The sequence below is a fragment of the Taurulus bubalis genome, assembly GCF_910589615.1.
Source record: "Taurulus bubalis genome assembly, chromosome: 5".
Lineage (NCBI taxonomy): Eukaryota > Metazoa > Chordata > Actinopteri > Perciformes > Cottidae > Taurulus > Taurulus bubalis.
The window spans coordinates 11,847,593-12,087,592 of NC_136593.1; the positions used below are offsets into that span (position 1 = coordinate 11,847,593).

The 240,000-nt window shown below is 40.5% G+C and overlaps 18 protein-coding genes across 20 annotated transcripts in view; 13 read left to right on the plus strand and 5 right to left on the minus strand.

Moving 5' to 3' along the window:
- Nucleotides 1-10,304: 10,304 nt before the first annotated feature.
- tas1r3 (taste receptor, type 1, member 3) lies at nt 10,305-14,240 on the plus strand (the record flags this gene model as incomplete). Its single annotated transcript, XM_079218505.1, has 8 exons — nt 10,305-10,543; nt 10,674-10,974; nt 11,226-11,582; nt 11,674-12,093; nt 12,185-12,388; nt 12,551-12,671; nt 13,179-13,549; nt 13,647-14,240. Exons 1-8 carry the CDS (start codon nt 10,341-10,343, stop codon nt 14,238-14,240), a joined length of 2,571 nt encoding a protein of 856 aa, XP_079074631.1. The 5' UTR covers nt 10,305-10,340.
- Nucleotides 14,241-15,947: 1,707 nt separating this feature from the next.
- Nucleotides 15,948-21,605, plus strand: odad1 (outer dynein arm docking complex subunit 1; the record flags this gene model as incomplete). Its single annotated transcript, XM_079218418.1, has 14 exons — nt 15,948-16,014; nt 16,129-16,225; nt 16,319-16,508; nt 16,611-16,736; nt 16,910-17,023; nt 17,105-17,172; nt 17,277-17,464; nt 18,952-19,086; nt 19,443-19,525; nt 19,820-19,988; nt 20,773-20,936; nt 21,040-21,143; nt 21,269-21,359; nt 21,466-21,605. 14 exons carry the CDS (start codon nt 15,948-15,950, stop codon nt 21,568-21,570), a joined length of 1,701 nt encoding a protein of 566 aa, XP_079074544.1. The 3' UTR covers nt 21,571-21,605.
- Nucleotides 21,606-30,969: 9,364 nt separating this feature from the next.
- LOC306736940 (uncharacterized protein) lies at nt 30,970-33,758 on the plus strand. Its single transcript, XM_079218630.1, has 5 exons — nt 30,970-31,155; nt 31,796-31,957; nt 32,372-32,435; nt 32,645-32,730; nt 32,858-33,758. The coding sequence occupies exons 1-5, from the start codon at nt 31,105-31,107 to the stop codon at nt 32,927-32,929; spliced, it is 435 nt and encodes a 144-aa protein (XP_079074756.1). The 5' UTR covers nt 30,970-31,104; the 3' UTR covers nt 32,930-33,758.
- A 2,166-nt stretch (nt 33,759-35,924) lies between these two features.
- Nucleotides 35,925-39,918, minus strand: slc45a1 (solute carrier family 45 member 1; the record flags this gene model as incomplete). The annotated part of the gene is made up of 8 exons (XM_079217658.1): nt 35,925-36,197; nt 36,683-36,888; nt 37,013-37,189; nt 37,302-37,455; nt 37,551-38,422; nt 38,571-38,795; nt 39,273-39,365; nt 39,498-39,918. 8 exons carry the CDS (start codon nt 39,916-39,918, stop codon nt 35,925-35,927), a joined length of 2,421 nt encoding a protein of 806 aa, XP_079073784.1.
- Nucleotides 39,919-42,854: 2,936 nt separating this feature from the next.
- Nucleotides 42,855-47,633, plus strand: prxl2b (peroxiredoxin like 2B). Its single transcript, XM_079218970.1, has 7 exons — nt 42,855-42,938; nt 43,349-43,553; nt 44,040-44,091; nt 44,463-44,526; nt 44,656-44,731; nt 45,629-45,747; nt 47,338-47,633. Exons 1-7 carry the CDS (start codon nt 42,876-42,878, stop codon nt 47,362-47,364), a joined length of 606 nt encoding a protein of 201 aa, XP_079075096.1. The 5' UTR covers nt 42,855-42,875; the 3' UTR covers nt 47,365-47,633.
- A 4,614-nt stretch (nt 47,634-52,247) lies between these two features.
- mmel1 (membrane metallo-endopeptidase-like 1) lies at nt 52,248-62,538 on the minus strand. Its single transcript, XM_079217645.1, has 23 exons — nt 62,373-62,538; nt 61,897-61,941; nt 61,510-61,569; nt 61,182-61,343; nt 60,998-61,078; nt 60,145-60,240; nt 59,138-59,256; nt 58,695-58,760; nt 58,188-58,322; nt 57,847-57,936; nt 57,041-57,177; nt 56,842-56,935; nt 56,610-56,738; nt 56,030-56,128; nt 55,860-55,943; nt 55,665-55,768; nt 55,222-55,280; nt 54,970-55,089; nt 54,695-54,828; nt 54,514-54,579; nt 54,277-54,372; nt 53,674-53,750; nt 52,248-52,380 (listed from the first exon to the last, which is right to left on the minus strand). Exons 1-23 carry the CDS (start codon nt 62,527-62,529, stop codon nt 52,281-52,283), a joined length of 2,310 nt encoding a protein of 769 aa, XP_079073771.1. The 5' UTR covers nt 62,530-62,538; the 3' UTR covers nt 52,248-52,280.
- Nucleotides 62,539-76,845: 14,307 nt separating this feature from the next.
- On the plus strand, nt 76,846-81,207 carry miip (migration and invasion inhibitory protein; the record flags this gene model as incomplete). The annotated part of the gene is made up of 9 exons (XM_079218295.1): nt 76,846-77,056; nt 77,576-77,778; nt 78,475-78,580; nt 78,668-78,779; nt 78,866-78,945; nt 79,042-79,168; nt 79,695-79,791; nt 79,920-80,030; nt 80,830-81,207. The coding sequence occupies 9 exons, from the start codon at nt 76,846-76,848 to the stop codon at nt 80,956-80,958; spliced, it is 1,176 nt and encodes a 391-aa protein (XP_079074421.1). The 3' UTR covers nt 80,959-81,207.
- A 3,658-nt stretch (nt 81,208-84,865) lies between these two features.
- Nucleotides 84,866-89,072, plus strand: tnfrsf1b (tumor necrosis factor receptor superfamily, member 1B; the record flags this gene model as incomplete). Its single annotated transcript, XM_079218296.1, has 9 exons — nt 84,866-84,931; nt 85,228-85,333; nt 86,573-86,650; nt 86,806-86,964; nt 87,367-87,460; nt 87,540-87,826; nt 87,944-88,030; nt 88,238-88,296; nt 88,397-89,072. 9 exons carry the CDS (start codon nt 84,866-84,868, stop codon nt 88,925-88,927), a joined length of 1,467 nt encoding a protein of 488 aa, XP_079074422.1. The 3' UTR covers nt 88,928-89,072.
- A 2,627-nt stretch (nt 89,073-91,699) lies between these two features.
- trim62.1 (tripartite motif containing 62, tandem duplicate 1) lies at nt 91,700-119,530 on the plus strand (the record flags this gene model as incomplete). Its single annotated transcript, XM_079217811.1, has 5 exons — nt 91,700-92,107; nt 110,645-110,740; nt 114,464-114,720; nt 115,714-115,829; nt 118,980-119,530. 5 exons carry the CDS (start codon nt 91,700-91,702, stop codon nt 119,528-119,530), a joined length of 1,428 nt encoding a protein of 475 aa, XP_079073937.1.
- Nucleotides 119,531-127,488: 7,958 nt separating this feature from the next.
- Nucleotides 127,489-130,499, minus strand: LOC306736832 (uncharacterized protein). Its single transcript, XM_079218508.1, has 3 exons — nt 130,447-130,499; nt 129,771-129,920; nt 127,489-129,037 (listed from the first exon to the last, which is right to left on the minus strand). Exons 2-3 carry the CDS (start codon nt 129,916-129,918, stop codon nt 127,917-127,919), a joined length of 1,269 nt encoding a protein of 422 aa, XP_079074634.1. The 5' UTR covers nt 129,919-129,920; nt 130,447-130,499; the 3' UTR covers nt 127,489-127,916.
- A 3,019-nt stretch (nt 130,500-133,518) lies between these two features.
- On the plus strand, nt 133,519-143,308 carry znf362a (zinc finger protein 362a; the record flags this gene model as incomplete). The annotated part of the gene is given in 10 exon segments (XM_079218476.1): nt 133,519-133,551; nt 133,553-133,635; nt 136,518-136,581; nt 137,710-137,950; nt 138,833-138,958; nt 139,337-139,664; nt 141,956-142,180; nt 142,751-142,829; nt 142,935-143,093; nt 143,189-143,308. Coding segments are annotated over 10 exon segments (1,458 nt in total).
- Nucleotides 143,309-149,514: 6,206 nt separating this feature from the next.
- Nucleotides 149,515-152,322, plus strand: LOC306736430 (alpha-1,3-galactosyltransferase 2-like). The gene is made up of 5 exons (XM_079218065.1): nt 149,515-150,132; nt 150,250-150,339; nt 150,456-150,551; nt 151,367-151,504; nt 151,614-152,322. The coding sequence occupies exons 1-5, from the start codon at nt 150,128-150,130 to the stop codon at nt 152,296-152,298; spliced, it is 1,014 nt and encodes a 337-aa protein (XP_079074191.1). The 5' UTR covers nt 149,515-150,127; the 3' UTR covers nt 152,299-152,322.
- Nucleotides 152,323-152,972: 650 nt separating this feature from the next.
- LOC306736646 (coiled-coil domain-containing protein 30) lies at nt 152,973-166,994 on the minus strand (the record flags this gene model as incomplete). The annotated part of the gene is made up of 20 exons (XM_079218297.1): nt 152,973-154,313; nt 154,391-154,452; nt 154,964-155,081; nt 155,191-155,327; nt 155,819-155,960; nt 156,237-156,349; nt 156,554-156,668; nt 156,778-156,875; nt 157,008-157,106; nt 157,573-157,677; nt 159,129-159,236; nt 160,712-160,827; nt 161,713-161,784; nt 162,028-162,193; nt 162,617-162,712; nt 162,819-163,030; nt 163,553-163,673; nt 163,769-163,945; nt 166,649-166,803; nt 166,856-166,994. 20 exons carry the CDS (start codon nt 166,992-166,994, stop codon nt 154,106-154,108), a joined length of 2,559 nt encoding a protein of 852 aa, XP_079074423.1. The 3' UTR covers nt 152,973-154,105.
- Nucleotides 166,995-168,163: 1,169 nt separating this feature from the next.
- On the plus strand, nt 168,164-170,786 carry emp3a (epithelial membrane protein 3a (MAM blood group)). Its single transcript, XM_079217668.1, has 5 exons — nt 168,164-168,268; nt 169,474-169,584; nt 169,723-169,825; nt 169,940-170,080; nt 170,205-170,786. Exons 2-5 carry the CDS (start codon nt 169,507-169,509, stop codon nt 170,378-170,380), a joined length of 498 nt encoding a protein of 165 aa, XP_079073794.1. The 5' UTR covers nt 168,164-168,268; nt 169,474-169,506; the 3' UTR covers nt 170,381-170,786.
- A 951-nt stretch (nt 170,787-171,737) lies between these two features.
- Nucleotides 171,738-177,733, plus strand: fam83e (family with sequence similarity 83 member E). 2 transcript variants are annotated; one of them, XM_079218174.1, is made up of 9 exons: nt 171,738-172,376; nt 172,921-173,067; nt 174,563-174,687; nt 174,772-175,206; nt 175,918-175,977; nt 176,060-176,143; nt 176,228-176,465; nt 176,542-176,748; nt 176,939-177,733. In XM_079218174.1, the coding sequence occupies exons 1-9, from the start codon at nt 171,909-171,911 to the stop codon at nt 177,113-177,115; spliced, it is 1,941 nt and encodes a 646-aa protein (XP_079074300.1). In that variant the 5' UTR covers nt 171,738-171,908; the 3' UTR covers nt 177,116-177,733. The 2 variants fall into 2 exon arrangements, with proteins under 2 accessions (XP_079074300.1, XP_079074301.1); XM_079218175.1 differs by having other exon boundaries at nt 176,072-176,143.
- A 245-nt stretch (nt 177,734-177,978) lies between these two features.
- On the plus strand, nt 177,979-183,597 carry utp3 (UTP3 small subunit processome component). 2 transcript variants are annotated; one of them, XM_079218387.1, is made up of 16 exons: nt 177,979-178,123; nt 178,395-178,482; nt 179,779-179,835; nt 179,933-179,989; nt 180,079-180,181; nt 180,268-180,336; nt 180,443-180,564; nt 180,954-181,106; nt 181,243-181,314; nt 181,674-181,714; nt 181,800-181,896; nt 182,128-182,265; nt 182,342-182,478; nt 182,558-182,624; nt 182,882-182,989; nt 183,131-183,596. In XM_079218387.1, exons 1-16 carry the CDS (start codon nt 178,107-178,109, stop codon nt 183,218-183,220), a joined length of 1,416 nt encoding a protein of 471 aa, XP_079074513.1. In that variant the 5' UTR covers nt 177,979-178,106; the 3' UTR covers nt 183,221-183,596. The 2 variants fall into 2 exon arrangements, with proteins under 2 accessions (XP_079074513.1, XP_079074512.1); XM_079218386.1 differs by having other exon boundaries at nt 182,882-183,597.
- A 1-nt stretch (nt 183,598) lies between these two features.
- ppcs (phosphopantothenoylcysteine synthetase) lies at nt 183,599-184,800 on the minus strand (the record flags this gene model as incomplete). The annotated part of the gene is made up of 3 exons (XM_079218388.1): nt 183,599-183,951; nt 184,081-184,184; nt 184,266-184,800. The coding sequence occupies 3 exons, from the start codon at nt 184,798-184,800 to the stop codon at nt 183,625-183,627; spliced, it is 966 nt and encodes a 321-aa protein (XP_079074514.1). The 3' UTR covers nt 183,599-183,624.
- Nucleotides 184,801-216,473: 31,673 nt separating this feature from the next.
- foxj3 (forkhead box J3) overlaps nt 216,474-240,000 on the plus strand; it is a gene marked incomplete at its 5' end in the record, with an annotated part of 41,208 nt that continues 17,681 nt past the window's right edge. The window contains 2 exons of the mRNA XM_079218937.1: nt 216,474-216,794; nt 238,532-238,606. Of these exons, the coding sequence (XP_079075063.1) occupies nt 216,474-216,794; nt 238,532-238,606 (396 nt within the window). The remainder of the gene's footprint in view (nt 216,795-238,531; nt 238,607-240,000) is intronic.

Below are 240,000 nucleotides of genomic sequence, written 5' to 3' on the forward strand. Positions count from 1 at the left end.
CTATTACCAATGTACGATAATGGTGATGACTGGTATTGTCACTTGAGTAATGCAATGTGGATTTTCCTGTAAGGTCACCAGAGTGACGCAAAGCCCGTGTCTCAAGAGCACAAACTCAGTCATCTATCCAAATAAAATGCAATATACTTGGTGTGAGTACAGCGCTTTGACATGTCTATCACCTTGTGTTTAAAACATATTGTACCAAATCTGGTATTCATAAGAAACAGCAGCCCTCTTCTCCAGGATTTAAGCTTCTGTCGAGGACCTGAAATCCTGATGGTTCAGTGGTTTCGAAACCTGACCAGCTAAGACTGGCAAGTTTATACTTTAATAAATAGACCAGAGGACATCGTTAAGGATATGGTCACATTTTAAAATGACACGTCTGTATGCATGAAAGATACGTTTATGTATGAAAGCAGTCATTCTGAAAGACTGGGTCAGGACCCACACGTTTCATTAGGGTCGCCAAATAAATGTGTTGAATTTTTTATTTAGTCTTTTATTTAATATTTGTATTTGCAGTAGAACTTTCTACTCACATGAGGAGCCTGAATGTTTGTATTGTTCGGATAAATGTCACATACAAATAATATTGAATCTGATATTCAATATACAGTGGAAATTATGTTTGCTTAACTGATGAGAGGAAATTAAAACAATGAAATAGCCTGTTAACTCTGCCTGTATTTGATCTCATTTAGAAAGCATTTCGACATGTGTGTATTTTTCCAAAAAAACAAACTTCTTATGGCTTATGGCCTATACCTTTAAAATAATATAAGGTGATAGCTGTAACATTGGCCCGGAATTTTCTTTTACGCACAAATTCTTGTGATTTACAAATTAGTGGATCCCCAGAAAACAAGTTTGTGAAACAGTGTATTAAAGCGTTAACTGTCTGTCAATGCATGAAGGGATACTTTCTTAAGAGATGGATGACCAAATCCCCAATCCTCATTCAGCGCAAAAAAAAATCCTATTTTTTTTAGAAACACTCTCCTTGTTTTTTTCCAGCATAGGTAGCAAACGGTCCTGAGTAAATTCTCACACTAAAGACTCTAACTTCAGGCTGTATCGTTGTTTTAAGGCAGACTTGAAAAACATTGATATCACAAATCACAAATGTTCCTCAGAGGGCTTTGCTAGCTGTACAACACAAAACATCCTCTGTTCTTGGATCGTCGCATTGGATAAGGACCCCCCCCCCCCCCCAAAAAAAAATCTCTAACAATGGATCAAGTGACTTTGTGTTGCGTAAAAGCAGTCCCTCGAAAGAATGATCTAGACGTACAGTTTCCCCCAGCTCTACAAAGCTTCACATTGTCTTTCAGTTTTTTGTTTTCATTCTCCGGCCCGCTACCAGACTGCTTTGATTCATTCTCACCACCCTCATGCTGTTGCAAGCAGCTGTTTTCGGCAACAACAACAAAAAAGGTCCTAAAAACCAACTGCGCACAATCTGTCCAGCAACAGATAGAAGACAAACAAAGTTAGCGACTAGCTGGTGAACATTGTGAAGCATTTAGCAGCTTAGGAACCAGATATTTCCCTCAGGAGTCGGTGCAGGGAATTAAGGATCTATATAGGTGTACAGAAACATGAGGCCAAATGAATGCTAATGTTGCTCTGTATCTGCTTGTTGTGTAATAGGCAACTGTTTGCAAACAACTTTGCTATATAAAGGTGATAATATGTCCGTGTCTTGTTACAGTTTAAATAGACTCCAGCTTGATTAATGTTCCAATGGCAAAAGAAGGGCATTTAAAGGAGTTTAGAATTGTAAGCCAATAGGTTTTATTACAGCTAACACAACACTTGAAAACCTTCCTCCTTCCTGAAACAATAAACTGTTAATTTTCTTTTTACCTATTTCCCTTTTTCATCCCCCTCTTTGACTCCTATTTCTGCCTCCTTCCTCTCACCCACACGGCTGGCCTTGGGCTGGCGGCACTAAAAATAATTGAAATAGTGAGACACTGTCAAGCAGCCTTAATGAGCAGCTGGAAACCGCAGAGGTACTGCCTTCATCTGCAACTCATCAGTGATCGCTGGAAAATTTGGGCCAGTGATAACAGTTATGTGAAGGCTGCTCTCGTTCAATGATGTTCAGGGTCATGAGCTTTGTTTCCACGGGCAAAAATCTAAATGACCTTTCTTTTTTCATTTGGAGAAAAACATGCAGAAGCAACACTTTACTGTAACTTCCAACAATGTAGTGTAACAACATTTAATAAATGGTTTACACACTATCGGCTGTATGCAAATATAAGCTCTTATTAATGTACTATAACTCCTTCTGTAGATACACATAAGTGAAGAACACAGTGGTAATAATATCAATTATGACTTCAGGAGATATTCTAGGCTAATTGTTGACAAATAATTAAAGGTTACATGGAACGTATTGAAAGTATGTTTCATCTTGCCAAGTTTAAAACAAATAAAATTGCCGCAAAAAGCACACAATTAATTATTATAATTACTTCAGGTGCATTGTACGATTTCAGTGATGATGGTACACTTTTCTAAAGATATATAATGCCAAAATTGACCAAACAAAACAGAGTAATTTACAAAGAACTGGAAGCACAAGTCGAACCTCACCTACTTAACGATGATGCAATATATGTTTGTGGTGAACATGACAAGGACTCTGACTGGAGACAGAGGCAGATCCCCAGACTGGGCATGTGGCTGCATGGGGCAGCTCCTAACCTGTGTTGAGGAAGACAGGCACCCCGAGGGTCAGACTGTGGCAGCTGCCGTGCTTCTAAACAGGCAACCTACCCTCCCTTCCTCGCCTCCTCCACCTCTATTCTTCACAGCGGATGCTGATCCTGTCTGTCTTCAGGAGGAAGCAATTATTGAGTCAGAGGCAAAGACGCGCCTCCTTTTAATAAACCCACATCAAATCATCCGATGACTGACACCCAACCGTGTGACTTACGTGGAGGACGGAAGTAAAAAAAGCCTCAACAATGACAAAGAGAAGACTGAATTATAGGTCTTAATAGACTACTCATACAGTCAGGACAGAGCTTCAGGGCATCAGACATCCCACACTTTCATTTCTCGCCTCTTGAAGAGCATTTCAGTCCTCCACTTGAGCAGTGTGACACTCTCTCTGTCCTCTTTCTGTATAACTCTTATTCTCGGTCCTCTTATACAAAGTTGAGCTGGTAAAATTCCACAGTGCTCACTTTGCTCCCTGCTCCTCTAACTTCCAAGTGTTTCACTCTGTAACGACAACAATTTTCTAATGTTCAGATCCAGCTGCTCACAAACAGGCCACCTCACTTTAAATGCGGCTTAATGGAGGCGAGGCTTTACCTTTATGAGAGTCCATCGTCTGAAAATACTGTGTGTGCATTTTCCACACTCAAGTGTCTCCTGGAGCTACTCATGTGAACTGGGGACGCTTTGGCCACTAATATGTAGTAAACAGCACTTTTATCTACAGGGAATAAGAAACTAAATATATGACTTCACTACAGTTTGCTAAATGTGCACACAGCGAGCATTAGAAGCTAATATGGCAGTTATATATAACATACTATATTATATAAACAGGGTTTTTGTATGCACAAAATAAAAATCACCAGTTCCAGCAGGTAAAAACCACAGCAGGAGAGAAGACTAACTCAGAGATCACAGATAACTCACCTGATGAGTCACAGACCGGAGGATGACAGATGAGACCTATCAGTTCCCTTTGGGATGTAACACGACATTACCACAGGAGAGCTCTCTCACACACACACACACACACACACACACACACACACACACACACACACACACACACACACACACACACACACACACACACACACACACACACACAGTCAAACCTGGCAGATATGAAGTCAGATAGTAAGAGCTTGCTGCAGCATTACTCATGTCCATTTGAAATCCATCAGTCCACAGAGTGGAACACCAATAAAAGGGATCAGTTGCACACATTTTGTCTGATGCAATTCGCAAACTCCTAAGTTGTTTCTTTCGCCTTCTAAGCACTGAGATCTGAAAAATGATATCTGAATATGTGTGTATACTATAATCACAATGATGTTTTTTTAACAGATGACCAAATATCTCTGACAATGTGCATTTCATCTGCAAGATAACAACTGAGCACATTCTGTGCATATTGTATATTCAACTTGCAGGTCTGGCATCGGTTGTACAGCACAAACTGTACTTCTCTCCGGCTCGTTAGTTCATAATGTCAACAGACTTCACACAGCCGTGTGACCCTGTATTTCTAAACACTGTTCATTTGCTCAGACTGACAGATAACCAAATCAATCGTTTCACTGACGTCAAAGTCCTCTTTCATTTTATCGCTCACTTCTCCCTCTGCCCCAACACTCTGAATAAATCATGCGACATTTCCAACACTTAAAATAGTAACTCAACTTTTTGCGTGACAACTGTGTGCAAGTCAGCTGTTTGCCAATCCCTTATCATGTAATTTCATAACAATGCACAAGCCTCCAGAACAAGGTGACACACTTTTCTCTTTCTTGTTCTGATTATTGAACAGCTCATACATTTCCAACTGAGATGCTGCTATCAGTCATTCACTGCTGTGTAAGTGGGAGAGCAGACTGACAGTGTGAACTTTAAATGTTTTTCAGAGCCAAACACCAAATAGTTTTTTTCCCCTGCAGGTTAGTCAACCTAGAGTGCAAACACCAATGTTCCAGTCCTTGGACAGTGCTAATACAGTTCTAAGAATCTGGTTAATTTGTAAGAGTTTTCTCACTGCTGTGTGCAGTAAAATGTTGTAGTCATGGATAAACCTCCACAGAGAAGTGTAATACATTTAAGCACTTGCGGATGTGAAACAAAGCAAAGGCCTGAACAGTCATCTGATTGTAACTATACATAAAACAATGCACATTAATGATATCTCATTGTTGATAAAACCCTGCACATGTGAATGTATGTACAAATACAAGTTGCAACACACTTGTGAGCCGCACACACACACACACACACACACACACACACACACACACACACACACATACACACACACACACACACACACACACACACACACACACACACACACACACACACCAAGAAGAACAAGTTTTACTGCTGGAAGGAGGGAGGATGCATCCTTTATTTAACCCTTTGTTGTGCAGTAGAAACACCTTCACACTGCAAGTGTTCAGGCTGTGATAAGATACACAAGCATTTCTGCATGATGTAGTAAACTGAGGAATGTTGCACCACCACAGCTGGTTCAACCCTGGCCAGCCGCCCCCACCATGGTTCAACAGAATCTCGTCGTTCCCACATTTCCTCCAGCATCATGGTCACAGAGCTGATCAAGACAGATGACCGGCAGCACAGTTTAGCTCTCTGCTGCTTGGCTGCACAGACTCGCTGGCTGGCTGTCCTCACTCTGCTCGGAGAGGCTGGCTAATAATTTGTCAGCCCCTGTGGGGTATGAGGCCAGCATGTCAACAACGGGCCCAGTGTTTCTCAGGCCAGCGATGGAGATTAGAGAGCGGGCCTTATCCGGCCACTGTGCCGGCAAAGGGGGGAGTAGTGGGAGGGAAAGAGGGTGAAAGGAAGCAAGGGAGAGAGGGTGGTATTCCTGGGTCTCTCTCAGGGAGGGAATCTAGCACAGTGTTTTGCAATAGTCACAGCCATTTGGGAGTGACAGAGGGGGCACTGGTGGCATATTATGTTTGCCAGCTAGAGTACAGAACACTTGCACAAAGTACCCATAAGTGTGCAAGTATCTATTTCTTCATATCACACATGGTGTTCCCTTGATGCAAAGAACGTCTGTGTTTACTCAATCTGAGAGGTGTTGTGCAACAATGTTCCCTTCTTTGCATGTCATAAGGTCAACCCATGGAAATCTACCACGTGTCTTCGGACTCTGAGTGAACCAAAACAAAGCTGTACCAAGAAAATAATTTCAGCATATAGGCAGGTTGACTCCCCTCCGTTATCAGTTGTTCAAACAGCGCTTTGCTACACAATGTACCTGCTGCCAGTGCCCACACAGCTACAGGAAGCTCCACCTTCACCGCCATCCCCAGCAACACAATACGTCTCGTTCTCGAGTTTTTTTCTCACCAGCTCCTTATAATGTAAATATCCCCGATTTGTACAAGTAAAGTGCCAGATTTCAACAGCCCTACAAGACAGATAATGTGAGTCCAAGGGTGAAGAGAATACAATACACACACATGACATCTAGTGGTTGAGCTATATAAATGTACATACAGTGTGAACTACTTTTTAGAGGATTAGTTCATCCAAGTTATGGAAAGACATATTTTCCCACTTGCCTCTATCAAGTCAGGGACATTTTATTTACATCAGAGCAGCACCATTTAATCAATTTATCTACAGCTATTGATAATCGATCATCATTTAAGTCATTATTCAAGCCAAACCTCCACAGATTTGATGGATACATTTTCCTAAAAGGTGAGACTTTGCTGCATCTTCTTGACCTATTTATTGTAAGTTATGTGATATCTTTGGAGACTGAACTATCTGCGGTGTGGTCAAGTTGCATTGTGGGTCATGTAGCTGCCACGTTTTGAAAAGGAAGCAAAATGCATGTAATAAGTGCAACACTAAATTGGTGGTGTAATCTTTTAATTAATTAGTGGAGAAAAATATCTCCTGATTAATTTATGTTGAAAATAAACATTAGTTATAGTTATAGCAGATGTTGTGTGTACATAATTAACCCAAATAACTTTCTCCACGGAATACTCTGCTATTGGTTTTTAGGCAGGTCTCCTAAAATGTACTCAGAAATATGTTTAATCAGAGTCTACGTCTGTCTGCGTATACGGAGGAGATCAAAGTGGATGGGTCAAATGTGTGAAATCAAAAGCAACATACTTATTTTAACTTACATTTTTAGTAGTTACCAACGTCTTTGAGGGTGCAGTTTTGAAACAGCAAATGTGTCACGAACCATATAACGTTGATACACATAGAGTATATGTAGAAATTGAGATTCATTTTCAGTCGAGAGCTTCTATGAAAACAGTTGACATATGTCAACATCTGAGAAATATGTTGCTTTTGCAAAATTCCATTGTATTGCGATTGAAGCAGAAATCAATATACAACCAATATTACAAAACTGAGACGTATAAAAACAACTATTTGCATGACATTTTTTTAATAACCCTGTAATTTTGGGTTAACCAGCATTCATCCTACTGATGACACTCCATTTACCAGGTCTACACCACAACATTATTAACATGTATTTACTGTTCTGAACAATCCAGAGGAAGCTTACTTATTTTAGTAGCAGTAATAATAGAGATTGTCCATGTCCCAATTATTTTTCTATTAAGTGTGTCAAGTTAAAACCTTGAAACAAAACAGACAGGTATGTTTGCGTGTGTGTGATGCTGCTACAAATCATCAATTGAAGTGTTCGTAGCACGACACACAACAAGGCAAAAGGTGAATTCATGCTTGAGAAAGAAACCTGCTTAAACAAAAACAAGATGTTAATCTAAATCCACTGTCTGTATACAAGAACAGAGCAGAAACACTGAGCCAACACAAGATCAAGTCAGAGACTTGGAAGCAATATCAAATGTTTCTGAAAATAATGTTGTTCACATTATTCAGAGAGGGTTGAACCTTAAATCTTGAATTCCCAGCTTGTTTTATAGGAACGATCTGTAGGTGGAACGAGTGGACAGGCTGTACTAAAAACCTTGAGTGTCATCACCGGTCTTCTTACGTCAAGATGACTAACAGGATAGGCAACAGAATGCCGTCTTTATGTCCCTGAACAAACCCTTCCTGTAACTGATATGTTTTTGAAGCAGTCTGGTTCACCTCAAAAGACAGTACAGAAAAGTTGCAATCACATATAATTACAAGTACCTGCAGCAGTGCACAATCCCAACAAACAAAGGTGTTTTGAGATAAATGTTTATTGGTAAATGCAAAACTGTTAGTGGGAAACTTTAATTCTAGATTGTGATATGACATGAAATCTAATGGAAAAAGGCCACATTCAATTAACAAAAAATAGGTTATAAAATGTCAAGTCAATAATTAAGACAAAAGACAAATATATCTATGTAGCATTTTTCCACATAAACAACAACACTTTGAAACCAATGTAAAAAAAATGCACTTGACAGTCAAATCATTAGGAAATGACAACTAAAAGTGTAAGTGGTTGTAAATTCAAGTAACATTAAGGTGTGCAGGGTAATTGCTTTGCACTGACGCTTGCTCTGTCCTGTTTGGCAACTAATTCTTGACCTATTAATCGAATGAGAATCTTGTGTTCAAGTGTGATTCATAAGAATACGTTTGGCCATGTGAGGCAGACAAAACACTTCCTCCATTGACTCTGTTTGGGACTTTGTACGAAAGGGTTTGCTAACATCAAAGAGAAATGCTCAGGAACAAAAGCCAAGTCTTCCATGTATCATACAATGACGCAGGTTTTTGTTTCATCACCATCTATAATTCTGTCATTGTGCTGCAATTAATTAGGTACTGTAACATGTTTATCCTGTGTCATATGATGTTAACTTCATATACCTTATCTTATTGTTCTCATATTTAGCCTTTGTTTGAGACTGTGCAGATTTAAAATATTCTTACTGTACAAGAGGATGCACATGTCATGTAAAATCAGCAGAAAAGAAGCCCACTTTTTTTGTTTATTGTGGGAAAAATATGAATATGCTACAGCTAGAAGCAAAAGACACTATATCAGTGCGTGCTGCTACTTTGAAGGACTGTGAGTGTCCTTGGTACTCCCGTGGACCCGTGCACCCGATACTGCTCAAGATGTGGAGCCGTGCACTTTCCACTATATCATAACATGTAAGGTAGAATTTTCACTTGTTATAAAAACATCTTATGACTTTCCTGAAAAATTACATAAAAAGCATAACAGAAATTGACCGATGAGTACAGTGACTCTGAGCAGTGTTATGTTAACAAGACGGCTGAAAAGGCAGTTTGCACATTTAAATATTTGCTTAAGATTAGTAAAGGCCTTTGAGAAAAGTGTGCTGAATATGTCTTTGACCCTCTGGACAAGACAGCTGGTTTAATTTTGATAATTAAACTCAGTTTTAATTGAGAAGAACCTAATTATAATCTAAAGAAACATTTATGAAAAATATAAGTATCTCACATTTGTTCTTATTTCACCACTTTAATTGTTGTCGGACTATACATGTTAAAACTTGTAAACAAAGAAGCTATGCGGTTTTCAAAGTTCTTCGACCAACACCTTTGAAATAAGTAGCCTGGACCTGTCACACAAATATTACAGCGTGTTCAATATGCTGTATGTCTGTAGGTTCATGCAAATATCTTGGGAGGAAATATATCAATATCCTTATATGGATAACAATCATTTAGTGTTGCATGCAAATGTTCCTACAAAAGCAACACTGAGGTGAATGCAAAACAAATACAGCATTTAAATAAAAACATTCAATACAAAAGATTGTAAACATACATCATATTATGAGCTTCAACTGTATTAAACTTGACACTTATTTATGGTTATAATGTAGGATACATTTTCCCTAAAAAATGACATGATAAGCCACCCACAAAAACTATCATTTGAAAAGTGATAAATGTGAGCTTTTGCTGTGATAACAACTCATGATTAGAAGGTAAAACAGCATTTACTGCGCTCATCTCCCGACAAATAGTTAGACCAAAGAGAATCAAAGAGCAAGCCACAAGCAAATGTCAGGAAAATGCTCCGGAAAGATGAACACCACATGCACGACACACATATACACACTCTCTCTCTCACACACACACACACACACACACACACACACACACACACACACACACACACACACACACACACACACACACACACACACACACACACACAGGTGCAGAGTGAATCCTTCCTTCTTCATTGCATCCCCTGACAAATTAGACAATAGTGTCATTAAAGAAGATGCTATCATTCACAATTCCTTCCGAATTAAGGTTCTATTTTATCTAGATATGATCACAATAATGGTGTAATTAATGCTACAGCTATTACTTTTTCTGATAACATTAGTAAAAAAATATCTTTATTATAAAATGTCATCCCATTTTAAACCACAAACGGAAATGTGTTTGAAATATTATACGGATCATTTGAGATGATTTGCCGTCACTTGGTATTAGACCTCAAAGTGGCCGGTAAGGGGAGGGGCCCATTGAACCAATGTTACTTTCGAGGTTTCAGGTGAGTTTGCATACAACAAATGATGTACTGACACATATGCATGCTGTTCTCATTACTTTAGCTTCAGTCTCTCAGTATCTACATCATGGCTGCACCTTTCACTCTGCTGGTATTGTGCTACGCATTCAGACTGAGCTGCACTGAGAATCCACCTGAATGGTTCCACAACATTTCTACCAGTCTTTTCCATTTGTCTGGGGACATTATGCTCGGAGGGCTCTTTCCCATTAACCAGCTCTCCAGCAACCTCAGCCAGAGGACGGAGCCGAACAACATCAGCTGTGAAAGGTAAGAGATTGTGAAAAACAGCATTTTTGGTAAATAATCACCCTATTATTTGAGATTCTGCACAAATATGTATGTTTTACCCATCTAACAAGGCTTTTACTTTGCTTTTTATCTGCTTGTGGTTTCACAGTTTAGATGAATTTGGACTGGGCCTCGTTATCGTTATGAAATATGCAGTGGATGAGATCAATGCAAACCAAATTCTACTCCCTGGCATCAAGTTGGGTTATGAAATCTATGATACATGCAGACAATCTGCCGTCATTGTGAAGCCCACCATGTCTTTCCTCACTGAAAAATCGAACAAAACGCTATCTGTGTTGTGTAATTACACAAACTATGAGACCAGCATATCAGCCGTGATTGGTCCTCTTACCTCAGAAATGGTGTCGGTCATTGGAAAGCTCCTGGGATTCTTTCTGATGCCGCAGGTTTGGCAACAAACACATTCACGTCCTACAACGCAAGCTGTATCATAGAGAAATATTAATTTGTTCTTCATTATTGTCAATCAGTAACTGCTTTGTCATTTTTTACACTATAATTAAATAAAGAACAACTGCCCACTTGCTGGGCAATTATCTGCAACCGCAGTAAATGTGCATCAGGCCTTGTATTTCAATAATGGAGAATCAGTGGGGTAAAATTCAAAGGTGGTGTAATACAACCTTTCTCACTTCAGGTAAGCTTCGGTGCCACCAGTGACAAATTCAGTAACAAGCTTCTCTACCCGTCATTCTTCCGTACGGTGCCCAGTGACAAATGGCAAGTGGACGTCATGGTGCATCTGCTGAAGCAGTTCAACTGGACCTGGGTGGCAGTGGTGGGCAGTGGAGAGGAGTATGGGCAACGAGGAGTCCAGGAATTCTCCAAAGCAGCAGAAAATATGTCTGTCTGTGTGGCCTATCAGGGACTGGTTCCAGTGTATACTGACCCTGAATCAGCGATAGATACCATCATCAACAGTATCATAGCAACCAAAGTTGAGGTGGTAGTGGTCTTTTCTGTCCCAGTGCAAGCTGAGATCTTTTTTAAAGGGGTTAGTAAAGCACTTTAGACAAGTATTACATGTACTTGGTGGATAGATTGTATTCAATTCACTACCAATGATCCAATCCAATCCAATCCAGGTCATCAGGAGGAATATAACTGCTGTGTGGATTGCCAGCACAAGTTGGGCCCTCAGTACTCGACTGACTACGCTCCCCAATATCCAAACAGTCGGCACAATCATTGGATTCATGGACCAGACACAGAACCTGGACCTGCTCACTGCCTACACAGAGAAGCTCTTCAGCAAACTGAGTGAAGAGAGGGAAAAGACTACTCCTCGAGCACAAAATACCACAGGCTTTCGTGACAATCCCTGCCCACAATGTTGGAACCTGTCACCTGCTAATATTAGCATAATGACATCCTCCAGTGTAAAACGCACAGCTTTCAGTGTGTATGCTGCCATCTACAGTGTGGCACAGGCCCTGCACAACCTGCTGGGTTGCAATTCAACTGCCTGTATGCAGGTCCCTAAAACCAAAATCCTTCCCTGGAAGGTGATTTATTTTTCTTTTGGTGTGCTATATAAGTGATTTTGATGTTTTAACAACATTGAGATTAATTTAAGAATACAATCTTCTTTTGCAGCTGTTGGAGGTTTTAAAGAATACTTCTGTAGACCTAAATGGCACACATTTAAAGTTTGACAGTGATGGCAACCCAAACATCGGATACGATATGATTGAGTGGGTCTGGAAAGCTTCGGGTTTAGACTTTGTAGCTGTTGGAAATTTTAATGGTAAACTGTCCATCAACAAAACCCTCTTCAAGTGGCACACTCCAAATTCTGAGGTAATTTCAGCAATCTATTAAGAAATCGTCATAAACTTCTGAACGTGTATACTTTAAAAACTTTGTGGTTTATCTTCCACCTGATCGTAATCCAGTTTGGTTTCCTGAAATGTTGTAATTGTTACCATAACAATCTTAACTTTAATGGCACAACTTTTGCAGGTTCCTCAGTCCACCTGTTCAGCAAAGTGTGAGGAAGGCCAGGTCCGCAGAGTCAAAGGCTTCCATTCCTGCTGTTATGATTGTATCGACTGTATGGCAGGAACCTACCAGAGAAATGCAGGTAATGTGGTATCTGTCAAATACTTGATCCTTATTTAATGTAATAGTGGAGCATTTCAAGAAATCTTTTTTGCTAAACCAGCGGCTAAATGAGAAGATTCATATCACTCTCAAGTCCGTAAGGTAATTGAAAGACTGCAGCCTGCAGCCAGCAGCCGGTTTGTTTAGCTCAACATAAAGACTGGAGACAGCACAAAACAAGCTAGCTTGGCTCTGTCCAAACATAATCTGCCTAAAACAACTTCCCATTTTCCCGTTTCAGTTTTTGAACAGATTTGACAAACAATTTAACATGTTACTTAGTGAGCTTTGGAGGTGCTAGTAGGCAGATTTGTATTACATTAAAAAATAGCCAGGCTATCTGTTTCCTCCTGCCTCCAGCCTTTAGTGCTAAACTAAGCCAATCAGCTGCTGGCTGCATCTCCAAATGTAATACACAGACATGAGAGTGGTAGATGGTGTGCCTGTTAATCAAACCAAATGTCATGTTGTGTTTTCTTACTTATAGACGACATCCAGTGCACAGAGTGCCCTGGTCGTACATGGTCTTCTGACCGCAGCAATATTTGCACTGAGCCCATCTTTTTCTTTTTGTCCTGGGACACGGATGAGGCTCTGGAAATTACACTGGCTGTGGTGCTGCTCCTGGTATGTCAGATTTCAGTGGGTGTTGTGTTCCTGAAACACCGGAGGACCCTGTTGGTAACAGCCTCTGGGGGAGCCCTGAGTTTTGTGGCTCTGCTTAGCCTGATGGGAGCTTGCCTCAGTCTGCTGCTCTTCCTGGGGCATCCAGGGGACGTGGTGTGTCGTATTCAGCTGCCCCTTGTCTCTATTTTCCAAACAGTGGCCCTCTCCATTATCACGTCCATCTCACTGCAGGTAAGGAATGACAGATAAAATACAATAATGTAGACAACTGTTGGACAAAATAAGAGCACACATTGTAATCTGGTTGAAAACTTTTCTTTTTAAACAGATCCTGTACGTGACTGAGTTCCCAAAGATGGCCACAACTCACCTGCACATACTAAGAGGCCCTGGAAGCTGGCTGTTTGTGGTGGCCTGCTGTGCAGTGCAGGCTGGTCTCTGTGGCTGGTTTGTTCAGGAAGGGCCTTCGCTGTCAGAGTATATGGCAAACATGAAAATAGACTTTGAGACAGCATTTATGGCATGTCCAATGTTACCCTTGTCTGGATTTGCTGTAATACAAGGTTTTAATGGCGCAATGGCCCTTATATCATTCATGTGCACCTTCATGGCAGCAAAGCCACTTCATCAATATAACCTCGCCAGGGACATCACCTTTTCGTCTTTGTTCTACTGTGTGATTTGGGTGGCCTTTATTCCAATCTACATAGGTTTGAATCAGAAGAACAGTACTATAGTCCATGTTTCTTTCACCCTGGCAGGCAACTTGGGATTAGTGGCAGCCTACTACTTCCCAAAATGTCACTTGCTGTTGAGAAAGCCTGAGCTCAATACAGCAGAGCACTTTTGTACCTTCCTGGAGGGTGCTCCAGTAACACAAGCTCAGGAAGAACCACAGCCACAGACAGAGGCAGGACAATAAACTTAAGTGCAGTTTTATAAATACAAACTCAAGGTATTTCTACCAGTCATATCTTGTAAATTGTACATCTGCATGCTTTATATGGGGACAGAATGTAACTGAGTGTCACAAACTAGTCGAGGCCGACAGTATGGCTCCTATAGTGTAATATGAATGTGTTATGGTGAAAAAATAACTTAATTTTGCATTTTGTAATTTTTCCATTATAATAAAGGGTAAAAATGTCTTGTTAACATTACTAACATTGCCATGTCTATACAATATAAAGCAAGTTGGAGGCTTGGAGGCCATTTTAACTACATATCCTGTGGGGTGAGGGATGCACGGTGGTGTAGTGGCCATAGCACTGTCACCTCACAGCAAGAGGGGCCAGGGTTTGATCCCCGATCAGTGAATGATGACAACAACAGTGATAGTGATGAAGGTGCAGTGATGATGTGATGATATAGTGAAGGTAAAAAAAAAAAAATCTCTCTATATTTTTTAACTAACATTATTTATTGCCAAACAATCAACACATGCTCATTCTTCCACGTAGACATGCGGGGATATGAAATTATGTAGAAATACAATGTAAATATGTGCTTTAGATTAAATAAACCATACATATCAAATATCAAGGGAAACACTTTCACTCTGAGTGTTCTTACTTATTTATTCATATTTAAATATTTATTGTAATGTTACCCTGCTATGTGCTTGCATAATAGAATGTGTATATAATATGTATATAATATGTATAATAATCTTACTTACTTAAAATACTCTTACTTTTGTTTCACCTGATTTTGCTTTTTACCTGTTTATTGATTCATTCACATATACAAAACAGGAAAACGACTTTTCTTTTCCTGTTTATGGATTCATTCACACATAAAAAAAATAAAAATAAACGGGAAGACGGCTTTTCTTTTCCGTTTTTTAAAACAAATTCTCAAAACGTACTCGGACCTCTTTACTCAACCTGGCCATGCGGGACTTCCGGTCCCAGGACACTTAGCAACGGTTGCTAACAACTCAGGCTGCAGTGAGCCTGTGTCCTGCGTGGTGGCACTGGGGGGTTTATTTATTAAACATTAAACTGGTGAGATATATTCTTATTTGTCCTTACAAGCATTTTAGACACCTTTCATATGCTAGCTAACTATAACCAAGATACATATTTCAAGTTGTCCATAACAGCTAGCAAGAATCATGGCTACTTTGTTTGGTTTAGCTAACTAGTTATCTAACCCTGTGTTATTAATGCGCGTTGTGGGTATCCTCGATTTGAGGACCTGTCTGTTTTATAAATTAATATCATGCCTTGGATTAGCTGTTCTGCGAGTAAGATTATCTTGCACCTAGATTTAAATACCGAGGTTTGATTGATATGTTCATGTAGCATTTCCCCACTTAAACTACCACTTAATAATAGGTTACTTGTATTTCCCCTCCAATCCTAAATCGTACTCTTGTGATGTAATATGCTGACCAAGATAAATGTTAATCGAATGCTGCTTCCAGATAATCAATGAAAGAAAATATGTCTAACTAATTTAGTCTCATTTAGCTTGAGGTTTGAAAGATGAATATGAGATTAGGTTGGAATTAAGTTAATGGTCAGAGGAAAATTACATTTCCACAAGTCATTTTCACATGTCAATATTTTCCGCAAACAACGTCAATTTACTTTTCATCTTTTCCCTGGTAAAGCCCAGTGTAACCATGTCACGTGGAAGATTGGCCACTAGTGCCCGCTCAGACAACAGTGAGATGGATATTGATGGTACAGGTAATGTTGGTTATGTTGCTATCAACTAGATATTGATGCTCTCTTAGTAATAACATTTTGCCAGTTGCATGGTTGAAACAGTTATAATGTGCATATGATTTTTCTTCAAAGCAGAATCAGAGATAGCAAAACTGCAGAGACAGTTCAGAATCATGGAAGGAGATCGGCAGGCTTACAACATTCAGGCCCGGGAGCAGATCCGCAAACAACAGTGAATAAGCACTACGCCTACATCACATTGTCAACTCTGTATGTGTGGGTTTTTTTATTTGTCTGATTGGTTGTTATTGTGATGTGGATGAAGGCACGAGATAGAGAAGCTACTGAAGGAGAAGGAGAACCTGCATAGAAACCTTGGTGCATGTAAAAGCTTGTCACGCCAACATCAGGACAGTGAGGACACTCAGAGTCTTCGTGCTCTGCTGGAGCAGAGAGACGTGTTAGAGGAGGAGCTGTGGAGCGAAAAGCAGTGTCAAAAAGAGCTAGAGAAAGAGGTGAATTTTGTCCGTTCACTCTATATGATACTATACATTTCATGTTTACTGTTTTTTTGTTCACAAACCACAGTTTATGTCATGTGTCTGTAATGTCATCAGATTACAAACACTGAGTTGAAGCTGGCAGATTTGAGGAAAGGGGAGGTCAGTACTGGGGATACACAAAAGTCTGAGTTACGGCGGACTCAGAAGGCCATACGCACTCTGGAATACAAACTGGACAGAGTGAGTTGTGAAAGTCATTCTCACAAAATACCTTGAAAAAGGATCTCCAAATATGATCATGTTATCAAGTTATATTGTTGTTCTTGGTCAGTTTCTACAGTGCATAGCATATCTTCACAAATACTTATTTTATATTTATTTTTAAGTTTGTTAATGGTCTATATCCCCTCCAGTCCTTGACTCGCTTCAATGAGCAGCTGACCAAAAACAGCCACCTGAGAGAGGAGCTGCAGACACATCATATAGAGCGCATCCGTTTCCAGCAACTACACAACAAGCTGGATAAGGTCAGAGGTCACACTATACATGATTCAAAGACATGTTCGCAAACTGGTTATCCACACGTCGCTGTTGTTTGTGTGTTGTAGGAACTTTACGATGTCCGCAAGAAAATCGGAGAAGTTGTCAACCTGTCAACTGTTGCCTACGATGCCAGGTCAGATTTCAGACGGTTGTGTAATAATATTTATTACACAAATCAAAATGATATGCACGTCATTATCTTGGTTTTTGGATTATTTATAAACCTTTGTACTTCAGGGTGGAGGCTCAGTCCAAGATGACCATGATGAGGGAGAAGGCAGTGAAGGACCTCGCCCAGTACAACATTGAGATGAAGGAACTGGAGAGGGTTATTGCACATGAGTTCAGCCTGAAGGAGTTTATGACCACCAAGTACAGCGAGAGGAGCGGGCAGGATGAGGGCCATGAGATGGGACACAAACAACGTAAGAAACAGCCACTGTGTTGCAGCTAATATTGCTGTTTGGACAATATTGCTAATTATGATAATGGCAAAACTGTTAGCGACGATAATAACGCTTGGCAGTGATTATTCAATGTGTATTCTGTGGAGAGTCCCACCAATTATCAGCTTTTGCTTTATGAATGCCCCGGCATGGTCTTATGCGATATCCAATGTGGTCTACATGTAATACAAATATAAGATCCTTATAACATTATCTTAAGATGATTCAAAAGCCTGATGTAGCCACATTAAGAATGTGAAAAAAGACACAATAACTTAGAACCCTGGACAATGCAGATCTCAATTTTATGTAAAAACATAGAGGAAATGTGTTTGACTTATCAACATCTATTCATCATTCCCTGTCTGTGCCAAACTGTATACTGGCAAAACACCATAGCATTGCAACTGTACAGTCTGTCCTGCCAGAGAGTCCTTGAACAATGTGTTATTACGTGGCCCAAGTAACCATAACAGAAGACAGACACGCCATATGAACAATTAACAAAAGAAGCTTTATTTAAGAAATTAAAGCAATCTACACCAAATCAAAGGGTTAACTTAAGTCTTTGAAACATGGGGCGTGGTTATTAGTGTGCTTGAATGGAAGATGTGGGTGCGGGTGTTGAAAAGGTACATGAAAGCGATACAACAGAGTATAGCAGCATAACCAAACTGCAGCAGAGTGGATGGTCAGCCAGAGAGGAGGCAGCCAGCTGCAACCAGACCTCAATCACCCCCAGGTGTTCCCAATTGCTCTAACGATTCTAAATGATACCAGAGGAGTCATCACAACTGTGATAGAACCAAATACTACACTTTTCACAGCATGTGTTAACTTGTTTCAGCCACTAGGAGTCAGACATGGGGACTCACTTCAGTCACGCACACAATAACTTGAGACTTGACATGGACTTGCTAAAAATGACTTGTGAGCATCTCTTGCCTTGAGAGGCTAGAGGGATGTGTTACATTATCGTAGATTATACGATGTTATTTGGAGACCCAGTGTAATTATACACACTAACCATAACTGTTACTGAAAAATAGGTGAGGCTTATTACTGCATGCCCAATAATGTTAATGATATTCCTGTTACCCTGAGTAATCTTAGTCTTCTATATTGATTTTTTTAAATTTAACTGAAAGGAAAATTTTTCATTGTGTGTGTGTGTGCAAAAATTTACTTGGGAGCATCTCTGCCAGTAGCAGCACTGATTACAAAGGAAAAATCACTATAAATGAGAGTTTGATGTACAGATTTTGCATTGTTGATTTAGGCTGGTCAAAGGAGGAATATGTGAATACCGCTAAGAAAAAGGCCTGATCCTGATGCTGACAGAGTCAAGATCAGGATCATCAGAACCGTATATATATATATATATTTTAAGTTTTATATATATATATATATATATATATATATACGGTTCATGATGATCCTGATATGAAGGTGCTTGTTTGTCCAAGTGTCAGAGATGAAGGAGCCGAGGAGGATGGACTCGGGGGAAGAGTTGCTGGATGCTCTAGAGGAGGTGTTTGAGAGGATCCAGACAGTGACAGGGGAGGACAACCTGGACATGCTGGTCACCAGGTTCATCCAGGGTACGTCTTACCAACATAGACTGTTTCAGACTCTCTCACATACACACAACACGACACAACACAACACTTTTTACAGTCCTTTTGGCTCTGAAACTTGTCTTCATCATTTAAGTTATGACAGGATCTGAGTTACAAAAATGTATGTTACTTGTATATTTGTTGTTGATTTATAAATAATGACACCATAATTACATCTCTTTTCTTTGACAAAATATTATATTATATTTTATATATATATATACACTTTTGGAGGAACACTCAGGCTAAATCAATTGTACGTCCCACTTTGTAATAATCAGTTTCAGTTGAAGAGATTTAAATGTGTCTCTCTGTTGTATTGCTGTTTTGTTGTGTAGTTGAAGACCAGAACTTTGCGCTCTTCAACTTTGTTAATGAGCAAAACAATGAGGCAGAGGCACTGAGAGATCATATTAGCAAGGTGAGTGTTTTCTTTATCTAATCTTTCGGTTCACAAAATGTACCGACACTCCTATTCAGTGCAACAATAGAGCAGATATCCTTAATTCCTTGTTCACAAAGGTTACAAGCATCCAGTATGAAGGTCTTCAACATCCAGAGTTATACAGTTCTTACACAATTCTAGGAACTTAAATTAAAGCGGTCATTTATATAACTGCAGTTAGAGTGAGTGAAAGGGAGCATTTAGAATTCAGTGGTGTTGGTTCACACCAAGTGTATATATGTATTTGAATGTCAATGTGTGAATTTGCAGACACAAGCAGAGATACAGCAATTTCGAGTAGCAGGTTTGCAACAAGAGCAGGATCATCGCTCTCTGCTCAGAGACAGTGAGGAGCAACAAAAGGAAAGCGAGTCTCAAGCTGAAGACTACGAAAGCCAAGGCAGCATCATGCGCAAAATCCTGGACCAGATCAAAACAGGTTTGGCATACAGCGAGAAAATATATTAATATTATATTGTAATAATATTATATTGTATGAGACAATGTATTGTCTCATACTATATATATATATACTATATTTTGATATCCTAATATTGCAGAAATGTCTTTTCCTGGTTTTAAAGGCTGCATTAGTAGAGTCATGTAATTGTCTGATTTACTAGACTGTTCTATAATTTGCCTTAATCCACTAAGTCATTATATCCACATTAATGATCACAATTTATCCAAAATCTCAGTGTCATGAATATTTTGTGAATGCACCAATAGTTAACCCTACAATCTCATTACATAATGATATCTAAGTATTAGGTCCAAAATATTGTGATGTTGTATTCAGCTCATAACCCCCAACCTTAGTTTGGCAACAATTGATTTCAGTTTTATAATTCGTAATTATAGGGGAAATAGGAACAACGTTCTATTAATTTCATTTGAATTAATTAATTCCAATAAATAGGCAGCATAACCTGCAGTCTTTTAGTCTGTGTTCAGCAAGTTGGATGAACATGAAAAATGTGTCTTCAGGCAAGCATGCAGTTCAACACATACAAAGAACAATATCCAATAGTGAATTGATAATCGCTGAATAATTACATGGGTTCGATTTGAGCAGTTCTTTCAAGCAAAACCTATTTTCCCTCAAATATTTTTTACAGGAAACGTTCCTTAAACTCATCAAAACATTACAGATATATAAGTATACATTTCAATCACACATACGCAAACACAGACTCCTTAATATGGTCTTTCCCATCTCACAGGGGTGAACAGTATCTTTTCTAAAATGGATTGGGACCGCTCAGGGATCGAGGATATACTGGGCTCCTCCACAGGGATCAGTGAGAACAACATCATGTCCTACTTGGGTCTTGTGGAACAGAAGACCAACGAGCTGCTCACCATACAAGCTTTCCTCAATTCTAAAGTAACCTGTCAGCCTGTGGTTCTGTCTTTACTTTTCTTACAAATGTTCCTGTTGTATTACTTCCATGTAATGTAATGTGTCTCTGTATTTGTGACTTTTGCAGGATCTAGAAAAGGACTACAATCCAAAAGATTTGGCCAAATTCCTTTTGGGTCAAAATCCAGAACTGCTTCAGCAGAGTGTTAGCATTCACCCTGCAATCAGCAGGTTGGCCTTTTATCCATTCAATTTCATACCCATGTGTTTATAATGAGTAAACCTATACATACATTTAAACACCTTGAACATCATGTTGATGAGTGTGTCTGTGTTGGTTGGACGTCACTCCTCAGTGTGGAACATGATGCTGAAGAGTCTCCTGTCACTGATGAGGAAGAACGACCACTGTCACAGGGGGAACTTCGCAAAAGAATATTAAAAGGGGTTAGTGCAACGCTAAGTGTCAATCATGGACTTGATGATTGTTTATGCTTTTCATCATGATATATTTGTCCTGTACTTTGTTTATTCTTCTGGATATGAATAATAGGTTCTGCAGAAAGAGAGTTCAGCCCGGCAGGCAGCAACCAAAGCCTCAAAGATCAGTCAGCTGTTTGATGGCAGACAACGCTCGCTGGAGGACGCACTAATCTGACACATTGACCTGATGTTTAAAATGGAATCCTCGTCATCTGCATCTGAAGGGCTTCCTTTTATTGTGAAGCTTAATATAGATCAATGAAGGCCACGGCCGCTGATGGAACCAGCCTGATTGGCCATTTTTAAATGTTGCATTTAAAGCTTAATTATGTTATGTATGTCATCTTTTATGATGAATCATTAGCATTGCCTTTTACAATGCCTGTATGTTGGTGGGATTTGTTTTGTTGGAACTAATTAGGTTTGGAGCTATAAAGATGCCTTTTCAGATTCTGGTAACCAGCTGTCCTTTTGATGTGGGACTTGCCATCTGGCTTTGACTATGCAATCTGGTTGCAGTATAACCCTCCTGCACTGGCAGTGTTTCATTACATGATAGTTGCTGCTATGCTCAGACGGAAAGGTTGGGGGCAGCAGAACCTTTTGTAATTCTAATTGGCATGCTGAGCCCTTGAGTCTGTGTTTCCAAAAAGGACATGAGCGTTTAGTGCTTCACTGTACACAGATTTTCAACCAATTTTTGTTGCCGGAATAATGCGCATTTTTCTTAGATGTGTTTTTCTGAATCATGCTCACTTATTCATATTCATGTGATCAAATCAGTGTCATTTTTTAAATAAACTGTCACCTTTCCATTGAATTAGTTATCTATACACGACAATTTTTAACATCAGCCCTTTTTCATGCTCAGTCAGTGACCTATTTGTAGAGTAGGCTTGCCATATTATCTTTATGTGTACCAGTAATATCAGGAGTGTCTGTATCTTTAGGATAAAAAAAACTTCACTTTGATCCTCAGGAGTTTCAAATGTCATGTTATCCAAGCATCCTGGGGCGAGCCTCTGGTCTGGAAAAGATGGCAGTCGCTGCTGCAGAGAGCAGCTTCCTCTGTACAAATTAGAGCATCGGGATGGGGAACTTATTTTAGGAAACAGGTTTTTTTTTAACTGTGAAACAATTAACAAAGGGTGTTGCTATATTTAGCTTTAAAGGTCACCCTGATGCCAGCATAGCTTCGTCTTTTTTTTTTTCATTGACTGTTCACGGAAATAATTATTTGTCAAGTGTACCTGTCCAAACAATAAAGAGACATATGGGTCATTATGCTAACAACCTATACTGACTTGTGTGGTTTTAATTAGCTTATCTGTATACGTTTTTTTTCTTCGTTTTTGACATCAACGATTTTGGGAAATTAAACTGTTACTCTGTAAACATTTATGACTGATTGACCAATGACTCGGTTTGCTCAGGATAATCCTCCTGGCAGTCTCAACTGTGTGGCTATGAAAACAGATTATCAGAGATAAAAGAGCGCGGTGGAAAGGCAGACGGGTGGCGATGGTGGGAGATGAGATGGAGGAGGCTGCTTTCTTTGAAATTCTACTCTCACTTAGCCCCCTCCACTCCCAACAAACGCTCTGTGCACACGGCTCTCTGCATTGCCATAGAAACCTTCCTTTTAATCACAACAGAAACCTCATTTCCTACTGCTGACAAAAGAGTCTTCATTGCTTGTAGAGACCGCCTGCATCAGCCATTTCCAAGGCCCGCCTCCTTCTGCAGGCTGTACCTACCAGCAGCAGCAGCTTTATTTACCCTTCCCTCTCCATATAAGCACATGTTCCACATTTTCTCTTCCTTTAGCTTAACAGTTGCCTAATTTTCTTGTGCACCTTCTGCTTCGCACCTTATCATTTTAGTCCTTTTTCTTTCTTTTTTTTATATTAACTGTTGAGATTGTTGTAATAAGTTCAACTTATACTAATCAAAAGGTAATGATTAACTGTTAACTGTGGAACAACCTACACACCGAACCACACCAAAGAAACATGCTAAAACAGGTAGCTTTTCTCCAAACTCATCAAGAAACTATACACACTTGTCCGTGGCCCATTCATCTGTTCCTTGTCAAACTGTTACACATTATCAACTGCAGCGTCCTATGTCCTGTACTAAGCATAAATTACTCAGTTCCACTCAATCTCCACAAAAGCTAATGCTGGAATACATTGATCAAGCCACTAGCAGTTTATTATGGATTGTAAAGTTCTTGTCAACTTCCATCTCACTACAGGCAAAGTTTTCAGTGTAATGGTCTCCACTTCATATCTCTAGTCGTGTTCTGCTTTGGGAACCAACTGTGTTAACACTTATAAAATGCCTTGTTCCCTTTATCTCAAACAAGTCTGTTATCTGGACCCAGAAAATACCCATGTCCTCTGTCTCCCACTCTGTTCTCTCCTCCCTCTTGTTTGTTTATTTGGGAATTTTGCCAGGTATTTCCCCAGCCAGTCTGCCTGCTGCACCCACAATGTTCCCTCCTCTTGACAAACTCCACCCCCCACCCCCACCCAGAACTCTCACACCCTCCCACCCACAATCCACCCTTCCATGTATGTTGCTAAGCAACATGAGAGCTGGTTCATTTTCCAGCCAATCAAATGACTGAACATATTTTTCGAACAGTGTTGATGAAGGAACAAGGATATCACTTCTTTTTTCTATCAAGTCCTTCTTCAATTATGGGGTTTACACCTTACAGGTAATTGTAGCTATTTCATTACGCTGCACACATATTTTAAAGAAGTGAGCCTTTGATGATTTTCAGTGGCGATTCATCCCTTGCTTGGACTAGCAATGCACCACTGGGTGGCAGCAGGATCAGTTTCTATGTTACCACACAGGCTGCAAGACTCTTTTACTGCTGTTGCTAAGCAATTCTGACTCTCATGTCTTACCTGTGAAACATTTTTGATTTTTACAGATTTCCCTGCCACCATTTTGTCTTTGTTTTCACCATTTTGAAATGCACCCCACTTGAAAGGGAAACAATTTTGGTTGCACTGTAACGTCTCTTCACCCTTGAAAATATATTATTACAATGCAGACCACTGCAGAGACAAAGCCTGTGTTTTTCCACTGGCGGGCGGAATGAAATACCCACCGTGTACGAGATCAAGGTTTGGGTTAAATATTAGCCTTGAACGGATTCAACTGACTTCATCTCATCATGCAGGAGGCAGGAAATGTGCTCTTGAGTGATTAGGCCAGCAGCTCTTGTCTTCTACTTTACCAGCAGTGGAGCGATCCATATACGCTCTCTGGGCTGATATCGTGCAGCTTCCTGTTTTCTTTGTGCACCAAGCTCTGAGATATTTAGCATTGACTGCTTTGACATTTCAGATATGATCCAGCTGATCAAGTCCCATTCAAATATTTCCTAAACATTGATATGTATTCTTTTTTTTTTACACTCCCCGGGTGCCTGTGTCCCTCCCCCTCCTCGATCCCCCTGTGTGCGAGTCCCTCATCTCAGCTTTGGTTGCTGTGCAGATGGCTCTTTGTTGGTGCTTCACAATGGGTCTAAGGTCAGTGTGCCTCATGCCATCCACACACTTAAACTTCTTCGCTGCAGCTGCCCTGTGGCTTCATTTGTAGTTTTCTAAAATAATTCTCTGGCAAGCATCAGGGCTGCTCGTGTGTGCACGGTTATGTTGTGGTCTTGAAATAAGAGGAAGTTATAAAACCACAGATGTAGCGTTTAGCCTGGACCTCTCACACTGTAAACACCATAACAGATATCACCTTGTTTTCAAAGATCTGCACAACACCGGGGCCTTCTTTGTGATCTCTTAAACACGGGTCACATTTCATGATTCTTGATATGACAGTTGAAGACAAGCTTTGGAGCATCTCTGAAACAAACCAGACAGCAGAATATCAGATCAGCCAGTGAAATAGAAATGCAAATCTACCATCTGTTCTGTGATCCCAATCCAACCATTCATCATTCAAGAGCTAGTATAATAATTACTCTCATAGCTTACCCTTTAATAGTAATTCTAAATATAACAAGATGTACTTTCGGAGTAGTAAACAAAGAAACATTTAGGCATCTCTCTCAGAAAGACCAGTGGAAATTACACATTTACTAATCTGGCTGTCATCCAAATAAAATAGATCTTAAACACTATAATCGTTTACATGATCAGTTCAAGGAGCATATTTTGGTGCCAATATATATACATATAGACACATGATACTGCCAGAAGCATAAACAGATGTTATGTTTAGTCTGTGTGAGAAATAGGAGGTTTTCCCATTGTACAATCCGCTAGTCACCACAAGGCTCAGCAGCAAAGGGCTGTGAGGGGGTTTAGAGCAGGAAGAAGCAGGTAGACTGAAAGGCGGGAAACTAGAAGGAGGAGGAGCATTTCTTGTGAAGCAAAAGGAATTACTGGAAATTTCCACTTCTCTGGAAAGGCAGTTGCAAGGGTGGAGCTATAAGAGTTGAAATAAATAAGGTGATACAGTTGAACTTGTGCGGCCTTAAATGATCTCTGAAGATACAGTGATGTAGCGGCAGTAATGATTCACTAGTTCATTTTAAAATAACCAACTCTCAATATATGTATAAATATATGTATTATTTACCAGTTAGCAGAGCAAAGTACTTGCTGACAGATGATACTGTATGTTGCACTGCAATCAGAGGTAGGTTGCTATTGCTGTGTTGTAACAATAAACACAGCATGAATCTCTGCGCATGTCAAGATCTGTTGAATTATACATTCTTTGACATTTCAACCTATGTTTTGAACATACAATTTACTAAATGCATGCAGTATCTTGGCCTCTGTAGAGTACATAATACATTTACACATCTCTTCATTCTTCTATCCATGTATTCATTTTCCAGCAGTTTTTCTGAGTCAAAGTAGCTGTGGCTATAGGCAGTAGTCACCCAGGTAACCTTTTCCCCAGCCATTTCTTCCAACACCTCCACCAAGTGCTCACAAGCCAGCTGGGAGATGAAGTCCCAGTGGCATGTCCTGGACCTGTTCTGGGATCTGCTTCCAGTCCTTCTGAGGAAGACCCCATCCAGTCTGCAGTTTGAGGTTTTTCAAGATTTCTGCTGCATGTATTGCCATTGCTATCAAAGTAAAGATGAGCAGTGTTTTATGGTTCTGCCCCATGGTCCAGTATAGCTTACAATGGCTACTGCAGCCTTATGCATATTTTAGTGTTCTACCCACATTTGTTTGTGATGAGACCCAGGAATATCTGAACTCCTATGGTAGTTGCTTTCCCCTCCCTTGCATGGGAAAAGACACCTTTTTCTGATGGAGAGAATTCTCAGTTTGGGAGGTGGTACTCCTCCCAGTTACTTTACACCCAGGAGCAGTTGGCCGCTGTACATAAATAATGGAGTCAGAACCAGCAGAGTTCATAAGCCAATGTTAACGGAGCAGACTTTGGCTGCACATCCTTTTGAACTGGCTTGAGATAGTGACAAACAGTTTGTTAAATCCGAGTGCACAGAGACCAATAGACTTTGATATCGGGAAACATTAGCTCTGGCATTTTCCAAATCCTCAAAGCACTTACAGACTAATCCATGCAACACTGAAGATACATGTCAGCCACAACAGCCACAACTAGAAAACCACAGGATTTCAGAATTTCTTGGAACCCTGGCTCTGAAGAGCTTTGGTTTACATTATGTGTGTTCATATTTCTTTTTCCTGCTTCATATAAACTATTTTTGGTTGTATTCTTACTATTCATTTGTTGTACATTTTAGTTTTTTGTTGAAGCCCCAATGTAACTATGTGACCCCTGTGATTTAAACATTTGTATGCATTTCATATACCAATCCCTATACAGCATTAATGAATTAACTTATTTACTAATTTGCTGTTGATTATTATTATGGTCTTGCTGTTGTTTTATTCTCTTCTCTTGGTTCTTGGGTCTTTGTATTGTTATTAAGTGATATTGATGCACTTGTATTGTTCCTGCAATTTGTATCATGTCAAATAAAAATTTAAGGAAAGAAATAACGGTATAATTCTTACACAACCATATAGACATCTCTAAACAATGTTCATAAAAATGCCATTGTTTTATTCAATATAGACCTTGCATAACTGCATTAGTTTACAAAAAAGTTATTAAACATGTGAGTCTTGGCCATGAAGTCACTTTACAAACATCCCTGCCGTTTTGATTTGAAAATACAGTATGAGCCTCTGGGGGTCTTGTGGCAGTACTACTAGTGTACATGTGGTCATTGTGGTCCACAATGACTGTACTTAATTGTGTTAATTATAGATCAATAATTTTCTCCCTCACTGTGCATTCGACTGAAGCGTCCCACTGAGAAGTCAACTTCATGTTGTTCTGTACTCTGCAGGACCTGAACGCCAGAGAAAGCCAGGCGGACCATGCAGGACACTGCTGCTGAAAACAAAAGAGCTCAGTTTGCCCCCCACCAAGGCGTCCAATTATCGGGACCCTTCCCCCGCCTAATCCCGACCCCTATGCTCTTTGATGGGCCTCACTTACCCCTGAGCACTGACATTCCGCAAGTCAGGTCAGTCCTTTGTCCTGAAGAAATTAAGTGAAATGAAGGTGCTGCACTTCCCAAACTATATCCAGCTCAACATTTAAATAAATGTTTCCCCAGGCTTTATGGGAACTGGTGCAAAACATTTAATTGACTGTCAAACTTATTTCATTGTAAAAACAAAGAGGCTTTTCTTTTATACAATATGTCTTTCTGTGTTTCCACAACCTTAAATAGCATCAGAAAAGGTTTCCTGTTCCTTGTGGAAAGTGTGGTAAACACTCCAGTTGTTGGCAAATGAGAGGTTTGCAAAAAGCACCACATACATCAAATCTCTGTTTCAGCTTTTCCTTGACTGCCCTACTTGTGAAACAGTTTGGTTCACTTCTCTACCTGCAGAGTGAAATAGGCTGTCCATAGACGGATTTTAGTTTTTTTGTGTTCAAGATTGGTGGCACATGGAAACATGTTGAGGTAGTAGGCAAATAAGAAGAAAAAAAAGACAGGAAATGATCTCACAACTCCCCCCCACCTTCCCCTCCCTCTGATTGCTCCCATTTTCCAGTTACAGAAAAAGAGTGAGTAATGCCTTCTGCTGCTTTGAGTCTGCTCCTCTGTTCCTCCAGTGGATCTACTGAAGACCATTACATGGTGGATGTCTGCTTCAATGCTCTGTAGTGTCCACATTGTCTTCATTTCCCAAATAAAAAGGCGATACATTTTATGCAATGCCCAGATGAGTCCTTGCCTTTAAGTGCAGTGGCATTAATGTCATAAATTGCTGTTTTTCATATATTTTCAGCCAAACGACATACAACCAATGCTGTGTCAGCGTTATTATCTTTTGTGTGTGGTTTGTGATGAGTAGTTTGTTGTCTGATATATACTGTATGTCTGAAATATATATATATCAAGACGCTGTTGTACTAAAAGCAATATTTGAATATGTCCTTAGTATAGTTTGTATATGAACAATAGAATAAGTCAAAAAACATCCTTATATGAGGTATGAAATAAAGCTTAAAGTACTGACACACAATCCTTTGATCTCTGTAATTACAGTCTTTATGATACTATTTCAACTGAATGTGAGGTGAATGGCGCCTGGAGGCTTCTTCAAAATATTTAGCTTGAATACCGGCATAGAAAATAAGTGAGGCGGTTAAGGATTAGGCCCTGAAATTAGAGATTGAAAACATACTTGTGTCAAGATGTCCTCAATGGGTTTGTTGGGGCAAGTTAAGGACACAAACAGCAGCAAGGCTGTCAAGTATAAATCATTATCTGGAACACCCAAATATGTTTTGTAAACTAGAGTCATGCGTATGGAAATTACTCTGTTGCTCTGACAACCATCTGATAACTATCTGATAACTGCAGGTAAAAGTTTTATGACAGCTTTGTGTAGGTTGCAAACAATACCAGGCATGGCAAATAAGGTTGTTCATGATTATGTTGACAGTTGAGAAATGTGTTTGTAGGTCAGAGTATCCTGTAAATTTCCCCGCTACGGGACAAATAAAGGATTATCTTATCTCTTATCGTGGCAAAAAAATGTGTAAATTGTATCTGTAATAAAAATAATTACAATTGTTTTTAATTGAGGGACTGACCATGTGGAGGCTTAAATTACAGAGCTAGGCACCCACAAAGTTGTGTGTGTTACTACTTCCTTTGGTTTAGCAGTTGGAGAAGCGAGTGCTGGACGGCGAAGAAAGTTAACGTCAAAGAATTTCTGAAGGAGAAGAAAAAATAGACCATTTGGGATATCAAACAAATCACTCTTTCAATAAGATAATGCTTCTTAAGAGGAAAAGGGGAATATATATATGAAGAAATATAACCTTTAAATCACCGTTTAGACTTGCAACTGGCTATGAATAAAAGACAATAGTATCTCAGAAGCATCTATAAGAGGTCTGGCAAATCTCTTACCCCAAGACAATAGTGTATTCATTAGATGCATGCTGTCATTTTTCATTTTTAACTCTTTGTATGTGTATATAAATAAGTCACTTTGTACTTTCCCAGAAGAAAGACAAATCACCTTTAATGTTAATATGACAATAACTGTGATTCAATACATGCTGTAAATGTTTCAAATAGTACACACTTACTTTACATCGCCCCATTACTGTCCCTGATACTCACAAATCACAAAGCAACACATTGCTTAGCCTGTGTGGCACATGATGTTTTTCCTTTTCTTCGTTTCAAATAGTTTCACTAACTTATTGTTCTAGAATGACTATGCAAATACTTCAGAAGGACAAAATGAGAAGAAACGATGATAAATTCATGTATATTTATATACAATTATTAATCACTGCCCATTTTAGTATTTGAAAACATTTCAATGTGTAAAGTGGATGTATAGCTTTCAAGCTGTGCAGCTATGTTGTCTTTGTGGAATTCTGTAATAGAATAATGAATTGCTTAATTATGATTGTTCAATGTGCAAATTGCAGTGTTACTGGTCCTCCATTTCCCAGGTTAGTAAAACAGTGAAAGTGTGCGCACATTTAAGCAGGACCACATTTTGTTACACTGTGTTAAATATAGAAAGGAGGAGTGGCCGCAGTGTTTTCAAATCGTCACATTAGTCTTTTCTGCTTGTAATTTGACACCCCATCTCTGCAGAGAAAGGGCGCTAAGACAAAAGATGCCGTTCGTGGGCATATGTTGAGAAACTTTTCCCCTCAATCTACTTGATTCAATATTCAGCTGTGAGAAGACTTTCGTGGTTTATCAATACTTGAACAACAAGCCGCTTGCATCCATTGTTAACATTTTAGGTACGAAAATCAAACGTAAACTGATGTGTGTAGTAGAAAAAAACGAAGTCTGATATCTTAGTTCGGAGCTTTAATAAAATTGACCAATCAACGACTAGATAGCCAGTAGGCGGGATATCTTTATAAGATTGACAGGCTGATCCCTCCAATCAAACACTCCGGTGGCAGACATCGTCCAATTGTGTGCGGGATCGACCCGCTGTATCCAACAAGAGTGAATTTTCAACGAGCTCGAGAGAAAAGCGGAGACAGGCAGACATCATTTCTCTCTCAGCGCCTTTGGACTATCCACACGAAGGCAAAGAGCCAAGAAATTAAAACAAAAAATATTTTTTTCAGAACAGGAATATAATTATCTAAATTCATTTTCAGAAAATCAGCCATGGCAGACACAGCTGTTGAGAAAACCGCAACCGCAGAGATTACAGCCAAGGTGCGTTTCATTCCGTTTTTTTTTCTTCTTTCGGTTGAACTGTCGTGTTAAAAGATGTTTGGAACTTTTTGAAGTTGTATTATTTGGGTTCACAATGGGTTTAACACTAACTAGCTCGAGTTCAAACAGTCGTGTGGGCGGCTGCGCCAGCTAAACGGTTCACGTTACTTCATTTTAAGTTAACAGTCATTTGGGCTTAAAAAAAGTGAATTAGCTAAATTACTCTAGTCTTGAATCGTAACTTGTCGACAACCGTTCACGACAGAGGTTGACGTATGTGTTATCTTCAGCGTGTGAAGCTAAATATTGTCTGGAAACTCAAACGTATGTGATGTGGGTCGCTAAAATGTCTTGTTGAGCAGACAAAGCGGTCAGGTAGAAACTAGCGCTCGTGAGCGGAGCTGCTGCTGTGGGCGGGAAGCCACACTCGCGTTAACGCTGCATTACGGGTTGGGACGAAAACCTACAGCAATGCCACTAATTATGTCTAACATGGTCTTGCCTGAATTAGACTTTATCCCAAATATGGTAAACTAGCGTTCTCATTAAAAACTAGACGTGATGAGAACGTGTGGCACTTCAGAATAAACTCTTTGCTGAACCGTCACATTGATCAAGAGCCCGTGCTTTTATTTTGTAGGAGCTGAAAGAGAAGAAAGAAGTCGAAGTGAAGGAGAAGAAGAAGGAGGTGGTGGTGGAGGAGAAGGATAATAAGGAGGAGGAGAAGGAGGAGGAGAAGGAGAAGCAGGAGGACGAAGAAAAGGAGAAGACCGACAACGGGGACGCACCTGCCAATGGCACAGTGAGTTGGAGACGAGGACCAGCCTCATGGCCTTTTGTCTTAGCACCCCTCATCATGCAGGTGTCGCTGCACCCGCCTCCCCTTCCTGTTCAGCTGCTCTTCACACAGTGCTTTGTTTGGGTTGTGAAATGGCACAGATGTTAGCTAGCAAGCCTTTGGACGTCTCCATTGGTGTCTCTAGTTTTAGCTTTTGTAGCTAATCCTCTGGGGAGTAAGAGCTCCTCACACATGCTTTTTTTTTAAGGGTCCCCACAGGGGCCTGTACGTCTAAGACTCTGGGAGGATTATTTCAAATATGCTTGAGATTCCATGCTTAGATTTTATTTTCCTCTGTTCAATATTGCTTATATAATAAAAGCCCAATCCAGAATTTTTATGTTTTTGGTGGACTGACATATCCCTCTCTTCATTCAGAATGGTGCTGATCACAGTGACAAAGTGGAAAAGAAAAAAGAGGAGAAACACAAGAATGGAGATGGTATGTTCATATAAAGCAATCTCACTGTCTTCAGGAATATAATTAAAACAACTGTTTAAAAAGTCTCTACATGTCTCACTTTGTTCCTTTGGATTTGCGCCATAAATGCTGCCACATTGTGTGGCCTTGAAGTCAATTATTTTTTTTCATGAGTCTTGATTACACTCAATGTGAGGGATATTTTCTGATGTGACAAACTGTGCTTACAGATGCAGAGAAGGCGCCCCCTGCTGAGGAGACTGATGCACAGCCTGTGAAGCGTGCAGCTGAAGAAGAGGACGAGGAGGAGGAGGAGGTGAGTTGTCACCAGGCTGAAATATACAATTATTATTGAGTGTTTTTAAATGAGTTGACTAACCTGGTGAACCTAAAGCCTTTGCTAATGCTTGAAATGTTTCCTCTTTTTTTTTTTTTTTTTGCAGAAAAAGGTGGAGACAAAAAAGCAGAAGACAGAGGAAAATGGAGCCTCAAAAGAGGCAGAAGTGAAGGCTTAGGTCTCTGCCCTGCTCCTTGTTTGCAGCTCTGTCCACCACCAGCCTGGTCAACACCGTGTTGTAGAGCTTGTGCTTTCTGTACCGTTTGAGAAATATTTCTTTTGGTTTGCTCCCATGTTAACACATTGCACTGGAGTCCTGAAACATAGTGGCCCTGCATCCTTTTTTTATGAAATGTTATTTATTGGTCTTTAAAATGAGCTTTTTTTTTTTACTTGTACAAATTGGGCCACACCATGAGATAATTTTTTCATTTCTTGAGGTTTTATATCAGTATGATAGAAGCACAATCTCTATTATTTCAGTGCTGACCAGATGATTCATACGTACAGGCAGCTGCTCAACTCCTCCATGGCTCATGTTGACCTCTCAGATTCACTTAAGGACCAAAGATAAGTTTTAAGCAGGGGCTAATGGACAGTTGTTAGCATTATTAGTTGAGGCATAATTTTTTTGTGTTGAGCTGCTTGTTAATCCTTGGCTTGGCTGCCCGGTTAACATAACAGATGGTGCAAATGAATAAAGGGGCTCTGTCTTACGCCTCCATGATAAGGTTTCTTGACCTTGTTTTATGGAGGCAGAATTTTGCAATGTTAATTAACCCCTCTTAAATCTTAAAGCTTTGGTCATTTGTTCTGTATGCATTCCACGCAAGTTTGTACCATTTATACTTTTGTTTTTCTTACGATTTCAATGAGTTTTATGTTATGGCTGGGTAGCCCAGTTTTGCGTCCAAGACTGGCTTGTTCCGAACCAGAATGACATTCGGTTACTTCAGCCACTGCTTTGTATATTCTGATTAACAAATAAATTGTCTTTTTACTTAAAAGTATATCTTTTTTTTTGTCTGTTAATTAATTATTAGTGCTTCTTAAAAGCATGGTTTTATAAGTAGATGATGTCACTTGACCCAATTTTTCTGAACATGGAAAATGGCTGGCTTAGATGCAGGAAGGAACAGGAATAATCTAATTCACTTGGTAATGGAAAAGGGTGCACAAAATGGATTTCACTCTCGTCTCCTGGCTCCCCCTTGTGGTGGACTTAAATAGTGCAGATCATTATTTCTGAAGTGTAGCTGGGGTGACAACTGGTATGGGCGATAATTGTTATCAGTTAAAAACAATAATTGACACGGGAGTCCAAAATGGCAAAACGATCATTTTAGTTTGAACTGAACCCTGAATAAAAGTAGCTTTTACAGTAACACTGCTGTTGTTGAGCAATAGGTGGTACCATATAACACACAAACTGGTGTTTCTTTTTTCTCAAGCAAGCTGCAACGGCATGATCCATACAGTTACTGTGCCCTCAAAAAAGTTAGCATGGTGTGCATCCATTCAGTCCAGGAGGCTTAAATAGTAGGCAATTGACATTCTGCTGAGGCAATAATTAAGACTGGCACCTTAATGCGGTGTATTCAGTGTGAGCACCAGTCAATGAAACTAATCACAATGGTAGGCTTAAAACAGGTTATATTCTTGAATTGATCTTTTGTTTAAAGCCCTGCAGTCAGACATGGTGCCTGTGTTGAGGCTGGCAAAGCACACTGTTTGCCCTGGCACAACAGATGTACAAAAACAAAACAAAAAACATTTTGCTGATGAAGATGGCTTTTTTAGGATGGGGAAAAAAAGTAAAATAATTACTTTACTGAGTTGATGGGCCGAGCGGGGTGGAGCGGAAGCCTACTACCTTACGCATGCACCCTAATGATGACAATAAGCACTTGCTGCTGGCTCTATGAACCCCCACAGTCTTTTCCTTAAAAGTTGTCCACCTTCAGGATTACCAATTGTTCACATGAGTCTTCTCCCTGTTTGCTGTTCTTCTGTTTGGTTCGGTTTCCGACTGAATGCTGATTCACACCCCAGTTTCAACTTCTCCTCTTCCTGATAATGACAAGAATCACTGTCATTATTACAATGGCATGGCCAGGAGTCGGGTGACAGCTCACGGCTGTACCATGGCTTAGTGAGGGCCCAGACAGAATTTGCCACCAGCACACATTTCTCTGTGTTTTTGAAGGTTTGTGTACGAGCGTGTGCACGTATGTCATCCTTAATAGTCATGCCTCTATGCTAATTAGGTAGTTAATTGGCAATATACTCATTGTTTAGGAGTCAAATAGCACCAAATTTGGGGATAGCACATTGGTAAGTCTCATAATGATGGCTTTTTGTGGAAAGCGTTATTTTTATTTGAAAATGTGAACAATGTGAAGCCCTTCAAGACTGTTACAGTGATTAAGCTTTTAATAAATATTAAGTATGTGCTAAATTAAAGAGCTCTTGAAGTAATATAGGTGCATTAATGGTGAGTGTGAGTGGACACTGGCAGCTCACTCATTTCATCAGACAAAACCTGCCTACGGTGTGATGCTAATATTCTAACTCAGAGAAACAGGCAGGTAGACATTCCCTTGGCTGCATGACCAAACAAAAGAATACAAAAACGAGATTACATTACAGCTCATGCAGATGTTAGGCAACTGATAAAAGGAAGAAAAAGAGGGGGAAAGCTGTGATTAGCTGTACGTAGTGATCAACATTTCTATCCTAAACACAAACAAGCAAGAAAAGATGATGCAAGATATTACAGCAAAGAATTAGACAGAAGAACAGGTTAGGCTTATCTATCCTCAAAGAGCTCACTCACACAACTCTCTCTTCCTCACATCCATTTATCCCACACTACTTTCAAAAAGGTCACACATTCGTTTGCAAAAGTTAGGAAAGAATACATGGCCACACACACTGTATGAACACACCGGTCATGTATACACGTAATAGAGCAATGTCTGTCTGTCTGTCTAGCTCTGAGAAGAGCAGTGCCGATCGGTGTGAAACGATATATGGAATTGTGCTGTACAATGTGCAGTGTGTTTGTCCTATGACTGCTGTGAAGGTCAACACACTCAGACACTAAGTGACAGCGTGAAAGAGCGTGCCCATTGAGACTGTGTGTGTGAGGTAAAGTAAATTGAGAGACTTTTCTAAATGTGCACCAATAGTGGCTGGGTCTCGCTATCGGGGGGCTCACCCTCAGGGGGGGGCAGATGGTACACCACGCAGAGAGAGGAGTACAGGCAGCCCACGAATGACATCAGGCTTGCAAAGTACATCACTCCCTGGGCCCCACCCACCAGTGAGGTCAGAGGTCCCATCGCCACAGAGACCAGGATCTGTGCCAGGAAATACTGGCAGCTCAGCAGAGAGATGTCCACCCCCATCCCTCGTCTGGTCCCTTCCTCTGATGTGCCACAAAACTGAGGAACATATGCAAACAATGATGATCAATCTCTGTACTGCACCACAAATCACTTCAGCGTTGAAGGAGTAGGTAAACATTTTTGGAACATACAATTATTCACGGTCGTGCTGAGATTTAGATGAGAAGATTGATACCACTCATGCCTGTGCTCTAGAAATGGCATTCACATTTGCATTAACACTGCAAACAGCGAAAGAAAGTGCACAACATATGGCTACTAGTACTTATATATATATAATAGTCAGGCAAATAAAGCATCATTGTGACACTTTTTTATTATATTTGACAAAACACAGTCTTTGTGCTAAGCTAAGGTAACCGACTGCTGCCTCTGGCTTCATATTTACTGTACAAATATGTGAGTGGGAGGGATCTTCTCATCTAACTCTCAACAAAAACAAATTGGCTTATTTCCCCAAAATCTTTATCTATTCTTTAAAGTAAGTCAAATATACTAAAGCTCCATATCTGGATACTGACCTGAGGGCTCTGGTAGTATTCACACAGCAGAGAGTAAGGCAGCGTGCATAGAGAGGAGAAGAGCACCCCATAGGTGACACAGAGAGAAAGTACCACGTAGAGGTTGGTGGACAGTGTGGCCAGGCCGGTGCCCAAACCAAATGCCAGGTAGGCAAAAAAATATAAAGTCCGAAGAGAGAAGCGCTCCTCCAGTTTCTCCAATATGGCTGAAAGTTGAAGAAGAGAGGAACAGAAGGCACACATTTAAAGTTTACCAAGGGAAGCAAAACACAGGAATGGCCAGAGCTGCACTAATAACACATACATGTCACGATCGCGATTGTCGCTTACCTGAGTAGAAAGCAGCACTGAATGCATAGATGCACATGCCCCAGCAGCCCATGCTAACACCAGCATTGTACCGTTGGTACGCCTCAGAGTCGTGGGGTGCTTTGGGGTCTCCTTTAAACACAACCTCCCCCATGAAGTCAGTGTAGAAGAGCAGCATGCCTTCAAAGGACAGCCAGCCTAGAGAGAGACAATTAGCATCAGCTCAGTTAATATGAAATATAAGCCAGACAGTTTTTACAGTGTCGCAGGGTTTTATGTGCAACAAGCTATAAATGGTGATAATTCTCACCCAGGAAATGATTAGTGCATAAACTCCGCATAGAGGGTGGCATCCTGTAGATGGCTATACACAGCAGCCTTATTGACAATTGCGATTCTCCAGTCTCCACATTCTCACTTAAGTCACTCTCATAGCGCACCCCATTCAGCAAAATGTTTGCAACCTTCATCAGAAAAAGAGAGACACAGTGTTTAAAAACGCGTTAGTGGCTTCTACTGACTAAACAGAGTATATCCTTTCCAAAACATGTGTCCAGACCTGCTGGCTGAAGGTCACTGTTCTCCTGCGTCCGTTCTCCAGCCCAACAATCTGAGTCGCAATGGGCTCCTCTATTAATGCAAGACTCTGGGGTCGCTTCAGGATACCAGCAGAAGAGCCCCGATGTGATCCTGCACCAGGCTGCGCCCCGGCTGTGACCTGAGATTGTGCTTCTCCCTCAGGCTGTGGCGCTTCTGCATCCTGAGCTGCCCCAGCTGGATGAGACACCACGTCGGCCTGGGTCTGTCCTGCAGGATGGCTTCCTGCTCCCTGTGTGGACTCATCGGGAGGAGGAAAGTCCCCTGGAGGCAGGGGCACAGTGGTGGAGTTGGAGGCCAAGGCCTGTGGTGTCTGCGGACCTGTGTAGCAGTTTATGAGCACACTGTCTATATATGAGGTGCCTAGTGAAGAGGCAAAGTCATTGATGCCAGTGAGCGAGTTGTCCCTACTAATAAAGCTGCCATATTTCGGAGTGAGGGGGCTCAGGGGCGATATGGGGCTAGTGAGGCCAGCACACAGCCTTGCATTGGCACTGCAAGAATGGGCAAGAGGGTCAGAGTTATATGGGTGAGACTTTGAGAAATTGTAGCTGTAAAGACCATCCTCATCTTCCTCATCTAGTCCCAAAGCTGGGGCAACAGGAGGAGAAGGAGGAAGAGGGAGGCTGGGGCTTTTTAGATGAGCTTTACTGGAGTTTTTGTTCTTTGGTAAGCACCGTTCGGGGATACTCATCAGAGTCATGGCTGTGGCGAACACCAAAGTGATACTCGTAAACATGTATATGACCCGCAGTTGACCTCCCATCGACCTTCCAAATTGTGTCTGGTCCCAGTTGATGCCACCAACAATGTAGCCAAATCCACCACCTAGTCCTGTAGAGCAAGAAACACAAAACATTGGTAATGTCTTAAAGCATTGCTTAAGTCTGTTTTCTCCACATTCTAATGAATATAAGTTATAGCTTCCACTGTGTAATGATAAAGTAACCCTGAGTTTGTACTGTGTAAAATGTTTTCTTACCTGCCAGTAGTGCATGGATGTTCAGCCCCCGATCCTGGTCCTCTGGGCTGCACACGTCCATCATGTAGGCATGGCTCGGGTTGTCAGCTGAATCCGCACTGAAGTCCATCAGGACCACACCACACACCGTCAGGATAATTCCCCACTTGTGATTGGATGCAGTGTCAGACACCGCACTTCCAATGTCCCGTCCGTTCAGCAGCAGAGTGAGACCAAACAGAGCCCCTAAGAAGGAGGGAAGTAAAGTTCAACTGAAATCCTGCTAAGGGTTAGACTTAATCTACCTTCCTCTGAGTTTACAGTCAATTTCCTAGAATAGAGAGTAGTGTAAAACAGTTGTATCATGTCTTCTGTGGCTCTGGAGGAGCTTTGTCAAATATTCATGTGACATCAACGAGGCATCTTGGTGTGAGCTTGGAAAATGCAAATCTTCAACAGTAAAGCTGTTTCTCACTGGGCTGTGGAGTTTGGGAGACATTTGCCATAACCAGGCAGGATAGGTCGAACAAAAGACGTATATTGAGTTGCATTACAAGAAGCATACAATCCCGTGTTTTTTTGTTACAATATGGAGCAAAAGTAAGGACATTGTAGCCTCTGTTGCATCAGTTTTGACCATTAATCTGTCTCTCTTAAGTCCCCTAGCTTTACACAATATATACTTACATACATACTGATTATTTAATATTGTACATTTCTTACCTATAGCCAAGGCAAAAATAAAAGGTCTCCTTCGCCCAAACCGGGATGTACAACGATCACTCCACGCTCCGAGGAAAGGCTGAACGAGGAATCCTTCAAACCAAAGACGGAGGACAGAGTTAGAGTCTTAAGTACAGAAGAAAATCATTGCTACTTAAAATCACAAGATAATCTATCATATATCACTGTCCAACGGGTGCTCATTTCACCTTGCGGTTCACTTACCCAGAATGGGGCTAATAAACCACACCAAGCTGTAGAATTGATCAGGCAAGCCCATCTGTAGAAGCACAGGAGTCACATAAGCCGTTTCCATGGCATAGCTGAATTCAATACCAAAGAGGACGCAGCCATTGAAGACCAGCTCTCTGAAGGTACGCCTGGGGGGGATCTCACTGAGGTCCAGCTGGTCCAGGGGGCATGGTGTGTTGGGCGGCGGAGGTGGTGAAGGTCTTATCAGCTTCCGGCGCTTCGGCTGTCTTTGGAAGTTGTTGGCTCGGTGACTGAGGTGCCGGGTGGTGGACGTTGGGAAGCTGGTGGTTTTGGAGAGGGAGCTCCTCCAGAGACCTTCCTGAGCTGTGGATAACCTCCCTCCTGGACTGGCCAAAAGGGGGTCACTGGGGGTGCCCATGCCCGGAGAGGACATCTCTCTCAAGCCAGCTTACACTACAGCATATAAAAAAGGTGATTCACATTGTTAACTTCAGACTTGTATGGGGTTGATTTTACACTTTAGAGGTCATTCAAGATCACCATAACGTATCATGTTGGTCCTGTGAGTAACTTAGTGCTGCGGGTGGTTATGTGGTGCTACCAAGAGGACACTGCAGTCATCAGCAGACAGCGGTGATGGCACAGCAATGATGGGCACGACGCACTGCAACCAATGCGCATGTTAGTGTTGTGCGCAAAAACCCATGTGCTCGGCGTGGCTGACTACAGCAGGGTAGTATGCGGCACCGCTCTCATGAAGCTGTTTCCATTTTAATATTTCATGGGTGAAGCTCAAATCAGATTTAATGAAGCCACTGGGGGTCACAATGATGGCGTTTAAGGCAGTTACAAGGATAGCTTATCATTATCCCTCAGATTTAAGCTAAACATGTGACCAATATGCGTGTAGCCAGGCGAGTCGATTGCTTTTTTCTTTTTCTTTTGTCTTCTTATGATCCTCGATATTATCCCCGAATTGGCATTTGGTTCTTAATGTGAAGACCACACGATCGATTTATAGAAGATGTTATAGAAGATGATGCAGGCGTGCAAATTGAAACGTGAAGGATGATAATTACCTTATCGGGGAGGCTCGTCATTTATTGCAGCATACTAGGCAAACAGAGCGAGCATTGTGATTTATAACACAACGCAGGATGAATTACGGGAGTCATGATTGTTGTTTTGTTTTTTGTTTTTTTTGTTTTTTGTTTTCCTTTTCATGCAGTCATCCCCCCCGCTCTCTCTTCCGTACCTTCTCCTTCCCCCTCTTCTCATCGCCTCCTTCGCCTCTTCCTCGCGGTCTCTCCCGTGACGTCATGTCCCTCCCTGCAACATCAGCAACGCACCGGTGAAAAAAACAACTGTCTGTCCATCTCCACATGAATACAGTGTTCTTCAGAACTGATATAAGATGACAATTGTCAGTAAATTATGATTATTGACTGATTATGCATTTTGTTGTGGAAAGGGACACAGGTATACTACACAAAGTCAAACATTTTGCAATCTATTTCTGAAACATGTAGTTTATAAACCGAAAACACACGCTTCACTTTGGGGGGAAATGCCTCCAGAGCAAATAACACATTATATGCAATGTTAAATGCAGTTGTTTATTTATAACCTTGATGTGTCAGTTATTACAAACTCAAGCTAAACATTGTTCAAACCTCCAACTTTATTTTAAATTCTAGTCAATCCTTAAGGTTTAAAAGATAGTCCAGCCTGCACTTTGGGGAGATGTGCATAATGTAAGAGACAAAGAAATAGAATATTCATTACAAAAGTGTGTTTGAATGTTTTACTGTTTAAACATTATTGTAAACGAATACGCGAACAAGGTGCATATTTAGGATGATATAATTGTCAAATTAATAATAATAATAATAATTTGAATTCAGCTATTATATGTACATGTGAATAATTTCGGAAGGTCCTGTCTTGTTTTTTTTCAGTCTAGTGTTTTGATAAATCTCGATGACAAGCAAACTTTATGTGTGCATCTTCTGTTCAGTCAGTGAAAACAGGTGTGCATGATTAGGTCCATGATGGCGAGAAAGCACTGCCACTGTGTAGAAGAGAGGAGGACTTGTCTGGAAAAGCACAGGTGACAACAATATTATTAACAAGGTTTCCTCAAGTGTCCCAGGAAGCCGTGACAATACCAGAACCCTGAAACTAGCTCAGTCCTTCTTCATGTCGTCACTTACACTTGTCCTACGACATGCAGTACATTTCATGGGTGTGCATTTGTGACCACGAAGAACATGCGATTGTCCGCCATCTTGAAGGTGTTGATTTCTTGCCCTCTTCTCTTCCAATATTATTTTGTTGAACTTTCTGGAGTGGATATTATGTATGGGTAGTTAGTAATATTAATAAATACAACTTCTAGATACCTTGATTTAATTTCATACATTACATCAGGATGCACCGGTAAATTCTTAAGTGTTAAGGGCCACTTCTTACAGCAGGCTTACTTGTAGGGTCTGGCCTGTAGGTTGTCCAGCTTCATACTGAAGGATGGCAATACCGGCTAAGACACTGATGTATTTCATTAATTGTAACTGAATTACATATAATAATATTGTGACCAAAGTTGTGTAAAATGATTTCTTTTTTGGATTAATATACGCTAAGATCTTGATCTTCAAACTAACTACCACTAGATGTTTGAATGTAGTACAGTAAACAAAGAACAATATTTCGTCCTAAAATAGAGTAAGAGGCATGACGAACATGCTTAAGTTCAGTGGTTAAGTACATTTCCCACCACAAGTGCCAAACGGTTTAAAACAACAGAACAAAATGGCTCTGTTGGGCTCAGGGGTTAATAGAAGGCAGGTGGGAACAAACTAGCAGCTATAAAAAGCAAACAAAGGTCTTGCAATAAACCATGTTACCTTTGAGCCCACCTGTACTACACACCTTGTGCAAAGACATTGTACAATGCGTGTATAGCATGATAAAAAGGTGAATATGATCAATTATCAGTCACCACTTTAAGTTCATGTTACAACTGATTTCACATGTGGTGCTCGTTGTGAGAAACCAGTCAATGTAGGGAACTAAATAACTGATGTTGGCTTTAATGACACATTTAGTATTGATTGATTTTAGAGGTGAGATGCACGTGCTGACAGTTGCCTTTCCGAAGCCCCGCCTCCTTTAACACACGCTCTGTAAATGGATGACTTTCAGTGCCAACAGAATCTGATTGAACGTCAGTGTTCAGTGGGCGTATCAGGAAGCAGATGTTTTGCAACTGTTGGGTTACTACCATTGCTACTACTGTCACGTTGTGCGATTATACTCTGAAGGAAAACGGTACGTTCCTTAGCTTTGTTGAGCCGGTGCATTCAGTGGAGGTAACCTAAATCGTAGAAAATGGCAAACGTTGACCTCGTTCAACTCGGAAAGAACTTGTTAAAGAGCGGTGAAACTGGAGAGGTAAGCTATAAAGCTGGTTGACGCTTTGGTTAGAAAGATAATATACTCCTTTGAGCTTTCCGCATAGTTCACATGTAACGTCATTCGGTTGATTAGTTGGTATTTAAAGATGCCCTCTTTTAATCTAAAGCCGTGCTGTTAGATTGACTGGTCCCCCTCAGAGAATCCCTGCTGAGGCATGCTGTATTAAACCTGCATTACCTCACAGCCTTGACATAATCGGTGTCAAATGAGGCCTCAGGGGATGACATAATGAGGATTATCTGATGAAACGCGTGGGAATTAAAGTTATGATATTGTTTTGTTTGACTATGTGGGATTTCACAGATGAGTATAATCTATCCACGTCTTTCATGTGTGTTGCATGTTACGTGTCCTCACTGTGTGTTTCCCCCCTCTGTGTGTGTCAGAGTGTAGAGATCCAGTCCCTGTGGCAGGACCAGCCGGTGGTCTTGTTCTTCCTGCGCAGGTTTGGCTGTCAGGTGTGTCGGTGGATGGCAACAGAGATCAGCAAGCTAGAGCCGGACCTGAGAGCCAGCGGTGTAGCGCTGGTGGGGGTCGGACCAGAGGAGTTTGGGCTGAAGGAATTCATGGAAGGAGGGTTTCTCAAAGGATGTAAGCAGTACTTACTCATCTAAGACACACTCTGGTCTGTTTTCATATTCAAATACCTAGCACCTATGCATTTCCTTCTCGTGGGGTATAATACAAATATGTTCTACTGCAACTTTGCTGCAACACCCTTCTTGTAAATTCCAAAAAGCTGCATTGTCACTCTTGTACAACCAAACTATGCAGCAGAAATTGGTGCGTTTCATGACCGATACACCAATACCTGCGTTTTAGGTATCGCACGAAATGAAGTACAGATCCAATGAAAGTGTTTAATCACTACCCTGTATGTCTCACTGTGTGGACGAGACTGGGATCGTTCTTTATGTGTCGGGCAACATGCGGACTTGATTAAAACATTGCTTTCCTTACTTTGTAAAACGAATGTAACATAAATGTAACATTTAAATTCATAGATATAAATGTACTGTAATGTTGTTTATTATTTTGTAGGGTTGTAAATGACCATCTATCATCTTTTTCTTTTAGCTATTTATGTTGATGAACACAAGAAAAGCTACAAGGATTTGGGCTTCAAAAGGTGAATACAGTAAATCCACATTCTCTTTGTGTGATAGAGGAGCTGTTTAATGGGATGGTTTGCTTTAGCCTTGATGTGATTTGCTTTCATTTGTCAAAGATGATCTTAACTTCAATCAGATAGTTTTGAACCACAGCGATTAATCTTTTTTTTTTAGCAAAAAGCCAAACATTTTCTCGTTCCAGCTGTTTTTTGGAAATGGAATATGTTTAGCTTTTGGACTGTTGTTCAAATAAATTAGGACATTTTAATAAATCTCCTATTTATAAGGTTATTAGCTTTTACCGCTCATGCTAATCTCCTCTCTTTTGCAAAAGATTAGCTGCTTTGTGTTGATCTGTAATTGAGAAACTGTGTGTCTTCACATTCAGATACACGGCCTTGACTGTGATACCTGCTGGTTTGGGGAAGAAAGTACGAGATGCAGCTGCAAAGGTGTGTAACTTCATGGTTGCATCATTACTTCATGGCTCATATGTATGGTCACATGAGCATAGGGTAAAGTTGCTGACACCCGGATTAACACCCTGACCTCTGACTGCCTGTTTTCTATGCTGTTTTCAGGCCAATGCTGAAGGCATCAAGGGAAACTTTTCAGGAGATCTTCTCCAGAGCGGAGGCATGCTCATTGTGACCAAAGGTACAGTCACAATTCAACAGAGGGGGTATTACTAAGGGTCTGTCTTGTGACAGTGTATAAAACAATTGAACCAATTGATAATTCTAAACACCTTTATGAACTGGGGGATGTCAATCTGTAGATTACCTTGTAGCATTGCCTTGTGCATTTCTGCAGCCTCTCCTCTAGAGGGCAATGCTGCATCACATCATGGTCGTTCAAACCACTCGCCCTCCACCTTCAGTGCTCTCCAGGGCCGTCGACTTTCCTCACTTCTTCTTTATTTCTCTTATCCACAAAAGTATAAAGATTAGAACTATTCAATTCATTTTGCCATCCAAATATACAATTGTGTGTTGGATACAGGAGAGGTGTTTTTAACATTGAGGGGAGAGAGGCACATTCAGTCCAACATAATTGTCAGCACTAGGAAAGCTTAGAAGAGATTCAACCACATCTGTTAGTTTGCTCTCGTTTATGGGCAGCTTCTTCTTACGGAAATAAATCAGATGGAGGAAGTAGATTGCAGGTCATTCTGTCCTGATCTTGGCTCCAGCAAAAGTCCTTATTTGAGACCGTTCTTTTTATTACTCCTTGAGCACCAATATAAGGAGGTTTAGCCATAAATCTGAGACCATTCAGATCTTAACTATTCAAAGTGTTTAAAGCTTATAACCACTTTAGTAAAACCAAACTGCATTGCACAGGACTTGTATATTATTCCTTTGTTCGTCTTTGTTTTTAATCACCAGTAACACGTGAATATGAAATATGTATGTATAACTTCATAACTGCTTTTATAAGTTGCAAGTTCACCAAAGCAAATTCAGAATAGTCTTCAATTTTTATTGGATGAAGTCAGAAAGTTGCTTCCATAGCTGATTTCTCCAAAACATATTTTCTATATTCTCTACAAAGGTGGAGAAAAGGTCCTTGTGCACTTTATCCAGGATTCACCAGGAGACCACTTACCTCTGGAGGATATTTCCAAGGCTTTGGGTATCTCATCCAAAGCGAAAGCAGGACAGATGCCAGTGGTAAGAATCCCATACACAAAAAAGATAATTAATTTCCTTCCTCTATTGTCTTTACTTCCCTTCTTCACCTTTGCGTGATCGTTACGCTGCATAGGGAAGTGAAAGGTTAAATACAAAGATATCATTGTGTTTACTAAAGCACACTGGACTGATGCCATTTCATCAGTTTCTTCCAGCAGACTCTTTTTTTACGTCAGTAGCAACACATACATCAGAGAAGCCCTTTCAAAGACAATTTCACACTTATTACTCCATCTTCATGGTTCGTCTGTGTCATCGGCCACTCAAACCTTTTAAACTTGAGTGATCTTAGTACCCTATGAGCTTTCTGATTACTACAGTAGTAATATTATTATATATTTAAAAGTATTTGCACATAACACGAGAGCCAGGTATTTCAGTAATGCTTTTGGTATCTGAGATTGACAGACATAGATGTAAGCATACATGTTGTGTCTTTGCCATGTTTTTAACAGTATGATATTGGCTATGCTGAACTTTGCAACTTAATGTGCAGAAGGATTTTATGAGAAAGAATGGTCAGCATTGTCATGCCAATGTTAACAAGTGATTGCCACTTAGAGACGCCAACAACAAAAACACTACGATCCATATTTTAAGAAGAGAGAATGAGTCTCATAGTTGTTTCAGGTTTGGTGGCGCAGATATATAATAGGCCAGAAAATAAAAACAACCATTTAAAATTAAGTCCCTGTTCTATGCCATTAAAGCAAATTAAGAGCGAAACCATTCAGGGGTCATGAACTTGTTGTGTCCAGAGCACCACAGGTTTCGTGCTGTGATCATCAGTTTGCTTTCAGCTTGCCCACGACATCCAGCACATGGTCTTCAACACACACTGCCCCAGGCTCTGTTGCTTGTTTCCCACAACATCCACCATGTCAAAGTTTTTGCAACATGTACAGTATGGCTTCCCCATGACCTGTCTGAAGACCAACACATGTCATTGCCACAGCCCCGGGACAAATGCGAGTCACAAGCTATCTGACCTGCTGGTGTGGAAGAGGCCCTGAAAAAGTTGACGCCCTGTTACGAGAGTGAGAAGTGTTTACTTCTCCTATATGTGTCTAGAAAACCTCACACTAGGATTCTTTGTAGGACACTCTGCATCTTAACTTCAGCACAATTATTCTGAGGCCCCATAAACATCTAACATGGGCCTCTCCCCTATCACCTTATCTGTAAGTAACTCACAGATATGTTGTGAAAGTCAGCAACATTGGGCTTCATGGTGGCCAAGGCGACAGACACGTATCCACAACATCCTCAGTATGATCCTGTTTCTCGCCATGTTTCCTGGCTACCTTTCTATTGTGTGAAGGCAAAATACCCCAAAACATGTTTAAAGGTTTAAAAGGTTACACAAGTCTTTTAGGAATAGAAATGAAAACAGGAAATCTGCCTGTTGTGCTGAATCTAGCTCAATTAAAAAGCTTTTTTTTTTCTTCCCTTATCTGAAGCGATGGTCAAAGGACAGAGAGGATATAAAGCCTCTGAGGGAAATATTTTATTTATGATATTAGGCTATATAAATCAAACTGACTTGACTTCTCCTACCTTCTCTTGCAGTGCAATGATGATGTTTGTACACGATGACGACAACTGCACATCATACCACGTGAATATCTACACATCTCGAAGTGTCAGCAAAATGCAACTGAACTACTGCATATATTCTTAATTGCTTGTAATTTCTTTGTGACGGCCACATTACGTAATTGTATTATCTATAGTGAAAGCAACAGGGACATTCCTTTCATCATTAACGTTGACTCGTATGTGAATTTTTTTAACGTGAATTAAGTGGCTTTTATGAATTTGCATTTATTACAATCACTTTATAAAATGAATAATTTATGTATCAATTATAATAAAACTTCTCAAACTTTTCTTTGCGTCAGTCGATAAGTAGTTTCATGCAGACATGAATGGCGTTTTAATGAAAGGTGAGGAGGTCTCTAACTTGCTGACATAGATGTAGTGACCATATGAAAGATCAATTGTTAATGACATTAATATTGGAAAACTAGTGGCTCCATCACAACACCAGTGTTTTCTTTACTCGTCTTAACTTTATATCCACTGCTGTGTTGACTCTCCATCAGTGTTGACCAACTAAAATAACTTGATTTGGTTACCTCCAGTGACTTTGCTGTCACCTCAAAGTCACGCACTTGCTTGAAATGTATAACATTTCTGTAATTAAACTTTAGACAAATCTCCCAAAATGTGAAAGTGATCTTCGTCACCAGTTATCCAGCATAACTCAACATCCATCCTATTGGAACTAGAAAACATTGCTAATGTAGCCTTTTACTATTAAAAGCTAGCTCCATATTGTGGTGTCTGCTGTCGTGTTCACATGCGTGTTTATAATAACTGATTAGTAAGCATGACTGAGGGCCGTGCTGCACTAGACGGTGTGACTCTGCATACATACAGATGAACATAATGCCTTTGAGTGCTTTTAGGGATTTACACTATCACACATGGATGAATAGAATATACAAACAAACTCAAATGTCAAAAAGCATTAAAAAAACCCGTTACAGATGACAATACATTTTGTTTTGATATAAATATATTAAATAAAAATTACGAAGTAGAGACTTGAGATCGTAGCAGTTAAGACAGTCACTTTAATGGCAATCTAGATAATTACATAGCAGCAGGAACATTCATAAAACATCTTTAACGTCTAAATTCTTGCAAAGCAACAATCTTAGTTCATAAATATTTATGTAGATAAATAAACTCTTCTGATGGGTATAGAGATAAAACATGTTCATATGTAACAATGTATTCGTACTTGGCTGGTAATTTAAAAACGACACTTTCACCATGTACGTAAATGTGAAGCTAGCACTAAGGTAAGAAATGTACGCTTCCTTTCTTACCTGATTTGAATCCTTTATATGTAAATACTGCAGTATAGAACATCAAGTATCGACAATAACACATTGAATATAATGTACCCTTTAATGTTCAGTCAACATCTTTGAACAGTTTTACGCCTTTTAGGATAACCAGATAAAATAAGGAGTCTAAGCTGTTGCCTTTCAAATCACAGCCTGAGACGAATCCGTACTGTACAATTTACCGACGGAATAGTTTGACATTTGGGGTGAGAAGCTTGCGTTCTGGAGGAGAGTGAGATGAGAAGACTGACACCACTCGCAATTGCTCTGACCGGTTAGCTTAGCACTGAGACCGGAAACGGGGAAACAGCCATCCTGATTCAGTCCACGTGAAACAAAATATGTTTAGTCTGTACAAGTATTCAATTGATATTAGTCAGTATATATGGCAAATACTTGCTTTTGTTCAAGTTAATATACAATTCAGATGCGCCAAGGGAATAGTACACCCCAAAGCAATATAAGTGGATAATGTCCCCTTCCCAGGCTTTCTATGGTCCGAGATAACGTTAAAGAACTAAACTAAACATTCTCTGAAACCAGAAAATATGAGTTTTTTTCTTGTAAATTTATGAGCCCGCTCCCCTGGCTCCCTAATTTTGTATTTAAGCTCCAATGGCTTTAATTTGCCGTCGTATTAAGGAGAGCACCATTTGATAGAACACCATAGACAGCCTAGGGAGGGGAGTTGTATATATCATTTATATTGTTTGGGCAGGAACATTTTTAATTTGACTGGAAGGCAGATTCTGTTACTGTTGAAGAGAACCAGACTTGTATGGAGTCAAGACAGTGACTTTACATATTGGCATTGAAAGTACAAGTTTTTTTTTTTAAGTTTTGTGAGCGTGACTTCGGAATGATTGTCAAAGATTTTTCTTCATCTTCTTTTATGCTAACAGTTTCTAGTCCGTGTTTACTTTTACCGGCGTTATGATGGTTTGGCAGCTGGAACAGGTGTTAGGTTCTCAAAACAATTTTAAAAAGTATTTCAATGCCACCATTTCCTTTTTTTTCATTCATTATTTTTTCAATACCAAAATCTAAAGTTTCTGTTCTGGTTCATCAGGTTGTTTTTTACACAGAACCATCCGAGAGGCCATCATTGGAAACTGAAGAGCGGAAAATATATTTCCCATTAAGAAAAGCCTTCAGCTCCATTCTTTGATTCATTCTTTTCCAATAAAGACATATTCTCCAGTTCTGAAGTAACTGATGCTATTGCAGCATCTACGCTAACCTCTTTAGGAGACACAATTGTTTTTGAGAGAACAGTTGCTTCTGTGTCGTCTTGCAGCCCGTAGCTGCCAGTAGCGCCTCAGAGGACACTGATTGGTCCTTGTTCTGGCTTACCGAACACGAACGCATTACTTGAAGCCTGACAAGTTGGATTTTTATGTGATATATCATCCACCAATTCTCACCTGATCTTAATACATTGCAAGAATCCAGCTGCCGTGCAGAGTAACCATAGACCATGTTTCTATTGCTAAGCTAATCTAACCATCTGCTGTCTGTAGCTTCATATAAAAAAAAAGCAGATATGAGAGTGGTATACGTTTTCTCATCCAAATGCTTAACTCTCAAAATGTCAAGCTTTAAGATGGCATCCCACTATAACCACTTAAAACAAAAACAAAAATGTTTTTATCACTGAGTCCTCTCCGTCTGCTATCTGCTAACAGCATTTTCCAATATGCAAAGACAGAGACAGACGTCGAGTAAAGCTTAAATAATCATGCACATTCAATTCAGCGGCCTCTGTTGAGACCTAAAAGTCGTGTTCGGCTTACCAAGGCCTCCTGATGAGACTACTGACAAGCAAACATTCAGAACTGGATGTGTGTTTTTGTTTTTCTGCTGTGTTTAAAGGCTCTCAGCACAAAAACGGTGGCTTCCTGCCGCCAGTGCCTCTCTGATGAGTTCTGCTCTGCTTTGATTCTCCTGTCATTACTTGTTAATAAAGGTAGAAAATAACAGTCTTGGCCCTGGCCATCTCTTTAATGACAAGCCCCATACTTCAGTGTGTGTCTGCTCGTGGCTCGGCTCCAGCGGTCACCACGCTTCAGCACATTGCACTTCATCCTTTAATCTTACACAGCACTGATCAATGCGAGATCAGAGGACAAACCACTTCATCTGCTGCCTGTTCATGTGTGAGTGTGTGTGGGAGGGGCTTTTCTACCCCCTTCGCATGTAATTGGCTTTACCAGAGGCTAAAAGTCTTGTTATCACGGTTTGTTTGTATCTTTCTTCGGAGATTGTGTGGTGAAGGAAATAATAATTTGTCTACATATCGATCACATGTTGATTTAAATGTTAACGTACAGATATGATACAAGCAGACATTATAATATTCAATAAAGTAGGAAAGTGCCATCTGACAAATGGCACATGTTAGCAGTTTTATATGAGCTCTCAGTCAAAATCTGGTAAAAGGTTGAATGTGCAGGTTGAATGTGCAGAAAAAAAAGAGAGGGAGCGAGCTTCAAACACACAACACCTAACCTACTGTTTATCCAATCCTGTATCTAAACTTGGTAGTAACTATTAATGCAATAATGTGATATACATCGTTTGTTTTTATCATTATCACCAACAAATGTTTTCTCACTAGCTAAAAAAGTAGCAGGCCACCAGTATTTTTCAAAACATCTGGAATGTGGTTTCTTACAGGAAAGCTTTCATGACATACGTATACATTTCTGCAGTGAGTACTGAGCAACAATCATTTGCAGGACATGATAACGAAACATAGAAAAAAAATGATCCTCCAAAAAGTACTTAATGGCTTTGTACATTTTTTTTTATATTTATCCACTTTGTAAGTGTAAAAATGTTGAAAGCCGCAGCTCTCTTAGAATGTTAATTTAAGGTTAAAGCTGCAAAGATTTAACAGTCTTAAAGTCTTTAGGTAATTTGTTTCATGTGACAGTAAATGAACAAACTCTTAGAGTGTGACGGATTCTATTGTAGCTCTACTTCGGCAAAGCCCAGAGCTTCCATTTGTTTCATACTCTTCAGTCAGAGTTAGATTTTTTTCACTGTTGTTTCTTCTGAAGTGACTTTCTTGGAAACAATACATCAGAGGAAAGACACTAAGGCAGCTCTGTGCCAAATAATAATGGATAAATCACAAAGATCTGCACGAGAGATTTCTTTAAGGATTAATTCCAGAAAGGCAGGCCAAGCATTTAAGCCAGCCGTATAAGCTTTAACCTTTTTCACAAGCTCTTAGTTTTCTATGTAGCCTTTTTATTCATGTACCCACTCGTCATCTGCCGTGGGACACAGCAAAAAAAAGAACAAGTGACCTACTCATCGAGAGACAACACTTCAAACTAGAGGAGATACTTTCGCAAGTTTCTTCTATATATTCTATATGTGTATGTGCTTCAAGTTTTGAAACTAGGATATAGTCTAGGATGACATCCATTGTGATGACATATAAATTATTCTATGCAAATATCTGTCATCACATCCCCAAATTAATTGGAAATAAGCAGTGTGTCTCTACGGGTTTAAGGAGCACAACTTGTTCTTTTAATTTGAGTTGCCCAAGTCAAGAAATACATTTCTCAAGAGTAAAATGTTCTACCAGACACGACACTTCCGCTTAGGGTTCATTTGACTGCCCTTTTGGCACTGAAAAGCTTCCGAGAAGGCTTCGAAGTTCTGGAGAGATCCAAGCACCCTAAAGACAAAAGAAAAACAAACAAAATTATGGCAAAAGCTTCAATGTGTTATGAGGTCCAGCTTTCAAGTCCTTTTACCGGGGATCAGCAAATGGACCTGCGGATTATAATGCTCAATTGAGTTGTGTTTTCATGCACATCTCAAATGACAGGCACACAGGGAGACAGACACAATTCTATTTGTTAAGAAACAAATCTTATATTTTCCATTACACAGACTTTAAACCTACAATAACTGTTTGTTTTTTTGGGCCACTTTGAGGGCAGGAATTAAATTATAGTTGTGTTTCCGTACACTTGGTGAATGTAAGTCCAATATTCACTCTCTTTTTAGCTCTGTACTGTATTATATCTCCACCAACTCAATACAAAAATAGTATCTCTAGCTGCTAAATGCTCCACTATGTTCTACAGCTTGTCACTTACTTTGTCTGGCTGCCGCTTAGTGCTGATTGAGTATGAAACACATGTTTGGAGTTTTTTTGCTTAAAACTGCTGCCTTTACCCAAACACAAGAGAATCTGCAGAGTAATCATTATCTGTGGGTTTTTACCTAAAAGCGACCGTTTTTACACAGAAGATTATTTTTACTCAGGGTTAGCTGGATTTAACTAAACAAACATACTGTATTTTCTATCCATCCAGAGTCTTTCTAAAATGTGTTAGGAACTTAATAAATCCCAAAACTAGCAATATGGATCTTATGTTAAAACTGAAACATGATGAAAGCTACAGGAACGTCTTTGAGTTTAGCACAGCATGGAGAATAACAGTTTCCCTCAGATTCTCAGTTCTAAACCAGAGGGAGTCAATTTAGCAGCAAGCTGATCATATGCTTCACAAAAAGAGTGCCTGTTTCTTTTTAATGATTGTAAAACTATTATTTATTAGATGTAGAGTTTTAATAATGTGCACTGCATATTTGGATACAAAATGCCCAAACAAAAATTAATTTACCACAACAGTTTCCACACCATGTACTTTACAATTAAATCAATCAAACTACCTATTACTATATATATATATATATATATATATATATATATATATATATATATATATATATATATATATAACATTTAGAGCCTCCAATTAATTCAGAGCCTCCAATTAACCCAAGCTGCATGCCTTTGGACTGTGGGAGAAAGAACCCGCAGCGAACCCACGCTGCGGGGAGAACATGCAAACTCCACACAGAAGGCCCCATCGGGGATCTTGCTGTGAGGTGACAGTGCTAGTAGCCACTACACCACCGTGCAGACCTACTTATATATGAACATGCTAAGGCTCACCTGTACTCCAGGGGACTGTGAAAGTCAGTCTTGATGGACTGGCTGGCATACTCAGGCCGATAAGCACCACACCACACCTTGGAAAAAAAGTGATGACATGAGCGGAGAGTTATCTACTTTCAAAAGCACTCATTAAAAGAAGATGCTACACATTTTGTATTTTAATTCAAATAAGAGTCCTGTTAATACTATACATTTGCACAGCACTTTGATTCTAATAATTCTTTGAATGTTATAGTGCATGTTTGGCACGAGTTAATCATGTACCAACCTCACTTGTAAAATTCATCATCACAATGCAGAATAATGTGGAATACTTCTGACCTGTTTAAATGTCAATCACAGTTTTCTGCTTGTGCTTTACATCCCCTTTCACTGACCTGCTCTTCTTCACCCCCTGTGTGTGTGTGTGTGTGCGTGTGCGTGCACACAGATTTGCTCTGGGATTGCTTCAGCCTCTCACCCCCTGACCCTTTGCCCCAGTGTCTCAGCACCAAGCATCCACTTAGAAATGCACCTCCTGAACTTTGACTCTAATCCAGATGGAGAAATCATTGTCTGCTGAAATAATACAATCCCCATTCCCTCATTATTCTTACTTACTTGGGCAAAGTTAAGAAAGAAAAGTTGCTTGTGATCCATGTGTAGACCAGGTAGACGAGGCTCCTCCCCTTCCATCTCCACCCACTTTAGATAAGCCTGTAAACACACACACACACACACACACACACACACACACACACACACACACACACACACACACACACACACACACACACACACAGGCTTAACATTTTGGACTTCTGGAATAGTAACTTGTGGTTTTGTGCAACATCCAACCTTGTATGCTTGACGAACGCCTCCATTGTCTGCAATATTCTCCCCCAAAGTGCTGATTCCACTGACCTACAGCCACACAGACGAAACCAAGAACACAAACACCGACATGAAGAGACTCATTCTGCTGGTCACTTAATACATGGTTTACATTGTCTGTGATTATATGTCACTGGTTACTTACGTTTTGTCCACCCGCTAGCTTCCAGTTGAAGTTGCCATATTGCTGCACCATGCACTGGGACTGCTCTTTAAAATGCTCAGCTGAGTAATTACTCCACCAATTTAGCATATTACCATCCATGTCAAAATTACGCCCTGTGAGGAAACATAACGCATGAGGTAAAGTACTGTTTACCGAACACGATGCATCTAAAAAGCAGTAACTTGTGTCACCAGCAGACTGTCACATTAAACTGTTAAAATAAAAATAACCATGATGACTCATTCATGTCTCACCGTTGTCATCAAATCCGTGTGTGATCTCATGTCCAATAACCATTCCTATTCCACCAAAGTTAAGGGCCTGGTGCTGATGTTTACTGAAGAAAGGCGGCTGCAGGATTCCAGCTGGGAACACTGTACAAACAACAAAAACAACGGGAGTGAAAACACAATAAGCACTGGCAACAGTAAACAGGATTACACTAAGGTGTAACTGTTTTACCCTAAAAAACAAGTTGTATTTGTCCACAGAGGCAAAGCTCTTACCGATCTGGTTTCTGTTGGGTGAGTAGAATGCATTCACCACAGCAGCGCCAATGATCCACCTGAGGAGTGAGTGGTTTATTATTGATAAAAGTGCATGAAACTGCATTTTTATATGAAGACACTGTGCTGTAAAATCCATGAACAGAGCATATGTTCCACCATGAAATATTTAGACCTTCATTGTTCGGTCTTCATTGGGGTTTATTTGATGAAGACACAGAGAACCTTTATGTTGTTACTGTAAGACATTCAATGCACCATTTCTTTTGGCTGAGAACAAGGCTGTTTACTATGACTAATCTATCAACCTCATGTAAAAGAGGGGGTTTTGTTACATTTTGTCATGAGATTTCACGGAGAGCATTGAGCGTTCACGGTCACCAGCTGAGTACAAGTTTTACTGATAAGATCAGATTGGACTGTCAGATGTATCAACAGCTTACAATTCAGGGTCAACTGGTTCTCGGAGCTTCTTCAGACTCTTGTGTGCTTCAGACTTGAGGTTCTCGATAATGTTTTCAAAGTAGTGCTCTTCACTAAAATTCAGCTGGAATGAGATATTGGAAAAAGTCTGAGATCAGTGACATATTTCAGTTTACTTCCAGCGCGACCTGAAAACAGACTCAGCTCTTACTTACATGAGCGTACTCCTGGTCAAGCTTCTGGTTGCTTTCCTGCAGAATATGATCCGGATAGCCAATATGCTCCTTGATTGCCATGGCCTACACAACGTGCAGAACAATAATTATGATAATGTGAAACATCTAGAGATACATCCTTATTTTCTCTGCGTAGCTGTGTACTTTACCTTCTCTCTTGCCTTCTCCTTTGAGGGAGAATCCATCCAGCTTAACTCCTCCAGTGTTTCCACATACGCTTTCTGGATCTTACCAATAAGGTCACTGACCTGAGAACGTTGTCATCATAATCCCATTCAGAAACAAAATGTCATATTTATGGGGTCCCAGACAATGCAATGCATTTTGTAAACAAATAGATTGTGTTCACGCTACATAATGAATACTGTATGAGCACAAAATGCAAATGGGGAAGACAATCCATTTGTAATGATTGGAATTGGGATGTCATCACCATTATCATATGTTACAGTTGGGTGTGAAAAGCAGAAACCTGCATTTAATGTTACAAAAGTGCACTTAATGTCAAAGAGCACAAAAGTGTTAACAATTACTGTGGCAGACAAATTATTCTGAATCAATGTTCTTGATTTAGTGGCACATACTGCACATAATTCCAGGAATTGCTAATGGCAATGCAGCATGGGACAGTTACAGCTTGGATTTATAGTTTGACGTAAACTGCCTCTGTGGTGCTAACTGATTTCCATGCTCTAAAGGAAGCTAATGTTACAGACCAGAAGGACCTACCATTTGTTTACTTTCACCAGCAAAGGTTTCACGCACATACAAAGCTCCAACTGCGTTCTCCATGCTGCTCTGGACATAACGGACACATTCTCGCCACCAAGCATCCTCCACAGTGGTCCCATAGAGAGTCTGACCATACAGACATGCAAACGGACCGTCAACACATTATAATTATTTTTTTGAACAAGCTCATTTTAATGTGTGCCGCTCTCAAACATCACGCTCGGCTCACCTTTCTGTAACGGGCTCTGGCATCTTTGAAACGGCGACTTAAGCTATTAACTCTGTCCATGATGAGCTGCCAGGTGAGGTAGTTCTGCATAGTTCTGCAAACATAAATGTTTTTTGTCTAAGTGTTGTGCTGAATTGTAGCTATTCTGTGATAATTATATTTTCATGGACTCCTGTTTGCATAACTCTCTTGGACTGACCTGACACTGTGTTTGGAGAGAACGTCGTTCATCTTCTCAAGGTAAGGGGAGCTGTAAACCACTACCTCCTCCTCTCGCTGCACCTCAACGGACACACTGGACAGCACGCCTTGAATAAATTGTGTCCAGTTAAAACCCTGGAAAACAAAAGGTAGGAGACATTTTCGTGTTAAATATGGTTCAAATAATAATAATAAACCATACAGATAAATATGTTTTAATGGAAGTGTTCCCAGCTACTTTTCTATCTATTTCATAGAGGTGGGGGAATGACACCACAGCCAGTGCAACTTAATTCCATCTCTATAAATCAGTTTCTGTCGGCAGTATGTTGTGCCATTGAATAGAATCAGCTACCTCTTTTTAACAAAACACAAGAAGGAACCAGTCAAAAGGTAGAGCTAACCTTTATTTTCATATATTTTATTGATATATGCATCTTGAACACTGACGTGAGGTGTGTCTATTATACTTTGTACCTTGTCTTCTTCTTAAAAAAAACCAATTGTAAATATAATTCAATGTTCTATTTTTTTGTTCCTATTTTAACATTTCTGTTAATGCCAGACTATGAATACCTGTCTCGTCTTAATCAAGGCTGGTGACTGCTAAAACACAACCAACAACAATGGACTTAGAGTCTGACACATATTATCATAATATGTATTAGAACATTATCAACATTTAATGTGTCGACATCAACGACACATCCACAGCGAGCCTTCTAGTGGCACCATGAATTACCATCTGTAAGAAGTTGATTGCACTTTATGTAATGCACAATAAATAAGTGAAATCCTACATACGTTAAAGCTGAATGTGCTCTGCAGCGCTCCAAGTGTCGTCTTGTAGTAGAGAACAGTGACATCTTGGCGCTCCTCTGCTGGTGATGTGGCCTGTCCAGCATCAAGAAGAAAGAAGCCTTCTATAAATAAAATATATTCACATTTTGCTCTCCTTTCATCAGCAGTGTCTCAAATCGCCCTGCTCCACTTGCCAGACATGGACAAAATACATTGTTATAAGCATGGCTGATCTCCTGTGTCCACACTAAATGTAGCCCGGTTTGTTAATTTACTGGAAGCAGAGAGGAGGTACTCATTTTTCATTTGTAAATATTAATTTTCCTGTAGTGGCTGGCACTCACATTGGCGATGTCTGTCTCCAGCTCCAGCACTTGTGTCATTTCCTCCCACACACGGTTATCATCCTGAGTCAAGTTCCTGTCCTCTCGGGTAATCTTCGCGATAGAAACCATGAAATGTAGGTAGGCCTCTCGAACCTATGGTGCAATTACAAGCTAATTAATTGTATTTCCTCAACAAAATCAAGGTTTTGGTTTGAATATTAGGGATGAATGGAATTATATTTTTACCACTTAAATATTATTTTCTAAAAATAAACTGTTTACTAAGGATACTCCAGAGACTACTAAAACCAGAGATGATTAAGATGTGACTGAGGACAGTTTATTATTATTATTAGTTTTTATAGTAGGCCTTTATAGTAGGCCTGTCGTTCTTTAATGCTTTTAACACCACAGACAAAATACCTTAATGTATTGCCCTGTAGAGGATATCTCAAAACCATGAAAAATAAAACCCAAATAACAAGTCAAAAAAGATTTGGGTGAACTGATTGTTGAAGGCCTCACCTTTTTGTAGTTTCCATCATTGAAGTAATAGTCTCTTGATGGCATGCCAAGTCCTGGTTGATCAATCTAATCAAAGCAGCCAAGAATAACAATTAAGTATTTTGGTTTTATTAAGGGATATACATGTCAATAGTCTATATTTTGTATAGTGTTAATAAGGCCCATGAAATGACCAAAACCAATGATGAACAGATTTCACAAGAAAGAATTATCTGAGAGTGTAAAGCCTTTAAAAACACATCGATGAGTCACCATGTTGTGCTGGATGTTACTTCGTTGCCATGAACAAGGTCCCTGTAGTTTATATAGTACAGTGCATCCTGTATACCCGTCTTAAAGATTTACATAGTGTAATGAATGGGTGTGCGCTGACTGCCACAGGCAGGGAAGGGAAATTACTGTATAATGACATTATGTCTGTTATTTGTTCTTTGTGATCTTACATAAATGATGTGGCGCCGAGAGTCCTGGTCGTCCGTCCACACGTACATGTCCAGCAGAACTTTCTTGTGGTAACGAGCAGTAAGCTTTGCCAGCGTGTCCTCGAGGCTCCACGCTTCCTCTGCAAGTGCACAATAATAATGGCTCTTAATTCAAACAGCTGTAAAGAATAATTCAATGTAGCAGGATGCAAAAATGAGGCTCCCTCTTTGCCTCGGCTGCCCATTTAACTGGGCTCTCTGTAAAAATCTGTGCAAATGCAGCAATGTGTGGTTAATTATGTCTGAGCCACCGTCCATGATTACATTTAATTAAAGTGGCAAGAGCCAGGAGCCTGGGGAAGGGATGTGTGGACTATTTAAAGCATCCTTCACAATCCTGAGTGGGGACCTGCTCCTCTTCCTACTCCTGAATGCCACACATGACTGTTCAGGCCGACCGGCTGGCCCCTTGATCCCAGCAACAAAGCTCACATTCAGCAATTCCGTGCAAATATAGCTGCACAAGCTCTGCGTGAGCACATGTTATTGAGTGGGAACATTCAATTCAATTCAGTTTATTTTATATAGCCCAACATCACAAATACAAGTTTGCCTCGGTGGGCTTTACAATCTGTACACATGACACCCCTATCCCGGGACCTCACATCGGATCAGGAAAAACTTCCCCAATAAAGATAGTAAAAACCCTTTCACAGGGAAAAAAAAGGGGAATAAACCTGAGGGAGATCAACAGAGGAGGATCCCTCTCCCCGGATGGACAGAAGCAATAGATGTCATGTGGCCAGAATGAATAATGTAACGGAGTTACAGCACATTAATGAATGTGACAGAAATTATTTATATAATGAGTAGTAGGCATGGTCCATGATCCAGATAGCCACGATCCATTAAGCAGAAGGAGGTAGAGAGGAGGGGCATCCCAGGGGCAGTGGGAGGAGAAAGCAGGGCCTGAGCGCCTGTTTGTGTGGATGCAAGCTGCAGACGTTGATCAGAGTGTGTTTCTATACCTGTAGTGGCGGTCCAGGCATCTGACGCCACAGGCCAGTCTCCGATACTCTCGATGAGCTCCAGGAGGGGCTGGGAGTCACGCTGCTCTATGAGGCCTGAAGGTGAGAAACCGCAACGTATAAAACATAATAACACTGTCGTCTGCTCATTCTGTAGGACAACATGCCTCGTTGTGTTTTAATCATGTTTAATTTTTACTTAGCAGTTAACAAAAACAATCCCATCTCAAGAATACACTTTAAATATGAACCTTTGAACCAACACGGACAAAAAGTCCTCAAAGGAAAATTAGAACATCTAAATTCCCTTGACAACTGGACCGTTCTATTTGTAAGTCTTGAGACGTATTTTTTTAATTCCAAAAAAGGTTTCAGTTGGCAACATCAGTCAAATACTGTCATTACTGCAAGCTTCAGAGGCAGCGTCCTATAAATGACAATTGTTTTAGCATTTCAGCAAAAACTTAACTTAAATTGATAAATCCTTTTTAATTAATCCATTTATCCATTTCGATGCACCTCATATATGTCCAGGTTGCATCAATTGAATAATATATATATATATATATATATATAGTTAATAATGAATCTCATATACTTCGATATTAAGTACTGAAAAAACGTAATATCATATTTAATACTGGTTTAACCATTACACTTTCCTACTTTAGCCAGTATGATCTTAAAACAGGTATTACATTCTAAATGGAATTAAAAAGAGCTTAACAAGTCTTAGATTTATCTTGTTGAACCCTGCAGAAATCCTGGCTGAGGAAAAACACACTGTTTATGTTTAAGTTTTCTTGCCTGCTTATAGCGGTAAAACACCCATTTTTAGACAAGATAATCTTACTCTCATTCATGCAGGAGTTGTAAAGGACTTTGGCCTTCTTGATGGCATTTCTGTCCTTTTCATTCGCTGTCTCAAGAACACCTGCAACAACAAAACACAAGCAGACATGTCATCTCTGAATGAAGCCCACGCATAGCTCTGAATGCTCCAGCCCACTGACCACCAAAGGTCAGACCCCGCTGACCTTTGAGGACAATCTCCAGCTTGTCCCTCAAAATGTCAAAGACGCTGTGGCGGGAACTCGTTTCTGGGATAACATGTGTCTCCAGCCATCCCCCGCAAGCATACTGGTAAAAATTATCGCAAGGCTTCACAGAATCATCCATGTTGCGCAGTAGCCGAGCAGCTTTTAAGTATCACAGATACAAGAGGGGAGAGAGAAAGAGACAAAATTATGAAGATCCACATTTGGTCAACTTTTCTGCAGTGATGGGGGGGGGGGGGGGGGGGGGGTTGACATTGTTTGCAAAATGACACAGCAGGATGAACGAAGAAAAAACAGTTCCCCTCACCGGCAGTAACACAGTCTGCAGTTGTGCACACGCTGTTGAGGTTGGAGTGAAACAGCTGGCCTGGAGAAATCAGTGTCAACATTTATGAGAAAGCATGCAGGTTTTTTGACAAACTACACACCAAATGAGACAAGTTCAAAAAGAAGAAAAAGCTCATTCTAAATGGTCTCGATCAATGGTGTAGTCTGTGTCTGTGTGTGTGAAGGGCAATGTCAGCAGTGACTCTGTTCTCTCACTTTTGTGTGGCACTGCTGATCAGGCATCGAAGGGAATTACAGTGTTACAGTGACTATCAGAGGTGCAGGCTCCAATATGACACCTGCTAACCCACTTATCCCTCAGTGCTTCTCGTGTTCAGATTCCAAGCGTAAAGCGATCGACACTCACCTTCACTTGTTGAGCTCCTCGACACACTCGTCTTGTTAGATTGTTCTGAATTGGTTGGAAGAAACATATTTTTGGACAACATTACAACCAGTCAGGAGGACTTTATTGTAAATGTAAAATTAAAACAAGAGAAACTAAATCACTACACAAGAACACAAAGGATCTATTCTAACAAACAAAACTCCAGAAAAGAGTAACAATTCCCTACCTGTGTGTAGAGTATGATATTATTAGGCTTATTTTGCTTATTCTGGTTACTGACATTAACCTTTAACAGATGACATATGAGCATCAGCATATTGCATAAAGCAATGCCATGGTCATAACTGAATGCATTTCTAGGGTCAGGATAAATTCCTGTGTCAATGTCAGCTTGCAGTTACACAACAAACAGAGCAGAGAGACGCTGCTGTGTCATTACTGCTGCCATCTGTAATATCTGGATCTTTCCACATCAAGCCTGACAGAGCCATTACCTTTCACAATCGAAGTGTAGAGGACTACCAGCCCGGCCAAGGCACAACTGACCAACAGCAGCAGCACGGACAGACCGATTTCTGCAAAAGTCCAACGACGCTTTCCTGGTTTACTTGATTTCTCCATGATATCCATTTGACTTTCGGATTTGCCCATATTCCTCCTCACTGACGGCTCTGAGGGAAAGACACCGTTGGAGTGTGGGATGGTCCAGGCACAGAGCTGTGTGTGTGTGTGTGTGTGTGTGTGTGTGTGTGTGTGTGTGTATATGTGTGTGTGTGTATATGTGTGTGTGTGTGTGTGTGTGTGTGTGTGTGTGTGTGTGTGTGTGTGTGTGTGTGTGTGGGCTGTGCAGTGATCCATCAGTAAACTGTGCCAGCTGACCTGCAGTGAGTGAGCTTCATCTGCTGAACACCTACAACAACTTCACTGACAGGAGTTGTGAAACAGTTCTTAGCTCGTTGCACTAAAACAGTTTGTCACTCTACGTGTTATTCTTTTAAGTAATGTAATATGTTCATTGTATACGTTTTTCATTACTAGTTTGTTAGACTGTTTATTCAACATAATTGGCCTTTGGGTCTACATTCCCTCTAATGTATTTATTTTCCATCAATGGTACCTTTATGTGAGAAAAATTCAAAAGGAAGTGAGAGATTCAGACGGAGATGACACAATGATTGTATCGTCTTCCTATTTGCTTTATTTTGCTGCTCAGGACCCCTTCAGTCATTGGTTCCCAACCTGGGGGTCCAACATTATTTTAAAGGTCAATAACATTGATATGATACCAAATGTTTATTTTTACCTTTGTCATAACAAATATTGGATACGTTTAGCTCCTCATGTTGTCTCAAAATCCTTTAAATGAAACAATCTGTGAAAAATTAAAGAAACACAGTCCATGTCTCATGTCGTCAGGCGTCACAACTATATTTGTATATTTGTGAGATACACAAGTCAAGTATAGTTTTTTTCTAACAACAAGAAGACCTGTGCAGTAGGTCAATATGAGTATTACTAGTATTGTCAATTTTGTAAAGGTACTTTAGTAGCTGTCTTTATATATGTTGTTATCTAAGTAAACAATGTATTTGTTAAATCTCTCACTCAGTTCATTCAGGACATACTGTCTCACTTTATCATTGAGCTCCATCTGTTGTTAATATGAATAAAGAGTTGTTGTGTATTGAATGTGACATTTCATCTGGAAACAATTTTGGGAACAGTAAATGAACCATTAAACCTACTTTCATTGACTATTGTTTGAAATGTTTGCTCCACACACACATACCAGGCATCTAGCCATAAGCTTACTTCAAGAGAGCTAATTTCTGTGCACAATAATTATGTATGTGTGAACACAATATCGCAAATGAGCATTTGTGCAGGGGACAAAATGACAATCACCAGTGGCTTTCAGCGGCATTGCTTTGCATCTATTCACTCTGCAGCACCTGTTTCTCCATAACCAGCCCCATTGCCCTATCATTAGGCCTGACAGGGGCCGGGCTGTAAATCTGAGGTTCACACTGCTGTGCCCCATTAGCCCTTCCTGATGAATACTCATGGGCACATATCTGGCACTACAGTGATGAAGAGCAAGCAGGGGCTTGTTAGAGCTTCACAGACATCCTCAGCATCAGGCTGCACAGAAACGGTCTCTGAGGCAAAATCCTGTTCGACTGCATTAAAGTCAGGCTTCACATGCTGGAGAACTGAGCAATAATGTGCAGTCTACTGTGTCAATATTGTGTCCAATAGGAAGAGAAATAAATATCCAGGAGAGGTGAAGCAAAGTAGTTTTAGAAAATGCTAAACATTATAGTACTTCTCAATGGAGTTATTTGGAGTGCAGATCCATTTTAATATAGCAAAACACAGACAATAATAATACATCATAGCATTTGTGACATCATTATTATTATTATCAGTATTATTGGTGTATCAATAATGCACTAATGCTACTGATTATGCCATTGTGTTAGTTAAGGAGATAATACAACAAATATAGAATACAAAACATTACAGACTAAAATATAAAATATAGTATTATAGTAATATGTCTTTTTATCTGATGATGCATTGTTTTATTCTTTTATGTTTATTTTATATTTCCTTATATTTTTTTAAAGAACTTTGTCACATTGTTGCAAACATGCTGTATAAATAAAGTATTATCATTAACTTATATAAGTTGACTTTGAACTAATTTCTGGATATATATATATCCAGAAATGTGTTTGAGGTACAGTGACAGTAAACGTTCTGTGGTATGAAGCTGTCCCTGAGCCTGGTGGTGTGGGACCAGATGCTGAAAAAAAAATTCTGACTAATTTAACGGTAAAGCAAAAATATTGGAAGAATTGAACGTAAACTTAGGTCAACATTTTCAATTGTAAACTGAACTAGTTCATTTTTATCTGTGTGAGCACTTGCTAAGTGTGAGCATGCGCAACACTGATTCAATATAAAATATTGGTTTCAAATTTACTTCATCAATAGTCCCCAGAAGAAATGTCTTAACTTGGGCAACCGACATCTAGAAGATCATGAGAACGCCTATGGCCTTTATGCATTAATACAGGCAGTTGGACAGATTTAAGAAACACAATCATGTAAACAGGAGATCCGCTCCTTTGGGTACTGTTACTACCTAGTACTACTGACTGTTTGTGTACTAATACATGTAAACAGGAGATCCGCTCCCTTGGGTATGTTACTACCTAACCCTGTCAACAGTGAAAGGAGCATCAATGCAAGAAAGCTACTGATCCGATCAGTGACACAGGATCAAGGATTCTGTGTTAAAAATGTGCTTGTTCATGCACTGAGAAACTGACCTCGAATAACAATTTTCAAAATATGTCTCAACAAGACAAGTAAGGAAAGCACATTCTATGAAGCATGAAACAAAGCATTGGCATGGTGTAATCTAACAGGGCAGAGGTTCAGTGAGTCAAAATCAAATCCATTTTCTGAAAGTGAGACCAATCTGAACTAAATGTTTTCAGTTCTCCTCATCTTAAGCACATTGAGATTACATTCAGTGACTGGTACTGTTCTCTAAACTTACCGCTCCAAACAACAAGAAGGATTAACTCTCAGGTCAGACTGCCAAAGCACTTTCTGTTATTCAGCGCAGTTTCAGGTGGCTAACTTTAACCGCCTTCACTTTGGTGCTTGGCAGCAAGCAGGAATGTAATCTCAAGGATCCAGAGTCTTACCTCGGTAGGTGGATGGTAGAAGTCCCTGAGCCGTTGCCCCCCACAGCGAGCTAATATCTCAAACACCCCTGCTGAGCATCCACTCAGAGCTGGTGTGTAGAGAAATGAGTCTGTGCTGCGGGTTGAAAGAGACGTTATCCAGCTCAGTGTGCTGCTCAGGGTATGAGTGAGGCTGCAGAGACAGAGGGAGAGCAAGAGATGGAAGGAGGGAGGGCGGGGAGGCAGATGGGAGGTGATAGAAGGCTACTGGATTGTTTTCGATTCAAGTACATGTTGGGACTGTGTGTGTTATGTGGGGTTGAGGTGGATTATGATTTGTGCTGAAGGGTCAACATGATGTGTTCCAGTGAGCATCAATTCCTCTTTTTCTCCCTGTGGAGTCTCCAAAGCTGCTGAGAGGAGAGGAAAATTCTGGAAATCTTGCAGAGAGATAAGACAATCTCTGTAGACGGATAATAGTAACAGAGTTCCTAATCCTTTTCAGCTGTATTTACCATCCGTGCAGCCATAATAAATTGTGGAGTTAAATCCTCCTGTTATCATGAACAAGCACCACTCGTCACTGTTGCCCTTGTCCTCCCTCTCTCCGCTCACATCCAGGAAGAGCCGTCTTCAGGGAGATCTCTGATGCCCGCGGTGTTTCATGGTGGGGATCTGAACCCTGGCCTGGTGTCAGATTGAAATGGCATGGCGCCAAGGCTCATTATCAGCCTGATTAACCACACTGATTAGCTGATAATAAAAAGGAAGAGTGTGCTTAGCTGACGCTCAGTTGTTCAGGTAGCTGATGATAAGAGATAAGATGAGAGTCAACAAATTATGTAGTGGAACAAACCCAAAATAGAATGTGCATTTAGTACGATAAAGATCCTTTTTGTTGCTCACATGCCAACACATTCTCACACCAATGCACATGCAGCATTATTACATTTATTGACGATTAATGTCGCAGAAATGTGTGAAGAAGCTTGCAGACATTTAACAACAACAGGACTGATGGAGTGCAACACGGCGGGGAGTTGAGGTTAGCGACAGAGTTCATAATTTATTCATAGATTTTATTTAGCAGGGAGGAGGTTTCAGCTCACATAGTCATTGTGTGATGTGCAATAGGATTTTCTACCATGATGTCTTGAATCCTGGATTTGATGTTCAGGGTCACCAAGTGACGGAAATTGAGAAGTTATATACACGTCCTTAAGGTTTAGAATTAGTAAGTAAATATCCAGGTGGAGGTGTGAAAATAACCAAAAATATTGTTCTTTTTGAGGTTTTAGTCATTTATTCCAGAATTCAGTGTTTCCTGTTTTATTTTGTTACACACCTCCCCTCTAATTTCAGATGACTTAACTTCCTGCCTTTGTGTGTTTTGCCACATGTTTGTGTTTTACTGTATTTTGAATAGTTAAGTGAATAGAAAAGTGTTTAATTTTTCAAGTTCTGCTACATGCGTGTGGTTGTGTCGTGTGCGTGTTGTGTTTTGACAAAATGAGCCTGTTTTTCAAAGTCGTGTGGAACTTCAGGTTTGGATTGAGAAACCCACAGACTGCAGCAGAAGCTGCCTCCTGGGCTTATGCATTTGTGGGTGCTTGAGGAAAAAAAAAAACTGTCGTAGGCTGGAAGAAGGACAGCCAGAATCCCGTCTCAGACCAACATGACCCGAGACTGGATCTGAGTGTGGGTTAGTCTCCTGTAAGAGCGACATCCGCACCTAAAAGGCTCCAAAAGCATTTAGCAGAACCCTCATTTACTATGTGTGTGGACAAGAAGGCCAATGTGTCCCCAGAACCCAGTTAAGCCATCCATGGGGAGAGACAATATCCAGCAGATGTCTAGATAAAAGTGGAAGAAAAAAACATACCTGTTAAATGTTGGTGTCATATGCAACTTAGTCCTTTTTTGCTTGGTCCCTAACAAGGGAACAGTGTAACCCCAGTGTTTCCTGATTGTTTATTCCCTTCACCTGTTCTCGTTCCAGACTCCTCCCTCCTCCTGTGCCTTTCCCCTGTGTGATTGTAAAGCCCCGCCCTCATTGTTTCCACCTGTGCCTCTTTGCCCGCCTTCCCGGTGTATTTAGTTTGTGTCTTTCCCTGGTCAGTTGCAGGATTGTCTTCTTTGTCTCTTAGTTATAGTATAGTTTCTACCTCGTTGTCAATGGTAAAGATTGTAACTTCAGACTAAGGTACTTTTTTTTTGCAGTCAGGTGCAAACCGGGTGATCAAACCAGGCCGAATTGTTTGCTCATTGAAGCTTGCACCTTCAAGGCGTGCCTTTCATTGATGCTTTTAGCTTGTTTACACAGGAATATAGTGTTGGCATATATGTTTTGTAAAAAAAAAAAGTCTAATTTCAAGACTTTCATTTAAACGCTCCCTGCCTTCTCATAACTTCATCTGCATTATGGTCTGTAATTCCCTTGAATACAGTGACCGAAAACATACATTTGAATCTTGGAACAAGCCCTATTTTGCTGTCAAAGAGAATCACTTTGTTTAATAATTCTGCAGCTCACAAAAGGTCCCACAATAAATCAAAATACTCACTCGAAATACAACATTCTAGCAGTGTAGGTTTTAAATAAAGTGTGCATCATATTCAAAAAATATTTGGGCTCATCTTCTAAGGTAAGTCATATTGTGTCACATATGAGCACCGTCTTCAATGACAGCTTAAGGTCCATATGTTGTCCCTCTGGGGAGAGATGTACTCACAGGAATCAGAAAAGGCCAATAGAGCACATGTAATCAAGCATAACAGGTTTATGTCAACTTTATGTCCCTCTGAGCAGTGAAGTCATCCTGCAAGCATGTCAGTTGGCACACTGCAAACAGGAGACGCATACACCTGTCCATGTGACTGCTGTAAGGAGCCATGAAATTCAAGTAAAATGTCTGATTTATGCTTCTGAAAGCTGCTTTATTTTAAACTCAGTTCTCAGGACAGCATCTGTTCAGACTAATGTATTTCTACTTAATTCATTCAAAGTAAATTAAAATCAGTGCTTTAAAAGGGTTGGTCGCTTTAGTGTTCTTTCTTTGCCTTTTTCCTTTCCGAACGATACTGTGCTGGTTAAGATTTTTCTCACATTTCCAGCAGTCACAACCTTTTGCTTTCTGCCAGTGGTGTTTTGGGCTTTCTGCTCTTTGTTGCATCATTATCAGCACATGTGTTGCTTGTTTCATTTTGTCATTACCTCACATCAAACAAGCTGCTGGCAAACATCAAATCTTTCCTTCAGTTTCCAGTCTGGATATTGCATGTTATATATACTCAAGTGCAGACAGTACCCTCTGTTTTTGCAATATTCTAATTACAAGAGTCTAATTGTGTTTTAAGTAGGGAACTTCATATTCGATTATTGGAGATTTATTTGCTGTAAGGGTATGTTTGTTCTCATATATGCCATAAACAAATACTGGACTGCCTCTATGATTGGTAGATTTGATAAACAAGCTTGAAAGCTTTTTAATTAGGGAATTGTTGATGAATGCCACTATACATATTTGATGGAGAGGGCTGCTCAACTTTGCTAAAAGCCTGTGGCAGAAAATGTTGTGTGTTCTTGGAAACAGGAGAGACGAATGTTGTTGTTGGATGACAGTTTTTAGATTTCGGTAAAAACTGTTTCATAACGAACAATGATATCAAATTATAGGCTGCTCAACATAGACCAAATGGCTCTTTTCACTGGTTCCAACAGAAGACCTAGATATGAAAATGCTGTGTTCATATTCGTAGCCAGATTAATTCATCAGTATTTAACACAGTTTTTCTTTGCTACTGCTTTTGCTTTTGCCTGAAATGACAATTGTGTAGCTTGCGGCTTGACAATAGTATTAATCACTGCTTTACATTCTCACTACATGTCAATTATGACTCGTGTAAAATGCTGTCGGATTAGACCGGCAGTCAGCTTAACTAGCCCAGGATATTTCAGTTTTTAATTGCAAAGCATTAAGCCAAGGCTGTTTTTGAGCAATACGCTTATTTATTGTGAGGAGGCGATACTATCGTACATTTTTCCTTTTCTTACAAATACTAACAATGCCAGAGTCTTGTTTATATAAGGATGGTTTGCTGGATGAAATAGAGGCATTGATTGTTTGACGCAGGTGGCAGCTGAGGCAGTCTGTCTGTGGGACCAGACAGCGTCGGTCGTCCTTACGCACTCTGTCAGCTCGGTGGCGTTCTGTTAGATTCATTGTCCTCCCTCAGCCCCTAAACAAAGGCTGAGGCCTATTAAAACAGATGCAGTAAATCGAGGGAGGAGAATATACCAGTTAATCACAGAGAAGCTCACAGGTCATTAAGCACAGCAGTGACATAAAACCCCTGACGGGAAGTCCTACTGCTGACTAACTCAGAGGAACCGGACCTGAAGCAAACCTCATGGTCTCTTTCCTCGTCCCATAAATCAGCCGGCCATTAAATCGCTGTTTCCAGGTGTGATGTGTTGAATTACGAGCAACCACAGTCTGATTGATCCTCTACATTTTCACTGCCATTTTGTTTTTTTTCTGCTCTTGCTGGCCAAACCTATGCGTGACCGAGCGTAAGTCTTTGGAACAACAACATCTAAAAACAGGCCATTTAAAAGGAGACTTGTCTACTTATGCAGGACCTGCTATAGGGAAAATGTTAAGCGCGTATTAGTGTCAGTACGTTTTTATGTGCACATGTGTTGATGCTTACTACTCTCAGTACACTTGATGCTGCAGCAACAATATAAAAAAGCCCATAGTAGATGGACCATACAGCTTTTTTAAAAGTCTGATCTCCATTTGTGAATGTTATTAGTGTCCGAGAAACACTAAGAAGAGCAAGTAGTTTTTTCCTGGAATTACTTGGTTAAACTATTAAAATAATAACAAAAGAGAGAGTGATGAAAGCAGCATAATCGCTTCCTAGATAGATAATAGACCATAAAAACTATAAAAACTTTGCTGAAAGAAAGGTTTAATAGTGCATGAAGCCCAAAACAGCCTTTGACTTCAGTAACATATTCAATGGCAGACTTGTTGGAATACTGTTACATTGTGGTATTGCAACTTTACTTAAGTGATGGATCTGAATACTTCTTCCACCCCTGATAAAAATATTTTGTGGTTTTCTGTTGCTCGTGGTGATAAATACAAATGGACTGCTCTTATTCCAAACAACATCCCATTAATTCCCATGAATCGGTCTCTTTGGTCACTGAAACGTGACAACAAACACTCCCTGGATGGGTTCTTTTACTCTCCACCTGTCCTCAGGTTGTAGCAGCTAGGACAGCGAGGTGGCAGGTCTAATCCTTCTAATCTTAATGGCATCCACTTCTATCTCTAGAGTGCTGGGGACAATCAACCCTTTCCCTTTCTTTATCAGCAAAAAACACTTCCCTCACCAATCCTGTTGGTCCCCCTCTGTCAGATCCCCCTCCCTCTCCATTAGACTCCTCGTCTGGTCTTTCGCTCTCTGATATGATATTGTTGTGCTTTGTCATAATCTTACCTAACTAGTATTTATTTGGAGATGCCTAGTTCCAGGAAAATATATGAAGCTTGTTGGGAGATGTGGCTGCTGTTGAAAACTAATGGCCCATGTTTTTGACAGAACCACAAGCTCACACACTGCACACAGCGCGCACACATCGCAAACACATCGCACACATGTTTACCTTGGCTCCGGGTTATTATTATTTGCCTTTTCATCTTCCCACTGGGACAATTGCTCTTCAGCGAGGGAGTCAGGAGAGACTTTTCAGATCAGATGAAAAAGCAGACCATGTGGTAATATCACGTTTTCTTTGCAGAACCGTCACAGTGTGGTTTGTATAACCACAAACTCTTGTTTTCCAGGACAATTGCTCAATTCTAGATTAGTGTAGATTGTAGTGTAGTTTTAGTGGGTATACTGTACATTTCAAAGTCAACATGTATACAATAAAAACAATATGTGTGCTTTACTTGGATCTCTTATAGTTGGTTAATTTGGAGTAAATCAAAACCAATAGCTCAGCCTAAATACAATTTCACTGCTTTGTCTTGTAATTCTCAGTGTGTTTCTTTTTGTTCTCTACTAGAAACTGGATTGATTTCGATGTTTAAGAAAAAAAACTCAGGACTGAAAAAACGCAGTCCCAATGTCTAATAATCCTTACAATATTGATTTAGTTATGATTTGATATGAACCCCCATCTCTATACTGATCTCACTGTACTATTCAGGAGGTAATGTTGTGTCCTGTTCTATGCAGCGTTTTCTGTGTGTAGTATAATGTCAGCTACTTTATCATGAGGAAACTAAATAGTATTTTTTTTATAGAAAATCATAGAATAAATTCAGGACAACCACTTTTAGTTGAGAAGCCCTCTTGTTTACATATTACTAAAAATAATTGTCACGTTTTAAAAGCAATTTCAAAAGTACATGAAGCTCATTGATTTCCATTGAACAGCCAGACAGAAGACTGCAGTCTGACTGTTTTTAACTGATAGCATGAATACCATTTCCTATTGAACACCCCTCACCACTACATATAACTGCTCAGTCAAAAAATAATAAATGACACCTATATCAGATATTTAGAAAATGACTGCGATATTTATTGACAACAACCCCGTAAATGGTCAGGTGAATCTATGGGAGACCTGAGAGTCTCACCTGTGTTTTCAAATCAATTCCCCTGAAATTAACACTTTGATGGATGATGGATGACCTTATGCTCTTCGGCCTTCCTTTTGTGAGCTATTTCTGCATTTTGTTTGGTTGCTGTGACCTGTAAATACAGAGGACAGGAGGATCATTTATTTTAAATGATATATGATAGTATAGTACCGGTTAAGTTATGAGTACATGAACAGGAAATCTTCTGCCAATCTGTCTGACTTCTTCTCACTGGTTTGAGGTGATTGTCAGCACGTTCATGCCAGTCTGATGGAAGATGTAGAACTGCTTCCTGATTGTGTCAAGTCACATGATTAAGTGATACATTCTTTTAAACTTTAACTTTAACTAGTCATGAATATTTAAAGATACAGGGAGATATTTAATGTATTATTATTATTATTATTTAATTAAATGTGAAAACAACGTGTTCCACTTTAAATTTGTTTTACAAAAAAAGTCTGTATGTATAAGATGTGTATGTAGAAGAAACAGTATTCTTTAAGGCAATATTATGTGTGGTACAATATAGTCTCTGGATTAATCAATTGGTACGTTGTTCTGTCTGTCAGACTGCATGTAGATATGACAAATCAGCGTTAGGTCTGGCTAACAGACTATTCTTCTATTGAAAAAGTTTAATAAGTATACAGTTAGTACCATGCATGTACAATATAAGGCATGGCAATACAATATAATTAAACTGAACAAAAACAGGCCACAGAGACACATGACACATCTCTACACAATATATCAATAAAAAAGGAAAAATATTTATCGATGAGATTTTTTTTCTTCTCAATAATCTTTGGCATCTTTCTCCAAAACACAACTTTTTATTTTCTCAAAATAATTGATCTTAGGGGATATTTTGTTGTTTAATAGAAATATTAGTAAATCCACTTTGTGTTGTGTTTTTGTTGTTGATGTGTCCGTTATCTGTGCCTAATGAACGATGAAGCGTTCTGGCGGCAGGCAGTAATTGCTCGGAGCCCAACAGTGGGGGTGTAATCAGAGAGACAGGGAGGAGTGTATGACTTCATGACTGCCACCATTTAATGATAATGGGGTGCAACTCCACACTACTGTGGTCAACTAATCATACTGGACTGGCCTGGACAGCTCTCAATGCAAACGAGCCATGACTGGAATACTAAGCAGCAGCTTGCCCACGCAGTTCCACACCATTTGCTCCATGGGGGATCAGGCATACGATTTATGGCTGTGACCCCGCAGCACCTGCAACAGTGTCATTAGTGCCACCACGGATGGACAGGTTTAATGTAACTAAGCTAATGTCATCAAGCCACCCATCAGAGGCTGAATACGTTTCACTGTCGCCATTTATACAAGCACAGGTTGTCCTCTAGGTCAGAGGTGGCCAACCAGTCAGAGACTAAGAGCCACATTTTTTACTGTGTTACCGCAAAGAGCCACATCAACAACTTCTCTATTTGATTTAATGAAAATATAGCGCCGTTTGAAAGTGAGATAGTGTCACAGTATGCCAAACACAGAAATATTCCCTTTCACGGAATGAAGCAAACTATCACAAATAGTCCGATGTGTAAACTCACGCAAGTAAAGTGTGCAGCATTGAGGAGTGTGTGAATATTCAATTCAGTTTATTTTATATAGCCCAAAATCACAAATTAAAATGTGCAATCTGTAACAAAACATCCTGTCCCGGGACCTCACATCAGATCAGGAAAAACACCCCAAATAAAGATAGTAAAAACTCTTTCACAGGGAAAACAGGAAGAAGCCTTCATAGAGCAACAGAGGAGGATCCCTCTCCCCGGATGGACAGAAGAATAGATGTCATGTGACCAGAATGAATAACGTAACATAGTTACAACACATTACATCAATATGACTGAAATTTAATAAATTGCACTCTGCCGCATTAAAAAATCCCTTCAAAATAAAAGCACAGGATTTTTTATTTTTTATTTTCATGTAAAATGACCGTACTGACGGACCGAAAACGGGTCCGCGAAAGACTGAAAACGGGTCCGCGATTTCATGGCTTTCAAGCCGTCGCGCCTTGAGTTTGACACCAGTGGTTTAAAGTATTTGCAAAATCAATAAAAAGATTTAAAAAAAAAAAAAAGAAAACTTCGATATGAACGCAAGAGCCATTAAACCAGGCAAAGAGCCGCATGAAACCAGGTAAAGAGCCGCGTGCGGCTCGGGAGCCGCGGGTTGGCCAGGCCTGCTCTAGGTGATACAATGGGAAGAAAATCAACATGTCGATCCACCAACCAACATAATAGCCTTTTGCATAAAGGAAATCAGCGATAAATTATGTTTTTAATGGGGTGATAATGGGGAAAAATATAAAATAACACCTCCAAATATAATGTAGTCCAATTCAACCTCCAAAATAAACACATAGAGACCACCTTGAGATCTCACCAGCTGTGGCGTCAAAGTGGGCCAGGGGCCACTTTCCCACTTCCGAGCCCTCTACTTCCAGCCACCTCACTTAGACCACACCCATCTTTGAACCTTCATTTTGATCTCTACTACACAGCTGTAAAGTTTCGTGACTGCATGTTGCACGGTTGTGACGCTAAATCGCGGCTGCCAAATCTGTACACATATAAACACATAACAAAGTTCTAAAATTCGCCTCTGTGGTAGTTCCAACTACAGTGTGTGCATTCAGGACCACATTTAACCATGACGACACACACACACACACACACACACACACACACACGCGCACACACACACACACACACACACACACACACACACACACACACACACACACACACAGATTTAAAGGTAAAAACAGGACCCACAAGCTGTTATGGCTGGAAACAACATCTCTCTGACCTTGTCAATCGTAACTGAATATTATGATTTTTGTAGGTAGGATTTTACCGGTGTACCTAATCATAGAGTGGCCACTGACTGTAAACTTCAAGAAGGCTGCACTGACAAAAGTTAAAATGTAATTTCAGTGCCACTGTCTATGACCTGCTGTCATTTAAAGGTGTGTGCACATAGGGGATTGGTAAACTCCTCACCTGACATTTCAAGATGTTCAAATTGAAGTTCCCTATCACATGACATTTGCCCTTCCTCCCCAAGAGGAGGCAGCAGACCCTGAAGAGGATTTTAGTAGCTTTCTAACAATGTGCAGACATAGTGGCATTTGCCTTCTGATGGTGGATAACATATAATTTGTCGTTACTGTATATCTCTGAGCAAGTATGAATTGAAATACTTATTTCTCATTGCTCTTTAAAGTGTTAAGCTCAACTGATCATGTAAACCTGGTTGAGCAGATGTCCACTCACACTGTCACGTTACTCCTGGGTTCATTACTTTATACGGGCACCTCTTGAAGATGTCCTTGTAGGAGTTTCCTCTTTGGACCTTCTGGCCTGAAGTTCAGTCCTTCTTTCTGCCTAATATGGTTTTCTATTTTGTTCCCGTTATTTCGTCGTCTGCAGTGGTGCTGTTTAGGCTCAACTGTAGCTTTGAAGGCTTGTTTTTGCTTCACCGTCTTGTTCTGTTTTATTCCCTTGGGTTCGGGTCTGAATTACAGTATTTAACTATTTTGCTTCAGTTATAAATTAGATTTATTTGTTGAAAAATGCTTTGTGAATTCATTTTAACCTGCCATGAGAAATAAACAATGCAATTTTGTGCAGAGACTTAGCAACTCTCCTTAATATCAAATAGTGTTACGTAATTGACTAAGTCGTCATTTACATTGAAGCAAGCTATACTTAAAATAAAAGGTACTTGATCCTCTTGTCTCTATATTTAAGAGGAAAATATTGTAGCCTACTTTGTATTCCACTGCATTTCCTTAACAGTTGTTTTTAGCTCTGCAGATTCAGATTTTACTACAAAAAGCATAATCATCAGATGTAATCTGTTAATTTACGCTGTGATCTGACAACTTTTCTTGAATGCAGGACCTTACTTAAAGCAGTAAACAATAGGGGTAAATGTACTATATTTTTGTTATTGTCAACAAATCCAATCAAAGAACCAAAACCAACATTGACTTCGTCTATGTGTCTTTATGTGGCATTCAGTCCCAAATCCATTGGCTCAAACACAAAATGTAAACCACATTGCCAATTTGAATGGTTCCTGGACAAAACTGCGGTATAGAGATATAAACTATATCAGGTTTTGGCCACATACGCAATACTTTAATCAATGTTGGAATTAGAAGACAATAAGAAAAATATAGAACATCACCAGACGACTGCTTGAATAGAGTATGATTTACAATGTGGTATTTCTTTAATAACTAACCTGCATTGTCTGCACCATCAACGGTGCCCAGTGTCACTAGTTAAATAAACAGCGCCCTCTGTTGTTCAACAACAGGTCCTGCCGCTTAACTCCAAATATGTGTCTGTCCCTTTAGGATAAAACCTCAGACGGTTGCAAGGCATGCTGGGTAGGAACTTCCTAGCCAATCACATCATTGTTGTCAACGCGTTGTTATGAAGCTGGTGATGGACTCTGGTTTAAATCACAAAAGAGTAGGAAACGTAAGGATTTTTGGTTTCCCTCTTAGTTAGCTAGATGAACGTGCTTTTAAACGTGCTATTTATTAAAAAATGTCCTCAGCCGACCAACTGAACGTTTTACGTGAGCGTAACAAAGAGTTGTTGAACCGCTTGAAGCAGCGGGGAGAGAAACTGGAGCGGCTCAGCGGCTGCAGTCAGAGCCGCAAGAGGGAGAGAGAGGACGGCGCGGAGGAGCGGAGGGAGACCCGGACCCATGGAGGCCCAGATGCTGCCGGGGCCAGACGGACAGTGAGATTTGCGGGTAAATAAACCATACAGATATTTGTATATATTAGCTAGCATACAACACGTGTGTTTCAGGCCGTGTCAGTCGTTAAAAATGTCCTCTTTGTATTACTGTTGTCATCGCTGCACTAAATTCAGGGATATTAAAATATTTGGCTTTCTATTTTTATGTTTTGTTCAACGATAAGAGTCTTGCCCAAGTTGAACGACCTAAACCACCAAACAAGTATCTGAATATAGTGACTTGTGAAGTGTTTTGTAAACTAGTTAACTCGCTGTTTCCAGACCTTTCAACCGCATCTCAGCGGATGGAGGAATGCTGGACCTTAGTGGTCTTATTTAGGTGTTGGATGCGGTGGAAAGGTGCTAAAAAAAAAAGCTTTTGTAAAACTTTACATAGCTGCTGATGTGTGTTTTAAAAAAATGCTATTTATATGTTACATTTCCCTGCAAGCCTGTGTTATACGTGTGATAAATACAAAAGAAAATCCTGGAATCGTTGATGCAGAAATGTGTTCCCTCGTGTCTCCATCAGATACATGCGAGAGACAAACAGACACCCGCAGCACTATTTCAACACCGCCTTCGACCTCCAAATACAGACGAGGGACTTCTGAACATACAGCACCATCAGACCTTTTCAAAGACCACAACAGACCTCCTCTTGTCCACAGCAGGCTGCAGCATGTGGACCCGTCCCCAACCAAGTCCTGTCTAGTAAATCACAGCAGGGAAGAGGTAGGAACAAAGAACTGAGGACAGTCTGCTCAAGTTCATCTCTGTTTGTTTTTGTAGTTAGCTGTAGATTTGTGAGTTTATCATCAGCACTACTCTGATCTTTCCCCCTAAATCTCAGTTATCTCTTACAGTAAGCAGCATTGTCAAAACCGGTTGGCTTAAAGAAATAACTCATCCCAAAGTGAACATTTACTCACCCCCATGTGTGCTGGAAACTCACTGGACCTGTCTTTGGGATGGCTTCTAAATATATGTCTTCTTTTACACCATGAAATAACAATAAAATGGCAATCAGCTGTCTCAGAACAACCTTTTCAACATGATTCAGTTTATTTGAAGCCAAAAAATTGCACTGTGAGTCCAAAAGTCCAATGTTGTAATTGTCACCTATATTTTCCTCACTGGCCCTGATCTGTTTACTCATATGAGCTACACTAGTCTTTTGTTTAAATAATAATTCTAAGGCTTTTTACTCCAGCTTTTTTGGAGCTGTTAGTTAACCTATGCCCCTTTTGTAAACGTTTGGGAGGAGACACAGGTGGAACAGCAAGGCTCTCTTATTGCTGCGTGTTGGTTTTGTATGAACTCAAATGTGTCTATGGGATGAATTATTTCTTTTCACAGCTGATTTTCTGAAATGGATTTAAGTAGAACATGTTAACCATAATGCTCTGCTCCACTCGTTTGTTTTTGTAGAGGGAGGTTCGGAGTCACGTCACATTTCAGTCTGATGAATGTGAGGAGATATCTGCCTCAGACAGGCATCATTTGCAGCCATTACTCGGATATGACTGGATAGCAGGTACGCCTTACAGGTCTCTCTGTCTGGTCCTGTCTTGGACACACAACCATCTAATAGTCATAACAGGTGATGTTTGTTCCCTCCCAGGAGTCCTGGATGCTGAGGACTCCTTGATAGAGCGCTCTGACGAGTTCTTCACTGACCTGCACACGTTTCGATCGCTCAATAAAGACGAGTGTGTCCACAGCCCACAAGCGAAGTAAGTCCTTCCCTTTTGATGGCGCATAGTTTGCCTGTGATTGATGGTGGCTTCATTAAATTACTATTAATTTGCTTTGCTTATAGATTTCCTGAAGAGAACCATTCAGTCCTGCCGCTGCTCACTTACAAGAACAGTCCAAAGGCTGACACGGATACTCATCAATGTAAGAGGGGTTATTTATTTGAATATTCTAGCCTCATTTTTCTTTTTATGATGGCTGATGCAATTCTCATCTCTGCCCGCTCATCTTTTTGTTCAGGTACGTTTTCTTATAGGATTAACAGCAGGCTGTTCCCTGTTCCACTTCACTCTCAGGAGTGCTGCCCGGTGTGCAAAGAGCACAAATCCTCCCAGCCTCACACTACTACTGAACCGGCTCTCATCAGGTAATGATCATGTGCACTGAAAGCGCCTTTTATGACCCCTTAGCAAAAGAAGAGCACCCAAACTCTGGAGTATTTTTCCTTGTTATTTACATATTATAATCTGAAACGTCATGTTCCTGGCTTCACTTGTGTCGCTGTGAATTTCACTGTCAAATAATGGTGTATATAGTGTGTTGTAGTGTGTTTTCATTTACATGTGGGGTCAGTATCCACAGGTCAAGTCACTTTTCCCCTTTTTGAGGATAATTTATGTATCAGCTATTGCGTTAAAAAAAACATAAAGTTGTGATTGAGGCAAAATTGTGTGCCTTTTTGAGAGTCCATATCGTGCAAATGTTTGAGCATTCCTGCAGATATGGGTTGGGTTAGACTTCAAATCAATACATGGCCTTTCACATGTTTTATCTTCATGTTTTTAAGAAATAGCTTTGACAATCAACAATCTTTTAGTCAAGCTATATTAAAATCACTATGTTTCCCAGCATGTCTTTTGTCTCATGAGTTTTCTTTTTGTTTTCTTTATAAGGGTCAGTATCCCGCGCTCCACCCTTTTGCCACCCTACAAGTACAAAGCTCATCGGCGATGCAGTTTTGACCCTTCTGATAGTTTTGGGTTACCATCGGTGAGTAAGGGATCCCACTGCATAACAATTTACGATTTCTTAGCTGTGCCGTTTACCTTCTGAGTTTTAAGTTCAAAATTGTGTACTGGAGTCATTTTTGACTCGTGCATCTCTGTGGTCCTGTCCAGCACTGTCTCTCTGGCTGGTCGAACACAGGTCAGAGCACGCTGCCGCCACCCAGCAGCCTCGATCTGCGGAGCAGTCTGAATATGAAGAGCTCACAGAACCAGGAACTTGAGGTGACACACTACAGGCCTCGTACTGTATCTCAAACTTAAATACAATTGACCTTTTTCACAAGAGACATTTTGATATGTCATAGTAGAAAATGCACATGTGCAACTAAAACATTAATGATAGCTTAGTTTCATTAAGTGTCACAGTAAGCAATAACAGTGAACTGTTAATGTGTGCTAATTATTGGATGCGTGGTGTAGCCTCCGGAAGAACTCAGTTCAACAACTTCTCTCGTTCTCTAGTAATTGCAAAAGCAGTGAGTGGTACAGCCAACACGCAGGTTGGGCCAAGAACAACTGCCCCACAAACAGAAGTGAGGCCTTTCATACACAGGTTACCGTCACAGATTCGTCTCGCCTCGTCCTAACATCTGATTCGCTTTTTCCTGTCAAGAGGAGGAGAATCCCGTGTTCTTATCTTTTCTCACAAGACTGGAACGTGTAACGACCAGTCTGCTTCCATAATGTCAATATACTGCTAAACATTTGTGGGTGTTGAAGTGCGCAGGCGGGTGACTGACTTCCCTTGAGAACTGGACATTTCATAGACACAACCAACTCCAGCTGCATAGCTGTGTTATACTGACCTCGCTAACCTGAACTTTAATAGACATGAAGAGTAATGGAGAATAACAGCAGAATATAATGATTTATATTATCAGAACCAGCATGCACAATAGTAAGACCCTGGAACTGGCTTATCTAAATGTAATGCAGTTGTTATTATGTAAAAAAAAAAAGATCAATGTTGAATTCTGTATGGACTTACATGACACAATTATCATATTCTCATATTTTTCAGGAATCTGCTCCCAAAGTGTCCGGTAAAATCTCTGACCAGATCTCAGATGTGTCCCGTTTGGCTCGTCACAACTTCGAACACTTCTCTTCCAAAAGAAAACTAGGAAGCATGTTTTACCATTTGCACTAACAAGCAATCACAGGTCTCTTTTGAGGTGATAATAGGAGTTCCTGAGTCATTTGTCGACACCCGAATGTATTTCCTTTTTTGTGTTCCGGTTTTTAGTCTCTGTATTGTGTTATTTGTTAACTGTTTTATTTTAATAATGTTTTCTGAAATATCTCTGTTAAATTTGTATGTTCAAATTTGATTTTCAGTATGAAACAAACAAATTGTGATCTCAAAAGAAAATGCATTGACCTTTGTGACTAATCCTAAATAAATACATTTGAAACAGGATATCTTTTTCTTTTTTTTCAAGATTTGAATGAGTTATAGAATTAAATGCCACATGTTATCATGTCTTCTGTCTATTTACTTATACATAATAAGATTAATTACATGGCAATCATTGAGCACAGGACTTCATGTTTTCAGGAGTTGCATTTTATTTGTCCTGATCTGAACAAATAATTGTTTGGATAGATTTAGACTTCACATGTGACTGTCAGCAACCTCGTGGACATAAAGCAAGATCTCATAGTGTTACGCCACCGTGGAGACGGTTTTAGAAACTACTTGTTTTGTAAATTTCACTACATTGAGGAAGTCATTTTAAATCCTCTCTTTTGCCCTTTACAGCTGTTTGCAATGGCTCCCAGCCTTCTGTGTAGTTCTGTTTTTAACTTCCTTTGACTCTTCCTGACTGTGGGACCGAAAACACTGAGGCTGATGTATAAACTGTACAGATGGTGCAATTCACAGGAAACCACAAACATCTATACTTAATGTCAAATACTGAAGCAATCCCAGCGTTGACACTTCAATGTTTCCAGTTTGTGTCCTCCAGGCGAACATATTAGAAAAAGCTAGATAGTATAAACAAAATGATTAATAAAATGACTAACGAGTGACCAATAGAATGAACTCAGAGTAAAGAATATGTAATTGTATTGCTATTTTTTGTTGTAAAGTTAAACAGGCTGCAATACTTTGTTGTAGCACAAACGGCTTGCTCAGAGCCATGTGCTGTGTCCTGGCAGGCAGATTGTCATCTTAACTTTCTTTGAGATGAGATTTAGTGATACTAAATTTGATTTTTTACCACAAACCGTTGTGAATTGAAATGTTGCTTCTGAAACTCAAGTTAGCATCATCATCCTATTTTCAAATACTCCAGTGGCATGCATGTTTTATGCTCTGCTCATTTTCATTGGTCAGCTACTATAGTTGCAGTTTTTACCTTGAAACTACAACATCCTAGTGAGAGATCAATAAACTATAATCCAGCACTGTAGACATAGCAGTGATCAGATGATAAAATGGGGGTTACATGGTATTTAAACCAGGTGATTTACTTCACTGTTAAATACTCAAATTATGCACATAATGGCCATTACACATTTTAGTTTTATTTGCTTCAAATCATAAGAATTACTTGTAATTTTTCAAAGCCTAATCTACTTTTTTAGATTATAATTCAATGCATGTTTCTACCTTCAAACCGCCTTTGGTTCTCATTTCACACAGTATAACTTAACAGGATTTGAAACTTGCTTACTTGAGACCACATCACTGAGAACATCATGCCTGTGTTTACTGTTTTCAGTTCAGTAGAGCTATCATCAGACTGATGTGAAAAATGACTTCAGCAAAAAAAGAATGTTCAGTTTATCATATAAAAATCATAGGCATTATGCTGTGCTTTTCGGAATTACTCAGCAGCAGCGTACAGTATACACAATCAGTAAACCTGAAAGTAGGCCAAACAAAAAAAATTAAAAAAGGTTTCACTTCTGCTCGTCACGTTTTATGCTGTAGCAACCAACCTAGTTAGACACTAATCGCCTCAGAAGTGCACGATGAAAGCAATGTACTATAACAGACAAATCATAACAAGATCACAATGGATAACAGGCCTGCTCCTGGTGTACTTGAGGACCAGCGAAATGTTGAGAATGTGGGAGGGGGAACTTTATTGAGAAATGTCAACGTCTCACACAGGAACAAACAGAGCGAGGCAAAGGGGCATTAAACAGTAGTCGTATAGAACAATACAATTAAGCTTTGTGCATTTGACTTGTTTGTCACATGTCCATGGGGAGTTCAAAAAGTAAAGTTGGAGGTGATGTAGGCTTCAGTGCCTTGCTCATTGAAACTCCAATAATGACAAATACTAGCAGTCACGAGAGACAACTTAACCTGGGCCTGAGTTCTGTTATCACGCATGTGGAATGGAAATAACTTTATTCTGTAACTATCAGCTACAATATCCTGCCATAGTGTAGAAATCCAACAGCACAGATTGTGCCATTACTAAAACAAAACAACTGCTATTGCAGTTGATGCTGTACTTCATTTTTCACTACCTGTCAGTGCTGCTCACTTCCTACCGATTCACATCAATTACATGAATCACACGGAGCAGCATCGAAAGTTGACTCATTTTCACATGGTTTCGTTTTCCTGCAGATTCCTGGGATGTACCAGCTTTAAACCTTTGAGTGAGGAGTTATAACTTGGCTTTTGTTCCTTGTTCCATGATGTCATGTTCAAAATCACTGGCATTTAAGACACATCACACCACTATACATTGTGATCAAACTATTCTATGACATCACACTATTATCACTATTACTCAGTACATTGAGTGCTCAACCTCATCCAAACTCTGTCATATTGCCTCATAATGCTTATTCAATAATCAGTGAATGGAGGTTAGAGCCTGCCTGCTCATTTCCTTCCTTCAAACTCTCGACTCACTTCAAGGAAATTGTTGCTGTTCGCACAGACTGCTGGCCCGCCTTTCTAAAATGATCAGTGCACACGCTGGAGGCTGTATCCTCGACAGTATACATTTAGCTTGAAAGAGGCGATGAAGAACATACTTGTACTGCTGGTTCTGCTGAATGCTCAACCTCTTAAGGTAGGTTTTGTGTGTCTGTAAGTCTGTCATGCATATTTGCAGTGTTTGTCAGGGACTCTGGACAGGTTGGATATCAGCCAGCGTCCGCATTCTTCTGGCTACCAGCATACGGCATACTTCTTCAGCACAAAGTGAATTGTCAGATTAAATTGAACTTCCTTGGATTCGTTCAAGTGTGAAGTTAAACAGGCATAGTAATTAAAACAATTTAAATATGTGTAAAACAATGTTCATGCCATATTTCTTAATTTAATGCATTCATCTTTTAAAGATGTTTATAGTCTGACTTACTTTGTCACCTGTCATGGAGCGAATAAAAGGAAGAATTTATCATTTCTTTTAAAGCATTTCTTTTCTGTATCCATGCCAATTTTGTCTGGTGTGTGGCATTGTTAGAGTAGCAAGTCTGACTGGTGAACCTGTATGCATATTTGTTTTCAATTGCTTGGCATCTGAAGCATTTTCAGACTGAATATCTCATTGTTAAGACACCAGCAGCAAACCTTTCTTCTGTTGTCCGGCATCCTCGTGCATTTCCATGAAGAGAATGTGCTTGTTTTGGCATGCAGCCAGGAGAGAGGGGAAACAACAGAATGTTATTTGACAGTAATTAATAACGTAGAGCTTCACAGAAGTTTATCTTTGTCATCACATCCCGTGCTACCAGTGGTCACACCACAGAATAAGTCACGTATATGCCGAGGGCTTCCAGCTTGCCGCCTCTGTTTCCTGTTATACGAGAAATACATTGCTTCAGTCAGCATATTCTAACTTCTGCATGTCATTGGAGGGCACTGTGAGATACTTTCAACTCTTATGTGCAGGACAGGTGTGTCAGCAACTGTGCACTGTGTTGTGTCCTTTTCTGAACACCAATGCTTGTAGCTGCAATGATGCATGTGTGCAGTGCCCTAAGCATGAATATGTCTGAAGGCTCCACAGACAGGAAGAGCTACTGTAGAGGTGAAATGCAACCTCTATAAATTCAGAACAATGGCTGCTTGTTTAACCATGCCTGTGGCTCAGGCCGGCAGCATTACCAAGAGGGAAAAGGTGGGCGCAGGTGTGGGTGGTCGGGTACTACTTTAAGCTCATTTTTAATTGGTTCTGCTTATCTGTTGTCCCCAAATGACTTAATTGCTGATATGTTAATTACTACCAGGAAAAATGTCAGGCTGATATGAAAGTGGGCTGCAAATATTTCCCATGTGGGTAATTTCAAAATGACTTTTTACCTGGATGTTCAAAGCCCCCCAGCAGCCTTTATACAGCTTTGTGTCAGAACATTACTAGAAAAGACTTCAATGTTCTTCGCTCTCCTCATCTGAACACCACTAGATGAGTTGCTCTTATGTTTTGTCTCTTTCCCATAGGTCTGCTCTCAGCCCTATCAGGCAGACTCAGATGGAAACTGTCTCAACTCAACAACAGAGTACCTGTTGGAGGGTTCACACCTGTGCTGCAAGAAATGCCCCCCTGGTAAGTGATTTCCTGTAGTAAGGACTTTTTTGTAAAGTTTCTAGAGTTACTAATACCGGACTCATACCAAAGCTCAGGTCCATGTTATACTGAAAGACAAAGCTGTGTTGGTGCAGAATAAAAGTGATTTGGGGACACAGGGTGTGAAACAGTGAACGCTTGTGCATGGAGGTGTGAAAGTTTAACACCTACAGTGACTTTCAGCACTTCCCTTGTTACATCTTCAGAGATTACATGAAGCAAGTTTATTGTGTATATTAGTCACTTAAGGAAAACTATTTATTTAAAGTAGGCCAAGACCGATAATTGGTCAGGACAATATATTTCACAGTATCACTCTATATAACCTGATAATTGATGATAAATTGCATTCCATAAATTACAATGAAATGAAAAATAGTGTCATTTAAACATACTTTGTCCACCAAAGAAAAGTAATTTTTTTAAGTGCCAATTGTCCGATGCAGTGTAGTTTACTAAGCCACATCTATTTAATCTAATCATTTCGATCTAACCTAATTCTGTTTCTTCGTATTTGCAAACAGACTGTTTTGCTTACAATTTTAGAGAAAGGACTTCACGATGAGGACTAACCAATGTATTAGGCAAATGTAACACTACCTTGGGTAATGTTGTTGCGATTGCTGGAGTGTAAAATTTAAATCCAATAGAGCAGGACAAAGCCACTAACATTAGCCTTATGGCCTCCAAGATCAACTGCTGTATAGTGCCAATTGTGAACAGGGCTGTTTTTGTTATATTGTAAAATAACCTGTAACCCCACAAAGAAGAAAGATACCGTAAGAAAGGTAGCTTATGATGCACAACAAGTGTTTCGGCTTTGCAGCATTGCAATGTTGCGGCTCATGAAGAGCAGGAATCTAGTCACATTGTAGAATGTATCCACATTATAGACACGTTCTCTGTTTGAGTTTTTCCAATCTTCTTGTCAAGATGTGGGCCATAAAAACTGCAGATGTGCTCACACACTCCTTTGATCTCATGTGCCTGCTGACCTCATCTCTCCCACTAGGTGTGATGGGAATATGTGATGATGTGTATAGATCAAACCAACATAACAGCTCAATGACAATGAGGAATATTCTGAACTGTACCTTTTAATCTTTACGTTTGTCATCGATTGGTGGACATGTTGGTGTTACTATATTTATGTGCTGTTATAAAAGGCTTTTTAAGTAACTAACAAGAGGCTTTTCATTCATGTATATGTTCTAACAGGACAGCGGCTGACACAAGAATGCTCTGAAACTACGGAGACTGTGTGTGAACAATGCCCAACAGGCCATTACATGGACAGTTGGAACTACTTTTCAAACTGCTTCTCCTGTATCACATGCAAATCGAGTCAGTAGATGTTAAGATTGCAATTTAAAAAATATGTATTGTTTTGCTTTATTTTTTAACACATAATTGTTCCTGTAAGCAAAACATTCTTTTTTACATACAACCAGCCAAAGGTCTGCAGGATGCTCAGAGCTGCTCCTCTACTGCAAGGTCGAGGTGCATGTGCCAACCTGGGAGGTATTGCATCGTGGGATTTGGTGACCAAGTCTGCACAGAATGTATAAAGTATAGGAAATGCCAACTTGGTTCTGGAGTGTCTGTGCCAGGTACAGCAATTACTACTAATAGCAAATACTGCTATTTTTCAATTGTCACGGTTTGTGTCTTTACCATAACATTTTGTTTTTATTATTTACACATATTATGTTTATAAGATCTCACTGATATTCAATTATATTTATTGCAAAATTGCATGTGTGAAGAAGAGGTTTACAGTTATAAGAGTTTGAACTCCTGTTTCATGGGTCAACAAGACGCGTTTCATTCACTATTAATCCACCGATAATTTTTTATATTGTAATAGCTATATCATCATTTACATCTGTCTCTTAGGTCTATATATACTGTCAAACTTGTGACATACAGTATGTATCGTTAAGTTGAAATGAAATGGGATGTGTGATAATGAAATGGCAGTAAATGGCAACATGTTTGGATGTTGTTCTCAGGGACAGTCAACACAAATGTGAAGTGTAAAGAGTGCCCGAGTGGGACGTTCTCGGACACGGTCTCCTCCACGAACCCCTGTCTGCCCCACACTAAGTGAGTAAAGCATATAATCACATCTGCACGCAGTTGTTTGAAGCTCAGATCTTTGATCTCTCGCTTTGTTTCTCCCCAGCTGTCATGAGAGGGTTGTTGTCAGAAATGGCAACGCTACCTCGGACACCATGTGTGAACCTTTTACAACCACATTGTGGCCTCAAATCTCCAAACAAGGGCCTCACATTGAGCCTGTGTTCACGACTACAAGCACAGTGATGAGTACAGTCTCAGTAACCTCAGACTCCGTGGCTCCACGTAAACTGACAGACACCACACTGTCTATTAGCCCGTCTTTTTCAGAGAAAGTGTTCAACTCTTCGACAAAAACCCCGTCACCAAGCACAGTGCCTGACAGTACACTGGGTAGGGTAACTAATTCTGTGTTTCTAAGCAAGTCATTGTGAGAAAACTGTGAGGTCTAATCAATGTGTAATCTCTCTTTTTGTCTTCGTTTTGTGTCTCGGTTTACCTCTTTATTAGCTGCAGTCATTGCCGGTGTCATTGGGTTATTCCTTTTTTTCATCGTTATCATTCTGCTGTTCCTTTGTAAAGCAGGCCGAAAGAAAGGTAACTGCATCCTGTAGAAAATGTTATTATAACTAGTTCATTAATCATGTGTTTGTTTTGTGGAGAAGCTATGATTGCATCTACATCATTTTGTATCTTCAACTTGAAATACAGAATGATAATGACTATTTGTCAACATCTTTGTTGTTTGTTGTTGTTTCAAATTTCCACTACCTTACCAAACGTTCACTTTGCTTTTTTGCACAGGCGCAGCCAGATTTAATTGTAAAGTAGATGCAAATGGTAATTGTGAGAGTGGTGATAAAGTGAGTCTTCTGCGTTTTTTTCTTGCTTGACAATCTTTTAAATATAGTTAAATCTATACAGAATACGGGGAATCAACCTTTTTGTGTCCTTCTACTGCAGATCATTCAGGATTATTCGGGGGAAACCCAGCTGAATTGTATGACAGTACCCTTACCAGAACAACAGTGCCTGCTGCAAAGAGGGGAAGCATGCAGCGACCATAGTCAGTCCAGTAGCAACACTGAAACATTTACCCGAACAGGCGGTTCCAGCAGCCAAGAGTCCATCGGCCCTTTGCAATCCACCTTAGCTCTTCACAATCTACACTCTGTCCTGTCGGAGCCCATGACTTTACTTTCCAATACAGAGACTGTCACCCCGCAGCCCAGCGTCCCCACACAGTCCTCATCTCAACCCACCAGCCCTCAGGTCATCAGCCCTGTGACCACCAGCCCGCACGTCAACGTCAACATCACGTTCCACATTGAAAACAGGTCTTGTGGGACACCGTCTGTCACGCCCACAGACTCGACGCAAGTTGACTCTAAACTCCCCTTTGGAGAGGAAGAGGAGTCCTTTAGCATCCCGCATCAAGAAGATGGCAAACAATCACTGATGTCAGTTCAGGAGAGTGAAAGCTGCAGTGCATAAAGAGTCACCTCCGTGAAAGACTGATACATCCATTTGCTTATTTCTTTCTATCATGCTACAACATTGAAAACAATCTGATTTGCAACAAGATGCACTTCATAGCATGAGGACAACCAGACATGCTTAAACCTTAGTTCTGTTTATATATCATAGCCATCAACTTTCACTGTGTGTTTATATATGTATATACAGTAAATAAAGATGTACATATTGTCTTTCTTTTTGCAGTGCAATAGTAGCAAATTAAAAGGGATGTAAAAGTATGATCCGCAGTCTACAGTCATCATAAGGTAACTTACATGTCTTTACAAGAGAATACAATCTCAGCCTGTCTCCCAACATACTCCATATTAAACGATATACCATAGTGGTTGTAAAATGTCCAGTATTTAGATTGTTTATAAAAGTGAATGAGTAAGTGTAAATAATCTAATGAACCAAGTAAGTTAAATGTACTTATCACACGTATCATTAGGCAGCTGAATGGCTGTCAGTTTTACATTAGGATTGTATTAGAAGACTAGACTGATGCATCAGTGTAAACAATATTTGTATGTTGTGGCTGGTCATTATCGAACTAATAACTGCTTTAAGTATAACTGTGGCAGATTTTATTATGAAAATGGATTATGGTTTGTTTGTTTTAGGTTCATGTTGTACACAACATAACAATAGGCAAAGTATCTACATCTTTACAGAATTGTAGTTTGAGTTAATGTAATGTACAATATTGCGGTTTTTCAATTTACTGGCGTCATAGCATAACGAAGAATATTAAATAGAAATACTCAAGTAAAAGGCAAACGTGTACTTGTTAAATGTACACATTCCAACACTGATTGTAGTTTAGTTACTGTCAGTGACTTTCCATAAAGATGGGGGACTCAAAAGAGGCAGATAAAACAAAAAAGCTGGGCCAAGATTAGAGAATTTACAACACATACTAAACTGATTCTGGGTGTTTGCCTGACAGCTGCTGGTTGAAGGCGGACACTGCAGCCGACACTGGAAGCCGGCTCATAAACGCGTTTCAGTGGACAGTGAAAGTCTATTTTTAAAGCAACTTCTACACTTATTTTATTTGTTTAAAAGTCAAAACAGTTTCTAGTACACATCCAGTTCCAGTTCGTACTTTTTTTTTGCGTGTTTATGTGTTGTAATCAAGGTAGCAAAGCAGCGATGCTAAGCGGGAGGTGAGGAAGTCTGAGCCACTCCATTGTTCGAGGGAATTAAACTTTATATTGTCATTTATTACGCCTCGTATTCACTAATACAATCTCTCATATTTTTAAAATAAATATACATGTCGTACTATTCCCTTATGTAACGTATTTATTGATGAACAGCTGCAATCTCGTAAATATTATATTTGATAACCCCCCCCCATCGATCAATTCAGTTGGTTGCGTCTGTTGCCGCTGTGTGCTGCTCTCCTTCCTGAAAGACACTCGCATAGGAGCCGCGGATGTCGCTTGGTATAGGTCGGTGAGTTGAGGCTTTTTTTCTCAATTTCTATCCATTTCTTTCTATGCATTGACAAATGTAAATACCTTGACCTCTCACATGTTTACCCCATAGCTTATTAAATTAGTTTTGCCCTATTGTGTGTGTCTGTCCCCTCTCATCCTCCCGCTGTAGTGTCGTGGTCCTGGTCGGGTATGTTTACAAATCCAGCTTGCAAGCAATGTAGAGCAAGCCAATTAAAATAACCTGTATGCTAAGTTCCAACACAAGTGTTGGCTCGACAGTTTGTTGTAGATGGTAAGAAGAAGAAGAAAAAAAGGAAGCTCAGTCCGGGCTGTTGAATATCTCGTCATAATGGGAATTTAAAAGGAAGCTTCTTAACAACGGGGTGGGAGGAAGACAGCCCCGCTGCAGGTGTTTACCTGTTTCCTTGTTGCTTGGTGCAGACAGTTGCTGTGTAAATAAATAAATGAAATTCCAAAATGAGAGGGGAACTGGGTGTAGCATGGTGGAGAAGTATTTAAATAAAAGTATCAACACATTCAGGTGTTTCCTCATAACAATCCTCGCTAACAAAGTGAAAACTAGGATGCATTGGCTCTCTTGAGAAAGCTCAATAGGATTACATTACAAATTAGTTAATTGCTATCGTTAAGAAAGTAAGAGGTTAAAAGAGCATTCTGGTACTTCTGATATTAGATTATTCGGAGTAAAAGTGATTACAAATAGGTCTACAACTCTATTGATTATCCGTTAATCTGCTGATTGTTTTCTCAAGTCATGATTCGTTTGGTCTGAAAATGTTCCCAGAGCCCTGGGGAAATCTTCAGTTTAGTTGTTTTGTTCGTCCAAAACTGTCCAAAATATGTTACAAATACAATAATCAAAATGCTGGGCGAACTAGCAAATCTTTAAATTTCTGTAGTGGCAACCTGTGAATTGGTTGGCATTTTTGTGACAGCTAGCTATGACAGCCCACTGAAATCACTATGAGAAAAATTATATGTTTAACTGGCTCTCGTTGAAGAGTGTGTTGTTAATGTTTGACCGAGAGGATATGCCCCCATTAATCATTTGTTTGTTATAAATGCATCAGCCCCTGCACTAGGTGCATTATTGAAGATTAATGGCCTCTTGTTTTGTTGTTGTTTGCCACAGAGAGAATAAAGGTGAAGATTCCTGAAGATCTTGTCAACTTCTTTTGTCAACTCCCACATGGCAGTAAACCACTCGCCTGAAGAATAAACCAAGTACACTCAGCCCCAGAGCATTGCCCCTGTAGATGCCGCTCAGTCTCCGTCTTTGCAAATGGCTTGCTGCTTGAAGGACGAGCTCCTCTGTTCCATCTGCCTCAGCATCTACCAGGACCCCGTCAGCTTCGGCTGCGAGCACTACTTCTGCAGAAAGTGCATCACCGAGCACTGGAGCAGACAGGAGCTTCACGGAGTGCGGGACTGTCCCGAGTGCCGGAGGACCTTCAACGATCCCCTCCTCTCGCCGAGTCTCAAGTTGTCCAACATTGTGGAGCGCTACTCTGCCTTCCCACTGGACGCCATCCTCAACGCGCAGAGAAGCTCCTACCCCTGCAAGGACCACGAGAAGGTCAAGCTCTTCTGCCTCACTGACAAAAGTCTGGTGTGTTTCTTCTGCGACGAACCGGCGTTACATGAGCAGCACCAAGTAACGACTATCGACGAGGCTTACGAGGAGATACAGGTCAGTTATAGCGCTCGCACTCTGACAGCTCATTAGCAAGGATGAGGCTGACATTTTCTTAAAACCCATCAGCACTCTGCACCACATTCAGGCAGTTGCACTCATTCGCCCCGTGGGAGCTGCCCAGACAGTTCATCCTCAATCCTCTACTGCCACAGAGCAGCTCCACTGTAGCAGTTTGGGGATTTTGTGCTTTGCCCAGGAGTACTTTGGGTCAAATAGGTGCTAAGGAGTGAAACGCATCTAATTCAATTATTTCTTGTTGATACCCACATTACCTGGCTCATCTGTGAGTTCAGTTGTGTTGCATTCCCTCTCTGAAATAAAGTTTTTTCTTTTTTTACATAGTGAATTAATGTAAAGCCTGCCTTTTTATATCTGTATTAGTGTCATAGTTCTGAGGGTTTTCAATGCGTACATTATAAGTAGTCTCAGTGAAGGGATTTTAAGTGCACAGGCAGATGTAAAGTGTTTGTTGAAATGAAAAACTGATCCCATGAAGTTCAGATCAATAATGTGTTTCATGACAGTGACGTTGTACATCTGAGCTCCCTTAAGAAGCGTATGTTAATGTGTCATATGTGTTGACACTGAGTCATATTTTCCACATTAACAGGAACAGTTCAGTGTTTGCGTTCCTCTCTGTGTTTGGATAATTCCATTTCCACAGAGCCAAAATCCAATAACTGTGAAACAAAGCTCCTAATCCTGTTCCTTCTTTGCTCCAATATGCAAAGCAACACATTCCAGTTTCATTTAATGTCTCTCATTCCTTAAGTCTGCTGTTACCAATATACTGAGATCTGCTCTGTGTATCGTTAAAAAAAAATTTGGTTTCCAGTCTTCTTGGCAGACAGCAAGGTGAACTTTATGATAAGAAACAGACCAAATTGTTGATTGTTAACACTCAGCTATGCAGTTCTGAAGGGATTACACTCTCCAGTTGCAGCAACACTCAGACGTTGGACACATTGGATGCCTCACTAACATAATCTGTGCTTTAGTTTCACAGTTTTGAAGATTCATAACATTGAGTTTATTGCTATACTATCTTTTTTGCCGTAGGTCTACATAAAACAAAATGCCACAGACACTGTAAGTTTGAGTGTTACTTTAAACGTCCTCCCTTGCTGCAGAGACTGTATCAATGAGATTGACTATTCATTACACTCACCTCTTGCACCCTCCTGAAAGTGTATCTTTGACACTGGCGAGCTCAATTTGCTCTCTCTGCTCTGAATTCGTGAGCAGGTTCACGTGGAGACTGCAGCTGAATCATAAATTTGATGCAGAGTACTGAGAGAGAATTGATGGATATTTATATAATTTCTTTAATGACACTGAATGGCCAAAAGATTTTTGAGAGATTCTGAGGTGTGGTGTCGGCCTGATTGACAGCCGTTGGAAAAACAACAAAGCAAATCAGAATGTTGTATACTGAATGAAGAATTAGGACCTCCTTCTTTGCCAGAGCCACACAGATGTCCAGTTAAATGGCGATGTGAAGTAGACGAGAGTAAGCAGCTATACATCTGTTACTGCGACCTTCACGTTGACTGCAATTTAAATTGCGGGACAGATACTTTTCTTCCTTATTAGTGATCTAAACTGCTTATTACTCTGGATTCACTTATCTACCAGCAACATTACCGGTATCTTTGTACACTATGAGCATATGACCCATCCCACACACCCTTAATTCCTCTGTAAACTTAGTTATATGTGCTGCTTTTGTGTATTTGTATGTTATCGCATAATGTTTCTAATTATTTACACTTATTTTTCTAACTTCTTGAGCTATCTGATCTGATTTCTGTGATTTTTCTGTCATATTTCATTACTTTGCTGTTCTGACAACTGCAACTAAACAAATTACACAATAAATAAAGTCTGAATCTGTTCAGGCATAATAAAAAAACCCTCGTAAACAATTATCGGCACATAACTGAGTGAAACCAAAATGGCAATTCAGTCTAATTACGAGGCTTAATATCAATTGCTTTTAAATATTATTGGTTTTTAGGGATGTTTTGATTGGATTACAACCAATTAACTCAAACGAGGTAGCTGTGAGGAGAGAATTAAAACATAAATGACAAGTACAGTTAAATTAGTAGAATACATGTAAACATTGTGAGACTGTTTGTGGCAGTATAGAGCTACAGTGGTGCCCTTCTGCGTTCTGCTTTGACTATAGTTAACAGTGCTGTGAACATCAACGCCGCCCTCCTCAATTTCCAATCAGGCTATGCACTGGAAGCCTGAGAAAGGTCAAAACTGTGTAATCTTGGAGCAGAAGTAATTAGGCCCAGCACAAGATGTTTCTCTTTTCTTGGACACCAGTTTGTCCCTCTGCTTGAAGCTCTTTTCAAGGCAGCGTTCTGGTATTTTGTATTCTGGCAGGAGCTTTGGAGGCTTCCCAGATCTACAATACTGAAAGAGAGTATGAGCACACAGAGGCCCCGTCGGAAACAACCCTGTCCCGCGACGAACTTGGCACACTCTTCCTTTTTAGATCTACAAGTGGAGTGGTTTGTTATGTAAGTCTCATCGTTTTACCAGACAAACACAAACATCAGAACAAGGCAGCAGATGGTGTTGCAATTATTTTCTGTCAAGTTCGTTTGAGATTACAAAGTAAACTTCATCAGGAACGTGTCTTTCGTAACTGTGAACTTTGTTCTCTGAATAAGGAGCCCATGTAATTATTATTCTATGATATTTGTCAACTTTCAAGTTTACTTATTTCTTTTTTTCCGTCCCAGAGCTGACAGGAGCTGTGTGTCAGATGGAAACAAATGTGTGAGAGCTTCGCCCGCAGGCACAAACTGCCCTTTTAGCACGAGGCTCGACAATGCTTAACTAAAGTGCCAAAACAACATTTGAGGATGTGTTAAAATGCAGCCGCAATCAGCTCCAGTGTTTTGACTGTCTGGGCCAGAGGAGTGGATGCTGTTCCAGCTTGGTGACCTCTTTTCAAATAAACCTTAGTTTTTGTTGGGTGGGAAAGTTTGTAGATGAGGGGGGGGGGGGTGAAAGGTTTTGGTAGGGCGAGAGCCAAAGCTTGTTTTTGTGGGGGGTTTTTTGTGATTAATTTGTTCGACACTTCGGCACATGGGATTTGGGATTGGCGAAAGCTGTCTCTAATTCTATGATGCTTACTCCTCTGCCTCTGTTAGCGTGATATAACTTATCCTTCGTGTGGCTCCGACTCGCTCACATAGAGGGGAAGGAGAGCTTCTGCGGTCGGCTTTAAATTGACAGATACCCTGTCAAGAGTCATGATTTTGTTATGTGGGAAAACCCACAAATACACTGACGTCTGAGTAGTAATTGTTCACTTTTGCTGTCCATTCCCCAGCAGTGTTTGCTCTTAAGTTACGTCATCCTCTGTCCCCGTCATCCGTTAGAGGAGCCGGATGACACGGAATTGTCCTCCATCGCCCTGTTAATAACCCATCTATCTTAAGACATCAGAACACTGATGATTAGTGTGTTTCATAATCGAAGCCACTGGGATGACAAAATTACATTTCAACATCCACAGTACGCAAACCATGATGAAATACTGAAACATAAAAACGTAGTCTGTCGTGATCCAGCACTGTTGTGTCGAATTGTTACGATTTCTTTTGGTGCTAAATGTCATCACTGTCCATACGTCATGTCACAATGTTTATCATTCATGACTTATATTTTACATAAGCTTTAATTCACTGTTACAACACATTTTAGCACCAAAGCCTTTAGATTTGATTTACTCAAATGGACTAGATTCCCAAAAGGTTTAGATATACACACTCCTGTTATGTCATGGCACCACTGCTGTCAGTAGTGTGTTCGGCTGGCCGGTGTCCACTGACGATGCCAGCCTTTCGTTAGTCTGTGGCAGGCTGTAATCTCCTTAGCCTGGCATGTCACTCCGCTGACCTCCGGCCCGGAGTCTTGTTGCCGAGTTGAGAGCTTTACCTCCTGCTGATTTTCATCCTCCCGTAAACGCCCCTGCGGCCAAATCTGTACCGCACAAATGCGTCCAGCGCCCGGCCGTTGCAGGTTGACACACGCACATCTGGCAAACAGTCACCCAACACGTAATTGCTTGCTTGCTTGATATTTCTTAACACATACAGACATGAAGGTGGATCGTAGGAGGATTTGTCTGCGTCTTGACATGCGTGTCAGGGAGCATTTACGTGGAACTAATGCATTTTGATTTGGGGTTTTATTCCACAAGTCATATTGAACGGCGTTAAATACCATTTAAACATAATATTCAAGAGCAGAAAGCACTCCAAATGCAAAATCACAATTAAAATTAAAAATCTTCTTGAACTAAAACATTAATAAACTGAGCCACAATCAGCCCGCTCAATCTCCAGATTCTTAATACACACCAAGCAGTATCATCATTTTAATCCTCTGTCATTCTGTTGTGAGGTTATTTTGGCCCGTCAGTCTTACTTTGAACTTATTAAAATGAGGTTGGAACCAGAGAGCCAGACTTCTTATCTACAGCGCCACATCTTTCACCCTGTACAGTACGTGCTTTATGTTCTGGGAGATAATGCCGTTTCTTTTAGGCAACATAATTAATGGTGATGAGATTACATCCCTCCCTCGGTCATGCGACACTTGGAGCTCTGGCGCCATCTTAAATAGAGGTTGGAGCTTGATTGAAGCTGGCCGGAGCTGTGCACTTATTATCACACCACTATGACCTAAAGTTGGCAGTCAACTTCTGCGGAGGACAAAGTGGGAGCCACAGCAGCCTCTGTGCCTTAATTGTGATGATCGAGGCAGTCAGCGGGCCGTGTGCAACCACAGTAAAGCAGAGCTAGACGGACCCATCCGGCGGTCTACTTGCCCTCGGGAAGTGTTTCCACTCTACTTGACAGCGACGTAAGACCAGACAAGAAGAGAAATCAGACTGCAACCCCTGGTTATTCATGCATATTTGGGGACTTAACTTTTTTCCACAGAGTATAGATGGTATAGCAGTGGGCAGCTGTGCAGTCCTGCTGGTCTCATTTCGACTCAAGCCCACGCAACTGAGGAATTAAATGATTAGTGGTGTTGAGCTGCCCACACAGACCTGTCACTCAAAGTGTCCAGATGCACCTGTGTGCTGTCCTCCATTAACACCATTCTTTCACCTCCTTCTTCCTTCCTCAACGGACAACAAACAGACGGGTTAATCATGAAAACGTATTGTATTTTTTCTTGCCGGCCTCGCTGTATCGCAGGGTGGTGTTTTGAATGCATCCTTTTGAAGTGTTCCTCTGCTGGTTTAAAAACATGGCTGTCTTTCACTCTCCGACTGCCGAGAGCTCATTCTGAGCCTGCCATCACCACGCATGGCCGTACTGCTGCAGTAATGAGTCAGGCAATTTCAAGGGCACCCACGGCTGCCATCTCCCCTGTGGCTCGCCTCAGACTGCTCTCCTTTCCTCTAGCAGCTCCATCTCGCTTCTCGCTTACTCTTTTTTCTTCACCCCCCCCTCTCTCTCTCCTGTGTGCTGTCTTCTCTCTCGGTAATCTTCTTGTTTCGAAGATATGTGCTTTATTGAAAGCCAATTATCTGGTTTGGTCACCAATTCTTTTGAGGAAGCTATTTCCCAATTCACCCAACCCCCACCCAACCAAACAAATGAGTTTGTCCAGCTTGGCGGTCAGTCAGAGTGGTGTGGCAGAGACTGCGTTCATGCGGAAATGGAGCCATGGGGAAAGACGGGAACAGTCATGTTCCATTAGAGGAGTGCTGGCATATTATCCTCATCCAGAGAGAGGCAGTAGCTTGTGCTGCACTTACTACTGATTCCACTGATGATGCTTGAGGCAGGACAGAGCTGATCTGCATGTTTACTTCAGCCCATGCTGTTGTTGGATCAGCAGATAAACGGCTGCATAGATTGGTGAAAGTTGAGCTGCGTCCATCACTTGTGGCATCTTGCCTGTTTAGATGATTACTTTGGCTTTAGTTAAGTGAGTCAGATGTTGATACATCTGTTGTGCATTAGTAATGTTTATGTAGGCTCTCTGCACAGAGAAGTCGTTTTTTTGCAGTTTGACAAGTGTTTTCCAGCAAGCCGTTTTGAACAATGTTAAAAAGGCTAGAGGATACAGCTCCCTTTCTCAATTTAATTTAAGGCTGAGATGATCGTAAAAGGTGTTTCTCAAACGCATATTTACGAATGATACTCTGAGAAATGATCATAGACCAAGAAGGAACTCCACAGCTGCCTATACATAGCTAAGGGCATCTTTAGAAGCGCTTGAAGCTGTGTGTGTATATGTATATATATATACACAATTTTTTTGTGTGTGTTTTAGTGTTTTTTTTATGTGTATATATATATATATATATATATATATATATATATATATATATATATATATATATATATATATATATATATATGAATGAATGACACTAAAACACACACAAAAAAAATGTTGTATTTGTGCCAGTTTTTATTTCCATCGTCCTTTCCTTCTTCTCATCTACTACATGTGTCTTTGGCCGCAATACCACAAAGAGAAGTTTTCAGTCTCCATATCTTCTCTGCACGAATATCCCCAAAAGGCATTATTTTTTTCGAAATGTACTCAAAAATATACCAACATTTGAAGAGGTATGTTCTGCAGAAGTGTATTTTGTTTACTGTTGAAATATGCAAGCTACCACACCTCACTCTATCTTTGATTCATAATGAATCAATGCATTGTACCTGTTGTATGACAATATCAGTAGAACATGTATGTGTCTGCCAGTTAAACCTGTTGGTCACAGGGGTGCTGAGCCATAACTGGTCTGGCAGGCCGGAGAGGAAGGATCCATGGTGGAGAGATTTACTGGTCATCTTAGTGGATGAAAGGGGAAGTGCTGTCCTTAAAGTTTTGCAGCTTAAAGTGAGGCTTAATGCAGAGCTCGGGCCTCCCTAAAGTGAGGCAGATCAGCAGGGAGAGCCGTCTGCACACCGGTGACACCGCTATAAAGATTCAATAAATGAAAAAGACCAGCCAGAGAAAGATGTTACTTTTTCTCTCTTTGATGTAGAATAGCCTTTAAAAAGTGGTGAATATGAAACGAGGGTCTGAGGAAGATGGCTTTTGGGCCAATTTCTGAATTGGTCGCATTATTAAGGTTTTCCCTGCTTTATAGTTTCCTCTATGCCAGTGTGATATTCGGGTGGATGTGAACTGCTGTACCCAGCCGTTGCAGCCATGAGACTATGAGCCCTGCGTTGCTTGATTAGCTGGGGAATTAAGACAGATTACAGCCATTGTTCTCTGGGTTTGGGCAGAGCCGGACCGGGCTGTAATCTCCTGTAATTCCCTGCGTCTGTGATTTGCTGCAGATGATTTAATTAGACGTGCTGCTGATAGGAGTCCTCCTTTTCAGCTTCCAATCAGCCAGACTCGGGTCTGACCCGCTCTCTGAGATAACGAGTCGCTGGGAGGAGGAGAGAAGGAGTCTGAAGATGTTTACCTGTTAAATACCTCTTTTGTCTAAATGAGAGGGAGATGATTGATACAGGCAAGTGTTCAGTCTAGTTTTACCTTTTTAGAATTAGAGAAATGGTGCTACATTAACCAACATTTATTTGCAAAACATTTGTGTAATTATCAGAAGGAAAAAAAGGCTTGTTCAATATTCAGTTTTTGTGATTATGTATGAAAGAGGAAAACACCCGTTGAAAGTGAATAAAGGTTTTGCTTGGCTGCCCTGGTTTGGCCTGCAAAATGATTGATATCCCCATTAGCTGTTTTAAACACCATAACCCCTCAATTGCTCGTTAATGTGATGTATGGCCAATTCAATTTTCTCTGGCCAGGTAATCTTGGAGCTTGTTTATTTCCCACAATGCATTTAGTGTGCATCCAGGGTCAGGCTAATCAGTGGGAAACAGCCAGCTGTGTTGTCCGTCCTCACCCTGGTTCCTCCACTCGGCAGTGCTCCACAGTCTGCGCATTAACAGAGGTTTCCGGCTCCAGCAGCTGTTCACAGTTTAAGCATTTAGCAGAATCTATTATTGCTGTGACTTACACTAACTGCAGCTGTAAAACAAGTGAGCATTCGTAAAGCATCAAAATTGTAAACTGTCAGAAAGTATAAAGAGGGCTGTGAAAAGCTTAAATCAGGAAACGTCAGAACATTCGTCTTATCAGCACTCTCATATATTGAAGTGACAGAGAAAACTCCTTTTGAAATACAAGCCATGCCTCGGTGGCGGTTTAAAAGCAAAGAGGCAGAACTGTTTGGTTGGTTTGTTTTAATTGACTCGTCTCTCAGAAGTCTTTTTCTCTTCATTTTGGTTTTCCGCCCACATAAGTTTATGTTTTTGCTTCTTTTTTTTAAACGGCATCCAGAGTGATTCAATCTGAAAGCTTCAAACATTTTGAGCTTTTGTAATTATGTGATCCTGATTGGGGGCTTTGTTTCCTTTGTCTGTCGCCTCTAACCCACTTTAACTTTAAATGTCAATCACATAGTACAGGTGTTATTGATTTGCACCATATTTCAACACGGTAACAAATACATTAATGCTTGCATGATTAACAAGTTTTTGACCTGCAATGAAATGAGAAAAAATGAGACAACCAAATTTTGAATTTGTCTGCATTCAAAGAGACATTTAGTTGATCACATTGAGCAGGAGAATGAACCGAGGCCTTTGAGCTGTGTCCACTCCTCACCGGGCGATATGGAAGCACAGCTTTAGGGTTTGCTGACCAAACTAGGAGGAGAAAGAAAAGATTTATCTGCTTTCTTTGTTATTGTTGTTTAATGTGTGGCCAGAGATCCTCACAACAACTACCGTAAAACACAAGCGTGGACAAATGTGGATTTCACATTTTTGTGCATTGATATGTGGTAAAAGATGAGCATTTTCTCAAGCAGCTGTATTCGCTTCTGTTCCACTATCTTACATAGAATAGCTGTCTTTCTAAAAAGCTTAAAAAAAAACACACAAAAAACTTTCTGTCCATTGTTTAAGCTGCATCTACATAAATAAATAATGTATTTAACCCCAGGGGGAAATTTGTTTGTAGCAGCAGCAAAGTTACAGAGTAAACATACAAGTATTAAGTATGGCAAATACTCAACATATACAATAAAACAGCAGAACATATTACATTTAAGAAAATTAAATAATAAAGAAAATGCAAAGTGTATATACAGTGTATGTAAAGTAGTAAAATAGAAGTATATACAGTGAATATTCTACTGCTGTGCTATGCGTTAGATTTGATCAGTGTCACTTTGACAAAACCTTTAACACGAAGGCGACAACGACAGCTCCCATGTGTCATCTTGGTCGAAGTGACTAAATATTCAATTCTTTGTCCAGCACAGGAGTAGATATACAGTACATTCGGCTGGGAGCCCAGTGAAAACAATTTACAATAGAAAATTGAATTGTCTGAAGCAAGTGAAACAGAAACAAGCTTTTAAAAAAGTGAATTAACTTGTCTCTCTATACTGTGGTTGTATTGATTAATAATGTACCCTGTATTCTTTATTTTCTGTTTGTTTGCACAGCGCATAGTACTTTGCTGGGTATATGGCTTTGGTTTGCCTATTATTAGGAGTAGATCAGAGAGTGTGTTCCTGACAACTGATCTTTATCATATTCAGTATATCAAGTTTTGGAAGGCTGTGTGGATTGAAACTGGTCAATACAGCACAGCATTAACTGTAAACAGATACATATATGTTGTTCCCGCTCCATGCTCGAGTTGAACCTTAATTTTAAGTTGTTTTTAATATGATGAGCCAGGCTTCAATATGTAGATTTTTGGAAATCATCAGGGGATTTATTACCATGCAGACCTGACTCAAGGCTATACTTAAAATCCATGGACCATAACTGCTAGTTCTGCAGAAACAGCCTGTTATTCCATTGACTTGACAAAAGAGGCATACATTCCAAATATTTATTTAATGTCAGGGGACTGCGTGGATAAGAAGCAGTAGCACACTTTATTTGGTCAGAGCTGCTGGCGTGCTGTAACAAACACGACTGAAAACACACAAGCTGTAACCGAAGTTAGAGGCAAAGTAGAGGCAAACAAATCTGTTCATCCCTGCCGTGTGGTGCTGACTGACATGCAACCACAGCATGTGTGTTTTTTTTACAGGGTGATTTGTGCGCAGGGCACATGCTACTTGTTGTTATATTAACAACATGTTGACTACTAGAGGTTTGTCTAATCCTAAAAAGCTTTTTTTTTTTAAAGATGACACAAGCTTTTATTTGGTTGTGGAGAAAATCTGCTGGCAGTTAAACATATCCAAGGGTCATTTTCAGGGTGTGTTTACCTAGTGTGTCCTCAGAGTGAAGTCAGTGTGCAGTAGGAAAGAGACGATGGTGTAAGCAGGAAACGCAGGTCTCTGTGGCCGTGTTGTTATGCCTGCATGTGAGTTTGGTTTCTGCACAGCGTGGTGGAGCTTTCATTTATAGCTGTTTAAACTAGCAACCTGACAGAAGACCCTTGAAAACTAGAAAAGGCTAAACTGTATAAAATGTTGGTGTGCTCGCTGCTGAAATTGTGTATATCCTTCAACAGACAAATTATATGGAAAGTTTTAGAAGTTTAATTTTTCAGACTTGGCTACAATCCTGCATGACTCACTCACTCACACCAAATTGACTGTGTGTTTCCTCAGTTTCGTTGTTGCCTATTTTCACTCTCGTAGCGTTTTCACTCTCGTAGCGTTGCTGGTCTGTCGTACTGGAGAGCATTTATGCTTTTTGTTTGTTTACAGGTTTTGTGTGGACTTCACAATAGTTGTGCAGAACAAAATAAGCATTAATACGAAAAGAAGAGTACTCCGTTTTCTGTCCATTGCCCTCCTCAAAACCGCAAACCGTGACTTCAGCACACTCGCTGAAGTCGCTAATCACTCTATTAATAGCTTGCTTACTCCGCATGTCGGCAGTAATAGAATAAAAATAAAAGAATTTAACTGTACAACAGCTGCTATTGTAGACAACAAAGTCAGCAACGCCTGAAATAAGTTATCCATGCTGAATTAACCACTTGTAGTTGATCGGAAACCCCAGAGTTTTCAAATTTACGGTAGCGTTTTCGGTGCTCTAAAACTCTGGAGTAGTAGGGATAAGCAAAAGATATGCGGAAACGTAGTCGTTTGGATGGTGCCTAAGTTAAATCAAATCAAAATTAAAACAATGAATACTTTGTGGACAAAAGAATGACAGCTTCCATGAACATTTACAGGTACCGTCATTGCTTGGGTTCTTCTATATATCCGTTGAGCTGCTTATCTTTTCAGAACGCTGAAGCCAGTCCCATTGGGCAAAAGGCGAGATGCAGCCTGTATACATGGACACATAGAGGCTGTTAACTTAACCTGCATGTCTCTTGACTGTGAGGAAACCAGAGCACCTGTCAAAAACCCACGCAGGCACAGGGAGAACATGCCTGGCTAATTTTCAGGATACAGTCTATCCCAAAAAAGTCTTTCACACAATATTTTCTGTCTTAGAAATTCTCTCTGTCCAGCTGTTACAGACATGTCTGAACTCACCCCATGACCCTCAACTCTCCTGTCGAGCCCTGACTTGTGTTGGGCTGCGGGCATACATCAAAAGCCATTCCTTACAGGAACAGGAGGGTCCTGACCCTCGTCTCGAGACATATGGAGACAAACACACAATACCACTTGTAGTTCTTGAACAGAACCAGGATGTTCCGCTTTACTGGCTCTCTGTACACAAAAATAAATAAATCTGAAAAGGGCTCATTTCACCACATGCAGGTGGAGCTTCCAAATATAAGCACTTCTTAAACCAGTTTTACAAATGAGCTCATGATAATTATAGATGTTGGTGATTGATGGGAGAAACTTGTGCTTTTCTTTTGCATAGTATTTCCCAATAGGCTTAAAGAAGGTACATGTTTGGTATGTGACATTGTTTCACTGGTTGCCTGTTTTGGTGATGTATAGCCCTCTCCGAGATTAGCATCTCGTGCTTGACAGGGTTGATTAATAGCTCTTCAGAGATGGTTGCTGTGATGAGACTATTCTGAAATGAAATATTAGGCCCGTAAGCATTTAAACAGTCGGTCTGTCAAATACATTTCCATCTTCAGGTGCAAAAATGTTGTATTTACCTCCAGACTCATATATAAATAACTATGAGATTGTTCTGCTGAAAACAAATGGTGAAGCACTGAGTGGCTTCTGTCGAGCTGGTGACTCTTTGCAAACAGCAGGCTCGCTCTTATCGTGCGACACTTCTCAGATTTCCACTCTAGTGCCAACAACAAACCCCTTGTTCCTCTTAAATGGCTTGTCTTGTGCTGTGTAGATTATCAAACCTAATGCTGGCGGCGCTGAGACCTGTCTGTCTTTCTTTAAATCATCAGACATCCAGCTACTTCACTTCCCTGATGATGATGATAATAATAACACACACACTCTGTTTTTACTACTCCCTTTAGTGTGTGGACTCAGTAGACCTTTGTCAGCAATTCAAACACCATGAATCTTTTTTATTTCAAGGATGAAAAAATATAAAAACAGACGTACAGATTTGTTGTTTATTTTCCCCTTAGCTACTCATGTTTGGTGTAAAACATTTGCATACTCTGTGCCCTTCCTCGCTCCAGGAAGTGGAGCAGCAGCCTCCGAGCATTCATCATTTACATGACGTGCCCTATATTCACAGGACTGAAGGAGGCAGCCAGCATCCGTACTTCCAATAATCCCCACTGCTGTTACCAAACATTTCCTGTAAAATAGATGTAGTAAATGTGGGGGTCATTTGGGATCTAACCCAGGCTCAGTCACAGCAGACCTGTTTCATTGGTTCTTACGTAGATATTTATGTCAAATATTCTGCTCCTTGGTAATAAAGCTAGATGATGAATTCACCTTTTTGTCTTTTCAAGTTGTTCGCTAAATTTACCTAATTCGTATTGAACAAATTAGTAATTGAACTATAATCAAGAGTAGATCAAATAAATGATGAAAATTGGTCAAAAGAAATGTATTGATTAATCTTTAAATTATTTATCAAGCAAAAATGACAATTTGATGCTTCTTTCACTTTTTGTTTTATCATTGTAAACTAAATATCTTCATTGTTTACGTTAGGTTCTGAGATTGACTAACTGGGTCACCAAAAAATGCTTATCACAAGTTCCTCGAGCCCAAGGTGACCTCTTCACATTTCTTGTCAGTCCAAAACCAAAATAAGTCAAATGTACAGGCATGCCATACAGTGAAATGCAGCAAATCCTTACATTAGAGAAGTTGGAAACAGAGTTTGGTATTTTTTGCTTGACATTTAATTCAAGCCATCAATAGATTATCAAACTTGTTGGCATTTCATTTTATATCAATGAATTAGAGGCTTAATGTCTTCCATCAGGCCAGAGCTGAAAGTGCCACAGCCTGTCTTGTGCAGTAGATCACACACGCCGGCGTACTGTACAGACTCTCTCAGCCGGCCTCGGTCTCACGAGGACAGATGTTGGAGGTCTGTCCTGCAGCCTTCTGAGCCAGTGCAGCGCAGTCAGCTGGCTGCCTGCTCTGCTAGCTGAGCTGCGGCTCCAGGGATGCACTCGTCCCCCTGGAGAGGCTGCAGGCTCTGCTGATGCTAGAGGAAACACGGCTGTGGCATGTAAGCCGCAGCTTGAGCTCAATTTGATGTCTTGTTCCAGATGTGCCCGAGTTTGCAGCATTGAGGCAGCATTTTTGTTTTTCTGCGTTTGTTTCTTTTCACAAGTATTTGTTTTGGTTGCCTCCTCCCGGGGCCGGAAGGGGGGCAAGCAGCCGTCACACCAGACAGACAGGTGAAACATTTTTGTGATTGGTCTCATATATAATGGGCTCTGTTCCGAGAGTGATGACTTGTGTATAAGAAATATTTTGAAAGGCTGCACGCTTACACAATGTGTTATATTCCCAGAGGTTGTTGGTCTGCATTTTGAGTTTGTGCTGAATGGCAGTCCTTGAAAGAACAGTGTGTCAGAGAAGAGAGAAATATAATATGAATACAACAATCTAGTTGTGACATCAGGAGTTGCTGTTTGCTTGTTGCTGTTAGCTCATTCACTGTGGCAGTGTCTTCATGCTGCACTAGGTTAGTCACTGAGTGTTGTGACCTGTAGACCTGTACGGGGACAGGGTAGTCGGTTGTCTCCATGTTTCATCGGGACAACCTGTTGATGAGTTCCATTTGTGTATTTTCACTCTGAGCTTCTGTATTCCAATTAGAAAACACAGCACTTTGAAGTATTCCACTTCCTTTTGGTCTACTGGCAGATATTTTATCTTGGCTCTCCACTGTTTTCTGTTTTCTTTCTCTTTTTTAAAGTGCCATGTTTACTTTCTGCTGAATCTAACAATGAAATGAGGGTTGATGTTTCTTCTTTTCTCAGCCAGGACTCAATGAAATCTTACATGGTTTAGCAGGAGTGAATATCAGAAAATGTTACAATTAGAAGTAAGTCAAATGGACTGACTGTAAATCATTGATTGGACAGTTTTGGTGATGTCATTTTGCATCATTAGTACATGTGCCTAAGATTATATCTCGCAACGTATATAGATAGTTAAGTATGTTTATAAATCATAATGTAAATAGATATATGTAGATACGATTATACATCATAACATTTATATATGTATGTAGGTATGATTATATATCACTATGTATAGACATTGGTAAGTACGATAATATATCATCACTCATATGGATATAGATGGGTACGATTATATAACATAACGTAAAGGTACGGTTATATATCATAATGTGTGTGTATAGGTAGGTAAGATTCCATATTATAATGTATATAGGTAGATAAGATTATATATCATAACGTATATAGACAAGATTATATATCATAAGATACATAGATATAGGTAGATACGATTATATATTATAACTTATAGATATCGGTAGGTACGATTATTTTTTTTTTTTTATATATATATATATGTGTGTGTAGGTAGGTAGGATTTTGTATCATAGTGTGTGTGTGTGTGTATATATAAGTAGGAAGGTAGAACCAGGGGATGCAAGAGAGGCATTGTGTATCATAATACAATGTATGGATAGTTACTTTGTGGTCGCTAAAGTCACTTCATTTGCGAAGTGTTGTACAATGACAATAAATTAACCTTGAACCTTCAATAAGGTATAAACACTTTTCATGAATAAAGTCAATGCATCGCTTTTTGCCTACAGATGGGGAGAACTCTTTCTCAAAACTTAACGATTAGCAGACTGATTTAACAGCAGTGTAGTAGTTTTTAATTTATGATAGAATGACGGCTACTATCACAAAAACCTGTTGTGTACCAAAGTCTGACCCCAAGACACTACTTGTCAGCCCGTTATTCAGGACCAACGCTAGCGTTCGAGCGATGATTTCACGCCACAACAAAGCACACCAGATGATTGAATAGAAGTGAACCAAGCCGGTTCGGTGTGAAAGCACCTTACTGTGCTCTGTCTACAGATTAATATGAAGAAAACATTTTGAGTTCTTGCGTGTGGGTGAACACTTGTGTATTGCTTCCATGTAATATCTTGATGGCCTTGGATGTCGTTGATTCTGCGACTTCGTTCCTGAGTGAACTATCAGGGTGTGGATGACATATGTCATACCCGGTCCATGTTGCATTACAACAAGCACATAAAGCTCACAGCGACGTGTGACGGCTTCAGTGTGTTCACTGCTTTGTCATTGGCTGGTGTCCTATTTACCCACCCTGTCAGTTACCTGACAGAATTACACCCTCAGCTCGACGAAGGTTATGCCAAACTGTCCTTGTGAAAATCACTTGCAGTACATTGAGTTATTGTGGGATCTTTGGGGTGTTTGAGTCCCTATCTAATGATAAACAGAAGAAAGAAAGTCCTCTTTAATTATAAGTCTAAGTAGTATATTGGGCATTGTGTATGTCCTCCAGTCAGGAGATGAGTTGCAAGTGTAATTTGTTATTTGTTTATTTTTTCCCTTTCATCATTGCATGTGAATGCAATCACTGGAAGCCAGTCTGTCTGTGTGCAAGGGGAAGTGTTCCATCCTGTAGGCTTTTTATTATTCATACTGTGGCACTGCATGTTGTTTTGTTCAATCTTCTCCGGGGCTGGCCGTTTCAAGCCAATAACGCTCTTTCAATCCTGAACGAGCTGCTGAATATAATCAAGCTCGCAGCTGTAAGGAAAGTTTGAGGAATTTTAAGCTCCATGCACATTTTCAATCTTGCTGATAGTCTATTATTTATTCATATTTTTACTCGTAAATATCTACTAGCGCTGCTAACCTGACAGGGGAGGAAGAGGAAGAAGGGAATGACAGCATGATGAAATGTATTTTAGATTTAAAATCCCCCAGCCGTGACCCCCATTTCCTGCAACTTGATGTCCTGGGGAAATGTCATGTCAGACTTGTGTTGGCCAGATGGGATGGACAGGAGAGAGACGTCTCCGCTCACAACACAATAACACACAAACACCCTGTCAGTCTTTGTTTCGTCACATGATGAAGCTTTTCCTCGAGATGCCAGTGAATCACATTCAATTCAGATCTTAATGTCTTGCCCTTGTGTAGTAATGGACACTACAGCTGTGGCTTTTTTCCCCTCAGTTTCGGCTATATATCATCACAGAAAATCTCCCATCTGTGGGATTCTCAAAGGACAGTGTTTGCTTCCAGGAAGATTAAAGAGGATTATGTAATAGCACATTATGGACGAGGTTTAGGGCCTTAAAGTGTATTCAGATGGTCTCACCAAGGCAGATTTTTTTTTTGTTTCTAAAATGCAGCTTTGCCTGCTTGAATTCAGTTTATGGATATTCTAATTTTAGCGACAAGTTGTCTTCAGAGTGGATGTATCCAGTTTGTTACAAACTGTAATGCAGAATACAATTCAAAACACCCGGACAATGTGAATCTATAATGTATTGTAAGTGTATTATTATTTTGGGTTTAAGTAAGAGTTCCCCCCTGTCTGACCAGTCAGTCAGTCAGTCAGTCAGACAATGAGCAGCAGGAGAGTGGAGGAGCATGTTTTCTCTGCCAGTCTGTCAGTGTTGGTCCATCTCAGTGTGTGGGAGCGGCCTTTGACCTGCTGCAGACAAGCGTGTAGCGATGAGGCGGAGAGCCTGCTGAGCCTGCCGCACTCCTGTCATTAGCATGGAGAGTCACGCTCCCCCTCTGCACCAACCATTGTTTTCCATTGTTTCTGTCCTTGAGAGGAAACATGCTTCACGTTCAACATTTGCTCCTTTGTTCATTTTGCTGCTAATCATCGAGGTCACACATTTTCTGATGCGTCACAATTTTTTCCCTCTCTACACTAACCTGTTTTATTTTGTAAATTGTTAAATTCTTATGTATTTTTTCTGTCAGTGGAGATCTACTCTGGCATTTCTTTCAGCCCGGGAGCTGAATGATGTTTGCTTTATTAGCCGCGCTAAGCTGACAGTTCCATTTGGTGGATTTTTGCTGCAGTTAGTGTTCATGGGAGGTGACACTGTGTGACACACGGGTTACATGAGCGGAGAGACCAGCTCCATGGTGGGGGTTTGAAAATAAATGAGGCTAGTCCCTGGTTGTTCCCGTAGTTTCAGTTTTCTATTTTCCCCTCAATTAGAGCAAAAGCAATAATGGCATTTTTACTGCCGCCGGCTTTTTTTATGACTGTGGCTTTTGTCCAATGCAAACTTTCAGTTTAGTTTGCAGCTGTGTTGTATATAATCATTTGTACTTTTGGCCCATTTTTTTATTTACATTTTTGTAATCTGTCAAAGTTATCTTTTGAATGTAATGGCGTTCTTCCCTGATATTTTTTTTTTCCCTTACCACTTTTATTAGTGAGAAGAAATCCAGACAGATATTTACTAGAATGCTATTTTAACACCAAAAAGATCTTCAGGTTGTAATAGTCTGGCACCTTATCATATGCTTATCAGACTCGCATCAGTTTTACAAGGGTCAGGTTCATGATGCAGTGTATTCATTGTATTAACAGAAGTTAGTACACCCCTCCCTACCTTGAGCCTTGTACTTGTACATTTGTATAAACAAGTCTTTACTTAAGGAAGGGAATGTGCTGAACTACTTCTATCCTAAAACCTAAATTTGAATGCGCCGGTTGTTGGCACATGGGACCTGCACAACAACTCTGCACCATTTGTGACAGCAGCCGTCCCAGGCAGCTCCTGCAGAGCTTCTTTTCTGCCTTGGGGAGACTTGAAGGTGGCTGAGTGGTGCAGGTTGTGCCAGCATGTGCCTGACTAGAGATGAGACCCAATTTTCTCCGACACAGCCCAACATCTCCAGAGATTGCATTTTCTCTCTTTCATATCTTGCTCTCCATCTGCCTTGCTTGTTTTGTCGCTGAGACTTCAAGCTTTGCTGCCTCATACCCGAACAAATTATTATATATACAGTAAAATGAAATCCTCCAAATACATTGTATGTATTCTTCTGTTTCATTAGATTGAGCTCCTATCATCAGTTACTGACCTGTTGTTTGTTGTGTTGCAGAGGGAGATGAAGGAGCAGCTGGCCACCCTGCAGGACAGTGAGAAGGGCCACACTGAGGCCCTGCAGCTTCTGCAAAGACAACTTACTGAGACCAAGGTACCAAAAGAGTTATGCTTTAAAAAATATATATATTCTCGTTTATAGAGCTGCACCAGCAGCAAATAAAACCCGCTTCACTATCTATATAGTTCATAAAAATGTCAGAAGATTGTGTAGAATGGCCATTACAATTCCTAGAGCCTCAGGTGAAGTCATACTTTATCCCACAACATTGAAAAACATTCAGTTTATAACAATACCTCCAAGTTCCAGCTTCTTACACAAACTATCAATTATATACAATATATATAATATTCATATTCAAAATGGAATTATTTTGCATTTTCATCTAAAAAAACATATTTAGTGAATAACCAATCACTAAAATTATTTCTTTCAATAAACTGATCACCTATTACTTAAAAAAATAAATAAATGCTAAAGCATCCCAAAGCAATTTAGGATGTCTATTGGTCATTATTTTCTAACATTTAAAACAATTATGTCAGTCATACCCAAACGTGTGGATATTTATTCAAATAAAATATCCATGCTTGAATCTTAAACATCCAAATGAGATGGTAATACTGACCTTAAACATCCAAATGAGACAGGAATACTGCCCTTAAACATAATACTGACTTAGTAAAGTTAGTTATTATAGAAAATGTCCGAATGAGCAGGAAACAGACAATTCTGTTCAACGTGTACAGTCTTTCCGTCACTGATTTATAAATCTGTTCTTCCAAACCAATTCTAATTAACCAATAAATTCCGACACATAAAATTGGTTTATTGAGCGTCTGTTTGATCTGGATACCTTTTTTTTTTTTCTTCTTTTTTTAATCGGGGAACCATGAGCATCCAGTCAATGTCACCCCTCCACACATGTACGTCTCTTGTCTCTCCTGGAGTGACATTGAAGCTACTGACCATGGAAAGGGTCTCTAGCAGATATGATGGTTCAGTCGTCAGCGTTATTTTTCATTTAGGGAGTACATTCATCTTTATCTTGTTTTTGTACCTGCTGTCCAACGTCGCAGCACCACTCTTTCTTTCTGCCAAAGAGAGCCAGTCCTCATGCATTTCAGCCCGTCCATCGACTCGCTCCGACTGCTAGAGGTCGGCCTTTCAGCCGCCCCCACTCCTCATTGGAATTGAGCTGATCTCATTAGATTTGCATCCATTTGCACAGAGTGCTCTGCCTGGAAGGGAGCCGCACTGTGACTACATTGATCTCTGATGTGTTTAGGTAGCTGACAATGAAACGTCTCCCTGCATTGCCTTATCTTGCTAAATGTAATTTTTCTTTATCGTTTTTACCTGATTCTTATTAAAGCAGTACTCCAACTTTGCATTTCTATCACGTTGTCAGTATCGAAATGTAGAGTAAAAAATCAATGTTGCACAGCCAGAGATATTGTCCGATTTATTTTGCACATTCTTCATCTTTGTTGGTGCCTGGCCCCTACATTACTGTAAAGTATCCTTAAAATCCCGGGTGGTTATGGGAAGTGAAAGTCCAGAATGCAATGAGTTATAATTAAGAATTATTTAATAAAAGGTTGATCACAAAACAGTTTTATGCATTCTCGATTGAGGCCCTCTCTTTTCTCATGATTCAATCTGTCCCCCAGTTACCTGCCGCCTCCGTGGTCCCTTCCAGTCTCACGCGTGTTGGTTTATATCAGACATTCACAGCGCTTAAGGCCCTTTCATTGGTTTCGTTCTACTATAACACCTTGGCTAACATTCTTTGCTCTTTGGGCCCGCAGCTTCAGGGGCGGAGCTATTATTCTTCTTCTTCTTCCTGTACTTCAAAAAGTCAATGTTCAGCTCCGCCGCCTCAGGCGAACAAGAGAACTACAATTCCTTAAAGTGACAGTTCACTGGCTCCAGGCAATATGCAACTTTGTCTAACATCTATTCATACATTAATCATTTTACAGTAATAAAAACAGTGACAAATTACAATACAATTATATATCCTTCATAATAATATCCCTTATTAATTATCATATTTCATGCATTGTAATGTACACATAAACATTTCTTTACTTTAATTCACTTCACTGTGCAAGTCTAAATTTGACCAACTAAGCTTAAAAAACACTACATTACCCATAATGCAACTCCACCGCTGACAGTCAGAGATCCATGTGTGTTTATAGTAGCGGTTACTGAAGCCTCAAACAGAGATGAGGAGGTACTTCTATCAAACTGCACACCCCCAGATTTGTTTTTAATTTTCAAACTTTTAGACTTCAGCCACAATCCGATGCGGACTCAAGTGACATCATTCGAGGCAATTTATCAGATTTCGCTCAGCTCTGTTTGCAGCCCACAAAAGGCTTTATAAAACATTTGCACATATACAGCAGCATGCCTCTAGACATGCAAACAGACTTTGATGTGTTAAATCCCTGGCTTCCCCTTTTATCTTGATGAACGAGTTGCGTATCCGTTTCTTATACTAATATTGAGATGAAATCACTGCAACTGCAACAGCCAGGCTGTCTCTTAAACTAAATGTGCCCGCCTTGCACTCTAATTTGGGTCCATGGCTCGTGTGTGCTCTGGGCGGTTGCTGTCTGAAGGATAGACATTGTGTCCTATGCACAGGCCCACTAGGGATTCCCTTGATGATCACATGCTTCCCTGTTAGGTAGCCAGCCTCCTGTCTCCAAGGGCTGCAGACACCCTACCCTCTCAGTGCCTCACAGCCTGCTGGGCCAAAGCAGCAGACTGATGGAGACTGATAGCTGGGCTGTTGCAGTCCTCCTCTTCCTTCTTCTCCATACCATCGGTTTTCAACTCTTAACTAGGTAGGAGGGCTGCGATACAGCCCACCTTAATGTCATAGCTCTGATGCTTGAAGAGAAATAGTCGTTTGAAAGGTTTCCCACAGGCAGAGGGCGGACACCGCCCCTGGTCTGTGGGAGAAAAGGAGGAACACGCCTGCTGTTTGAAGGATTGATTGAAATTTTCGGCAAGTTTAATTAAACCTCAGATCACAGCTCCTAAATCCTGAAAAGATCAGAGGAGTGGTTGTAATTCCCAACAGAGAAATTAAGCTAGTTTCTTCTAAATTTCTTGTTTAGATAATTGTATCTTGTTCTGAGCTGCTCTTTGATGTGCTTGATGTCATTTTATTCTACAAATACAAGTTCAACTTTTTCAGTAAAGCGATGACTGTTTAGGACAGACAGGGAAACTATGAAAAAAAACATATGCTTCTAATTTAAAGGCTTATTCTGTCTCTCTGACACTCCGATGATTCATTCTCTTTAATGTCCAGTTTCCCATTTCCCCTCTTCAGTAACAAATCAGTTTCTTCTGCTGTCGCCTGCAAACTGCTCGGCTCTGCCTGTAATAGCTTCAGCTTCTCTATCCGGCCTCCGGTCTGGTAATCGGAAGTCTTCACAGGCGGGATGCCCTGTCCTGGTCCTCTTTTGGGGTTATTTCTGTTACAGTACACTCTTGTATGTTTCTCCTTATTAAAACAGTGTAAAGCTACTTTATTCTCTTAGTGGAAGGTTGTACACACATTGTTCTCAGAGAGCAACCTTAAAATCTATAAAAATTGAATCAATGAATTCATGTTAATGTCATATTAGCACAATTTAGAGCACTTTGTAAGACCTTGAATTACTGACCCATGTCTAATTAAGAGTCAGGCTATTGGGACTCAACAAACCCAGCTAGCTATGAATTTCTGGCTATTAATAGTCTGGCTGTTTAAAAAAAAAAAAAAAAAAAGAAAACCACCTTTTTTTTCAGTCCTCAGCCAAGAGTCTGCGTGCAACCATCGGCGACGCATTCGAACGTCTTCACCGCTTCCTGCGCGAGCGTCAGAAGAGTATGCTGGAGGAGCTGGAGATGGACACGGCCCGCAAGCTGGCCGACATCGAGCACAAGATCCAGCGCTACAGCCAGCAGCTGCGCGATGTCAAGGAGGGCATCCAGATCCTGCAGGAGCGCCTCAACGAGACGGGAAGGCACGACTTCCTGGAGGGAATAGCCGTCACATCTGAGAGGTGCTTCACCTGCTCTGAGTTTGCTAAAGCAGTCCCAGTATCTCCACTACAGTCCGATAAGAACAAAAATGTGGTTGTAAACACATTTGCTTCAAGAAGGATCAGGTTTTTATCAACTCTTGAAGTCTTACATCAACATTTTAGCTAACCGTCAAATATGTTCTGTTATAGTTGTTATAAGGATTTTATCTCTCAGCATGTGTGCTCTGCTTATGCAAAATGTAAAGTTGCTTACATTTTGGAGAAAGTACAGATTTGAGCAACAGCATCAGATTATCCCTGAACAGATGGTGCATTAGGCCTAAAATAAACCAGCTGTAGTGTTTAATCTGGGAGGGGTATGTGAGGACGATTTAATTGAACAGTTTAATATCTTTGAGGAGATTAATGAGGTTGAATATAGAGCTAAATGAAAAACATTTCTGTTATTATTTCTTTGAAACTGGAGGAGATTGATATGTGTGAGAAGAGATTGTTAATGTATGTAAATATATTGGACAAGCTGGTATAATCAATATACGTTTCACTTTATCTTTCAAAAACTGAATGGTACTTAAACATTACAGAAACAATGTAATAATGATGTATTTTTGTTCCCTGTTGTCTGACAATACACCATAATTAACTTAATGCACAAATATTTACAGTAAGGTCGCCTTTTCAGCATACTGCACCGTTATTTTCAGGATCTCAACGTGATAAGCAACCCACTCAATATCTTCTGAACTCTGGACTACACAAGAGTGTGCTGAGTGATTCATGTGGAGGTTCATATTGAATCTTTTTGTAATGGCGTTAAAGCTGAACCCCCCTCTCACTGATGCATTCATCTCTGTTGCTTGAGATTCATGAAGCAGTTTGTCAGCTGTTCAATTTCAATAATGCCACATTTCAAAGTCACAAACCAGAGTATTACTCGAACCAGAGGCAGCGTTATTAAGGAAAAAGCAGCAAATTTGATTTTTGTTTTTCTTTCTTTTTTATCTGTCACAGGATTAAAGGGAAGATACATGAGACCAATCTGACATATGAAGACTTCCCGACATCCAAGTACATGGGGCCCTTACAGTACACTATATGGAAGTCTCTCTTCCAGGATATCTCACCAGGTATGTGAACATGCCTGGAACATGAGATTTATGTTACGCTGGTTAGTCAATATACAGTGTGTAATTGTATATTGGTATGGTATACTTCTTTTTTTTCCAGCTAGATTTAGAAGAGAAGATCGATACCACTCTCATGTGTTAAATATAGAGCTGCAAGCCGATCAGCTTAGCTTATCTTAAATGCTGGAAACGGGGAAACAGCTAGCTAGTCTGGCTCTGTTAAAATGTAACAAAATCCAGCCCCTCTCCAGCTCACACTTTATATCTCCTGTGTTTATTCTGTGTGGTTTTACTCAATGAGCTGATGTATTTCTAGGCCATGTGCCCATTTAAAAACCATTAATTGCTGTCTCTTTAGCAAGCTTTAGAGATGCTGCAGCAGGATTTTTTTATGTTTGGACGGAGCTATGCAAGCGTTTTTTCAGTCTTTATGCTAAACTAAGATAACCATCTTCTAACTGGCTGTAGACTCATATTTAATATAACAAACAGATGGGAGAGTGGTACCAGTCTTTTCATATCACGGTCACTCGGAGAAAATTATTATATTTTCTAAAGTGTAAATGGACTGTACTTGTATAGTGCTTTTCTAGTCCACTCAAAGCGCTTTAACACTACATGTCATCACCCATTCATACACTGATGGCAGGGGCTACCAAACAAGATGCCACCTGCGTATCAGGACCAACTAACATTCATACAACATTCACACATCGCAGGCACAGCTACAGAAGCAACTTGGGGTTAAATGTCTTGCCCAAGGAAAGGACACATCGACATGATCACAATTGAAGGACGACCCTGCTCTACCACTCAGCCACAGTTGCTTGCCTAATGTGTAAATGTTCCTTTAAAAACAGGTTGATTAACTAATTGTACTTCAGTAGCTGAATGTGTGACTGAGAAACAGAGTGCAGGGACTGATCGCTGAATTAGGATTGCTGGGATGCTTTTTATTTTCTCCTCCTCTGACAAAAAATGTTGGTCGGACCTGGAGGGCGGCGATGCCCTTCTGTGTTCGTCAGGGGCTCGAGGAGCTCTTCTCCCGCTGCCATACAGCCATCACTCACTCCCGGGAGATTATTTAGAATAATGTGCTGAGGTATTTTTTTACTCCCGCAATCAGTTCTCCCTTTTCAGCCCGCTATGGGCCCCCTCCCTTGACTGGCTGCCAAATGGAACAATTGGTTACGATCCATCATCAGCGGTTGCCTGAGACGAAATAAACACATTCCTGCCATCATCCCTCGCTGTCACTGATGGGTTAGCGAGAATAACTACCAGACGTTGTGCTTCGTCTTCTTATTTTTCACTCTTCTCATGTTCAGGAAGGAGAATGGTTTCTCCGCTGATGTGTGTACGCCTGCAGGTTTCTCTGTATGACACAAAGAGGCACTCAGGTTATGAAACTTTAATGACTTGATTGTAACAAACACTGGAGATGTCATTGACTAGAGAAGGCATTGTCCTGCCCGCTGGCCGGGCGCCAGTTGTTTCACTTCCCTTTATCTTGATATAAATATAGAGGAACTGAAAAAAAATCCCTTCCCCACTCTTTCCAGAGAGCAAAGAGAACAAGCCGTTATTGTTCAGTCTGGTTTGGTTCCCTAATAAGCAAACATGGGTGCCGATTCTCCCTCCCTAAAATCACATAACCGGACAGAAAAACCGCCTCCTACGGGCCTGGAGCCTGTGGAGCGATCTGGAACAGCTCCTCCCATCGCTGTAATTACTGCTTCACTGTATTATTTGCACTCTTCCTGTGGTCTGATATTGTGCCAATTGAGCTCCACCATCAGCCTCTGGAGAGCACTTGACTTTGAAGACTCTAGTTTATGCATGAAGGTAAAACAGATTATATTTTTTTTTTCCTGAAATAAAAGTTGAGCAGCAGTCAGTGGCGTCGTATGATAACAAGCCATCAATCCTCTATTACCACAGGACACGGCTTTGATCACCTTCTCAAACTCCAGCTAGAAACTATGCACAGTGAGGCGATCCCTCCAGAGTAACCTGTTTCTGTAAAGAGAGAATGCTGGTCTTTTTTTTTTTATGTGATTTTATAAATGGTGTCCTGTGGTGGGAACAGATTTACTGCTGCGTTCACGCTACGAGCAACACAGCAACGGGCGACATAAAGCAACCAACTCACACCCGCTGTTGCTGTGTGACGGACGACACAAGCTACAAAAGAAAAAGAGCTGTTCACAATTTTTTCAGTGCTTTTCAATGGCGAAGCATCAACCAATCATATGTTTGTTTTCCCCCTGTTCCGTTCCATCTTCCCAGTGCATCTTAATGACATAACTACGTGAGCAACACATCAATGGAAAATTGCAAAAATAGCCGCTTTGTCGCTACCTCAGTCACTTGTAGTGTGAATACAGCACAAGGCGCATTTTGTAACGTCCCCCACCAGGTAACTTCTGGCTGGGGGCAATTGTTGCAGAATTTCCTCTGCATCTGCACTCTCCCCATTTTTCCTATCAGTCTATATTGTCAAAACTATCAGATAAAGGTAAAATGCAAAGACAGTATACATTTTTTTTTTTTTTTTTAAAGGCAATTTCTCAATGCTTCGAGCACCGCAAATCAAATGTAATTCGCCTCCACTGAGTTCCTGTGGCGCTGATATGACAGGCAGATGATTTACTGGACTAAAATAGTTTATAGGCTTCATGACTGAGAGTAGACGGGAAGAAAGCATACTCGTTTTTTTATCGATTCCTTGATTTTATTTCCCTCCGTAGTCCATGCTACGTAAGAAAATAAAACCAAAACTATTTTTTTAGTGTCCTCCTGGTCAAAGTATTTTCAGTATATATTTTTCTCTGGGAGCATTTCAGAGATCAGTTCATAACCTTGACCCCACCTCTTCTGTAAAGTGCCTGAGCAGCTTGGATATATTTACTTACCGCTTCAGCATAAAACTGTTCACACAGCAACTGCAACAATAAAGACAAATGAGGCTCTGAGAACGACACTGCAGTCCTTCTCACTTTTCTGTTTGACCAAGCTCATTTATAACATATTTATGCGTTTGTTTAGTTTGTTCCTTCTTACTTGTATGCATGACTGGCCTGTTTATCTAGGCTGACGGTTTTCTCCAAGATAAATGCTGACTCTGTGCTAAAACTGTCTCGTCCTCAGTGCCAGTAGCGTTGACCCTCGACCCCATCACAGCTCATCAAAGACTGATCCTCTCAGACGACTGCACCATAGTGGCCTACGGGAATCTCCATCCACAACCCTTGCAGGACTCCCCACGCCGCTTTGACGTGGAGGTGTCTGTTCTGGGCGCTGAAGGCTTTGTGTCGGGCGTCCATTACTGGGAGGTGATGGTGTCGGAGAAGACCCAGTGGATGATCGGTGTGGCCCACGAGACAGTCAGCCGCAAGGGCAGCATCCAGATCCAGCCCACCCGCGGGTTCTACTGTATCGTTATGCACGACGGCAACCAGTATAGCGCCTGCACCGAGCCGTGGACCCGCCTCAATGTAAAGAGTAAGCTGGAGAAGGTGGGGGTGTACCTAGACTACCACAAAGGCCTGCTCATCTTCTACAATGCAGACGACATGTCCTGGCTCTATACCTACCGGGAGAAATTCCCCGCCAAAGTCTTCCCCTACTTCAGCCCGGGCCAGAGCCACGCCAACGGCAAGAACGTGCAGCCGCTGCGAATCAACACTGTACGCCTTTAAGAGCTGCATCAACGCCTATGATCGAAATGGTCCTGACAGATAATTTACAGGACTTCTGTAGCTTTCAAAAATATTTTCAAGAAATCCATTTAAAAAAACAACAAAAAGTGAATAGGGTGTGTGAAATGTTTATTTCTTTCAGTTCAAGAATTGTGCTTGATGTTGCTCTTAAAACCTGCGCTGTTACTTTTGTGTGACTTTAGATGACCATATGATAATGACCTGCACTTGAGCTTTATTCCACATCTTTAATTGAAAAGAGGACATTAAGTGGAGACAGAGGGACCCCTGGGCTCTTCTGGTGTCTATGGCAGTGATGTTAAAAAGAAAAAAAGTGATTTCCCCCTCTTAAAGCCCCAGGCTTACCTTGCACACTCCCAGGGGGCATTGCTCTCCTTGTCAAGCTCCAGACTTGTCCAACTTGGCGTCTCCTCTCTTTCCAGGCAAGAGGACACTGAAGACGAGTCACTCTTCTTCTTCTCTGTGCTGTACAATTGGCTTAGCTATGTGTTTGGCAGCACCAGGCTTTTGTTTGGCCGACTGTAGACCTTGAACTCCAGGTCGGTTGGTACATTTTACTCCCGTTCTGAGACCATGACCTTGGTTCCTCTTGTGGGTCACATCCACATGTGTCTGTTAAGTCTTTATCGTGGTAAGGAAAGCTCTTGTTCTATGTGCAGCAGCAATTATTCACATCTCCTAGAACAAAATAAATAAAATGAATCAAAAGGTAGTTTACCTATCCACCACCGCACCCTGCCAATGTGTGGGAGGAAAGTGTGTTTGAAGTTGTAGATTGTCCAGAAATATGCTGCTCCTGATGGAGTAAGGGTTTGCATGTTTCAATACAAAGTAGCAAGGGTTAAAAGAACAGTCCTCATCATGCTCGCTCATGTTTAAGTTTCTGCACCAAAACCTCAAGTATGCTCGCCATCAGCACTATACCTGTGGGTGTTTCTGTCCACATCAGTGTTGAATTCAAATACATGTCTGCTCTCAGTCGAGACGTTTCATCATTTTGTCTTAAAATCAAAAGAATGTTAAATTATGCAGTCTGAGTAGATAACCTTGTGAGTTGGAGATCTGTATATAGGCTTTTCACACTGCTATCCTTAGCCCAGGGCTATGAGCTGACCCTGGGATAACTTTCCTGCTTTTCACACGCGCATAGTTAGCCCAGGGCTATACGATCCATACTTCTGCTAGCCCTCGGTTAAATGTCTGTTGAAACACGTGACCGTTTACATTCTAGAATGAAGCGACCACTCCGATTGTACAACAAGAACATGACGCAAATCCCATTGTTTACTTTCACACTAGCACATTTTAGCCCTGTGTTTAGTCGATTTTCAGGCGATAACCCCACAAACTGGAGTCTGACCCTGCTCCAGAGAGCAGCACATGCCAGCCCGAGGCTAAAGTCGGGGTTAGCTCTCTTTGGAATGTGCCAGTGTGAAAGCTCCCTCCGCCCCAGGCTGAGTGCAGTGTGAAAAGCCCTATTGTAGTAAAAGCTTAACGTCTCAGATTTTAAAATCTAAAAGGTTAAAGAAGAACACTCAAAAAATCTACAAAGACCGACTGGTCTCTCTTATTTGAAAACCTTATACTAATAATAAAGGACATCCGGCTGTATGTTTTGTGAGGTGGCAATTATCAAGGAAAATGGTGATGGATGGACTATTTCTGGCGCTAAATATGCTATTCACGTTCTGTCTGAATCTCTGATAATTCCCCCGAGGCTCACTTGTGTTTATTTCGTCGCCCACCGGTGCCTCAAGTGCTCCTGTTCATCATGAGTTGTACACAAGTCCTGCAGAATCTGCTCTGAGGGTCTGCTCGCTCAGCCAAGTCCAGCATATTGAGAGATGCGTCTGTGGAGGCGGAGGTTTGTGCGGCCCTGGTTCAGCTATAATTTTTAAATCCAGCTTTGGTTGTGCTTGTGGAAGCCCATCTGGTCCTCCCAGCATACCAATGCAGCAGCCAAAAATGATTATTACAAAATACTTTGGAATCAGGTTGAACTGAAATCTCCAAATCACCTTCCTTTTTCGCTGTATATCTTTGCGTGCGTGCGTGCGTGCGCGTGCGTGCGCGTGTGTGTGTGTGTGTGTGTGTGTGTGTGTGTGTGTGTGTGTGTGTGTGTGTGTGTGTGTGTGTGTGTGTGTGTGTTTTGTCTGTGTTGTCCATGTAAAATAAAATTGGGGCAGTGCCCTTGTTTTTGTAGGACGTGTTTCCGATATGTGCAGTATGACGCAAACTCGGGTCAAATCGGAAGCATCTGCAAGTTATTCTTGGTATTTGTTTTAACGTGCACGAATCTGCAGGAGCCTGTTTCAAGAAGCAGATCTACAGGACTTTTCTTCTGGGATTTACTAAGCAAATTCCTCCTGATCACTCTGTAAATCTGTTTTGTGAAACAGGATTTATGTAATTATGTGTGATATAATAATTACCAGAAGGTTTAGACAATCAGGACAGATTAAGTCATTTACTTTTCTCTGATTGAGACTGGTGTCCTTGAGAAATACATCCCAGCCAGCTGGCGCTTCAAAACAAATGCTTGAATTTGACCCCAGTTTGCTGTGTAGACTCTGCTTCATTAAAGACTTTCTGTATGAATATTAAGAAGGAGATATTGTCAGGTGGTGTTGGGTTACTGGTGGTGGTGGTAATGATGTGGATTGTTAAAATGATTTATGATGATAACTATGACACTTTTAATGATTATAATGATGATTGTGTCCTTTGATGATGGCCGCTGTGCACCCGTCATTGTGTGAACACACCTAAGTGTGCTTTAGCTACAGCTGAGGTTTGTGGGTAATGTTTTAATGGACAATAAATTACTGCAAAAATCCGCCCTTCTCTTTTGTCTTTGTCCTGGTTGCATGAACACAGGCTGTATAGCATCAAATCAGATTTTTACCCCACATTTTAAACCTGAACAGCCTGCATGAATGAATGACTAAATAAATAACTAAAACACTGAATTGTACTGTATTAAATATGGATGAGGTCATGTCATGGCCGATGCATGATCCACTTAATATGGTTCGATTCAGCATACTAGATTGAGGCATCCCTTGTTTCCAATCTGGTGGTTCTTAATTTGCAAAGGGGTCGCAAACTAGATCTGAGGGTTCGCTGGATTAACAATTTAAGAGATATGAAGAAAACAATGTATCTGCTACATGAAAGTAATTAATTTAATCAGACATTTCTCATATCTTTGCTATTTTCTTTGGAAGTACTGGATGGTTTTACGTGCTCAGGCCTATACAACTAAGTATCTACAGCCATGCTAGTAGTCCAGTAATAATGTATATATGTATCTATTTTAAAGGTATCCTCTTTGACATACAAAAGGGAAAATCTTGAAATCCAGAAAATTAAAAATGGAACTCTGCCCTAATAGCAATAATTATTTTATCTGAAAGGTATGCACATTATGTCTGTTACTTGTATTTGAAATACATTTATTTTTGAGTATTTTAGAATTGGTATTTGTCACTTCCACCATTGGACAAGACCAATGATTGACCCACATTTTTCTGTAGAATGCCTGCACTGGAGTGGCTGTGGGGCTGTGCTAGGGCACGGTGATGCATGAGCTATGCTAATCTCAGCATGCTAAAACACTCACAATGACAACATGCTGATGCATAGCAGGGGTAATGTTTGCCATGTTCCCCTTCATAGTGCATTAGCATGCTAACATCAGCTAATTAGTGCTAAACACAACTGGAATGTCATCAGTATTTGGTTATGAAGCAAGAAATTACTCCGTTTCCGGAGGAAGCTCTGATCCTTTAACATGTGCAGGAAGATGTTTGAAATATTCTATGAGTCTGTTGTGGCCAGTGCACTTCACTGTAGTCGCAGCATTGGAGCCGACGACAACAGACTTAATAAACTGATTAGGAAGGCAGGCTCAGTAATTGGGTGCACACCAGACAGCTTTGGAGTTGTTGTGGAGAGGAAGACACTGAACAAACGGTTATGTCCATTATGGATGATCCTGACCACCCTCTCAACACCTACTGACAGACAGCACAGCTCTTTCTCTTTCTCTCTTTCCTGCCCTAGGCAATAACCCCCAACGCCTTAGCTGTCTAACAACTACTCTCAGCTTTATAGCTTCAGTCGAAACCATACTTTGCTCTGTTTTACTCCTTCAATAACCTGCACATCATTATACTCCCCGCTACCTCATTTAATTTGATTTCAAACAAAGAATTGCAACAAAATTGCACACTTATGTCTAATGTATAGTATGTTATCTTATTTTTCTATTTCAGATTCTAGTTGTTGTATTTTGGCATATTTATATTGTATCGTAGTATATTCTTTATACTGTGTATTATAGATACATATCTCTAGTGTTGATATGTATATTTACTGTGTATTTACTGTTGCCGTGGATTCTGCTGTTACACAATCAGACTATATTGGACAAATTACCTTGACCTACTGGTGGCACTGTCAAAGATCAGGGGTTCAACAAAGTCAATGGAACTTTTTTGGGAACCATAAATGTCTGTACAAACGTTCAAAGTAATTATCAAATTCAGATAACAATCACTCTTTACTTCAAGTGCTCAGAAGGTACAACTATGCTGTAGAGCAGGGGTTCTTAATCTTTTTGACCTCGGGGCCCAACTTTTTAAGTACAAAGTGCCTCGGGGCCCATTCAAATATTAACACTGTATTGATCATGCTCTTGGTTTGATTTGTATTCAATATCTAAATCAAATCCACCTACAGTTTAACAAGCAGAAACCTTGTCAAATAAATGACATGATACAATGTGATCATCACAAAGACATGTATTGATCATGTGTATGTAAACCTGCACAGACAACAAGTCTTGGAACAAATCAAGCTAATACAATAACTCATGTAAAGGCTCAAGTCAGACGTATTAACACACAAATAACTAATAATTCGATTGTTCTACAAAAACAAGGGAGACTCTCAAAAAAACTGAGGGAAATTATTATGAAAATAGTTTCTTTGAGGATTAATTGTATTATTGAACAACTACAGTGCACTCAGTTAATCTAAAATGTTAATAAACCTGAATATTTAAGAAAGTAGAAATAGGTTTTTACTTTCTTAGGAGAATATCTGTGTGTTCACAATTATTGTGTGCAGACAAGTGTGCACACGATTCAAAATAATAATTTGCTGTAATACTGACACTGGTATAGTGTTGTTACCTTTAGTTAGAGAGTGGGCATGATCTATTACATTCATTTGAGAGCAAGAAACTCTCAAAATGAAATATATCTGGGAGACAGACGAATCCTCTTTGAAATGTAGGCAGGCTCCACTTGTCAATACCTGTTCCAGCTTATTAAGAGTCTCATGCCAGGCATTTTAGTTGAGATGTGCCAAACTCTCAGTCTTGCTATGCCTTCCTGCTGGGAGGTTGTGCACTCTTTGTATTACTGTTCTCTATGTTGGCATCGGCTGAGGGCCAGGCATGTGACATAATGAATAACAAGATGTCTGCATGGCTTCAGTGTTCCCTCACTGCGGGTGAGCTGCCTGCTTTCAATGGGTCCTCTTCATTTGCCATCTGTGACGCTTTTGAATGACTGGTTGGTGGGAAGAAATGATCATACAGTTTGAAATCCTGATACAAAGCTAAAATCTGAGTCATTCACTGTGTCAGAAACCCAGAAAGTTCTGTTTCTTTGTGCAACTTTATACCCTTCTGCTTTGTTATTTCACACTCTGAAGTTGAATTGTGTTGCATCATGATTACAGCTGTTTCACAACAATCTGTGCAGTTTATTCACAGCAGACCCTCAGGACAAGCTTCATATCCCCAGCTTTGATTCAGGGTACTTTTCTCCTATCACTCCTGTGATTGAGACATTTATATGCAAGGAGAAAATGTCCATCCTGTAATAGCCATTTTTACCTGAGGGGAAAGTGTCCATTAGAAAGTCACTGAGCTCTCCTTTGAGAGACCTTTATCTGATTCCAGTCTGATGTGGCCCTCCTGGGCGCGAGTGTAAGGTTTTTTATCTTGTAAGTGATGGAAAAAGCAGAAATGAAGGCTCACTTTTGCTCTCACTCAGAGAACAAGACGTGCAAATATAACGCTGGTGGCACAAACCACCAGATACATCATTCATCCATATTATTATACATGTTTGAGGACTATGTATCAGGTTGAATATTGCTTAAGGCTTAATGATTATGCAGTAACAATAGAAGAAGAAAAAAAGGTTTTGAAGCCATCTTCTGAAATACTAAGTTCAATCAGTCGAAAGACAGAAAATTAATCACCAACTGTTTTGACGATTTGATAAAGAATTTAAGTAATTTAGCAAGCAATGAAGGTATATTTACGTTTTGGACTGTTGGTTGGACAGTCTGACATTCCTAATTAATCTGAACATTGATTAAGATAAAATACATACTTTAGTTGCAGCGCTACACTCTCTTGTGCCCTGATGGATATATTACAGTTAGCCTATTCATGATGATGGAGTTATATAATTGCACTTCTCTAGTTATTTTCCTAAGTTTTTATGCCCAAAAAAAACATTTTAAACATTGGAATATTTACATGAAAACCTGCATATTTAAGTTACTTTAGCATTCTGTTGTAAGCTATTAGCTTTTTTTGTTTGTAGGGGTTATTGGAAATTAATATTAGTATGTGCTGTGCAATTTAAGAGTCTCCAACATTATTCATCTGGCTAGGAGCAGTTAAATCACTTGTGGCTGTTCAGTTAAAGCAATAAAATGAAACACTATCAAATGTATCTCAACTCTACAAGCCTATACCACATTTGACATTTATAAATTATATAATTAAAACATTACACACAATCACACAGAGCCATTGCACTCATCAACCCTCTGTCTGAAGCAATCATTTGCCTTTGCAAACATCTGGGTTTTAAAAAACGCACATTGAACGTGCTGCGGTTTTAGTTTATGCATGCTCATGTCTCTGCACTTTGAAAGAGGAGGCGTGCAGTCCGTCTTCTCAGCCCCGGAGGCAAGGCAACCTAAAAATGCAGTCTCTTGTCTCCTCAGAATCCGCTTCGTCCTTCTCACGTTACTTCCCAAAGCTCATCTATCAAACATTTAGGGAGCTTCGAGGTCCTGGCTGCTCGTCGCTCTGAGCTGTTGTTGGAGCAGATCGCCCTCTGGTGTTGACATCTGCGTCCCTGCTCGCCTAGAGCTGCACCACCTGACAGCTCAGGCTCCATGAGTCCTGTAATGTGAGTACAAGGCTGTCGCACCACGTTGAGATCGATGCTCCAGTTGCACACTAGCGTTATATCTCTTTGTTTCATTTGCAGGAACAGCCGAGAGTTCGCTCCACGAGAAGATGAGCCCTCGTTGCAAAGGTGTGTTTAGCCTAAAGGATGGAAATGTGCAAAGACAACCACCTCGGAAGCGCTCTAATAATAACACGGTACACGTTGTTTGTTTCAGCCGATCAAAAAGAGATGTAAAAAAATAAAAGACCAACTTTGGTTTGTGGAAACTGACATTATGTCTCGACAGGTGCAGCAACTTGTTGAAGACTAAGCAACATTGTGTTGTTGTTGTTGTTGCTGGCCAGTGGCCAAGATGCAACTACTTTTAACTACTTAGTACTTTAACAACATTTTTTGAGTTAAGGATTAGGTTCTCAATATATGGCATGTATCGTTAGGTATGATATATTTCGGGTGATATGATTATATTATGGTTCTTTCTAATCTTTCTGAAATATTGGATAGTTGTACCTATTGTGGCCCTTATATGGGTATTTAAATGAAAGTATATGAGAGGTTTAGAGGAGAAATCTCTCTTTGGTGGAAATGTAAACTCCTATGGTTAAAAGTAATTGGTCAAATAAATGTAGTGGAGTACAAAGTCAAACATTTCTACCTGAAATGTAGTGGAACAGAAAGTATAAATGGAAACACTCAAGAAACATAGTCTGCAAGTGCCTAGCAATTGTGCTTTATTTAGGGTTTATCTGATGCAGCATCAGCACAATTCATATTACTACTTTGAAAACCCTGTTTGCCCCTGGACTAGTTGTATTTACTTTGGAGCGGCTCATATAACCCATTGAGTAATGACAAATCGCTGCAGATTTTGAGGCTCTGAACAATAAAAACAGGCCTTCCAGCCTCCTGTTTCTGCCTGGTGTCTTCCTACCAAGCACGCCTCAACCTGCCTCCTCAGCACCTTTAAGCATAGTTTTCTTCACATGTGAATAGCTGCTCAGAAATGCTTATTTACACTCTATTCAAGCCAGTGTTGACGGGTAGACCTGCCATCTGCACACATTCAATATTAATCTGCTGATCCTGTTTCATATAGCCTCCAATCAGCGTCCACTTTTGCTTCTCACCAGTCTGGTTTATACAAGTGTTTCATTGTGAGAGGTGAATGCATTGCTTGTGTTTGCTGCAGATGAAGATGCATATTTTATACACAGCTTCAGCAGAGTCTCTATAGTCCTGATCAGAAGAATGTTCACACTTAGGTATAGAGGCAGCACAAAGATGGAGATCACACCCACGAACCCTATCATTACATTCACCCCCAGGCAGGGGAACCCCCCCAGTCGCCACCCACTTTGGCTCCTGTTTTGTGCGTCCACGTCCTCCGTGATAAATGTCAAAGGTATACATTTCTTTGTCCATTCGTGCTCCTGTCCACTTCCTTCTGCAGACAAACATTCAGGGGAGATGAGAACAAAGTCTCCATGGTGATGTGCCGACATCTGCACGCTGTTCCGGGAATACGTTCTGTGAACGGTGCAGCTGCTCTCTGTTTTCTCTGGGTCAACACACTGTGCTACCTCTGACTCCGGCATCCCAGGGTTCAGAGGCTTTAAGGGCCCAGACAGTGCTGATGCGAGGTCTTGCCAGCAACTGTCGCTGTTATTGTTAACTCCCCGTTTCTCTCTGTGTGTCCATGCCATCAGTGCAGAGGCCCGGTGTCGACCCTGCAGACCTGAGCTCATGGTCAGGAGGAGCAAGAGGAGGGAGAGGAAGACCATGCCCCAGCAGGGATTCACAGTGCTGGACATGGGGCTGAACAGGTTGGGCAAGCATCTGATGAGGGAGTTGGTTGTGTGCAGGCAGGCAACAGCCCACGCTTCCTCCGGCGTCCATCGCCACCTGACATTGAAGGCGGTGACGACCCACACTGACAGGCAGCAGAGGTAGCTGACAGCGTGATGAGACAACACCGTTTCTTTGTTTTTGTTGTCTTTACTTTCCTCTTCTTCCTCTTCCACAGTCACTTCCCCAACATAACAACGTTGTTCATCAGAGCCCACCGTCCTGTGAGCGTCAACAGAGTGAGGACTCAGCAGTATGGTCAGAGTCTCCACTGCAATCAGAGGTGTGGTCAGAAGCAGCACCGCACCGTATGTGTGGCTGAGAAAGATCAGGAAGCGCAGGGCAACGACATCAACTAGTGGGGTCAGCTCACTGAGCCAGGAATGAGAGACGCAAAGGAAGCTCAGAAAAGCTGTGGGAGGAAAAAAGATAAAGAGTAAATTAGGTGATTTGATTGCATTAGAGCAGTGACTCCCAACCAGGAGCATGTGGAAAGATGGTGGAGCAGCTCGACTAGTTTGGGGACCCTCAAGACATTATTCAAGACATACATTTGATGAATTTTAATTTGTGTTTCGTCTGTCTTTTTTTAATTATTAAGTACGAGATGTTGCATGTTTGAACCTCTTTAAAATAAACCCAGAATCGATGAATATTCAAATATTGCTAAATTCAAAAGTGTAACTTGTGGACTCAAGATATGTCTTACTTCATTGTAAAGATGATTTCACTATTATCATTGTGAACTAATCCACTAATCATTTGGTCTTTAAAAAATCAAGACCAATTTGCCAAATGCAATCATAATTACTTTAAACCCAAAGTGACATCTTCAAATTAAGTTGTTGGTCCAGCCAGAATTCCAAAACCCAAAGATATTCAGTTTACGATCACATAGGACAGAGAAAACTAGCCTCACATTTGAGAAGCAAGACACAAAGAAATGCATCAGCTAATTGTTTTACTCTAATGTCTTGAATTAAACAAAATGTGTAAAAACTGAAATAATTGAATAGTCTAAAATAAAATCCTGTTTAAAATCTTGTAACGGTAGTGTTGGTGAAGCTGTTGGGGTCCGTTAGACTGAAAGCCTCTGGATCAGAGCATGTTGACGTCAGTACACCTGGTCATGTGCTGATACTCACTTGCGACCAGGAAGTCGGTGAAGACCAGGAGGCAGCAGCAGCAGAAGCTGACGGGACTGTACGAGGCAGCCAGTGAGGGCAGGAAGAGGAGACTGCAGGCCAGTTTGCATAAACACAACACTGCCGCTCCTTCCAACACACCATCCATGGCTGCAACAGAAAACACCTTACTCAGGGATTAAAGTATCGAAAAACTGGTTTTCTTTTTGCCTCGGGGTGGAAGAGCTCAGGAATGTCAAGTATATACATATATATGCAATTGTATCTGTAAAAAGGCAATCATTCCACTGTCTGAGAATCTTTCTGCCCCATAGTAGCGGATCAATATTTTTGTTGTTTACATTAGTAGTGAACCCTGGACCAGACAGCTATTTACAGTCGATCAAAAATAAACTAAGAAACTGAAAGAAACCGTCAAAATGATATTTGAATTGATTTCAAAAGTGATATTTAACACCACCAAATGCCATGTAACTCTTCAATAATGTGAACACACATGCAAAGTTACAGACAGACTGTAAATATGGCCCACCTGACCGTGGTACTAAACAGACTGGTTCAACCTGTAAATACCACACTATCTCTTACCACATTGTTACAGTAGGTAAATTCAAACTCTGGAACAGACAACTACAAATCTACATAACAAACTGCTGTGAGGTTTATTAGTTCTTACCTGGACTCACAGGAGCTTTCAGAGCAGCATGTCAATATGAGCTTCAAATGTTTCATCCTGTTCTCTTCACCTCCCCCTTCTGCTCCGCCCTCATGGGGATAATGACCTCCTCCCCCCCTCCCGCCCGCCCCATGTGCTCCCTGCTGCACCTGGCCTGTGTGGAGGTGAGAGAACATGTGCGTCTCAGAAGGTGTGGCGCTACAGACTAGAAAACCTGTCTAACAACTAACTAACTAACAGTGAGCAGTGCAAAGTATGTGTATGTCAGCGTGTGAGTGTGTGTTAAAATAAACTTGTTGACACCCTTGATAAAAGATCTTTCATTTTCACTGAGAAAACAAACATTCCTGTGTTACACCCACCTTGATCACACCACAGTCTGTATAGACACATGCAGGGTGTTTCCCAAAGCAGGATTATACTGTAGTGTAGATCACATAACACATAACACTGTGATTCATTTGTGGCTTTAAATGCTTCATTTGAACATCAGCCCTTATTAAAATGCTGTTCCCCATCAGTTATGAATCATAAATGATGATTGGTATTGTTTTACCAACAGAGGAGAGTTTCATTGTACATTATGTATCTGAAAGGTTCTCCTGGGAAAACTGCCTCATTATCTGCTGTCCAATTACAATCAAATGTCGGGACATTTAAATTGAGTTGAACCTCATGTTCAAACTGATCTGAGAGAGACAGGCTGCTTTGAAGCAGATGCTTCTCACAGATGAAAAACATTCAAGTTAAAACCTATTTTTTCTGAAACATAACACTGGCTGTGAGTGAAAGTCCATGCTTGACCTTGGAAACAACAGTTTACAAAACAGTTGACCTCACCTGCAGTTCTGGGGCTTTTGATCATATCACATGATCTTCTTCAGCAGATGGAGTTTGCCGAGTTGTCATGAAATTGTAATTTTCCGAGCCCTTTGAAGCCTTCTCTTCCATGTTGACGTAAAAGCTAGGTTTGAAAGTTTATTCTTGATGATCAAAAGCCCCAGAAGTAAATTAACCTTGTGGTGTTTCTGAGGTCAAGAATGAACTCTCAAACTCAACTATAAAGCCAATGGCGAGGATAAATCCTTTGAATGCTCCGGGAGCAACGTTAACAAACTTCATCTGCTGAGGAAGATTGTGCAATACGATCAACATCTCTCTAAAAAATCATCAAAGGGACCTGGTCATGAGACTGCTTTTATTAAAAAGGAGACTCGTTGACACGTCGATGTGTTCTACTGATACGTAGAGGTTTGCAACATTTCTCTGAGATACATGTGCAGCAGGAAACAGGAGGCTGTGCAAAGTAGAGTCAGATTAAGCTCATAACTTTTTTTGTTGTCAAAACAGAAAACTAATTTGTTTTTGAAGATCTAAACAGTTGCTCCATCTGTACATGATGACGTTTAACAGTGTACATTTAAACTGATTGTATATAGTTTTAGCATATGCTGTATTCATAGGTTGGTAGTGAGGGTTCTGTAGAAGTTTAGCACAATCCTATTCACAATAGCCTTCTCTAATGACTCACATCGGAGATATGAGATGGAGTCCTGTGGAGTTTGCATTTCTTATGAATATGTAAACATACAGTTGAATGTGTGTGTGTGTGTGTGTGTGTGTGTGTGTGTGTGTGTGGGTGTGTGTCTGTGTGTGTGTGTGGGTGTGTGTGTGTGTGTGTGTGTGTGTGTGTGTGTGTGTGTGTGTGTGTGTGTGTGTGTGTGGCTTTGTATGTGGACAAAACACCACGCAGCCCATGGTAAAAAGAGAATGCAGGTATAAGAACAATAACAGGGTCTGCTTTTATACGGACATTCACACTTAAAATTAAGTAATAATTTTAAAAGTATGCGGTGATGCTAACTTGCATTTCCAATGCACATTAGGCAACAAATTATGATAACTTGAAAATAAAGATGCAGGAGCACTCAGGTGGGAGCTTTGTAATATGTTGCACATCAAACTATTATAAAACTCATCAGTGCTACAAAAACTAATGCCTGTAAATTAAATGTTTGAAAAATGATTTAGCATTTCAACAAAATGTCAAAGTGCCTGGCCTAATAATTTGACTTTTTAATTTGTTCGTATCTAATTGAGCACACTATGTATTAGGTAATGCCACGTGTAAAGTGTTTGCTCATCATGTATATCTCCTCATACTTTCCACCAACATGATCACCACTGGCTGAAGCTCTCTGGTTTGTGCCAGCAGTGCCATCTCCTGCTGAGCTAAGCACAGAGCATATTAGCAGCCTGTCATGCTACTGCTGAGCGGATTACACTTCATATTTACTGTACATGACATGCAAGGCCCGAGAGAGACAGACAGCCAGACAGGCAGGCAGACAGACAGACAGATGGCTTTTATACTAAGGTGCAACACATTATTCTCATTATTATGGACTTAAAATACTGGAGCTCTGTCTCCAGTGTGCAGCCTCATCTGCGTTTATTTGGGACTATTGTCAGTGATGATGCACGTGAGACAAATTCAGCCTCTCGCACAAGCAATAACATGTTCACGCCACAACTGTCATTGTGCAGGAAAACCATGTTAATTATGCACTTCCGGTGCGTGTGCACGTAGGTTTTTTTTTTTATCTAACGCGACCACAACATCTGCAAGAAAAGCCACCGTTTATATGAGAAAGCAAGAAAATGGGTTAAAAAAATCTGTTTGAGCTCAGTGTGCTCGAGACGCCTGCAGCACCCAGAAGTGAACAGCAGGCGACCCGGAAGGTTTGAAGTCCGCCCGAGAGAGCGAGCAGAAAGAAGAGTCTAATCCTTTATAAAATATTCCTTCCCTCGCTGGTTCAGGTATGTTGGCCGCTCGATGCACATTATCTGCCTCTTTTCTTTGCTCTATTCTGTCTCGCACGAGCTCTACTCGCGTCGCTGCGTCACCGTTTCTGTTTCAAGTCATGCAAAAGTTGCATTTAAAAAAAGGAGCATTTGTAGCGCAGAGATATTCAAAAAGACTGATTTCTTTTCTTCTGTCGTGGGGAAGAAGAAGAAGGGAAAAAAAGAGGCTTTCACTCCCGCGCCAGTATTCACATCGACATTGGGTTTATGGCTCAGCAGCTGCAGAGAATACAGCGGAGGGCATGATGATTGTTGGAGGAAGTGTCAGGCTTTTTTTTTTTTTTGTCTTCCTCCTCGAGCCGGGCTATTCAAACCTGAATCAAAGTAAACAATCATTCGTACGCTTAATGCAAATACGCCACATCCCCGAAGCATCGCACGAGCGTTGTACGCCACCGGGAGAATTATCTCCTTATAATATTCGGATCTGCAGAATATGGCGTCCAGTGCTTATAAAAATAAGACAGGGCTGCCATTTTTGTTTTCCTTTTGTCTGAAATTTTTTAATAAACTGTCTGAGAATGTGGGAGAGGCGGCGGACGGAGCGAGGCGCTGCGGAGGATCGTTTCTCTCCGGAGGAGATGCTCCTCGTCTCAAGCTGCTCAGCGTCTGACATTTAAACATTATATTACGTTTATTTTAGCTTTTTTTTTTTTAACAGAGGGATAAATCAGCACGGCAAAAAAAAGGGCCAAAAAGTTAACCCTAACTTTAGTTTCAGAGATGGACTTGTATTTCTCTCTAGAGGTGAGCCAACAGCAGGCCAGTGGTTCGTTATCGTGTTTTATTTCACTGAAGCTGGAATATACTTTTCTGTCTGCAAAGAAGTGCAACCTGCACGTCATTTATGTAACACTTAACCGACCATCTGTAGCATTATTATAGCACCCACATGTCAGAGAGCACAGCTGGAGGTTCCTCTACTTATGAAAGATAGTTATTGCTGAACTAACAGCATGTAGCCTCAGTGGGTCTGATATCACTTAAGTATCACTTTCTAATATACGCTATGAGGATTTATTAGTTTTAGCAAAGAATTGCATTATTAATAAGTGATTTACTCATGCTTTATAGATCAGTTATATGTAATTAATACAATATTTTGAGTTGCATCTTACAATATTTCAAGTTAGGTATTCATGCAGCTAAACCTGTTGGCATTCATTAATAAATGATTATAGATTTTGCACTTTATAAGAGGCCATCATGTCTCCAGTTATAAATGTCAATATGTCATTAATCAAGGGGTTTTAAGCCATCAGGTCTGCAATTGTTACTGTTACTATTCCACCTTCTTAAATGGGATGTGTCAAATATTATAATAAACAGAAGATTGTTTGGTTTTAGACTGGTCCAACAAAAAAATACATTTGAATACATCACCTTGTGACTTTGAAAATTATATTGACCATCTTTTACTAGCTGCCAAAACAAAATAACCTCTTTATTATTACATTAATCTGCAGATCAATCAACATTACTACTAACTGTTATCTGCAGCCCTTCTTGAATGTATTTAGTTATTTTACAATATGTTAAGCTCCTCTCTAATGTGCCTGCATCCAAAATACTGGAAGAAAGCATCCCCGTCTTTTCCCTCCGTGCTGGAACAACTTCAAACCCTGTCACATGAAGGCATACATATTTAAGACGTATAGAAACTCAGCTGCATTCATGCAACAATCTAAACTATTCTGGCAATAGTGGCACAAGTAGTACTAAAGTTCACAAACATGCAGTCGAGACCTGTCTGTGGTTGATTGAATTCTTCTTTTTAGAAAGTGACATAAAGGTGTCCAGCAGCCGTCGAACGCCTGAGCCGGCTCCCTTGAGGCAGAAAACCTCCAGGAAGTGAAACTGATCCCCGCTGGCATCATTAGAGAAATATTTTGTGGGGTTTACTTTACGCTCGTACCCCTGAACGTATCGTTTTTGTTTCTCTTGGCTCACGGAGATGGGATGTGTTATGCCTCTGCTAAGCCAAACAGACTTAGGAATGATGAAGAGTGCCAAAGCACGCAATGCAAAATGTTCTAAAAAAGAAACTTCATACAGGGTTGAGAAGAGCAGCTATAGAAAGAAAGATCAAAACTTCAGCAGCAAGCCCCTCTCTCTACTGGCCAAAAATTTTTTTTTTCTGTCCATCTGGCCTAACACGGTGCGGAAAAAAGCTTTGTGTATAGATTGTCATTTTAAATACATCATGCTCTAAACATGCCATAACAATAAATAAATAAATACAAATAATTCCTGCATCACTTACAAATCAATGTGGTTTCTGTGCAGCATCCTCATTTGAATTATTCCATGTTCCGTTACTGACCTCTTAGCTTTTGACTACGTCATTCGGGTCTCGCTGTACTCTGAGGTGAGACATGTTTCCCATCAGACTCCTAACCTGTCGGGGCCCCGCGTGTCGAGGTGGAGACCGACAGAAACAGATTAGGATCTGAGCCACAACGCTTTGAAAGTTTCTGTTTTCTCTGATAACTCTTCTTGGACAGTTCCCTAACTAGCAGTTGTAATCATGTGAGAGCCTATCTCTCAGGCAGCATGCCCATCTCAAAGTGTTGTGGTCGGTAATCCGAAGAAAAGGGCTGAATCACTCACTTAAACGTCCTCCTTTGACAACAGAAACATCCTCTCTGAGGAAGCACTGTGTAGAGCACTTTTGAGAAAGGAGGAGAACTAATACACGATGACTTAGAAAATACACCATCACAAGACTGGGATAAGTTATCTCAAATTAAAGCGTCAAACAGTCAGCTGCTGCTTGGGTGGAGAGGTCCCGTCACAAGTTTTAACCACTAAATTTGTACGCTAACAATAGATCTTCACATTTAGTTCTCTAATCAAGGCGGCAGTTTTTAGGAATATCTTACAAGAGTTGTTCCCAACCTGGAATAAAAACAATAAAACTGAGGTGCCGCAAGATGAGTCAGTGTCCTCTAATCTTTGCCTTTTTTATGTGTAAATTACAATCCTGAAAATTAGGGGTGGGGGGGGGGGGGGGGGGGGGAATCACTCACCTATTCAACCAGTGATGACGAGTCCCTATTATACAATGCTGCGTTTAAGAAGTGCAAACCAAAAAGGTTGAGAAGCAGCGTCTTACCAGTCAGTCTGACCACAATTATGTACTCATTACACTGATGGACGGAGAAGCTGCCCTTTCCTTGTTTATGATCCTTGTGTATGTATTTCAGGATGGCTGAACCTCGCTTTAACAACCCCTATTTTTGGCCTCCACCTCCGACCATGCCCGGCCAGGTGAGTGACTGATATTCACACTCCTTCATGCACACGCCAGTAAAGATCATTGTAGTGTAAATTTTGTGTGTAAATGTTCGCTGTTGTTATTTTTTCTAACAATGTCTTTATTGATTTTAATAGCAACCTTACACAGATATATATATATATATATATATATATATATATATATATATATATATATATATATGTATATATATATATATATATATATATATATATATATATATGTATGTGTGTGTGTGTGTGTGTGTGTGTGTGTATTTGAACTGTGTGATACTCATAGTATATCCACAGGTGGTTCATATGGGCTAAGTCTGTCTTCTCTATGTAATATATGAATGGACCCCTGATGTTGTGAAAGAGTTACTGATAGTATTTTTTTTTTTTCTAAGGGAATAGTCATAGATAATTCAGAAATCCATTTACCCCGGCCTACCGACCTTTTTCCATAATAGACTAATAACTCTTTCGGCCAATAACAGACCTATTTCTAAAAAATATTTTTCTCCTTCTAATGTTGTGAAAAGCTGGATATAAGCCTTGGATGAAAATCTTTGGGTCTAGAGGTATTTGTGTTGATAAAATGTTGTTGATACACTGGAAAAGTCCTTTTTGTACTTGATACATATATCAGCACTATTGTATTTATTGAGCTTTTCCGGGGTTATATACATTTGCATCAGCCAATTATACTGCAGTAATTGAATGCGCGTGTTACTTGTTTGTGATTTTGTTTTGTTACTAGCTTCTCCCAAATCTCGATGGTGATGTCCTCGCTCCTAGCCTCTAGCCTCAATACATTTAAACAATCTGTCACAGAATAATAATACAAAATCTTCTTACTTTTTTAAAATTAAAATAAATGGGAAAAAAGTCCTGTGAAAAACTTGACAAAATCTATTTTGATCTCCAAAAATCCCTCAAATTCCATACAAACATTTCCTCATTTTAAGAGGTCAGAAGACCAAAAGGTTAGGAACCACTCTTTAATATGGTGTGTAATCTGAAAGATGTTTTGAATGCAATGTCATGTTCAGCCTCTAGAGGGAACCCTCACCTCATAAAGTGACACTGACTGAACTGATGACTGTTCTCTTGTCACAAATGTTGTTTCCTGGCTGTCAGCTGGATAACCTAGTCTTGATCAATAAAATCAAGGAGCAGCTGATGGCAGAGAAGATCCGACCACAGCATCTGCCCGCTGCCTCCGCCCCGTCCCAACAGCCCTTACTGGCTCCCCCGATCCAGACGGATGGTGGCCAGCATGTGATGTCCAAAGCTCACCAGATGCCGGTTCTCCACAGCCACAGTCCGTCTCAGCCTGATATCGCCCTGCACGCCCGACCCGCCTCCAGCTCAGTCACAGGTACTCCTCACCTGCCTCCCTGTCTTCACTTTTTAGGAGGAAGTATTCAGATCCTTTACTTAAGTAAAGGTACTAATACCACACTGTTAAAATGCTCCACTACAGCTCAAAGTTCTGCATTAAAAAAATCTTGCCGAAGTAAAAGTAAGCAAGTATTATCAGCAGAATGTACTTAAGGTATCAAAAGTAAAAGTAATCATTGTGCGGTAAAATGGGATATTACTATTATATATGTTTTTGTTATTATTACTGCTGCATTAAAGTCTGTAGTATTTTTCTGCTTTACATGTTTTAATTCCTTTATTTACAGTTGGGTAGTTTAGTCAGAGTCAGTCAGACCACATTTGCAAGAACAATATTTGCCTCTGAGATGTTGTGGAGTAGAGGTATATTTTACTTGCTGACCAAGAACCACAATGCATCCGGCCCATGACCGCTGCTGCTTTTATTTTTTTTATACAAGCGGAAATCATGGCAAAAATCTACTCAATCATGCGCGAAAGCTTGATGTGTCTTAATGTTGGGAAAAATTGTGGTTATTATGTTGTTGTACAGTGCATGTACTGTCTTGTGATTGTGTTTATATACTACAGATATTATTTGAATGTCAGTCAGGGACTACAGACGTAAGTTACCGTATAACTTACTCGAATACAGCTAAGAAGCTGTGCACTGTGCACTGTCAAATAAATAAATTAAAACAAGGAAGTAACGCCAACAATACAAAACAAAGGATAAGACTGATTGTTGTATGCATTAGCTAAATTAAATGGATGTGTCTTTATATCAGCTGTAAATTGTTGTCTTTAAGACACTGAAGTTGATCAGGATGATGAAAGATGGGTTTTGTAAATGTGAACTTTCCTGCATATTTTTTTCCAGGTCGTATTCTGGGGGATGTAAACTTGAATCTGGACGATAAGGCCGCTATAAAAGCCAGAGGATTATGGGAAGACTGGCATCTGCGTCAACTTATAGACCATCCCTCCAGGACGAACCACGTCTCAGGTAGCCACAGTTCGTCCAGTTGGTACTTCCTGTTGCTGTAGAAACAAGGAAGCCAGGGTTGTTGTCCTGCTCAGGTCTGCAGTTTGTGGTTTTCATTCATCATTAGCTCTGGAAATAGTGCTGGTAAATTGTGACTTCTCTGTGTTGTACGTATATGTAGCAGGTAGACTAAAAATGAATGACTTTAACATGAAGTCACTTTACAGGAGAGTGATATTACTATCGCCTTACTTAATCAGAATCAGAAACCGTTTATTTGCCAGGAATGTTTACACAAACGAGGAATTTTTCTAGGCGGATATCTCTCTTAGTTAGCTGCTGTTTATCCATGTTGCTACACTTTGCATGACTGGCTCTCCTCACCTTTACATTCGACAGGTGTGGCGCTGGCATCCAGAACCGGCAACCTCAACCCTTCAGAGATCATCACCCCCACCACACCCACCTTGAGCTGCCACAGCCGGCTGGGTGGAGCCCCCACACCTCACCTCATCTCAGGTTTAGCCTGCGTCCACGGCATGGAGCACGGGAAAAACAACGGGGGCCTCGTGGGACTCCTCGGCCCTCCTCCAAAGGAGGAACGAGGGCGAAAGCGGATCAAAGCAGAGAATGGGTCGTCTCTTTTGGTGGTGCCCTACCCGATCCTAGCTTCAGGCAATGACCAGTCCTGTGTCACCATGACTGGCAAACCAGGAAAAACATACAGGTAGGAAAGGATTTTTTCTAAAGATATGTGCATCTGACTCATGGCTCACAGTTGTTTTCATAATTAGCAGTCCAGTAGATACAGCAGGTTTCAAATCTCCCTTTAGTCTAGGGGTGCCCAATACGTCGATCGCGATCGACGGGTCGATCGCAGAGGTAGTGCGAGTAGATCGCATGCCATTAAAAAAAAAAAAAAAACTTTATCGACAAACCCAGCTCCCAGTGTGCAAATTAATGTCAATCACCACGGACGCTGCGCCTGTAATGGCCGGCCGCTTGAATGGATTTATTACCAAGTGCAGGGAAGACGATGTTTTCCCCGACTTCCTTAATTACCACTGCATAATACACCAACAAGCATTATGCGCTACAATGCTAAACAGGAAAGAGATCATGGATGTGGCAACGAAGATCGAACGGAGATTGCCTTTTCAAAGACAGCTGTGCTGTGCGCAGCTGGAGAAGGCCATAAAGGAGTTTCTCCATGTTGTTAAACATGCAGAATACAACCAACTAAATGACGATCATGGCTGCTAGACTTGGCATTTTTAACCGATCTGTTGGATGACCTTAATTTAGAGCTGCAAGGGAAAGACAAAACCGTGGTTGATATGATCAGCTCAGTTAATGCTTTCAAATGGAAAATGCAACATCTGTCCTCAAAGCTGCAGCGCCATGGTTTGGGGAACATCCAAAACCTGGCGTCAGAGCTGGAGACGCAACGGAAGGCGTGTGCGCAGCTTGACAGAGCAGCTTGACAAGTGTCTGTCAGAATTTATTTATGAGTCAGCCTTTTCCCACATGAAAAATATTAAGTCCAACACCGTTCCGCCATGACTGATGACCATTTGGTCTGCCTGAGGCTGGCTACCAGCAGCTACAGCTACTTCAGTGAAGTCATCAGAGTAAAATGTAATGACCAAAAATGTACAGAATTGTATCGTGTCATTTAGGGTTCATGCAGTTATGCAAGGTACGCCAATATTGTAAATATAAAGTATGCTCGGTATATTTATACATTAATAATGCTATATATATAGAGAGAGAGAGAGGGAGAGAGGGAGAAAGAGATATTTAGCATTATTAATGTAGGTAGATCTTTTTGACTTGGTCATTTTAAAAGTAGCTTGCGAGCCCAAAAAGTGTGGGTACTCCTGCTTTAGTCCTAAAAAGGAGGAAATATAGTGATTATTGATTATTTGTACAATATCGGGGAAAAAAGGAATACAATTTCAAATGAATGTCCATCAGATCTGAGAATTGTCTTGGCTCACCAGAACATAAAAGCCGCCCCAAAACTGGTAAAATACAACAAGTCGGGTCACAGAACACAGTACACAAGTGAACAATGTACCTAAAATAATATTAATACATACAATTAAATACTGTGAGAAAAACAAAAATCTGATTTCTGATACCTCCATGAGGAAATAAGGGATGAGAACTGTCAGCATGTTGATAGCCTCTCTTTAAATGTCACTCAGCATCAACTCGGGGTTGATATTTACCAATCACAGACTCTGGTGAGGGACTCTTACCATTTGGATCCCTATGTTCACTTCCAGTCACAGCAGGCAGCTGTGCTCAATGAAAAAGATCTAAAAAGCTACTGTATGGCACACTGCACACACAGTAGACCACCTCATCAGTTCCAAACAGCAGACAGACTCAAAACATAATGGAGCAGTTGGCAGCTTCAGAGACAGATATTTCCCTATGGGGCTGGAAGAGACCAAAAACCAAGCTAAAAAAAAACGGCAATTATTGGACTTACAATATCGCCAGTTGGACACAAACAGACTCCAAATGAATGATATTGTTGCTCCGTATTGGCTGGATGTGTAAATAAGCAACTGTTTGCTAACAAGTTTGATATATTAACATAAACGGTGATGATATGTTAATGTGATGTTTTACAGCTTGTTTCTGCTGGCCAAACAAAACCTTTATTGCAAGTTTAAGTAAAGATACATGCATGAAAAGTAAAAGTACTCACTGTGCTATACAGTACATTGTATTGCAGTATTATGCAGTAGCTTATTATGAGCTGATCATGTGTTTTTTGTATATTAAATATTTAGCTGCAGTGTAAATAGTAACTATAGATGTTTTGTAAATGTAAGAATGCAAGAAATCTGCAGTTCAACAGTATACAATATATATATATATATATATATATATATATATATATATATATATATATATATATATATATATATATATATATGCTTGAGTCTCTGTGCGTGTCCTTGACGTGTGTCCTCTATCTGTGTCTCCGTGGCCTCGATACAGGTGTAAAATGTGTCCGCTGACCTTCTTCTCCAAGTCAGACATGCAGATCCACTCCAAAACGCACACGGACCCAAAGGCTCACAAGTGTCCTCACTGCACTAAGTCCTTTGCGAACGCATCGTACCTGGCCCAGCACCTACGCATACACCTGGGCATTAAGCCTTACCGCTGCTCCTACTGCGAGAAGTGTTTTCGCCAACTCTCACATCTGCAGCAACACACCAGGTCTGATCTCATCTCAGCATGTCCGTGACAATTTCTTGTGTTTTATGTTTTTGCTATTATGAGCATAAATGTATTCTGTTGTGCAGCATCAATCCTGCTTGAATAACTTTCTTTATAATCTTAGCAGAAGTTATTATGTTCTGTTTCCTAATGAGCAGAATCATAGTTAGCTGTGGTGGAATATTATTGTAGGCTCAGATCAACTTAAGAGAGCCTTGGATTTTGTCCCTTGCATCACTTACATTGGAAGAGCATTAGGGATTCATCTCATCATGGCCAGTATGAACAATATACATTATTACAGAAAGAAAAACCTGTTTCTACTTTGGCAATGTGGGCAACTCTGCCGTTTTATGACAAATCGTCAGTAGACTAAAATGGCTGAGATCTTTGAAATTATTGTGTCACACATTTCAACTAAAAGTGAGAAAATCTTGAACTTGATGGGATTTATTTTTATTTTGGTGAACTGACCCTTTTTAAAATAGTGTTAACTTGTAGTAGGAACTTATTAAGGAACTTATTTAAAAATAGTTTATTCTAATGTTTGCATCCTTTTTTCTCTTTTAGAATCCACACAGGCGATCGGCCGTACAAATGCCTCCACCCAGGATGTGAAAAAGCGTTCACTCAGCTATCTAATCTGCAGGTAAACATTAACTACTTTCCTCTGCCCCCTATTTCACCCCACACCTTAACCTGTGAGGCAAGTTAAAAATTTATTAATTTCCATTATTTCTCTCCCCTGCTGAAGTCTCACCAAAGGCAGCACAACAAAGACAAACCCTTCAAGTGCTCCAACTGTTACCGTGCCTATTCAGACTCTGCCTCGCTGCAGATCCATATGTCTGCACATGCCATCAAAAATGCCAAGGCCTACTGCTGCAGCATGTGCGGCAGGGCGTACACGTCGGTGAGTTAGAAATCCAAGTTAAAAAATAATGTTTATCTGAATTGACTGCAGCAGCAGCGATGTCAAAAAGTGTTGTCTTTGTTTTTGTTTTTCAGGAGACATACCTTGTAAAACACATGTCCAAACACACAATGGTGGAACATGTGGTGTCCCATCACTCCCCCCAGCACAGGACACAGTCTCCCAGTATCCCTATACGGATCTCCCTCATCTGAGCTCCTCCCCCGTTTCTTGCCCTCCCATCAGAAACATTTCCTGTGATATCTGCGCTCCTCTGATGGACTTTGAACCCATTAACGGGTTGCAAAAATGTGCCAGATTGTATACGTATCTTGTGAAGAGGTGCTCTTTCAATGAGTGTATCCTCCTTTTCCTTTCTTGCTGACCAGATAGTATTATCGGGGACATCCAAAGATGACTTCTCAGCACTTTCAGGCCGGGAATTGACAGGCCTAAAAATGTCTTTTTCTATGTGACTACACAGGGGGAAAAAAGAGTATTGCTCCAGGCAGCTACAGTACATGGAAAATCTTTTTGAATCTTTTTGTGTAATAACAAGATTGCGTTGTCTTTTTTTATATGGTCCATTACTTTCTTTACTCGAGTATTTGCAAAGGAAAATATATTTGCATCAGAAAGAGTCTTCAGTTAGCTGAGTGGCCAAGTGAGCAGGAAGGAGAATGCTAATATAATGCGTATTCATGTATATCTTGCCACTTGTTATGTCAGTGTTTGCAATGTTTCACCAATCACATGACCATAACATTTTCATAATAGTATTTTTTACCCTGGCGCCAACATCGCCATGACATGTGACTCATAATTAGACGAATAGATATATTTTCTTTTACATTTTTTTTGTAATGTCATAAAATATTCTCACAGCAGTCCTCAGGTTTCTTCTGTTCAAGTTGAATCGGTGCTGTAGGTCTCCTAAAATACAAGAACTGTTAAAAAAAAAAAGTGTAATACAAATTGAAACAAAAGAATCCCGCAAACCAAGCAAAAAACTGAATTGAAATTTTAATTCATGAGATGAATGTGAGGGCTTCTGTTGAAATTCTTCTGAATTGAAAACAGTTTTTTGTAACAGCCAAAAAAACTAAAAATATGATAATTTATATGCATTTAATGTGCCAGATTCACCACAATGTGAATGATTACTGTGTTAATATTAAATTGAATCATGCACTCAATCCTTTTTTGTCTACTTTAAGTGAGCAAATGAATAAATGCAGAGGCAAGACTGAAATGTTACACCACACAGACAGATGTGTTACTTTCCTGGAAAACAATAATGAGGTCCATCTTTTTGGTTTTCAGCCATAATTTGCAGCTGAAGCATCACAGTTCTCTAAATACTAATTTTGCCATTGTTTTATGAATGAAGATGTTGAAATTTTATATGCATTTAAGCCTTAATTTGTTACAACTCCACGCTGTTGTTTTATCACTTTACATTTGCCTTTATTTCATAGCATGATATATACTGTAAATAAACTATATTAACTGTCAACCTGTTTTATAATAAATAACTATAATTACAAGTAATGTTGAAACGCTTTATGTTTTCTTTGATTGTAACGTGATTGTACTGCAAAACCAGTTAAACAATAGAAGATAAATAATGCTCACCGTCTTAATGCTGAAGAATAAAATGCCTCATCAGACCCTTTCTGTAGTGCCACAGGTGTTGGGTTACTCTTTTCAATCAAACACAAAAGTGTAACGTTACACAGAAGGATGTGGTGTAAGAATGTGATTCAAATATGTACTAGGCACAACTCTTGTGTTTCATACTAATCATTGACACAGAAAAGGATCATGTGTCACTTGGTTTTGGGAAACAACAATGATGGCTAAGTACCATTTAAAAAGGGAGGGAGTGTCTGTGCTAAGTGATAAGAAACAAACTGCAGCTGATAAGAAGGTGTGGAAACCATGACTGGTTCAGATTCAGTTTGATGACAGTGTATAAAGTGTGGAGCCCCTAAGTGGCATTATGGAATAAAAGGTGACTTAAAAAAATTGCATCTCTTGGAAAAGTTACACAAAACAGAAATGGGCGAGCATTTAGCAGTTTCAGGAGTTGGTAGAGAAAGAACTAAAAGCGAGTGAATAGTGAAATACTCTTCATGAATGTATCTAGGTACATTTACAAGATACTTATACTGTACTTTTTTTCCTCAATATGGTATTTCACACTTGTAACCGATACTCTGTCACATTTATTTCACAGTGTTCATTGTTTGTTACTTTGTTATGCATTAAGCATTGTTAAGGATGAACAAAAGTAGCACTGTTAAAATACGAGTAAGTCAAATAATTAATTATCTGAATCTTATTCAACGATTTGTTCCACTTTTATCATTTTCCTAAATGTGTTTTTTTTCTTACTTTCAAACAATCATTTCCATTAGCTGCCATGTGATATGAAAGTCAATAGCAGACTCCTACAACTTCAGCAGTGTGTTCCAGCACAGTAATGTGATTGTTCTGAGGCAACATAGTGCAGCCTTCTAAACTCAATCTGCACTCTAACTGCATTACTATGGAAAGCAATCACTAATTATTACCAATGCTTATTGTCTGCTAATTGATGTTTATACAATCCAAGAAAAAAAGCAGGAATATAATATATACGTTATATGTTTAGTCCAGTGTTTCCCAATCGGGCCCTTCAAAGGGGTCACAATATGGATTAAAGCAGTATGAAAGCAGAACAAACTAAGTGCTGATACACAGATAAATTTGTGATTTTTATTTTTATTTATAATGTTGGATGATTTTTCATTTTTGGGCCACAGGCAGTTATGTCAAATTAAACCATGTCAGAAGCTTAAAGAGGGGAGTCTCATTGGTGAAACTGCGGACAACTCGTAAAATCTGTTCTTGAGCAAACCCCGAAACAACCCTTGCAATCGCGATCCAGGAATGTGCACATCTGCATGCTGGCGCATGCCCAGTGTATCAACAACAGGGGCAGGACTTGTTCATTGGCAGGTTCAGAGATGATATCAGAAAAGATCACCGGGGCTTAAAAAAAGATAAACTCACATAATTAAAGTATAGTGTCCAACCAATGCCACTCCTTCTCACACAACGGAAATACATCATCCATGTTGCAATATTTGTTCAGTGTGTTAAATTCTAACCATAAAAGACACACAATGGGCGTGTTTAGGCTGTGGGTGTGGAAAATCAGGATCGTGTGTCTGGGAAGGGTCGTGTACGAGCAAAGAAACGGAACCGTCCATGCGCGCAGTTTATGAATGTGTCCGTCCTCCTGCGCTCACAGATTTCATGTCGTGCCTCGACACAGTTTGGCATCTCAGGTGTGTTGACATTCAATTATCCTCTGGGTTTGAAATGTAAGGGGGTTGTTTTAAACTGGATTACCTTATTTAATTTATAAATCTGATCGTTTTCCGTTTATCTTGTTACGATACATCGTTCTCCTTTCTATCATTCACAAGGGCATTTTGGACACTGCGTAAACTTCGCAATAGAACGGTGCGCTGTCGGTGGTCACTTTGACGCGACCACTGGTTTGTACTTGTGGAGCGGTCGGTCTCCACCTCTGCAGGGAGGCTAAAGCACCCGTCCCCGACCTTTTTGGGGCAACGGACCGGTTTCGTGTCAGACAATATTTTCACCAAGATGTTGGGGATGAATATGACTAAATACAATGACATGACATGATACGAAAACAAATATAAAGTGCAAAAAGTACAACTCACCATTACACACATATTAACCAGATAATTGGCGCGTGAGAATCACCTGAAGCAGTAACCCCGTTATTTAAGGAGGCACACGTTGATGTGTCCTTGCTTGGCCAAGACACTTAACCTCACATTGCTCCCGTCGCTGTGACTACATTGTATGAATGTGTGTGGATGAATGAATGCATGTCAGCACCTTAGCCACTGCCCGGTGTGAATGGGTGAATGTCGAGTAGTGTGAAAGCACTTTTAGTGGTCGGAAGACTAGAAAAGCGTACAGTTCCATTTACCTGCATATGTCACAGACGGATGTATCCGGTCATTGTTCAAAATAATATATATATATATATATATATATATATATATATATATATATATATATATATATATATATATATATATATAGTGTGTATATATATATATCTATATATATATTATTGTATGTTATATAGAACATGTTATTATTATGTATTTATTTGTTATCTTTAATATGTTTATTTCTTCAATATAACAATATAAAAGTCAAACCCTTCAACACAAGCAGCCTAAATGAATACACTCTCAACATTATGATTTATATATACATACAAATAATAATGTCAAAACTCTGGTATCATAACCAATATCTAAAAATGTCAAAGGATAGTACAGCCGTATTTATAATAATAATAATGCATTTCATTTTTATCGCACTCTTCCTTCAAAAGAATGTCAGAGTGCCACACATATAGTAAAAACAAATAAAACCGATTAAAACATAGTTAGTTAACCGGCATGCATTGCGCTGTGCAATAAATAATCATTAAGAAACATTGATGCTGGTCTGTTGCCATCATTGTGCTTTGGGAAAATCAAGTCGGGAACAGAGAGGCGTTACAGCAGTTTGTACGCGCCGTGCGGACCGCTGCCTGCCGTGTTCTGCTGAACTAGAGCGACACGCAACACTTGCTGTGCTGCGCTGGTCAATTCCACCCCTCCCCCCGCGCCACTTTTTATTTTTTTTATTTTTTTTTTATTACCTTAATATACCGCAAACCACTGAAAATGTCCACTTCTTAGCGGTCACAATCCTTTTTAATTATTTAGTAAAGCGTTAACTTTATAAGAATTACGGTAATATGAATCACTTTCTGTCGCCGGAGGTTTGTACTACAACAGTTTTAGAGTTGTAAAATGAACTGACAGATGTACAAAACAATCTGAAAAATAAAAGAATGAAAAGGGGAGGGGAAGAGTTACCAACTCTCACGGTTTCGCCGTGTGACACACGCTTTTGCATGTTTTCACACGCACTCACGCCACACAACAAATTTCTCACGGCAAAAAAAAAAATTCTGATTTTGGGCCGTGGCGCGTTCGTTCCTTTTCAAACTCCCCGACGGCGATTTATTTATGTGTGCGCGCTTATGCAGCCTCACTACGGGCAGTGTTGCCCACTTGGAGACTGAAGTGAAAGCGTATTGTTCTGCAGTTTCTGTCGCGAGACCCCGCCTCCCATGGAGCCTCGCGTTGCAGTCTCCGCCTCCAGATTGAAAATTAATCGCGCAAAGCCGCCGCGTATCTGACCTGCGGTCTGATCCACTATGGCAGAGCACTTTAAGTCAGGATCTTCACTCTTCTCTCAAAGAGGAGAACGTTCCTCACATGAGGAAAGATGCTCAGAAGATGTTGGTTCTCTTTGGATCTACCTACATGAGAACAAACATTCTAGTGATGAAGTTCAACAGATCAGATCCTCTCTCTCTGATACCTGTCAGCTGTCCTTCATCTCCACCTCATTCAACCAGACTTCATGCTCTTGTTCAAGACAACACAGACTGGACTTTTCTCACTGAGTAAGAACAACTGAACTGGAAAACATCAAAAGCACTTATTGCTTTTGTTTAAAGTTAATAAATTGCTGGTCTTTAACATACATAGTTAAGGTACGGTTTACATTTTTTTTAAAACTTATTTTCATAGCCTTATTGTAACATGTATTCTTACCAGTAGCAGCTCAAAACAATATAATTTACAGTTTTTTAATAAAGTAATAACATTCATATTGAGTTAATTGAATTCAATTCAGACTATTGGTTCGGCCCTCCACAACGGTCCAAATTTCTCATGTGGCCCCTTGGGAAAATTAATTGCCCACCCCTGCCATAGGTGGTCAGGGAGACCGTTCCACAAGCGTGGCGCTGCCGAGCAAAAGGCCCGGTCGCCCATGGTGCGGAGCTTGGTGTTGGGGACCCAAAGGAGCGAGCGGCCTGTGGATCTGAGGGTGCGGGTGGAGGTTAGGGGAGTGATGAGTTCTTGTAGGTAGGGGGGTGCATGTCCATTGATGCATTTATAGGTGAGTACTAGGACTTTGTAGTCGATCCGAAATGAAACAGGGAGCTAGTGCAGTGAGTGGAGAATGGGTGATATGTGTTTATATTTCCGGACTTTCTTTAGGAACCTGGCAGCGCTGTTTTGGATATACTGTAGTTTCTGGATGTTCTTGTCAGTGATCCCAGTGCAGAGTGAGTTGCAGTAGTCCAGTCTTAAGGGAGATAAAGGCGTGGATGAGCTTCTCTGCGTCTGACAGGGTTAAAGTGGGGCTGAGTTTGGAGATGTTTTTTAGATGATAAAAGGAGGTTTTGCACAGGAATTTGATATGGTCAGTAGAGGTCAGGTGAGGGTCAAACCGACCTCCCAGATTGGTGACTGTGGAGGAGAGGGGTAGGACCTGACTGTCAAAGGTGAGATGAGTTATGGATGATGTCTGAACCTGGTGTGGAGTGCCAACAAGGAGGGCTTCAGTTTTGCTGTTGTTTTACTGGAGGAAGTTGTTGCTCATCTACGCCTTTATCTCCCCAAGACAGACGGTGACACATGACATGGCTGCAGAGGGGTTTGGGGCAGTTTTGATGTAAAGCTGTGTGTCGTCAGCATAACAATGGAAGGACATCCTATGTCTGCTGATGACACGGCAGAGGGGAGCATGTAAATAATGAAGAGGCCGAGCACCGACGCTTGTGCAACACCACAGGAGACTGGGAGCCGTCTGGACCTGCATCTTCCCAGTGAAACATGTTCAGTTCTGCCAGAAAGGTAGGACTGGAACCACTGGAGTGCAGAGTCTGATAGTCAAATGGTGGTGTGGAAGCGCTCTAGGTAGCTCTATTTATGTGGGCGGATTTGAACCAACAAGCTTGCATATGATCATTTCGAAAGGTTTAACACCCGCCTTCTCTTTCCTCTCATCTATGAACCTACTGCTGCCCTCATTTTATTCTTCAAGAGAATTCATGGTCTACTGAGCTTCGCAGGCAGAGTTTTTCAACCATGGGGTATCTAACATCTTCAATCTTTAATCTTTAACAATCAATGTTATTGTTGAGGCTATTGTGACACAGTTTTGCCTTTTTTCAAAAAAATGTAATCTGTCTGTGGCTTTCTTCCTGTAGACATGTTCAGAAGATGAAAGGTCTATTGACATGTGTGCTCGGCATTCCTATCATGCTCTGTGTTTTCTACTTAATATCCCCAGCTGTGAGGTGAGTCTGTATTTAAATTCAAGAGACACCACATACTGTACTTTATCAATTAATAAGCCTAAATGCCAACACAACATTACTAACATTTTGATTATATTTTTTGTTTTTGACATCAGACTTTTAATAGGCATAATGCCTATGGAAAAATGCTTGTTGGAAAGCGCAAAGATGCTGGTTCTTGACAACAGTGTGGACAGCAGCCTCGACCTTTGGTAAGACCATTAACTTACCGTTTGGTCGCACCCATCATAAAGCCACTTTTACTCACCACTGAAAGCAGAAGATATACAAGTTCCCTTTCTAAAATGTCCAAAACGAGCAAAGTCAAACCAACATTACTACGTGTGACATGTTGAGAAGCCAAAGGTTTAATCACATCAGACTTATCGCAACAACAGAAAACGCATTAGCCTTAGTATTAACATGTCTGCTTTTTTGCTAAAAAACATTATTCCCTACTACGTTTATTAATTATTTCGGTCGATGAATTGATTAGTAGATCTGCAGTAACATATAGGCAATTATCTTGATAATCAATCAAATATTTAATGATAACCATTCTAAAGTAAACTGAATGTTTCTAGGTTCTGAAGTTGATGGTGTCACCTTGGGTGCCCTCAACTTTAGATTGACAAAAGGCTGATGTGGTTAAAACAGGAAACTGAAAAATAGCAGGTTACTCTTCACAATGTGAATACAACATAATGATAAAAAAAGTAGAAAAGTGAATAGCGAAACTTATTTCAATGATGCTTGTGAGGGTTTTCTCGGTCATTGTGTTGTGTTGTGCAGTCATAAAGAAAACATTGCTGTTGGGAGACATGTTTTTATTGCTCTGGTACAAAAGTTGCTTTAGTGGATTTTACATGCATGATGAACTGCAGGACTGATAAAGAAGAGTTTTGAAAAAGGGAATTCAGTATAAAAAAAAGTGAGATGTCTCTTTTCTCAATGTCAATGTATTTATTTTCATCATATAATTGAAAACTGAAAAAAGAGAAGATTTTTTTGTCTTCTTTTATTTCAGGTCCAGACCTGATGTGCAAACGTGTACATATTGGAAAGCTCCCATCATCTGGGAAGGAATGTTTGACCCAGATCTTTATGACCAGATGCACAAGGAGGAAGGATCTTCTGTGGCTCTAACAGTGTTTGCTGTGGGCAGGTTTGTTTTCACGTTCATTCTGTAATGACCCCGTTGCCTATCAAAAAAAGGCTATAGTAGCTATTAAGATGTAAATGTGAGGTTGTCCTTGTCTCCCTTGCTCCCAAAGGTACCTGGATGTTTATCTCAGGACCTTCCTGAACTCTTCAGAGCATCACTTTATGTTGGGTTTGCCCGTGACGTATTACGTGTTTACGGATGTGCCCGAGAAGGTGCCAGACATCAAGCTCGCTCCTCAGCGAAGCATGAAGGTTATCAAAGTGGAGAAGAACTCCAGATGGCAGGACATCTCTATGATGCGAATGAAAACAATATCAGATATCATCGAGTCAGATCTTCGCCACCACTGCACGCATGTCTTTTGCTTCGATGTGGATCAGGTGTTTACTGGAAGATTTGGCTCGGAGGCTCTGGGAGATTCTGTGGCTCTGCTCCACGCCCACTACTACCACTTTCCAACTAAGTGGTTTACCTACGACCGCAACCCGAAGTCCAAGGCGTACATGGAAATTGGGGATTTCTACTACCACGCTGCCATCTTTGGAGGCTCCTGCAAGAGTGTAAAAGCCTTGACTGAGGCCTGCTATCAGAGCATCATGGAGGATAAACAGAATAATGTGGAGGCCCTGTGGCACGATGAGAGCCATCTCAACAAGTACTTATGGCTTCACAAGCCGAGCAAGGTGCTCTCTCCGGAGTATTGCTGGGACACCAGTATCGGCTACAGGAGAGATATAAAAGTCACCCGAGTACTGTGGGCACCAAAATATTATGATACACTTCGCACACTTTAGTGTGTTCTAGAAGTAAAGTGCAAAATTGGCTCCTATATTTAGTAAATTGTATGAGAACTATAAAACTAACATTGCACTTCTTTTTGTACTCTCAGGGACTTTAGTTGAAAATCTGCAAGTGTGGATGTCCTCATGGAGTGAAATATGGCAGGAAAAGAGAAACATCTTCTGTATATTGAGATGGAAACATTGTCTTACCCGGAAGAATATTTTGTACGTTTTAAAGTTAAATGCATCGATCTGGTGCACATTGAGCACAACATTAAGTGGCTAGATCTATGTGGAACTTTGTGCTCTTGTAAACTATTGTGTGCCCTTGTTATAGCAGGGATGGAATGTAACTAAGTACATTTAGGCTACTCATGTACTCTACTTAAGTAACATTTTGAGGTACTTGCATTTTTATGTAACTTTATACTTCTACTGCACTACATCTCACAGGGAAATATTGTACTTTTTGAATTAAGTAGTATATATCCTATTTATTAAGTATATTATAAAGTAGTTAAAAACTGCTCCGCCTTTAGAAGCTGCAACCTTTAAATGATAAAGAATGCATCAGTAATTGTAATCCAATGATATCAACCCACCGTGAATATGTTTTGCAAAGTTACATTAACCTTTTAAGCAAAAATGCCACTTGGAAGAATGCCATACATATAGTATGGCATTCTTCCATGTGGCATTTTTGGCAGGTTGGGACTACTTAAAAGATGTGGTAATAAAATGAAAATTTTAACTAGAAATATAATATCCTAATGCACCTTGTCCCAGGATGTTTCTTTTTTTACTTTTAGATTGTTTATGCATGAAAGTTTGATATGGAGTTAAAGTGTAAAGCTATTACTTACAAGTAGCTGTAACATACAACTGATTTATCTGTGAGCACTAATTTAGAAAGTATCAGGTTGACTAGAAATCCTTTGAGATGTAGCAACCGTCTATTCCGATGTCTTAATGTGTTTAACATACCAAAAGGCCAACTTGTCAAATGACTGTTTATAGTTTAAATGCTGAGCTGTAGCTCCGGAGGCAAGTTTAGAACGAACAGCTGCTACGGTATGTTCTGTGGTTTCTCCACTGCTGCTGGCCCCAGAGTGCCGTGCAAAACAGCTCGTTTTCATATGTGCAAAGGAAAGCCTCTCAAGTTTCCATGGATCGTGGCTGTGTCTGGAGCCGGTCCTGCCTCTTTTTGATCATGGTTATATGGATTGTGGTCCATGCCTACTACTCATTATATGAATAATTTCTGTCATATGCATCTCTGGTACGTTGTTCATTCTGTACACATGACATCTGTTGCTTCTGTCCATCCGGAGAGAGGGGTCCTCCTCTGTCGCTCTCCCGAAGGTTTCTTCCCTTTTTCCCTGCGAAAGTTTTTTTCTGTTTTTTGGGGGAGTTTTTCCTGATCCAACAGAGATGTCATAATGTGTACAGATTGTAAAGCCCTATGAGGCAAATTTGTGATTCTGGGCTATGCAAAATAAACTGAATTGAATTGAATGTGTAAAGATCAACCTCAAGATGGAAACTGTGATAGGTTTGTGTGGGTTCGGAAATTCCTGCACTGTAAATGTTAGTCAGGTCAGGTTTTGAAGTCTATAATTTGAACAGTTACAGGATGTGAATTCATGTTTCATAAAAACATTTTTTTTTTTTACAAGAGAGCTGCCGAAGAGGTCAGTAATTTTGTTGTTAACTTAAAAATTAAACTGAATGGGAAGAGAAAGACAGGGAAATGGGATTTTTTTAATTATTATTATTTACAAATGTACAGTATATTCATGTTGCAGATAGACAGTAACTCTCAGGGACACGTACTGTCTGAGTTGCTGAGGGCCGCCGGTGGAGACGAGGGGCCCGAGTGTCTCTGAGCGGAGGTCAGGTTCAGGTAGCCCATCTCTGCTGATTGAGGCCCAGAGATGAAGCAGTGACGGGGGGAAGTCACATCTGTCTTTTTTTTCTGACTTTTGTCAAATAACCCCTGGATTTCAGACATCTCAGGCGTCATCACACTAGGAACGCAATCAAAGTTAATTTAATGGTATTTTAGTGATCAAGCAAACCAGTTTTGCTTAGGGATCAGACTTACCTTGAAGCTTGCACAGCGAGGGATTTAAAAACCTGCATACAATTAGATGTTTTCTTCAGGTCCTAATAATACAAAAACAGTTGTCTTACAATGACCACAGTAAATAATATAAAGTAAATCATGGTTTCTCAACCTTTTGTAACTTAAGGCTCACTTATGATTGTTAGACATTTCTGGAGGTTTGCAAAATTTGAAGAAGAAAAAAAGGGAAACATAAACTTGGCTGTAAATATATGTCATGCACCTGTCAGCTGCAACTACCAAAAATAAATACTTTGATTACCCACCCAACACTGCCTACCAACCACATTTAATTTTTTTAGGATCATTTTGTTTTCTCCCCACACATTTTTCTCCCATTTGTCTACAAATAAATAATCATGATAACAGGCTAAACTACATTACTGAACATGTTAAACAATGCTGCTAAACAATAACCAAAATGTTTGCATTATCACTGTGAGCATGTTATTATGGGAAACTGAAAGCACTGCCCTATCTAAGTACACATCCTCAGAGTCACTGCCTTTCGGCTATGAATAAACAAGGAGGAGAACTAGCTGTGCCTCGTACCTCAGCAAAGTGGAGCGATTGCATGTGTTGCAGGGTGCGTTCCAGGACAGATAGCTGATTTGACAGCTGGAGTATTTTGTTTCCTAGCTTCTTGTTTTCCGTCTCTAGAAAATCCACCCTTGACATCGATAGAAACATCTCTTCTTTGTCAATGAACACACATTTGGTACATGAGCAGTAATCCTTTGAAGTCCTACAGTTAAGTGGTGACTGTTTGAGTTAAGTACCTGCATTTGGATAAAGAAGCAGTTAGATGACTGTCTTTCTTGTCATGCTCCTCCTCAGTTAGCTGTTGTAGTAGCCTTCTCCTCTCAACAAGTAGTTTCTCATTTTCCACAGTTATACTTATGGTGAGCTCTTTTTCCTAGAAGGGAATAAACTTTGAATTTGAAGTTTGAATTTCCTTCAATTCAACTTCCAATGTTTGATAATGTCATTCATTTCTAAAAGTCTAGAGAGTGAGTCAAAATCCAGGCATTACACCATGACTCATTTCCTAAGTACTTTCAGCGCTGCCATCGTTTAACATATTCCATGACAGCCTGTTGCCGTGGTCACCGAGTCAATAGAGTATGAACATAGCGTAGACACACACAGAAGAAAACCCCCCGCTGAAATCATTTTCTCCAGAGCAAAAACTCGTACGTTAACACAGGTGGGACTAAATACTGGCATTGAAATCCATCATGAGAAAAAACTAAACAACTAAAATATAAAACAAATAGTGATTCTTTGAATTTGAAACAAGATGCTTTTAAGAAAATATGACAATGAAAAACACTGTCAGAACATATTACTGCAATCTCAAACATCCGGGTTTCTTTAGTGGGAAGTCGGACAAAGCTACAGATTTACCTTTAATAGCGAATGGGAACACAAAGACAGCTGCCGCTCTAGATTCTTTATCTTCTCATTGCGCCATGTTGTTTCCTCATCACATTTCCGTTTGGCTTGACACAGTTTGGCCTTGTGCTTTTCCTTCATTTCATGGTATTTACTGTAAGAAGATGGACCAAAGTAACACATTACTTGTTTGTATTACATTAAATGACGGTTTAACTGTGGCAAAAGAAAGCCAAACATATATTATTATGATATTGTATTATGAAGGGACATTGGCATTTGCTGTCACAAGTGTCAACGTTTTCAATGTCCTCTGCAGGTTGAAGAAAAGTCTTTTTTGTTTGTTCACACATACAAATGTTATTGAATAAATAAAAAATGTCAGTCTCATCAAGCTTTAAATTGTGTTTTTCAGCTCATGGTTCGTTACCTTCGCTCTTTGTCGAGGCATTTCAAGGTTTCACAGATCTCCTTCTTGAGTGTCTCACACTCATCTTGGGTGGCCAACAGAGTCTTCACTGCTTCTTGAGAATCAGGAAACTCCTGTGGGTTCAATGTACAGACATCAGCAGTTGAACCGTTACCGTGCATGTACAACGTAGTAAAGTAGTAACTCAAGATGGCACATTGAAATTAATTTACAGCTTTTTGTTAGCTTAACAAGTGGTTGGCAACAATTTCAACAGTCACACAATGAATGGAAATTATAATACGTAACCAGATATAGTCAAAAATATAAGAAGTTACCTTACGCAGTGAAATTTCTTTGTTTTGCAGCACCTGTAGTTGTGTCTGTGGCTCTTTATCATCTTTCTGCTGACAGTGAGTGTTTTCAAATTGTTGCCCATTTTCCTCCCACAGCCTTCAAACACACACACAAACCTTCACTAAACCATGTGTTACTGCAACATTGAGAGTTAGTGTGCACATACAGTAGCTGCTCGATAGTGCGTGGAGGTAGAATCTCTTACTTTTGATCCTGAACATTGTTTTCTGTGTTGAAGATGGTAGCTTTGAGGTTATTCAGGTCATAATGGGAAGTATCCAGCTGCTGCTTGAGAGAATCTACCTGAAAGGATAAGAGAAGATTTTGAAATCATGTCATAGGAAATGTAGTCCATTTCTAAAAAAGAAAATAATTGGTTCATTAATTTGTCTTTAATGTGACTATCAATAATTGTCGATATTGTGAATCACTCACTTCTGACTCTGTCTCCAAAAGGCATGTCGACTGAGCGCTGAGCTTATTTTGTAAATCTCTGTAGATCTCATTGCTCTGAATTAATTCAGTTGCCTGGGACTGGAGATACAACGAGATCAACATTCAGGCGTGCATTAACTCAAACTTCATTTCATGAGTCACACGTGTTAAAAGCAATGGACTTGACACTGCGTCAAGAATAAGAATAACAAGCTTGTTCAGTAAAAACTGAACTTCTTTGCAGAGGGATCCATGCACATAAACATTTTACCAAATTGAGTGTAACTTTTGCTACTTGGCATAAAATCTAATTGTAGTCTGTTTGATTTGGTGATAGCAGTCAGAATCTGAATCAGAAGTGTTTATTTGCAAGTACCTAGAACATACGTTGAACTTTGACTTAGTGAAAGGTGCATATTAATGAACATAGACATAGAATAAAACAATACAAATATACAAATATAATAAAAACAATCAAATAAACATCGTGCAGTAATAATAATAACAGTTAAAGCAAGAGTAATCTTATGCTGAAATGCTCAGGAATTTGTCCATTAAAACTGACAGCAGCTAACTCATTAGCCAGGCTGGTTTGATGCTGCACGGTGAGAAGCTGCTGCTGCTGCAGCGCTGACTCCAGCCGCACCACCTCCATCTGCAGAGACACCACCTGAGAAACATTACGCAGACACATATAGTAACAAATGTCTGACCACATTCACAATACCATTCAGAGGTTGGAATGACAGGAGTTGTTTTCCCTTTGATAACATTACAGGTAACAAAGCTTCCAAGAGGTGTGTTGCAATCCGAGCTTCTCCTGGCTTTGTGTACATTATCGGGACGGCCGTGCATGCAAAGGGAGTGCAACGCTGTCCCAAAATGTCAACAAAGCCAAATGAGTGCATGTTAGGCCAAACAAAATAACATACATTCAGTTTTAAAAAGTGAAAATATTCACCAATTTTAGGCTGATTAGGCATAAATAAATGATCTAATACTATTTAAAAGTCCAGCCCTCACAGTGTCTGCTTAAAAGAATTCTGGCCCTTGGACACAGACAGATGTACTTAATGACCCCTGCAATAAGTAATCATTTGTAATTTGCAAATAATCCATATCCTTCATAACTGAAAGAATTCTGTTTTCCCGAGATTTTTACGGTAGTAGAGAACAGCCTCTGCATCATTTGGAGTGAAGGCAATTACATTCCAAACAACAGATACAAAAACTCACACAATTAACACATTAGCCGCCAAACACACAGTGATTTATACAGGTCTATCTCACACTGTGTGGCATTTAGTCTTTGTTGCAAAAAAGCGCATGATATGCCTCCAAGTGTCTGGTCACCGAGCAATTTCACTGTAAGCCTAAGGTTCACAGTATTTAACCCAGGATGTTCTTTTATTTACACTGACGTTTCAAGTTAATAATGGCTTAAAAGAGATGTAAAATTCCGTGCACCGGAAAGTACAATTATGTAAATGATAAAATCTCAGTGGCATAAATATTGGCGACAATAAGGAAGCCTTCAGGACTTCAAGCGTCTGGATTCACAACACTTGGATGATGCTTCATAGTCATTAAGAGACATTTGATGGTAGTTTTGTCCAGTTTATTTAATTGGGAGAGAGCTGAAATATAGCAGTCAGGGCCACAGTGTTGTGTGTTTAACAGCCATACAGTATAAACAATCCATGATAACTTGCATTAGTTTTCTATCTGATAGTATGTCCATGTACTCACAGTTTCCTTCTTTTCCAAAAGGCATCTTGTCTGGGCAGTAAGTTCCTCTTGTAAATGTCTGCAGGTCTGGTTGCTCTGTGCTACCTCTGCTGCTTGAGACTAAATAAAAGAAATAAGAAGGTACTTTCTCCACACAAACATGAACAAGGACTTTGAAGAACAAGGGTGAAATTAGACACCAACTTGTCTGTTTGTACATTGTCTCCAACAATAAAGTGGTATCGCTTCACTAAAATACATGCACATAATGGTGATTATTGCTAATGTCTCTAAATGTGATTTCAATCAGCACATGACTTTGAACAGAGCATACTGTGGCTCTTAAACTTCTAATCCAGCTATTTGTGTTCACAGTAAATCAATTGGGCTTACTTTGGCCAGCTCTGTTGCCCCGTTAGCATGAACCTGCTGAGTGTGGAGCTGCGGCCGCTCCTGCAGAGCTGACTGCAGCTGCTCCACCTTCTCCTGCAGCGGCCCCACCTGAGACAAACACGCCATCAGTACAGTAGGGCTGCAACTCATTGTCCTCACTCATTCATCTGCTGTCTATAACAGCTATTTTCAACCACTGGACTCATTGGTGGGCCTCCAAGTGGCACCTAGTGAGCTGCGGAAGTACTGCCAAAAGGTTAGATACAATTAAAATAATATTTCTTTGGTAATTTATAATGCCTGTTATCTTTATATCTAAATGTGAATAGTTTAATATAAAAATAAACAAATCTTTACATCTGAGAAGCTGAGGCCAGTGAATTTTGGTTATTTTAGCGTGAAAGAAGATTATTCAACACATTATACACTAGCTCTAAAGTGCAATAACATGATTACACTGGTGTGTCATTTTTCTGTATCTATACCAGTGACACACGTTTGTAGGATTTGAGACTCGAGGTCAGTTATACTAGAGGGGTGTGTCAGTTTCCTGTCTGTTGTTTGCGCAAACAAGGAAAGTCATGTGCTCAGTTTTTTCAGAATCAGAATCAGAATCAGAAACCGTTTATTGCCAGGAATGTTTGCACAAACGAGGAATTTAGTTAGGCGGAAGGTGCATACATTAAACATAAGACGAGACAAACAACAATCAACGCCGCAACAGTGCAATGATGTCTAAATCAGATAAGGATAAAGTTCTCAGACAACAGATAACATTAATATAAGTGTATGTTAAAGTGACGTGTGTGTTTAAGTTAAAGTTAAAGTTAAGTGTATGTGGCATGAGTGTTTAAATATGAATTGTGCAGTGGAATGACCGGTAAGAGGAGAGAAAGGAATAAAAAAAAAATGGTCCGAAAGAATGGTCCGAGAATAGTTCTGTGATGGTAGAGTCAGTCAGTGGGGAACCCGGGCTCTATTGATGAGCCCGACTGCCGACGGGAAGGAACTGTTAGTGTGGCGTGAGGTCTTAGTCCTGATGGACCTCAACCTCCTGCCAGAGGGGAGGGACACGAACAGGTTGTGTCCGGGGTGAGAGGGGTCAGCTGCGATCTTTCTTGCCCGCTTCAGTGTCCTGGAAGTGGTTGGTTAGTACACATCAATGGCCAATCGCCATTGATCTGTGTTTCTACAACATACACATTGAATAGATGCTGTGCTATACAAACACAAGTCTCGGCTAACAGAAATATTGCGAATGTAAACACCATCAGTTCATTGCTTTGTCATTATCTGTAGAATGCTAGATTATTGCCACAAGCGTACAGGTTCAAATGGACAACGGCTTACGAAAATGTTGCCTGAATAAGACCTTCTTTCACCCTCATATAATCAATGACGACCTACCAGCTAAGAGCATCAATGAGAGTGAAGTGGGTGGTTCCTACTAGAACTATAAATGCTTGCTTATTCTCTTACGGAAAGTCGAAAGTGTTTGCTGCAAAAAACTATTGAAAATATCATTCTTGATATCGCAGCATAATGTTTACTGATAAAGTACCTTATTCCAGAATCTATCTTACCATCTGCTGCAGAGAGCTTTTCTCAGCATCCAGGGTGCGTACCCTGCTCCTCAGGGCTCTGATCTCAAGGTCCAGGCGATCGTTCAGCTCTTTGGCCTTTCGCAGTTCCACTATTTCTTTTGAAGCAAAGTCAGATGATGCACTTATCTGATTATAAATAATACATGTTAATAATTGAACTGCTTTCACTCATTCTTGTCTGTGAAATGCTGGTCAATTGTGAGTATTCTAACATGAAAATACGTTTTTTTGGGGGGGCACTTTTTTATAGGATTTAGCAAAAAATATATATTGAAGTGAGTCTCAGATCTACGGCAAGGAGGTGGCTCAGTCAGGTTTCTGTGTGGCGTTTGCCCATTCACCCCTGTATGTGTGGGCCTCCTCCCACAACCTTAAGACCACATGTGTCCAGATGCAATAACTGTGTAGCTCGAAGACTAAAACAGAAATCATGCAAATATGCAAACGCAGAAACATGCACATGTTTCCTTTTCGTCAGATGTATATGTAAGTAAGCCTGACTCTGTATATCTCAATCACTGTGGAGCTGGGTGCACATGCACAAGCCTGATTTCCACAAATAGACTAAACTACTTACATCCTACATACATATCAGTTTATGAGTAGGGAAAAGGACTATGCATGTAGTGTGTGGACAGTGTGTGTGTGTGTGTGTGTGTGTGTGTAGTGTTTATACATCTGGCCCCTGCAGGTTGAGGGAAATTGAAAATGTAAATTGTCTTAGGGGTGGTAGTACGAGTATGACTGTGTAATAAACTGGTGATATGTCCAGTGTGTTCCTTGCCTCTCACACAGTGCATGCTGGAATAATCACCAGGCTGTGTGAACAGGATAAGTAAGTATCTGAAATAGATTAATCTGAGCTGTGTGGTGGATTGTAGCTTGTAGCTTGTCTGCCTTTTACACCCAATATAAGCTCAATAACATCTGGCAATTCTTTAGAAACAGACTAAAGAATACACATGAAAAATAATTCTTACCATATTTCTTCAGTTTTTGTACTTCCTGCCTGAGTTCATCTACCTCCTGCTGTGCTGCCTGCAGCTCAGGCTCTAAGAAGCACAGACATGAGAATAAACTCAAAGTTGCTGCCAGAGATTCCTCCTCAGTTTTGAGCAGTGGAAGTTGGTGGTAACTTTAGTTAATGTTCAGAGTCTGTTTGGATATTGTATGATGGTAAAATAACTTCTGAATGCAAGTAATATACAATATTTATAAAGGATTCTGCTAAAAGTTTGTTTTGTTTTCTAGCAGTGGTGGAGAACTTGACTAAGTAGCTGATAAACATCCCTCACCATAAGCTCTTTGGGTCAAATGAGCAGACTCCAGCTCATCAGTGAAACGTCGGATCTCATTGTGGGCCATGGCCAGCCGGCGGGATCCCTCCTCCAGGTCCCGCTCCAGACGGGAACATTCCTTCTCAACGCTGCTTGCCCTGCCAGCCAAATGCTTGGCCTCAATCTAAAGAGAGAGGGAAGGAGCACCTTACCAAGTTTGAATTGATTGCCCTACAATGAAGAGAACCGATTAATACACAAAATAAATGTTCAGAAATGCATGTAAAAACCTTGAGAAGTGCACTGAATCAAGAGGCATCAGTGGTGTAGTATTTTGCATTTCTTCTGCCATGCAAAGTTCCCTAGCTTGAGCTGGCAACAGAGCTTAATAACACTGGAACAAAACAAGATGTTGCAGTTAATGTGTATGCGGCTGAACAGACATTTTTAAAGGAAAAACATGCTAAAAAGATCCTCATACTAAAGCGTGCACTTTGGGATACACAAAATAAAATCACTGTGGCTGATTTCGCAACTGACCTGAGTGCAGTTTTTAGTGTTTGTTAGTGTTGGATGCAGAAATATTACTGTAGATAAACAGACATACAGGAATACAAGTATTTTTGTTCTGTGAAGCTTTGTGGAGTCCAAAGAGTCTCTTCCATGGGCTCTGGCCGTGATGTGATGCCCCCTTGTGGCAAGACTGTGGAACAACATTAGATCACAGAATTATGGAATGAGTATTTTGCCCTCAGGTCAATGTATGTGTACAGCATGCCCATTGAAGAAGACAACAATCTTCCTCTAACCTGGTCTGCATTGCTCTTCAATGCCTGGGCTCCAGTCCCCAGCAGGCCGGCTGTGTTTCCATCACCCGTCAGATTGTGAGGATCCTCATCCGACTCAAGTAAGGAGGCTCTCTCTACCAGGAGGTAGGCCACCTGCTCACTGGGGCTGCTGTGAATCAACTCTGTGAGACCCTGCTGGTACAGCATCTTAGCCACCTCACTTATCTGGGAATCTATCACAACAGAGAATAATGACAGAGTAAGATATATAATGCTTTAGTATTTGAAAATGTGGATGGAGGGGTTCTGGGGTCTTGTCTTCAGAAGACAGTCAGTTCACGTCAGTTTGGATAAAAGCGTCAGCTAATTGAAACGTAATGTAATGCAATGTTATTTCTTGCTGCACCGTCCTCACGCGCCATGACAGTTGGTTTGAAAAATGTACATTTGGTTAACCGCTCCACCTCTATACCAACTACAGGAATGACATGCCTTATCACATTTTCCAACAAGATAGAACAGCTAACACGACTTTTGTTGCTGAAACAAACTTGCAAATGATACCTTACAAAATATCTGCATGTTATTCTCAAAATAAATTACTATTAAGCTATTAGGTAATAAAATACAACAATTTTTAGAGACTAACTTTGTCATAGTGCAGATAAAAATCCAGAAGTTGTAATGATGTCACTACTGCTCTTGCTGTTGTCTTATTCTCATTTGTAGGTAGTGTACAGGTAAAAATGTGCAACCTTGAAGGGATATTACGCGTCCCAGCTGGACCTTGAGCTGATCGTTTTCATCTTGTATCTCCTGAGTCAAAACATCTTTGTGCTCTGTAAAGATTCGGATCTGCTCCAAGGACTTGCGTACCTTACAGACGAGACAGAAGGCCAACATAGGCATTCAGTTATTCTTTCTCTTCTTGACATAATGGTGATGTCCGTGGTAGTTCAATGATAACTTACCTCTGCCATCTCTGCTGAGTGTTGCGAGCGCTGGGTGTCCAAGTCCCATGTCACACTGTGAAGACAGCTTCTTGCACGCTGGAGGGCACTCCATAGAAAACACAGCTGAGCCTCCTGAGGGGAGTCAGGAGCGAGTCCCTCCTCACTGAGCCATGTGGCGATCTGCTCCAGCTCCTCCTGGGGATGGTTTGGGTGACAAGTGGACATGGTCACAGACTGCCCACCTTATCTCATACTTAGAAAGGGCTTACTGTCTCTAACTACTTGCATTGCTATCTGCATTGTGAGAGAAGAAACTGACCTACATCTCTCTCAATATAATGACATTATGTCATTTTACTGTATTGATAGGATATCATAATTAAAAGATTATTAAACTGAAGATGCTACATGATAAAAAAATACATAGGCTAAACAATGTTTTTCGGGTACGATTAGGTGACATCTCGCTACATCTAAAAAATGCAAGAGTTTTCTCGAATAATCTTTCTACATAAAGGCTTCCCCGCTCTGAACTAGAGGGAGATAAGTGACACTTCTCTTGACTGTGGCTAAAGCTGTTTACACATTTTTGGGAACAGCTGTCTCTCTCTCTGCGAAGACAACTGGCATTGCCATGAACAACTGCGGTCAAGTGAAGGTCTGAAACTTGGAATAACTGAATAATAAAACAAAACAAAAGCTGACCACACTATATTTTGCGTATTTACGTTCACCCCTCAAGCTCAGTTATTACAGATCTGTATTTAAAATAAAATTATAGTAAAAAAAAAAGAAGAAGATGCAAACTATATCAGGATGACAATTAGTAGGAAAATAGGTGTCACATGATGCACAATGCATCTGTTACATTTCCATTTGATGGAATAGAGCAGCCAGAATAAACTCTTCACAACAGTGTAGACTAAGTTGCTATTTTCAAACTGTGACGTCATGTTAAGGATTTAATTTGACTGCATCACAAGCTTTCCAACGTTAGTCTATCGTCAAGGTTTTAGCAGCTTAGGTTTTAACTCGTGAAGTAAACTAACGCTGAAAGACAACGTAGAAGGCGTTTGGCAGCGTTACCTCCGTGTGATCCATTTGTCCTGCGATGGGAAACAACCGTTGACCGTCGTTTATAATAACTTGTCAACATTCATTTTTTTGTCGTTTAAAAAAAAAAAAGTCCGCCATAAACTCTTAACACCGAAAAGCAGCCCTCGCGCAGCCTCGCTCGCGACGTAAAGATTCGAGTCTCTCCCCGTCGGTAAAAGCGGTCCATAACAAACAGTAACGCGCTCACTCAAACCACGTTACTCCGGCACGCTTTGGGATTAAATACTCGAAACGTTCACGTCAAAACGTGAGACAAAGAGTGGACACGTGACGTGGGAAGAGGTGGAATTAATGTGCAGTCAAAAATGTCAAAGTCTGGTTGGAATTAAGTCGTGGTGCGAGGTTCTGTTTGTAACATTACTCGTAAAAACCCTGTGATCCTGTCTTGTCCGTGGGTCATTGAAGGAGTCTTGGGGCTCGTTACCATTGTGAAGCGTTTTAAATCCACTGGTACACCTCAGTAAAAACAATGCTTTGTGTGAGACGGCATTTCATAAATCTGTGTAGTGAGTCAAATTGTGGGATGAACTCCACTTGCAGGAGTGGAATGTAATGCTTTTGATCAAGTCCTTTTCTAAATGTGAGGTACCTATAAACGTCCTATTTATTTCCATTTATGTATCTCTTCTTATGGAAGCTCATTCCCGCCAGTAAAAGAAAAAGATAAAAAAAAGTCATAATTATGAGATAAAGTCTTTCTATCTCAGAATTATGACTTTTTATCTCATAATGGTTTTCTTTTATGGTCAGAAATGGGCTTCCATATATTCTGCCACTGCAATTGAGATTTAAAAAAACCCATCAACAACAACATTTTAAGTTTGACCGTGAGTGTATAATGAGGACATCCATGAGGTTGACCATTATAGTTCAGATTCACATTCAACTTTATTGTCATTGCACAGAGTTCTGGGACAACGAAATGTAGTTTAGCATCTGACCAGAGGGCAAAAGAGAAGCAGTAAAAGTGCAGTGCAATGTGGTGGATAAATACAAATTATAGTATAACAGTATGGACAGTATAAACAGTGGATATGAATGCAGATACAGTATATATATATATATATATATATATATATATATATATATATATATATATATATATATATATATATATATATGTAATAATATAAACAGCAAAGTGTGCAAGTGTGTATAGACATTGAAGGAAGGTGTCTGGTGTGTGGGGGGAGGGGAGGGGGTTGGTGATGGTGATGGTGATGGAGGGGTGGGGTCGATCACCATGGTGCAGAGTTAAGGATGTTGACAGCTGAGTGGAAGAAACTGTTCCTGAGCCTGCTGGTCCTGGAACGGAGGTTTCTATAGCGCCTCCCAGAGGGGAGGAGGGCAAACAGTCTATGGCTGGGGTGTGTGGTGTCCCTGACGATGCTAAGCGCTCTCCGCAGGCAGCGCTTGAGGTGGATGTTCTTGATGGAAGGGAGTGGAGTACCGGTGATGCGTTCGGCAGTTTTGACCACCCTCTGCAGAGCATTCTGGTCTGAGACAGAGCAGTTGCTATACTGCCGTTTGTAAGGATGCTTTCGATGGTGCAGAGGTAGACGTTTACCAGGATCAGAGGAGACATGTGAATATTCTTTACGCTGGTGTGCATTCTTGACCAGGGTTGAGGTGTTGAGAGTCTAAGAGAGGTCCTCTGAGATGTGGACACCCAGAAACCTATAGCTGGAGACACGCTCTACCTCCATTCCATTATAATGGATGGGTGTGTGCAGCCTTTGGTCTTTTTGATGTTGAGGGCCAGGTTGTGTTGGCGCACCACACCGCCAGATGCCGGACCTCCTCCCTGTAGGCCAACTCATCGTTGTTGTTGATGGGGCCCACCACCGTTGTGTCGTCTGCAAACTTGATAATGGCATTGGAACCATTTCCAGGCGTGCAGTTATAGGTGAGTAGAGGAGAGGATTCCGCACACAGCCCTGTGGAACACCAGTGTTCAGGGTGAGGGTAGAGGAGGTGTGATTGCCTAACCTACATACTGGGGTCTGTTGGCTAGGAAATCCAGTATCCAGCTGCAGAGGGAGGTGTTGATGCCAAGGTCATCTAGTTTGGTGTTCACTTTGGAGGGGATGATGGTATTGAATGCTGAACTGAAATCGATGAACAGCATTCTCACATAGGTGTTGTTGTTGTCCAGGAGGGAGAGGTCGGAGTGAAGCGCTGTGGAGATGGCGTCCTCTATACTCCTGTTATGGCGGTACGGTGTAGTTACACTTAGGCTACTTTAAAATGAATATTTTACATACAAAACATGTGATTATGCATGCATTGTTGTCACCAATTAAACTACCCAACATACTGTATATTTAACTGATGATAATGTTTAAGCCCCAACTCGATGGCTACAACAATAAAATGCTGCTTTCCCATTTTTGCAACACTCATAATATCCCATGACAAATATTATAATAGTATTTCACTCAGTGGCCATTTTTTTTCCTTTCTTTTATTTCAAGTACATTTTGCTAATTGCACTTATTTACCTGAGTAACTTTTGTTATACTGTTCCTTGTAATGGGGAAAGCCACAGTGTGGTAGTCAGTGGATACTTTTACAAAAGTAAAGCATCTGAATACGTTGTCCACCACTTCTTTTTGGTTAATTAAATAAATATTACTACTACACTAATTAAATGTATAAGTGCAATCAATATGAAGAACAAACAGCATTAAAATATAACCAGCTGGGAGATTATTGGTGAGATACATTTCCTCCTCTCTACATTTAGGATTAATCGCTGTGTGTCGTGTCTTGGGTGGTCTGAGATTTCCTGCACATTTACAGTCAAAAGTGGGCACTAATCAGCCCTTACTTCCTGCCTTTCAATCACCTCACTCTGGAAATTCTGCTGTGGTCTTACTTCCAAGCGGCACAGCTGGATGAATGGTATGAGTACATCATGTGCAGCTCTCTCACAAAAGTGTCTTTGCATGATGTAACAATGTCCAGCCCACACATCTAGCACTGTTACAGTGATGGCACATGTGTTTCAAATGTGTGTTGTCCTTCGCTAGAGTCTGACTTATGCATTCAGGAATACATTACCTCATCATACTTTATTCCAAACCTTAAATGCAGGTTGGACATCAGCAGTACAGCTTTTGGGGAATTGTTCTGTGTTTATGCAGGTCTAGAGGAATGTTTTTTTTGGTGTTGAGTTGGTCCAGACTACAAATTTTAGGGGGAGGGCAGGGAAACTTTAGAGGAAATGGGTGTTGAGAACTCCTCCTAAATCTGACTCAACATTCCTCTTCTGTACCCTTCTCTTAAAGTTGTGCAGCTCAAACGTCTGTGAGGACAGAAAAAGAACAGAGGGAGGATAACAACAACTGGGAAAAGAAAATCAAAGACGATCATTGAAGGCTACAGACTTGAAGCTGAAGGGTAAGAACTTAATCTTGGTTTTGTTAAACAGACATGTTATTCCTGGATTTTCACAAACTGCTTAGTTTGTTGCTATTGCCTGAGAAGATGAAGGCCACACCCAAAAATGATCAGATGCTAACAATAAGAGCGCATAATTGTGTTGTTTAAACATTCACGAGGATGCCTTTGTGTTCTTCCTCAGTGCTTGACATTTCTGTTCATTACTTCCGTTCAGTCTGTGCCAGTTACCGCAAACGGGTACATAAGCCAGATGTAGTATGTAATCAAACACATGCCTCCCTGAGTTGGCCACAATCTAATGGCAACAGTGGTTTCCCTCTATGGACAGAGCTGGGTGGGAAAGGCAAACATGTGCAAGGCATAGAATACCCACTCCTTTAAGTGGACCATACAGTTGAGAGAAGGTCATTTAGGAAAAAAAAAAGTCTACATTTGGCACATGTATTGGAAAGTAGATGCAATGATTTGTGAAACCAGGCAGCTCTCTCTCTCTCTCTCTCTCTCTCTCTCTCTCTCTCTCTCTCTCTCTCTCTCTCTCTCTCTCTCTCTCTCTCTCTATCTGGCAGAAGCAAATGTACCAAACCCACAGCTTTTATATTTTAGACTCAATTTTTGATCTTAAAAAAACCTGAATGAATTTAGTTTTTCCATTATGCCCTTTCTAATTATGCCACAAAACCATAAAACAGCACACAAAACCATATTCATGTTTTAGGAAAAGTCCTTATTGTACTGTATGTAAGTAGGGCACAATACCGATTCTGTTTGGTGTTCTGTGTTATATATTTTAGTAGTTATTTGTAATAGGGAACTGAAAAAAAGAGCAAGTCTTACTTAATAATGTGACTTCTCCTTCTTGTGTCCTCAAAAATATATTTGATGGAAAAAGTGAATACAATGAATGAGTCATGTATCACATTGTTGCCTTTTTGGCATGAATGCCTTTTCTCAATAGCTGTCTTTGGTGTGGATCGGTGGGGAATGTGTTTGAAAATATTAAGAAAAGGTAATACGTTTGTAGGTTTTTCATATTGAACCTGAAGTGTAATGACAGATGGTCACAGAGAGCTGATGTTCTATATGGCATGACTGTGGCCTGATAAATGCAGAGATTGTCAGTGCAGTTGTAGAGATGCATGATGAAAGCGCTCAGAGTTTCCAATGTGGAACCACCAATAATAACACAAACGAATTGTATGCAGGAAACCAGATTGTTCCCTCGTCTCCAAGCAGCCATGGTCTTCTTGCTCATATTCATGACCATGCTGCATCTGGTCACCTTGGCCATGCTCTTCATCGCCACCCTGCAGAAGGTGAGACACAAACTCGTGTTTTTTTCTCTTCTTACAGTAGACATCACTGTTAATCTCTCTGTGATGCAAATACATCCCAAAAATTAAAATGCATTATATTGTCTGATGTTTTTGTGTACTGTGTCATTTTGTCTGCAGTCCTGGTGGATATGGGATGATGTAGAAATCACAGACCTCTGGCATAACTGTTTCCATGATAATGCCACAAATACCTGGTTGTGTGCTGCTACCGATGAAAGTGGTAAATTTGACAAATATTGGTCTGTGTGTATTTATGCATGATTGGATCTAGCGTTACTTGTGGTTTTGCTTGTGAGTCAGTGTCCAACACTCCTTCTCTGACCTACTCTCTCAGACTGGCTGCAGTCTGTCCAGGCCCTCATGGTCCTCTCTGTGGTCTTCTCCTCCATCTCCTTCCTGGTTTTCCTCGGTCAGCTGTTCACCATGACCAACGGAGGACTCTTCTACTTCACAGGTCTCTGTCAGGCTTTTGCAGGTGTTTAAAGTTTTATTCAATAAACCACATAAAATGTTATCAATGAAAATAAAAAAGTGACATCCTCAATAATATATTTCATATCATGAAAATGCATGACTAACAAAACTTTTTACTCTTGCAGGTTTGACAACCTTTGCTGCTTGCCTCATCTTCGCCTTCCACAGAAAGGATATTTTAAGTGAATCCAGAGATCTGAGCAAAGGAAGCTTTGGCTATTGTTTCATCCTGGCGTGGCTGTGTGTCCCGCTCCTTCTGTTCAGTGGAGCCCTTTACGTCCACCTGCGCAAAAAGCAGTGAGCCAAAACCGTAAAGGATGTAATAACATCTGAATAAGAGTGTGATGCCCTTCACTCACTTTCCAGTAATTATAAACTGCACCTGAGGAAATAAGATGAATGAGAAGGAAACATATCTTTAATGATACAATTCTCTATTCTTTCTGACTCACTCTACCATGGTTTGTGGGACCTTATGTCATCATGGTGGCGTCTATGTCTGAGAGACATTTATTTGTTTGTAAGATTAAGAAAACTAAAACTCAGTCATGCTGTAAGATACAAAGCATATTAATGTTACTTGAAGGATTTTATTAGAAATTAAAATAATGAATGCATAACTTGTGCTTCATGTACGATTGTGATTATGTATTAGAGTTGTTTTGTATTTTGTATATTATCTGTTTACTTATTAAAATAAGTGATACAATGATTGTTGACGTAAACTTTACAAAAGAGTACTCCTGTATCAAAAGGGATAAATCTGTGTAAGACCTGTTTTGTTTCGTAATAAGTGCTTTCTGTGCAACACAGTGCAGGTGCAATCCTTTGATACAACATCATGGTTGCAAAAAGGGTGTGCCATCTTTAGGATTTAATTACTTATGATTTTGCGGCACTCATTGTATACTTTATTAAAGTATGCTTGCATAATTTTTATACCGGTTATAGAGAACAATGAGCTGAAAAAGAAAAAATAGAAACTGCTGTGATTTCGTCACTTTTACATGGAAAGTCAGATACAGTGTTATGTGTTTCACAACAAACCTACCTGTCAGGCTGGACCAGTCCAAAAGATAAACTGTGAGGTAAATCGCAGCCTCTTAGATATGGGAATTATTCCTCCACCTTTAAGAAGGGTATGACCTAGAAGCAGAATATCAAAGATGACTTATTTTAAATACTGCAGCTGTAAAAATCAGACAGAGGCACAGTAGGATTGTAAATTGTCAGAAGTAAAGGAAGTAACTGATCTGTTAGCTGCAAGGAATTTCTGTAATCTGAGAACAATGTCACTAAGAAGGAGTGGAAGGTAAAGGAGTCGTGAGATGACATGCCGGGGAGGGAACACATTAACATGTACAGCTCCTGGCAGCTTATGAGAAGCCTAATACTTGAGCCTGAGAGAAGAGACATGCTGTCTCGGAGGTGAGTTTCACATTAAGTTGCTTTTTGTGTGTTGAAACCAATTTAAATTTTTCTAAACACTGATCACTTCTACTCTTTTTTCTTTTCTTCTTGTGTCAACATGAGGTGGGGGAAAGGCTGGTGCAGGACATACAATGTACTCAGGACTGAACCCTAAACAGACTTTTTCTCTGACACGATTGTCTGCAACATCAACAGCAGGATATTATTTGTGTTCTGGGCAGCTCTTGCCAACATGGAAATATTGTAACCTTTGACCAGAGGAATGAATGAAATCCCTTCAACGAGAAAGAAGGGGGACATGAGCTGGCCTGTGTTTGTCTTGTCTTCACACAACAGGAGTCAGTAGTGAGAACTTTGACAGGTATCACTTATTCCCAGAGACACACCAGGCTGCGGCGATGTCGAACTCACAAGAGCAAAGCCTTGATGAGAATGCAGTGTTCCTGCCGGTGAATGAGTTCTCCCCGGAGTTCCTCCATTGTGAGAAGGAGCGTCAAGCAGTGGAGAGACTCCTAAATGCAGGAACAGAGGCCTTCTACAGCTCCATCGGCACAGAGCGCTCGGGCTGCTTCCTGTCTTCCGAGGAGGTCAGTCAGATATCCAGCTGGGCTCAGGACTATCGCTTTAACCCGCAACAGGTGCAAAGTCAGGAGAATGGAGAGGAACGCAGCTCAGAGATGGAGGACATCTGTTCCACCTACTTCCCTTCCCAATCAGACACACCAGCCCCGGACCTGGATCTGGGCTGGCCTGAAAAAGGCCCCTGGGTGGCAAAGGGAAGCGCTACAGTCCACACTAGCCCTCCCGCTGTAGGAGAACCTCCAGTCAGACAGATCATTAGACAACACTTGCAAAAGGCTGGCCAAGTATGCAAATATTATTTTTTGGAATCAACAAAGCACATTTCTTCATAAGGGTGGAGGTGAAGCTCATCAGTGCTAACTTGAGGAACTGGTATTTTACTTAATTTAATACTTTCAAAACCACCACAATTCAGAGATAAATGTTGTAGTTTTTGCTCCACTATGTTTAATTGGTGAATTTAGTTTCCTTAAAAAATTATAAATAAACTAAAATATGTCAAGCACTGCTTTAGTTAAAACTTTTCAATAGTATATTGAGTATTCAGACATGAAGCAATCTGCACCAGCTACAATATTAAAATGATGCTTAAAGGTTAATACATCGATAAACGATACACATTTTTACTTAATCTGTTTTTACTTAACTCCCTTTCTGCTGCTAATTGCCGTCTGTTCAGTTGTACTCCTGTAAAATCCTCATCACTTATTTCATTGCTACACACATTATTTTTATCTGAGATAAACAATACTATTTCCTCTTTGTGTCAGCCACTTTCTGAATAATCCTGACAATTACATGCTAGATGACATTTTGTGTACTACACAGGTAATTGCCATTGCGACCGACAGATTGACAGATGGTGCCATTATTGGGGATTTACACAATGCTGCTTCACGGGGTGTCCCTGTCTACATTATCCTGAACCAGAGGTCCATTCAAGAGAACTTCACGCTGAACAGGCTCAGGCATCCGGTGAGTCACCTCCTACAAATCAACACACACCTCTAGCAACTATCTGCTGTTTATGTTTGACATGACAATGAATAAACCAGAGACTTTGTTTTGCCAAAACCAAATACCATCAGTTTAGAAGAGCAGCACAAAGTGTTGTGGGATTCTTTCGAACAAGATTATATCTCAAGGCCTCAGAGTTATTAAAAACTTGACACACTGCAAATTTACTCTTGAGAAGTGTCCTTTACTTTGGCATGCTTACCGTAGGAATGTAACTTGTATTTTTAACGTCTCATAGTTAAACTGGTTGCACAGCATTCATTGTTGCTTGTGTTTCTTTCCAGTGTTGAAATGTCGTACCTGCTGTTGGAACAAAATGAGAACATTTTATTTTCATGAACGAGATCCATGAAATGGATATATAGTGTTGCAGGGATGACGTATTTTTGTAAACCAACCGCAGAATTTAGTATGGCACTGATTCCCTTGACAAAGTTCCAATTTGATTTTTCCATTGGATTTTGGATTATTGCAGAAAATACAAATTCAATAAATTCTGTGGAAAACACGTTCATGACACTTAATCTTCACAAATGAACAACACTTTTATAATTTTTGAAGCGGGAATGCAATCCCCAGAAGTAAAAACATTAAGCTGTAAACAAACTACGCCACGGTTGCATGAGTGCAGCAACAAGGCTGTAAAAGTCAGCGTGACGACGACATTTTGGAGTCTCATTTAGGCAAGACCCTCAAAAGTTTCTAAATTCACGAGAGGGTACTGACATATTTTATATTGTAGAAACCCAATGTCTTAAGCTTAGAAATAAGCTTAGAAATATGACTAATTTATGCAGCACATTATAATTAGGGAAATCACTTTGTTGTGTTAATTATAATCACACTGGTATGCCTTGACTATAACAACCTGATGCACAAGTCTTAGCAATGCTAAGACTTGTTGATTGGTCTATCCAGCACATTTGATAGGTTGCCATGAAATTTGATAAAGATACCTGTGATGCCCAGAGGATGAACCCTAGAGACTTTGGTGAAATGTCTCAACCATTATTGAATTGATCTGCAGTACATTTAGTACACACATTCATGCCCCCTCAGGATAAATAGTAACAACTTGTAACATTTCACTTACCAGCATCATCAGGTCAAATACTTTGGTTTATGACTAAATACCTGCAACTATACTACAACTGCTAAGGTTAGCATGGTAACACTCTAAAATAAGACAGTGAACATGGTAAACATTAAATGTAAACTGAAATATAAAATATATCAGGATGTTTTGCATTGTCACTGCAAGCATGCTAGCGTGCTGATGTTAGCATTTAGCTCAAAGCCCCTAGCATAATATAACATAGGCTGTAGACTCCTGTACAAATACAAACTCCGTCTATGACAGGATATTACACTATGTTCAATCCGTCATGGATAAACTCTATGTTTCAGTGTTCTCAAGTTTCTAGAATTTCAACTTAAGTTTGTGATTTGGCAGAACATGCGGGTCCGTGTTCTTGGAGGGAAAACCTTCTGTTCAAAGACGGGAAGAACGGTGGTCGGGGAAATGAAAGACAAGTTCCTTCTGGTGGATTTAGAGACAGTGATTCATGGCAGCTACAGGTAAGCAGTCTTTTCTTTTCGCTCATTTATTTTACATCGCACACACTTGAGAGTGTTGTAACGCGCTGTCTTTGCACTCTGCAGCCTCACGTGGACAGACGCCCACCTGCACCGGCAGCTGATCACTGTTCTAAGCGGCCCAGTTGTTGAATCATTTGATAGGGAGTTCAGGATCCTTTTTGCTTCATCGCTTCCCATCCCAGACACATGGAGCTTTGCAGGTATTCATGTCAATGTGCCTCATCAGCTGAAAGAGCGCTCAGATCTTGGGTTTAAAAGACTTCACCATTTGGAGCCTGAGATGTTCAACCCTCCATCCCCACCTGCCGATTACCTCCTGGACTGGGAAGCCATGGGTGTTATCCAGAGAAACCGCTGCTTCCCGGAAAGTCCTATTGATCAGCATGAGGAAATCATGGACAAGGAAATCCCACTGCAGAGCAAAATGCTGTTTATGAACAACACACCCATTGTGGAAGGTTTCACTAACAATAGAAACCAGTTTGTTGACAAGAAAAGGTACTCGGATCATCTTGACTTTAAGGTGCAATATATGCGATTCAGAGCGTAGCAACAAACAACTATTTGCTATCTAAATTATAGAGGAGTAATATCTAACTCAGCAGAGAATGAAGTCGCTCTTCCTCTGTGTGTGTCGAAATCCAAGCATCTCCTTTTCGTGCTTTTTTATGCACATTTTGACATGTGTACATGGCCCACTGGCGAGTTCACAGTTGTCTGCTCTGCACTGCATTCATATGGCGGTTAGCGCTCGTCGTGGAAACGTAGTGCCCCCCATCCCGTTCCCCGTCAGGTAAACACTATTAGCTCTGTCCGCACTTTTGCCGGTTTGCGCTGTCTGAACCGTTAGCTGCGAGTCACCAGCTCAGTTGTTGCCATGTTGGAAGCCTTTGAAAGGCAATGGAGATGCTCCCAATATTGTATATTGCACCTTTAATCAATCTAAGTTGTCTTTTTACCAATCATACAGGTATACTGTATGATTTACTTTGACATTTATGCAAATACAACTTATGCAATACAGTATGTTTTTGTTATATTTTTACTATCATTTACCTGGTAATGAAACTTGCACCCAAATATTGAAAGATGTTTCATGTTTGTTTTAATTCTTTGTGTAATTTTTCCCATGTAGCACAGCATAGTTGTGATATGTTGTGCTCCATGTTGTCCACTTTTTCTATTTATTTCTCTCTTTGTATGTGACAGGGTAAATGAAAACACCTCTCGAGTCACAAACAACAAGCCAGATGAATCTACAACTTTCAAGTGAGTCTTGTTACTGCCAATTCTGTCATTATACTGATTAAGAGTATTGGATCTTTTCTTTTTCTGCTAACAATAAAGGTAGATCTTTTTCCAGGGATCTTGATCATTTTCATAGCAACACACAGCCCTGGCTAACAGACCCGACAACTCAAGAAAGAATGAAAAGGTAACGCCAAAAAGATAAATGAAACACACTGAATGATGATGATTGATATATCATATCTAAAAATATTTTTTTTTTCTGCTGCAGGGGGGAACACATAATACATAAAGCCATTCACAGGCAATTCTCCATTGAGAACAGCACCAATTTAGATGACCAAAAAACTACAAGACTTATTGATGATAAAGCAACAGAACCAACGCACGATATAGTCATACTTTCCTCTTCTCGGAGAAGAGAGCGATCAAGGACGGAGGCCGTTTTGGAAGAAAAGAGCGACGTAAAAGAAACAAGCTCCAAAGTGGAGAACACACCATCTTCGAGAGTAAGTAACTCCCTTTTCGGTCAAAACACTTTCGTTAAACTAGAGAAAAGAATTTGAGAAATGTCTCTCCTCACAGAAACCTCTAATCCTGAGGATGCCACAATCTGAGAACTTCAGCTCTCTGAGTGACATTATGAAGAAGATTCAGCCTCGGCAGAGCACTTCAGGACTGCTCCGGAAAGGATCAAAGGCCGCTCTATCAGAACTGAGCCAGTCCATGATGGAGCTGAGCGTACCCAACCCGGATAATGGCCGAGTCCCGTTGCCCAGGTTTAAGGCCAGTGTAAGTGTGTGGATACGTTGTGTTCTTCTGGGATGGAGGAAGAGATACTGCTTACATAAATACCTGTATTTCTCACAGAGATTTATTTTTAATTCACGAAGAATAACTTGAATCCTTGATTCAATTTATTGAACTTGAGCACATTATTCTTATGTTTTTTGTTGACATCAATCTCTTGTTTCCTTGGCAGGGCTTTGACCCGGATTATATGACACCAGCTCTTGCCCTGATGAGGAAGAGGAACGAAGAGTTAAAACCTTCATTGTACAGAACTCCCAAAAACTTTCTGCCCAGAGAGAGGCCTCGCAGCTCCAGTTATGGACTCTGGAGGAGCTCACTGGCAGAGACAAAGGGAGAACAGGAATGAGCAGCGAGGAAACAAATACATGAGCAATATGTTCTGCAGTAACCTCTTCTGCCACTCAGGGAAATGCAGCTTCCATTAACTGATAGTTATAACCTCTGCAGTGTTAATTACCCAAGGTATGCCCCAAAACAGGCTGTGACTTGGAGAATACAATAATTGTTATACATGCAGGATGTACCAGTTCTATCTGTTGATTTAATGTACCACTGCATTTGATGGTTTGATGTTTTACTGCATACAGTGTGTTTGATGAAAGGTTTATTTTTGAATATGTTTTAATAAATATAATTGTTCTGTTATTGCTGCTCACAAAAAATAAGGCATTAGATAAATGTAATAAATGGCTTTAAAGGAAGATGTTGAGCGTGCTGATAAGATGGTAGAAAGTCCAATGTCGAAAGAGACAACAGGCCTGTTGCTAACAGTAACACAACTGAATAAGTGAAGTTGTGTAAAAAAAATTATAGATTTTTCAAAGTACGTTCAAAGGGTTTGAATGGCTGCATTGACCTATGATCTTAGTATTTTAAAGAAAAATGTCAAAAAAGAAAGGACCTGAGTATTAAAGGTTTGCTGGAGATAGAAATGGGAATAACTATGATAATATAATAGTTTACAATACCCAAAGGAATAAGAACAATATTCCCAAACATCTCACAAGCAAAGGTACATTTCATGGAAATGATTCCATACTTTGTTTCATTGTTAGCAGCCTAAATCAATCCAAATAAAGTCAATGCAATACTCCAGTCCAGTAGGGGGCAGTACGCTTCTTTCACGTCACTGTGTAGACTGCTAAAATGCAGAAGAAGACGAAATCACGGAAGCACATGGTCACCAACACTAGAGTGGAGATGTGGAGATCCAACTCAACTTGATATTACAATTTTCATTTGCCATTATCGCTAGATATCAACATTGACGTTCACCGGTGTAGTTTTTTAATCATTCTTCGTAAACGCGAAGCAAACGCGTTTGATTAATTTCCATCATGGGTCGAACAAAAAGGTGCGTTTGGCTGAAGTTACCTCAAACCGGAGTTGTTTGTATGTTTAAAGTAATGGCTATGCTAACGTTAAACGTAGTCGCTTTACACGGTTTACTCTGGTTTATTGTGGACATTAACAGGACATTGTGTTCAAGTACCTTTTTAGTTTACGGTTGTTGAAGTCTGATAAGTCCTAATTCTTTTCATCATATTCTAGTTATTTAAACAGCATCTGCATGTTTCAGAGCAGAGCTTCAAGTTGACCCCTTTCTTTTGTATTTTATTGCTCAGGGTTATAAAGACACCCAGGCTAAAAAAGACCGAGCAATTTGATGAAAATGACCCTGAAGCCTACAAGAACATGCCTGTCCCTGACAAGGTAAGAGGAGCCAAAAGAAGATCCTGAAGTGTATAAGGCTGATGGAAAGGTCCATTACAGCAAGCACACGTGTGTTTAAATTATATGTACAATATGATTCCAGTTAGACAGAGTTGCATGACATAAACATGTTTTAAAGAGTCAATGGTGCTATTGTATTACTACAATATCGTACACAGTATGTTGTTGAACATCTAATACTCGAGGTTCAACATACTCAGAGAAAAAATAAGTTTGTATTATGCTGTGTAACAGATGTTGATTATATTAATTGGTACCATAACAACTTCACAATAATATATCAAAAGGGTCATATCAAGCCTATTTTTCCGTTCATATTTGTAGTTTGGGGTTTCTAAGTAAAAAAAATTTATTAACATTGTTTTTCTAACATTGTCTATCTGAAAACAAAATTCCTGTAAATGACAAGTTGGCTGTCACTGGCTTGTGGGATAAATATGGTGCACCTTTGCAAGCATAGTTCTCAAGCCAAGCTACACAATACTCAGCTGGGGTATGTCATAATGAGCCTGCATGTGACAAAGGAAGCGGAGACTCATCTGAATGACTTGTTGAATAACATGTCTGATCAATGCAGCCCACAAAAACTGACTGGGTTGTCTTAGTTCACAGTTTGTGGGTTGGTAGGCAATCCAGATTCGTATGTGCACGGGCACTAAAATAAAGAGTTTTTATGATAAGTCCCCTTATAATATCGTTCGATACAGTGCACACAAATGTAACTCAATCTAGAGCTGAGCAATATTAGCAAATCAAATATTTCTCTATTTTCTATAAGGGAGGTGATTTCCCAAAAGTCAGAGCCCACAGCGACATAAACAGTCAAAGGTTATGACGGTGTTATTATCATGGCTACCTGATCTAAAAAGCAAAAGCGATGTGTATATCAACTACACACTTACCTTTTAGATTATTATGTTTTTCTTATTTTATGGCAGTGTTATCCCACCTGTACGTCAGGGCATCTGCTTTGTTTATCATAACTGTCAGTGATGGGTTGCTTCTTTTACACACTGATTTTCTATCAGTCAATCTATCAATACTGTAATATCAACAATGTTGGCTCCGTTATACAGTATTACATCTAAACTAAAGGTGACTGGTATGTCTAAGTAGGCGAAACTGGGGAATAATCATTTAAAACTTTTTTTATACCTTTAAGTTCTTATAGTGGCCACAATCTGGTGATATGTAATCTAATACCATCAACAAACTATTTTGGTGTTGTAGTTTCTCTCAACAGTCGGATATGAACACGTTTCCTCTTCATTTCAGAAATCGTCCCAGTACACAAAGGACAAAATTGATGATTTTCACGATGACAAGATTGCAGTAAGTTTACCTCAATAGTAGATCGTTGGGACATTTATGGGGCTTCTGTTTTTAATTTTTTCTTAACTTATTTTTTGCTGCGGTCTCTTTCCCACAGAAACTTCTCGCCAGTGGTGTTCAACTGGAGAGCGACGAGGAGGAAATGGATGATGAGGTGATGACTTGTGTGTTCATTTTGGATTTATCTTCAGAAGACGAATGTAGTTCAGGAATAAATTCTAAATGCTCAGCTGAATTTCACAGGAGGAAGTGATGGCCCTGGACGATTCAGAGGATGATGATGATGACGATGACGAGGAGGAGGGGACAGACATGGAGAGTGATCTTGAGGGCAAAAAAGAAGACGGTAAACATAAAAACATCAGTTTATGTCCAGGATTGGTTTTGATGTCATTCTGGCTTATTTAACTGTAACTTTGTTGTCTTCCTCAGATCTTCCTAATGAAATGGCGTGGGGCACCAAGAAGAAGATGTTCTACGACTCTGACTACGTCAGCACCAGTAAGCATCTTTTATCTCCAACATTATTATTGGAGCAATTCATGATGACGTTGTTGTTTGTGTGGCTAACCTTTGCTTATGCTAAATTTAAATTGTGTTCTTACAGAGGGGAGATCTCAAGATGAGTTGGCAGCTGAGGAACAAGAGGAAGAAGAAGAGGCTAAAGTTATCCAAAAACGATTAGCTGCAAATCTGAGCGAGGAGGATTATGATTTAAACTTTCTTAAGGTATTTTGTTGTGGTTAATCTCTCCTGTACACATGCAGTTTCAACATGTGATGATAGAATGGTGTTATTCCTCCGCGCACATGATAGTTGGGTGGGAGGTGTCTGTCGATTCGTCTTCAGGAACGTGATATCTCAGGACCGCCTTTAGCGAATGTCTTCAAATTTGGCACATACGTCCACCTGGACTCAAGGATGAACTGTGACCTGACAAAACACACTATTCACCCAAACCCAATAATTCATTTGCTAATTATGACAATTTCACACACGCGTCTAATAGGATAAGATGATATTTTGAACAGGCATGGGGTAAAAACTGCAATGTGACTGGTTGATGAGGCTGTAATTCTAATTTGGTGATTGCAATTGTTCTATGTGTCTAAATGAAGGAATTTGCTGTGGAGAAAGATGAAAACAAGACTGTAGAAAAAGAAGAGAGGATTGTGAAAGACCTGAAGCAGATGTCTCAGAAAGAGAAAATGAAACTTTTAAAAAAGGAGTCACCAGAGCTGCTTGAACTTATTCAGGACTTCAAAGCAAAGGTAAAACACAAGCAAGGGACCAAAACACTTCTGCAAAATAACCTCAGGTTGAATTTGCCAAAAGATTTTAATGCAGTTGCCACAGACCAACATGTAATTGATGTAAATTGTTTTTGTATGTACTTGACATATGCAGCTCAATGAACTAAAGGATGAGCTGCAGCCTCTCGTGGAGATGGTAAAGGAGGGAAAGATTCCACCAGGAAAGGTGAGCGCATGTAATTCAATTTCCAGCTGTGAATTTGTCATCAGATGGAATTTTAAAGGCTATGATTGTAGTTTTTGTAATAACAAAGTATGAAATTATGAAGTCGCTCATTGTGATTAAGTTCTTCAGATGACTGTAATCTCAACAACTGTTAGATTGGTTCTTTCTTTTTTATAATAGCTATTGTGAGCTGTATTAATACGAGAAAGGTGAACTGCTGTGTTGAATGTTTGTAGTGTATATTTGTGTTTGGGAGTAAAAATATTAATAATATTATATAAAAACAAAAATGAATAATGTCATGTTGCTATGGCAATCCAGTATGTGACTCTGAAAAATATTCTTCCTGTTTTCCAAAGGGTGCCGACTACCTCAAGACAAAACAGCAACTGTATCTGAAGTAAGTTATAATGTGATTGTAACGACATGTTGCAGAATCCATCATCGTCCTTCATTGAACGGCTCATGATTCTTTCCTCCCACAGTTACTGCACAAACATCAGTTTTTACTTGGTGCTGAAGGCGAAACGAATCCCTGCTCATAACCATCCAGTGATTGAAAGACTGCTGACCTACAGAAATGTAAGCCAACACATTGACATACAGCATCACTGGAAGTATTTTCACCTTGTATGTCAAGAAAACTGTCGAATTACTTTTAATTATTTTGGACAGCATCCTTTGGTGTCGCTGTTTTTTGATACAATTATATATTTCGGTGGGATTCAGGGGATCAAGAAGTATCTCCTCTATACACACAACCATATTGGTTGCAACCCTCTGTCTTACTGACTCTTCAATTCCTGTCTGCAGCTCATCAATGAGCTCGGTTCAGTGGATGCTCGGCTTGCACCTCAGTTTCGCAAGCTGCTAGCTGGTGTGGGCAAAGAAAAGACCACCAGCAGACCAGCAAAGGGCCAGAAGACCAGAGTCGCCAGCAAGATGGAAAAGGTGAGATTTGTTTTGTTTTTTTCTCGCTTTGCTGGTGTTTCACATTAAATGGTAATGAGTTCACGTCGCTTTGCAGGTTTCTGGAGATGCTCCGCCTGAGGTTGAGGAGGACTCGGACTCAGACCTGGACGAGGAAGCGGCTCTGCGTTTCTACAGAGAAGTGGAGGAGCGGTCAAAATTGAAGAGAAAGATCATTGTCCCAGAAGCTGAAGAGTAAGTGGGATCTGAGTCTTTAAAATAGCAGTTGGGCCAAAATCAACTGGGAATCTGATACATTTTCAATGTGTTGCAGGATGGAGGTGAAAGAAGATGATGAGGAGGAGGATGATCCAGATGCTAAGAGAGGAATCACTTACCAGGTACAGAGTTACAGTCGAGATTAACTTAATATTCAAAATGAACAGAGTACAGGTAAAATGTATATTTTGTTTTTTGGGTCATGAGTGTGCCTACTGGGAAACTAAAAGTACATCAGAGCAAGCTTACAAATGTTTTATTCCTCAATATAGTTCAACATGTGAATTATTCCCTCACACGTATTCATTTAATGCATTTACATGTTTAACCGTCATTGCTGAATAGTTTTTCTAATAATGTGCCTCTACCTATTCCACAGATGGCCAAGAACAAGGGGCTAACACCCAAGAGGAAGAAAATTGATCGTAATCCCAGAGTCAAGCACAGAGAGAAGTTCAGACGAGCCAAAATCCGCAGAAAGGGCCAGGTTTGTACTCCGCACCTTGATGAGACCTTTTTTTATTACACCGCTAAAGTGCATCATGAAGCTTCTGAGAACTGTCGGCTCATCAGTTTGAATCGAGAGTATATGTGGCTGTGTTGAACACGTTCTTTTCATCTTCACCAGGTGCGAGATGTTCGTCGGGAGGAGACAAGATACAGCGGAGAGCTGTCTGGTATTCGTGCTGGTGTCAAGAAGAGCGTCAAACTTAAGTAGCGATGCAAGAATCTCAAGTAGAATCCCAGGAATGAAATTTAAATCTTTCTTATAGGTGTGTAGTAAAAGCATGTCACTGAATTATTCAGCTGTCAATAATTGCTGTTGTAAAGTCATCCAAAATTGTTTTCATTTTCTACAATCATTGCGCAATGCTAATAAACATTGAATACACTTTCAAACTTGTTCAGAGATGCCATCATACCGTAGCGGTCTGTTTTTAGAGCACATTAAAAGTACAAGTGAAGCTATCATCATTTTGTTAATAGTTCTAATTATTACTGAAGTTATGCAACCTTACAGTAAAACAGCATAACAGGCAATTAGGAGGAAGCCAAACTCCAGATCGGGTAAGAGCACGGAGAGCGTACAGCTTAACTCAAACATGCAGTGTTGATGATCAGTCAACTTCCTTGTTGAGTTATGAACTTGTTGTGTGCTGATGTCAGGTTGCTCACTATCCTCTCCTCGATCTCCACTTCATTCTTCACATCCTCATCTGTGATGATCAGCTCAGCCTGAGTTTCGGGGGTCACCACCACCACATAACCCCGTCTCGAGTCCAGCACGTTGGCCACTACTGCCTGGTGCCTGTAGGTGTCCAGAGCCCGTCGAGCCTTTTGCAGCAGGATGGTCGAATCTGTCTCCAGCTTAAATGATATGACAAAAGCTTGAGGTGCCCAGTCTTTCACCAGCGGGGACAGTATTTTAGGGACCATGTTCATGCTGAGCTAAAAGAGAGAAGAAAAACGTATATTCTCATTAATTACAAGGTTAAGAGTCTACAGCTAGCAGCTCTTTGAGGCTTAAATAAATAATTTTGCATGTATATTTGCTAGAACTTGTATTTTCTCACTCACTTGTAGTGGTCCATTGGAAGACTGGATTTTGTGTTCAGGCATCTCAGATGCTGGGATATAGAAATCGGACACAGCTGCAGCCAAGTAAAACATGGCTTTGGATCCTGAGTGCAGAATACGGAGTTATGAACAATATGCCAGATAAGAGCCACAAACCCAACCTGTAAGTAGTTGTTAATCTGTACCTATTGTGCTGAGTGCCTGTGCTGCTGCTTTGAGTAGATGCAGATACTCGGACAGAGTGCTGAACTCGATGGGCAGAAGGAGTTTGCCTTCTTTCATTTCCTGGTATCGCTTCAGCGCTTTGGCAATGTTGGGAAGCACCTGCTGGTTAACCACCACCTCACCAGAGTTATTGGATGCTCCTTCACCGCCACTGAACTTCAGGGCCTCCAGCATGTTTACGTTTGAGAATATTCGTGTGTAGGGGTAAAGGGAGCGATGCCTGTGTAGGAAGATGACAGCGTAGCCTGAATCTATGAAATACTCTGCTGAGGAGGCTCCTCGTCTGCCGCTGCTGAAGTTATCGAGGAAACGAACAGTGCGGGACTCCAGGGGCACTTTGGTGCCCCCAGATGTGATGAGAACCACCCTGCGACCTGCTGCTGCATGATCCCTGGCGAACGCAGCCATCTTCTCTTTGACCTCCTCGACATGGGAGGGAACGGCAAATTCTTCAGCTAACTTCCCGTCAATGGAAGATATTCTGGGTTTAGCCATCACCTATTGAGAGAGAGGGCAACATGAGAAAAAAATTCACACAGCTTTACAAATTGCATACTTTTTACTTTTAGCACATACTGCTGCTGCCCAGACAAAGTACGTACTGTTGAAATTGGTATGCATTCAACTGGGACAGACTACTTAACATTGCACCTTGACCCTCTCTCATATTTGCTGTGCAGAGGATTGTCGGTCAGATTAGCCAGAAAGGCATGCTGGCTTGCATACTGTAGGAATCAAACTGATGCAGTAGGACATTGTGGTATCTTGTACATACTGCATTTGATATACTATGTATTCGGGCATACTACATCTTTCTTTTTGAGATACTAAAGAGTATGGATGTATGGGTATTTGAGCACACAGTATGTTGCAATTGAATGCATACTACATGCAACAGGATGTACTTTGTAACAGCAGCTGTGGTGTGTTTCTAGCCTACTAAAAAAAAGTATGTTAGTATGGTATTGGAACAGTCAGTGTAGCAGAGTAGTGATGGACGAATATTTAACTTACAGTTAGCGATATAGCTACATCTAAAGGATTTAAAGATATAGCAATCAAAGTTACAGATATCTTTAAAAATAAACAAAAAATATATTCCAGTTATTGCCGATATCTTTATTTACCATTCTGACTAGTGGTAATACAATTGCGGCACAATTAAACGCTATAATGGATATATCTAACATGTAACATTTTCTAATTACAGGTTAAGGTCGTTAACACGACTTGCAATAACACACCACGTTACGTTAACGTTATTGCCGTTAGACAATCATTTGCCACCGTGATAACACCCGGAATGCAGTAAAACAACGCTTGTATCATCACAATAATTCAAGATAAAACTGCGAAATGTCCTACTTTATATTCCGAGGTTGTTTCTCGGACGACTTCTTCACAACAACTTCTGTACTTCCTGGAACCACTGAGCTGAATTCTTTGGTCTTTATAAATACAAAAGAAACCCGTCAGCGCCCCCGGTGGCCGTAGACGGTACTGCCGCCACCACCACCCATGGTATTTATGAGTCAGGTCAAATATGCGTCAATTATGGTTTTTCACTTTCATATAATATGTCTGACTGTGAACATTAGCATCACCAGTGGCGCACACAGACACGCAGAAGGGAAATTCCTCTTTATATTTATAGATAACTGGACTGTCCTCACTGACTCATCAAGTGACATAAACACATCGTGTTTGACGTTGTCCTGGAGTATTATGGGCTCAACTTCTCTTATAATAACTCTTAGTCTCCTTCGACGCTTATTTTTGTGAATAGTTTTAAAAGTTCTCACTTCCTCAACAATGCTAGTGTACGATGCACAGTTGATTATAGGCTACATCGATTTTCTGGTGAGTTTTGCAATTTACTCTTTATGAAAGGAGGAAATGTTATTTATTTATTTGAATCTCCCATGTTTCGAGATTTATATCTAAAATTGCAGGTACACACTTTACAGTGAAATACCAAGGACTCGCTGAATAAACTATAGTTTATTCTTTGTGTGTGTGTTTTAAACTCATTGAGATTATGTTACAAAATTCATAAAGGCTAGACGAGCTTGTTAGTCGTCACATTGGATCTTCACTAGGTTATTAAACACATAATACACTTCTTAGATCTTGCTCTTGGCCTATTTGTTATGTTTTAATTCATCATATATTTTTCTTTTGACTCGATCAAGTTATCTATCTATGTGACCTACGAAAATGCAACATTTCCCCCTGCAGAGACCGTCATGATGGACTAAATGAGCAGGGGAAATGTTGCTTTGCTGAATGTTGGAGGGGGGATTTGGATGGGAATTAAAGACTGGTGTGAAAACCACTGCGGAGGTTTATTGTAAATAATATCTTTCCGACCGAATGTACGGTTTTACATGTAGTGTCTCAGAGAAGCAGCGTTATGAAAACATGTTATGTACACACACTATAAGTATGTGTTTCAATCTAAAGCCGCAACTTGAACAGAAAGGCAAAGAAGTTTTGTTTGAAAATAATTAATAATCATTTATAAGGCAAAGGATCTATTAACAGCAGTCCCACTGATCAACCGACAAGAGGCGCTGTTGCCCTGCCGAACAGACGTTTCACCATGGCTGCTGTCCTTATAACGAAGTTTGATTGTATTGATTAAGCTGATTAGTTTCCGCAGATTACGTTTATAAAAACGAAATGGCCATTTTACTTAGACACCACCAGTTGAATAGACAATTTAAAAGTTGGTTTTGAAAAAAACCCGTGTGTCAGTTCAAGAGCAGACAGGATATTTGAAATTGGAAAAGATGCATACAATCTGAAAACGACCAAAGGCAATACAATACAAACTAGCTGCTATCAGAAAGGAAGATCATTTAAAATCAAACAGGCCAATAGCAAAATATAGATCAAATATTTAGTTTATAATCAACTGTCAACAAGGATCCGTGTATAGGTTTTATATGGGACTTTTTTTCAGGCCGAATGTTTCCCATTTTTTTAATTGTCTGCAACTGGAAGATGTAGCCGTGAGACTTTAAAGGACCCAGTTAGTAAAACCATAAAGTCATATTTTAAGGCCTCAAAAGTAAAATATTTCAACACTTTGTCATAAGAATACATTACACAATTAGTATAAAACATAATGCTATAACTCAAATATACCACATAAAAACTTTTAGCTATAAAGTATGGAAAGTAATTTGAGACAAGGTCAACGTGAGCTCATTGGACTGCTGAAGACCAGGGCTGCAGTTCCCATTGAGGACATTGAGGTCATGTCCTTGTTTTTTTTTCCTGGAAATTTAAACTCAAGTGCAGTTTACACTGTACAATGGAGAGTTTGACATGGTGGGATTGTAAAGGGCAATACAAAAAACCTCTCACTTTTAAATAGTATTATTTTTGGGCCAAGAAAATGAATGAATGAATTCAGTACTTCACCACTAGAAAATGAACAGCATTCAAAACAGTAAGGAACTCGGGGACATACTGCACTGAAATTGAAAGAGCAAATGATTATGTTTAGAGAAAGATTTTTTTTCAGCAGTCTGCAAATGAATGGTTCAGTAATCTTGTTTGTAGCCTATTTTGTCTCTAGTGGAATCAAAAGCAGTAACAAATACAATTAGAAGTGGTTTTATATAGAATGCAAAATTAAATTGGAGGCAGATTGCAATTTTTTAGGGGGACCAATATTAGCTACACCGCTGGGCTATTAAGGCCTACATTGTCCTTGTCCAAAGTTTTCTACCAATTATTTGCATTTTATCATACAGGCAACTCCTAAACTATGTATATTTTAATCCTGTATAGAATCTTTGATGAGTTTTTATCAGCTTCTGTATCAGCACCACTTTAAGATGAATCTTTATAATGTTTTATTGATAGCCTATCATTAACTGATGCTAGATCAGTTATCATCCATTTATAATAACATCTTGTCAAATAATCCGCGATAGGTGTTTATCCTCCTGCAGATTATCATTTTTTTGGCTCTTTAATTCAGAAAGACCCATAATGGACGACTTTCACTTCTGGTAAAACCGGCAGCAAATCTGGACCCAAATCAATGTATTAACAACGTATTAACATGTATAACTGACTTAAATTAGGCTTTTTATAAAGTGGGAACCCACAAGTGTGTATTAAAAGATTACCATCATGTAATAGTATTAGGCCTATTATGCAATATTACCAAATAAAAAAGATACACACCAGTCAAAGAGATTTTTTTTATAAAACGGCGGTGCCCACGTGGACAATCTTCTACTTTTTCTGATTTCATTCTGTGATCCTGTCTCATTAGTTGCGCGTTTTCACTTCTACATTTAATAGGCTATATCTACCGCCATAAGGCACTTTGGGTTCTATTCACTGATAACGCTCTCGAAATAAAGCTGATTTGTTGATTAATTAATCGATTGATAGGCAAGCTCGGGTTTGGGTGCACCCGCTGCCGTTTCCACTGCGGGTTTGTGCGTTTGACCGCGCGCTAGTTTCTGTGGCGGCAGGGTGGTGAGTGAGTGAGAGAGCGAGAGACAGAGAGACAGAGAGAGAGGGAGAGAGAGAGAGGGAGAGAGGGAGAGAGAGCGAGGTAGAGAGGGAGAGAGAGAGGTAGAGAGAGAGAGAGAGAGAGAGAGAGAGAGAGAGAGAGAGAGAAAAAAAAACCCTTCATGTGCGTCGTCGTATGTGAAAGTAGTTCCGGGCACCTAACCCAAACGGGGGAGAGTCCCGGATGTTGGCTCGGCCGCCGAGAGAAAGGCGAACTGGAGAAGGCGGAGAGAAGCTGAAGAGGGACGCCACGGCACCGCGGGCACACCGGCGAAGCTACGGCTACGGCGCTTCTTTGCACAGGACGATAACCTCAAGAGCACAGGGACACTCCTGGGGAGCCCCAGCGAGCTAAAGAAGAGGAGGTGGAAGGAAGGGGAGTGGGCAGTTACTCTGAAACTACCGTCAGGATTTAAGAGCGCCGCCGTCACAGCAGCTTTCACCCAGAGTAAGTGAGCTACGCGGGCATGGAAGTTGAACTAAGGCCCACGAAATGGACGACTTTAACGGGGAAGTGAGCTGCACTGAAGTTCTGGGGATCGAGCCCGGCGAACAGGCCTTGGCACACCGCTTTTCCGCCCGCTGTGGCGGGGTGTGCGGGGGGACACCTTTTTTCTCTGAGGGAGCCAGTCGGTGTTTCCCTGTGGTCAGTGTTAGTACACCCCGGCCGTGTTGCTGTAACTCTCCCAAGTTGACAGCTCTCGCGTTAGCCCGCTAGCACCGCCGAGCAACCGGTGACAACTGACAGGGCAACTTTGACAGCTAGCTAGCCAGTTTTGGTAGCCAGCTAACTTTAGCTGCGCGTTGTCGGCGCTCTCTCCTGGGCCAGGAGTGTGTGTGTAAGTGTGTAAGTGTGCGCACGCACGCGTGTGTGTGTTTTTAGGTGGTTATAATGACCTATCGCAGCCCTTCAGCAGCTATCGTTAGCTAGCTGTTTGGTATGTGAGACGTTGTGTGTCCTGCATTAAATGTGTGTGTGTGTGTGTGTGTGTGTGTGTGTGTGTGTGTGTGTGTGTGTGTGTGTGTGTGTGTGTGTGTGTGTGTGTGTGTGAGAGCCCAGTGTCGTTTGGCTTTCCTGCATGCTCTGATGGTATTTGACTCACAGCTGTTGCAGTGTGTTTTCTCGTCTGTCAATCGTCTGGTTCTCAGGCGGCTGGTAAACTCTTCTTGGAAAAATAACGATCCACGTATTTAAAACTAGTCGATCTTTACGAGAAGGCGCAGGTTTGTCATGTGGCTGGACCATCAACAAGTGCAAAGCACGTTTCGGGTGAATTTGTATGCGACTGGATTTGATCTCGGGACTGTATCTTTTACCTCTGGTGGGGCTGCTATACCCTTGTGGATTGCCCTGAGATGGCACAGGCGGTGTTGCAGTTAAATATTTGGACTCTCTGTGCAAGATATTTCTCAGGGCATGCTTCTCTTTTGCTTTGATGTTTTACCAGTCGGTGTGTGATCGCACAAGGCAGACACTGATTAGTTAATGCTACGACTTTAAACTAAACAGCTGTGGCATTTGCGTGCAGCTGTATACAAAACGGTGACCTTGCTTTATCCTGACGGCCTTTATTAGCGGATGGATGACTGAACTCTTAATTTCCCCCGCTGTCAACTTGTGCAAGTTTTATCAATGATGTCACCTTGTTATTTTAACGACTGAGTTGGGGTGCAAATGAATAGCTGCTCCCATGCTCACAAGTTTATTTTGTCATACAGCCAGCATGAAAAGGTTGAATTTATGACTAAAACAAAACATTATGAATTCCCCCCGAATATCTTAACCCTGCCAGACCTTCTGCCTCGACTAACTGAATGCTCAAAGGGTTAGTCAGCACCCGCAATCAAAGGTCAGACCTGGTTTGCTTCTTCATCACCCATCCTTTAAATAGCAGGCCTACAGCGAGCAGTCTGGATCTAGGCTATCTGTGCATGCAGCCTCGGTATTACACATGGTTTGAGTTCTGATGTCACTCCATCAGGTAAGCAGAGCCAGAGAAAGAAATGAGAAAGAATAGTTGTCAGTCACTTGGTCACATCCTGTGAATTGTCCCACTGCTGTACGTTCTGTTGCTCTCTGAAAGGCTCCATGTGCAGTTTATGTTAATTGACATTTTATCGCAGTGTCCTTAGGCTCGGTCTAAGACTGACAGACATCTAACTCAGCCATGGGAAATAATTGAATCCTCTGCCATTCATGAAATTCAGCTTTTTATTTTTTAATAACAAGTTGTTTTTATAAGCAATAACTTATGTCAATTAAAACAACTATGTGAAGCGCAGCAGTGGAATAATTGGCAAAGACAGCGGATGTTGCAGTTTGCTGTTGTTTGCTAGCTGGCTGTTAAATAATAGACCGAGAGTGCAGCCAATGCATGCTTTTTAAAGATTGCATGCAGACATATGAAATCGGCACACACATTGCAGATTTTGTCCCTTCAGAGCCATATGACGTCCATACAATTCTGTTAATTTATAAGTGTAGTTATTCAGTTTTGTTCATGACTGGAGCTGTGGTGTGAAATACTCCTGTTAATGCATGTTTTTGCTGATTTATAAGCCTTTTTAGTAGTTGTTATTTCCTATTTCACATCAAATAAAATTGAGCAGAGTTAGTAACTTTTTATGATTTCCCCCCCCCCCTTTTTTTTAAACAACCTCAAGGTGTTGATGAATGGATTGAACAGTTGTGAAGAAAGTATAGCGAAGATTACACATCTGTTTATTCTCACAGTAACCATTTAAAACTGTGAATGGGATGATGTGTTTCAGCTTCCCTTTAATGGTGGTTTTAGCCTGCAGTGGTGTTTGAAAAGTCTGTTGCCTAATGGTTTAAAAACACGACATCTACTTCTCCAAAGTTCCAGAGTGTGTGTGTGTGTGTGTGTGTGTGTGTGTGTGTGTGTGTGTGTGTGTGTGTGTGTGTGTGTGTGTGTGTGTGTGTTCGGTGCCATTAAAACATTTGTCTATCCTCTCTGAAGAATAATTACTTTATCTTCATCTGTAAAATTATAGTGTATACTTTAGTAGATTAAATCGAATTGTGACATAATATGGAGCTAATTTTGATAGATGTCAAGTGTGGTCAGCTAACCAGTACGGTAGACTTTACAACAGGTTTCTACTTTTTAAATACATGCTCCTCATTTGGAATTCAGTATGTGGCCCTGTGCCCAGCCCCATCTCACTGAGAGGCTTTTTAATTTCTCCCCTTGTTGAAGTGATTATTCAAATGGCCATCCGTGAGATGCAGTTATCAGACTCGTAGTGGTAGTTGAGCCTGTGGCAACATGAATGCCCATCACAGCCCCCCTCCCCACCACCCTGTGTTGTTGGACTTCACCCAACAGGTACTCTCTGTAGCAACCCCTATTAGACCGCCACATCTTACCCCGCTGGCTGAAAACCTATTGTGTTATGCGATTGGCAGATGGCAATTTATTCATGAGGACGTCTGATATTTTATTTTGGCATGGTGTGATGGTGATGTTGTTGTTCAAAGGCCTCTGTTTAGTATTTTTTTTATGATTACTTACTTTTGGTCTCAACCCAAAGTGGGCTTGTCTGAATTCCTCTCTGCTCTGAAATGTGAAGTTATTTTTGGTTGGAGTTTCGTTCTTTTCACTTCATCGCCCATCATCTTTTCCTTTAGTGTATTTTCACTTTTGGGCAAAAACACCAGGATTTCCTGTCTCTTTTTAAACAGTTGTTGACTCTGCGTGTAGGGTTGTCCTCTAATGCGGCTCATGCCAAATGGACTGGGCGGTTTTGTTAGAAATTTCTCCCCGTACTCTGCTTATATATCCAGCGTGTGAAGCTCTGCTTTCATGGAAGAGGTGCTGGTGAGAAGGGACTGGCTCGGTCTTCATTAGCAACGCCGTGCATCACTAGAATGCAGATGAGCTATGAAGCCATTCATCTGCTGGAAATGCCTCCCTGATTCCAATTTGAATCTTGTTTGCAGTCACATTGTGTGAGCCCACTTCTCCATGTTAAATAAGTCTCTTTATGTGATAGATCAGAGGGGGATAATTGCACTTAAGTGAACCTCATTTAGTGCTGGCCAGAGCAATTACTGTAACTGCAGTTCTAGGCGTTTTTTGGGGGCCTCGAGCTGCTGTCATTGAGTCTCTGCAGCTGAGATATCAAATGGTGAATAGAATGACATTGGCATGGCATCATGGGAATGGCAGATCCTTGGATGGATTTTAATTAGTTTATGCAGGTTTTTACTCGGCTCTTTTTTTTCAACTGAAGAAAAGCGTAATTAAAAATGACAATTAGAAATGCATTATTTTAGTAATGATTGAAAATAAATTATTCTCAAGGTGCTGTAAGGTGAAAGAAGCCAGTACTCTTACTTCAGGCAACCCCCCCCAACCCCCCGGGCTGGTGGAAGATGTTTTATCATTAATGTTATTCAGGAGCCAAATTTTGAGTTTTGCTCAGCTGGGTGCTTTAATCTATTTTTGCTGTAAATTAATGAATTTTTAAAGAGTCCCTCGCTGGATACGGGTGGATGTGGGAATACAGCACTGGTTCAGTTTTCAAACAAACCTCTACTCCACCGTCACCCCCACCCCTTCACCACCCTCCTCACCGGATGGAGAGAGCGAATTTATTGAAGCGCTACACTTTCATTTTTTATTCATCCAGCAATACACTGCCTAGTTCTCCTCATCCTGCCCCCCCTCTCAGTCTATTGACTTGAATCTGTGAGTGAACTAGTCATAGCCTATATGCTGCAATTCACATCCTGGGTTGGAGTTGGATGTGGACATGAATCAGTGAGGGAAGTATATGATGTTTAATTCAACTGGTGCCTAATATTATCGGCATATTTGCTCAAATACATGTTTTATCTGAATGTGTTTAGTCCTTTATCTCCCCAGTCTAGCTAATAAGGGCCTTTCTTTCTACTGGGGATCTACTGTAAGTACCCACACCAGAGCTTGCTGGGTAAGTTTAGAAAGTGTAGGAGAGGAGAGTGGGGGTTGGTGGGGGATAGGTGGTTCTTATAGTGCATGGTGGTTTCTGTGACTCATTCCAGCCTTGTAGTGGCAAAAAAAAAGATTAATACATTTGGTGGCAAGTCTATTATGAATGTTTGGCTTGATCTTATCTCTGCATTAAGTTCAAGTTTAGGAACTGGATGAGGTACATGAACAGAAGTGTTTATATAAAAATTAGAATATGTGTTAGGTGGTTTTAGTGCACTAAATGTGCAAACGAAATCGGGGCTTACAAATCCCTTCCATTAATGTGGTGCTTAATGACATGTAAAACAAAAGATTTCAGAGTAAACGCACTGCTGTGTCATTTTATGTTTTACTTACTTGGAATGAATAACCGAGTCGAAATGAATAAGACTGGTTTGACTTTTCTATGGTTTGAAGGATTTGATAATTATCATATTGTATGCTTTGTCCTTGAGTTTTGATAGGCCCTCAGTATCAGTGCATTTTTTTAAAGCTTTTTTGTGCTTTACTCTGTAGAAGCAATTGATATGCTTATATGATTCACACTCTTTGGAGACTTTCAAGCTGTGTGCAGGAAGAGAAGCTCGCTAAGCTGACACAGCTTAAGTAATAAGAACAGGGCTTTCTTCATAGTATTTGGTATCTGTTTTAATCATTACTGTGGCCTCTGTGTCAGACAGAACATTCACTTCCAGGTCAAACCACAGAATACCTAGAGACAGTTTTCATATAGAATATATACATGGGGCTTTCTGTCAGTTTCTAACTAAGATATTTTAAAACAAAAAATGGTGGCTCCAACAATTGTCTGAACAATGCGGCGCTGTCTGCGGACCAGCAGCCACTGAGCTGTTATTTATGACTGATCGTACAAATTGGGGAAACTGCTCCCATAGAGAAATGACAATTTAATAACTTTATATTCCCAAATGTTACCATCAGCTCTTTTCTGTAGACTGCATGCCTTTCATGACTATTTACAGGGGAAACCACGGCAATGACAAGTGTAGAGTAAACCAGACTGAGAAAAGAACCTGATTGATAATGTGATAATGTCTCTGTTCTGTGGGGAGGTGGTTTGTGCATGCATATCAACATAGATAAACACTGCAGATTTTGTACACTTTTTTTATTTATTTTTTATAGATATACTGCCTCTTGATTCAAAGCGATAGGCGTGTAGTCTTGTCAACTGCAAATGCATAGCCAAGGAGTGTAAGGAACCTGGAGCCAAAAGGGAATCAAGTTCTCCTTTTAATTTACCTGCAGAAGATGGTCAGTGGTGTCTGGTGGGATAATCTATTCTGTAATGGAGACTTGCTTGTGTACTGCAGAAGTATTAGTATTTGTAAAGGAGCCGTGCAATGCGAATTGTAATTATGTTGGCCTCCATAGGTTTATTGGCTTATTGGCTTATTGCTGTGTATTGTGTGTGTTCACTATGCAGCAATGTAATACGAGTGAATAATTCCTCACATGTTTGAATGTCAATCTGGAGACTCGGAGAGGGAAGTCAGATCGGGTCAGGTTTAATTAAGAGCACAGTCCTAAATCTGCTTAGTAGGTTAAATGATGGCGTATTAAGGACTTTGTTTATTCCCACATCACGACAGTAAACTGGTGAGAGATGCATCATTTATAATGAAATCACAAAACGGGGCACATCTCAACAGACTGTTGATTAGACTGGAAGGCTGCGTGTAGCTTTTCCATTTTTTTTTTTTTTCTGTGTGTGTGATTTCAGACAACGTTAATGTGGGCCGGTCCAGAAATAGCTTTGTGTAGAAGTTAGAGACTGTGTGCGATGTGATGTGGTGTGTGAGGCTCATGATCTGTAGGGTGTGATTGCCAAGTATTGCAGATGTAGTGTTGGTTAAGGAGCTGTGGTGTATCCGTTTGAACCGATGATTTAACACTTTTTCTTCATGCGTTTTTTTATGCATCATTATCCTCTGCATGCTCAGCAAAACAAAACATTTTCTCTGTTGTCATTTGTCACCTTCTTTCTCTATGAAACCTGATGGATTAGCCTTAAATGTAGTACTTGGAGTCTCCATCTGTGATTCAGAAAACCCTTAAGAGAAGCCAAGGATTCTCTCGGTGGAGTTGGAGGAAATGTTGATCTGTGTGGACCAGGAAACCCACACAAATGATGACTCGCTCTTGCCCCATCATTCCCACCCCATCCCTCTTTCTTCCTCTCACAGAAAGTAATTCTCTTGATTAGAGTTTCATTTGTGTCCTCACTTCTTTTTCTTCATCTCTCTCTAGACCTCCTGTGCTCTTCACTTAGCAAACAACAGGTCTGTAGAGAATTCAGAAGAATGCATCTTGTTACTCAGATGAGTCATACTTCCTCTGGCCTGCATGCCTCTCCCTCGGGTGGATGAATGAGAGGGCGGAGAGGTTAGCTGGAGGAGGGGCTCAATAGCTGAGGCGACGTGGTTTGTGCCAGTTGCCCAATGTAATTAAGGATGTATCGGTGTGTTGGTCACAGGGCACATTAGTGCCGGCTCAAAATGCGGTTGGCCCTAGGTGGCTGTGTGACTGACGGCTTTGACCAGGCGGAGTCACCGACTTCAAAAAGTAACTGTTTGGAAATCTCATGCCCAGCTGACCCCACAAGTCAGCCACACTGCCAAGGTGCTGTGGCCCTGGGAGAAAAGCCCGGAGCCTCGGCTCTGGAGAGAGAACGAGACTACACCTGCAATCTGAGAAATCTGCTACACTGAAGGAAATTGATATGGTGGGATATAAAGACTGTGGAGGAGTTTGCATGCAGCTACTTGGCTTAAACTTTCCTCAGGAGGCCTGACTACAATATACATTTTTGTGTATAAATTTATGATGCCGTTAAGTGTGTAACACTCCAGTTTTCTGGTTTTAATTCCCTAAACTCCGGCATCCAATTTTGCCTGATATTACATTGCACCACAAAATGTACGAGTAAGAGTTGTAAATAAACTTGATTATCTTTTATAATACTAATGAAATGATATCAGTATACCATTAGGCCCGCCTCAGTTCTAGCTCAGTCTCTCCCATACCTGCTCTGCTTGGTCCCCTGCCAAAATCTATGACTCACAGGAGACTGAGTGACCTACTTTTTTTTTAGTCTTCTAGGATTGCCGGAATATCTTTTTGTATTTGCAAGACAACACAGTGGGTAAATATAAGTCAATTAAAATGCACTTAATGCACCCATTTTTGGATTTAAGCACCTAAAGGCTGTGTCAGCATGGCGGCAACCTCAGAGGAATCCCTTCATTATCACAAGGAAAGAAGATATGTAGTAAACAGTTGGTATCTCATTAGAAGCAAACTGAGTTTAAGGCCACACTGGCTCTCATCAAGCTAATTTAAAAGTATAACTCATTTAAGTGCTCTCATACTCATGCAATATCTGTGCGTTGCACATTCCCAGTGTATCCAGGTTTTCAGAGACTATGGTCTCTACATGTAGACAAAGCATTTATCTACATGAATCATGTAATGTCGCCTCAAGGCCTAGTCTGTTTGTTTTAGTAATGATCGTGGTTTGGCTGTACTGAGAAGGTAAAGAACAGTTGCTCTTAAATATTATAAGGATTAGGGCAGGAGATTCAAATGTTTGGGGTACACAAGCAATCTTTTAAAATGCATGGTTTATAGTTTGCCTACCTCTGAAAAGAAAGCAAGGATGGGATCAAAGGCCAGAGGATCACTCGGGTGGTTTGATGGTTTGAGCTGGTTTTTGATTGGAAAAAGATGCAGCCTTGCAGCAGATGGAATTTCCACTTTAATCGCTAATTGCCGTTTTTTGGTCGTGTTGTCTCTCATTGAAGCAGAAACAAGCTGTGCAGCTGAATGCGGTGTCTTGGCTGCTCTTTTCCCTTCTACAAGGCTTGGCTGCTTTGATATGTCAGTTTTGTTTTAGTCTGCCGCCTTCGTCTTGACACGATTGGCCCCGCTTGCTCCGACCTCCTGGAAACCCCCCGGCATGCCCGCCCCAGGGTGTGTGTTCAGTCATTTATTTGGCTTCCTCTAAAAGAATGCCATGCCTTCACTTCCCTCTAGTTTCCCTCCTTTTATTAAGATGCAGAAGGCAGAGCAGCGTTTGGTCTGAAAGGCTTAGTATGTGGGTGTGTGGGGGGGGGGGGGGGGGGGGGGGGGGGTTACTGGCGTATACAGTGGGGGGTAGGGAGAGACTGAGCACGGGGACTTTAATGACTTAATGTGCACTGTACAGCCCGGCCACACTCAAGTTCAGCAGGCAGCTTGCAGCGCTCAGATTTCTGCTTTTTGTTTGAGTCAAGGAAATTCAAAAATGATGTTTTGACAATAATTGGAGAGGAACAAATTATCAAGTCTTTGGTTAATGCTGATTGCTGCTTCCATTTATGTTCGATAATCCCTATTTAGTTATCCGAAATGACTGCCTTTTTTGGAACCCAGTTTTTTATAATTCTCGTCTGTTCTCCAATTAATTTTTTCTATGTTTTTGTTACTTTTTAAGTCCCAGTGGTGAACCACTTTGACCACCACTCTGATAAAACAAAAAGGGAAATCAAAATGCCATTTTGGATTCAGTTAAATTTTACTGATACCTTTTCTACAAGCGTGACATTTCTCAGTCCAATAGAATACCCACACAGTTGCCTATATACTATATGTATTTTGTCGGTTACAAAAGCATGCCCTTGTGTGGTTTGCTAGAAAAATTGTTCCAGAACTGAAACCAGAAGCCAGGCTACAGATCACTGGTGATACTGGTGCCAGTTTAGTTTTTTTCTGTTATTGGCTCCAGCACAAAATCTCGTCACACCCAAAAATTTGCTACAGCACCACACATTATTCCCTACAGAATCACACATATGCTTTTCAACCACAGGGTAGCTAAATCAATTTTAAAGCTGGAAGGAGCTGCATTGGTGAATTTTAAAGCCTCAATTTTAAATGCATTTCAAGTAGAGGTCACACACAGTGCTGCACAATGAATACACAATGTGACATTAAGTATCCCATTATATCTCACAAACAAAACTAATAATATAATATTACTTAATACAACTTGATATGATACATTTGCAAAGGGCGGCGGCTACTTTTGCACATCTTGACTAGAATTATCTCTGTCACCAACACGGGGCATTGCGTACACCTATAGCTAAAGCCAATGCTGCCCGTATTGGGCAGCATTGGCAACAGTTCTGCAATACGTCCTCCCTTCATGAAGGTTATAAAGTTTCGTTTTTGTTAAAGTTGTTTGAGAGGTGTTGATTCAACTTTATGACCGTTTTGGAGAATGCAGTTTGTGGTGCTGTATGGCATTATACAGAGTGGTGAATCAATGACAATGTTTAGTGGCACTCTTATTGTTGACATATCAGCTGAAATAAAAATATAAATGTGTTGACAATTCTCACCTATGATAAACACTGTCGCCTTATGGATCGCATATCACAGCAGTTTCCAATTTGCCAGTTTGCTCTAATACATGAAATAATCTGCATGAATAAAGAGAGCTTCAAATCATAAACAGTCTGAAAAAGTCATCCGATTGATTTAAAGTACACAAAAATGTCTGCCAACAAAAACACTCAACCCGTTGCAGCCTAAGCCGGACGACACACTGCACTGCGGTTACTAACTTTACAGGCTACTTTTGTCGCACACGGTCTCTTTCTCGCTCAACTGTACACTCACATTCTCTAATGTTAGGCACACAACCCACTGCACTTGGGTTGAGTTATTCCTTAAAGGAAGTCGCTGCTTGTATAACACGTTTGACTTTAAAACATCTTAAATACATAATTCCGCGATGCTTAGCTTCGATGGCCCGCCGGGCTTTTAGTACACTGGTGGAAACCCTGAGGCCGTTAACATAGCCCTGAGTGACAGTAAAGACATTTTTAGGTCACCTATCTATGCATCTATGGTTTCACAGTTATCTCACGTGCAGGCAATATGTTTGTTAATATGTATTTCGATTAATTAGTAATACTGTATGTTTCTCAAATTAAACCCTGCCCTTTATTGATATTCTGGCTGGACAGTTTTTTGTTGTTGTCAGATTGTGTTAAAAATGATTTACTTTAAATGTACAGGGACCTGCTTCGTGTTGGGCCTTTCATCTACTTTAGCTTATTTCGCAATAATCACTTGTTCCTTATTTATTATGTTCAAATTTGCTTGTAGTAATAAAGTTGCATGTATTATACAAATGTATATCTCATCCTCATAATGCAACTTTATGAGAATATGGATCTGAAAGTTTTGAATCAAAAATAATGTCCAAGTTCTCATTTTTGTTTTTATTTATTTAATTTATCTGCTGAGTATGAGTCAGTGTGGACTGAGTAGGAATTTCCTTGTCGTGATGATGCAATCAATGCATTTAAAACCGCAAAATTAAGACTGTTAAAAGCAGCAGAATGTGTTTGTTGATTTATATTTCAAGAAGATATACATAGGATGTAAACACGTTTCCAAACATTCCCTTTTTATCCTGAATTACCTTTTATATCGTGCAAGTTATCGAGGCGTTTTCCGAGTGAGGGCAGTGAGGAACAATTCAGGTCAGGTCAGCAGCTAGTACGGTATATCTGTCTGCCCGCCTCTTTCACGGTGACTCATAGCACACGATGCGCCACTTTCACTGCGGAAGTCATCCTTAAGAAAAGCATTTCATTTAAAAACAAAACATAGCCTTTTTTTTCTCCCCCCCTTTTTTTGAGGTTTGCTCTTTTTTTTAAATTTTTTTTTTTAAGTATGTGACATTTAGTCATTGCTAAACAAGAAGTTGACATGCTATTTGTGCTCATGGTCATTTGTGCAGTTGTGGTTGTATCAGAATATGCTAACGCACTACTCTACCACCTTATAGGAAAATACAAAAAATTAAGATGAACGTTGAAACAACACTCTCCCTCCAACTGATCAAATATTTTATATTGATGATAATATATTGAGATGTTGCATTTGTCCTGTTTTACTTCAACAGTACCTCTCGTGCTGGTCAACAACTTTCTACACTGCTGTAATTCATAAAAGTTGACATTTTGAGAAATTAAAATCTTTGACTTTTTTTTTTTTTAAGGTCCAGGTCAGAAATGGGAGATTTTGTTAATCGTCTATGCTCCTTTTGGGGTGATTATGGACATAATTAATATCACAATATTTATGAGAGCATTATTTCTAATTATGTTAACATAAAAAAAATCATTTCTGTGCCGTTGGGTCAGATTGAGAGTTATTGTTTTACTCAAACATTATCTAGGGTGACAAATATATAGATTTGTGATTTTCAAAAGGTCAGAAACTAGTGAAACGTGACAATAACATTTTCATTTATTATTATTTTTATTTTTTTCGAACCAAATGGTAAATTAAATACCTTTTGCGGTTCTGTCCAAAGATATTCACTTTAGAATGATATAAAACAGCAAATCCGCAAATTTGAAGAGCTGGCAGCTATAAGAAAAACCTTGATAAATGATTCAAATCTTAAATCAAATTGGGTGGCAATGAATTTTCTGTCAATTGACTAATAAGATAGTGAACCTATCGTTACAGAACTAATACAAAGATGGTAGTTGGCAATTCTGAAGTATCATCCAGCTGTAGCTGTCTCATTGACTGTAATAAAATCAAAAAGACCGACTGAGAAATCATGACGTGTACATAAAAAAAAAAGATGGTCATCGGTCTTAGGTGTGTGAGATCTCAGTGGGAATGGGGACCGATGGCACAGGAGCATAAACTCGTGGTGTCATCCTTCTCAGCTGAGCAGGTTTGATTGGTAATGCACAGGGAGGAGAGCAATGTGCTAGAAGCTATAGACTTCTGTTTTTCAATTTATTTTCTGAATACAGATATATTTAAACTGAATATACGGTGCAGTAGAAAGTGTGTGTGTGTGTGTGTGTGTGTGTGTGTGTGTGTGTGTGTGTGTGTGTGTGTGTGTGTGTGTGTGTGTGTGTGTGTGTGTGTGTGTGTGTGTGTGTGTGTGTGTGTGTGTGTGTGTGTGAGAGAGAGAGAGAGAGCGAGAGAGTGTATGGCCTGTTTAAGAAGCCTGCATTTGTTTGCTGGCTGTGTCTGGGGCCCAAGGTGGAGCTCTTTCTGTCAGATGAGTGAAGCTCTGCAGAGGCAGCCACTGGGAGTTGTGTTTCATCTCCTCTCATACTGCTCTGGAGCAGACATGCAAATCTGCTGTAATGAGCGCTGCTGCCTGTGTGCTGTTGGTGGTAGTGAAGGGGGGAGCGAGGGAGGATGAACTCAGGAATTTAAGGTGGGGGGAAGAGAGAAAGGTGAGAAGCCGACAGCCGAGCAAGATAGCAGAGCATGGAAATTTAAGGGGTTTATGAGAGGGTTATGTCAGGAGCGCTGGAAGTGACAGGAAGTCTTCCCTCTCAAATCAAACATTCATTAGCCCGCTGTGGCTGCTCTCTTCCCGTCGCTGTTGAAACATCGAGGTAAAGATGCAAATGGTGCCACGTTAATTAGCCTTATCTTTTACACCAGCAAGACGTGGTGTGGAAAAAAAAAAAAAACTCTGCAACATCATCACTGTTAACAAATGTAATGAGGCTTTTGTGTGAATTGTGCTGAAAGTTTAGCATCCTAAAATGCTTGTTGATGTAATTTCCGAATTGTGTGAATGTTTCACAGCTTACTACAAAGAGGTAACGTGTTAACTTTCACGACAACAACACATTTTGAGTGACAGTATTTTGTGAATGTCATAAGAAGGATCAAAGAAGATACAATCGCATGAGAAAAAAAAAATCTAACCTTTAAACAAGTTGATTTAATTTTCCCTCTGTATATTCTTCTGTTACTGGTACTACTACTGATTTATACAGATGGTAAATACTGTGCTGTGGGTGCTTTGACTGACATGCATTTACACTGCAGTCAGTGAAGTGTCATAAACCCCAGAAGTCTGTGCAGGGCTGTCCAATAGCTGTGTTAATGTGACTACATTCACTCCTAAAGAATTAAATTCCCAATCAATGTTGGGATGCTTTTTCCTCTGTCTCCATCCAATAATGTAAAGCACTCAAGATATTGATGAGCTCTGCAGATCGATCTGAGGTTAACAGCCACTTCACAGACCTACAATATGTCATGGGGTCTTTGAAACTTGAAAACGATTCAAGGGACATAGTAGAAAGGTTGGTTGTTTTTGCCCAAAACACAAATGATAAGCTCCAGGATCTAAAAGTCAGGAACTAAAGGATCCTGAGGTCAGTTTTCTACCACATTTCAAGAACCGTAAAGATTACGCAAATTAGACTGATAATGAATTTAAATGCGTTGACACAACAACAGTGTTTTTTTGTAGTTGTGCTACATGGGCTGTGTAGGAAATAAATGCAGTCGGAAAGAGAACATACTAGAGAGGCTCAACATCCAAAAAAGAGATTTAATAAGTTCTGTTTTTTTTCAACAATTAAAGTTAAGTTTCAGTTTAATTTCTTGACTTTCTGCCCTTTTCTTATTTACTAGTCAGCTAGACAGTTGTCAACCAATAATGTGTATCTTTAGTCTTGATATCGAGGACTTAAGTGCCATTCACACCAAATCAGCTGTTGTGTGCGAAAATGTGAGTTCTATTGGAGAAACGCAACACAACGTCACACTGCACCCAACTGTGAATCAGGGAAGACGCCCACAGAAAAAAACAGTAGCATGCTGACCAAAACACAATGAAGTGTAAAGTTATGTTAGGAACTCAGTTTGGTCTTGTGCATCAGTATAAAACCCACCGTTTTGTTTAGGCCTTTTATCCTGGTTAGTTCGTGACATTTTTATTTTGTATATGTTGATGTAGACGGCCAATCCCTGGAGAATACTAGCAGCATGGCGTCACACAAATGGGCCATTCAAGTGACACTCCTACGCTGCCACACAGCCCTGCACTGATCGCTGTAACGCCTGATTTGGTTTGAATGCACCCCCAAGTGACAACCAGATTTCTTTTGCTGTTTGAATGAATGCTGTACACAGTTGTTGTATTCTCAGGCTTGTGATTGACTGGAAAAGCAAACAAACTCCATGGTGTTTTTGAACCAATAGTAAGTACCTAGGGAGCAGAGTCTTAGGACAACTCAGGAAGTAAAGTTGAGCCAAACATTTGACATTAACTGACTTTACCAATGTTAAAAGCAAGCGATTTCACAAGCTGGGAGCTGTTGACCCATCGTGACCAATATGATGCTATAGAGATCAGAACAAAATGTCAACAGCCCACACAGCTTCTCCACCTTCCTTCTTTGAAATTAGAGTTCCTCATTGGAAACACCACTGCCAATTTCACAACAGTACTCCAGTTTCTCCTTCTGCTCTTGTCTCCTGTCTGACAACCCTCTCTGATTGCTGCCTGACTGCTTCTTCACATTGTAGATATGTCCTGTGTTTGTGACGTGCTCGGCTGTCAGAAGGTGCACTGGGTGGGGACGTCATTAGAGTTCCTCAGTGTCTGACAAGGCTGTGGCGTTTATTTGTCACTGGTTGACTAACAGGTTAACTAATCTCTTTTCAAATCAGAGCCAAGTGGTTAATGGACATTAAGGTTGAACATAGTGACATTTGTAGTTTCAAATGCTACAGTTTAGTGTTGAGACGGTTATTAATTAACTCATTTTCCTCACTATTTTTGTAATTATGCTCAAGGGCTGCAATAGTGTTGTCCATGTTGTACCCCAGTGCATTTCATTTGAAGAGTCATGTGGTGCAATTATGTGCTGGTGGAGAAGTCAGCTGCTGAACAGCAATTGTCTTTTTTACACAAGAAGCTACTAAATTAACGTAATCTTTTCTTAAAAATCACATTTTCTACACTGATGAATGAGGATCGAGGTTATTTCTGAAAATGTATCCAAACTTCATCAAGGATGTATATTTCAAGACTATGCATTGTTGTAATGGACATCAGTCATCTTTATGCTTTGTCTTGGTTACTCAGCTGAATCTGACTGTTGTGTTGTTAGCTAATTTGTTATTTGTGCCCCGATAATGATGGCAGCAAATCATAACTTGTCTTAAAGCCAAATGGAGGCAGAGGGCCACTGAGTTGGGTTGGCATGAAACTTTTTTTGTATCGTGGTTACGAGTGTGCAACTATTTTCCTTCACACCTGTACTTTCACCTTGGTCAGCATGTGCGCTCCTCTCTCTCATCACTATGTCTGAGTTACCATTAAATCCTGTCTCGACAGTTCAGTGGTGGAAGCCAAACACATTTGACTCTATGCCCAACTCGCGTGTCTGCCATTTATTATGGTAAATCCTCTGGTTTTTGCGATGACCTATTGTGGCTCTTGTAAGGTAGTAGCCTTGCAGTGTTGAATCCTTTATTTATGCCAGGAGGTATTTTGACTGCAGAGCTTATACCAACAATCATCCACACCCTAATAAATAGCAACATTGTCTCCAGGAAACCAAATTATTTGAATTTATGTGGAACGGAGTAGGGTGAAGAGAACAGGTATAGACACCAACATGATGTCCAAATTCCTGGTCTGTCGTACGGTGCTGTAGACAGCCTCGGTCTCATGTTTTACTCCACTGCTCTCTTCTAATCAGCAATTGACGAAAACCAAGCTGCCCCTTAATTACCATGGAAGTCATTTGGAGAATGCCCAAGGAATTTATTAGCTTCTATAAACACAGACAATTCCTGGTGACGTAAGACGGCACCATTTAAATTCAACAGCTGATTGGAGCGCTTTCATACTGTATTCTTCAACAGTGCTTAGACTGTTTCTGTAGTAAATATTCCTCTGCACTGTCTCTTCAGGTACGTGATGTATTTTGACACTGGCTCAGATGATTGATCAGCTGAGCTACATTTAACTTGGCATTATTTGTATCTACTCATCGGCTCTATGTGTTTGTGTGTGCCCTACACATTATGTGCTTGATAGAGGCATTTAGTCTGGGACACTAGGAGTGCCGTCTGTTTGGTATAAGTGCTCACAATGTTGTAGTAAAGCAGCAGTTTGAGCACTAAGATGAAACCATTGACCTGCTACTTCTAATCTATCTAAAATAGCACATATTTAACAACGTGCAGTGTTGTGCAACTTCCAGTGAAGGCTGCACTATCACTCGGGGAAAGGGCATGTATTTATGGCAGGTGGCCGCTCCTCAGCAATATGCCATGAAAACCGTGATCATAAATTACTACTATATCCTGTGGAGCTTTTGCATTTAGTAAATTTGTTTCAGCTTTATATTTCACATACAGGTTCACTGATGTAGCGATGTTCATGTGTTAAGTGTTGAAAGCCACATCTGGGTGAACATGGGAGAGTATACATGCGGCATGTTGTCAGTGGGCTGTGATATTATCTGCAGGTGCGACTCCAGCAGCATTTTAAAGAGCCTATACGGCTGCACAGTAAACCAGAGAAATGGGACACGAGGAGTCAAAGAGTAAAGCGCTCCAACAGCTTAATGATGTAGAGGCATCCAGCTCCGTCAGGCAGTAAACTCTTTAATATGCTGTTAATTATTTCTGAGAGATTGAATATTGATTAAAAAGCAAAATGATTTTAATTACAACTCCAGTGCCATTCTAAATGAAGACGATTTTAGGCTTTACGTGAGATGCACATCTAACAAATCTACCAAACCTCAAGCTATATCAACTCTGTTTTGAATATTTTTTTTTACTTTGTTCTTTTGGGGTTTGAAAGTGAGTGTTCTTGTCTCTGTGTAACCGGTGTTACAGCTCCTTCTCTCAACTCCAGCTCCATAGCTGCCGATGCTGATCCACTGTCTAAATTTGAAATTCATGACCTGATTCCTGCTCCATGTAGCACTCAGAACATGCATTGCCCACCCAGGTAATTCCTTTAAATCACGCTTGGGTAATTCTAGCAGGGTTTCTTTTGTAGCACGTCTATGTTTCACTTGGAAATGAGGCTCAAACACGGTTGTGGCTGAAAGGGATGACATGGACACATTTAACCGTGCTGCATTATGACTGAGTCCCAGTATACTGTATTATATACACAATTAAATATGAGCTATTCATTAGACCTAACAGTCTTTTATAATTATCATCACATTAGAGATATTTGAAAATGCCTGTCACTCAGGGTTCAGATTAGGGCTGTAACTAATGATTGTTTCTATAAATAATGAATCTGCCAAATATTAAGCTTCTACAATTGCCGAAAATATGTTTTTGAAATGCTGGCGAACCCCAAATATTCAGTTTAAAATATAAAGAAAATAATTGATTATCAAAATAGTTGGCAATTAATCTTTGCTAAATTCTGAAATAAATACTATTGAGATATTTGAATTGTCCTCTTAGGTGCACCAATACCTTCCTAGTTATCCGTTTTCTATTGATGGCTTTTAATTCCAGAGACGCAGACTCAATTTCCCATTTCCACACTGCTCGCCTCGGAGACTGGCTCAATATTTAACATTGACGTTGATCTAGCGAATAGAGATCAGAATAGGCGTGGCCTGCCAGTGCCTTAAGTGGTCTATTTGTGATTCAGCAGCAGGATCTTGCTGGCTGCCAGGCTGGCATGGAGTCAACTTCCCAGGGGGAGTGTGTTAATGTGGGGCCCCAGGCCGTGGGACTGGGGTAATTGGGTTTGCATGGTCAGTGTCATGGCACCCCTGCCACCTCCAAAACAAAGGCCACCTCGCAGACAAGCTGTTGGGGACAGCGAGACCAACACTTCCTGATCACTGCTCTGATTCACTGCAAGCTTATTCAATTACTGGAATGTTGTATGTGTTTTTGAATTGACCTGCAGATTGCACAATGAGGTCCTTGTGCTGGCTTCATCTGCCTAGATCTCTCTCTATACCTTTATCTATACATCCAGCCCACCAAACTCACATTAACATGGAAAGTGACTGACTGCTGAGAGCATCGCTGGAATATCTAATGTCTAACTTGGCTGCATCTATTCACATTTCTCTCTCTTGAATTGACTGAGCATTCAAGGGTCACAAACCCTGTTGCTCGCTTATTGGCCTCTCCAGACAGCCTGAAGCGGCTCAGTTGATCCACAGCCAACTCCCAGATCTTCCACTACTCTGATCCTCTGTCCCTCTGCATGGTCTGCAGAGAGAGTTGCACACTCATCATGGTTTTCTGTATGTCTGCAGCAGCTGTAGTCTTTTTTTTTTTATCTTTACCAAATACTTAGAAGACCTCTGTCTGTTTGGCACTGACTAAGAATATAAAGGTGTCTCTTTCCTTTTTAAGCTTCAGTGGGTTTATAACAACTCACGGTTTATCTTTGCTTTGTTGAAAACTCTCTCCTCAGCTTTAACTGCCCCACAGCCACCATTGCGCTCCCGATTGATTGGCAGAATAATTATGGACTTGAATTGTTCAACAAAAAGCAAAGTAGGCTTGAGGGAGTATGGGAGCAGAAAGAGCATGGGTACCATTCAAACGCAGCAGAGAGAACTGCATCTTTAAAATCCAATATTAACACAACATAACACTGTCATATAGATTGCACTGTAAAACAAAGACACTCTTGCACATTCTGTTAACAGCGAGGAGGCCACGTTTGGCAACCGGCTCTGCAGTAGGCTGCAGTAGGCTGCACAATGTGTCCAGCCACGTGGTGTGTGTGGTGAAGAGATAATTGACACATCCTAAAAATGCAAGTAAGGAGTGGGTTATTAATGCTTTCTTCCTTGGGGGTGGTTTCTGCTGAACCATTAAGCTTTTAATTGAGAAGGAAGACTGACATTAAAAGCTGTTGCCTTGGTATTACCGTTACTTACTTTTTGTTTTTTAATGAAGATGAGGCTTAGGGTAGTTCGCTGCATAATTACAGCTCACGTGCAATCACACTACTCAGACGCACTGCTATTTTAGTTTGAGAGAGCTCCAAAATAACTCCCTAAATCCTTTTGCCTCCAGGGTTGGAAAAAGTGAGGAGTCTTCCTTTGACTGAAGGGCAGGTGAACCCGAGTTCCCACCCCTCCCCATTTATCCCCTTTGCAATCGCTAGGAAAACAAGAGCTTCTCCCACGCTGGATATAAAGCTGTTGATATGGAAGGTATGACCCGGGTTTCGGTCGAGAGTAAAGATGCCAAAGGCTTGTTACCAGGTTACATCACTGTTGTTGTTGTGAGTGCATGTGCCAAATCTTCAGGCATAACAGAGGGAGCACGCTTAGCGATTCCCCTCCCTTTTGCCAAGTTACCATCACACTACAGGAAGATTCTTGTCATAATAAGTTCTCTCTCTTCATGTGTCTCTCTCTCTTCACACACACACACCAAAGTCTGGCCAGCATTTAACAATCAGTGGTGTAAATATTTATTGTGGTCTGTTTGAATTCTAGTGACATTGTTTTTAATGCAGCATTCATCGCAATGTCTACTGTTGTAAGGTAGCATATATGGTGGTACAACCATCACAGGCCTTAATGTCTGTGTCTGTGTGGCTGAGCAGGCACATGCTGTTGGAGTGTTACTGGTGATGGATACATGACTGCCGTAAAAGGGGATTAATCACGGAAATTGCAGATAAGTGCAGGAGAGCACTGGTCTGGTACCTATCAACAGTCTTGTGTCTGCAAGTGGGAGTCAGAATGTGAGCTGCATAGCCTACTCTTTTCTCAGAGAGGAAATGATGACAGTAATGCACAGGCATCTGCAGGGAAGGCAGGTGTTCTAGGTAGAAAGTAAAATAGGCTAGCTGTGGTATGGTGGAGTGTCATTTGATATAAATGCATTGTTATCTGAGACACCTGAAACAGCAAATGGAAAACTGAAAATCACACCCAACATGGGAAATTAGGATAAAAAATGTTAACTAACGCTTTATCAAATCTTTACAATAATAGATGAACAGTTTAGGAAATACACCTGCGCCATTGCTCTGATCAACCACCGACAATTTGCTACAGAAAGCAGCTCCTACTACAACCACACATCTATCTGTCTGTGTTCAGATCAAACATACAAGTGTGAAGTGGTTAGTAGGTGGATTCTTTTTTACTTCGTTTTTCCCGCCCTCCAGTCTTTATGCTAATAGACTGCTGCAGGAATGAGTCCTAAACACAGAAATTAATTAGCATTTTTGCACTTTCGTGCCCTCGTCTTGAAGTTCATGTTTTTTTTTCTTCTGAAACATTAAATGTCATTATGCAGAACACATCAAGCTTTGCGGTGTGACATCAAGTCATGCTATCGTGATATGGTGTGTTTATGGCCTAACGTTTGCTTTCACAAACATGTAACGTGAAATCTGTCATCCCTGCGGCGCTGTATTGCCTCCTGATTCTAGCGACATAAACCCAGACGTTAGAGTGGTATCAATCTTCTAATTACTTGAAAACAAATCAAATAACCGTATTTCCCAAAATGTTGAACTATTCCTTTAATTTTACAGGATTTCTGTAACATGTTCACCGTGAAGTGGAGCTTCCACTCTTTAGTCATGTATAAGCATGCTTCCACTGAAGAGGAGGGGGAATTATGACGGAGTACAAGTACGTACTAATATCTGTTGTGGAGAAACTCCTTTGTGTTATCCTCAGTGATGTCTGTAGTGAGCGCATGCCCAGCAACACATGCCCCTTTTCACTAGTTGAACAGTGTCGGACCTGTGTGAAACATTAGTCAAGAGCAGGGTCATGGACTCGTATCAAATAAGCCATGTTGACTCATCCACACCAATGACAAACATTGATTTCCCCCCATATACCCATTTTTACGCCAAAGTAAGCACTACATGAGATTGTGTCCTTTCTGTCTTTGCGAGCATTTGATTTCATCCCTGCATATGCTGGTCCTCAAAACACTCCGCTTACAGGTAAACTGATACGTGTTTGGTTACTTCATTTCGTCAGGTTTATTGACCTTAGATTATCAAACAATGGATGATGGATAAAAACACGACGAGTGCGTGCTGCCTGTTTTGGTTCGGCTTCTTATCCTTGTCTAACTGTCCTGTGGGGGGTTTTGTTCAGTCTTTAAATACTCCCTACTGGGAATGCACCGCAACCTGATTTTTTTTTTTTTTTAATATCTTTGCTGAGTTTTGGACTGTAATTCAAATAGTAAAATATGTCTTCACCTTTCTAGTTGTACACACTAGAAACACAGACTTTAGTGTGCCTCCTCTACTTCTGCTTCAGTCAGTAGTTTCCTGTTTGCAGAATGTTGTGAACCAGAGGAACAATGTTAGTTTCATTCATTAGATTGAAGATTGCGTGTGACTAGAGTGCAGTGATCTTTTTATAGTATATTTTGTGTGTAGTTTATTTCAGATCTTGAAACTAGTGGTTTTAAATAGTTGCTTGTGGGTTTCTGATAATTCTAGGGATTTTAGCTCTTTGAGGTACAAATCTCAGAACTTCACAACAGAAAAACTATATGCACTACAACATAATTTTGATACAAGTTAAATTGTTGGATTGGAGATGGAGGTGTCGGGTCATTTTATACCAAACAACAAAGAACTGAAACAATAATAATGCATTTAGCAATTTAGACCAATCCACTGTATTCTTTGGAAAATTTTCATTTTTAAAGTGTAATGTTGGACCATTCTGTTGCGACAGGCCTTACAAACTAGTGGAGGTCTTAAATGCTGTGGTATCTTTGCTACATTGGTCAATGGTGTGAATTGTTTATACAAATAAACAAAAATACTTTCACTTGGACACAGAAAGAGTATTTGCAGCACACATACAGCTAATAGTGCAGAAATATCCACCCAGTGAACACTTGAGGATGTGGAAATTATCTTTTCTACGGGAACATAAAATCCATTTAAATGTTAATTAATGAAAGTCAGTAAAAAAAAAGAAAGAAGAAAACTCTGCACCTTACACGTGTTGCAATAAATATTAACCATGTTGCTTTTACCATAAAGATCAGACTGTAATCATGCAGATGACACGTTAAGTGCTTATCTTTGATTAAATTACCTTGATTAAACCATTACCTTAATTAAACCAGATCTTCAGACTGGTCCTAGAAGGGTGAGAAGGCTTCAGAGCCCCATCGTTGCCTTTTCCCATAGTTTGAATGAACATAGTCGGTATAAATTGCGTGCTGCACCTGCATATAGTGACACTGCTGCTGATGTTTAGCTGCTGCTGGACAATAATATGCAATAAAATGATAATTAAAGCATGGAACAGTATATTTACCTTCAGGTTGCAAGTGAACTGGTAACATCCCAGCCCAACTGTGGGGAAAGTAACTTACATGTGATCCTTGAATATAACGTAGCATTAACATGGAAATGGATGCAGCTGGCAACACCATCTAGAGTTACTGTTCTTGCTCAGAAGAAAGTGCCTCACCTCACAACTTAAAAAAATCTATAATATTGCATGTGAATGCTACACATGGGTGTATTTATTTTCATATATGTCAAGGGGAATAACATGGTTAAAGTCGATTCATATTTAATCATGTTTTTAGTTGTAAATTTTTGCAAAATCTAAGAATTTGTTATGAATGCATTACATTAAAGAAATGAATTACCCACATTCATAAACACATCTATACCTGCTGCATTAGAATTGAAGTGAATTAGATGGTAATTGTCATTGTATGAAACGTTGAAGATTACCAAGTACCATTCATCGTAGCAGTATCATACTTGAAATATTAATTTCATCCTGGGCCATGCATCGTTAGGGGTACTAAAACTTTTAAGCGGTTGCTAAGTACAGACATGAATTTTGCAATAGTGGAGATAGGGAACAGCACTGGTTTTTATGACTCAGTTGCTGACTTGCCGGCTCAGTAGGTACTTGCCTAACATGATGAAGTTGACGTAATCTGCTGTATTGTGTAAAGTAATCCCTGGTTGTGTTACTCAGCTTGTTGCCTCATTGGATTTTCTTGAATAAAATGGATTCTGGCACATGTGTGTAATAACCATGCTGTCGGCTCGATTGAGCCACTTCGCTGAGACGCAAATAACAATCACAGATTTGCTGTCAGTGCTAAATCAGCAGCCGGAACGTTGATAATTCCTGTCAAGAATTTAGTAAATGAAGATGTTTTAGAAACTCTTTTTCAATTTCTCATTCAGAACTGAATCTGCTATTAATCCTGGGAGGATAAATACATTTTGAGTGCTGAATAGAGAATGCATTTGACCATCCATCTCTCCCTCGCAGCCCCCAAATACTGTTAGTGTGCCATTCTAAAAACAAATTAGAGTCGAGAGAGAAGGAAGTTTTCTTATTATAATTCTTTGGTGGTGACAGTGACGGAACCCAGTGTGTGTTCGTGTGTGTGTGTTCGTGTGTGTTTGTGATCTGTCCCTTTTCTCAGACCTCTTCGATGCAGATTCTGTTGCCACTTTCTGCTCTCTGCCAGGCCTGATGCCAGCCTCACTGTGGTACTCACACCCTTCCCTACTGCTTCATCTCCCCTGGCTTTTCTTCTCATCTTGCTCAGTGCTCCTCTGCTTCCTCCCAGACCCGTCGATGAACATACTCAGACAGTCATCCCTGACGTGGCAGCAGGCTGGGGCTTGTCCCTGCTCTGACTGTCCCACTGCCTGGCAGGGTAATGAAGGCAGCAGGGGGGCCGCCTTACTGCCCGCCTGTGATGCGCTTCATCATTCCTGCCGCAGCCCAAGGTTCTCTAATTAAGACACCGACTTGGCCCTGCAGATTATGTAGCAGCTGGATCATTAGCGTCCAGGGTCAAATGGCATACGTCTCTGTGTCGCAGGCGGAGAGCCTTTCATCAACTCCTGTCGATGTCAGCTCACCTCTGGTGCCCCCCAGAAGGCTCTGCAGGCTTCTTCTTCTTCGATGCCCCCATTTATACTGAGCGGTTGGTGTCAATGGAAACATTTACATCAAGGCCACAAAGACTTAACCTCGTACAGGTCCTTACACTGAGCTGCCAAGTCATCAGGAACACCTGGCTTAATTGAATCGGATGAGTGATGATTTAAATGGTGGTAATTGTGTGGCAGTAAGCTTGCGGTGTGGTTGAATTGTATCAGAGCTACAATCCATTATTTTCAGTGTTTTTAAATTTGCCAATTTTTTTGGAAGTAATTGTTTAGTCCCAGTTAAGGTTATGTCTTCAAATGTCTTTTGCTTTCCGACCACTGGACTGGCCACTAATATTCAATTTGCAGTGATCTAAGACAATGCCACACGTCTTCACTTTAGAGAAGCTGGAACCAGAGATTCTTTTTAGTATTTCTGCTTAAATAATTGAAACACTACATCAAGTATCAAAGTGGTTGGCAATTCATTTTTTCCCTGATACATTTATTGCATTAGTTATTTAATGCTGTTGTGCTTGACAAAATATTATTATAATATATTTGTGACTACGGTATTTTGTCATAACACCTACGTACGTAATGTCTTGTTGCATTCATTGCAGTATAGTTTAAGCTACTGTAACTGAAATGTGAAAGGTTTCCTATAATATGCATGGATTATGTCAAACTAGAATGATTATTAAAAGTGTGGTTGGTGCAGATATTTATATGTATGATAATATGTAGATAAATATTCAAAATCAAATAAGTTTTGATTTCCAATAGGCTGCTACTCCATGAAGGAATTACTCTCAGTAGCAGCTTGTGAGTCGCTTTTAGTTCAGTTACTGGGTGGAGATATTTGGTGCATCATTTGTTTGTCTTTTCAGTGATGAAGAACTGATCTCCGCCATTAGGCTGACTCACCTTTCAAGAGTCAGTCAGCACGTCTGCTCATTTATCAGTCTGCTCACGACTGCAGAGGCTTGGAGAGTTACCTCAAAGCTTTTGGTGTTTTCATTCAGGCCTCCAACCTGTGAGCAAACATGTTCAACTGTCAACAAAGGAGGAATAAAAAAGCACAATAAATAATCTTCTTTCTTTTTTTTCAAGCAAAAGAGTAAAGTGAAACTACCCAAAATCTATGAACGTTGTGTTCTTCTTCTCATTGAATTAGAATAGTTGTGGGCTGCTTGATTTCAATCTGTTGCAATAGACTTCAAAGGTGACCAGTATTCATACTGGAAATAAAGCGTCAAAACATTAATAATAACGCCTCAAACCACCCCTCATTATCCAAATTATGGCTAAATACACTGCTTTTGTTTTATGCTATTGCCCTCCTCAAAGCTTGGAAGTTCAGCCAGAAGTAGCGTGTTTGGCTGTAGTTTATAGTTTCATTAAGATTAAAGACAGGAAATGCAAAAACATACAGTTGTAAATGCATTTTGCTCAGACGTTCTGTTTTTAGATGTATGAAAAATGCCTTCATCTGACTATGGCTGTATACTGGTAGCGGATATTGAATTTGGACAACCACAAACCGCTTGTGACTACTACTTCTGAAGAAGTTTGCCCAATTTGGGAATTTCTTACTATTCCTCCTGCATTTCTTATTGATAGCATCCATCACATTGAAAACATTTTTGGAAGAGATTTTCTATTGAAACTGATAATCATAAAAAGAACACAATTTGGAGTCAATGTCTTTTGGATAAATTGTATTTAAAGTGTTTAAGATTTATCTCAAAAGCCTTTTAAATCAGTTGGAAAAAATAAATAAAAATTGGTTCAATAACTGGCTATGATTCCTTATTGCACACACATACAATTTTTTTAAAGATACGGTATTTGACCTATTGAGTGCCGTTGGGAATATTTATTCCCAGCCTGACAGCCTGATTGCGCACACGCACTTATGTGAGCATGCTCAGTCGAAACAAAAATCCCACAACTTGGTGAGGATTCCTCATTCTCCCGCCCATTCCCCTCAGCCAGATTGCAGTGTCATCCTGCTCAGTATTTTCTCCCCCCGTCATATCCCCGTGTTCTCCTACGTTTGCAACTTTAGGCCTTTCTACTCTGCCTCTCTATTTTAAGACATGGAGGGCAGTGTGCTGAGAGGGACAGAGAAAGAGACGGGCTGTTGCGGGCTGCACTCTGCAAAGCACGGCCGACACGCACAGGGCCGAGGACGGTTTGCAAGACGACACTGACTGCCTTGTTTACGGCAGAGGCTCCGTCTGGGGGAGGCAGAGGGGAAGAGGCAGGCAAGCTGGCAGGCAGGGAAAAAGGAGAGGGGGTTTACTACCCTCAAGAGAGTCGGAATTCCTCCTGAGCCATTCCCCCATTTGGCTGGCAGTTGTGAAAACAATTGCCTGGCATTTACTCTCTCTCTCTCTCTCTCTCTCTCTCTCTCTCTCTCTCTCTCTCTCTCTCTCTCTCTCTCACTCTCACTCTGTGCAGATGGAGTTCCAGCTATGAGTCAGCTTTGAGAGCAGCAAGTGGTAGAGAAAGTGGTGGGCTTGTGATCTGCTACACAGCTAATATAAGCATACTTTACAGAGACACTTGGTTTGTGATGTTGGCCAAACTGTTCAGAGTTGCTTCCTTGCTTGCATTTATTTTCGCTCTCTGCCGTATTGCTGATATACATAACTTTGATGTCCAATGTACTCCTGTATTTCTTTTAAAAAAATAAAAGAATAGCTGACTAACAAAGGCATTTCTGTTTCCTGTTTCTCCAGAGTTGACCTACAGAAGACGTCATGCTGATGCCTTGAGCTAAAGAAGACTTCATCCTCAAACTGTCTCTGTTTGTTATTCCACACCTGGTCCCCTCTGTGTCAGTCAACGGACAGCATCCACCTCCACATTTTCCCCACCCCCCTCCTGCCCAGCCTGCCGTCACCATGACGTCGGAGCTGGAGAGCAGCCTGACCTCCATGGATTGGCTTCCTCAGCTGACCATGCAGGCGGCCATCCGCAAGGCGGATGCTCAGAATGCCCACGGGCCAGGCATGGGCAAGAAGAGTGCCCTACTGGATCCTAACACCACGTTGGACCAGGAGGAGGTGCAGCAGCACAAGGACGGCAAGCCGCCATACAGCTACGCCAGCCTCATCACGTTTGCCATCAACAGCTCGCCAAAGAAAAAGATGACACTGAGCGAGATCTACCAGTGGATCTGTGATAACTTTCCCTACTACAGGGAGGCGGGCAGTGGCTGGAAGGTGAGAAAACGAGCCATCTGGCCTTTTATTTTAAGCTGATATAGCAGATGTTAAAGTTGTTTTGCCATCATGGTGATGAAAGAGTTGGATTCTGGTTATAGTGGGGCTTCTGACTTGAACACACTTCATGTCAACGCAAATATAACACACAATTGTAGAGCTTTGGAAATTGGATGTCCGTTTAGTTTTTACAGTTATACAGTAATTCAGTTAATTGACTCATGGATATGTTTCTCTGACAGTTTTGTAGTAAACCGTGGACAGCCTGTAGAAGAGTTGATATTTATATTCCTTGACGTAAATCATTGTTTTGTGGTGGCCAGGCATCCTAAACAAAGTGAGATGCCATTGGTAATCACCATTGTCACTTCTGAGAAAGCTTGGAGAGAAACTACGAGTACGCCAAATCACACTAAGTGCCTTACTCCGCTGAATGAAAAACGGTGCAGCCCTGAGAGAACCATATGAAGTGTAAAACCCTGGATTAATATTCAGAGAAGTGGCCCCTATCTGTGCGAACACAGACTAAATAGCCCATTCATGGGTGGTATTATTCATTGCAGATGCCTTGATAGGAGAAGGCCATTATGCAGAAGAGAGAGCCAGTGCTGTGTCATCATCTCAAGGAGCCCATGATATACCGAGATGAAGCTATGCTGATTGCCTTTTAAAGGGCCCAGATGGAAATTGATATTAGAATGAGTTTTCCAATCAGTCGACTTTTATTGGAAATAGAATCTTAGACTCTGCTTTATTGCAGTCAGACAAGATGTATGAAGCCCATTTCCTGGGGCGACAAGATCTGTACAAGCTGTGTGTGTGTGTGTGTGTGTGTGTGTGTGTGTGTGTGTGTGTGTGAGAAGCATGTGTGAGAAGCATGTGTTATTATAAATGAATGGATTTTAGTTTTTATGGCAAGGCCTTTTGAGAGGAAATTAATTGTTTCACTTTGCAACCTTTGTTTCCTCTTTTACCTTTGTCATCCCTTATTTAGTTGGCAGCAGCATATTTGCTGTCAGTCTTCATGGATTCCTGCTTTGAGTATCAGACATTTATACTCAACGCCATGGTCAGCTCTTTATTTTGTGTACCGCCCACCTTCTTTAGCATTGAGTTTACTGTTCATTGTATAGTAATAATTTTCGCTAGACATTAGCAGAAGGTTGCAGCAGTGTTTAACACTATTTTTGTTGCTGCGCTTGTTAACAAATCCGGTTGCAGAGCATGTAGCACTCTTTGCTCAGTCTGTATTTATTAAAGTAAACCGTTAGCAGCAGCGATGAGTTAATCATCATTTATGTGGGTTGAAGCGGACTCTGAAGTTTAGCTCACATCCACAGACTTTATTGCTCGGAAATAGGAGGGCGTAACTAAATAGCCCAACTAAAATAACTGTAAATAAGATTTATTTGACACTCAAATGCATGCACCTCTTATATATTTTAGAGTGGGTGTCCTCAGTGGGAATCAAACGTGTGCTGCTGGCAGGGTTGGAGATTTTCTCTACCCACCAGTTACAGTCCCACTGTAGTTACAGCAGAAAGGAATAGATGGTATTAATTAATCAACGCTTGACTAATAATATGCGCAGCTTTTCATAGGCCGTCGGTTATTTTGTCGTTAAGTGTAGCTTTATCACAAAATCAGGTGCTGATTTCAGGAATCAAATGCTCAGAAAACACTTAGTGACATTGGACGTGTATTTAAAACCTTGTTTTGAATGCCTACAATTAATAAATGGCATTCAAGATTTGGAAATGTCATGTAATCCTAATTTTAAAATAAAAGTTGTTTTCAAGACGTGATTTTAGATGTGGTTGAAATGTAGCAGCTGTACTGTTTATTTTTTTATTTTATAATGTAATTTATCCATGTGTCTTTCTAAAATGTACTTGGTAGCGACCCAGCGAATGGGTTCAATACTCTTGGGGGTTAACTGACATGGGCAAATTTTCAATATTGGAGGTAAGCATGCAGTTTCAAGCAGTGTTAGCTCATGGAAAATGTTCACTTTTAAAGCTACAGTTGGTAACTTCAATAAAAATAACTTTTTGCCACAGTAGTAAATGACACAGATAATCATCAGGCTCCTCTGCCTCTTTTTAATGCTCCCAATGGCATTTGCAAGATTCCGCCGTGCCCGGAAGGAAAACAACCTATCAGAGCCGAGGATTCTCTAACACAGTCAATCACTGCTCATGAATCAAGATTATGTCGCTGTATTGTGTGTGTGTGTGTGTGTGTGTGTGTGTGTGTGTGTGTGTGTGTCTGTGTGTCTGTGTGTGTGTCTGTGTCTGTGTGTGTGTGTGTCAGTGACAGTTTGTAATATATGACAAACATTTATTTTCATTAAAGTTACCAACTGTAGCTTTAAATTCACAACCTAACTCCATAAATCAAAACAGATTTTGATGTAGGGTTTTAAGTTTTAGCTTACATCGTTTGTAAAGATTGCATCATAGTAATATTACAGAAGGAAAAATGTGAAAAAGTAAAAATGCAGTTAAATGCAATTACTGAGCAATTTAATTTGCATTAAATTCACTACTTTATTTTACTATAGGAAAATCTACTCTTTATACCACTTTCAAGTGAGTCCTGAGAACATGTATTATTCCTTAAACATAAAATCCTTGGCAGAAGTATTGTTTTTTTATTCTTTTGATTCCATGAAATGGGGTGGCGCGATGGGCCTTACCTTACATCAAGGAACAATTGATTTAATGGAATTTCTTCTTTGCATTGTTGTCTTTTGTTAACCACAGAAAGGAAACTAAGATAATTATAAACAGTGACGATGGTGAGCATTTCTTTTCAGTGTTGGGCAAGTTATAGAATTAGTCAGTGTTGGTTGAGATTGACTCTTTCAAGTACTTTCTAGTTTAGGGAAGGATTGCATTCTGATCTAATGTGGGCTGCAACTGTCGAAATACCCCCCATTTAAAAAGTGACAAAAACCACATCACTCTAACCAGGATGCTGTACAACACAAGACACAGCGGTTTGAAGATGTGCTCAGACGCTAGAGCCTGCGTCACAATTCTTTCTCAGTTCTGGTTAATGGGGTGTTTTTCCTGCCATAGTTTTTCTGAGAATGTAAATAACGTGTATAGAAGTATTTCTATAATCTTTTCAATGCATAAGACATTTGAATGAAATCCAATATGCTGTTTCCATGCCCGGGGCATTTGCGCAAGCTGCAAGTAGCCTTAGGTTTGTTCCTAATGTTTTTTGTGCTTGGAGTATTTTCACAACATCACAGAAATTATATTTTCATCTAAACCTGTGCAAAAGCCAAAGTAAAGTTCTCTCCCAAACATCAGGAGGTAACTAGGAGCTTGTACAGTCATGAGTTGAGTCTTTGTAAAAGTAGCATGTTCTGTAATATGCATACAGCAGTAACGTTTCCCTGCACTGTAACCATTTCTATGGTATGAATCTACCTATAGTGGGACTGAGTATGCATGTTTGTGTGTGTGTAATTAGTTGGAAGCAGGCATGCCTGGGTGGGGTGAATGTAGGTCGGATGTAGTCATCGCTCCTCTGTTCCCCTGGAGATGTCAGTCGCAGGAATTTGGGACTCCACGCACGCATGCGTCTGTTCTGTATGATAATGCAAGCTGTGCAGGGGAGATGAGACCGGGCTAATTCGGGCACCAGCAGCTCATTTAATAATCTCAATAGAACTCCATTAGCCTGCGCTTTTAAGAAATATCAATAAGCGCTGTCAATAAAAATAGATAATTCATCAAGGTCAAAGAATTGAACGTTGCTTTCGAGAGTGCAGAATATGCGTTCGGCATCTATGAGCAAGCAATTAACTGTTGCTTTTCTGAACACTCTCTCCAGCTCTCTGAGGTACTTTTGATTCATACTTTGCAGGTCATTCTAAGCAGTCTTTTGCACTATTCAGCTTGTATACTGTAGCTTTTCTGTCCCTCTGTTCCTTGTATGGTGAGCGTGGCTTATTTGAACATCTGCCTTAAGGATACTTGCTTTGCTTGCAGCACTTGTCTTCAGTAAAATTCGGTGTTCTGTTTCTATGTGTTCCTGATTATAATTCACATCTGTTTCCCAGTCCTTTTATATTTCAAAGCAATAACGGGAAATGTAAGATGGCCCAGATGACTCTTCTGAGATTAAAAGGAGAATAGTCTTCTCCCACTTCATGGTCAGAAGATTAAGCCCTTTTTATCTCCATGAGCGCCTCACAAAGATGAGACTGTAAATACTTTGAAAACATTTAACTTTAACTTTGAGTCAGTTTCAGTATTTAAGATAAGAGCATACATGTTGGAATTTGGGTTAAGCTGTACAACCGTGGATTATCTTTATGATTAGTAATTGAATGACTAGAATATGAGTTGAATTTAGTTTTCAAGACTGTTGTCAAAGCTTCTCAAATCTGCCCTGTCGCTTCACGGATGCTGTCTTGCGTGTCATGAATGCCGAATCAGCGTTCTCTCACTTTCGATTCAACTGTTTGTGGTGCAATTGCTGTACAAATGATTTGCAGACCCGTTGCTTCAAGACACTTCAAGAAGACAGATGCAGGGGAGGGGATATTCCCCTTGTCAACCTCTACGTGCAAGCATTGTGACCTTAGTGGTTAAGAGTTTATTGAAGTTTGTGCAAGTGTTGCTTTGCCAATTAGTACTTGTCCATTTCTTTAGATGCTAAAGTCTCTGCTCCCAAAGTGAACCAATGTCAAATCATGACCTGAGTCTGTATTCTTTGTTGAAAAGATTAAATTACAAGATATTCTAGTGCAATCTGGTGAGATTGTCTTTCTGCAAATGTGTGGGGCATGCACAAACATGCACTAAAAGCAGGTGCAGTGTGCATCAAAATGGACATCTTAAGATAAATGCTTGAAGATTAAAGTACTTCTTCTTATGACAAGGATTTAGTGCCATTTATAACCTTTTACATAGTAGAGTATCATCCTGATTAAAACTCAAAAAGGTATTACAAGAAACACATTTGAGCAAACATTTTATTACAAGTTTTCTTTCATACATTTAACTATTGACTTTATTGTTATCTGCACTGTATTCAAACATAGCTAAAGTTCTCAGGTGTTTTTACAATAATGCCTTAGTATTGAATACTGGATGGACTAATTCAAGCAAACAGACCCCCCTATTGTTTTGTAACTGTATGCAGTCCTTCTCCCAGCTCCATCTCTGATCAGGCCATCAGATAATATGAGACTCTGCTCAGCTCTGTCAAAGAAGGAGTGACAGTGTGTGCCGTTTCTTTTCTGGTATATTTTCTTTAAAAAAAAAAGTGGGCAGGAACTGTATTGAGTAAAGACTCCACATATACTCTCAAATGTTGACCTCCATGCTGATCTCAAACCTTCTCCCGGCTCCTTGTAGGCTCACTTCAGGCAGTGTGTAAATTCCCCTCTGCATTTCTTCCAGGTGAAGAATGCCAAAGAAAATCTGCAGCAATTCTCAACCAGTTTAAAAATGCTTGAAATGTTTGCTCTTGAACTTTAACTGTTGAGGAGATTGTTGCTACTGGCATGATTTTATTTTATTTTTCTCTTCCACACCTGTGTACAGCAAAGAAAAAATTAGCTGGAAGAGAATGCAAGACTGTTGATTGCCGAACAAACATTGAATCTCCCATTGCATTTTCACTGAGGCCCATAGCTCTTACATGATCTTGTTAACAGGGAAATATAGCTTTGGTCTATAAATCGTCCTGTGTGCGGAGATGGGGCGCAGAGCTGCCTTCTGCAGGGGCCCTGGACCTCGCTTTGATCTCATTATAAAATGCAAATACACAGTACCCTAAACAGATCAAAGGTTCAACTTCCCATTGGATCTGAGGCTTAATAATAGCAGCCTGGAGCAGTTTGCTATTTTTTAAGAAGCGATTTGGGTAGCTACTGGTCCTCCAGGACATTATTTACTCTGGAGATAATGTTCCTGCTTCTGACTAGTGACTAGCTACAGCTCAGAAAATCCCTACCCCTGTTGCTTATTTAAATAAGATTGGTCAGGTATGAGAATTTGTGCTTCCTGCCCCTATCTCCCACCTCAAGCTTGGGGTTGCAGGGCCTGAAATCTGAAAGTGTAAAATTGCTTCGGTCCTAGACTCTCTGATACCTTCATCTACTTTCTTAGCTTGTATCATCATTACACCGTAAAGCAAGCATTTAAATTTTAAGCACTTTGCTGATACTGAATTTTTCAGTAGCACTGATGCATATTAAGAGCTACTCTGTAACTCACACACCAAAGTCCAAAATTAACCTTTTCGTGAAGTTCGTGAATGTCTCTTCTACAGTCTAGTGTCATATAAACGTTAGATGAAGCCTGTAGAGTGGTCAGGTGATATCGCAGTATTTTTTAATTGTAGAAACGGTATTAATGGCTGAGAACTGGCCTGGTACCGACTTTGTCAGGTAGTGGGAGGGGTAGTGATTCACTCGGCAGCCAGTTTGATCCTGCTGTGAGGCGGGTTCCCGTGTCAGGAAGCTCCAGCCTGGCCACCCGCCCACCAGCCTCACCTTGCACCCGCCTACCGGCGCCCCACCGCTCACGCTCTGGCCCTTAGAGTGGGCGGGGATAGCAGGCTGGCAGGCCTTGGCACGGATACATTTTGGCAGGAGCTGCTGTCCCCACACTCCACTGAGTGAAGTGCTGACTGCAGTGGAGAACATAAAAGGCCTGAGGCTTCTATCGCTTCCTCTTGTGGCCTGCAGGCCTGTGTAGAGAAGTAGGCTCCACTTTTACTTGAAACTGTAGCTGTCTTTTTGACAGTCATGGCTATGGCCATGTACGCTGTTTTGTGTTAATTTAAAGTGATAACAGAAGCCATACTATTATATTTCTTAGAATATATGGTATATCTTATGGGATCCTTTTAAACACTCATTAACCCATAACTGCTTGTAAACGTTGTTGACCATGGTTATCAATTGATTCAGTGGACGTCTGTGTTAATGACGTCTGTTGAAGTCGATGTCTGATTTACAAGCGGGGACACACCACTATTTTTTTCTTTTCTTTTTTCTAAGAATCATTCATAACGCAAATAACTCTGGACAATAATTGGTTGTTGTTCCCTGCACATATTCTTAGTCACAGGTTCATACTTTTGAAAAAACACTTAAACGTTTGTATTGTTCAGGCATGCTCTTCAGTTGGAGACTGAGAGATCCTACATCCTTGAACTCATATTTTTACATGTCTGTTGAGTAGTTATTTTTCCACTTCTCCCTGAGTTAGTAGTTTTTGGATATGAGAACTATAGAGTAGACTGATGTATTTAGCTGACTGGCATTAGTGAGACCCATAAGACTCTTAAATAACTGGAGAAGAGGTCAGGATCTGTATTTCTATGTCTTTTCCAGAGCTGTCCATTTATGTGAGGACTGAGATCATCACCTCCAGAAGGCCGTGCCCTTTCTTTGTCACAGATATGTAGCCTGAACTGCAGTTGTGCAGGAAAACCAACCCCGGTGTCGCAGTCAAAGTTGTGAACTGCAAGGAATTTGAGGCACATTTCAATACAACTCATAACTGGAAAAATCATTAGCTAGTTCTTAGATTCTGCAGAGGGGAAGATGAAGAGCCATGGGGAGCTGCTCAGACACTCTTTAGGCGTCGTTCCGTGGCCAGAAAGATTTAGAGAAAAATAGTACTTTGCTTTCCTTGTATTTTAACTTGGTTTTCCCAGCGAGTGGCCTTTTGCCCTTTTTATAATTTGTCCACTTTGTTTGGTGTCGCTGTTTGGTGTCGCCAAAAATAATTACATTCACATGTATAAAAAGTTAGATTTATTTGTCGACTGATGATATAATTGTAAAATTAAAGCAGTTTAATATTAAACTGTAAGATGCTACAGTGTGAATACACAGTAACAATGTGCATAGTTGTGAGTTGGCTAACACAAGCTACGTTGAGCAAGGACCATCTTCAATAAATAAAAAATAAATCTTCCTCCTCTATTTGTCTTAAGATAATGAAGATATTGATATCTGTCCATTTAACGGTGACAATGCCCCTCTGTTGTGCTAAAACAAGAAAACAGTGAACTCTGTGGAAATATTCAACGCTAGATCGTCGATTACATTCCTGGACACAAAGCCATGTGTAATACTTTGCAAAACGTATATCTCAATATCAACTGCGGTTTTCTGTAAATATTAATATTAACTTGCACTAACTGTACACAGTCTAACAAACCCAGAGCCTCCAGATGCATTAGTTCAGTGATTGGTTGGGGTAAAATCAAATCCTCCCCTCCAGGAAACTGCTAATAAGAAGCCAATGTCAGACTGAATAATGGAATTAGACCATGATGGTTTGTGCCATTCGGAATATCAGGCTACCTTTGTTGACATTGGGATCACAGACGGTGCCTTTTAACATCGCCTCTTGTGTGCGCACTGATTTTTGCCTTGACAAAGAGGCAGAGAAAAGCGAGGGGAACGCTGATGAATTCTACATGCTATAAATAGATCAGTCCTTGGAATCTGCCTTTAACACTGAATCTGCCCTGTTAAATTAATCTAAGGTGGGTTAGACTGGCTACTGCTGCCAGCGCCGTCCGCATATTAAATGTAATTCCAGAAAAGTAAACAAGGTGTGATTAAATTTTAAGAAATATATTTTAGCATGAGTCTTTTTGATAGATTTTTCTTTTCATTTTTGACTTCTCCTGGTCTTTTTAAAAATGTAATTAATAATATTCATAATTAAGGTAGCCCGCTCTCCCTAAAGAACGGTTGCCTCCTGTGAAGCATGCAGCTAATTTATCTGCCAGTACTGTAGCGTGCACACAGCGTTTCCTTTTTGGAAATGAAAGGAAAAGAGGCTGCAGGACTAATTAGCAGAGTCTGGAGAAGGATCTTTGAAAAAGTATACAGCAACCTGAGACTACTGATAGGGTCGAAGGTCTCTAGCTCTACTGAGGAAAACCCTCAACTGAATATCCACTTAGAGCGACCGCGAGCTCAGCCATGCTGCCTCACATCCAGACCGGAGGTCATTCACATCTGATAGGAATTTCAGCCCTGATGATTGCCATGTTGATCAAATCTGCATGGCGAGTAATTATCTTGGAAAGACGTCTTGCCGACGTTGTTACATTTCATTTTTTGTTTTGATCCACCTTCTCTCTTCTCTGGCAATTACTTAACCTGTGTCACCTTCTGTGTCAGCCTCTCGCAGCTAATGGCTTCACTCTGCTTTTCACAATCCCTGCTTTTTTTTATGCCTGCGCGCCGGCCACAGATGTGGCCAGAGGCGTTATTTTTTTAGTGTTGTCCGTCCTTCTCTCCATCCATCTGGTCTGTTCTCATGAATGAGCCATCTCAAGAAGGCCTGTAGGGAATTGCTTAAAATTTGGCACAAATGTCCACCGCGACTCGAGGATTAGCTGATAAGATTTTGGTGGTCAAAGATCAATAAGGTCACTGTGACCTCACATCCGTCCACTCCTTATGAACGCGATATCTCAGGAACCCTTGAACAAATTTGGCACAAATTTCAACTTTAAAGCTCATAGTTGAACTGACCTCTGACACATTCTTGGCCATAGCTCAAAAAATCATATGCAAATTGTGACAATTTCACACAAATTTCCATAATGATAAAACGATGAAGTGATTACATTTTGGACAGACATGGATGTAAACTGCAACATGACTAGTTTGCAGAGGCGATAATTCTAGTTTGGAATGAAAGACGAGCAGCCATGTGTTTCTACATGACTCTGCTGCTGCCTGCCATTAAGTGCTGCTTATTGATAAAGATGTCACCATGGCACAGGATATGTAGTTTTTTTTTTTTTTTTTGTCCTCTGCCTCGTCAGTGAAGCAGGATGGCTGTCTCTTAGCCCAGCGAGATATGTGATCATGCTGCCGGTGCGTCCTCAGTGGGGTCAGCAGTCTGTGAGAGGGGGACAGTGACACAGCTGTGGCAGCCGAGTGGAACCAGTGATGGATGACATGCCAGAATGGGCTGCGCTGCCTTCCCAGGCGCCTGTGTTGACAGGCACGGCTCTAGCATCTCACATTCAGCATCAGTAGGGCTAATCGCGGGTCATGCCGGCCACAGATGTGATGCGTGAATATCGCTCCTGTAATTGCTCATTTGTCAACGTCACATTCTCAAAGAGCAGATTTCTGCAGCCACATTATTGAATAAAACTTGCTGTAATGGACAAACATGAAAAAAGGAACAGAGGAAATGAAATCCCAATTCAGTCCAGCGTAAGAATTTCACACTTTTACCGTCTCATGCTGATTTGCCATAAGGAAGATACTCACCGGATGGACGCAAGGGGTTTCTCTAAAATGATCACCCGACTCTTTCAGCAAACTGTTTTGGTGTAATCTCACCGCTCTACTGCTTTGGTTCACTGTCACCACTCTCATAGTGCCGTTTTCGGCCGCAGAAGACAGCTGTTAGCAAGGAAGGCTCTAAAAACAGACTCTATGTTACCTACCCAGCACCAAGCGGATGATGGATACAGCTGGCAACTAGCTGGTGAACAAAGCAGCCACACATTATTCTCAGGAGTTGGTGGAAACCAAAACTGAGCTAAAAAAAAAAAAAAGTCGTGAATGTTGGACTTTCATTGGTTGGTTGCAAACAAAACTCCACATGAAAGCTAATGTTACTTATTCACCTGTTTACACATCCAGCAGATGCAGTTTGCCAACATGTTTGCCATATCAATATCGACTAATATGTCTGGCTCCCATGTTTATTTTAGGCCCGTATTTTAGCAAAACAATAGGCTGAAACAGATTATGTAGCAAAGAAACACTTACAGTTTTTTCTACGGATAAATATGGAGATTTTGTGTAAATGCATTAATACATTTTCTTTTTGCTTCTGGTATCAATGATGAATGCTAAAGTGTGTGTGTGTGTGTGTGTGTGTGTGTGTGCGTGTGCGTGTGCGTGCAGTGATTATAATCCAAGCCCTGGCTGTAAGCCCTTCAGCCTGTGCTCCACGAGCCTCAAGGCCACAGCCTCTCCCCACCAGTTAATTGCATCTGAATTAGTCCATTAATGTGGCCGTGTAGAGGGATGAAGGCGTGCACGGAGGTGTCTGGCCTCTTTTGACCACTGCGATGTATTATTAATGGGTCAGCAAGTCTGGCAGCTCTGCATTAACTTGTCTAATGGACTGTAGGGTGCGTCTGTGATTTCCTTTCAGAAGAACATCAAATCTAATACATATTAGATTTGAAAAAAAGAAGCTTCTCTTTTTCAGAGTTTGTTAGTGATTTCAAAATGTTCCCGTTGATCTCTGCTGACAGTGTAACCTTGGATTCCCACAGTAACCTGAGTCACCACCCTGCGTCTGTAATGGACATGTACCGTAATGTACTTTGCTAATGAAAAGTTAAGCATTGGATCAGAATAATACAGATGACGGAAAATGCAACGGCTTTACTTTTCCTCTGCTTGTGTAGTAGCCGAGTGTATTCAAGAGCAGGAGGATGACTGTTTTCTTTGTCATGCAACTCACTCTTGCATTTACTACAAAGCCCTTTCTCTAGCTGATCTTCACTTTTTCTACTAACAGCCCAACCTTTTTCATGGATACACACCCAAGTCATATTGGAAATAGACTCAACAGTACAAACGGGCAAAAGGAGATTTTAGTTACCAGGACCAGATTGATGTTAAACATTTCCCTTCGTACAGGATTCAAATGTATATTTAATTGTTGTATCAATCTGCACAGAAATAACAGTGGTATGTAGCATCCATGGTCACTATTTGTTTCTCAACAGTCAGCACTGAGCAGTCACAAGAATATGACTATGCAAAGATAGAAGGTTAAGGAATGCATGTGACTGTTTTATTTATTTGCAGTCTGGTGGTAATGTGCATATTGAGCAGCAGCATAAGCTCTATAATGTTTGTGTAGACATGCAGGAAAAATAAAAGGTCAAAACGTCGAATTTTTCCTCTGCTTGATGTAATGGGTTTTTTTCAGTAGGAAAACATGTGATGTTTGTCTTCCAAACATCACATGTGAAATGTTTGGTATTATGATTTAAAATGTACTTCTTCCCACTTTAAGCCTGCAGTAGAAATAGTATACATTGAAGTAGCACGCAAAAAGCTTTCTGTCCCGTTACTTAATTTGTCTAACTCTTAAGTGGACAGTTGGCACTACCCCTTCACCATTAGTAGCTGCAGTCAGTTCTTCATTGTTAGTGGGCACTGTAGTCAGCAGGCTGCTCTGAGCCATTGTCAGAGGATAGCATCAGAGGCTCTTCTTCTGGCTGATAATTAAGTGGCGTACTGACAAACGGCTTTCATCAGATCCCTCATGTGGAACTGAGAGCATGCGAAGGCTTTCAGGGAGGATAAACCGGAGGACGTCACTTTGCCTCCAATCTTTCATGGCCTTGCGCTGCCTCTGCAGTGGAGGAGGAAGGGAGAGAAAAAAACGCCTTGTGTACTGTAGCACAGGAGAAAAGTACGAGTCTGCGTCGCTCAAAGAACCAGACTCAATTTACAGCACTGTGCAAGACGACTCTCTTTGCTGATATTGTCAGTCTGTGCTGAACCCGTTTCCCAGTTAGTCTCGAGTGACCAAGCACACAGTATGTGCTACATTTATTTTTTCCCCATTTGAGTATCTGTCAATTACTTTTGTTTCCTCAAGGCTGATGACCTTAGCTGCTGAGTGCATGAGGATAGATAGGCTGACAGAGTTTGATCCAGGCCATGCTTTTGTGACTATAACCCCCTTAAAACCTAAAATGTCCCATCACTACAACCTCCCTGTTCCAAATCCTCCTCATAAAATCAAGGGCAGGATCAGTGTGGACGCTGTTTGCAGGCTCCTCTTTTTTAGATTGTATAAGCTGTATCAACATTTATTGTGCGTGTTTGCCAAACTGTAACAGAAAACTGTCTGTTACCTAGATTGTGCATTGCAAATTGGTGACGCTTGGCCAAAGATGGTTTGTTAGCTAACATTAGTTCATCAGCCACTAAAGTGGAGGCTGCTAAGGAGCTGTTAACAGGATCATTGAGATGAAATCCAATGTTGTGACTTCTCAGAACTACAAAGCAATTGCCATTAAAAGAAATTCTGCAGTTGAATGTATTAAATGATTAGAGTAGTAGAAAAGGTAATTTTACCATTTGCAATAATGTGGCTATTATCCGGAAATGTTACAGTTATTTGGTCTGGTTTTCTGGATACAGATTCATTTTTTTAAAGTACATTTCAAGCAAAAATACTGGTGAAATATTTGTCAGTGGCACTAACATTGGTGAAACCAAGGGGTGTACTTTCTTGATCGCCCTATTTTTCATCCATATGATGAAACCAAATATTCTCATTATTTTAATTAAAAACCAAACTAACCAAGTTATATATTTAATGATATGCCTATTAATTGTCATGTCATTTTGATATTATTTAGCACCCCTAGAAAAGTACTAATTGGGCTCATTTGCTACTGTCCCTGCTCATTCTGGATTATTATAGATGTTGCACACTTTTATTTTGCTCTACTGACTTAATTTTAATCCTGCCTGATCTATGTGTTGTATTTACTGGTTTACTGTCACTCAGTCCTGCCAACTACCATAGAGGTCTGTGCCCATCATAATTTCTCCTCCATTCTTCTTGGTTCATCGCCAATGACAACATTGTCCAAGGTCAGATGTTGTGAAATAATCCACTTAATGGAATAATGCTGCACTTCTGCACTGTGCAATAGTGTAGAAACAAGCGGTTTGACTGAGTGCGGTTTGGCTCTGAGCGAGAGAGAGGGACAGAGAGGCAGAGGCACACATATCGGCAAAAGAGAAAGAGAGACAAAGATGGATAGCTCTCTGAAGGACTGTGATCAAATATGCTTCATATGAGTGGCTCAGGGCTTTTGTTGTAGTGTGACCTGCCATTCAGTGTTGCATTAAGTGAATTTTTCCCCCACAGCTTTTCAAATCGGCAGTGACCGCCTCCAATTTATAAGGGAAATCCTTGAATTTCATACGTAGCATTCAAGACAGGGCTGTAACCTCGGGTGCACGTAGAAAATAATGCAGAAGTAGTTTTTTGTTTCCTTGAATTTCTGCAGGTCCATTCCAAGGTTGGTCTTACAGCAACAAAGAAGGTAGGGAAGGGAATGTGGGTGCATGTGCTTGAGTGAGATTGAATTCAGAACATATTGGAGCTTTTGGTCTCTAATCTCACGCTTCTGTTGAAAAGGGAACTTTCTTGGTGTAGCATTCATAAACTTCTTTTATGCCACTGAAGAACTATGAGGTTTTGTTTTGGCTCTGTCTATTGTCTGAACTCTATAAGACGCAGTATCCCTGAAATACCCTCAGAAAAATTACTTGGCAGATAAAGTTGGATTGCTTTGCTTTCTTGCTATCAGACTGGGCAGGGAAAGTCAACTTCTACTTTTACTTTATGTTTGGATATTTCTTTGGTCAAAGTGCATCAGACGGTAGTTAATATGGAGACAGCCTGGTCTAATGTGAGTTATCAGAGAGAGTGAAGTGTTGCTGTAGACGTCTTTTAGCTTGCTTGTATTTATCTAGAATAAATGTCTGAGGCGGCTTTCTTCCACTGATGAAGCACATTCTGTACCTGTAGCCTCCCTTGTATGTCCTCTTTGCCATTCCTGCAGTTTGAATGTATGTAGCTGGCCTCTGGAAAACCATACACCTGTGGCGGCTGATGCAAACCAGTGACCTCAGTTGTCATCTCAATCGGCTCCACTGCAGTGGCAGGTGAACCTTGATAGCTCTCATTTTTATATTATTTATTTTTCATTAATTATAGCTCTTTAATAAGGCATTTCAATATTGTAAATGTTCTATAAGGTTGTTTTTGTTTTTGATGCCATCACAGGTCTCACTGCTCCTGAAAACAGGTTATCTTTGAGTCCACACGACCTGTAATGGCTTATGAAGCTAATTTCTTTCTTGCATGTATTGGCTTCACTATGTTGAGGCTACCAGTGAAAAATGGGTTTAATTTAGCCAAATGTGCACTGTTTAGAGGGGGTACAATTTCCCCATAGTGTCATCTCCTTCTGCAGAAGTGGCTGTTGAGTTCTAATTAATATAATACCTCAATGTGCTACACCAGATGACCTGTGTCTAGATAGCAAAAGTTAGATTTGGATTTGTCTTGATTGCTCATTTTCTTTTGTCTTTGCAATATGGACATAGACAAAGAGCTCTCCAAGCACAGAATAACAGGTTATTATATTTATGACAGATTTCACCTTGGCATATATTTTTCTGCGGCAGGCAAGCAAACTGTTTATGTTTTATTAAAACTACATACAAGTCAGTAAAGATCAGAGACTACCGGGTTTAAAACCTAGCATGCCAACACATAACTACTAGATGCCAAGGGAGGCAGATCAAATGCCTTTGAAGATGGTTGGGAAAAAAAAATCAAGTTGAAAATCGTTATAGTTGACTTAATTTGTATTTAAGAGTGTGGGCTTTGGGTTTCTCGGTAGCTTTGCTAGATTGTGTGTGTGTGTGTGTGTGTGTGTGTGTGTGTGTGTGTGTGTGTGTGTGTGTGTGTGTGTGTGTGTGTGTGTGTGTGTGTGTGTGTGTGTGTGGTCAATAAAGCTAAAAAGGTCTTCTACAGGTGCAATATGTAATTATTCTGTCATAAAAGCCCAGGAAAACCTACTTTATTTACCCTTCTTTTTTATGTACAGGTTGCGAACGTGTGCTGTTACACAGGAAGTGACATTGGTTCTAAGTATTCAGAAAGGGAAGCATTCAGCATCCTGGCACTCCTTTGTCATCATACAGCAGGTTTTCATCCTGTCAGTCAGAAGAGCCTCTTTCTAATGGCCTTGGGGTCACCGCTCTCCTCACAACTAACAGGATTAAATCATCTGGTGATTGCACCAGGACGAACTCACCTTTCTCTACCTGTGTCAAATAAAACGTTTTTTTTTTTTTTTTTTTTTATTAAGCGGTGCCTTGCGGAGCGAATGCTGTGTTATCCCACATGCCTTCCCACACCCACTACAAATAGACAGCGAAGGTGCTACATTCCGTGGCCTTGGTGCAGATCCCCGAGGCTGAGGAGTTTGTTCTGTGTTGGTGGGCATGTCATAGGGTCCATATGAAATAACAAAGGCCTAAAAATACAGTAGTGTGAGTGTGTGAGTGATACTGTATCTCTACTGATTCACTTCTCGTTTCTTTTATTGTGGGTTTGCTCTTACCGCTCCTCACTGTCTGTCTCCTGATTGGGCTTGTTAGAAATATTAACCGTTCATACAAATGTTTTCCATAGACTGCTGCAGGAAAAATCCTAAAACCTTGAACTGAGTGAGCATTTGTGAACTTCCGGATCCCTTGTCTCAAAGTCAATGGGCTTTTTGGTTAGATTCCTGAAATAAGGTCTGTGGTCATCACAATTTTAAGAGGTTTAATGTTTTGTTCTACGCCATAAAAGATGTTGGTGAGTACCCAACTCGTGAGTTCTGGAGCTATTACCTGTCTTTAAAAAGGCGATTGCATACAAATGGCTAAATGAGACTCCAAAACATTATACAGTTTGTTTAATGCCTAACGTCAGCTTTTTTACTTTTGACAATTGTATTTACACTTTAAAAATTATTAAAGTAGTGTTCATTTGTGAAGAGTGACAAAATGTGTAAGTATCAAACAATTGTGTTTGCCACGGGAGCTTATTTTCTGCAAAAATCCCACTGGCAAGGGAACCTGTACGAAGCAAACTTCCGAGGTTGGCCTACACAAATACCTCATCCTTGCAGCGCTATATTGGAGATATATGGAGATACTGTGGTTCTCAGTACTGAAGTTGTAATAAATTATACATTTTGTGTTTCCAAAATTCGTCGCTGTAGATTGAATACTTAGATATTTTGTAAACACAAAAATATTTTTAAAGCGTGCAATTCTGTCAAGGTAAAACAGTAAGACTATAAGATTTATTATTTTCAATAGATTATTGGATATATTGTAACATGTTTGTTTTCTAGGGCTTCCATTTATTTTGCCATTATTGATTGATCTACCACTCTGAAAACCTAACATGAGTAATAAGAGTACTAAGATACATCCACATCGAAGAAGCTGCACCCAAAGAATTTTGAATTTACTTTATTTATTAATCTATTGAAATATTTGACAATTTTCTCTAATGTCATTTAAAAAGAAATGCTGCATTCTTGTAGCATGCTGCAGGAAATGCTTTGTCATGCTGGACAGGCTTCCTCCCTAGCATGACATTATTTTCACACATTGATGACATTTCCCTTCTCAGTCTTTTTAGCGATATCTATGCTCTGTGTTCACGCACAGCCAGCTTTGAGGTCTTTGTTTGTTTGTCTTTCTTTCCATTCCGTTTGGCTGTTGTTTCACTTAATCAACTCACCCATTCAAAGACCAGTTCTTCCTTTCTGTCTCACCATTCATCCATCCAACAGATTTGATTTCTATATTTTTCAAACCGATATGAAACCTCTATCTCTGCAGTGGCCCAGTGATTTTTATATCCCTCCATCATTCAGACCTGCTGACGGGTCAATTAGAGGTTGAGGTCCTATCCAAGCGGTGGCACCAGCAATGTTGAGTTCTTCTGATTCGTCATTCTTCACTCCTCTATACAGACACTCCACACTAGATATTAGATGGGGCAACACCGGCCTGTGCAATATTTATTGCATGTCTGCTTTTGTCATTCTAAAATCCCAGTGGTACATTCTGTCTTCTATTTAATTGTAAATGTGAAAAGACTGTGATTTTGTACAGCGTCACCTAAACTAACTAGTGCGCTTGAAACTGTGCCTTCTTTTCCTTTTCTCCCCAGACCTGCTCTTTATTGGACATTTCAATTGAACTAATCATTTTTAGTTGGAATACTTGCTAACTTCATTTGTGCAGTTGTGAGAAATTTAAGAGTTGGCTTGGTGTGTGTTGGTTGGTTAGAGCCCTTGCACACTTGCTTACTTTCCCTTTTTTTTTGCATAACGTTGCAGGAAGATGGTGTGAATGTGGGAAGGCCAGGAACTTAAGGGGGCATTGATTTATTCACGTTGGACCACAGTATGACTCATCCTCTCCCTGGGATGCTGGTCTTTGTCCCTATGTCATAACTGGTGTGTGTGCATACGTGTGTCTGTCCCAGCATGCCGAGTTCACTCCCTTGGGTCCCTGACCGTGTGCACAGTGTACCTCCTCCTCCCCAGCTGTGAGGAGCAGGGCTCTGACATGGCCTGTCCCTTTAGCTCACTCTGAACGTTTGACACGCCGAGCGCAGGGGTCATCGTGACCTACTTTCCCCTGGCGGCCCTTCTGCTGAGCTGCAGCGCTCCCCAGCAGGGGGGTGAGGGAGGTGGAAGGGGGGGGCAACGAGGGAGGAGCTGCTTATGCCTTCTCTGCTGTCCTGGTGTGTTAAATCACCGCCATTTGTTTGGAGACGTGTGTGTGTGTGTGTGTGTGTGTGTGTGTGTGTGTGTGTGTGTGTGTGTGTGTGTGTGTGTACACATACACACACACACACAGGTCCCACTCTTTCTCTAACACACACACACACACACACACACACACACACACACACACACACACACACAGAGGCTTGTGCTGAGGTTGGATATGAAGTGCTCTGTGGGTTGTGCAGGTAGATGCTGGGCAGCACTTGGGCAGGACCCCTGCAGTGAGCTTTGTCTGACTCACTTTATGTATTGCACCTTCTGACCTCTTCCACCTACTTCACTCACCTCCTTCTGTACGGTAGATCCACCCATACCCTCATATAAAACCTATAGCCTACTGTCTTAAACCAAATACTTTGTACTCACGCAGACTTGGATCGTAAATCTAAGGAGCTACTGCTCAAATGCTGACATAATGTTTACATGTGAAGCGGTAATTGGCCTTAATTTTTCATCAGCCTATTGTTGTCTTGCTCACCATTTCCCTCCTACTCAGCAAAATCACTGTGATCTATCAAATGAAGCGATTGTCGCTGTCATCGTGTTTTCTTTCCTTTTATTTCCCCGCTGCCGTTGTAATATTTCAATGTCCCTTTGTTCATCTCGTCACCTAAAAATGACCTACAGTCTGATAGCTTCACTCCACAAATGTGTCTAAAGCAGTGGAAAGAGTTTGTTTGACACAGTATGGGATGTCGCGGGCGCAGTGCCTGTCGGGGAAAGAAGAAAGCGGGCAGGCGGAGTTCATTAAAAAGTAAACTTCTAATGTAGTGTCAGGCCTTGGCTGCTTGACTGTATCAATGATTTAAGCCCAGCAGAAGGACGTTAATGGATAGAGCCACCTCTCTGTGCAAGTTCAGCTGCTTCTGTCCGCCTTGCATCAAGTGGCATACACACTCGGAGGCTGTGGAGGAGAAATGGTTTTAAGTACTTAAGTGTGTGTGTGTGACATAACAGCTTGCATCACACACCATCCCGCTCAGACACTCCCTTGTTGGACATGTCTCAGGGTTTTAAAGTAGCATCGTAGCTGGCTAAATTGAGAGCCTCAAATCTGTTTGTCACTATCCACTATACATGATGACATTCTGCATTCACATTGTTTTATTCATCTGAAGGCAAGGGAAAGAGTGCGGCTAAAAGGACGAGGCCTGTACAATGGTGCTGTCACCGCAGTCTTTGTACAGTAGTCGGGCTGGGCCTAGTGACGAGGAAGAGCATCTATGAGTGGGCAGGATCTTTTGTCGCGTTTGTGTGTCAATCAGTAAGGCCCTTGCTCCACCCACAAGATCACGATTAATTTGCGCTCCAAGTGACTTTTTTAGATCTGATTCTACAGATTGCTGTTTTCTGCGTCAAAGCATCGCATCTTCTCACTTGGAGAGAAGGTGCTCTCGTGTGGCTGGATTACATTTAGACCGCATAGCGTTCTGATTGCAGTGCAAGTCTGAGTGTTTCCGTATCTAGTTTTTGAAGATCCGATAGCAGTGTGACAAAAATATATTGTGGTTTGAGACCTCACCACGAATGAATATATTCTGGTGTGTAACAGTCGTTGTATTGGTCGAGAATGTTTTGTGTGCGAGTGTAATACTATGTGCGTGTGTAAAAGGAATTACTTGACAATTGTTTAATAATGGCAGTTTCAAGCAAATATGAAAATGAATGTGAAGATTTGCTCCTTTTTTGTGGTGAACATCTTTGGGTTCAGATAATGCAAGACATTTAAAGATGTAACCGTGGGTTCTCAGAGCCTGTGATGGCCATTTCTTAAGCTTTCTTTTGACACATTATAGAGTAGACTAAACAATTCATCATCATGTATTGATGAGAGGTGGACCACACATGTTTTAAATGTGAGAATCTTCTGTTTTGTGTCAATTGTATTTTGATTCCTGATAATCTGGTGTGTAGGTGTTCGATGCCTCCTTCTCACATTGCCTTATAAGTTTCTATGTCTCTTATTACCCTGTCTATTGTGTGTTGTGCTGTTGTCCTTGAATTTGTATGGTTTAAATTTCCTCTGTTAAGGGATTTGGGTGATACTCCACCCAAAATCTTTTGAGTGCCGAACACAGCCCTGCAGTCTTATAAAGAAGGTGGCTCTTAAAATGTAGTACTTTGCTCCTTCAGAGACAGGAGCTATGGTTATCCTGAATTTGTGTCAATTGTATTGGATTACAATGGTAGTGAGATGAAAAATAAATTAAAAAAAGTAAAAAAATGTCCTGCAGCATTATCCACTCTACTGCAGTCCTCCTCGACAGAAAAATAATCTCTTTTGGCACAGGAACAGAATTGTTTGGGCTCTGGAGCCCGTTTGCCCCTCGATATTGTTGGAGAACGGTTTCACACTGGCATTTTAGAGTGATTTAACCAGAGAGATTGACAGCATTACAACAAGACTGTCATTATCATCCCTCCTGTGGTATAATTGCCTGTAATACTGTTGAATAAGCAGCTCCCATCTTTTGCACTTGGGGGTCTCTCGGTCTCGCTCTCTATTTATCTTCTGCATCCGTTAAACTCATCAGAGAATCCTGCAGCTTTTTAGTGTGGCCATCTGTCAATACACTCCGTACCGTGGAGTGGAGAAACGTGTGCATACATTGGCTCTTAAAGGGCCTGAGCTGGCCGGCCTCCAGCTGGTTCTGAGGGTCTCGCTGTAGCTGGTTAACCCAGGACTGGAGCATCGTTTGCCAGCCCTCATGGCTACTTCAGCCTACCTCGCCTCCCCAATCAGGCAGCTGGATGAACCTCCCTCTTCACTGCTGTTGAGTAGCTTGTAACACTGTAATGAGTTAACTTTCAGAATGATCTACATAATTTATTTCCTCCCCCCCACAGGAGCTTGCTGAAGCATTAATTAATATCAAGCCCCGGTATCAGCAACCATCCCAGTGTGGGATTCCTTCTGGCTCCTATTTTTGGCACCCGAGGAATTTGATATGTTGTGCAACCAGAATGCAGTTTGTTGGACATTGATGAAAGATATTGCCTCCTGGTGGCATTGTACACAGATTGAGCCCATGTATATGTGAGTAGAGTGAAATCTGGACACAGTTGTAGGCCAGATCTCACTGCACTGAAACAAGCTGACCTCGATGACAGGAGCTGTGACTAAACCTACATGATACATGCCAACAAGTTGTATGCCCTTGTTGCTGTTGGCAGTGATGTTCGCCACACTTGCATACTGCAGACTTGTTTGTGTGATTGTTTTTTATTTTTTTGGTTATGTGTTCACTCACCTTTCCACCTTCTCTGTCTGTTTTCTCCTACAGAACTCAATACGGCACAATCTGTCATTGAACAAGTGTTTTCTCAAAGTGCCTCGCTCCAAAGATGACCCAGGAAAGGTGAGACTTTTAAATACAAGAGGAATGTATGCAGATTTTTTTTTTTTACAAATAGACAAATATGTCTAGTTTAGTTTCACAGCTGTCTGAATGCACCGTTACAACATTTTTGTGGTGTGTATCATGCTATCTCTGGTAGGAAAAATGTTACCTTTGAATGGCTGCCAGGGCTCTGACAGTCTGGAAATTCATGGCATGCTCGTAATCTATTATGAACCTCCCACCCCCACAGAATTGCATTTCAAATGTAAGGAGAGACAAGTTTGTTGGACCAGCACAGACCGTAGATGTGGGTGATGAAGGGGGAACAAAAGTAAAAGACTCGGAGATTCGGCCATACCAGGATAGAAGTCAGGGGTCTCGTTTGTTTTCTTCAGTGTGAGGAATCCGTACTAAATTGTATGTGAGCGCAAGGCATGGGATGATGTGAACATTTCATTTCACGAACATCCTGGCCAAAATAATTCACATCATCCCGATAATCATCAAAGTATGCGTAGAACTGTTAAAATGGCACTAAAACTATTGGAATCACTTTAGCTTACATTTGGCTTTAAAACTTTTTTTTATTACATCACATATGGGAAACATGTTTTAAGGGAACATCGATTTAAGGGAAAAACTGTCAAATAATCTTAAATATGTTAAGCATGAATCATAAAAAACAAACAAAAATGACATACAAAAATAGTCAATTATTTAAAATAGTAACACTGAATTTGTTCTTTTACATGATTCTTATATTTTTATCAGTCTCTATTTCTTACCTCTCTGTTGATAGCGAGCTAAACTGTTTTCTCAAGTCACTGGTGAAGTTACAGTATATTCACTATTATCCCGACCAACTAAATGTGTTTATATCGCATCAAAATGTCGTCCCATCCCTAGTATGTACAAGAGAAGAAAACGGTGTGCAGCAAATGAATCACAGATTTATCAAACCGTGCGTACGCACACCTGCAGGAAACGTCCTCTTTATGAATCACAGTCCACCTGGAAGTCTTTGAACTGGTCTCGTATGCCGCCCTCTACATGCCCACTTTCAGCCATAAATGGTCAATGAAAATCACCTCATGAATGCTGCGCATATAAATGAGCCTCCGGTGAATCATGCAGCATCACGCATGAGTGTCACTGCAGTACTTTATGTTTACAGCAATCAGACTGATTGCTTTACAACTTGCCAAAAATGATTGTGACAATCGATGGTATACACCAGCCTGCGATATCATTTGAAAATGCAAGTTTGATAGGTGAACGCAATTTATTTATTTAAGTTTTGTGATCCTGGCCTGCATAATGATTAAGACTAATAATGAGGACATAGAGTGTCGTAATTGGGCGTGAGCTGACTGAGCTAACTAAAATCGTTCTTGGTAATATATATACAATAA

Excerpts from the sequence above, each read along its gene's own strand:
- mmel1 (XM_079217645.1), bottom strand. The coding sequence starts at position 62,529 with ATGGGCAAATCCGAAAGTCAAATGGATATCATGGAGAAATCAAGTAAA. Across the intron at positions 61,344-61,509 it reads TGCAGACTGTGTTACTGCCG|CTGCTCGGCTACTGCGCAAC; the intron begins GTGAGGGGAACT and ends GATACTTAAAAG. Across the intron at positions 55,281-55,664 it reads GAACCAGTTGACCCTGAATT|GTGGATCATTGGCGCTGCTG; the intron begins GTAAGCTGTTGA and ends CTCACTCCTCAG.
- prxl2b (XM_079218970.1), top strand. The coding sequence starts at position 42,876 with ATGGCAAACGTTGACCTCGTTCAACTCGGAAAGAACTTGTTAAAGAGC. Across the intron at positions 44,092-44,462 it reads AAGGATTTGGGCTTCAAAAG|ATACACGGCCTTGACTGTGA; the intron begins GTGAATACAGTA and ends CTTCACATTCAG. Across the intron at positions 44,732-45,628 it reads CATGCTCATTGTGACCAAAG|GTGGAGAAAAGGTCCTTGTG; the intron begins GTACAGTCACAA and ends TTCTCTACAAAG.
- fam83e (XM_079218174.1), top strand. The coding sequence starts at position 171,909 with ATGTCGAACTCACAAGAGCAAAGCCTTGATGAGAATGCAGTGTTCCTG. Across the intron at positions 172,377-172,920 it reads ACTTGCAAAAGGCTGGCCAA|GTAATTGCCATTGCGACCGA; the intron begins GTATGCAAATAT and ends TGTACTACACAG. Across the intron at positions 176,749-176,938 it reads TGCCCAGGTTTAAGGCCAGT|GGCTTTGACCCGGATTATAT; the intron begins GTAAGTGTGTGG and ends TTTCCTTGGCAG.
- LOC306736832 (XM_079218508.1), bottom strand. The coding sequence starts at position 129,918 with ATGGATGGTGTGTTGGAAGGAGCGGCAGTGTTGTGTTTATGCAAACTG. Across the intron at positions 129,038-129,770 it reads CACCGACTTCCTGGTCGCAA|CTTTTCTGAGCTTCCTTTGC; the intron begins GTGAGTATCAGC and ends TTCCTCCCACAG.
- utp3 (XM_079218386.1), top strand. Across the intron at positions 179,836-179,932 it reads TTCACGATGACAAGATTGCA|AAACTTCTCGCCAGTGGTGT; the intron begins GTAAGTTTACCT and ends TCTTTCCCACAG. Across the intron at positions 182,266-182,341 it reads TCGCCAGCAAGATGGAAAAG|GTTTCTGGAGATGCTCCGCC; the intron begins GTGAGATTTGTT and ends GTCGCTTTGCAG.
- LOC306736430 (XM_079218065.1), top strand. Across the intron at positions 150,340-150,455 it reads TTAATATCCCCAGCTGTGAG|ACTTTTAATAGGCATAATGC; the intron begins GTGAGTCTGTAT and ends TTTTGACATCAG. Across the intron at positions 151,505-151,613 it reads ACAGTGTTTGCTGTGGGCAG|GTACCTGGATGTTTATCTCA; the intron begins GTTTGTTTTCAC and ends TTGCTCCCAAAG.
- emp3a (XM_079217668.1), top strand. The coding sequence starts at position 169,507 with ATGGTCTTCTTGCTCATATTCATGACCATGCTGCATCTGGTCACCTTG. Across the intron at positions 169,585-169,722 it reads TCATCGCCACCCTGCAGAAG|TCCTGGTGGATATGGGATGA; the intron begins GTGAGACACAAA and ends TTTTGTCTGCAG. Across the intron at positions 169,826-169,939 it reads TGCTGCTACCGATGAAAGTG|ACTGGCTGCAGTCTGTCCAG; the intron begins GTAAATTTGACA and ends CTACTCTCTCAG.
- LOC306736940 (XM_079218630.1), top strand. The coding sequence starts at position 31,105 with ATGGCAGACACAGCTGTTGAGAAAACCGCAACCGCAGAGATTACAGCC. Across the intron at positions 31,958-32,371 it reads ACGCACCTGCCAATGGCACA|AATGGTGCTGATCACAGTGA; the intron begins GTGAGTTGGAGA and ends CTCTTCATTCAG. Across the intron at positions 32,731-32,857 it reads AGGACGAGGAGGAGGAGGAG|AAAAAGGTGGAGACAAAAAA; the intron begins GTGAGTTGTCAC and ends TTTTTTTTGCAG.